Below are 288,358 nucleotides of genomic sequence, written 5' to 3'. Positions count from 1 at the left end.
ACACCGTACCCCATCCCCGTGCCTGTACGCACCCTACCCCAGGCCCGTACCCCATCCCCGTGCCTGTACGCACCGTACACCACTCACCTACACCATGCCCGTGCCTGTACGCACCGCACCCCAGGCCCCTACACCATGCCCGTGCCTGTACGCACCCTACCCCAGGCCCCTACACCATGCCCGTGCCCGTACGCACCATACCCCAGGCCCGTACACCAGCACCCTCACCCAGCATCGCGCCTGTACGATTCGTACAACACCATTGCATATGTGATCACTGTACAACAACATAGCGTATGTACACACCTTACATACGCGAAAACCACACGTACTGAACCAGGACACTGTAAAACACCACAAGGAGGGTCAAATCGAATCGCACAACACCACAAAACACGTCTACAAGCCAAAATACATCGAAAACACTGACCTGCCACATCCAAACAGGCAAACAGAGGGCCAAAACACAACCACCTCTTATAAGACACCCACCAAAAGTTCAAACACAGCCACACCCACAAATGGACCAATAAAAAGGGCCCACACACACAAACCATGAGCCTTTGCAACAGACCCACTGCTGCCAGACCCCACACACAAACAACTGCACCTTACTTACACCTTAACTACACCTTAAACTTACACACCTCCACACAACCACCTACACAAACACCCCCTCATTACATTCACACACACACCGTCGCATCCACACCCACACACCCACAACCATCCACACCCACACCACACACCATGCCCACAGACAAGAATCCAAAGTTCACAAGGGACGAGCTGGACATCCTTGTCAACGAAGTCATCAGAGTCGAGCCACAGCTCTTTGGAACATTGGTCAGACAGACCAGCATAGCTGAGAAATCTGCCATGTGGCAGAGGATCGTCGATCGGGTCAATGCTGTTGCGCCCATCCGAAGGACCAGGCATGAATGCCAAGCCAGGTGGTACGATCTGCGCAGGGCAGTCAAGAGAAAAATGAACGAAGAACATGCCCAGAGTAACATCACTGGAGGTGGGCTGCCCCGCAGACCGGTACATTACCATCCCTGGGAGGAGAAGGTGATGGCCACGCTTCCGCCGGTGGGAGTACACAGACTTGAAGGAGTCGCAGAGCCTGATGAGTACACAAACAACTCATGTTACATGGGGGGAACGGCATCCACACCCCAACTACAACTAATGCACGCAACTACCCCAAAGCCCTCACCGGACACAACCACACTCAAAAACCACGCACATGCCACTAACGGCTCCATGCCCCATTCACTAAGCAAGACCATGCCAAGTCACAGGCTACACGAAACACAAACACAAGACTGGATGTCTGCGATGCTGCCAGGGTGGGGCTCACAAAACACATTGTGCAACTCAGAAGCAGACACCAATGCCCTCAGGCCATATGGCCTAGGGACATACCCATGCACCATGCTCAATGCACAGAGACTGGCCAAGTACTGACAAGGTAGCTGACACTTGGCCCTGCTGTAGACAGCACAAGGCCCTCCTGTGACCACTGTACACTCAAACACCAACTCCACATGCCACATACCTAGCACAGGAACTCACACTCACTGTCATGCCAGCATGCACCATGAAGGGACAGACACATCACCTGGGAGACCCAATGCCAAATCACACAATACCCAACAGCATGCCCGGTCACAGACCCCCTCCCCACCCCTTACACAAGCACACACCCCCGGGGCAGGCAACGGATTTTGCCACTCCCACAATGGACATGTGACACAACAAGACCAATCCATTGCCAAATAAGCAGCCTAGCATTACTTCGACAGGCCAAAGACTCAGGAGAACATATCAAACTGTCCCCCGCAACATACCCATCCACAAGTGTACATTGAGAGGAATGATAGGCATATCCAACTACCTGGAGGAACTGTGCCAACTTGAATATGCATGAAACATGGATGTCGCATGAAACACCATTAACATTGTCTCTCCCTCACACACAGGGCAACGTCATGGATCTCCCCCCAACACTGGGGGGGATGAATCACAATCCCAGGCTCGGCGTCAAGATGATCCCACCGGCAGCGACGACGACTCTCACCACTCCATGGATGACCCCGACCAACCTGGCCCCTCTGGTGCCCAAGCCCCTGCAGCACCTGCATCAGGTACATCTGTGCCAACCACCACCCCCATTCCTGCCACATCCCAGGAAACACCCAGGAGCCCTGCTCTCACTGAACAACACAGCCAGTCTGACCAGGAGGGACAAGGTTCTCCGGGCACCCAGGAGGAGGCAGGCAACCCCGCAAATGCCATCCCTCAGGGGTCCCAGAGACCCGATGTGCCCACAACGGCAGGCCAGGCTCGTGTGGGCAGGGGTGGTGGGAGTGGAGGACGGCGGAAGCGAGAACCTGACCAGGCAGCTGAGGGAACCGGTATGTCACACATACGCCACATCCTGGACACATACCGGCGTGATACCAGGGGCATCAGCCAGGTAGTGGACACCCTCACAGACATCAAGGGGACCCTCGACGAGATGAAGAACCTGCAGGCCGAGCAACATGCCAGTCAACGACAACACCAAGGACGGATGGAGGCAAGACTGGCTGAGCTCCTGGCGGTGCAAACGGACATGAGCCGTTCACTCCGTCGGATTGCCGACAACATGGGTAACCCTCCCTGTGTCACCAGGCGAAGACCACCACCAGCCACAGGGAGGGAGGAGGAGGAGGAGGATTCGTCCGACGGAGCATCACAAGCATCGTCAAGGCCTGCATCTGAGGGTCCCCCCAGGAAGGTGGGTCGTCCACGGAAAAGACCGTGAGAGTCAGCAGACCATCCACATCTCCCAGGTCACCTGGCCTGGCACCTGGCCCTCTGGCGCAACAGCAGCACCTCATCCAATGACATTCTCTGCCACATGGACTTGCTGGTCACAGTCTGACCAATGATGACCAACACTGTGGTCTGGACTCTGATGACTTCCAATGCCAAGGATACCAACTCCCCCTGTGAACTTTGGATTCTAGATACCCGCCGAGCACCTCTTTTCATCTACCAAAACACCTACCCCACCACAAATAAAAATTTCTTAAAGTCATGAGATGTTGCAGTCATTTTGCATTAGTCCACAACATCTGTGTGTGTAAATGTCAAACTTTGCCTGAGTGTTGAAGTAACTCCACCCATCCATACCCTGGGATCGGAGTCTGGCACAGGACACACATGGGTCACAATGTATCATTCAATACAGACATGGAGCACAATACTCACCTGTGATGGCCTCAACCTGCTGAGGGGGGGCTTGCAAAACTGTGCGGACAGACCTATTTGGAAGAGTATCATTAAGGCGCAGAGGTCATGGCTCATGTGGCGTTTCCTGGGGAGGGAGTCCCAGGTATGTTTGGGCAGGTGGGAGAACTATGTCCTGCATGCTGGAGTAAGGTGGATGTGGAGAATAGTAGCCAGGCCAAGGTTGGATGCACGGAGATGGCACAATGGGGTCTTGGATGACAGTGTTACAAGGTTGGTTTGGGGTCGGGTTCGTGGCCTGCCTCCTGAGTGTGGGTGTGGATTGTGAAGGTCATCCCGCAGCACACAGTGATCCATTGCAGCCATCTCTGCTGGACGGTGATGTGGCTGGGGCGCCGGATGTTGAAGCTGAGCTGTGCAGATGCACCCTGGATGTGGACAAGTTTCATGGGAGTTGTAATGTACTTGCTCCGTAGAGGGCAGGGCAGGATTCGACACGGATGTCGTAGTGGACCTGGGGGATGGTCTGTCTTGCCTTGAGGTGGATCGATCTGGGGATCATGTGCATAATGCAGACGGTGTTGCAGCCTGAGGTACAGATGCTGGTGATCAGCATTGCAAATGTGAGCAAGCAATCCATGATGCACACCAGCTTGTGTGCGTGGCCACTGGTTGCTTGTGCAGGGCCCTTGCGGGTGGGACACAAGCAGTTGAGCCAGCTGTAAGGGGACAATCCGCAGATGATGTCCTCAGTCCTGTACAAGTCCAGCCTCAGGTGGCTGATGTTCAGCCATCTTCCAATGGATCTCATGCCTTATTGGATATGAGAACTGGCAAGGTCTGCGTCTTTGGGGAGGGTGAGGAGCACCTGGCTGTCAATGGCACACGAGATGATGATGAGATGCTGTGCGCATGTGATGGTGTAGAGGGGGATCCTGGACACATTGTAGAATGACACGTTGAGAGATGATACCTGTGCCATGTGGCAGACAACCACACCATACTACATGCTGAGGCCTTGAGTCCCACTCCCATGGCCTTGCTGGGGTACATAGCCGGTGGGGAGTAGGAGGGACATGACCTGGTTGGTGTGACAGGGCCTGGAAGGCGTGGCAGCGATGTGTAGGCAGTTGGAGTTACACACTCATCATGCAAAGGTGTTGTGTGGGCGCTTAGTGCATGCCTGAGTGCAGGCGGTAGATTTTTCGGATGGACATTGCTTGGAGGGTGGCTGCAACATCATACTGTAGTGTGATGTGGGGCATGCCAGGACATGAGGCTCGTGCAATGTGCACGTAGCATGTGCAGATGGTCCATCCTTTGGCACCGCGTGGCCGCAACTGCGTCACAGACAAGCTGATGACACCCAAATGAATGGGTGGAGGGAGGAGCATCTTAGTGGCGTGTGTGTTGCCAAATCTGGAAACTTTGTGTGCCCTTGCTGCAGGGCCTGCAGCAGCAGGCGGCATGTCCTGGAAACCATGCCACAAGTTGCACACAAAGACAAGGATGTCAGAAAGGACAACAACAAAAGGTGTATTTAAAGGAAGGAGTGTCCAGTTCAACATGGCACACACAGAGACAATGGATGCACATTCACCAAAGATTACTGACATTGGATCAAGAAACTGAATCGAGCAGCGCCCAGGAAACAAACCCTCAGCAGGTGTTGAGTGGCCGTTGTGGGGACAGAGATGCCAAAATACATACACAGCCATGGACTTCATGCACAATAGAGATACAAATCCATGAAGAACATCATGCAACTTGCTAATCTACACATAGACTCATATGTACGATCTCAGACAACTATGCCAGAGATGCCGCATGCACAGTGGCAAGAGACCTGCATTGACAGAGATGAGGCACCATGGATGGTGAGGAACACCTTTATTATTCAGGCTCGCACCTAGGCAAAAGCATCAATATGAACAGACGCACAGGTCATGTGGATTAACATGTGGGACCTACACTGGCACCCCCTTTGGACCACAGATGCTGTAAATCCATTGAACTGGCACACAAGTGACGGGGTTGAGCCAAACACCCCCTGCTGCACACGGAGATGCTGCCATTTCCCATTGAGCCTCTTATGGGGATGTCCCACACCATGTCAACCCGTAGCAGCACGTATGTTTCCCAGGGAAGTTTCACATGCAGTGATGCCTTCATCACAATCCACAATCCCATTACAGATGACTGTCACCAAGTGTGACTACCAATTCATGTGAGCCATGCTACATGTCATGTGCCCCATGGTGAGTCGAAATGTATGCATAGTAACAAAACATGCACAGGAGCAGTGCACACATATTCTAAACAACTACCACACCCAAAATGCCGTGCTGCAATCCTTACCCAAAGGAGACTTTTCACCATGTCCGTGCATGTAACGCTGATTCTGCACACGTTGCTATACTCATGAGGAATAGCAGGAGCCCAACGATGCCACCAGCAGACAGCATGCACAACTACCAGGGGATGAGAGACACACAAGAAGTCAGCTAAAAGATGGTCATCCGCATGCATGGGTAGTTACTCTACATGTATAAGGTTGTCACCATGCTAGTTGAAAATAGAGTGTCTCAGCTTCAATTTGTGGAATTACATCATCACTCGAGTGACACATCCGAACACACCTCTAAGTCACTTATCATACATGCAGATGGACACACACATTGCAACACATGCCACACAAGGCTCCATGCGTGCACACTCAGGGACTCACCATCAGCAGAAGAAGTTGCGTATGAGCTGACTCCGGATGTCCTCCTCCTCCTCCTCATCACTTGCCTCGTGACCAAGGCCTTCATCCTCCATGGGTGGATGTTCCTGCTCATCTGGATCCAGGATGAGTGGCACTGCTTTCTCCACTGCCATGTTGTGCAGCATGCAGCACACGAGGAAGATTTTGCAGACCTTCACCGGTGCATATGGGAGGGACCCGCCGGTCTTGTGGAGGCACCGGAATCGGCTCTTCAGGAGGCCAAACGTCCTCTCAATCACTCGCCTGGTCTGCCCATGGGCGTTGTTGTAACGGTGATCTGCAGCCGTTCTGGGGGTGCGGAGAGGCGTCATCAGCCATGGCATGTTGGGATAGCCCCCTACATGGAAACATCATGTACAGAAGTGGGTCAGGAGAAGCTGTAAGATACAAAGATACCGCTAAATAAAGCTGCAGCATCATTTCGGGCACCCTGCTACGCCTCATGATGTAGGCATCGTGTGCTGACCCTGGAAAAAGAGCACAGACATGGGAAATCAGCATGTTAGCAAGACACACCACAAGGGCATTAATGGAGTGATAATGTTTACGGTTACGATAGGCTACCTCCTGTGCCTGTGGTGGTACCAAAGCCACATGTGTCCCATCAATAGACCCAATGACATGGGGCATCCCACCCAGGGCATAGAACTCACCCTTGACACCTGTCAACTGCTCACGAGTTGGAAAATGGATGAATTCATCCAGGTGAACCAACATGCCTTCTAAAACATTATGCAGGACACGGCTGAACATGGTCTGGGACATGTCACCAACATCAGCTATGGTGAATTGAAACGTACCGGTGGCAAAAAAATGTAGGGCTGCCATCACCTTCATCTTGGGTGTCAGCGCAGTAGGATACCTGTGTAGCGGTTGGAGGTGTGGTGCCAGCTTTGCGGCCAAGTTCTCAAACAACTGTTGCGAAAAGCGGTAGCGTCGTATGCAGTCACGTTCCCTCAGGGCACCCAAGTCTGGCATTGGTCGGGGGAGAGGCGGTGCCCTGCAGTAATTTGGAAGTGATAACGAAGAGTGAGTACATTACAACACCAATGTCAATGAACTGAGCACATGTTCAACAGCTGATACACATATGCTACATACAGAGTCTGGTCTGTGCAATACCTCCTGGACACGCATGCCAGCCAGGTGATACTCCTACCAGGAGCCAGCTACAAACGTGGATTCTCAAGGTCAACATCGCATGCCATGACACTAGCTGTGGGCCAGTGTTAGTGAACAGCCAGACACATTACAGGAGTGACATACATCCACATATGTGCATGAGAAGGATGTTATCTCATACAGACTGCTTGCGGCAAACTAGACGCACAGGTCACATGTCATAGAAAAAGGACAGACCACACACCTTGCCATGAAGGGGTACATGTCAAGACTGATCACACATACATTGAGACTACGCAGATATGTCCTCAGCTCGCAAGTCCATGTTCGATGCATACATACACACGTTACGTGTGATTCCACATGTGGCCTGGTGTGCGTAATTGTGTGCCATGCCCATCTACACACAGACACATGTTGGATGCAGCAACTGCAGATGCACTTGACGGAACAACAACTGCAAGCTCATGGGAACACATGACACACACATGACATAGTCACATCGTGCCATGCTGGTAGTAAGATGTCAGGTGTCATTATCCGTGTACCTGGCATCAGGGGACAGTTGCGGGTGTTGGTGACTGTGCCATGCCAGTGATGCAGTGCTCGACAAGTATGTACTACATGCACACATCTAAAAGGTGTGAAGGGGAGATGTGCCACATAGTGCACCATCACACATGACATGTGTACACAGCTCATCACACATCTATTGGGTTCAAACATGAGGAGACATGTGCCACATCACTGCCTGACACACCTAGGCCCGAGACATGACGGACTGCACTGACAATGACTTGATGTCCAGCCTTGTGCAAGTATGGCAGCTCCATTCCTTTCCTGTGTGCCTCCTGTCACCAGTGTAAGCTGTGAAACGCACCGTACACACGCTCTGAGGGCGTGTGTACAGTCGTATCACTATTTGGGGTTGGGTAGGAGTACACGTGTGTGTACGGACCGTACACACGTACGTGTAGAGCAGTGTGTACACGTGCGTGTACAACCATAGTACACGTACGGCTACACACTGGTCCGTATCCCTATGGTGGTGTAGCCATAGGCGTACGCCATATTGATACGGTCCGTAAACACATGTGTAGGGTCCGTATCCCTATGGTAGTGTTGCCGTAGGCGTACGCCATAGTGATACGGTCCGTACACACGTGTGTAGGGTCCGTATCACTATGGTAGTGTTGCCGTAGGCATACGCAATAGTGATACGGTCCGTACACGCGTGTGTAGGGTCCGTATGCCTATGGTAGTGTTGCCGTAGGCGTACGCCATAGTGATACGGTCCGTACACGCGTGTGTAGGGTCCGTATCACTATGGTAGTGTTGCCGTAGGCGTACGCCATAGAGATACGGTCCGTACACGCATGTGTAGGGTCCGTATCACTATGGTAGTGTTGCCGTAGGCGTACGCCATAGTGATACGGTCCGTAAACGCGTGTGTAGGGTCCGTATCCCTATGGTAGTGTTGCCGTAGGCGTACGCCATAGTGATACGGTCCGTACACGCGTGTGTAGGGTCCGTATCCCTATGGTAGTGTTGCCGTAGGCGTACGCCATAGTGATACGGTCCGTACACGCGTGTGTAGGGTCCGTATCACTATGGTAGTGTTGCCGTAGGCGTACACCATAGTGATACGGTCTGTACACGCGTGTGTAGGGTCCGTATCACTATGGTAGTGGGGCGTACGCCATAGTGATACGGACCCTACACACGCATGTACGGACCAGATCACTATGGTGTACGCCTACGGCAACACTACCATAGGGATACGGACCCTACACATGCGTGTACGGACCGTATCACTATGGCATACGCCTACAGCAACACTACCATAATGATACAGACCCTACACACGCGTGTACGGACCGTATCACTATGGCGTACGCCTACGGCAACACTACCATAGGGATATGGACCCTACACACATGTGTACGGACCCTATCACTAGAGTAGTGGTGCCCTAGGGGTACATGTGGAACGCACCGTACCTGTGTGTGGATAGTGAAATTACATAGGGGACACATGAGGGACAAGTATAAGGGCCTAAATGCATGCTGGTTGTCATGGAGACCGAGTTTCCAGTTCAAAATTTTTCATCAGGTGGCCAGCAAAAGTCGGTTGGAGACAATATACTATGTTGCAAAGTGGTTGTTGACTTGACATCATGCTCAAATTTTGAACCATGCAAAGGCCCTCACTGGGGTAGGTTTAAAGGGATTGGAGGAAACGTAGGATGCAAATGAGATTGACCAATCACTCTGTACTCCTGTAAATGAAACTGCCCAGCAAGGCAGACATAAGGCAGCCAGGACCCATGAGAGAGCACTTGCCTGCACAGCCTTTCATTCCACACCACTGCTGCTGCTTGTGATTCCTCTGGCACCATGTCCAGGTCTGTGGAGAGGGCCCAGCCTTTCACCCAAGAGGAGAATGAGGCGTTGCTGGACGTCATCCTCCCACAGTACCCCAGCCTGTATGGGAGACCAGGGGAGCAGGTGAGTGCTGACTCCGCTAGCTTTGACTGTGCCCCTTTTTTGTGTCTGTCACTTCTGGCATTGTGTCCAGGTGTGACAGACATGCAATGTTGTTTATGGTGGGTCCCAGGGGAGGGAATGCCTTATGTCTCCCATGCAGAGCATGATGTGGTTCATATCTGCACTCCTCACTTGCATTGTGCTTACTGTGACTATCACTGCATGGTGCATGCCACATTCAGCCTGGCTAATCCTATTGGGAATGTTGTTTCTATAGTCCTGATGTGATTCTGTGGTCCCCCCAGTGTGACAGGTGACTGTACCCACAGATGTGTGTGAGTTGAGTGTACCTGTGGTGAGAGTGTCAAAATTATGTGTACGGCCCCTGGACATTGGTGTGTGTGTAAGTCCCCTGTCACGTGGGTGAGTGTCTATGTGGAGTGTTGCACCCCAGCTGAATGGAGGATGCATATGCCCTACCCATCTGATGTGAGCAGGGAGCCGTGCTGTGTGTCTGACGTGCTGAGCTAGCCCCACACCTGTGACACCCCCCAGTCAAGTGGCACATGTGCAGAGTGAGGTTTGTACCCGCAGTTGCCAATGGCAAGTGATTGTCCTGTGCCTGTGTGTGTCTGTGTACTCCGCTGAGGTTGCGTCAGTGGCCTGGGGCATGTGACTGCTTTGGGGTGCTGTCCATAATCCTGGTGTTGCTTGTGATGCACAGTGTGAGCCATGATCATTGATTGTGTCGCACCCCTCATGCCACCTGTGTACTTTCAATGCCACGTAGTGCATTTTCCCTTCCCCAGAGGATAATGTCCCTATGACAAAGGTGCAATGAGTTGGCTGCATACTATGCCCTGTTCAAACAAGCCAAATTGTTCTAATGTGTGTCTCTGTGACATGGAGCAGGTGTATTGATGTTGTCTCACTTTGTCATCCTCACAGGTAGCCGCCTACGCCAAGGGGGAGATATGGAAGCGGGCCGTCAGGGCTGTGAGGTCGGTGGAGGGTCGCAGTCGGCGCCTGGCCCAGGTGAGGAAATGCTGGCAGGACATCCGGTGCTGGACCAGGAGGATCGCCCGGGTCCTGCTGGGGGACTCACCTGCACGCAAACACGGCAGGCGCCTGACCCACCAAATGAAGCGTGTCCTGGCGGTGGTCTTCCCTGACATGGATAGGCGGTTACAGGAGAAGCAGCAGCAGCAAAGGGGTAGGTACAGGTGTGTTTGTTTTGTGTCACCAGCTTTTGGAAGTGCTCAATCGCCTGGATACACTGCCAGGGTTTATATGTGCAGTGCATATCCTGTTCCCCCAAGTCAACCGGTGCTGTTCTTCTTCCCTTCCCCTCCTTGACATGTGTTCCCTGGTCTGTGTGTAGTCACTCTTGCACAAGGTAATCTAGGCTGGCAGTTAATCCAAGTGCCCAATGCTTGCAGCATCATGTGTGGGGGTGGTCTGTGACATGTGTTGGGACCTTGCCTGTGCCCTGTCCAGTTCAGTCATTTGGGGGTCCATGATTGTTGGCACTGATGCAGAGTCTCAACATAGGAGTGTGAGGCTTAAAATAAACTGACTTGCAGAATGCATGACCGATGTTGTGGCCTCAGACATGATGTGCATGAGGGGGAGATATGCATAGTGCGGGGACGGTTGCTCCTGTTGCAGTCAGATCTATCCAGGACCATGGAGCAGTGTGCCTACTACAGTCCCCTGAGACACCTTTTCCTAGGAATCATGTGTGTAATCCAACACTGTGGACATTCTCTGTGTCTTCAGCATAGGTTGGGCTCTGTGGCATTGTACCCTGGCCTCATTTGTATTTACGTAAAGTGTGCTACATGTGTCCACTGTACAGGGTGACCCAATGTGGCTTGTGCATACTCACAGTGGCCAGTGCCTGTGTGTCTCGGTACAACTATCTGATGATGGTTGTTTTACAATAATATGTGTGGTCAGCCCCACAAGGGGTATTTAGAGTGCAATTCGGATTTCATGAAGCCCATTTTTGTGATCCCAGATTAAGAGGTGTAAGTCCTTCCTCTGTCTCAATCACATTGTCTCAGGTAGGGGGGGGGTTTGTGCGTGCAAGGCCTCCATGTCCAAACCTTATGTCTCCTTGCCAGGTCTGGCCTGTGTGTGATGATAGTCTGAACAGACACTCAACAAGTATTGACCCAGTCATGTTGTGCATGGTTTAATGTTTGTGCTTTGCAGCATGTGTCAAAAGTTAAACGACATGGTTCCTGCTCATCCTTTTTTGGCAACGGTGTGTGGTCCATATGCTGTGATCGACTGTCCACAGACACTAGCTTCTCTGTATAATTCAATATCAAGTTCTTTGCTGTTGTGTCATGCTCTCCATTGTTTCCAAGTGGCATGGTGGATCAACCAACTGGGTAGTGCAGGGCCTACATATGTGCGTAGTATGGTAGATGTTACTCATGATGCTTTTCATGCTATGCACTGTGACCTATGTAGTTTGGACTCATGTGTCATATGTATACAGGTGTCTGATTATTTCCTGTCTCTTCACCTTGCCCACAGCATCGTCGGGGGACACGGAGGGAGACACCGGCACGGACGCGGAGGAGGGATCCAGCACTGGTGCCACCAGTGCTGGGGAGTCTGGCGCAGCAAGTGGCACGGAGGGCGAGGGGAGTCAGGCGGAGGACCTGTCCAGTCCCAACACCGACTACGACGCTAACGGGTCCGAGGCTGAGCTCCCAGAGGGGGCGGAGGCTGCTCCCACAGCTGAAAGCAGCAGTACATCTCTCGCCTCCCCCTCCATTCCCATCACCGCCCTCCCACTTGCTCGGGTCCCTTCTGTCCGTGCTAGGCGACAACATGTCTCCTTCGTGCCAGGCACCGCACCCCCTGCCCCTGTCTCCCCTGCTGCCGTCAATGCCGAGTCTGTGAACATTCTGCGGCAGTTGCAGGTTGGTCAGACATCGCTGCTTAATGTCCTCCATGGCCACACCAGACTGCTGACACAGATGGTGTCGTACATGGAGGGCATGTCAGCAGCGATGTCTGACCAACGGATGTTGCTGAGGTCCATGGACTCGTCACTGACGGCAGTAGTGGGTCTCCTGCAGCGCTCCGTCCCCCCCCACCCCTGCACCATCCACACTTCCCATGCCTGTCCCAAGCACACCCAGACATCCCCATGCACGCACACCACCAGACACAGGCAGCACACCAACAGGGAAGGCCAAGCGCAAACCTCCTGTCACGCACACACAGGGGGAAGTAGGCACACCCACTGGCTCGGGGGCAAACGGCAGACACGCGGCCACAGTGGGAGTCCGCAGTCCTCACGACCCACTTCCTCCAAAACCACTCCCCTTAGCTCCCCTGCCCAACAGTCAGACAAAGAGTCCTTCATGGCTAGTCTGTCCCTCAGCCCCAGAGTGACACCAACCCGCAAGTGGTCGAGGAAGTCCCCGGGAAGGGGAGTTGAGTCCCGCCCCCTGTCCACACCCTCCCACAGTAGCGCTGCAACCCATCCCTCCGACCCCCCCCTCCTTGGGGCCTGTGGTTCCTTCGGGTGCAGGGGAGACACTGAAAGATCTTGCGACCGTGTGCAGCACCATCCTAACCACCACCTTTGGCGCTGCCCCACCCCCTGTGGTGGAGTCGTCCGTCCCTGCACCCACAACACCTACCCTTGCCCCTCCTGTCCCTGCGGTGCCTGGTCCTTCCCCCCCACATGATGCCCCCCCCACCTGTGAATGAAAAGGAACTCTGAACTGTGCAGGCAAGCTAGGGGAGACGCGTCCCAATGTGTCCCCCCCCAGGACTTCACATATGGACTGGCCTATGGGCCTTGTATATAGTGTACATTTCAATTCAAATATTTTTTTATGCTGAATAAAGCATTTTGTTTTTCATTTGCACACTAATGCTTTTCTGGTATTGCTGTTGGTGCTGCTGCTCCATGAGTTGGGGTGGTGATAATGTGTTAGGTGTCTGGGAAATGTTGTAGTGTGCTGCTCATGGGGTGGACCCTGGTATCTGCGTGCCATCACAAGGTCTCTGCAAATAATCTTTGCTCATGTAAGCTCTTACTGTATGGTAACATTGTCCCAAGGAGTGTTCCTTCCTCTGTGGCACCTGACATCTTCCCTGCAGGGTGTTTCCCAATTGTTGTGCTGACCTGTGTCTACATTTCCTTGGTGTGTGACGGATCCCTTTAACTTTGGCCATGTCTGCTCAGCAATGTCTCCGCCTGCATCGTCTGTGCCATCCTTGGTAGTCACTGTACTTGTGTATGGAGTATGTTGCCATGGCTTCATGTGGACATGGTCCCTTTTACGCACTATGCATGTGTGTACTCCCAGCCTAGCACACATGTGTTACTTGTTCTGCAGGGTATTTGGGCACCTGACTGACAATTGTGGGCATTGTATCTGTGGGTACTCCACCCTTTTCCTTCCATGGGAGGCAACAACTTGTTGGCTGTCCCAGCACCTGTACATTCCTATCAGTCCTGGAATGTGCGTGACAGTGTGTGTTCCCTTAGGCTCTCTTAGTTTTGTAGGGTTTTACATGAGGATACAGTCTTGTTGCATGATCTGAGTGTGTGTATTGTGCTGCCACCGCCAGGGGTGGGTATGCATGTGTAATTTGTCATCACACCCACATGTGGTGTGTCATGCAGTGGGGAAAGGACATCCATCCTCATGGGAGTGGGACACTGCTGTCAGTGATGTGTTGTCATGGCACTCTCAACATAGTCGCACATTGTGGATGCCTTCATGCACCCATGGAGTTTTGCTCATCGGAGGATGATGTACACACCCCCATGTCTCTGTCCACTGCTGGGAGGCCTCTGCACCCACCCCTCATATGTCTGGGCACTGCTGGGAGTGATAGGCATCCACCCCTCATATGGCTGGGCACTGCTGGGAGTGATAGGCACACACCCCTCATATGTCTGGGCACTGCTGGGAGTGATAGGCACCCACCTCTCATATGTCTGGGCACTGCTGGGAGGCCTCTGCACCCACCCCTCATATGTCTGGGCACTGCTGGGAGTGATAGGCACCCACCCCTCATATGTCTGGGCACTGCTGGGAGTGATAGGCACCCACCCCTCGTATGTCTGGGCACTGCTGGGAGTGATAGGCAGCCACCCCTCATATGTCTGGGCACTGCTGGGAGGCCTCTGCACCCACCCCTCATATGTCTGGGCACTGCTGGGAGTGATAGGCACCCACCCCTCATATGTCTGGGCACTGCTGGGAGGCCTCTGCACCCACCCCTCATATGTCTGGGCACTGCTGGGAGGCCTCTGCACCCACCCCTCATATGTCTGGGCACTGCTGGGAGTGATAGGCACCCACCCCTTATATGTCTGGCACTGCTGGGAGGCCTCTGCACCCACCCCTCATATGTCTGGGCACTGCTGGGAGACCTCTGCACCCACCCCTCATATGTCTGGGCACTGCTGGGAGGCCTCTGCACCCACCCTTCATATGTCTGGGCACTGCTGGGAGGCCTCTGCACCCACCCCTCATATGTCTGGGCACTGCTGGTATTCCTCTGCACCCACCCCTCATATGTCTGGGCACTGCTGGGAGGCTTCTGCACCCACCCCTCATATGTCTGGGCACTGCTGGGACTGATAGGCACACACCCCTCATATGTCTGGGCACTGCTGGGAGTGATAGGCACACACCCCTCATATGTCTGGGCACTGCTGGGAGTGATAGGCACCCACCCCTCATATGTCTGGGCACTGCTGGGAGGCCTCTGCACCCACCCTTCATATGTCTGGGCACTGCTGGTAGACCTCTGCACCCACCCCTCATATGTCTGGGCACTGCTGGGAGGCCTCTGCACCCACCCCTCATATGTCTGGGCACTGCTGGGAGGCCTCCGCACCCACCCCTCATATGTCTGGGCACTGCTGGTATTCCTCTGCACCCACCCCTCATATGTCTGGGCACTGCTGGGAGTGATAGGCACCCACCCCTCATATTTCTGGGCCCTGCTGGGAGTGATAGGCACCCACCCCTCATATGTCTGGGCACTGCTGGGAGTGATAGGCACCCACCCCTATGTCTCTGTCCACTGATGTGGATCGTAGCACGACACCCACCGACCCGCCTGCACCCTTGGTGCAGTCCACTGCTCACCTGGGCATACACCCCACCCCAATATACTGGTCAGATGCTGCACCAGGCCCTATGACATCATTCGTGGCGTGTGTACGCCTTGTATCAATGATGTACTGGTGCCCTAGGGGTACGCGTGATGCGCTCCGTACCCACGCTCTGAGAACGTGTGTACGGGTCGTACCACGCTTACCCCTACGTCACCCCAACAATGGTGGTACGGCCCGTAGCCAGGCCTTAAGAGCGTGGGTACGGGCCGTACCACGCGTACCCCTACGTCACCCCAACAATGGTGGTACGGCCCGTACCCACGTTCTTAAGGCATGGGTACGGTGCGTACCACAATTGTTGTGGTGACGGGACGCGTCCACGTCCACTTCCGTTGTGGCGGGACGCAGGCCTTGGTGGACACGCCCCCCCCCCCGAAGTGACCAGACCCTGGAGGTAAGGTATGTACAGGGCATGTATACTTTTTGCCTTGGGTGGGGGTTATGTTTCCTGCCCCCCACCTTTGCCCCTGGGTGTTGTTCTGACCTTCTGCAGCATCTGCGTCGGTTCCTGTGCACCAGGTCGTAGGCTATGAGGGCCGGGATGACACGTAGTATGGGGTCCATGGCTGTCCGTCGCGCTCAGGTACTCCTTCTTTGCGTCGTCCTCAATTTCCCGGGAGTTTTTGGCTGCTGTAAAATATTAGCCGTGCGGAGTGACGTAGGCACGAATTGTACTTGCTGGTTCGTAAAACGCTGCCTGACTCCGTCCGGACGTCACGTACGCGGTGTCCCGGATCGGAATTGTGGGTATAGTTTAGCCGGTCGGTGTTTTTTACGATTCGTACGGAAATGGTATTTCTGTATGAATCGTCCTTGCGGGTTTGTAAGGTGGTTTTCCCGGGTACAAGTCGGACGGAGAATACCTACCGTACGACGGTTCGTACCTGGGTTTTACAGGATCGGAATCGGCACCTTAATGTCGAAACCACTAACAAATGACAACCAATATGCATTTGCAATTTTAGTACATGCACCGCAATATTCCACGTAACAAACCTCAGTCCCCCAAAAGATCTAAGTGTTTTTTTAAGCAAATGAGACTCTGTTGTGATGATGGATTAATGAGAGTTTCTGAGCAAATCATCAACCTTATTTTCTAACTGAAAGGTGCACTGATTAATCTTTGCATGAGATACCAGTCATTCATAAGCACTGGACCATTGAAAACGGCACAAAGCGATTCCTAACAGGCACATTATAACATTTCTGTATTCCAACTTGTGAGCTTTGACCCAACCCATAGTTAGTGCTAGGATTTATAAACAAAGGGTTTGGTCTATAATTGAAGTCGAGGTTAAACCAGTATTTGGTCCTGTTTCTTTGCTTGATGTTGAAGTAAATGATTAACAAGCATTGAGCTTCAAAAGTTTATCACGACACAGTCCCCTTTTGTTTTCTGGCTGGTTGGACCAACCCGTTAAACCCTTTGGGTACCAGGATCTGTTTATGAAGATCAGCATGCTATCCAGCGTTGGACCTTCACCGTCTTGAGTTTTACCCGTATGCGTTACACCCTTTTGCCCACTGAGTACCCAGGTACAGAAAACCATCAAAAGACACTGGCCTACATTGAATACCCTGAACTCATTTCAAGAACTACTGATTTTCTCGTTCAAAAAAGGCAAAAATATTAAAGATCATCTGGTACACTCAGACACTAGTGTTATCCAAGCCAAAAGCACCATACATGATCTTTGGTCACTTGCCCTCTGATAGGTCACTACAAATGTGGGAACTGTGTAGCTTGTGGGTTTACCTTAGAAACCAAACATTTCACACATGGTAAAACGAAAAGCACACCCCGTGACCTGACCAACTGTTCTACACCCAATGTGATCTATTGTATCTGGTGCCCCTGTGACTTGATATACATAGGCCAGACCACCCAACCCGTGAAAACAAGTATTGGCCAACACCGTAATCTAATCCGCTGCCAAGTTGAGACTGCTCCCCTGGTTGAACACTACAAAGAGAAAGTAAATTCTGCGGATGACTTAAAATGGCAAGTGATAGAAAAAGCTAAGATACCTTCCAGAGGTGGAGACATTTCACTCATTTTACAATCCTTGGAGTGTAAATGGATCGATAAATGTGACTCTATCCGGAAAGGATTGAACCGCCTTGAAGAATGGCGTAGATTTATCAGTTTGCACTAAAATACACCAACACTGAATGGAACCCACATCATAGTTAGGCAGGGCCCTGTCTATACTCCATATGAATCGCATTAAAACACTATATATAGATGAACACTATGACTGTAGCATTTGCATGCACTGTATATATATTGACACTGTGTTGTACTGTGTCTATTGCTACTTGTTCATTGCATAGAGTACTATTCCATAGTCTATATCTCAGAGGAGATAATGGTATGTACCTTTCTGAAATGGACATACTATGACTTTAATAAGCTTGAATAATGGCCCACTCTTACACTTGAAACATGACAAGATGGCCGCCGTTGTAACTGTATATATAAATGCAATGTTTATATTACGACACTTCTGTGTACTGGTCAAATACAATGTGCTTATGATCCAAGTCAGTAATATTGTATAGAAAATACGTGAACCCTATTGTTCCAGTGAGCGTAGATAAAAAATACCACTAATGGCCACTGCCACGTTTAAACGTATAGCCATTGCACTGTATATATTTTGCACTCTTGTTTTTATTTTTATGCTTATTACGTGATTATAACAGAATAAGACATTAATTGACTCATTTCAAACCAAAGGGACACGGTAGGGACCTCGCTGTTCAACAATATAATAGCCTCGATAGGACATTCAAGCACACCTTGACCACTTTACTATGGCTGCTGTAGCTACTGTAATTTTTTTCCAGCTACGCGCGTGCTAACGCGACCTAAATCCGGTTCATCGACTTCCCTATTTATGCCACCCAGTCACGGCGTTGCGTTCATGGAACTACCACTCCACTGAGAGGTCCAAGAAGGCGGCGCATTAGTAAGTACAATTGAAGCTCTTTGCATGACTAAGACACTTTTCTCCAGTTGCTAGAACATTGATCTACTTAGTCTGGAACAAAATCCTTACGAGTAGTTACAATTTTTCTTGCAGTTCGTCCCGGAACTGCATTGAGTGAACAGTTTGCATTGAGTGAATAGCTTCGGGTTTCTACCGTTAACCCTTGATTCTCCCTGTCACTGCATGTTTGGAACCATTAATAGTGAGTTCGCCTCCATTATCTTACCATCAGGTTGCACAATGCTAGTGTGACTATAGACATATAATTTAAAACCAGACATTCATTGTTACAGGTTCAGTATAATTGCCTTTTCCCGTGTACTGGCTCCCCATAATTCCACCGGAATTTACCCACACTTCCAGGATTCAACATGAATTAGATGTCCTGTGCTGTACTGGTAAGCCATAGTACACACAATGACCTTCGCCCTAATCACCACCACACTGTATTCCATCACCCTAATTAAATTCTTTCCCCACATTAGTCCCCAGAAACACTGTCCTTGAAGAGACCCCGTATCGAGAGAGAGTCGAAACGTCGTCGACACTAAACAAAAGAGAGAGCCTGAACTGTTCATTATTCATTGTGTACTGCTCTCCTTTTTGATATTTACCAATAACCTGTTTTCCCTGCTTTTTCACTTGTTTCACATAGTACTAACCAATATAGGTTATGGTCACTTCACTGGGACTCACAAATCACTTCTAATGTGCAACTAATGCAAACTTCTCAATTGCTTTATGTATAAGGAAATACATCTGGGGTACAGACTGTAACTGTAGAATGAATTTCACTTACTTCTGCTGAAGTAAGCACTATCTTGACTTATTGTTGTGACAGGCTTTTTTACATATAACCTTAGGTAAAGTGTACCGTGACCCAACTTGGAGGTCAGTAATTGATATATTTTTGATTTAGATTAAATCAGAGCAAACTAGCTTTGTTTGCATATCTTGTATTGTCTGGATAAATGAGTTCCTTGTGAACATTGTTTTTTTTTGGCTTCTTAACGAGTCATTGTCAAGAGGAACAGGAGCATTCTTGATGGCATAAAGTAAGGAGGATTTAGGTTTAATGCCAACACCTGAAATGTTATGACCTAATTAATCAACCTCTTGTGTGAGATACTTACACTTTTATGAATTAACAGTCATGCCATGCTTTTGTAATGTGTTCAACACTTTGTCAAGAAGAATGTAGTGCTGGTCTATTGCATCTGAGTGGGTTAGAATATCATCCTGAAATGCCAGGATACCTAAATAATTTACAAAAATTTGATCCATCAACCTTTGAAATAGGCTGGCGGCTGATGCTAACCCAAAGGGCATTCTTCTATACACCAAAGGGGGTAGCAAATGTAGTTAAATGTTGTGACTCTGAAGACAAGGGAATCTGGAGATCCACAGAGCATAAATCTATGGTGGTAAAAAATTTGCTACCACCCAATTTTGCCAACATATCATGAATTCTTGGTAAGGGGTGGCAATCCACCACAATGTTTCAGTTTAAAACTCTTAAATCTGCACACAAACGGATTTCACAAGAGCTTTTGCGTGCGATTACAGCAGCCGAAACCCACTCAGAAGATTCAATAGGACATATTATGCCTTGTAAACACATTTGGTCTAATAGTTTCTTTAAATCTTCTCCGACAGAGACGGGTACTGGCCTCACTTTTTGAACTACTGGGCATGCATTGCTTTTAAGTTTAATAGTATGCTCAAATCCTTTTACCAATCCAACTTCATTACTAAATACAGTATTGTACTTCATAGACAGTCCATGTAACTTTGAGTCATGTGGTTCAGTATTATCAACAGACAAGATCAGCAACTCACCTAGAACTACTGGTTCGGGATGTCCAGGCAGGTCTAAGTATTATACCCAAACCAGCCTGATCCTGCCATCCTAATATGTCTATCCTGTTGAGTGCAACATACACTTTGGTGAGTATTTCCCTTCCTTTAAACTTTATAGTATCAGTGAAGCACCCACTCATGATAATATCGTACTCACTGAATGCCTTAGGATTGACGTCAGTGGGAATTAACTTCGTGCCAGACCATAATTTCTGAAAAGTCTTCTCTGCTAATATAGTAATGGGTGAGCCAGAATCTGCCATTATACTAACTTCAATCAGACCTATGAGTACCTCACACATTGGTCCCTATTTGGCCTTAAAGCATGGCTGAACTGGAGATATTTATAGAATTGGCAGCGGGGCATAGAGTATTCCAACTGTAGGTCTTGGAACGACTTGAGGGTGTGGGCGTGCATCACATTTACCTCGCAGGATATCCCAATCTGATCCCAGCCTCAAAAACGTTGGAGATCGGCTAGCTGAGGGAGAAGCCTATTACGCCTCAGCTGGGTCATACTTGCAAGGCGATCCCATCCGACGAAGAGAATGGTGCCACACTAGTATCACAACTCTTGTGGCAGGCGGAGAGCCCTAACATCTGATCTGCCTTATAGGTATGTGCATAGAGTGGGGTCCTCTAGCAGCCAGTGCTCCACGACATAAGCCGGGTCATCCCTCCATCCATACCTTTAGTCATTGAGCACATGGCGGTGGGAGGCTGCATGATAGGACTTAATATCAGCCGCAGCGATGTCCCTGCATGATGTAGAGTGAAGACACGTTTGCTGTGGCACCAGAGACGCTCCACTCCGCCACAAGAACTGGCCCAACATAGCATTAACCTGTCAGAACCATGACATAGGAATTGGGTAAGGGTGATTTTGTAGATGGTAGAGTAGGCGAGGAAGAGACACTATCTTGAAAATGGCTGAGCGTCTGTAAAGAGATAACAGCAATCCCGTCCAGGATTTCATCTTTACCTTCACCTTGTCTATTGTAGGGCTCAGGTTGTGATCACCGAATATAACCTGGTTATCGGAGAAGAAGACCCCTAGTACTTCAGGCCCTCTGTGTTTAGTGACAGGTCCGTCACCCACTGGCTGTCGCCTAGCGTCCCCCTCAACAGGCATATGGTAGATTTGCTGACGTTCATCTATAGGCCTGCTGTGTCTCCAAAAATCTGCAAGATCTGTAGGACACAGGGACCCAATCTATGGGGGTTGGTGAGGATGAATAGGACATCGTTGGAGATCAGAGATTTCCATCGTCCACTCAAAGCCCCGGATCAGATCGTCTATGCGGACTCACGCGGCTAAGGGCTCGATGGCAAGCGTAAACAAAAGGGGAGACAGGAGGCAGCCCTGTCTAGTGCTGCATCAGATGGGGAATGGGGGAAAGACATTGACAGCTTCCGCACAGAAGCTGTCAAATTGGTAGAGAGCAGTCAAATGTATGTTGGGAAGCGCATACCCAAATTCAGGCATTTTAGAAGTATGAAGAGATATGTCCAGCTAACCAAATCAAATGCTTTGTCTGTATCCACCAACAGCTGGGCTGCTGGCCGGTCCAAGCGATCTACAGTGGCTATTGCATCATGGGCCGTCTGATATTGTGGTGTGTTGCCTGATGGGGCATAAAGCCTGACTGGTCCGGATGAACCAAGTCTGACATATGGGGCATCAATCTGTTGATAAGAGCTTTTGCTAGCAGTTTAAGAGGGATATCAGGCAGTTTTGAGGCGTGATGTTCCGGGAGGTGACCCAGTTTCAAAAATACAACTATTGCAGCATGTCTCCAGTCCGGGGGCATGAGGGCAGCCTGAAGCACCGCTTTGATGGTTGCGACTTAGTGTGGGCCTAGTTGAGACATGACCACCTTCTAAAATTCACAGGGGAACCCGTTGGGGCCCGGTGCCTTCCCGGGCCATAGCTCTGATAGTGCAGCTGTCAATTCCTCCAATAAACAAGGTCACCAGGGACTCATGAGTTGCAGCTGACTGGGCTTTTGGGGGCATACTCTCAAGGAATTTTTCAATCTATGAAGCATTAAACACCTCTTTTTGAGTGTATAGAGTCTGATAAAAATTGGCAAAGCTATTTACCAGCGCAGCCGGATCAGTGAGCACTGGGCCGTTCGTATTGCAGAGCATGAGAAGTTGGGCCGGTTTCTGTGCCTGTTGGCACAGTCTATGTAGGAGCCTCCTCTACTTGTTACCCCATTGGTAAATTCTACTCTGGGAGACCATCCACTCACAGTGGGCCTTCTCCATCAATTCCCCCTGATATTGCTGTTGGGTAAGACCCCGTTGTCTACGCGCTATTACTCTGCCGCCCTCACGTCCCTGTCACTCCAATTCGATGATGTGGGCTTCAAGTTGTATTAAGTTGTGTCTGGGTCGCTTATGCTCTGCGGCGCAAAAGCTGATATTGACTTCCCGAATGGTGGGTTTCATAGCCTCCCACAGCATGGCCGCTGATGACATTGACAGTAAAGTATTAATTTAAGGGCGTATGATATGGGTTCAATAAGACTGGTTTTGTAAAAGCCATTGGGAGAGACTCCAATGGAACGGGGGCTGTCACGGGCCAAGTATGAGTCAGATGGCCCATAGATTGGGTCCCAGGGCCCTACAGCTCTTGCAGATTTTTGGAGACACAGCAGGCCTATACATGAACGTCAGCAAATCTACCATATGCCTGTTGAGGGGGACGCTAGGCGACAGCCAGTGGGTGACGGACCTGTCACTAAACACAGAGGGCCTGAGGTACTAGGGGTCTTCTTCTCCGATAACCAGGTTATATCCGGTGATCACAACCTGAGCCCTACAATAGACAAGGTGAAGGTCAAGATGAAGTCCTGGACGGGATTGCCGTTACCTCTTTACAGACGCTCAGCCATTTTCAAGATAGTGTCTCTTCCTCGCCTACTCTACCATCTACAAAATCACCCTTACCCAATCCCTATGTCATGGTTCTGACAGGTTAATGCTATGTTGGGCCAGTTCTTGTAGGGGAGTGGAGCGTCTCTGGTGCCACAGCAAACGTGTCTTCAATCTACATAATGCAGGGACATCGCTGCGGCTGATATTAAGTCCTATCATGCGGCCTCCCACCGCCAAGTGCTCAATGACTAAACGTATGGATGGAGGGATGACCCGGCTTATGTCATGGAGCAGTGGCTGCTAGAGGACCCCACTCTATGCACATACCTATAAGGCAGATCAGATGTTAGGGCTCTCCGCCTGCCACAAGAGTTGTGATACTAGTGGGGCACCATTCTCTGCGTCGGATGGGATCGCCTTGCAAGTATGACCCAACTGTGGCGTAATAGGCTTCTTCCTCAGCTAGCCGATCTCCAACGTTTTTGAGGCTGGGATCAGATTGGGATATCCTGCGAGGGAAATGTGATGCACGCCCACACCCTGAAGTCGTTCCAAGACCTACAGTTGGAATACTCTATGCCCTGCTGCCATTTCTATAAATATCTCCAGTTCAGCCATGCTTTAAGGCCAAATAGGGACCAATGTGTGAGGTACTCATAGGTCTGATTGAAGTTAGTATGATGGCAGATTCTGGCTCACCCATTACTATATTAGCAGAGAAGACTTTTCAGAAATGATGGTCTGACACAAAGTTAATTCCCACTGACGTCAATCCTAAGGCATACAGTGAGTACGATATTAACATGAGTGGGTACTTCCCTGATACTATAAAGTTTAAAGGAAGGGAAATACTCACCAAAGTGTATGTTGCACTCAACAGGATAGACATATTAGGATGGCAGGATCAGGCTGGTTTGGGTATAATACTTAGACCTGCCTGGACATCCCGAACCAGTAGGTCTAGGTGAGTTGCTGATCTTGTCCATTGATAATACTGAACCACATGACTCAAAGTTACATGAACTGTTTAAGAAGTACAATACTGTATTTAGTAATGAAGTTGGATTGGTAAAAGGATTTGAGCATACTATTAAACTCAAAAGCAATCCTTGCCCAGTAGTTCAAAAAGTGAGGCCAGTACCCGTCTCTGTCGGAGAAGATTTAAAGAAACTATTAGACCAAATGTGTTCACAAGGCATAATATATCCCATTGAATCTTCTGAGTGGGTTTCGGCTGCTGTAATCACACGCAAAAGCTCTTGTGAAATCCGTTTGTGTGCAGATTTAAGAGTTTTAAACTGAAACATTGTCGTGGATTGCCACCCCTTACCAAGAATTCATGATATGTTGGCAAAATTGGGTGGTAGCAAATTTTTTACCACCATAGATTTATGCTCTGTGGATCTCCAGATTTCCTTGTCTTCAGAGTCACAACATTTAACTACATTTGCTACTCCCTTTGGTGTATATATGTATAGAAGAATGCCCTTTGGGTTAGCATCAGCTGCCAGCATATTTCAAAGGTTGATGGATCACATTTTTGTAAATTATTTAGGTATCCTGGCATTTCAGGATGATATTCTAACCCACTCAGATGCAATAGACCAGCACTACATTCTTCTTGACAAAGTGTTGAACACATTACAAAAGCATGGCATGACTGTTAATTCATAAAAGTGTAAGTATCTCACACAAGAGGTTGATTAATTAGGTCATAACATTTCAGGTGTTGGCATTAAACCTAAACCCTCCTTACTCTACGCCATCAAGAATGCTCCTGTTCCTCTTGACAATGACTCATTAAGAAGCCAAAAAAAACCTATGTTCACAAGGAACTCATTTATCCAGACAATACAAGATATGCAAACAAAGCTAGTTTGATCTGATTTAATCTAAATAAAAAATATATCAATTACTGACCTCCAAGTTGGGTCACGGTACACTTTACCTAAGGTTATATGTAAAAAAGCCTATCACAACAATAAGTCAAGATAGTGCTTACTTCAGCCGAAGTAAGTGAAATTCATTCTACAGTTACAGTCTGTACCCCAGATGTATTTCCTTATACATAAAGCAATTGAGAACTTTGCATTAGTTGCACATTAGAAGTGATTTGTGAGTCCCAGTGAAGTGACCATAACCTATATTGGTGAGTACTATGTGAAACAAGTGAAAAAGCAGGGAAAACAGGTTATTAGTAAATATCAAAAAGGAGAGCAATACACAATGAATAATGAATAGTTCAGGCTCTCTCTTTTGTTTAGTGGCGACGACGTTTCGACTCTCTCTCGATATGGGGTCTCTTCAGGACAGCGTTTCTGGGGACTAATGTGGGAAAAGAATTTAATTAGGGTGATGGAATACAGTGTGGTGGTGATTAGGGCTAAGGTCATTGTGTGTACTATGGCTTACCATTACAGCACAGGACATCTAATTCATGTTGAATCCTGGAAGTGTGGGTACATTCCGGTGGAATCATGGGGATCCAGTACACAGGAAAAGGCAATTATACTGAATCTGTAACAATGAATGTCTGGTTATAAATTATATTTCTATAGTCACACTAGCATTCTGCAACCTGATGGTAAGATAAGGGAGGCGAACTCACTATTAATGGTTCCAAACATGCAGTGACAGAGAGAATCAAGGGTTAATGGTAGAAACCCGAAGCTATTCACTCAATGCAAACTGTTCACTCAATGCAGTTCCGGGACGAACTGCAAGAAAAATTGTAACAACTCGTAAGGATTTTGTTCCAGACTAAGTAGATCAATGTTCTAGCAACTGGAGAAAAGCGTCTTAGTCATGCAAAGAGCTTTAATTGTACTTACTAATGCGCCGCCTTCTTGGACCTCTCAGTGGAGCGGTAGTTCCATGAACACGACGCCGTGACTGGGTGGCATAAATAGGGAAGTCGGTGAATTAAATCAGAGCAAACTAGCTTAGTTAGCATATCTTGTATTGTCTGGATAAATGAGTTCCTTGTGAACATTGTTTTTTTGGCTTCATTACTAACTCAGCTCACAAGGACGTATGGGTCGCTCTTGTTTCTTTAAAATAATAAAATAAGGACTCGTTAAGAGCTTTCCTTGGTTTAAGCGAGTACTATGCCAGGTTTGTGCAAGGCTATGCGTTATTGGTACAACCTCTCAGGAATTTGTTTAAAAATATGCTAAGTTTATATGGTCAATGGATAACCAAAATGCTTGTGTTTCCATCAAAGATTTAGTCATTAACGCTCCTACCATCAAACCTTTCACATATGGTGTGGAAAGCATAATTACTGTGGATGCCAGTGCCAAGGGACTCGGTGAAGTGTTGAGCCAAATTGTGAATGGTCAGGAATGCACTGTAGCCTTTGCATCTCGAACACTCAATTCGGCTGAGCTGGACTATAGTACAATTGAGAGAGAGGCTTTAGCGTGTTCTTGGTCAGTTGAAAAAATGTTAATGTACATTTGGGGAACAAAATTTCAGTTGTACACGAATCATAAACCCCTGATCTCTATGCTAGGAGATAGTTGCTCCAACAAGGCCTCTTCAAGACTAATTAAGATTACTAGCTAGATTGCAAGAATTCAATTTCAATATCAAATACTTACCTGGTGGGAAAAATGTACGGGCTGATTGCCTTTCACGTCTTCCTTTACCATATGTTGATGATTTGACCAAGCATAAACAAGATTTTAAATGTGTGTTCTCCATTGAAGATGTCGTCCAAAATGTTAAGGAGGAATGGTTGCGTGGTTATGACACTGATGAATGAAGGAAGAACGTTAAGAAGTTTTTGGTCAAGGGCTGACCAAAAGACAAGAATCCATCATTGGAAGAAAGAACGTCTGCTCAGGTGGCTCCAGAATTATCTTTCTCTAATGACATTTTACTTTGACAAGACAAATTTGTTTCTCCCAGGGATCTTAGAAACACTACAATTTCTTTGGCACATGAGGGACATTTAGGGATCACCAACACCATCAACAAAATCAAACAGACTTACTGGTGGCCGGGAATCAATAGCCAAGTGAAACTGCACATAGAACAATGTGCTCAATGCCTTTGTTCGGATAAACACCTGAAGACCTCCATTGCATTGCTATGTCCGGTACAGTGGCCTAGTGGTGCTTGGCAAAAAATAGGCTTAGATTCCGCTGGTCCATTTTCTGTATTTGTTTCTCATAGTTGCCATAGATTATTCCTCCAAATGGATCTCTTTTGCATTTGTTAAGAACGCTGACTCTAATTCAGGTATTCTATTCTTACAGCGTTTGTTTTGCATCGAAGGCACAACCAAAGAGGCAGTTACAGATAATGGTTTGCATTTTGTGTCACAGGAGGTAGAATTGTTCCTAAAAAAGGTCGATGTCAAGCACATTCGCGTGCCTTTATATAGTCCATCCTCAAACAGACTTGTTGAGTGTGCGAATCGCATGCTGAAGGAAGGAATACAAACTGATGTTGCTAAGGTTTAGACGTAGCTGCTTTCCTACATCAAAAGGTTTGGAATTACAACACTGTACCTCACAGCACCACTGGTGTTTCACCTTACATTCTACTTAGAGGAAGGACACCTATTTCCAAATTGAGTCCAGCTTGGTTACTGGATAGGATCACTCAGTCTCCGGTTGATTTAGATAAAGTAAGAGATATGGTCAAAAGGAAACAAGAGGTTTATAAGCGTGATTATGATAAAGGCATGCATGTCAAGGATAAACAGTTAATACCTGGAGATTGGGTTCTCATTAAAAAAAACATTAATGTTCCCAAGGGACAATCTAAATTTTCTTCTCCTGTCAGGGTTTTACAAGCATCACGTATGGCAGTCCTACTCCAAGACAAATGTTGGTGGAATAAAAATGCCCTTGTAAAGCTAACTCAAGTGCAAGCAGATATAATTAGCAAAAAAGGCAGAAATAATACATGGGAGAAAGAGTGTAGTTTGGCCAACGACGATTGGTATGGTGTTGGTGATGTGATACGTGCTACTTCCTCCTATTCTCTACCAAGTTCCACCTTGTCAGGCCAAGGTGATTGTAGACATGTCACCTCTAGTTCTGATGAATGCAATGCTTTAAGAGGAGAAGGAGATGGGACGTGCAGGAGCAGTAGTAGAGTTAGGACAGCTCCACTCCGCTTAAGAGATTACGTTATATGATTCTATTATCTAGATGGAAATTTGTGCACTCAGTAACTCTATGTATTGAAATGTATTTCAAATGTCTGATGTTTTTATAAATAAAAAGGGAGATGTGTGGTAAGTGAGTTATGTATGGAATTGTTAACAATGTAACTTTAAGGAATGTTTAACATGTAAGCTACCCCACATCATGTTTGGTATTCTGGAATGTGGAGCTCCCAAGACACTTATTGCCTAGCTCCTGTCCAGGCCAGTCGTGGGTCTTTTAATTGACAATAAACTTTCTCTTTATGTCTAGAAAACTACAATTTTGTCTTCGCCCCCTTATTCAGCCACACTACAAGGGCTTTTCTAATTCTTTTGGAACTTGTGTTTTTTCTGCTGTTTCAAACCTGTGAGGTTCAACAGGTTTATAACAGGGGTACTTTTCTGCTTTGGTATTCTCTCGCAGGTAAGAACTGTAGCAGGGAAGATGGACGAGGATGCAATGCCCGGTTACTTCATTACTCTTTGTCCAAGTATTCCCCGATACAGTCTTGTGCTCCCACCCTCCCGAGGGTGGGATTGATTATTTCATCTTGTTTTTTGCTTTAGGACACTCGAAATTGATAGGATGTGAGATAGTATTTCTTCCCTTTTCTACTGCTTGGTGGGTAATGGCAGCCATATTGGGAGGAATTTTTTACGTCACCTAGGGAACAGGTTCTGCAAGACGGAGCTGAAATTTCACAGGTAAGGACTATCGGGAAGGACTTAGACTCGGAGTAATGAAGATTACCAGTAAGTAACCGGCCATTACTATCCAAAGGAACCTTTTCTTAGCAATGTTATAAGAAGGCTGAGAAAACAAGCAGTAAGGTTTAACCTATGCCTTGTACTTTATATACAGAGTGTTCATAAATTACCAAGCTAAATTACAAGAACCGTAACTTGTGACCTCCAAGTAACACATATTTGAAACAAAAGCTGTAACCTATTAAAGTATCTACATAAAGTATAACTCTGTTGCATGTACATTACATGTGGTACTTTGCAGGAGGCACATTATCCTTCTAACCTATTTGATGAGACAAACGCAGTTGGAGTTCACATGTGCTCTCCGGCAAGTGGAATAAATTCCAGATTTTTAACTGCTATTATAACCCAAAACCTGCTGGATAATCAGATTTTTGCAGCAGGTGTCTTAAACCTGTGAGGTATTTTAAAATGCAACCTGTTTATGATCAATTTAGCCACAACAGGTTTACTCTCACGTTTGTTCTTGTTGCACATTTCCTTGTTCCAATATTTTTTGTATGTATAAGTTGACTATTAGCTCTCAAAGCAAAGTTGTACAATGCATTGCAGCAGACACATTCTAATCCCCAAAACTATTTTATGAAGTACTGGCCGGAGATGACACATAGAAACCTCTCTTGCTTTGAAAATCGTTAATCTTCTGCATGAATTGGTAGTGGCATGCAAGACCTCGCATCTCATGATTTTACCACTTTCTGTTTTTTCTCAAACCAATTGTTTTTTATGTTTCCACTTTCCAGCATAAAGTACATTAAATTAAAAGGCGCCTCTGCGTACACGACAGGTGCCCTAGTGGAAGGGGTTCAATATTTCTCACCGCGTCCTCACTTACATTCAACCACCGCTGCAGATGCTGGGTCCTCCTGCATAGAAAGGCACAGATAAGAATGGCGAGTGCACTGACGACAAACTCGGGGCTCCAGCATAACAGCGCCAGCGTCTCCATCTCTTCATTTGAGACGAGCTGTAGCGCTAGCTAGGCCCCTCATGGGCGCGAGTCAATTAAGCGTACGTGCTGGAGTTCTCTTTGACGTATACAGTGACACCTGGTCTGGCGAGTCCAATAGGGAGGCAACTGGGACGTTTGTGACGCATTAAAGCGTTCTAAGATCTTTATGTACGTTAAAACATTTTTGGTGAGCGTGAGGAGAATCCGAAAGTAAATTGCCATTGTCGTAGTTATTTATATAGCACCGTGGCTTTAACGGGGAGATGTGGTGAAAAGGTTGCGGCAGGCGAGCTGCCGAAGTCACGTTGTTCAAACAGGCCAAGCTTCTTCTGCACTTGGACCGAGCTAAAAAAGGGTGGGGAGGCGATAGTAGCTACCGCGGGGAGCACCCAGCTGACTTCACAATGTTGTCCCCAGCCTGAGAGGGCATAGCACTGCACGACCCTCTACTCCAGAGGAGGAGGACAGAAGGACCAGGGCACAAGTCCTCCAAAAAGTGGGGGTACAGACCAAGTTAGACAGTATGCAGTTGAAATCATTGCACGCTTAGCTGCCAAGGTTTCAGATTGCTATGTGTAATAATTGTGTATAATTTCAGTGTAATTATGAGTGACATTTACACAAATATGAGTGACACTTTCTTGCAAGCAAAATTATCCAATGAAGTCCATAGAAATAGACAAATTATCAGAAATCAAACTCTTTTGTGCAACAATAAAGTCGAACTCTGCAGCAGGTGCTTTTAAAGCTATTATTTATTTTCTAAATAATTGGAACCCTCTACCCCAACCTCCGCTCTAGGTGCGGCTGAACAACAAGTAACAAAAGGATTTCTGTGACAAAAACAGCAACCCACTGAGCTATCCACATACAATACAGTTCTGTAATATGCTGGTAGACTTTCTTTATAGCAGGCATATTAACCCTCCACACTACTTTATGGTGAGAGTGGAAACTGCCAGTAGAGAACATTGTGACCCCTCTCAAGCGGGAACATTAATCACCCGACATAGCTGTGATTTAGCAAGTCTCATAGTGCTGGGAAAATAAAGTCTGCTGCTTCCAACTGTCAAGCAAGTGGATTACACCGTTTGCACTAATATATCAGCAAAACTGCTAGCTTAATTAGACAAAACTCTGACCTTAGATGACCCTGCATTTACAGCACAGACAGACAACTTTAGTGTGCACATTTGCAAGGCACTATGCTGCGCTGTAGCCCCCTCCCCATTCTCAAAATAAGCATTTTAAATGTCAGCAGCAGTAAATCATTATATTAATATGTGACTTACTAAGTCTCTTGATAAAATGTTCCAAGTAAAGGAGCTGCTGGTGTGGCACCACAGACATCATTATCCTGTCTCTTCTTCAGAGAGTCAGACCGAGCCGTGCTGCACTGCCTCAGCCTGTGCCATCTGCTCCCACTATGAGACTAATGCTAGCGAGATAAGTCCGACGCACAAGTTAGGCTCTGCCTGGGCAGGACACAGCAACAGCACATGGAGAGGTCAAGAGGAAGTGAGCAGGTGATCGGTTCTAGAACACCGGCTTCCTCATTTAACTCTACGCCATGCAGCAAGGTGCCCAGCATAGCAGCAATTTATTACACGAATGGCAGGCAAGAAATTGAACATCCTGACACAGCCTGGGACCACCGGACACCCCTCCTCTGTGCGTCTGCCCGTGGCCCATGCAGGAGGCCACTCAAGAGGGCAGCCCTCTAGTGCCATCTGGGCACTAACCCACCCCCTTCTCTAGTTGCAGGGACTCAGGGAGGAGTCCCCCCAAACTGGCCTGTGGCACGATAGGCGCTTCACTTCCCACGCGCGGAGAAGGGGGGTATATAGGCCTCCCCTGCCATTTTGGCATCCTCTTTTCGCGCTGGTCATGCCATCTGGTCTTGCGTCGGTCGGCGTTGTTGCGGTCTCCTTTGCTCCCACTGGACACGCTGTGTCTGCAGCGCGCCTCGGGTGTCGTGTACACGGGAACAGGTGGTGATCATCATGCGCGGTGAGTTTGGGGCGCAGGAAGGACCTTGGGGCCTCTCTTGCCAATTTTAAATGGTTATGGAGAAGTGGTACCCGCAATTAAAAGCGCCCAAGCCGCTGTGGTGCGCAGCGGGTGCTCACGCCTGGGGAGTCTCCTCCATCACATAGGACGCAGGTAGTGTGCCCTTGACTGCCCCATCAGAAGGGGCTCTTTCAGTAGGCTTTTTCCCGGTCTGGAGGTTGTGACTTTCCGGGCCCAATTTGAGTGACAGGGGTTCAGGGGCTGCGTCTTTTCCCCGTGGGGGGCAAGTGAGCGTCAGCAGAGGAAGAGCAGAGGCAGCGTCGGGGTTCCTGTGGTGAGCGGGTGCGTGATTGTCACTCTAAAAGTTATGGGGGTCAAATCCTGTTTTCACTGGCTGTGGTCCCTGAGTTATAAACTACAGCCGCTGTTGCGGGTCGGATAGCTTCACCACCAGCTTTGTCGACGTTGAGGCGGCCTGGGTTCTCGTTTCGTGTGCACTGAGGGTGGAACCGGTGGCCACTGGAGTGCTGCCTGTCTTTCCCTGCTTGCCAGAGGCAGGAGAGTGGTATGTGGCAAGAGGCCGCAGGCAGCCTCGGATTACCCTGTGGGGCAGTCCAGCCGGCATGGATTTACAAGTTATTTAGTGTATTTATGAGTGGCATTTCACTGCTTTATGTGAGCACTTTATAGCAAGGTCAAGAAAGCAGTTGTTGCTGTTGGTGGCTGGGGTTCCCTGCTGCTCCCCTCTTTGCCTTTCTTGGTCTAGGACCCCTGAGGGTGAAGGGGGTAGCAGATTGTGCGCGATCATTGGGGCCTGGACCACACCTGTGAGCCCTTGCCCCCGTTGCGTGGAAACCCTTCTCGCACGCCGGTTCATGTATCGCAGAAATGCGCCGTGGCTTCTTGGCACCGTGCCAGTGACTCACAAGCTATTCGGGGGTTCAAGTACCCGCTCCGATTGTGTGGCTTGCCATTAGCATTTTGCACACTTGGGGGAAGGTGCTCTCTGCGAGGCCCGGTCTTTCAGTGGTGTGCACAGTTTGAATCAGGTTTTCATTGGCGGTACTTTCAAATCCTATGAGACCATATGTGAGATAGTGTGTGTATTTTTATAGTGGTGCATTTGGGTGCATTAGGTGGTGGTGTGGGGGGGCCAAGACTCCCTCAGGGTGTTCACGAGGGGATGAGAGGTGGTGCTGAACACTTGGGCAGGGAGGCAGCAATATTCTCGCCATAAGCACCACCGTAGCCGTCCTCTCAGGGCGGCACCCACGGTCCATGGGACGCATAGTGGGCAAGTGGTTTAAATGTCGGTGCCCTCATGGTCTTGGGGGGTGGTGTGTGCTCACCATGCAAATCAGGGGTGCACCGGGCGCCCGCGGTAACAAGTGCCCAAGGCCTGGGTGTCCTGCAAGGGAATAGTGCATCCCTACTGCACTTTCCATTATAAGGATGCAGTGTTTCTGCTGGGCGCGGTGATGATTCCTTGTCACAGCGGGTAGTGCTGCTCTATCCCCTGCGTGGAGCTCGATGCCCACGCTCCAGTGTGTTCCTCTGCGTCCGGTGCTGGTGCGGCTCCCCCAGCTGCACGCAAAGTTTTCCTTGTGCAGCTCCCTTCCGAGGGATTGTTTATGAAGGAATTTGTGTGGGCTATTTGGGTTTCCTCTGTCGATTTGGGTGCGGTGGCTGCAGCCTCCGGAGTGTCGCCGACCAGCCTACCTGCTGATGTACCCAACATACATCTGAACCCTTCCATGCCGAGAGTAGGGTGCATGGGAGCTGAGGCATGCATGCAACCAGGCGGATTCCATCGCGTCATGGTTCGTTAAGGTGGGCATCGCCCTATGCCTCTCAGCAGGGGACTTGAACAGTGTAGCATGTTTCTTGTTTCGCGGGCTACTCATTCGGTATGGCCTCCAATGGATTTCTTTCCACTGCCTTGGGTTGGACACGCTGGTGGATAGTCCCTATGTGTCATGGCATTGGGTGGATGGTCTTTGATGGTGATGTGTTTGTAGTTGGAGTGGCCCTCTTATTTGACCAGGGGTTCGATGCTACACAAGGGCATCGCCGCATTGCGGCCAGAGCACGGGCATTGTGTGTTTCCCAGGGGGCCGAAAGCGAAGGCAAGGCTCTTTCCAAATCTGGCACCAGAACTCAAGGTAGGCAGGGCCAACTTGTCTGTTGGGTGACTTGTGCAGGCGAAGACTCATTACAGTGCTTGCATAGTCCCATCATTTCAGAATTGAAGCGTTGCCTTAGGTATTGCTGGGCATAAAGGAAGGCCAAATAAGAATGGAGGGGATCACGGAGCAAGTGCACCCTGTTCTTAGCATAGTATTTGCAGACTGCATCACCTACACCAAGAAACAAGCATTTCTTTAAGTGTTGGGTTGGATCCATACAGGACAGCAAGGAATAATCTAGCCATGCTACCTTGCTGCGACCTTTGACCCTGCCTGCAGGTAGGTCACCCCCCCAGCCGCCGCACGGTCCTCCTGTGCAGCCGCCCGCCTGTGCCCTCGTTGCTGCTGCTGCCCGGTAAGCTCTCCTGTGCCTGCCGCGCCTGTGTCTCTGTCCCCGGCTCCCCCGTGCCCTGTTGTTCTCTTCTGTGCCATGTGTGCCCCCGTGATTGTGCCCGTTTTTTCTTCTGTGCCCTGTGTGCCCCCGTGATTGTGCCCGTTTTTTCTTCTGTGCCCTGTGTCCCCCCGTGATTGTGCCCGTTTTTTTCTTCTGTGCCCTGTGTGCCCCCGTGATTGTGCCCGCTTTTCTTCCGTACCCTGTGTGCCCCGTGATCGCGTCCGCCCCTCTGTGACCCCTCCCCCGCTGCCCCCGGTCCTCCTTCCTGCTGCTGCGTCCCTACGACCCCGCTGCCCCATTCGCCACCCCGCTCCCGCCTCCCAGCTGGTCCTCCCTCCAACTACCCCTTAAATGGAGGCCACGCAGCAGCCGCGCAGCGGGCACGCCACTGGCGCGCCGAAGGCACGCCTTAGGCAAGCCCATCTGCGCCCGTCCGCGCCTGGACCACGCCCAGTGCCAGGACCCCTCCCACTACCCCTTAAATGGAGGCCGCGCAGCACTGAAGGGAGCGACCTTTGACCCTGCCTGCAGGTAGGTCGCCCCCCCAGCCGCCTCGCGGTCCTCCTGTGCAGCCGCCCGCCTGTGCCCTCATTGCTGCTGGCGCCCGGTAAGCTCTCCTGTGCCTGCCGCGCCTGTGTCTCTGTCCCCGGCTCCCCCGTGCCCTGTTGTTTCCCGGTTCTCTTCTGTGCCCTGTGTGCCCCCGTGATTGTGCCCGTTTTTTCTTCTGTGCCCTGTGTGCCCCCATGATTGTGCCTGTTTTTTTCTTCTGTGCCCTGTGTGCCCCCGTGATTGTGCCCACTTTTCTTCTGTGCTCTGTGTTCCCCCGTGATTGTGTCTGCTTTTCTTCTGTGCTCTGTGTGCCCCCGTGATTGTGCCCGGTTTTCTTCTGTGCTCTGTGTGCCCCCGTGATTGTGCCTGCTTTTCTTCTGTACCCTGTGTGCCCCCGTGACCGCGCCCACCCCTCTGTGACCCCTCCCCCACTGCCCCCGGTCCTCCTTCCCGCTGCTGCGTCCCTACGACTCCGCCCCCCGCTGCCCCATTCGCCACCCCGCTCCCGCCTCCCAGCTGGTCCTCCCTCCCACTACCCCTTAAATGGAGGCCACGCAGCAGCTGCGCAGCGGGCACGCCGCTGGCGCGCCGAAGGCACGCCTAAGGCAAGCCCGTCTGCGCCCGTCCACGCCTGGACCACGCCCAGTGCCAGGACCCCTGGTTCGCGCCGGAGCCAACCCACCGGAGTTACGCCGCCGCCGCCCTCCACGCACTCAACACAGGCCGACCGCCATCCTGCTTCCGAGCCACCCCGAAACGCACCCACGGAGCCTTCACCTGCCATGCCTACAAGTTCACCTGCCCCCGGTCCTTCACCGCACCCACCAGAACAGGCACCAACAGCAACCACCTCAAGTGCATCCTGCTCAACACCCGCTCCGTCCACAAGCACGCCGTCGAACTCTGGGACCTCCTAGATACGACAACGACGGACGTCGCCTTCCTCACGGAAACCTGGATGAACGCTTCCTCAGCCCCCGACATCGCCATAGCCATCCCGGACGGCTATAAGATCACCCGGAGGGACCGCGTCAACCAGACCGGAGGTGGCATCGCCATTGTCTACAAAAACACCATCCGCGTCACGACCAACACCGAAGACACCCTCACGGCCGCCGAGCACCTCCACTTCCAGATACACACCGACCCAAAGACCACCCTCAGAGGCACTCTCATCTACAGACCCCCGGGACCACGCACTCAATTCAGCGAAGCCATCGCAGACTTCATCAGCCCGCTCGCCCTCGCCTCCCCCGACTACATCCTCCTAGGGGACCTCAACTTCCACCTGGAGGACAACAAGGACAACAACACCACCACCTTGCTAGACAACCTTGCCAACCTCGGACTCAAGCAACTGGTCAACACCCCCACACATTACGCCGGCCACACGCTTGACCCCATCTTCTCCTCCAGCAACCACATCTCCTTCAGCCACTGCACCGAGCTACACTGGACGGATCACAGCTGCGTCCACTTCAACTTCAGGAAAACCACGCCTCTCCACCACCAGCAACAAGATCCCCGAAGATGCTGGAGCAAGATCACCGCCGACCAGCTCACCACCTCCCTGAGCAAAAACCCACCCACCAACACTACGGACCCCAACGAAGAAGCCCGCAACCTCACACAGTGGATCACCAACTGCGCTGATGCCCTTGCACCACTGAAGAACCCCCCTAGCAATCACGACAGCAAGAAAGCCTCATGGTTCACCGACGACCTCAAAGACTCCAAGAAATCCTGCCGTTCCCTCGAGAAAGCCTGGCACCACGACCAATCTACAGAAAACATGACAGCCCTCAAGAACGCCATCCGCAACCACCACCAGCTGATCCGCACCACCAAAAGGACCTCATTCAGAGACCAACTGGACAACAACAACCACAACAGCAAGGAACTCTTCAGCATCATTAAATAGCTCTCCAACCCCAGCGCCACATCACGCCGTCGCAAGACCTTTGCGACTCACTCGCCACGTTCTTCTACCGCAAGATCGCCGACATACATGACAGCTTCGGCGCTCAGACTACATACCCAGCCACCGTACCTACGCCCCCCACCACCACCCTTTGCGCCTGGAACCCCGTGAGCACTGAAGACACCACCCACACGATGAACACCATCCACTCCGGCTCCCCAACCGACCCCTGCCCACACCACATCTTCAACAAAGCCGGCTCCATCATCGCACCCCAACTCCGAGATATCATCAACAGCTCCTTCGCATCCGCCACATTCCCGGAGAGCTGGAAGCATGCGGAAATCAGTGCCCTCCTGAAGAAACCCACCGCAAACCCCACAGACCTCAAGAACTTCCGCCCCATCTCCCCTTCCCCGCAAAAGTCATCGAGAAAACCGTCAACAAACAGCTGATCACCTTCCTCGAGACAAACGGTACCCTCGACCCATCACAGTCCGGATTCCGAGCGAACCACAGCACTGAGACCGCCCTCATCGCAGCCACCGACGACATCAGGACCCTACTCGACAACGGTGAAACTGCCGCCCTCGTCCTCCTCGACCTGTCGGCCGCATTCGACACGGTCTGCTACCGCACCCTGACAACCCGCCTCCACCACGCTGGGATCCAAGGAAAGGCCCCTGGAATAGATCATCTCCTTCCTCTCCGACAGAACTCAGAGAGTCCGTCTCCCGCCCTTCTGCGCAGCAGCCACCAAGATCATCTGCGGCGTACCCCAAGGATCTTCACTCAGCCCTACCCTCTTCAATGTCTACATGAGCCCCCTCACAGCCATCGCACGCAAACACAACCTCAACATCATCTCCTATGCAGACGACACCCAACTCATCCTCTCCCTCAACAACGACCCCACCACCGCCAGATCCAGCTTCCAGGAAGGAATGAAAGACGTCGCGGAATGGATGAAGCTCAGCCGCCTGAAGCTGAACTCAGACAAGACGGAAGTCCTCATCATCGGACCATCCCCCTCCACCTGGGACAACTCCTGGTGGCCCACAGCTCTGGGCCCCGCCCCCATACCCACGGACCACGCACGCAACCTGGGTTTCATCCTGGACTCCTCCCTCATGATGACCAAGCAAGTCAACGCCGTTACGTCTACCTGTTTCAACACCCTCCGCATGCTCCGAAAGATCTTCCGATGGATCCCCACTGGAACCAGGAAGACGGTCACCCGGGCCCTCGTCACCAGCCGACTGGACTACGGGAACGCCCTCTACGCTGGGACCACGGCCAAACTACAGAAAAGACTCCAGCGCATACAGAACGCATCGGCACGACTCATCCTGGACATCCCCCGACACAGCCACATCTCTCCCCACCTGAGAGACCTGCACTGGCTCCCCGTCAACAAGAGGATCACGTTCAGACTCCTCACCCATGCACACAAGGCTCTCCACGACATGGGCCCCGAATACCTCAACAACCGCCTCCATTCTACACACCTACCCACCAGCTCCGCTCCACCAGCCTCGCCCTCGCCACCGTCCCACGGATTTGCAGAACCACCACAGGAGGAAGATCCTTCTCCTACCTGGCGGCCAAGACGTGGAACTCCCTCCCCGCCCACCTACGACTTATCCAAGACCACCTCTCCTTCAGGAAGCACCTCAAGACCTGGCTCTTCGAGCAGTAGCGGCACCCCCCCCCATCGCCATGAGACCCTCGCGGGTGAGTAGCGCGCTCTACAAATGTGATTGATTGATTGATTGATAATTTATTAGGGAGCGATTGAGCGCTGCAGGTGGCCATCCCTTGATTGAGAAAGATGAAAGCATTAGGTCCTGGATAGTTCTCAGATATGGGTCTAGTGGCTAGCGGGCCATCGCACCCCAGGTTGGGGGGCCAACTCTATTGAATCCTATGGGGGACTAGGAGGGTATAGGACTGGTGCTTAGGAAACCCTGACAGAGCATGGGAGAGGTCGGCAGTAGGTCCACAGCCCTACAACAGTTCTCCCCCAGCAGTGGTATTAAATTAGCCTCAATTTTTGGGGCGTGGCTAGCGGCCGAAGGGAATGGATGCTTGCTGAATTATCCGACAATACTATCCGCCCAAAGCTACGGAGATTTCCCCAAGGCACAGGGGATCTGTCCTAGACCCAGTTGAACACTGTAGATCAGCCCGTGAGGCCAGAAGAACCAACTTCAACCCGAGGCGACTGCTCACTCTGCCGGGCTCCGGAAGATCCAAGATGGCGATCGGGAGGCGGTGAAGTGCTTAAGCCCGGAGTGAGACCTGCGGACCCCTGCCATCGGTCCCGGGGGCGAGATTCCTCGACTACGGAGGGTTGCGACACTCACCGGGGGCCCCCACGAGGCGAGGTAAGGGTGCAGAAGGTCGGGAGCGGTGTCAGAGGCGTCCTTTTATTGCGAACACACAGGAGTAGAATGACGCTAGCTCCCAATGCCCTTCTCGGAACTTTCCCCACCAGGCTTCTTTAATTTCACCTTAGTAAGTGAGTACCGAGGGGGGAAAGGGGATGGTACAAGAAGAGACAGCTCCAAAACACTGCGGTTCAGCACGAACCTCCTTCCTCTCTGGTAGTGTCTGCTGCAAACATGACATGAATCAAATGGCGAAACAACTATAACTTACTTGCGTTTTAAATCTAAGATAACTTATCTTACCAGGAAGTGTTTTTGGACTTGCCCCTCTTCTACTTCTCAACTTCGTTGTATGTGTCTGGAGAGAAGTTTAACTCTATGTTTGTTCTATCTTCACAGGAAGCCATGTATTCCCTGCTCTATGGAAAATGAGAAGACAAGGTAAGTGTGCATCGTTGTTTTTTACATAATCTGTGAATTGCGTCTTTTCCCTTTCACTATGTATACTCAGTGGATAGTTATAGAGTTGTATTTTATAATTGGAGTCTATTGGTAAACAGTTCCAGAGTATTCTCTTGCCTTCTTTTGGAACTATTCTTAACTTGGTTTAATATTTTCAGATGTAAGAAAAGACCCCCACGGTATTATAGGTTTAGCCAACCGAGAAGGTATTTATGACTTAAAGCGGACCGGCAAGCATCCACAGTCTTTAAAGTATATTTTTAGAAACGTTGAAGCAAGCGAGAATATTTCCTCAACTTCAGAAGATTGCTTCAAACGTGACCTTATCTATTTAATGGTTTTATTATTGCCAGCTGGTGTTTCTGTCAGAGCGAGAAAAGCCTTTATTTTAAGCTCACTTGTAACATTTAGCCAACAAGAATTCCTGTCAGACAAGCAAGACGTTAATGAATTAATACTCTCGAGTGTGTTAAATCTCTTCCTCTGAACAAAGGCACCAAGACTCTGTGCCTGAAATGCTCTTCGTTTATGCAACTATTTTACACTGAGTGAATTATTTGTAAACGCGGCGAAAATGAAAGTAATCGCCCGCGTTTCTTTCCAAATGCTTCAACCACAGTTTTCTTTTAATTAATTCAGAAAGCCATCTGCTGGAGGATTTTCGTGAATTAATAGTTGTTCACAGTGTTTGTTTCTGCAGGTATATGATAATTATATTTAGACTTATCACCTGACGAGTTTTGAATATTCAATGCTAATTCAGAAATGCTCAATTACATTTTAATATTTCACACTGACCTTAGATTTTAACCGACGAAACTAACCCCGAGATCACGCCACTACCCTGACTAACTTCCTCGACGCAAGAAATGGGTGCTGCTCCTGAAGAATCTTCGGTGAAGTGCACCATGGAATGTTTGAGCACACCTCACCAACTGTCATTCACTGCAAGACTAGACTGCTAAACAGCAATATGCTATCGCAGCAAGTTGGCAGCCATGTTGGAATTTCTACGATGCCAACAAGCACTCCAACTCAAAGGATTGACTGCTTTCTCAGTTTTTAATGAGAGCATAGAGGCCACGGAAGCAGAGGGAGGAGGAAACCTTCCGTGATTCCTGACAAGCGGTGCTGCGAGACACAGAGGGGCGCCGCGGCTGAGGTGCGCCCTGCTGTGGCTCTCAAATCAAAGGACAGACCACGCGAGGTCCCCGGCTTTTGGGCCTACCTGCCGGACCTCTGAATTTTGCAGTTTCCATCGCAGGGATATCCCCTGGCGGCCGCCGCACAGCAGAGGTGAGGAGGTGCTTCCGGGGGGCTGGTGAAGCATAGTTAGCGGATCGGCCATCGGCTACAAGACGGATGTGGTGCAGTGGACGGCTCTTGCCTACGTGAGGCCCCTGAAATATGGCCTATCCGGCTGGATTGGCCCTCACTTCCCCCCTCTGATATTAGTTGCTTCCTGTGGCTCCCATAATAAGGCGACAAGACAGAGGAAAGTAAAGCGACACATGGTGGGGCACTAGGGCACTCCTTACACAGATACATGCTGATACCAACGGGAGGAGGAGCCCATCCACTCAATCCTTACAGGGCCGATCCCAGATTATGGCCCATCTCACCATATTGGACGGCAAAGGGCTCATGATCAAAGCCCACATCGCAGGGGTAGAAGAAGTCCCCTCCCCCTCACATCCAGCCAGGAGAGGAGTCAGCGAATCATAGCATGGAGAGATCCATATGTGGCGACAGTGAGGACCACCATATGGAACAGTAGCGGAGAGGGCACCAAACCTTTCTACGCCGAACCTTAAGGGCTACTTCCTGCCAGGGAAACAGCCTCCCTTGCTCTGGCCAAACAGATCCACCTGGAAAACCAACAGGCCGGTGGAGGTACGATTCTTCCCCTGCGCAGGCGGCGGCCATTACAGGTGTGTTTCCCTCTAACTCTGTTTCTAAATAATTATTAATGGCCACGAACAAGGGGCTCAAATCTAACGCACAAAAACAACTCGCTAAGTTTGTCTGGAACAAGCAAGGGGAGAACAGCGTGATGACATCTGAGGGAGACTCTAGGTCCTCACAATCTCATTCCCAGGTCAAAACTCTCACCCTGGAAGATGTTACGGAGACTGTAGCCGGGGTGCGGACATCCTTAGAAACGCGTATTGAATCAGTTAATATTGAAGTCTCCCTTATACGTGCAGATCTGAGAAAGATGGACTCCAAAGTCAAAGACGTTGAGATCAAAATGACAGCCCTCATGTCCGATACCTCCACTCTTCAACAACAAGTGGCCCAGCTCTAAGACCAACAAAAGAAGATGGGCGAGCTCTTGGATGATTACGAAGGGAGGGCAAGATGGAACAACATCCGTATTCTGGGGGTCCCGGAGAAATTCGAGGGGCCAGCAGTGGACGTTTTTATAGAAGACCTAATACTCAATAAACTCCAGCCTAAGCGTCTCTCCAGCTATTTTTCCATCGAACGGGCCCATAGTGTCCCCGGGGGTCGTCCCAAACCCGGGGCTCCCCCACGGCCCATAATCGCAAGGGTATTTAACTTTCAGGACAGAGACGTGATTTTGCAAACGGCACGTGCTGGACCCCCAATGAAACTTGAGGACACGCATATCACCTTTTTCCCAGACTTCCCCGTTCGAGTTCAGGCACGACGGCGCAGTTTCACTGAAGTCAAAAAGGCCCTCAGAGACAAGAACATAAAATACTCCATGCTCTTCCCTGCTAAACTACGGGTGGAATCAGATGGTAAGGCGTGGTTTTTCCTGTCCCCAGAAGAAGCCTGGGACTGGATAGAAGGATGGCTTCAATTGGGGAAACAATCAGATAGCCGCAGGACTGGTGGCCCCAATAACAACCAAAGAGCTCCTCTAACAACGAAGGAACAACATCCCAGAGGCGAAGCAGACGGAACACATTGACTTCTGCAAGTGAAAGTCGGAGGTCCTATCCCCCATGTTTTCTGAATCAGCGGCTCTCAGGTCTCCTGTTCTTAATGTGCCAAATCCGGGAGTGGCTGTGACTTTCCTGCTTGCACATTTGTTGTGCTCCAGATGAATCTCGCACACAAACCGAGGCCAAAGATCCACCTTGAAACATGGAAGAAGACTGGACTACTATTAATAAAATTTGACTATATTATGATATTATCGTGTTGGTAAGGTGAGGGTCATAGGTGGGTAACCAGGTGCCCCGTCAATGGTTGGGTGGGCGACAGGGACTCTGCCTTGTTGGGGAGTGGATAGTTCAAAGTCCACTGGCAGGGGGGCAGGCAGGAGGGTTTGGTGGGAGGGAGGGAGGGGAGATGGGGTTTTTACAGTTAGAGTTTTCTTTTTGAGCAGAGCATCCCATAGAGAAGGGCTTCGCAGGCCTCAAGGGTCCCGTAACGGTGTCTGTGGCCTTCCAGGACAGACGAGTCAGAATTCCACTACACAAACGACATATATGTCTTCTGCTCTCCCACGAGGTGCCTCTCGGTGGGTGTCGATGCCACCACTTTGGTTATCCAGATTAATTCCTTTTACACCACACCTGTGACAGATTCTCTGGAAAGAACAATATCAATCATGACGTGGAATGTAAATGGTCTGGGTAGTAAAATAAAAAGAGGGGTGGTCAGATACTCACCGGACCTGGTCTTATTGCAGGAAACTCATTTGGTTGGGAATAGCTGTAAAGCTCTCCATCGCTGGGGCTATAAACTCATGGTGTATGCTGGGTTCACTTCTGGGTCCAGAGGTATTCTCATTAGGAAAAACTTGGCACTTACACCCACTAATACCTGGGCCGACCCCCAAGGAAGATTTGCAGTTCTGGAGGCAATCTGGGAATGCAAACCACTGAATATAATTTCGGCCTATCTCCCACCAGCATTGGGAAAGCTAGCCCTGTGGGATCTGGGTAAGGTGCTCATTGATCTCCCCCAGGGCACTATCATACTGGGAGGCAACTTTAATATGACAATGGCCGATGAGCTCGACAGACACCCTCAGTGCCTATCCCCCCGCCACAGGACTGAACTGGTTGACTTTGCACATGCAATGGGACTGGAGGGCATATGGCAACTGTTAAACCCAGGCATATCCCACTTTACACATTATTCCAATGCTCATAATAGCATGTCCCGCATCAATTATTTCTTCACTTCCTCCGCGGATATAGGCCACTTTCAGCGTCTCAGGGGACTCCCACAGGGTATTTCTGACCATTCCCCGCTTAGTATTGAGCTCACCTATCGCTGTGGCTCCTCAAAATTCCAGACATCAAAGAAGACCTGGCTGAACACACAGAACACTATTTCACTGAAAATGTGGGATCGGTGGACTCGGCTAACACAATATGGGAGGCATACAAGGCAGTCATTAAGGGGCGGGCTCTGGCCTTAACGATCGATACATCCGTAATCATAATGAGCAGTTGGCTCAGATGGAAAGTGATCTGCTCCTTATTGAGCGATGGGCTCTACGTTATTAACATCTTTTGGGTACTAGACCAAGGCCTTTTCGTATCCCTAGTGAGTTTATTTTAGATCTGTTACACATTGCCCTGACTAATAACTACTTTCTTTACAAAGATATTTTTTATCTTCAACTAAAGGGAGTTTCAATGGGAGCTTGCTGTGCTCCAAATTTTGCAGGACTGTATGTTTATCATCTCTAAATCACACACATTCTATCTGGTCAGAATCCTTTTTGATTAATATAAAACTTTGGCGTCGTTACATCGATGGCGTTCTTTTTTGGCATGGTACACGAGATGAACTGAAATTATTCATCTCTTGGCTCAACAGTTGTCAAAATCATTTGACATTTACATCGGACATCAGAGCAAATGATTTACCCTTTTTAGATTTGACATTACACTCTGAAGATGGCATGATTGGTACCAAACTCTACCGCAAACCCACTGAGCGTAACACTTTGTTAATGTATAACAGCTACCACCCTCGTGGTTTACGCGATGGCCTACCATATGGACAGTTCCTCCGGATCAGGAGGAACTGTAACTGGCAAAAAGATTATTTCCGCGAAGCAGCCATTTTGACTGAAAAACTTACAAATAGAGGGTATCCTAAACATCTAGTATGAAGGGCTTCCAAGAGAGCTTGGTATTGCCACAAGGAAATACTTTTGTCTCCCTCAAAAAGAACCCTCAATCAACGTATCTCCTTTGTGTCTACATACTGTCCTTCTAGTAATAAGGTCAGTAAAATATTCAAGAAGAATTGGACGATACTTTGGACCTCTGGTTTGTATAAGGACCCTTCTTTGTTCTCCTATAAAAGAGGCGACAAACTTTCTGACAAATTGGTCCACGCGATCACATGGCCTGAGAAAGACACGACTACCCCATCGGTTACATCAATGTGGGGTTTGTCCCCCGTTATATGCCATTTTAAATGCCAGATATGTATTGCATGTGACCTTACCTTTAACACCAAGGTCTTTGTCACAACTGACCGTACTTATCAGTTGAAGCAATTCTCAAACTGTCGTACAACTAACGTTATTTATGCAATACGTTGTCCATGCAATTTGTTGTATATTGGCCAGACCACACAAATGATAAAAAGTATCAGCCAACACAAGAGCCGCATCAGGTGTAACGTTGATACGGCTCCATTGGTAACACATTTCAAACAACTTAATCACACAGAAACTGATTTCACGTGGCAAGTGATTGATCGGCCAAAATTACCAACTCGAGGTGGTGATTTACAGCTTCTACTCAATAGATGTGAGTGTCGTTGGATCGCATGCTGTAACTCTGTAAACTTTGGCCTCAATTCACTTGATGAATAGAATTCGGTCATTATGACATCTTAGAATTCCATATGGGTCTGTACCAAATTTGTACATATTGTCCTTTTAAGTTGAATGCTTAATCTCAAAGAACTTATGGCATAAGAACCTTTTGGATATAATGCCGGCTGAAGCAAGTTCATCCCATCTGGCCATAGTCATATATCTTTTTAATGACGTCCCTTGTACAAAAATACTTCCTTTTCTATTCCAACGACGATTGTTTAGGTGGCATGTATAGTTTATTTGACCTGACTACCTCCCTACTTATGAATATGTATTTATGTATATCTAAATTTGTTAAAATTTGCTGATTGTGACGTTACCCTATGTAAGCGCATATTTATTCACTTATGTGATATTGATGTATTATGCACGTTGCAGATATGTTTTCTGTTCTTCTTCCCCCTCTGCCCACTTTTCTCCTTTTTCTTTTCCTTTTTCTTTTTCCTTTAATTTGAAGACATGATAACACCTCCACCCTGGGGGTTGTTTTATTCTATTCATTCCAAAACTCCCTCCCCTCCCCCTCCCTTTTTGTCCCCCATCCCCCCTTTCCTCATCCCCCTTCCCCATTGTCTATACCCTTCCTTCCCTTCTGCCCCCCCCCCCGGGGAATTTTGCCTAATTTACCAACAAATGTTTAAATTGATATATGATGTAACCGTGATTTTTCAACAAAAGTTGTTTTTGTTGAAATTTACATTTGAGTAACGTTTTCTGCGTTGAATCTGTTGACTGTGATGGAGTTTCATAAATAGTTGCCGGCTTTCTCTGTCTCGCCATCTGTCACTGAGGCGTTTTCGTCTATCTTTAGTCCCCCCGGGGCACTTAGCTCTGACGTTCTATACGCTCTAGCCTTTCTCTTGTCCACCCGACTTGCGCACCGCGGATATCCGGCTTTATTAATGGTTACCGTGTCGTTTCCATATGGTTTATCCGTTTGGGTGATTAAGTCTTGCCCGTGCACTGATTTCTCTTGCTACTGGGGCTAATTTAAAAGAATTCCTTCATTTACCGGTAAGACTTACTCCTCTTTACCCACATTTTATGGTGCACAATCTTTTTTATTGAACGAAGTCGAGTTTTGATTCGCGTTTTTTTACCCTTCCCCTCCTCCCTCCCATTCATTCCCTTGATCCTTATCCGTTCATTACCCATTCATTCCCCCTCTTCCCTTCCCCGTTTCTCCCCCCCCTTTTTTTCGTCCATTAGACTTTTGATTAGTCGTCTTCGTGTCATGAACCGGCACAGCTGATACCCTCCTGCTAAACTGAGCCTTGAACTTACGGCCATAACGCTGCATTGGTTAACTTGTGGAGAGCGTTCCTGTGCATCTCCCGGTATGATTATCTACTACTGTGAGCTTACACCCCCTTTGTTGTTGTTTTTTCTGCGTTTTGCTTTGGTTATAAACATATTATTTTACCTTGCAGCGTTGATGCTTATTCTCAATTTATTTGCCTACAACATCCATTGAATGCGATCGCCTTTCAGCGACCCTTGCGATTTTCTTGGGATTTGTTAACTACATGCCTTCAGGTGAAAAACTAATTCTCACACCCCTTCCCTTCCCCCTCTCTTCAACCCCCCCCACCCTCCCCCCAAACACACCCCTCCCTTCTCCCTTGATATTTCTCATTTTCTAAATATGGTCCATGTGCTTTCATAGCCTTTATTCTATTTTTCTTTCATTTCCAAACAGCACTTCTTAAAAACTGTAGCCATTGTCCTGATGATGACCTTTATTGAACAAGGTTGAAACGCCGTCGACATTCCAGTGTAATTTACGGCCACCGCAGGATTAAATCCTCAAAACGAATTATTTATTGTATTCATATTATTTGACTGTCATTATTGTTTGTCTCTATTTTGTGCCGCTTCACGCTGTATATATATCACTTGTGTCACTGCACTTATCACTTGCACTGAGCACGGTCAGTACACAATTGGTGTGTTTTTTGGCTACTTTAATTCAGTTGTAATATAGTGCTGTCATAACTATTTGCATAATAATAATGCTTTTTTTCTTATCTTGGTCTCCTGTTTCCCTTCCTTAATGATTTATGCATTCACTTTAATTGCCTTTGTAATTACTGGTTGAGACATTGTTGTTTTGCTATCATAATTCACCCGGTCTCAACTGGGTAAACGGGTTTACTCCTGTTTTACATTCCTTCCTTATTGAGTCTGAACACAACACAGCTCCTACTGACGACACGGCCCACAGGCTCAAGATTAAACAATTAGAATAAAAAGCCATGGCATGGGAAAAGGCCCAACCGAGACTGCTTCAGACTCGTCACAGGGTCTACGAGCTTCAGGGTAGAGCTGGCAAGATGCTGGCATGGCTGGAGAGGCGAGATCAAGGAGCTAGATGGGTCCCGATACTTTCAAGGGCAGATGGCATGCAAATAATAGATCCCCAGGACATTGCGGAAACATTCGCAGATCACCTGGAGGTGGTATATACCTCTAGAACAGAGTACACCTTGGAAGACTCTCTTCAGCTCCTGGAGGAGTTGACTCTGCCCACGCTTGCAGAAGCAGATAAAGCGGCCCTAGACGCTGATATCACGGCTGATGAAATCTGCAAAGCAATTTTTGCCATTAATTCTGGGACAGACATGGGACCCAACAGAATCCCCATTGAATTCCTTAAGAGGATAGCCCTTCAAATAGCCCCCTACCTCAAAAATATGTTTGATGAAAGTCGAGAAAAGGGCGTTCTGCCCCTGGATAAACGACTGGCCTCTATAGTGGCCCTTCACAAACCGGGCAAACCTGCGACCGAGTGTAGCTCCTATAGACCTATCTCACTGATTAGTGCTGAGGCCAAGGTCTTAGACAAACTTCTTGTGATCCGACTACTCGCAGTCCTTCCCTCCTTGGTCCATGAAGACCAATCGGGCTTTATACCGTTTCGACACACAGCCTTGAATATTCGCCGTGTTCACAATGTCCTGGGACGACAGCCCTATCTGCGGGAGGACGCGGTGGTGCTGTCTCTGGACGCCACCATGGCGTTTGATTTGATCGAGTGGCCCTATCTTTTCAAGGTACTGGCTAGATTCGGATTTCGACAGTGGGTAGCTCTGTTGTACACAGATTTGTTGGGACAGGTCAGAGTGAACAATCACACATCACGCTCGTTCACACTACGAAGAGGGACCAGGCAAGGCTGCCCCCATTACCGTTTGCGCTTACCTTAGAACCGCTAGCCCACTGGATACGTCGAGACGCCTCTATTCGAGGATTAAAGTGGAGAGAAGACAAAGAAGACAAATTCTCAGTATATGCAGATGACATCCTTATTTATTTAGCTTCTCCCCGTGCCTCCATAAATAGCTTGCTCAACGTCATTACTAATTTCGGCAAATATGCTGGCTACTCCATTAACTGGCCCAAGTCGGTCTTGTATGTATTACATGACCCCCGACCCCGCATGCCCCGCGGTCACAACATCAAACTGGCCTCGGAGGGCTTTAAATACCTCGGCATTTTTATCACACCAGATCCTAAATTGTTCTATGAACACAATCTTTTGGGCCCTCTTAAAAGACTAGAAGAAGATGTTACGCACTGGAGGTCATTGCCGCTGTCCCTCCTCGGCAGAGCGGCCTTATTTAAAATGCTAGCGCTTCCTAGATTCTTATATGTTCTCCAAAATTGCCTTTCCCATTTGCAGACTCCTATTTCAACACCCTAGAAGGGGAACTCCGTCTCTTGCTCTGGGATGGGAAGGTGCCGCGTATTGCTCTCCAAAAGCTTACAAAGGGGTGGTATGACGGGGGAATCGCCCTTCGAGATTTACGCCTCTACTACTGGGCCTCTCAGCTGGTGGCCATAAATCAATGGCTCCACGGATCCCCTACCAACCCTGCCTTCCACCTTGAGCACTATCTGATGGTTCGTGAGAGGTATTTGGGCGCACTTTACAGTAAGACCCGGAAAAAATGCTATCTAGGACTAATGGCACAGACGGTAGCCATATGGCACAGAGCTAATAAATGTTTGTGGCGGGCCGACAAATTCACAAAAGCTACGCCGCTGTGGTCCTCACAGAGGTTGAGCTCTCTTCTCTTTCACGCGGGATTTGACAAGTGAGACATCATTGGCATCACTACTTTGGAGGATTTAGTCCGCTAAGGGAAACTTCTTACCTTTTCAGACCTACAACAGAAATATGCTCTTGCACAAGGTGAGATTTTCCGCTATCTACAGATCAGACATGATATTCTCACATAAGTTCCAGACCTTCCTTCCCTCCCAGACTCATCTCCCATGGAGGACAGACTGCTTTCTGAACCACTCCTAAAGAAAGCCATATCCTGCACATATCGTAAATTGTGCAACAATCTGCCTGACTCTTTTCAGGCCCTACGAGAACATTGGCAAACCGATATAGGACAGATGGACGATGAGGACTGGCAGACTGCGCTGATGTCCCCCAGAGAAACGGCAATAAATCACCGCTTTCGCCTAATACAGTTAAAAATATTACATAGATCCTACATGACCGGAGTCCTCCTGGCCAAGATCGGTAGACGTCTTGATGAGCTGTGCCTGAGGGGATGTGCCCGAATGGGTACTTTTTACCACATCCTCTGGGACTGTCCCCACATACGGCCCCTGTGGGATAGTGCAACCCAAAAAATGACTGATGCACTGGGTAAACATATTTCACTGTCACCTAGGTTGGGGCTCTTGAACATCTGGAAGGCCACAGACTTAACAGACATAGAGCAGCAATGGGTGGCATTGGGATACCTGCTGGTGAAAAGGGCAATTGCGATGCATTGGGGATCTGACATGAGGCCATTAACAGTCGGGTGGGTGGCAGAAATGGACAGATGCATGATTCATAGAAAGAGGTCTATAAACTCAGAGGCTGCCCTAAGAAATGGGACAAGAAGTGGGGAAGATGGAACACCTTTAGAGGTGAAATCTGTAGTTCTCCGACAGAAGATATGGCAATGGAAAGAGCCCGGCTCGTGGACCCCCTGGTTGGCTGACACCTATTATAAACTAGTAACATCTGCATGCATTAAGTAATCCTTGAATGCCATTGTGATATTGTATTGATGACTCTGCACTGCTTTAATTCAATACAAATTGTTATAAAAAAGAAAGAAGAAAATTAGCCCCAATTTTCACCATATGAACAACACATGAGAAGGCCGGGGATACAATTTCACCTGTCTGTTGAGCCACAGCGGGCTGTTCAGTGGGGGGCTCCATAACAGGGAGTATCACGTTGGCCTACAATGCAAAAGTTCATAGGGACATAGCTGAGGCACAGGGGTCCTCACTTTTCCTGATCTTCTAAGTCCCCTTAAAGACACCATATGGCTTTAGGCAGTTAGCACTGAAAGGGGCATGAGTAATAAGGGACCAATGTGTCATGTGATCCGGAAAGAGGATCACACCATAAGGTGTAGCACAGATTGGGTTCTCCCCAATGCTGCTTGGCTCATAAGGTGGACAGGCAGCATAGTTGGTTCCAGCTACCTGACCTTGGATCGCCCGTAAGATAACCCACCATATTGCACACTGTTGTATGGAATAAACCTGCAGCAATATTTACCCAAACAAAAAGTTGTCTTGTGTATTTATTTATTTAGCATGCATGCTATATTTTTGTGTGGGTGGGGAATGTTGCCAAAGGTGGCACTATAACTTCAACGTGTGCCCACAAGGGACCTAACGGGACTTGGGGAACATCTACATGAAGCAGGTTTGGCTCTAGTTTAAAGAGATTAATATTTAGCATAAGAAAGAAAGCATTTTTATAAAATCAGACCGGATAATTAATACATTTGGTTAATAAGGTAGCCGATGCCTCTGCAGAGTGGAATTAGAGACGAACAGCAAGCGTCTCCTCGATCCCATTGTCCGGGCACCGACCCTCTCGTGCAGAGAAAGTGCGGGAAGTGTGTGAATCCGCTGCCCTTCCCCTGATAAATTTCTGTGGTGAAAGCAATCTGCTGCACATTCCACTACCTAAATGCTTTGCTTTACAAAGCACACAAGCACACTATAGCCCTAACTCCACTAAGCAGGCAAAAGTATTCATCTTACCAGAGGAGCAATTTTAAACCCATGGTAAAGATCTGTGCCAGCCACCTTTTTCTAACTGTAGCCGCCTGCTCATTAGTCACACCTCAGCATCATGAAGGTGATGTCATTAATCATGCTGTGGCACGCGTCCGGTGAATTTCTGTTACTTTGTTGCAGCTTATAGCTGCAGACTCGCCCCCAAGCCTGCTGTAATCAGCCTGCACTGCGCGCTGCCACTCGAGATGAGGCCAGCTTTAGTTTCAATAGTCAGCGAGGTGCATGATTACTTAGCCCTGCTGACGAGGCGCTATTGTGCATGACTTCGTATTTCAGTGGAGTGATGCGGACCACCACACTGAGATGCGTTAGTCTAACGCCTGATGCGTGGTACTTGACAGGGCTGTGCACGTGATATCATGGCCCATTACATCACGGCGCGTGACATTGCATGTGGCATCACAGGAAGTGACATCGGGGGAAGTGGTATCACTCACAGACATGACTTTACAAGAAGTGACATCACAAGAACTGACATCAGATCTTAAGACCTCACACATATGTATAGAAGGTATATCATGAGTGCATTCATTATGAGTATACACACAAACACTCCTGATTAAGGCAGAATACTCAAGCTTTTTTAAGATACACATATAACAATGTTGCCTTCATTTTGAAACAACAGCGATTGACCCGAAGCAAAATAAAAATAGAGAAAGGGAAGAAAGGAGAAAGAGAGATAGGAAAGGCAGAAAATGGGACAAAAAAGAACCAGTAAGAATAAGCAAGTGTAGTAATTAAACAAAAAGGTTTTGGTAACATTGACATCCTGTAATAGGACCCTAAGAAAACGTTTGGGGCTCTGCATTTATGTTTTTTCAAATTACACACTGCCCCTCCACAAATGTCACTTCCACATTTAGCAGCACACATTTCTCATGTTCTTATTGTTGGCATAACTAAATCTAAACCACCCTCACATTCACCAGCACAACCTGACAGCTCACCCTGGAATCAGTACAAGCAGAATGCCCATACCAAGAGTGGACCACAAATTTCACAGGAAGAGCTATCAGCTCCACATCAAAATAAGTGTAAGCCACCCGATGTCCAAAGATGAGAAGAAAATGGTGACAAAGATAACTGACATTAAACAGGCACATGCAATTCCAGTCCCAACTAGCACTTTCAAGAAAATGTTGGCCTTCAGAAGGCCCCAAATTACCCAAGTGAGGACCAGCGAGAGACTCCACAACCATGCCCAGTAATCAGAATCTGCACTAGATTACGCTCGCTAGTAAAAACTTGGCATATTCTAGACATATTACACTGTCAAAATGGTGCACTGGAAATGGCCTGCTTGACCAACTTGTTTATAGTAACACTAGCCTGTGGTCTTGCCTATTCACTGTAAACTCATCCTGCAGGACCCAGCCCTAAGTATCACAAATGATCTTTCATTTCATAGATAGCATAACTTTAAATTACATCAGTTTTCCAGACCTAAGAGCACCATACCAGTAAAACTACCCTTTATAAGGCAGAACATCGCAAACTTTTACAACATCACTACAGTAGGTAGGCGTGAGAAGGGCAGAAAACAAAACCATCCTTACTCCGACAGGGTAACAACTTAGGAAAATTTAACACAGCCAAATCCAGCACAATAACATTTCCAGAGCTACAAAAACGCAACTTGTCTTCCTTTCAAGGAACACAGCTTTTCAACATTTAGTTATTGGAAATGCAGCTAAAGTACATCATCTTGATGTGTTGTGATGGATTTAGATATTTCCGGAGGAGCAAGCAGGGTTTTGCAAGGCAGTCCTTATTTGAAGTGATAAATGCAGTTGCTCTAAATGTATGTGCCAAGAATTAAGGACAAAGCATTAACCTTCGAAGTAAAATAGGAAAAATAAAGACATGTTCATCTAACCGCTAAAATGAACACCGCGAAAGCAGAAAACCTGTGAATGATCCCAGAATCCCAGCTTGACCAAATTGTGTGATCCTAGGCACATTTCTCTCTTGTGTTTGATTTCATATGTTGCACCATGTGTAATAAGAATCTAGGCCCCATATAGGATGCACTTGACTCTTGACTTTCATGTGGCTTCTGCTGACCAGTCACACTCTAACCTCATGAACCAAGAAGATAAGACAAAACATTAACCTTGGATGTGAAATAGGAGAAATAAAGAGAAGTCAATTTTGTAGATGAATTGCACAAAGTGAATGCATAAAACCTGTGTGCTGCCCATGACCTCCATATGTCAGTTGGAGGCTGCAGTGATGATTGAGGGCTGTCGCCCTGGAGCATTGCTCTATCGAGAAAAGGGTTGTCGCCTTGTGCAATGGTGTGACCTGAAGAAGCTGTTTCCCTGTGTGCGCTCTTACGAATCCCATATGCCAGGAGTGGGTGGGTGAAGTGAGAGGGCTATTGCCCTGGCACAGTGTGCAGCTGTGAAGTAGAAGAAAGCCGTTACCGGTGGAAGACGAACTATGATTTAAATACCCGACAATCCAGGAGGACCTAAGACCTTCCGCCAGATTCAGGGAGGCATACCATGTAGGTGGAGGAGTACCTCTACCGTAGCATCTAGACTTGTGCTCAACACAGGGCCGTAGACGTGTGCCAGGGCACTCCAAACTTCCACTCCAGCAAGAGTGGGTAATAGTGAATGTTGAGCCACGAGGCCTTTGGGGTAACTTGCGCTGACTAATACGCTACTGGCTTTCTAATACTTCTTCTTTCTAAGACTTGTACTCAGTAGTGGGGCCTATCTTGAAAGTCATGTCACATAAATGGGGAATAACCATGATCCTTTAAAAGGGAAGTGGGACCCAGGGAAAGCAAGTGTTGTTGCCTTAAGAAGAGTGTGATTTATTTATACACAAAATACATGAATACATGGGTGAATGTAAGGGAATGCCCATGTACCACCCATGTAATCCTTACCTGACATACCTTATAAAGCCAGGCAAAATCTATCCTATGAGGTTATTTCCTCTTTGCATGTGTGCTGCAGCATACATGCAAAGAGGAAATAATAAAGAGAAATAGATATTCCTCCTATTTACGCCAGCCTCGCGTAGACTCACCAGTTTAGTGCAAAGCTATGTTTACAATGTCTTTGTAAATATAGTATGGTATATACTAAGTTTAGTATACCAAGAGTCCCTCTAGGTTCTAATCAGCTCCATACCTTAGAATGAGAGAGGTGGGAATCTCTTTCCAGGTCTCAAACTCTAACACCCCGCGAAGGGAGTCAGAAAACTGGAAGCTGCGTCTGGTCAGTGCGTCAGGCCGGGTTATGGTCTCTTCCGAACTTGCCATGGCAAACCGTGCAGTCAAGTCGTGCTGAGCCGTGCCGTGTTTTGCCATGGTAAGGGAAGGTATATTTACACCTGGATGGTGCTTAGGAATGCTAGCATTGACGTAAAGTCGGGCAGAGGAAGACATCATGGATGAACCCCTAAGGAATAGTAGTTCATGCAAACACTCTGCATGCACGTGTGCTTTTTAACTTTCGCGGCCGCGGGGTCATGCTTGTCTTTCAGCGTTTGTTTTATATCTGGTCTTTAAAGGCGTCATACCCAGGAGCCACAGTTCAGAGGATATTCGTTATGCCAGTTGTGTATATGTAGTATGTACACTCTGTGGACTTCCAGTATTGTGCCGCAAACGGCGACTTTCAGGTCGTATTGATAATAATCACCTCCACTGTCCCGCATTTAGGACTTTTGGACTGCTTACTTGTGCCTCTTTTGGTATTTACGTGGGGTTCTGTGCAAACGATGCTTGTGATTGAAGTGTGTGTTTACCAGACTGCTGAGTAAATGATTTGTTGTCCGCCGTCTTAACGTTATATTTGTTACTTACTTCAGTGTCAGAATGAGAATACCTTGTCTCCTTTAATATCACAGTGCTGCAGGTAACGACGCGAATGGCTTTGACCCTGCACCATACACTCATAAGAGTAGTAGCATTTCTTTAGCGTTGACCTGTAGATGGCACTAGCCACCTATTTAATAAATGTAGCAATAGAGCCACAAAGATGCGGAAAGGTGATGAAAAGATTCTGCTGCCTAATCCATGGGCGTAGGAAGTGTGGGGGACGCGGGGGATATATCCCCCCCAGATATTGGAGTGGGGGGGACACGGGGGACAAGGGTGGGGGGGACGAGGGGACAAAGGAATTTCCCCTCTTCCTTCTGTTATCGCAGGGCCATTAGCACGCGAATGCGCTACCTAATGGCCCTGCACTTGACCTGCCTGGAGTCAGAGGCCCACCGCCCTCTGCCTTTTGTTATGCTGCAGGAAGGCTCCGCCGTACTGGGAAGAGCAGAGAAGGGAGAAAAAATAAACGCTGTCTCTTTTCCTTCATGGCAAGGACCGTGTCCAGTGTCCACTACTCCTGATCTGCCTCTGGCGGCTGCCCTCCTCTCTTTATTCCTCCATCTCTTTCTGTCTCTGTCTCGCTCCTGCTTACCTGCTGATTTCAAGAGGCAGCTCTTAAGGTACTCTCTCTTGCCTCTCCTTTTCTTTATTTGTTCCCCTGTGAAATTGATCCAAAAAGGCTGAACACTTTGGCTGTAAATGTCCTCATTTTCTGACCGTTTTCTATTGAAAAGAAAAACCTCGGAATGGAGAGAAAAAATAGTTAAATACCTAAATAAAGCAATACAGAGTGGACAGCAGACAGGCCAGACTGTTATTTACACCCACACACATTAGCGCCACTTTACAGAGTTTGCCAGTGAAAGCGCTACTTTCTTTTTATCTTCTTTCTTTGAACAACATTGTTTTCCCAGGGTGGGTAAGTGCGCCATTCCTAAAGGGACTGCAATACCTGGTTGATGGGTAGAGTGGAAACGTTTAATATGATCGTTTTCAACTTTTTAATTATTTTAGCTTATAAAATGCGGCTCTGTGTTTGGGGATGTGGTCTTTTTTAAACCAAACTGCATACATTTTGAAAGGATATAAGCAATGGACATTGAAAGGGGTCCCTTCCTGGTCCTGTAGCCATGTCTTGAACTTTTCAGGCAAAATCACTTACTGATTTCTGAATAATGAGTTTAAAACCGTTAAGGTAACCATGTTTTTTTCTGATTAAAGTTCACATGCTTTGCTTATTCTTGCATTCCCTATGAGTGTTTGCTTTTTCCAGGGTGTTATTCATTTTTTTTCAGGCAGCATTTTACTGTTGTCAAGTGCATAATTTGAATTTAGTCGCAGCACAATTGAGTTGTGCTGAAGGCAGTGCGAGTTTCTCTCAGTGGGGCAGTATGGTGTTCAGTGTGGGAGAGAATGTGGCACTCTGGCCAGAGCTGCTGAATTTGGAACTGGAGAACCATGTTCAGACCTTCATGACCAGTTCACCATACCACACTCCTGACAGAGCTTATTCCGATGCTACACCTTAGAAGGCCCGATAGACCTTAGAAGCCCAGGTGTCTTACCACCCGCAGGTGGACCTGTCCACCACAATCCATACTGCAGTTCACTTCCAGTCTTACGGGCAGGCATATGAAGAAGCACATCCTAGATCGACAGTGAATCTGTCACTGAGGTCACAAGACCCTTGAGGCCAGTCCACCTCACCCATTGGTACCTCCATTGGCCTTTTTCCAGCACTAGCAGTGCAACTTGCCAGGGGTTGGCAATGTAGGATTTACATGCACACCAAACTTAGGGGGTGATTATAATGGCAGTGGGACCGCCACATCACCCCATCGGTGGCGGTTCCACCGCCATTGGTGACTGCATCACAGCCCGCCATATTACAATGGCGGGTGGTTACCTGGCGGTCGGAAAGACCAACCACCACGCACCCGACGGGCTTCTTGAGCCCGCCGGTGTGGTGGAGGGGCTCATGGTTCCTACAATCCCGGTGGTGCCTACCATGCACCGCAGCAGGGATTACGATGTCCCTTACCCGCCAGCTTATCAATGGCGGTTCACTGGAAATGCTGGCGAAAGGGACATTGGGGGCCCGTAGCAGGCCCCTTTACCCCTGGCCTTCAGACATGGGTCCTGGGGGGCATCTATGATGCCCCACAACATATCACTGCACCATGTGGCAGGCACCGATATATTTAACATGTTCCTTTTTTTTTTACTTTGCGGCGGATGATGCAGCCAGCAGCACCTGCTGCAATGTAAAAGATAGGCACTGCGAACACCGTAGTGGCAGTCGCATTGTAATGCCTATCGTGGGGCCTCCACCTTGAAGGCCAGCGGTCCCATTCCCCGATTCGATGGCGGTGGTACTGAAGTCCGCCTGCCATCGTAGTCAGCCCCTAAGTTTGCATTTTATGAATATGATTCAGCGGGAAATAAATTGATGTTTGCAATTTAATTGACTTTGGTTGGCCTCTTATCTATGAGATTTCCCTGTTGAATGTGCCTTTACATTATACATTTTTGGTTGTATAAATTGATTGCATACTACACTCTCCTACAGGTATTAATTTGAGTGTCATTAGGAGTGTCTGGGACCAATTGTTTTCTTAGGAATTGTTTTCTTTACTAACCTTTGCAAAGGGCCCTAAACTTCACAGCAACACAAGTCACATTTCTTTTAGTAATTTGGGATCCGTTTGAGCTACAAAATTGTTTTGGAGGAAATCGTTAGATTATGCAGCAGATGATGTATTATGTGGCAAATATGATACAGCCATGGTTAAGTGGAAAACATTTTTCCACTTAATTTTGCCCCAACATTGTAGTTGATCAATTTGTAAGTTCCCCAAACCCAAAAGTCGAGTTTGGGCACAATTTGCATTTTAAAAGCAGCCCTATAACACAGGGCTACTTTTAAACTGACCTCAGGCTTCAGCAGTGCACACATGCAAGCGCAGAAAGGGCAGCTGGCCTCTAAACTGCCATGCCGTATTATATTCTAGGGACTTAAAAGTAGTTCTAATCCCCCTGCCCTATTATGTACTAGGGCCTTATAGGAAAGGTCATGCCAATCATAGGGGTACCCTAACCCATAGTGCACCCTAGTGTATGTAGGTGTTTTCACTATATTTTTAAGTGCCTCTTTCAGAATAGCACTGGCTGTTTAGGCAGAGGCCAGGGTCAGTCAGTCAGGTACCACCAGTACCAGTCATCAAAAAGTTGGAGAGTGCCCAGGGCGGCTTTGCAACACTAGAGAAACACAAACTCAGAATGTAAAACAGAACACCATGGGTGGGGGGTTCTCTTCAATAATCAGAATTGATTTCTATCCTAATGAACCCATTTTCCAACATTAGGATAGGGAAAGACTGGGGAAAAATCATAACGTTCTAATCTATACATTGAAGTTTTTATGCAGCTCTTTGATGACGGTTAATAGCTCACTGTTCAATGTTAGGATTTTAACTTATAAACTTCAAATACCAAAAGAATATCTCAGACAAAAGCAGTAACTCACTGACCTATTGAATTAAAACTTTCACTAGACAAGCCTTCGATCTCTCTCAAAAAAAGAACATTAATCACCAAAGTTATCTTCACATTTTTATTGTTGCCTGAAAATTGCTGGAGACCAGGAATGCAGCAGCAGATACTTTTCAAACCCTAATGCACTTGCAAACACGACGCCCCCACCCTAAGTCAGCGGCCTTTTTTTGCTTTGTGCATTAAGATGCAAGATTCATATATATATTTTTTTTAAACATTTGGTCTCATTACTATATGAATGTAAATAACAATAAAGCATACATGCAAACTGTGACTACATGCCTGCTTTTCTCAATATTTCACTTCGAAAGTATGCGATTGTATTTGTTTAACGGGCGGTGATTTGTATAGGGTCACTGGAAAGTGCACATGGTTGTCCCTGTCCCCCCCAGAATTTTAGTGTCTCCTACGCCCCTGGCCTAATCGTTAAGTTATTAGATGTTCCCGTCAACACATTATTCCTTGAAGTTTTTTTAACGAAATTTGGAGGACGGCATATTGATGTGCAGTGTCCTGCTGTATTGCTTGCTATTCCACAGCAGACATGGCAAACTTTGAAAACATTGCAGCTTTTGAGCTGCGGTACTTCGGGGTCCTAACACCGGGCGCACAGGAACCCTTTGTGTTAGGCCTGCACAGCCCAGCAGCTGCCTGTATGGATCTCTGGAGCAGCCACTATGGATTTTTTTCTCCTGAAAATTGTCTGCTACATTCCAACGCATAGTTTGTGAGACCAGCGTGGAGGGCTGTTGGACTGCGAGCTATACGATGAGAGAATCGCTCTACTGAAACCTAACACTAGGGGGAATAACCTGTCACACCTGTTCATAAATACTTTGACATCTTATCAGCATGACAGCAGCACCGATCCTCCACATCCCCCCTGCTCTGTTTTCTGCTCTGTCGTTTCTGTTAAGTAGGACTCTGCACATTCCTGCACGCCCCCCTGCCCGTACTGGTTGTATAAAACAGTGCTGCAGAACATGTGCCATTACGTTGTGAACATGAACTCTTAAAAGCCAGTATTGATAAGAAATACACCTAGTGCCTATGTGGGGGACTTGCCTTTCCCACTGCAGTACCTTGATGAGGTCTCCAATTTTTGAATCTTTTTCCATAATGCCTTATCCGGAAGTGGTTTGCAGTCTTTTGCAATTGGTTAAATCTACAATGGGCATAAGCAGTCTAAACTGCCTGTTTACATTTATTTTTTTATTAAAGTGCTGCCAAAGTTCTTTCAAAGCTATCATCTTAAAAATGAAAACACTTTGATATTCACACACACTCCATAAAGACTATCACGGATATTACAGCACAACTGTGTTCAAAGTCATCTGCACTAAAGCCCCCTGATGGGTTGTTTTCAAATGCCTGTTTTATTAACAACAACACCACTAATACCACCACCTATACCACCACCACCAATACCACCAACACCACCACTAATACTACCACTAATACCACCTCCACCACCACTAACAATACCACCAGCAACACCACCACCAATACCTCCACCACCAATACCACCACCAATCCAATACCACCACCAGTACCACCGCCAATACCACCACCCCCAATACCACCGCCAATAATACAACCACCACCAATACCACCACCACCAATAGCACCACCAATACCACCAGCAATACCAATACCACCACCACCAATACCAATACCACCAGCAATAACACCACCAACACCACTGTCCACCAATACCGATACTACCACCACCAATACCACCACCACCAATACCATCACCAATACCACCATACCACCAATACCACGACCAATATGGATTAATGTATTACCTTCAATTGCAGTGTCACATGACTTATATTGTGAACACTTGAAGGTGCCTCTCACTTGCAACATACAATCAATGGTTTTCTGAATGAATGACGGACCTTCTGTGAACTGCGCATGTACAATGATGTCTTTAATGTTTTTATTACGGCGGTGAGCGGATAAAGTTTTAGGAAGTTTGTGTTCTTGATCTGTGTCACTGTTAATGATATGCCAGTTAGAGTTAATGTTCTGTCTGATCTTTTCATTCATCATGGAATGTTTAGTTACACAAACTAGTTGTGTGACTGGTGGGTGAATACGTGATTTCAGTAGAAAATCTTTATCGTAGAATCTCACTCTTTTATAGGATTCTCGAATAAGACGATGAGGATATCCCCTGGCTAGAAATTTGGCTTTCATAGCTGTCACTTGTAGGTAGAAATCTTGAAGGTTGGAACAGTTTTGTCGCAGTCTCAAAAACTGCCATATGACACTGCATCACACCTGCTACAACATGGAAATAAAACTCTCAGTGTTCTCTGAGACTGGGCTACTAAGAGTTACACCTTGATCAATCTCACACACCTCCGATCATTGCTTTGGTTGTTATCAGTCACAGTTAGGCTAGATATGGATAATCCATCATTGATGTCCATCACTGCTCAACTGACAGTCATGGTTCCTACCCCCTCTCTGACTTTGTGCTAACCAAAACACTTTCCAGAAAAATATACACCATCAGACTCACCATCACTAGCATTTACACTTACCTTATATCTGGCCTTTGGCTTTTGCTGCACTTTGAACCATTCCAAATCTTAGCACATCCTTTACTCACTATCACAATACGAGTAGCCAGAAAATGTATGGATTGGGACTTGCCAACTACAAAAGGTTTACAAACCTCTACCTACACACCACCCTTGAAATCATCAGCCTTGGAATTATGCATGCTGTCATATCTTTGCACACTTTTCCAGAAGTTGACGGAAAGCATCCAATCGCAGCCCACCTTTCCAGATCCATATAAACCGAAGTCCGGCAGCTCTAGCTCATCCGCGGTACTGTTCGAAAAACAGTTTTGCACGACCGTCAAATTAATGGCTGAGGACCCACACTCTGGCTGGAGCCATGTGTCCTACTGTAACAGGAAAAAAGGAGGAAGGAGAAAAAATGAAATAAGGTTATCCTGAAATGGCATGACGTTTTACAACATATGTAGACAAACATATTGTTTATAACAGTCAGACTTCCATCTCCCAATTCCTTTGGCTAAATCAGGATTGAATCCTGCCTCCACTGCACCTACCCTGAAAGAATGCAAACTCATTTTATCAACCTCAGATGGATGAAAGGCTGAGTGGACCCACTGGGATTTGAACCTGCGACCATGAGGTTGAACACAGGCCCCTGCAGTGGCTGCTTTAGTCCACTGAGCCACCAGACCCAGCATGAATCGCTTCTTTGGAACAGGCCAAAAGTTCAGAGACCCGTAACGCCACGTAAAATGTGAGGGAAATAGCTGCCTCAAACAGGATTGCCTCAAATTCAGAATTGAAAATCTGGGGCAGGGTCCCCAGGATTTTTTCCAGCTTGTCAACATCAATGGGGCGCCTCTGATCCGGTAGCGGCCTATCTAATCTTTCTCACCCCCTGAGTCCCTGTCTGATGAGGAAGGATTGGGAATAATCCATGTGCCCCTTTAACTAAGCGAAAAAAGGCTATGGCTGCAATGTGGCGCCGGGCACTAGCTACTGATCGACCCTGACTACGCAATTTCTCCCAAAAAATCAACCCAGCTCTCATAGCAAAATAATTGGACTCTGGGATTGCCATAGGTGTATGCTAAGTAACTCTGAAAAGCCCTCTTGTGCGTCCTCCTTGTTTTTGGGGCGAGGCTGGCCACCACTAGCTCAGTGAGGGACCCATTTTGAGGTTCCAAAGGTGTCCGGGAAAATATGTCGGTGCCAACTCCACGCCAGGATGGAAGTGCCGAAAATCCTGCAACTTAAAACGAGACAAGGCATCTGCTGTATTATTGAAAATTCCAGGTATGTGTTTCCCTTTAAATATAATGTTGTTACTCAAGCAAATCAAAACCAGTTCCTTCAGCAGGTTCAACACTTTTCTACATTTGGCATGCTGAAAATTTATACTGTCCATCACCGCCATATTGTCTGACCAGAAAACCACAGATCAATTGCAAAATTGCTCAAGCCATATATGGACTGCCACTACTATAGGGAATAATTCCAAAAAGGTAATGTTTTTCGTCAGATCGATATTATGCCAATGATGAGGCCAGGCCTGCGCACACGACTAGGAGCCAAGAATGGCCCCGAAACCTAAGCTGCCTCCTGAGTCGGTAAATAGGCCCAATTCCTGACTGGACCGGACAGGTGCCGGCCCCATTGAAGTCGTCCAGAAAAGCCCACCAAATATTTAGGTCTTGTTTTACATCAGAGGACAGGCATGTTCAATTAACACGGACATGACCTGGGTGATGGAGCAAAAGAAAGGAAGCGCCATTGGGAATATTCGCAAAGTGAAGTTGAGTTACCCAACAAGGACTTGTAGCTGATGCAGTGTGACCTTCTTTGCACGCAGACATGACTCTAGGGAGGCCTGGAAAGCTTGCACTTTCTCACTGGGGAGCATACATTCACCTTTAACCAAGTCAATTTCAATCCCTAGGAAAACCAGTGAAGTGGCTGGTCCCGTGGTTTTCTCCTGAGCCAAGGTAACTCCAAACTCCTCCATGAGAGCCATGAATGTGGCTAAGGACCTAGCACACATATCAGAACCACTGGGCCCCAAAAACAAAAAATCATCTAAATAGTGGATTGCTGCGGCTGACCCTGAGGCTTGAGTAAAAGACCATTCCTAGAAGGTACTGAACTGCTCAAAATATGCACAGGAGACTGAGCGTCCCATAGGCATACACCTGTCATAATAGAATTTATTCTGGAATTGGAAAGCAAGGAGACGATAATCATCAGGGTGCACTGGCAGAAGCCGAAATGCCGACTCAATGTCAGCCTTTGCCATGAGAGCCCCTGGGCCTAGTTGTCTCAAGAGAGACAGGGCGCCATCAAGGGATGCATACTTCACAGAGCAGAGTGCTGGGTCAATGGAATCATTCACCGAAGCCCCCCGTGAGGCTGACAGATTACGCATCAGTCTAAATTCACCTGGTTCCTTCTTAGGCACCAAACCTAAGGGCGAACAAACAAAACGGTCCAGGGGGGACTGTCAAATGGGCCCGCTATCCTTCTCAGACCTAATTCTTTAAGAATTTTCCGCTCAGCCCCCCCCCCCTCTGTGCTGTATACAAGGACAGCTGATTTTTACAGAACTCGGCCCATCCACCCCCGTGCCAAGATCCTGAAGCCATACCGGAAGCCGTCCATCAGTAGTTGCGCAATTTCGTAACATGGATACCTATTTAACCAAGGGTTTAAGGCCAGGAGAGATACGGGTGACGGATCGCCTAGTGTCAAGCCAAGGGCGCTCTCATTTTTGCCCTCCCTTCTCCTTCGATTTTTTGAAGCATTTGAACTCAGGGTGCCCAGCTGCCCCCCAAAAGGAACAGCTGTGTTTGAATTTGCAAGATCCCTGGGGTCTGGTACAGGCTTTTTTGTTGAAGGCCCAACATGTACCCTTCTTTTTCCTGCTACCCCCTGAAGCCCGAAAGGGCAACTGGTCCATGACCCCTGGTTTCTTCAGCATCATGCAATGCAACCAAGCATGCACATCGGTTTGATCCCAACACATAGAAGGGTTCGTGGTTTTCTTTAACCTAAATGCCTTGTCATAGTCTTTCCAACTAGTCCCCCCAAATCTTCGTAAGCTCCCACTATTTTATTCATATATTATGAAGTCTGGGGGCCTAATTCTGGCGATCTATCACGTAAGACAGACTGATAAATGGTAAACCCTTTCACCCAATTAAAATTGTTTCGTCAACTTTAGGTTTCTTCCACTTCTGTGTACCCTCCTTGAGTTCCTCGCCTTCCTCATCAATTGGTTTCACAACAGTAAAAGGTGTGGAGAGGTGTGGTGCAGTGGCCCGGGCAGCTGACCTCGGAGCACAGGGTTCCCTTTTCGATCCCCGGCTCCGGTGGCAGCTCAGCTCAGCACAATGTGACTCTGAGCAATAGCTCACTTAATTTCCACGACGGCCCTCAGCGTCTTGAGACCCGTAAGGGTGAGTAGTTCCTGCTTTTCAAATACAGATTTACATTTTACAACACTGAGCTAAAAAATATCCACGTATGCCCCTCTCCTAATCTTCTCCTTGACCTCTTTGGACAGATACAAGCCTAACTGATCCCTGGGAGATAATACGTGGTCGTGAGCGCTATTAGGTTGGTGCGGCTCCTCACCTCTTGTCCCTGTTGCTGGTACACCAATGACTGTCGTACCCACCGAGGTGGTAGTGGGAGTGGGAGCCGCTGAAGGCTCAGGTGGCACCACTGCCGGGACTTTCAGGGCCTCGGTAGATAGCGCCTGGCCCCTCTGAACCCCCGTGATTGTTCCACCCATCGTGTTTACTGCAGCGGGGATCTCCCCCTGACTAGGGTTGCTCAACCTTGTCAGCCAGGGCAACACTTTTGCGAGGCTGCTAGCTAGGTCTGATTCTGGCCGCTGGTTAACCACTGGCCCCACCCCACCATGACTTGGGCCCTCTATTACCGCCTGGACCCAGGGGTGTGTCACCGCCAATGCCAAAGCCACACTCACTGTACTGATAGGCATATGAGCATACCAAATGGCGGTTGGCATGCTCTGCCACCCTTATCACGCTAATTCATATCAATGTATGGTACCCAAATCGAGGTAGCTACCGCCTGGTCCCTGTGGTGTGTCACTGCCAATGCCCAACGCACAATCGCAGTAGTGATAGGCATATACACATGCTGAAATGGCTGTTGGAATGCTCCGCCACCCAGATCATGGTCATTCATATCAATGTATGGCACCTAAATCGCGGTAGCTACCGCCTGGCCCCTGCGGTGTGTCACCGCCAATGCCCAACATACAATCGCGGTAGCGATAGGCATATACACATACTCAAATGGCGGTTGGGATGCTCCGCCACCCAAATCACAGTCATTCATATCAATGTATGGCACCGAAATCGCAGTTGCTACCGCCTGGACCCAGCGGTGTGTCACCGCCAATGCCAAAGCGACACTCGCGGTACTGATAGGCATATGAGTATTGCCAAATGGCGGTTGGCATGCTCCGCCACCCAAATCACGGTCATTCATATTAATGTATGGCACCGAAATCATGGTAGCTACCGCCTGGCCCCTGCGGTGTGTCACCACCAATGCTCAACACACAATTGTAAATGTAAATGTAAATGTCAAGGTACTTATAGAGCGCACTGTCACCAGACGGCCACCTTGTGGTGTCGCCTTTGCGGTTTCCTGGCGCTGATACTCATACCGCTGTGGAACCCCTCCTGGCTTTCCCCGTGAAGTGTCTACTCCTGGGCACCCCCAGAGTGATGCCAGGCATCCTTAGCGCTGTTGGGGCCGATGTGGAGGCTAAGCAAGCTATTGCCCAGAGTTGCAGCGTGGGACCCATGATCAGAATAGGCACCGAGGCGAGAATAGACAGGTCCGAGGAAATTGAGCCCGAGCCCCGCCGAGGCGGGAATCGAACCCTGGTCCCTGGCCAGAACTCTGCTTCAGGGTCTGCCGCTCTAACCATTGAGCCACACTCCTCCAATTGTGGTAGTGATAGGCATATACACATGCTGAAATGGCGGTTGGCATGCTCCGCTACCCAAATCACGGTCATTCATATCAATGTATGGCACCCAAATCATGGTAGCTACCACCTGGCCCCTGCGGTGTGTCACCGCCAATGCCCAACACACAATCGCGGTAGTGATAGGCATAAACACATGCTCAGATGGCGGTTGGCATGCTCCGCCACCCAAATCACGGTCATTCATATCAATGTATGGCACCCAAATTGCAGTAGCTATCACCAGACCTCTCCAGTGTGTCACCGCCAATGCCCAACACACAATCGCGGTAGTGATAGGCATATACACATGCTCAAATGGCAGTTGGCATGCTCCCCCAGCGAAATCACAGTCATTCATATCAATTTACGGCACGCAAATCACGGTAGATACCGCCTGGCCCTGCGGTGTGTCACCGCCATGGACCATGCCCTTACAGCCAATGGGGACCACAATCGTGGTAGCCTAATCCAATTTTTAAAATTGTGATAGGCGTGCTCCGCCACCGCGGAGCCAGTCATTGGATGAAATTGAAAGATGCACCATCACGGTAGCGCCCGCCTTGCCCCTGCGATGTGTCACCGCCATGGACAATGCCCTAATAGCCAATGGGAACCCCAATCGTGGTAGCCTAATGCAATTTTGAAAATCGCGGTAGGCGTGCTCTGCCACTGCGGAGCCGGTCATTGGATGCATTTGAAAAAAGCTGATCTGGAACACCAATTGCAGCAGCTTAGAACCACTGAAACTACCCTAGGGGGCAATATATGTGTGGGGAAGAGCCTCACATTTCCACAGCTCACAGAGCCTGCTGCCTTCCGTCCCTCACCACCAACTGCTGCTGACTCCAGGGACTGCTGCCTGCCACCCCTCACCACCAACTGCTGCTGCTGCTGTCTCCAGGTACTGCTGCCTGCCACCCCTCACCACCAACTGCTGCTGGTGCTGACTCTAGGGACTGCTGCCTGCCACCCCTCACCACCAACTGCTGATGTTGCTGTCTCCAGGGACTGCTGCCTGCCACCCCTCAACACCAACTGCTGCTGCTGCTGTCTCCAGAGACTGCTGCCTGCCACCCCTCACCACCAACTGCTACTGCTGCTATCTCCAGGGACAGCTGCCTGCCACCCCTTACCATCAACTGCTGCTGTTGCTGTGTCCTGGCCACAGTGATGGCGAGGACTGAGAAAATCCAGGCCAGTCCCTTCACCACCGAGGAGCGGGAGGTCCTGGTGTACGAGGTGCTCACACAGTATCCAAGGCTATATGGTGCACCAAATGTCATGGTAAGTCTTCCACAGTGGGAGTGAAAGTGTATGGGGGCACACATGAAGTTGATCTGCTGCAGTATGTGCCTGAGGGCAAACACCCATCGCAATGAAGTGATCACTTCGCGAGGACATTACAACGGAAATAGAACATCGCAATAATGTTTACATTGTAAGGCACAGCAACGCTTAAACATTTACATGGTAAGGCATACCAACGTAAGCCAGAACAACGCAACTTTACAATGCAAACGTTAATGCGATGTTAAAATTGTAAGCATTGTAAGCATTGTTATAATAAACGGCACTAAGGGAAAGTAGATGTGAAAGTCAATTAATACATTGGCACGCACACATGATGTTATTATTGTAAGGTGTTTCGTGATGCCCATCAACTAACCACTGTACAAACGTAAATTAAGATAGTCACGCGATGTTATTATGATGTTATATTAGTATTGCTTATTATTAATACATTGGCACACATCATTGTAAGCATTGTTATAATAAAATTGTAAGCATTGCTGCGATGTAAGGTGTTTCACATGGCACAGACGGGAAAACGTGTTATAATTGTACAGACGGAATGTGGCACAGACAGCACAGACAGGAAAGCAGACAGCACAGACGGGAAAAATGATAAACTGACGCGATGTCATCATTGTTTGGTATTCGGCACACGTGTACATTAAAAGTTAATTATTACAGTCACTCCATGTTATTATTTTAAGGTGTTTGCCCATCAACTAACCACTGTTCCTCTAGGGAAAACTGTCCGGCACAAAAGGATGGATGAAAGGGTGGGTGGATGAATGATGGGTGGATGGATGGATGGATGGATGGATGGATGGATGAAAGGGTGGGTGGATGAATGATGGGTGGATGGATAGATGGATGTGTGAAAAGGTGGGTGGATGAATGATGGGTGGGTGGATGGATGGACGAAAGGGTGGATGGATGAAGGATGGGTGGATGGATGAAAGGGTGGGTGGATGAATGATGGGTGGATGGATGGATGAAAGGGTGGGTGGATGAATGATGGATGGATGAAGGATGGGTGGATGGATGGATGAAAGGGTGGGTGAATGAATAATGGGTGGATGGATGGATGAAAGGGTGGGTGGATGAATGATGGGTGGATGAATGATGGGTGGCAGTTAGGCCATATCTGAGCCAGTCCCATTTTGGCGTAGGATCCCTCTGGGCATGATATTGTATTCCTTGTTATTAGCATTACTAACGAGGAACATGTTTCTAAAGGCGCTTTGGGGCAGACACTGTGCTGCAGCGATGACGTCCCTAGTCTACAACCAGTGGCCACTTACAGGAGCGTGGATACAAAGTATGCCCACAGCACGCCTGCAAAAGTTGGAACCTGCTCTAGGCATCCTTGCCTGTTCCTGATCATTGGAAGGCACCAGGACTCCAAACTGACCTTGATTTTAGGGCTCTGTATACTTTGAATCTGAGGGCAAAATTTTTGAAGTGCGCAGATTTATAACATTCTAAAGTTGCCAAGGTTGTGAGAAGATTTTGCAAGATATTTTTCCCACAAAAACCTCTTTTTGAGGAAGAAAGAAAAACTTTTTGAAGTACTAACGTTCCCCCTAGTTTGTTTTAATTTGTCAGCTTTTTGAGGTTTTCAATGTTGGCGAAATGGAGTTGCGCAAATTTGCACACCTCCGATTTTACCATTCTGTTACATGGAGACCAGAGCGTCACATTAGTTTGTGAAGGATCTGTAAAAAACTTATGGGCTTGTGGTGGGCAGTCCAATCCTGCTCTGATTCACACAAATATGTCATCCTTACAATTTTGCACATAAACATGTCACAAGCAGTTCTTTCAAAGGTCCAATAATAAAATAGCGAGCATGTAAAAGAGACGTGACTCCGCTGCCGCCAAGTGGCAGATACTATAAAGGCAGTCTGCCATGTTTTTGGCTACAGCCGAGTGCTGGGACCACAAGATTTGAATATTTGAAACAACTGGAACGCCCTGCTCATCGGGAACCCGTTGTCATGACGTGGGATTTCGTAGTCTGCGATGTTATGTACTTGCCAATAGGAATCAATGCATTGGCGTTGCAACAATGTGCAATGTGAAAATTGACGATGTTGTAGACTGTGCGGTGTAATAAACCCGTGGTAAAAGCACGCGATGGAACGGTGCGCTATGTATCAACATACATCCGTGCCTGAGAGTGTCGGGTTGTGTCATGCACTGCCTAGCATGCTGTCTCCAGAGAAAAGGGGTGTGTAGCCTATTTCACACGTTTCCCTGCCTGCACATCTAGATTGGAGGGACATGTATTGTCTTGTCAGCCAAACAGTGACGCAGCAAATTGGTAATGTAGGAGTCAGGACAGTGATTGCTTGTGTGAATGGCTGTGTGGGTCCCTGATGTCCTTCACAGGCCCATCTGTGGCTTTAGCTAGGGTTGTCATCCAGAGGACAGTGATGGAATTGTGTCTGACTCAAAATGTGCCTCATCTCCAGTTCAGCACTATGCTCAGGGCCTCAGTACCCGAGGGTGACACTCTTGGTGGTCATTCACCTATGACAAAGCAGATTGCTGTACTATTGTGCGCAGACCGTTCCATTTCCACCAGCATGTGTAAAGACTTGCATGTGTAGGCACTGTTTGTGCTCTCAAATTGTCCCTTCATGTAACATTTCTGATGCCCCACGGTGGACCTCAGTCTGACCCCACCTGGCCTGCACAGTCACTGCCCAATCTGACAAGGACACATCAATGTGTGTTTTTCCGGACTCTCCATCAATGAGCCATCTCAGCCCTGTACATTGCGCATGACAGGCCTTGTGAGAAGGGTGAGGGTTTGTAAGCTCATGTCCCTCAATGTGACCTCCATGACACAGAGAGCAATTCACACATTCACAGTGCAAGGACATTGAGGCTGCGCAGTGTTGGACACAGTGAGTCTTTCCACGAACATATATTAAGATGTAATGTATGTCTTGGTCACCCAAAAAATGGACAGTAGATGTGGTCAGCATACACATAGCTTTCTGTGCTGGCATCCTGCATGGGTATGAGATTGGCAGGTACTGTGTCCACCCTCATACCTGCATGCATTTATTTATGATTCTCCCATGCTGATGTACCATGTGAAATGCATTATTGACTCTGCTAGACATATTGGTGAAGTTGGGATGAGTCAGTATCATGCTCCTGTCCTAGGAGATAGTGGTACATTACACTGTTTCACTGATTTTTTTACCCTCTTGTCTCCCATGCCTGCAGCTCAAAGTCCACCAGCGTAAGGCCGTGTGGAGGGTCATTGCATGCAAGTCATTTCTGTGTCTGGTTAAATGGAGCCACTGGCAGGCTGTTTGGGTGTGTGGTCATCACATGGCTCACTTATGTCATGTTTGAATGATGACACTCAAAATTCGAGTTTTTAATTGAGGTTGCACATTGTTACTGTACAGGGTGGTGTGCAACATGGTGATATCATCATCTTGTTTGGTGCATTGCTTGCATACGATGTTTGTGTTGATGCAACTAAACTTACCCTACATATCTATCTCTTGCAGCATCTCCCGTGGGCATGGAAGGACAGGGGATGGTCACCAGTGGTGAGGCATCAAGCATGACTGCTACACACGAGCACAGTGACACTGATGTGACCAGCTCCTCGGAGGGGGACAGAAGTCTGCTTGAGGAATCACAGCCAGAGACGCAAACATCAACGTCATCTGACGCCAGCGGTGATGCATCTATGTTGGCGGGCACAGGGAACAGGGACTCTGCCTCCTCTTCCACCACACAGCGTCCAGTGTCCAAACTCCCAGCTACTTCCACTGTTGCTGCCTGTGCTTGCACCAGTAAGAAGGGAAGAGTGTCCTTCACCCCAGGCACCGCTGCCCCTGCCCCCCCCGCTGCCATCAGTGCTGAGTCTGTGGACCTTTTGCGCCAGTTGTGTGAGCGCCAGACAACTCTCCTCAATGCCTTCCTACACCATGACAAAAAGTTGGCACAGGTGGTTCCTTTCATGGAGGGCATTCATTCAGTCGTGGGTGGGCTACACCGGACTGTCCAGTCTTTGTCCTCCGCAGTGATGGCAGCCATTCAACTGGCACAATTACAGAGTCCAGCTTCAGTTCCTTCGTCCACCCCCCTGCCAGTGGCTACATCTGACGATAGTGACCACACACCACAGACCTCAAGGGCAAGATACAGCACACGCAGCACACAACAGCAGCAGCCCAAGCGGTCCAGGGCGCGCAGGCATCATCCCCACAGAAAGCTAAACACACCCCAGAGCGCAGAGGCAAAAGCCCTTCAGACAACACCCAGGGCTAGAAAGCCAAGAAGTAGGCCTCAGGCTCACATGCCTCAGAGGCATCCCCAGCCAAGGACTCACCAGTCCCAAAAGCATCTTGCAAAGACACTGGTTTTGTGTGCTGCAGGTGTGAGTTGGGGGGGATGTGTGAAGGATCTTACTTGTGTTTGACAGTCATGGAGTGTAACAATGGGCCCTGTGTGTTGTGCTGCTGACACACACCTGTCAAGTAGTTGGATGCAGGTATGTGGCTGTTCACTTTTTGACTTCTGAGACTTCCTTTCATTCCTGGGCCTATACATGGTTTGCCTTGCTGTCTCCCTGAGCTGTTGCACAGAGGTGACTGTGGTTTTATTTCACTCATTGTGCCAGCCATGTGTGATTTGATGGGCTAAAAGTGTTGTTATATGTTCCTGCTCTTGCATGTGATGTACACATGCTTAGTGGTTGTCTCCTTGGCCTTCCATTGGTGTGCACCTCACTTTAGCTTTCCTATTTGTTGTCCTCCATTGCCGCTGACATCTGGTCTGAGTATGTGGCTGTGTGTCAGTGTAGGGTGTGTCTGTGTGACTTGACAGGCTGTGTGTCCAGTTGAGTGATTGTTCCTGTGATGTTTGTGTGCTCATTTTGTGCATGGACTCAGTTTTGTTGCCATGAGTGTGGTGTAGGTGTGGTGTAAGGGTTGCCCTGACCCTTTGTTTCTGTGCTGTGTGTTCCTCTGCAGCCCCACCTGCTGAGGGTGTCTTCCTAGTTTGGTGTGTGGTGCAGGGTGTGGGTTCACCTGGGTGGTTGTGGTACATGGGGTAGCACAGGAGAGGCACATGGCATGTCCCTTTATGAGGGGGGCTAGTGTGTGAAGGGTGGAGGTGTGGCCCTATGAACTTTGTGCACTGCCCATGCCTGGCGCTGGCCCTGCCTTCTGCATTGTGCGCATGTTTTCCCACGTTTTCACTGCTGCGGTGACGTGACCGGGACATTGCATCAATATTGCGGATGGTGGGTGACCTGGATGCGGAGATGTGATTTTGTGAGAGGTAAGACATATGTGCGTACACTTGTGGATGTGTTCCTGTCCCCACCAGAGTTTCTGGTGTGGACAGGAACCCTATATCAGCCCTGGAGTTGTGTGTTGTGGTTGTGTGTGGAGTTGTGTGTTTGCATACCTGCGACATCCTCCGCAACGGTGCATGGGTTGCTGGTAGTGTATCAGGTACAGCACCGGGAAGACGTGTAGAGCTGGATCCATTACGGTCGGCACCGGGTGGAAGGGACCGAGACTCTGGTTTCGCTCTCTGCTATCGTGCTTTCGCCGTCTCTGGTTGGGCGGTTTCTCCGCTGTGGTGCGACTGGCTGTTTGGGGCATCCTGATTTGTACAGCGGACTGGACGTCATTCCGCACGGCAGTGAGTCTCCATTGGCTCACTCGGCCGCTGTGGCACTTTGATGCCGATTCGCGTCGCACCGCGGCAGACGGGAAATGGACTATGTTTGGCCATACTAATATAGCGGGCGTGAGGACCGCTGCTGGCGTGCGGAAGAAAGCATTTTTCGCCACCGCCAGCACCGCGGTGATGCCTCCGCCCGCCATCCTAATAGATCCCATAATTCGTAAACAATATTAACTGATTATTTTGCTAAAGCTATATTTTTAGTATTGGTAATTTCTAGTGATGAATAAGTTTACTTTGACTTACTTCTATTATAGTTCCATAGACTGAGACTGTCATCATTGTTTTTAGTTTAGCTTCTTTGACAGCTTTTACTGGTGAAGATGGTTTTGCTGGTGGTTGTAAGATACACTTAGCTTCTTGTTCAATTGCACCCGGTATCGTTATTGTTGTATTCTCGTAATTTCCGTCTGTTTTGTGATCAGGATTGAATAATTCTTGACTAAAAAATTCCGTATGATAATGCCATTTTTTCTTTTGTTTCTTTCGTTAATTGAAAGTAGTCTTCATTATAGCAAGTGGCTTTTATGCTGCCAGTTGGATCTGCCACTGCCATGTGATAAAGTACTTTTTCATCATTATTTGCTGTTTTATAATAGGTTTTGCTTGTGCAAGTAATGATATTTGCTTTGATACATTTTTTATATGGTTTTTTGCTGTCTGTAGACTTTCCTTTTATTTCTTGAATCGATGTCATCTGAAAAGAGAAAAAAAATTGGTTAGTATAAGTTTGATTTATTGTCAAATAGCTATCCATAAAGCATTGTGATCACTGTAATAATAATCTATTGTCCCATAATAATCAATAGGTTCATTGGTGTATATATGATCTAATGTTGTTTGGTAATTTGTAGTATAGGTTTGTATTATTTGTTTGCATTAGAAGTGTATTAGTAAGTATTCTTGTAGTAATATAGTTTGTTGTTGTTGTTTGTTGTAAATTATGTAAAAATCTCCCATAATAATATATTTATAATTAAGGTAAAGTTTAAGGGTTTGTGGTAAGTTTTGCAATAATGCCTCAACAGTTACATATGGTGGTTTGTATAATATAACAATTAAATATGTTTTGTTATGTATATGTAGTGTGAAATACAATGGTGCCGATCACGATCCGGTAAAAACCGGGTACGAACCGTCGGACGGAGCATATTCTCCGTCCGACGCGTACCCGGTCGTCAAAATATACAAACATGGAATTACGATTCGCACGGAAACACCATTGCGGTACGAATCGTACAAAACCCTGTTGGACAGGCCACATGAGGGGCTTGCTCCCCCCCCCCGCATGACAAGGCCCGAGCCCCGGACTCCCAGGTGTTACCCACAAGGGCAACCCACACCCCGTCTCCCAACGGAACTCCTGCCCCCGGACATCCATGTATCATGGGGCCGAACCACTACCGGCTCCCCCGGCCGGATCAGCCGCCATCTTGGACACTGCGCCACGAGGCCGCGTGGCCTCAGCCCGACCCTAACCCTGGGCCTGGCCCGGCCCCGACATCCCGGCACCACCATCCACCCAGGAGGTGAACGGACCACTTGGCAGGTCAATGGGAGAAAGAAGTGTCGATGGCTCTCCCCCGCCAGGTGCCGATCGCCCTCCAGCTCCCCCAGGCGCTGGCTCCACCCCCTGCTGGGTGTCTGGACTCCCTCATCCCGGACCCCCCGACCTCCAAGTGCGAGGGTCCGGACATCAAAGGGCGCCAGACCTATAACTAGGGCGGCTCCAGAGCAGGAAGGCAGTTGTATCCTGGAGTCGAGAGACACCGAGAAGAACTCAGCCTTGACGGACTACCGGCGCTGCCGTAGTCCTACCTTGTGAACTATCGTCCTGCCTGCTGGCGCTGCCGCGGCCTTCTGCATCCTCCTTCCTCGTCGGGACCTGCTGGCGCTGCCGCGGACCGTTGCAACAACACCTTCATCGGGACCTGCTGGCGCTGCCGCGGACCGTGTAACGACCACCTTCACCGGGACCTGCTGGCGCTGCCGCGGACCATGTAACGACCACCTTCACCGGGACCTGCTGGCGCTGCCGCGGCCCGTCCAAGCTAGAACATCGAGCTCGAGGATTGTGAGCTATCCACCATTCCATCTCAGCTACCAGATTGGTAATCAGACTGTCCCGCTACCCCCTTTCCCCAACCAAGAGACTAGAATCGAGGGGACCCCTGAGTCCAGACCTCCTTGTACCATTCCATCGTACCTTAAGAAATCGCTTATAAAGAACGTTAAATCCTATCCTTGTGTGGTGTATATCTGTGGGGGGGAAGTTACTCATCTGTACGATCGCTGGAGACGGCTCTCCCCGGAGACCTCTCCCCTTGTCCTCGGCCGACCCTCCCAGTCCGTCTAACATTGGTGGCCAGCGGCGCGATCCGAATCAACGCGTAATCGTACAGAGAGTAGCTCACCCCACGACAAAACCACGATGTCAACCAAAGAGAGCGTATCCACCGAGAAATTCCAGATGGATAAATTGGAAGAGTATAGCCATCGCGAACTGAAACAATTCTGCATGGAACTAGGCATTGCTACCACCGGCCTGAGTACCAAAGACGATCTTAAGCACGCCATTGAGTCGTGGGCGGAAACCGGGGTCACCGGATCCCCAGACCAAAACGGTGCAGCATCGGAGAGGAACGCCACGGCTCCCGAAGAGCGAGGAACGGGCCTCTCGCAGGAAGAGATCCAAGAAAGAGAAAAAAACAGATTACATGAATTGGAAATGGCACGACTCAAAATGGACGTTGAACTAAAATTAGCCGAGCAAAAACTGAACCTAGAACATCTGCGGCTCCGAGAAGAACGGGAAGAAAAACAGAGGCAGAGAGAGCTCGAAGAAAAAAGACTAACATTCGAACACGAGCGCAAACTGGCAGAAATAGAACTACGGAAGCAGAACAAAGAACCGGAGGTGCCCGAGCGACCGCGCACCCCGGGAGCAACCGAAAAGAAAGTCCACATCCCCAAGGATGTTGTCCGAGCGTATGTCCGAGAGGACGACATACAACAGTGGTTCAAAGCCTACGAGATCGCCATGACCTCCCACCGGATCGATCGGAGTGACTGGGGAGCCGGCCTATGGGGGAGGTTCGTCAACGAAGGCCGCGATGCCCTACTGCAGCTCCCAGACCATCAGATGTCATCCTATGACCACATGAAGGCTGCCCTCCTCACCCGATATGGGCTCACACCCGAAATGTACCGCCAGAGGTTTCGGGACTGCACCCGGATCCCGGGTACAACGTGGGTGGAATATGTCAACTATTTCAGCCGAGCCTTCGAGGGTTGGATCAAGGGAAGCCACGTAACAACCTACGAGCAACTTTTTAACCTCATGGTGTGGGAGCACCTGTCTAACAACTGCTTCGTCGAGCTCCGGCAGCACCTCCTCGACAGTAAATTAACTGACCCACGGCAACTCGCCGCCGAAGCTGACCGGTGGGAAAGCACCCGAGTGGGCCGGAGAGGGCCACACGAGCAAAACCGGAACAACCAAGGTCAGCACCGTCCCCGAGGAGGAGGAGGAGGAGGCCAGGGGCGAGGGAGAGACACCGTCCCGGCCACTCCCGCGGCCAGCACCCCACCCCCGGCCGGCCGGGGCAACCCCTCGATGCGCCCGGGGTTCCGAGCCAACGTCACGTGTCACCGATGCCAGCGAGTCGGCCACTACGCCAATGACCCGAACTGCCCGCAGAACCAAACGCCAAAACCCCGCCAGGTAGCTGCCGCCGCCCTGGGGGGAGAACAAATCTCCGAGGAACAAGAAGAATATGAGCAGGCACAACAGGAGTGGGAACCGACCGCCATGGTTCTAGCGTGCCTAGGGGGAAAAGACATGGTCCCGCGGGCTCCCCTACCCGCCAACACCAGAAAATATAGCCAGTGGGTGAACATTAATGGGCGCCGGGCCGAAGCCCTACGTGACACAGGGGCCAGTGTGACGGCCGTCCGCTGTCACCTGGTAAAACCAGAGCAGATCCTGCCGAACATTCTCTGCCCCGTCCGCTCAGCCGACAATTCCGAGAGTCTATGTCGGATGGCCTGCGTCCCCTTCGAATGGGGAGGGGTCTCCGGCATGTTGAAGGTGACGGTCCGGGATGATGCCCCCGTGGACTGTCTCCTGGGGAATGATCTTGAGAGTTCCCCGTGGGCCGCCGTCGAAAGAAGAGAGCACCTGGGGATGCTGGGCCTCCCGGACTGGGCGTGCGTGACCACCCGGTCCATGGCCGCCCGTGCCATCCCCCGACCAGAAGAACCAGAATGGCCTGCACCTCCTCCACCGATCGCTCCAGTAGAGGACACCGACGATACCGACCCCCCAGAGCCAACCCCCGAAGGGGTCGCCCAGCCCCAGGACCTTCCCGACCTGGCTCAGTGGCATCAAGAAGGGGGGCCCACCCAGGAACATTTCCGCCAGGAGCAGAAGACCTGTCCCTCCCTCGAGGGACTCCGCCAGCAAGCCATCGCCCAGAGCGCAGGGGACTCCACCGGAGCCCATTGGGTCTATTGGGATAACGACCTGTTATACAGTGAACAAAGAATCGCGGAGTTAGGGGCCAGTCGAGTGCTGGTGGTGCCCCTCCGTTTCAGAGACTTCCTGCTAAATATGGCCCATGATGTCCCCCTGGCTGGACACCTGGGCCAGGACAAAACCTACAGTCGCCTGGTGACCCACTTTTTCTGGCCGAGGATGCGAAACGACGTCCTCAACCACTGCCGGTCCTGCCCCACGTGCCAGGCCAGCGGGAAGAGCGGCCGCAAGCTCAAAGCACCTCTGCAACCCTTCCCAGTGGTCACCACCCCGTTCGAGAGGGTAGGAATAGACATTGTGGGGCCCCTGGACCCCCGCACAGCACAAGGACATCGGTTCATCCTGGTACTGGTGGACCACGCCACCCGCTACCCCGAGGCTGTGCCCCTGCGAACTGTAACAGCTCCGGTGGTCGGCCGGGCCTTAATGGGGATCTTCTCCCGGGTGGGCTTCCCCCGAGAAGTCGTCAGCGACCGCGGCACAAACTTTATCTCGAAATATATGAAGTCCCTCTGGCAACAGTGCGGGGTCACCTACCGATTCACGACCCCCTATCATCCTCAAGGGAACGGACTAGTGGAGCGATTCAACCGCACCCTCAAGGGAATGATTGGGGGATTGGAAGAGCCCCTCCGTCGCCAGTGGGATGTATTACTTCCGCACCTCCTCTTCGCCTATCGGGAAGTTCCCCAGAAGTCCCTCGGATTTAGCCCTTTCGAACTCCTGTACGGGCACCCTGTGCGAGGGCCCCTCAGCCTAGTCAAAGAAGAGTGGGAGATGCCCCCCCTAAAGACCCCTCCAGACGTCTTCAAGTACCTCCTGGCTCTACGCAATCAGACCCGGCGATTCAGGGAAATGGCAAAAGCGAATCTTGAGGCCAGTCAGGAGGACATGAAAAAATGGTACGATCAGAATGCCTCCTCCGTCGAATTTGAACCTGGTCAACAAGTGTGGGTGATGTCCCCCACCGAACCATGTGCCTTGCAAGACAAGTGGACGGGGCCCTTCAAAGTGGTCGAACGCAAGAGCCCCGTCACCTATCTCATCGATATGGAGTCTCCCCGGAACCCCCTCCGGGTCCTCCACACCAACAGACTCAAACCCCACTTTGTGCGCTCGGAACTCAGCCTCCTGATGGCTACAGACAGTGGGGCGGAAGAAGACTCCGAGCCTCTCCCTGATCTCCTGAAGACTCAGGAGAAAGACGGTTCCGTGGACGGAGTCCGGCTCTCCGATGCCCTCACCCCAGAGCAACGCCAGGGCTGCCGGGACCTCCTGCTGCAGTTTGCTCCTCTGTTTTCCCTCACCCCAGGGGTCACCCCCTGGTGCTTGCACGACGTGGACACTGGGGACAGTCCCCCTATCCGACACCGGGCCTACCGCGTACCAGATCGGGTGCGGGTCTGCATCCAAGCGGAAGTGTCCAAGATGCTCACGCTCGGGGTCATCGAGCCCTCGGACAGCCCCTGGGCCAGCCCGGTCGTGCTGGTCCCCAAAGCCGCTGCCCCCGGCACCACTCCTGAACTCCGATTCTGAGTCGACTATCGGGGCTTGAACGCTGTCACCAGGACCGACGCTCATCCCATCCCCCGAGCGGATGAATTGATCGACCGCATGGGGGCTGCCCGCTACCTCAGCATCTTCGACCTGACAGCGGGCTACTGGCAGATCGGTCTCACACCCCGAGCCCAAGAACGGTCCGCCTTTTCTACCCCCGATGGCCACTACCACTTCAAGGTCATGCCCTTCGGCATGAAGAATGCCCCAGCTACTTTTCAGCAACTAGTGAACCAGGTCTTGGCGGGGCTCGAAGAGTTCAGCGCCGCCTACCTGGACGATATCGCTGTGTACAGCCGCCACTGGTCCGACCACCTCCACCACCTCCGAGAGGTCCTGCAAGCCCTCCAGCGGGCCGGCCTCACAATCAAGGCCGGCAAGTGCCAAATTGGTCAGGGGTCCGTGACCTACCTCGGACACCAGGTGGGAAGCGGTCTGGTGGCCCCCCTGCAACTCAAAATTGCTGCCATCCAGTCCTGGCAACCCCCAGTCACGCAGACCGAGGTCCGAGCCTTCTTGGGACTCACCGGCTACTACCGGCGGTTCGTGAAGGACTATGGCAGCATTGTGGGGCCCCTCACGGGTCTCACGTCCAAAAACCACCCAAAGAAGATTAACTGGACCCCCGACTGTCAAACGGCCTTCGAGAAGCTGAAAACCGCCCTGTGCACCGCCCCGGTGCTCCAGGCCCCCGATTACAGTCGGGAGTTCATTGTGCAAACGGACGCCTCCGACCACGGCATCGGGGCGGTTCTCTCCCAGCTGAACCCCGAGGGTCTTGACCAGCCGGTGGCCTTCATCAGCAGACGCCTCCTGGCCCGAGAGCAGCGCTGGAGCACAATCGAGAGGGAGGCCTTCGCAGTAGTGTGGGCCCTCAAAAAGCTCCGGCCCTATCTCTTCGGTACCCACTTCCGGGTGCAAACCGATCATCGAGCCCTGCAGTGGCTAATGCAGATGCGGGGGGAAAACCCAAAACTATTGCGCTGGTCCATCTCCCTGCAGGGGATGGACTTCACTGTGGAACATCGACCGGGCCAAGACCACGCCAACGCAGATGGCCTGTCACGCTTTTTCCGCCTCGACGAGGAGAGTCCCCAAGAGGATGGGTGACTCTCCCCGCCTTCAGCTGGGGGGGACGCATGTTGGACAGGCCACATGAGGGGCTTGCTCCCCCCCCCGCATGACAAGGCCCGAGCCCCGGACTCCCAGGTGTTACCCACAAGGGCAACCCACACCCCGTCTCCCAACGGAACTCCTGCCCCCGGACATCCATGTATCATGGGGCCGAACCACTACCGGCTCCCCCGGCCGGATCAGCAGCCATCTTGGACACTGCGCCACGAGGCCGCGTGGCCTCAGCCCGACCCTAACCCTGGGCCTGGCCCGGCCCCGACATCCCGGCACCACCATCCACCCAGGAGGTGAACGGACCACTTGGCAGGTCAATGGGAGAAAGAAGTGTCGATGGCTCTCCCCCGCCAGGTGCCGATCGCCCTCCAGCTCCCCCAGGCGCTGGCTCCACCCCCTGCTGGGTGTCTGGACTCCCTCATCCCGGACCCCCCGACCTCCAAGTGCGAGGGTCCGGACATCAAAGGGCGCCAGACCTATAACTAGGGCGGCTCCAGAGCAGGAAGGCAGTTGTATCCTGGAGTCGAGAGACACCGAGAAGAACTCAGCCTTGACGGACTACCGGCGCTGCCGTAGTCCTACCTTGTGAACTATTGTCCTGCCTGCTGGCGCTGCCGCGGCCTTCTGCATCCTCCTTCCTCGTCGGGACCTGCTGGCGCTGCCGCGGACCATTGCAACAACACCTTCATCGGGACCTGCTGGCGATGCCGCGGACCGTGTAACGACCACCTTCACCGGGACCTGCTGGCGCTGCCGCGGACCGTGTAACGACCACCTTCACCGGGACCTGCTGGCGCTGCCGCGGCCCGTCCAAGCTAGAACATCGAGCTCGAGGATTGTGCGCTATCCACCATTCCATCTCAGCTACCAGATTGGTAATCAGACTGTCCCGCTACCCCCTTTCCCCAACCAAGAGACTAGAATCGAGGGGACCCCTGAGTCCAGACCTCCTTGTACCATTCCATCGTACCTTAAGAAATCGCTTATAAAGAACGTTAAATCCTATCCTTGTGTGGTGTATATCTGTGGGGGGGAAGTTACTCATCTGTACGATCGCTGGAGACGGCTCTCCCCGGAGACCTCTCCCCTTGTCCTCGGCCGACCCTCCCGGTCCGTCTAACAAACCCCGACCGACGAAAATAAACATACAAATGCGATCCGGGAAAGCGCCGACGTGACGTCGGGACACACGCAGCCTGCCATTCACAAACCAGGAATTACGATTTGCACCGACGTCATCCCGCACAGTGAATATTTTCCAGCTGCCAAAAACTGCCGGGAAATCAGGACGACGCGAACAAGGAGTACCGGTACGCGACGGACAGACAGGACGACGTGAACAAGGAGTACCTGTACGCGACGGACAGACATGGACCCGAACCTACGTGTCATCCCGGCCCTCATAGCAGTCGACCTCCTCTACAGGTTACGACGCAGACGCCGCAGAAGGTCAGAACAACAAAGGGAGGGGGGAAAGGGGGGGGGGTGGCAGGACCAGGGCAGGCCACAAAACCCCCACCAAAGTCACACAGCACACATGCCCTGGACATACCTGACCCTCAGGCCCTGGTCACTACGAGGGGGTGGGGGCGTGTCCAGCTAAGCCAACGACCGCCACAACGGAAGTTCTTGACGACGCGAACCGGCAACACAACCAGACAGGTACGTCCCGTACCCACGCCTTAAGAGCGTGGGTACGAGTCGTACCACGCCCACACCTACGTCACCCCAACAATGGCGGGACGGCTCGTACCCACGTGGCAAAGGCCTGGAGACGGCCCGCACAAGCATTCCACAGCGTGGGTACGGATATGTACGGACCGTACCCCCACCCGCGTACGCATGGAGCGTACCCCCCACCCCAACAGTGTAAGTACGACCCGTACCCCCACCCGCGTATGCAAGGAGCGTACCCCCATGCCAACAGTGTACGTACGACACGTACCCCCTACCGCGTATGCATGGAGCGTAACCCCACCCCAACAGTGTAAGTACGACACGTACCCCCACCCGTGTATGCATGGAGCGTACCCCCCACCCCAACAGTGTAAGTACGACACGTACCCCCACCTGCGTATGCAAAGAGCATACCCCCCATGCCAACAGTGTAAGTATGACACGTACCCCCACCTGCGTACGTATGGAGCGTACCCCCCACCCCAACAGTGTAAGTACGACACGTACCCCCACCCGTGTATGCAAGGAGCGTACCCCCATGCCAACAGTGTAAGTACGACACGTACCCCCACCCGCGTATGCATGGAGCGTACCCCCCACCCCAACAGTGTAAGTACGACACGTACCCCCACCCGCGTATGCAAGGAGCGTACCCCACATGCCAACAGTGTAAGTACGACACGTACCCCCACCCGCGTATGCAAGGAGTGTACCCCCCATGCCAACAGTGTAAGTACGACATGTACCCCCACCCGCGTACGTATGGAGCGTACCCCCCACCCCAACAGTGTAAGTACGACACGTACCCCCACCCGCGTATGCAAGGAGCGTACCCCCATGCCAACTGTGTACGTACGGCACGTACCCACACCCGCGTACGTATGGAGCGCACCCCCCCAACAGTGTAAGTACGACCCGTACCCTCACCCGCGTATGCATGGAGCATACCCCCACCCCAACAGTGTAAGTAAGACACGTACCCCCACCTCGTATGCATGGAGCGAACACACACACGTGTATGTTCTAAGCGTACATATTGTGAAACAGGAGGGGTGTGTGCAGAGTCCTCCCAGCAGTGCCCAGAGACAGGAGGGGTGTGTGCAGAGTCCTCCCAGCAGTGCCCAGAGACAGGAGGGGTCGGTGCCTATCACTCCCAGCAGTGCACAGACATGAGAGGGGTGTGTGCAGAGTCCTCCCAGCAGTGCCCAGAGACAGGAGGGGTGTGTGCAGAGTCCTCCCAGCAGTGCCCAGTGAGAGGAGGGGTGGGTGCCTATCACTCCCAGCAGTGCCCAGAGACAGGAGGGGTGGGTGCAGAGTCCTCCCAGCAGTGCCCAAACACAGGAGGGGTGTGTGCAGAGTCCTCCCAGCAGTGCCCAGTCACAAGAGTGGTGGGTGCAGAGTCCTCCCAGCAGTGCCCAGAGACAGGAGGGGTGGGTGCCTATCACTCCCAGCAGTGCCCAGACATAAGAGGGGTGTATGCAGAGTCCCCCCAGCAGTGCCCAGAGACAGGAGGGGTGGGTGCCTATCACTCCCAGCAGTACCCAGAGACAGGAGGGGTGTGTGCAGAGTCCTCCCAGCAGTGCCCAGACACAGAAGGGGTGGGTGCAGAGTCCCCCCAGCAGTGCCCAGACACAGGAGGGGTGGGTGCAGAGTCCTCCCAGCAGAGCCCAGAGACTGGAGGGGTGGGTGCCTATCACTCCCAGCAGTGCCCAGACATAAGAGGGGTGTGTGCAGAGTCCCCCCAGCAGTGCCCAGAGACAGGAGGGGTGGGTGCCTATTGTTGGAAGGCGGACCCCGAGGAGTCGGTGAGACCACCAAAGGGGGGCCCTCGCACTGCACGAAGTAGCCGAGCGCTGCCGAGAAGTCTCCTGAGAGATCCTTCTCCTATCACGTACTAGCACAGTAACACCACCACACCGGACTCAAGGAGGTTGTCTCAAGACAAGCAATTCTTTATCATCAATAAAAGGTTACGAGTTCAATATTTACACGAAGGGATCGAGGGATCCACCAAAAGTCTCAATGTCTCTTTGGAAGGGTAGGGGTAGCAGGACAGTCTTTGGCAGGAATGTGGTACGAGGGTACCTGGGGCCCAGTTCTTATCCTCAAGCTGGAGGACCTCCGATCTCGGAGGGGTCGAGCCGCGACGGCGTCAGCAGGGCTCTGGCGTACAGTTCGTGGAGAGCCGCGATTCAATCAGCAGGGCTCTCAAGATGGTTTCTGCTCAGCTCGAGCCGCGACGTCGTCAGCAGGGCTCCGAGGAAGGTCTCAGCGAGGTGGGGCCGCGACGGCGTCTGCAGGGCTCCGATGTTCCAGGTGGTTCAGGAAAGGTTCACAAGAGGGAGCCGCGACGCAGTCAGCAGGGCTCGTGATGGTTCCGACAAGAGTTCTTCTCCGTAGGGTCAGCCGCGATTCGATCAGCAGGGCTCTCGACTCCGGGATACAACTGCCGAGCTGTGGTGGGGTCGCCCCAGATATAGGTCTGGAGCCCTTTGATGTCCGGACCCTTGCGCCTGAGGGGGCGGAGTGGCCGGGTGGAGGTGGCCAGACGCCCAGCAGGAGAGGCGCCAGGCCCATGGGAGTTTGCAGGGCGATCACACCTCGAGAGGGGAGGACAGTTGGGGGTCCCAACGATACCGTCGTCCGCCGGGGGCGATGAATGGTTCCTGCGGCACCCCCTGGCCAGTCCGTGGTGCCTCGAGGTCGGGGCTTCGCTGGGGTCGAGGCCGGGTTGAGCGGGGTCGCGCCGGCTGGTGTACGGGGTGACGTAGATGCCAACAAGATGGCGGAGCCATGAGGAGCATGCGACCACGTGCAGTTCCAGGTGAAGGGCCTTGGAGCAGTTCAGACGGGTGGCCCGTGAAGGCCGGGGCGGGGAACGGCCACAGTCCAGGGGGGTTAAGGACCACGCCACGAGGCCGGGTCCAACAGGCGTCCCCCCCAGCCGAAGGCATGGAGAGTCACCCATCTCCTTGGGGATTCTCCTCGTCAAGGCGGAAGAAGCGGGACAGGCCGTCGGCGTTGGCGTGGTCATTGCCGGGCCGGTGTTCGACGTCAAAGTCCATCCCTTGTAGCGAGATGGACCATCGCAGCAGTTTGGGGTTCTCGCCCCGCATTCGCATTAACCATTGCAAGGGCCGGTGGTCGGTCTGGACCCGGAAGTGGGCGCCAAAGAGGTAGGGCCGGAGCTTCTTGAGGGCCCACACCACAGCGAAGGCCTCGCGCTCAATAGTGCTCCAGCGTTGCTCCCGGGGCAGTAGTCGCCGGCTGATGAAGGCCACTGGTCGGTCGAGCCCCTTTTCGTCAGTTTGGGAGAGAACGGCCCCGATCCCATACTCGGAGGCGTCCGTCTGGACCACGAACTCCTTCTGGTAGTCCGGGGCCTGCAGCACCGGAGCAGTACACATGGCCGTTTTGAGGGTGTCGAAGGCTGTTTGGCAGCGGGGTGTCCAGTGTACCTTCTTGGGCTGCTTTTTGGACGTTAACTCTGTGAGGGGGCCGACAATGCTCCCATAGTCCCGGATAAACCGTCGGTAGTATCCGGTGAGGCCCAGGAAGGCCCGGACAGCGGTCTGGGTAGTGGGGGGTTCCCAGGTCTGGATGGCATCTATCTTTGCTTGGAGGGGGGCCACCTGCCCGCTCCCCACTTGATGGCCCAGGTAGGTCACGGATCCGTGGCCGATTTGGCATTTGCTGGCCTTGATTGTGAGCCCGGCCCGCTGGAGGGCGGCCAGGACGGCCTTTAGGTGGAGGAGGTGCTCGGCCCAGTGGTTGCTGTACACGGCAATGTCATCTAAGTAGGCCGCGCTGAAGGCCTCAAGCCCGGCCAAAACTTTGTTCACCAGTCGCTGGAAGGTGGCCGGGGCGTTCTTCATTCCGAAGGGCATCACCCGAAAGTGGTAATGCCCATCCGGAGTCGAAAAGGCGGATCTTTCTTGGGCGCCGGGGGTGAGCTGGATTTGCCAGTACCCGGCGGTGAGGTCCAGCGTGCTCAGGTAGCGAGCGGCCCCTAGGCGGTCGATGAGTTCGTCGGCCCGGGGTATCGGGTGTGCGTCCGTCTTGGTTACTACATTCAGGGCTCGGTAGTCCACGCAGAATCGCAACTCCGGGGGGTGGCCGGGAGCTGCGGCCTTGGGCACCAGGACGACAGGGCTGGCCCACGGGCTGTCGGAAGGCTCGATGACCCCCAGGGCCAGCATCTTCGCTACTTCGGCCTGGATGCAGGCCCGCACTCGGTCAGGCACCCGGTAGGCTCTGTGTCGGATGGGGGGGTTCTCCCCGGTGTCGACGTCGTGGACGCACCAGTGGGTCACCCCCGGGGTGAGAGAGAAGAGGGCTGCGTAGTCCCGCAGTAATCGCTGGCAGTCGTTGCGCTCTTCCGGGGTCAGGGACGAGGCGAGTTGGACCCCTTCGATCGATCCATCGTGAATGTCGGCTTGCAAGAGGTCGGGCAGGGGCTCGGAGTCGTCCTCGCCCCCCTCGTCGGTCGCCAGCAGCAGGCTCAGTTCGGTCCGGGCGAAGTGGGGTTTTAGCCTGTTAGCATGTAGGACCCGGAGGGGGTTCCGGGGGGACTCCAGATCGACCAAGTAGGTGACGGGACTTTTCTTCTCCACCACCTTGAAGGGCCCGGTCCACTTGTCCTGGAGGGCGCCGGGTTCGACCGGGGCCATGACCCATACTTTCTGACCTGGCTCGAATTCTACAGTAGAAGTGTTGCGATCGTACCACCGCTTCATGTCCTCCTGGCTGGCCTCGAGGTTGGCTTCGGCGAGGGCTCGGAACTTGCGGGTCTGGTTTCGGAGGGTCAGGAGGTATCGGTAGACGTCAGGAGGGGCGCCTCGGGGCTTCATCTCCCAGCCCTCCTTGACCAGACTGAGCGGTCCGCGGACCGGGTGTCCATACAATAGTTCAAACGGGCTGAACCCCAGGGACTTCTGCGGGACCTCCCGATAGGCGAACAGGAGGCAGGGCAGCAGGACATCCCATTTCCGCCTGAGTGGTTCTTCCAGGCCCTGGATCATCCCTTTCAATGTTCGGTTGAATCGCTCAACCAGTCCGTTCCCCTGAGGGTGATATGGGGTCGTGAACTTGTATGTGACCCCGCACTGTTGCCACAGGGACCGCATGTACCTGGAGATAAAGTTCGTGCCGCGGTCGCTCACCACTTCGCTGGGGAATCCCACTCGGGAGAAGATCCCCATCAAGGCCCGGCCTACCACAGGGGCCGTTATGGTTCTGAGCGGGACCGCCTCCGGGTACCTGGTGGCGTGGTCCACGAGGACCAGGATGAAGCGGTGGCCCAGGGCGGTTTGGGGGTCCAGGGGTCCCACAATGTCGATTCCGACCCGTTCAAACGGGGTGCTGACGGCGGGAAAGGGCTGGAGGGGGGCCTTGACCCGACCCCCCGTCTTTCCGCTGGCTTGGCAGGTCTGGCAGGACCGGCAGTGGTTGTCCACATCTCTCCGCATCCGGGGCCAGTAGAAGTGGGTCACCAGACGACTGTACGTTTTGTCTTGCCCCAAGTGTCCGGCGAGGGGCACATCATGGGCCAGGTTGAGAAGAAACTCCCGGAAGCGGAGGGGGACCACCAACACGCGGCTGGCCCCGAGTTCTGCTACTTTCTGTTCACTGTACAACAGGCCCTCGGCCCAGTAGATCCAGTGGGTGCCGGTCTGGTCACCGTTGGCTTGCGCGGTCGCCTGCTGCCGGACCCCTTCGAGAGAGGGACAGGACTGTTGCTCTTGCTGGAACTGCTCTCGGGTGGGGCCCCCTTCGTGTTGCCATTGCGTCAGCTCTGGTAGGGCGCTCGGAGAAGTCATCTCTTCGGGGGAGGATTCGCTGGACCCAGGGTCGGTGTCCGCCTCCTCCTCGCTGCTGGCGGGAGGGGGTGTGAGCCCCTCGGGTCGGGCGGTCCCGGAGGTCGAGGATGAGCGGGGGGCCTGGGCGGTCATGGACCGGGTGATGGCGCAGGCCCAATCAGCCAGTCCCAACATTCGGAGGTGCTCTCGTCGTTCTACTTGAGCCCAGGGGGAACTCTCCAAGTCGTTCCCCAGGAGGCAGTCGACCGGGGCGTCGTCGCGCACTGTCACCTTCAGCAGGCCCGTCACCCCTCCCCACTCGAAGGGGACCAGGGCCATCTGGCATAGGCTTTCACTGTTGTCGGCCGTCCGGACAGGGCACAGCACATTCGGTAGAATCTGTTCAGGGGTCACCAGGTGGCAGCGGACAGCGGTGATACTGGCGCCGGTGTCGCGAAGGGCTTCGGCCCGTTGTCCGTTGACCGTGACCTGCTGCCGGTACTTCTGGGTGTTGGTTGGGATGGGGGTGCAGGGTACCATCTCCCGGCTACCCAGGCAGACCAGGGACATGGCTGCCGGCTCCCACTCAGTGTTTTCTCGGTCGAGGGCCTCTTCTTCCTCTTCTCCTCCCCCCAAGGCGGCGGCTGTCAGCTGCCGGGGCGGGGGCCCGCCGGCCCCGTTTCTTCGGTTCAGAGGGCAGGCCGGGTCGCTGGCAAAGTGTCCGGTTTGTTGGCAGCCATAGCAGGTCACTGGTGGCCGTGGTCCGGGCCGGGCCGGGCCCACCCTTCGTGCTAGGCTCGGGGAGAGATGTGGCTGCGGTGGCCCTCGAGGGGGGCTCCTGGGGGCCCCAGCGGGAGGGTCTCGGTTCCTGTTCGGCCCTCCCCCCCCACCGCGCTGGCGTGGGGGTCCGTTGGGGTTCCTCTGGTACTCCCCCATTGAGCTCCGGGGGACCCGGGAGTTGACCCATCGATCGGCCTCGACGGCCAGTTTCCGCGGGTCGGTCATTTTGCTGTCGAGGAGGTGCTGTCTCAGCTCCACGAAGCAATTGTTGGAAAGATGTTCCCACACGATGAGGTCGACCAGCTGCCCGTAGGTGGTTACTTTGCTGCCTTTGATCCACCCTTCTAGGGCCCGACTAAAAAAGTCCACATATTCCACCCATGTGGTACCCGGGATTTTCTTGCAGTCTCGGAACCGCTGGCGGTACATCTCCGCTGTTAGCCCGTAGCGGGTGAGCAGGGCCTCCTTCATGTGATCGTAGGAGGTCATCACTTCCTCCGGTAGCTGGAGCAGCGTGTCCCGCCCTTCACTCAGGAATCGCCCCCACAGGCCTGCGCCCCAGTCTTTTCGGGGCACTCGATGGGAGGTCATGGCCACCTCATAGGCCTTGAACCATTGTTGGATATCGTCATTTTTGTAATACTCCTTGACGACCTCCTTCGGGATATGTACTTTGGCCTCGGCAGGCGGTAGAGTGTCTCTCGTACTGGGGGTGTTGGTCCCTCCGTTCTTGGCCTTGATCTCGAGCTCCTTGAGGCTGCGCTCGTGCTCAAGGGTGAGCTTCTTTTCCTCCAACTCCCGGTGTCGTCTCTTCTCTTCTATCTCTTCTTGAAGGCGTAGCTGCTCGAGGGCCAGTTTCTTTTCTGCCAGCTGGAGTTCGCCGTCCAGTCGCAGTCGGGCGAGCTCTAGCTCGTGGCTCCGGACCTTTTCCCGCTCTCGTATTTCTTCTTCGGAGAGGCCGGTTTCTAGGCTCTTTCGTCCTCCGGTTGCCGGGGTCAGTGCGGTTGCTGTGGTCTCCGTCAGGGGCAAGGGCCCTTCTTCCTGGGAGGGGCCTGCCCTGGCCTCCAGCCATGTCCTCAGAGCTTTCTGCATCTCTTCCTTGGTACCGAGGCTGGTGGTTGCAATGCCTTTGTCTCTGCAGAACTGTTTTAATTCTTTGTGCGTATATTCTTCCAGCCGTTCGGGCTGGAACTCCATTGTCGCGTTGTTTTCCTGGCTGCTCATGATGCTATTCGTTTGGATGGGTAGCTAGTGGGTACTGGCTGGTACGTACTGCGTTCGGCTCGGATCCCGTCGCTGGCCACCAAATGTTGGAAGGCGGACCCCGAGGAGTCGGTGAGACCACCAAAGGGGGGCCCTCGCACTGCACGAAGTAGCCGAGCGCTGCCGAGAAGTCTCCTGAGAGATCCTTCTCCTATCACGTACTAGCACAGTAACACCACCACACCGGACTCAAGGAGGTTGTCTCAAGACAAGCAATTCTTTATCATCAATAAAAGGTTACGAGTTCAATATTTACACGAAGGGATCGAGGGATCCACCAAAAGTCTCAATGTCTCTTTGGAAGGGTAGGGGTAGCGGGACAGTCTTTGGCAGGAATGTGGTACGAGGGTACCTGGGGCCCAGTTCTTATCCTCAAGCTGGAGGACCTCCGATCTCGGAGGGGTCGAGCCGCGACGGCGTCAGCAGGGCTCTGGCGTACAGTTCGTGGAGAGCCGCGATTCAATCAGCAGGGCTCTCAAGATGGTTTCTGCTCAGCTCGAGCCGCGACGTCGTCAGCAGGGCTCCGAGGAAGGTCTCAGCGAGGTGGGGCCGCGACGGCGTCTGCAGGGCTCCGATGTTCCAGGTGGTTCAGGAAAGGTTCACAAGAGGGAGCCGCGACGCAGTCAGCAGGGCTCGTGATGGTTCCGACAAGAGTTCTTCTCCGTAGGGTCAGCCGCGATTCGATCAGCAGGGCTCTCGACTCCGGGATACAACTGCCGAGCTGTGGTGGGGTCGCCCCAGATATAGGTCTGGAGCCCTTTGATGTCCGGACCCTTGCGCCCGAGGGGGCGGAGTGGCCGGGTGGAGGTGGCCAGACGCCCAGCAGGAGAGGCGCCAGGCCCATGGGAGTTTGCAGGGCGATCACACCTCGAGAGGGGAGGACAGTTGGGGGTCCCAACGATACCGTCGTCCGCCGGGGGCGATGAATGGTTCCTGCGGCACCCCCTGGCCAGTCCGTGGTGCCTCGAGGTCGGGGCTTCGCTGGGGTCGAGGCCGGGTTGAGCGGGGTCGCGCCGGCTGGTGTACGGGGTGACGTAGATGCCAACAAGATGGCGGAGCCATGAGGAGCATGCGACCACGTGCAGTTCCAGGTGAAGGGCCTTGGAGCAGTTCAGACGGGTGGCCCGTGAAGGCCGGGGCGGGGAACGGCCACAGTCCAGGGGGGTTAAGGACCACGCCACGAGGCCGGGTCCAACACCTATCACTCCCAGCAGTGCCCAGAGACAGGAGGGGTGTGTGCAGAGTCCTCCCAGCAGTGCCCAGACACAGGAGGGGTGTGTGCAGAGTCCTCCCAGCAGTGCCCAGACACAGGAGGGGTGTGTGCAGAGTCCTCCCATCAGTGCCCAGAGACAGGAGGGGTGGGTGCCTATCACTCCCAGCAGTGCCCAGACACAGGAGGGGTGGATGCAGAGTCCCCCCAGCAGTGCCCAGACACAGGAGGGGTGGGTGCAGAGTCCTCCCAGCAGTGCCCAGAGACAGGAGGGGTGGGTGCCTATCACTCCCAGCAGTGCCCAGACATAAGAGGGGTGTGTGCAGAGTCCCCCCAGCAGTGCCCAGAGACAGGAGGGGTGGGTGCCTATCACTCCCGGCAGTGCCCAGAGACAGGAGGGGTGTGTGCAGAGTCCTCCCAGCAGTGCCCAGACACAGGAGGGGTGTGTGCAGAGTCCTCCCAGCAGTGCCCAGAGACAGGAGGGGTGGGTGCCTATCACTCCCAGCAGTGCCCATACACAGGAGGGGTGGGTGCAGAGTCCCCCCAGCAGTGCCCAGAGACAGGAGGGGTGTGTGCAGAGTCCTCCCAGCAGTGCCCAGAGACAGGAGGGGTGGGTGCCTATCACTCCCGGCAGTGCCCAGAGACAGGAGGGGTGTGTGCAGAGTCCTCCCAGCAGTGCCCAGACACAGGAGGGGTGTGTGCAGAGTCCTCCCAGCAGTGCCCAGAGACAGGAGGGGTGGGTGCCTATCACTCCCAGCAGTGCCCATACACAGGAGGGGTGGGTGCAGAGTCCCCCCAGCAGTGCCCAGAGACAGGAGGGGTGTGTGCAGAGTCCTCCCAGCAGTGCCCAGAGACAGGAGGGGTGGGTGCCTATCACTCCCAGCAGTGCCCAGACATAAGAGGGGTGTGTGCAGAGTCCCCCCAGCAGTGCCCAGAGACAGGAGGGGTGGGTGCCTATCACTCCCAGCAGTGCCCAGAGACAGGAGGGGTGTGAGCAGAGTCCTCCCAGCAGTGCCCAGACACAGGAGGGGTGGGTGCAGAGTCCCCCCAGCAGTGCCCAGACACAGAAGGGGTGGGTGCAGAGGCAGTGCCCAGAGACAGGAGGGGTGGGTGCCTATCACTCCCAGCAGTGCCCAAACATAAGAGGGGTGTGTGCAGAGTCCCCCCAGCAGTGCCCAGAGACAGGAGGGGTGGGTGCCTATCACTCCCAGCAGTGCCCAGAGATAGGAGGGGTGTGTGCAGAGTCCTCCCAGCAGTGCCCAGACACAGGAGGGGTGTGTGCAGAGTCCTCTCAGCAGTGCCCAGACACAGGAGGGGTGTGTGCAGAGTCCTCCCATCAGTGCCCAGAGACAGGAGGGGTGGGTGCCTATCACTCCCAGCAGTGCCCAGACACAGGAGGGGTGGGTGCAGAGTCCCCCCAGCAGTGCCCAGACACAGGAGGGGTGGGTGCAGAGTCCTCCCAGCAGTGCCCAGAGACAGGAGGGGTGTGTGCAGAGTCCTACCAGCAGTGCCCAGTCACAAGAGTGGTGGGTGCAGAGTCCTCCCAGCAGTGCCCAGAGACAGGAGGGGTGGGTGCCTATCACTCCCAGCAGTGCCCAGACATAAGATGGGTGTGTGCAGAGTCCTCCCAGCAGTGCCCAGAGACAGGAGGGGTGGGTGCCTATCACTCCCAGCAGTGCCCAGAGACAGGAGGGGTGTGTGCAGAGTCCTCCCAGCAGTGCCCAGACACAGGAGGGGTGGGTGCAGAGTCCCCCAGCAGTGCCCAGACACAGGAGGGGTGGGTGCAGAGTCCCCCCAGCAGTGCCCAGAGACAGGAGGGGTGGGTGCCTATCACTCCCAGCAGTGCCCAGACATAAGAGGGGTGTGTGCAGAGTCCCCCCAGCAGTGCCCAGAGACAGGAGGGGTGGGTGCCTATCACTCCCAGCAGTGCCCAGAGACAGGAGGGGTGTGTGCAGAGTCCTCCCAGCAGTGCCCAGATACAGTAGAGGGGTGTGTGCAGAGTCCTCCCAGCAGTGCCCAGACACAGGAGGGGTGTGTGCAGAGTCCTCCCAGCAGTGCCCAGAGACAGGAAGGGTGGGTGCCTATCACTCCCAGCAGTGCCCAGACACAGGAGGGGTGGGTGCAGAGTCCCCCCAGCAGTGCCCGGACACAGGAGGGGTGGGTGCAGAGTCCTCCCAGCAGTGCCCAGAGACAGGAGGGGTGGGTGCCTATCACTCCCAGCAGTGCCCAGACATAAGAGGGGTGTGTGCAGAGTCCCCCCAGCAGTGCCCACAGACAGGAGGGGTGGGTGCCTATCACTCCCAGCAGTGCCCAGAGACAGGAGGGGTGTGTGCAGAGTCCTCCCAGCAGTGCCCAGACACAGGAGGGGTGTGTGCAGAGTCCTCCCAGCAGTGCCCAGAGACAGGAGGGGTGGGTGCCTATCACTCCCAGCAGTGCCCAGACACAGGAGGGGTGGGTGCAGAGTCCCCCTAGCAGTGCCCAGACACAGGAGGGGTGGGTGCAGCGTCCTCCCAGCAGTGCCCAGAGACAGGAGGGGTGGGTGCCTATCACTCCCAGCAGTGCCCAGACATAAGAGGGGTGTGTGCAGAGTCCCCCCAGCAGTGCCCAGAGACAGGAGGGGTGGGTGCCTATCACTCCCAGCAGTGCCCAGAGACAGGAGGGGTGTGTGCAGAGTCCCCCCAGCAGTGCCCAGAGACAGGAGGGGTGTGTGCCTATCACTCCCAGCAGTGCCCAGAGACAGGAGGGGTGTGTGCAGAGTCCTCCCAGCAGTGCACATGGAACGCAAATGGTGGAGTAGCCACAGATACCATGCCCACAAATGTCAGTCAGGTGCACAAAGACCCAGCAGTACATGTACCACATGTGTGCGAGGCTGGGAGTATACGCATGCATTGCGCCGAAAAGAAAACATGTCCACATGAAGTCATGTCAATAGTCCACATACACAAGTACAATGACTACCAAGGATGCCACGAATGATGCAGGTGGAGACATCGCTCAGCATGCATGTGCAAAGTTGAAGGAGTCCGTCACACACCCAGCTAATGTACACACAGCTCAGCACTAAATATTGGGAACACCCTGCAGGGAAGATGGCAGGGTACACAGAGGAAGGAATACACCTTGGGACAATTTCACCATGCAGCAACTGCTTACATGAACAGAGAAACATAGCTAACACCGTGTGATAGCACACAGATACCAGGGTCCCCCCTATGACCAGCACACTACTACATTTCCCACACACCCAACACATGAACACCACCCACAACCATGTAGCAGCCCCACCAACAGCAATACCAGCAAAGCAGTAGTGTTCCAAGGGAAAAAAATAAATTGCTTTATTCAGCATGATCCAAAAAATATTGTTTGTAGGAAGTTCAATATTTACAAAGCCCATAGGGCAGTCCAGAAGTCACAGCTGGATGGGGGACACAGTGGGATGCGTGTCCCCTAGCTTGCCTGCACAGTTACATTCCGTCGTCTTCCACAGGGGTGAGGGCATCATGTGGGGGGGAAGAACCAGGCACCGCAGGGACAGGAGGGTGAAGGGTAGGCGTCGTGGGTGCAGGGATGGAGGACTCCACCACAGGGGGTGGGGCAGGGCCAAAGGCGGAGGCCAGGATCTCGCTGCACACCTTAGCAAGGTCCTCCAGGGAATCCCCTGCACCCGAAGGAACCACAGGCCCCAAGGAGGGGGAGGGGTCAGAGGGATGGGTCGCAGCGCCACTGGGGGAGGGTGTGGACGGGGGGGGGAATCAACCACCCTGACCGGGGACTTCCTTGACCGCTTGCGTGGTGGTGTCACTGTGGGGCTCAGGGACAGAGCGGCCATGAAGGAGTCTTTGGGGGACATGTGGCCAGGAGAGCTGAGGGGAGGGGATTTGGAGGGAGTGGATTTGGAGGAATGCGGACTCCCACTCTGGCTGCGTGTCACACGTTTGCCCCCCGACCCAGTGGGTGTGCCTACTTCACCCTGTGTGTGTGTGTCAGGAGGTGTGCGGTGGACCTTCCCTGCTGGTGTGGTGCCTGTGTGTGTTGTGGTGGGTGCATGCTGACGTCTGGGTGTACGTGGGACAGGCATGGGAGTGGGAAGTGTGGATGGGGCAGGGGTAGGGGGTGGGACGTAGCGCTGCAGGAGACCCACTGCTGCAGTCAGTGTCGAGTCTATCGACCTCAGCAAGCTGCGTTGGTCAGCCTGCGATGAGTGAATGCCCTCCAAGTATGCCTCCATGTTGTTGAGGACCTGGCTGTGGCCATGGAGGACATTAAGGATCGCAGCCTGACCAATCTGCAACTGCCGCTGGATGTCCACAGACTCGGCATTGGCGGCAGCAGTGGAGACAGGGGCAGGGGGTGCGGTGCCTGGCATGAAGGAGACATGCGGTGACTAGGCACGCTGGGAAGGGACACGAGCAAGTGGGAGGCGGCTGATGGCAATGGAGGGGGCGGGGCGAGATGTAGTGCTGCTGTCAGATGGTGGTGCAGCCTCCGCCCACTCGGAGAGATCATCCTCGGACCCGTCAGCTTCATACTCTGTTGTGCCAGTCGACAGGTCCCCGGCTTCACTCTCCTCCGCCTCAGTCCCACTCGATGTGCCAGCCACGATGTCACCGCTGGCACTGGTGCTCGGTCCCTCTGCTCCGTCTGTGCCCATGTCTCCCTCCGTGTCCCCCGACGATGCTGTGGGCAGGGTGAAGAGACAGAAATTAATCATACACCTGTATACATATGTCACATGAGTCCAATCTACATAGGTTACAGTGCATAGCCTGAAACAAAAGAAGAGTTCCATCTACAAAACAAGGTACATATGTAGGGCATGCAAGACACAGTTGTTTGACCCACCATGCCACTGAAAAACTATGGAGAGCATGACACAATAGCAAATGAGATGAAATGGAATTTTGACTGAGGAGCAAGGCCCTGGGGACAATCCAGCACTGCATCTGCACCACACAGCATGGCAGGAAATAGGGATGAGCAGGGACCATAGCTAGGAACTAGAGGCACATGCAGCATAGGTAATACTGAAAACATGCCCACCCTGACTGACTCACTGCACCTTGAGTGTATGTCCAGACAAACATCACACACTGGCCAGTCCTAGCAAGGAGATTTCTGGTTTTGACATGTAGGCCATGCCCGCACCACCCACCCCCTACATGAGACAATTCTTTGGAGACACAGGAAGCACTTACATCTCTTAGTCTGGGTGAAATACACATGGGATGCAAAAATTCAATATTGCACACAAAATACCCAAGGTGCGCCTGTCCAAATAATCATGTACAAATGGGCATCATCAGATGATTGTAACAAGACACACAGGCAATGGCCACCGTGAGTATGAACAAGGAAAATCAGGTCAGGCTGTACAGTGGACACTTGCACTACATTTCACGTCAATATACATTGGGCCAGGGGACAATGGCACTGAGCACAACCTATGCTGTAGACACAGAGATTGTCGACATTTTCGGATTACACACATGATACCTAGGAAAATATGCCCCTGGGGACAGTAGTGGCCTGTTGGACAGGCCACACGAAGGGCTCGCTCCCTCCCCGCATGACAGGGCCCCAGCCCCCACCGGCTCCCCCGGCCGGGTCAAGCCGCCATCTTGGGCCCTGCACCACGAGGCCGCGTGGCCTCCACCCGACCCTAACCCTGGGCCTGGCCGGCCCCGACATCCCGGCACCACCATCCACCCAGGAGGTGAGCGGACCACTTGGCAGGTCAATGGGAGAACGAAGCGTCAAGGGCTCTTCCCCCGCCAGGTGCCGATCGCCTCCAGCTCCCCCAGGCGCTGGCTCCACCCCCTGCTGGGTGTCTGGACACCTTCATCCCGGGCCCTCCGACCTCCAAGCGCGAGGGTCCGGACATCAAAGGGCGCCTGCCCTATAACTGGGGCAGCTCCGGAGCAGGAAGGCAGTTGTATCCTGGAGTCGAGAGACACCGAGAGAACTCAGCCTTGACGGACTACTGGCGCTTCCGTAGCCCTATCTTGCGAACTATCGTCCTGCCTGCTGGCGCTGCCGCGGCCTTCTGCAACATCCATCCTCGTCGGGACCTGCTGGCGCTGCCGCGGCCCGTGGTATCGACCATCCTCACCGGAACCTGCTGGCGCTGCCGCGGCCCGTTGTAACGACCATCCTCACCGGGACCTGCTGGCGCTGCCGCGGACCGTGTACCGACCATCTCTACCGGGACCTGCTGGCGCTGCCGCGGCCCGTACCAGCTAAACCACCAAGCTCGAGGATTGTGAGCTAATCATCATTTCATCCGAACTACCAGACTGGTAAACAGACTGTCCCGCTACCCTTTCCCTATCCTGAGAGACCTAAGTCGAGGGGACCTCTGAGTCCAGACCTCCTTGTACTATTTCATCGTACCTTAAGAAGTGCATATAAAGAACGCTAAATCTTCTCCTTGTGTGGTGTCTGTCTGTGGGGGGGGGGAAGTTATTTATCTGTACGATCGCTGGAAACGGCTCTCCCCGGAGACCTCTCCCCTTGTCCTCGGCCGACCCTCCCGGTCCGTCTAACATGGCCACACAACTCCATGCTCCTGAATGGGAATGACAGCAACACACGCTACCATCCCTGCACTATGCGTACCGCACACTCATGCACATCATGTCACAGGCCACCACATAGGACATGCGTGCTGTAAGGCCTCACACTTGAGAGACTAAATCCCATGTCTAGACTCAGCATTAGTGCCAACTGACATGGAACCCACAAGTCCAGAACTGGACAGGGCACAGGCAAGGTCCCAAAACCTGTTACACACCACCCCCACACATGATGCTGCAGGCATAGTACACGTGGAGAAGGTGCCAGGCTACATAACCTTGTGACGGAGTGACTACACACAGACCAGGGAACACATTGCAAGGAGGTGAAGGGAGGCAGGAGAGCACTGCAATACTGTGGGTAACAGGATCTGCACAGTCCAATTAAACCCTGGCAGTGTATCCATGGAACAGTGCACTTACAAATGCTGGTGAAACACAACAAACACACATGTACCTACCCCCTTCCTGCTGCTGCATCTCCTGTAAGCGCCTGTCCAAGTCTGGAAAGACCACCGCCAGCACACGCTTGTGGATGTGGGAGAGACGGCGGCGCCCGCGGTTCTTATGGCTCTCAGGTGAGTCCCCCAGCAGGACCCGTGCGATCCTCCGCGTCCAGCACCGGATATCCTGCCAGCGTTTCCTCACCTGGGACAGGCGCCGCTTCCGACCATCCGCACTCCTCACGGCGCTGACGGCGGTCAGCCATATCTGCTCCTTGGCAGAGACGCCTACCTGTGAGGATGAACAAGTGACACTACATCAATACACCTGCAACATGTCACAGAGACACATATGAGAAGAAATTAGCTGGTTACAACAAGGCATGTCATGCAGCCAACGAATTGCACCTTTGCCATAGGGACATTCTCCTCTGGGGAAGGGCAAAAGCAGTACGTGCCAGTGAAAGTACACAGGTGGAATGAGGGCAAAGACACAATCAATGATCAAGGCTCACACTGTGCATCACACCCACCCCTCCTGCATCTGGTCACTGCTGGGAGGACTCTGCACACACCCCTCCTGTCTCTGGGCACTGCTGGGAGGACTCTGCACACACCCCTCCTGTCTCTGGGCACTGCTGGGAGGACTCTGCACCCACCCCTCCTGTCTCTGGGCACTGCTGGGAGGACTCTGCACACACCCCTCCTGTCTCTGGGCACTGCTGGGAGGACTCTGCACCCACCCCTCCTGTCTCTGGGCACTGCTGGGAGTGATAGGCACACACCCCTCCTGTCTCTGGGCACTGCTGGGAGTGATAGGCACACACCCCTCCTGTGTCTGGGCACTGCTGGGAGGACTCTGCACACACCCCTCCTGTGTCTGGGCACTGCTGGGAGGACTCTGCACCCACCCCTCCTGTCTCTGGGCACTGCTGGGAGGACTCTGCACACACCCCTCCTGTGTCTGGGCACTGCTGGGAGGACTCTGCACACACCCCTCCTGTGTCTGGGCACTGCTGGGAGGACTCTGCACCCACCCCTCCTGTCTCTGGGCACTGCTGGGAGGACTCTGCACCCACCCCTCCTGTCTCTGGGCACTGCTGGGAGTGATAGGCACACACCCCTCCTGTCTCTGGGCACTGCTGGGAGTGATAGGCACACACCCCTCCTGTGTCTGGGCACTGCTGGGAGGACTCTGCACACACCCCTCCTGTGTCTGGGCACTGCTGGGAGGACTCTGCACCCACCCCTCCTGTCTCTGGGCACTGCTGGGAGGACTCTGCACACACCCCTCCTGTCTCTGGGCACTGCTGGGAGGACTCTGCACACACCCCTCCTGTGTCTGGGCACTGCTGGGAGGACTCTGCACACACCCCTCCTGTGTCTGGGCACTGCTGGGAGGACTCTGCACCCACCCCTCCTGTCTCGCACACACCCCTCCTGTCTCTGGGCACTGCTGGGAGGACTCTGCACACACCCCTCCTGTCTCTGGGCACTGCTGGGAGGACTCTGCACACACCCCTCCTGTCTCTGGGCACTGCTGGGAGGACTCTGCACCCACCCCTCCTGTCTCTGGGCACTGCTGGGAGTGATAGGCACATACCCCTCCTGAGTCTGGGCACTGCTGGGAGGACTCTGCACACACCCCTCCTGTGTCTGGGCACTGCTGGGAGACATCAGGCATTCCCCCCCCGGGACCCCCCCTACAGTACATAGCATGTGTGTTACACCTGGACACAATAGCAGAAGTCACAGACACAAAAAAGGGACACAGTCTGTGCTAGTGGACTCTGCACTCACCTGATAACCTGCTCGCCCATACAGCATGGGGTACTGTGGGAGGATCACATCCAGCAAAGCCAGGTTCTCCTCCAGGGTGAATGGCTGTGACCTCTCCACAGCCCTTGACATGGTTGCAGGGAATCAGTAGCAGCAGCTGGGTCGTGGAATCCAAAGATGTGCAGGCAAGTGCTCCCTCATGGGACCTGGCTGCCTTACATCTGCCTTGCTGGCCTATTTCATGCACAGGAGTACAGAGTGATTGGTCACTCACATTTGCATCCTATGTTTTCTCCAATCCCTTCAAACCTAGCACAGTCAGTGGGTTCTTATTCTGTTTTTTTCTTCAGCATGATGTCAACCCCACAAACACATTGCAACAAAGTAGATTCATTCCAACTGACTTCTGCTGTGCACCTTCCAGAACAAATTCAAACTTTAAACTTGGTCTCCATGACAACCAGCATGCATGTAGGCCTTAATACTTGTCCCTCATGTGTCCCCTATGTAATTTGGAGCTTCACACACAGGTACGGTGTGTTCCGGGGCCCTAGGGCACCCCAAATGCATAGCAACGGCCCGTACACGTGTGCGTACGTTCACTATCACTATGGGTGTCCTCGCGTATGCGTACTCGTAGTGGTACGGCCCGTATACACGCCTGTACGCTCCCTATCACTATGGGTGTCCTCGCGTATGCGTACTCGTAGTGGTACGGCCCATACACACGCCTGTACGCTCCCTATCACTATGGGTGTCCTCGCGTATGCGTACTCGTAGTGATAGTGAGCGTACAGGCGTGTGTACGGGCCGTACCACTACGAGTACGCATACGTGAGGACACCCATAGTGATAGGGAGCGTACAGGCGTGTGTACGGGCCGTACCACTACAACTACGCATAAGCGAGGACACCCATAGTGATAGGAAGCGTACAGGCGTGTGTACGTGCCGTACCACTACGAGTACGCATACGCAAGGACACCCATAGTGATAGTGAACGTACTCACGCGTGTACGGGCCGTACCACTATGGGTGTTCTTGCGTATGCGTACTCGTATTGGTACGGACCGTACACATGCCTGTACGCTCACCATCACTATGGGTACACATACGGCAGCACTCCCATAGTGATACGGGAACGTACACAGGCCCTCTTAGCAGAAGTACGGTGGTTTTCACACATCACAGTGGTGACAGGCAGCACACAGGAAGGAATAGGGCTGACATACTTGTCCATGGATGGACATCAAGGCATTGTCTGGGCAGTACTACATGTGTGGGGCACAGGTGTGAAAGGATGTGATGTGGCACATTACTCCTGAGTGGAGAAGGCACCAGATGTATGATGAGATGTGTACATATGTAATGTGTGACGGTGCAATGTGTGCCAGGCATGCCCTTGACTCCTTTGACATGTGTACATGTCGTACTGCACACTTGGGATGAGCGTCACTGGCATGGCACGGACACCAACACACGTAAGTGTCCCCTGAGGCCCGGTACAGGGGTTACCACACCTGACATGTCACTACACACGGTGCACGATGTGACTATGTCATGTATGTGTGGTTGGTTCCCATTAGGTTGATGTTGGAGCTCCCTCAAAAGCTGCAGCCGTTGCAGCAACCAACATGTGTCTGTGTGTAGATTGACATGGCACACTGTTCCGCACACCATGCCACATGTGGTATCGGATGTGAGGTGCGTATGTATGCATGGGACACGGAGTAGCGTAACAAGGACATGTCTGCATCCTCTCTATGAATGTGTGGTGAGTCATGACATGTACACCTTCATGGCTCTCCCCGGTGATTGCTACTGGGGCTGCGAGCTATTGTGCATTACCTGCGAACTTACTTTGTGAACTTACTCTGACGGCACTTTTTAGAAGTTTTATTCTCGTAGGTAGACTTTAGACTTTTAAATTGCTGAGAATTGTACTTGGGGGTTTTCACTTTAGATTAATTGGGAAACGTAATTTAGGAACTCTAACACCCTTCACACGCTTAATTTCCTACCTTTTACTTGACGATCTGTTCAGGCGTCTGGCGGCAGTGGGCGCCATCTTGGGAGTAGCGGGGTCAACGCTCTAGTCGCGCCGGACTCCCGCCCTCCCAGAATACTTAAACAAGGGCTCCCGGTGGCAGCATTACCTTAGAGGCTCTCCCCGGTGATTGCTACTGGGACTGCGAGCTATTGTGCATTACCTGCGAACTTACTTTGTGAACTTACTCTGACGGCACTTTTTAGAAGTTTTATTCTCGTAGGTAGACTTTAGACTTTTAAATTGCTGAGAATTGTACTTGGGGGTTTTCACTTTAGATTAATTGGGAAACGTAATTGTTGGACCCGGCCTCGTAGAGTGGCCCTCCGTGCCCCCGCACCACCGAAACCTGGTACCTGCAGCCCAAGCACACGGCCCAGCCGACCCTCCCCACCAGGACACACGCACCGACCCGGACATCCCCGTCCATGGCCTCTCTCCTTTCGGCCACCCCGGGCCCGCGTGTCCACTTCATGCACCAAGATGGCCGCCCGGCCCCAGCGCGACCCGGGCCTAGAGGCGCCACTCCGGCTGGAGGACATCCCGCTTCCAGGGGATGAGAGAGGGAGGAGCAGTATCTATCGCACCTCTGAACCCCCCGGGACGATGGGTTTCGATCGGCCCTCCGGCCTCCCTGAGGGCTGGCTCCGTGCCTGCTGGGTGTCTGGGACTCCTCCCGACCCGGCCCTGAAAGGATCAAAAGACAATAGCAGGAAATCCCGACAAGCGACCCCCAGGTGACAAGACCCCTGCCTGCACAGACTCCGGACATCAAAGAGGGGTCGACCTATAACAAGGGGTGCTCTGGGTCTGTCCGGCAGATTCGACGCTGGAACAACGAGAGCCTGCCGACGTGGTCGCGGCTCCTGGAACTTGGACCCTCCTGAGCCCTGCTGAGTGACTCGCGGCTCCCTGAAGATCGTAAGACCTCCGAACTTGTACCTGAGCCCTGCTGAGTGACTCGTGGCTCCCTGAAGATCGTAAGACCTCCGAACTTGTACCTGAGCCCTGCTGAGTGACTCGCGGCTCCCTGAAGATCGTAAGACCTCCGAACTTGTACCTGAGCCCTGCTGAGTGACTCGCGGCTCCCTGAAGATCGTAAGACCTCCGAACCTGTACCTGAGCCCGCTGAGTGACTCGCGGCTCCAACAGACTCTCACGGTCCCGCCGGACCCCGACTACAACATCGTATCCCCCAGCTCGAGGATTGTGAGCTGTGCGCCGGATACGTCCCTGCTTTGAACCTTTACCAGAGACTGTCCCGCTACCCCCTACCCCTTCCGAGACTCTTGAGCCCGCGCTCACCTTGTACATATTTGCAGTGATAACCTACTTGATAAAGATTGTTTTCTCAGAATACCCGGTGTGGTCACTCTGTGTCGTGTGGTGCCAGAAGTATGATCCTAGATACGAGATTCCTCCCCCTGGGGAGTCTCCCGCCAGTGCCCGGCTACGATACTTTGAGGGTGGGTCTCAGGGTAGTCAGGACCCCCTCCAGGCTCCTCTGAGGTCGCCGTCTAACATTGGTGGCAAGCGACGGGATTCGGGCCCATCACCTAGAGATCGTACCGTGAACAACAGAAGCACTACCGAAAAAAGATGGCAGAAGGAAGCGCCGTGAGCCCCGCAGAAACCAACGCCAACAAGGTGTTCCAGGTGGAGCATCTAGAAGAATACACACACAAAGAGCTAAAGCAATTTTGCAAAGAACTTAAAATCGCTACCACTGGTCTCAACACTAAAGAGGATTTGCAGAAAGCACTGAAAACGTGGGTGGAGACCGGGGCCTCCCGCCCGGAAGGCACGGGGGAGCGCCCCGACGAAGCCGAACCCCCCCAAAGTGAAAGCAGTAGCAATCAGGTGCGAGGCATCGTACCAGACGGGGGCCTATCCCTGGAAGAGCTCGCGGACAGAGAGAGAAGCCGCAATCATGAACTCGAGTTAGCCAAACTCAAAATCGAGGGCGAATTGAAGTTAGCGGAAAAAAAAGCTAGCAGTAGAGCAAATGCGTGTACAAGGCGAACTAGAAGAAAAGAAGCTCCAACGGGAGCACGAAGGAAGGAAGCTCCAACTAGAGCACGAACGCAGCTTGAAAGAAATCGAGCTCAAGGCCAGAAGCGAGGAAGGAAGGCCCCCGGGAAACCGAGAGACGGCCTCCCCAGCGGAACAGAAGGTCCACATCCCCAAGGATGTGGTCAAGGAATATTATAAAAACGATGACATTCAGCAATGGTTCAGGGCCTACGAGGTCGCCATGACCTCCCATCGGATCCCGCAGAAGGACTGGGGGGCGGGGTTGTGGGGGCGGTTTCTGAGCGAAGGAAGGGACACCCTGCTCGACCTACCCCTCTCCCTGCAGACCTCCTACAGCCACGTGAAAGAGGCTCTACTCACAAGATACGGCCTCACCCCAGAAATGTACCGTCAGCGATTCCGGGACTGCAGGAAGATCCCGGGCACCACCTGGGTGGAGTATGTAAACTTTTTCAGTCGGGCCTTCGATGGGTGGATCAAGGGCAGCAAAGTCACCACCCTTGCCGAACTCACTGACCTCATGTTGTGGGAACATCTGGCTGCGAACTGCTTCATAGAACTACGTCAGCATCTGCTTGACAGCAAGCTCACAGATCCCCGGAAGCTGGCTGTGGAGGCCGACCGCTGGACCAACACCCGGGTCTCCCGGGGCATGGTAGGAGAGTACCCCCGAGCCAGTCAGGGACCACCCCGCCAGAGAGGGGGAGGGAACCAGGGAGGGCCGAGAGAGTCCCAGCCTAGCCCCCCGAAGACACAACCTCCACCTTTCCCGGCGCCCCCCCCACCGGTGACAGGGCCCCCTGGGAGACGGGGACACCGGGTGACCGTCACATGTTTCCGTTGCCAGAAACCCGGGCACTACGCCAATGACCCAGAGTGCCCCATGGCCACCCAAGTCTCCCCTACCACCCCTGCGAGACAGATAGCAAACGTAGCCCTGGGGGAGGAGGTTGAGGAAGCCGAGGAGTGGGAACCCGCAGCGATGGCCCTAGTATCCCTGGGAGATAGGGAGATGATCCCTGGTAGCCTCCTACCCTCCAACACACAGAAATACGGGCAGCTCGTCAAGATCAATGGCCACCAGGTAGAGGCCCTGCGGGACACCGGGGCCAGTATCACCGGTGTCCTCAGGCACCTAGTCCCCGAGGAGCAGATCCTCCCCAACGTCTTTTGCCCCGTAATATCCGCAGACAATAGAGAAAGTATGTGTCAGGTAGCCCTGGTGCCGTTTGAGTGGGGAGGGGTGATAGGTAAACTCAAGGTGGCCGTAAGAACCTCCCAGCCGGTCGACTGCCTCTTAGGGAACGACCTGGAGAGTTCTCCCTGGAAGCACGTCGAGCGCAAGGCCCACCTAGGAATGATGGGACTCCCCGAGTGGGTGTGCGCCACCACCCGATCTATGTCAGCCCGACTCACTCCCCGGAGAGAAGTCGAGAGCACCCCGATCGAAGAGACCAGTACAGTCCCCGCCGAGGGTCCTCCCGTCCCCCCCATCAGAAGGGTCCGTCGCCCGCGACGAACCCGCACCATCCGACCCCGCCCCGGTCCCCGAGTTGGGAGATCTACCCGAGTTGGCCCATTGGCGCCACGAGGGCGGGCCCACTCAGGAAGAATTTTGCCGGGAGCAAGCCACTTGTCCTTCCCTGGTCGGGCTGCGGCGCCAGGCCGAGGGCCAAGCCGCAGGTGACCAGACCGGGACGCACCGAATCTATTGGGAAAATAACATCTTGTACAGTGAGCAGAAGTCGGTGGAGCTGGGATCCGGACGGGTACTGGTGGTACCCCTCCGCTTCCGAGATTTCCTCCTGGGCTTAGCCCACGACGTCCCCCTCGCCGGCCACCTGGGTCAGGACAAGACCTACAGCCGTCTCGTGACCCATTTTTACTGGCCTAGAATGAGAGCAGCGGTAGAAGCCCACTGCAAGTCCTGCCCCACGTGCCAGGCTAGTGGGAAGAGTGGGGGGAAGCGCAAGGCTCCCCTCCAACCCTTCCCGGTCGTCAGTACCCCTTTTGAACGAGTCGGAATCGACATCGTGGGACCACTGGACCCCCCCACCTCCCAAGGCCACCGTTTCATCTTGGTCCTAGTGGACCACGCCACCCGCTATCCTGAGGCTATTCCCCTACGCACCATTACGGCCCCCGTGGTGGGCCGGGCCCTGATGGGGATCTTTTCCAGGGTGGGTTTTCCCCGCGAGGTCGTGAGCGATCGCGGCACTAATTTTATCTCGAAGTACATGACGTCCCTGTGGCAACAATGTGGGGAGTCCTATAAGTTCACCACCCCGTACCATCCCCAAGGGAACGGCCTAGTAGAAAGGTTTATTAGGACTTTGAAAGGGATGATCGCTGGCCTAGAAGAGCCCCTCCGGCGTAAGTGGGACGTCCTGCTCCCCTGCCTCTTGTTCGCTTACCGGGAGGTCCCCCAGAAGTCCTTAGGGTTCAGCCCGTTTGACTTACTCTATGGACACCCCGTCCGAGGTCCCCTCAGTTTGGTTAAGGAAGGGTGGGAGGCGGCACCCCAGACCACCCCCCGAGATGTGTTCCAATACGTCCTGGCCCTCCGGAACCAGACCAGGAAGTTCCGTGAACTGGCCGAGGCCAACCTGGAGGCAAGTCAAGAAGAGATGAAGCGTTGGTACGACCAGAATGCCACTCTGGTCGAGTTCCAGCCGGGCCAGCAGGTGTGGGTCATGGCCCCCGTGAAGCCTGGCGCCCTCCAGGACCGATGGACTGGGCCCTACAAAGTGGTTGAGCGGAAGAGTCAAGTCACATACTTGGTGGACGTCCAGTCGCCTCGGGATCCCCTCCGGGTCCTGCACGTGAACCGCCTCAAGCCTCACTTCGAGCGGACAGAACTGAGCCTCCTGCTGGCCACCGATGACGGGGCCGAAGATGAGTCGGATCCCCTCCCGGACCTCCTGTGTGTCAAGGAGCAGGATGGCTCCGTGGAAGGAGTGAACCTCTCCCCAGCCCTCACTGCCCAGCAACAAGCGGACTGCCGCCAGCTCCTAAGACAATTTTCCGACCTCTTCTCCCTGACCCCCCGGGTCACCAACTGGTGTGTTCATGACGTGGACACCGGGGACAGCCCGCCGGTGAGACACCGAGCCTACCGGGTTCCTGACCGGGTCCGGTCCTGCATTCAAGCGGAAGTCTCGAAGATGTTGACCCTGGGGGTGATCGAGCCCTCTGACAGTCCCTGGGCCAGCCCCGTGGTCCTGGTCCCGAAGGCAGCGGCCCCCGGTGTCGCCCCCGAGCTCCGATTCTGCATGGACTACCGGGGGCTCAATGACGTTACCCGAGCCGATGCCCACCCCATTCCACGAGCCGACGAATTCATTGACCGACTAGGGGCAGCCCGGTTCCTCAGCACATTCGACCTCACCTGCGGATACTGGCAGATTGCGCTCACCGAAGGGGCCCAGGAGCGGTCCGCTTTCTCCACCCCCGATGGGCACTACCGCTTCCGCGTAATGCCCTTCGGGATGAAAAATGCCCCGGCCACTTTCCAGCGACTGGTGAATAGGGTCCTGGCCGGGCTAGAGCAGTTCAGCGCGGCATATCTGGACGACATCGCTGTCTTCAGTTCAGAATGGAGTGAGCACCTCCAGCACCTCCGGAGGGTGCTAACCGCCCTGCGCCAGGCAGGCCTCACAGTAAAAGCCAGCAAGTGCCAGATCGGGCAAGGATCCGTAGTCTACCTGGGGCACCAGGTCGGGAGCGGCCAGGTCGCCCCTCTACAGCCAAAGATCGACGCCATCCTGGCCTGGGAACCACCCATCACCCAAACGGAGGTCCGAGCCTTTCTGGGACTCACGGGCTACTACCGAAGATTCATTCGGGGGTATGGCAGCCTTGTCGGCCCTCTCACAGAACTCACGTCTAAAAAACAGCCAAAGAAAGTGCAGTGGACAGCTGCCTGCCAGGAAGCTTTCGATGCCCTAAAAAAAGCCATGTGTACTGCCCCCGTCCTCCAGGCTCCCGACTACGCCAAGGAGTTCATAGTCCAGACCGATGCCTCCGAGCATGGCATTGGGGCCGTCCTGTCCCAAGTGAATGACCAAGGCCTAGACCAGCCCGTCGCCTTCCTCAGTCGGCGGCTGTTGCCCCGAGAACAGAGATGGAGCACCATAGAGCGCGAAGCCTTTGCCGTGGTCTGGGCACTCAAAAAGCTACGACCCTACCTGTTCGGCACCCATTTCAGAGTCCAAACTGACCATCGGCCCTTGCGATGGCTCATGCAGATGCGAGGAGAAAACCCCAAGCTACTGCGGTGGTCAATCTCCCTCCAGGGGATGGATTTCACCGTAGAACACCGCCCTGGTACGGACCACGCCAATGCTGACGGCCTCTCCCGGTTCTTCCGCCTCAGCGAAGAGAACCCCCCAAGTTGATGGGCAGTTCTCTCCGGCTTTCAGCTGGGGGGGACGCGTGTTGGACCCGGCCTCGTAGAGTGGCCCTCCGTGCCCCCGCACCACCGAAACCTGGTACCTGCAGCCCAAGCACACGGCCCAGCCGACCCTCCCCACCAGGACACACGCACCGACCCGGACATCCCCGTCCATGGCCTCTCTCCTTTCGGCCACCCCGGGCCCGCGTGCCCACTTCATGCACCAAGATGGCCGCCCGGCCCCAGCGCGACCCGGGCCTAGAGGCGCCACTCCGGCTGGAGGACATCCCGCTTCCAGGGGATAAGAGAGGGAGGAGCAGTATCTATCGCACCTCTGAACCCCCCGGGACGATGGGCTTCGATCGGCCCTCCGGCCTCCCTGAGGGCTGGCTCCGTGCCTGCTGGGTGTCTGGGACTCCTCCCGACCCGGCCCTGAAAGGATCAAAAGACAATAGCAGGAAATCCCGACAAGCGACCCCCAGGTGACAAGACCCCTGCCTGCACAGACTCCGGACATCAAAGAGGGGTCGACCTATAACAAGGGGTGCTCTGGGTCTGTCCGGCAGATTCGACGCTGGAACAACGAGAGCCTGCCGACGTGGTCGCGGCTCCTGGAACTTGGACCCTCCTGAGCCCTGCTGAGTGACTCGCGGCTCCCTGAAGATCGTAAGACCTCCGAACTTGTACCTGAGCCCTGCTGAGTGACTCGCGGCTCCCTGAAGATCGTAAGACCTCCGAACTTGTACCTGAGCCCTGCTGAGTGACTCGCGGCTCCCTGAAGATCGTAAGACCTCCGAACTTGTACCTGAGCCCTGCTGAGTGACTCGCGGCTCCCTGAAGATCGTAAGACCTCCGAACCTGTACCTGAGCCCGCTGAGTGACTCGCGGCTCCAACAGACTCTCACGGTCCCGCCGGACCCCGACTACAACATCGTATCCCCCAGCTCGAGGATTGTGAGCTGTGCGCTGGATACGTCCCTGCTTTGAACCTTTACCAGAGACTGTCCCGCTACCCCCTACCCCTTCCGAGACTCTTGAGCCCGCGCTCACCTTGTACATATTTGCAGTGATAACCTACTTGATAAAGATTGTTTTCTCAGAATACCCGGTGTGGTCACTCTGTGTCGTGTGGTGCCAGAAGTACGATCCTAGATACGAGATTCCTCCCCCTGGGGAGTCTCCCGCCAGTGCCCGGCTACGATACTTTGAGGGTGGGTCTCAGGGTAGTCAGGACCCCCTCCAGGCTCCTCTGAGGTCGCCGTCTAACAGTAATTTAGGAACTCTAACACCCTTCACACGCTTAATTTCCTACCTTTTACTTGACGATCTGTTCAGGCGTCTGGCGGCAGTGGGCGCCATCTTGGGAGTAGCGGGGTCAACGCTCTAGTCGCGCCGGACTCCCGCCCTCCTCTTCCCATATAATGTGTGTCAAGGCCAGACGGCGCAGCGGGCTGGCGAAGCGGGCGCGCCGGGCGCGCGCCGAAGCCGCGCCAATGCCAAGCCCGTCTGCGCCCGTCCGAGCCTCGACCGGGCCTAGGGCCACCCCCCCCGCACCTCTTGAGACTTCAAGGTTAGTGTACACAGCGAACGACCTTATTAACCTAAACGATACCCTATGCAAGAAGCATGATCCTCCGATATGTTCATTCACTGATCCTATTGGAGGGCCGTTTCGCTGTACTCTCTGTAAAAACCACAAATTGGAAACACCGATACCTCAGAAACCAATACAAGCGGCACTTGTTAACGCTCGCTCGCTTCCATGCCATAAAATTGACATACTAGAACTGCTTAGTACCTATGCTATCGATCTCTTGTTTCTCACTGAAACTTGGGGAGACGATGCATCAGGACCAGATTTTAAAGCGGCCATGCCAGAAGATTACTGTGTCTATAGGCAGGATCGTATCTCAGCCCATAAAGGTGGAGGGATAGCAATACTATATCGCAACAGCCTTCGCATTAAAGCTATCGATTTAAAACACACGAGCTGTGAGGCACTTGCATTCACTGTGACGCTCACCACCAATCAAACACTCACGGGTACCCTTTTGTACCGACCCCCAGGCTCCCGTACCACATTTCTTTCACAACTTCATCAACTCAGTGAACTAGCTGTGGAACACAAATATTTCACCATATTGGGTGATTTTAATTTTCATCTAGAATCCCTTACCGATAAAGACACTGACCAGCTCATTAATGATCTTCTTACTGTGGAACTGAAACAACTGATAACGGTTCCAACACACACGGCAGGACACACCCTTGATGGTATTTTTACTAATAATCCACACATTACCATTAACCAAATACTACCTTTAACATGGTCTGATCATTCTGCTATTTTATTCGATATCAAAACTACAACAATAGCTCTTAAAAGAACAGCTCAGAACTCCCACCTAATTACTAGAGACTGGAAAAATTTGGATTACATTCAGCTTGCACAGACTCTTACTGAGGCCTTTTTGGGTATAGATACTGAAACTGATCCTAACATTGCAGCCACAAGATATACCTCTACTCTCGAAGAGGCTTTTTCTACACTAGTTCCATCCAGAACAGTCAAGCACACCAGGAAGACCCCTTCAGCCCCTTGGTTCACCGAACAACTCAGATTACAACGACAATATTGCCGTAACCTAGAGCGCCATTGGCGCAAACATTATAACACATCAGATAAAACAACGTATACAGCTGCACTCCATAACTACAAGCAGAGTATAGCCACAGAGAAAAATACTTACTATACCACCCAAATAAATCAAGCCAAATGCAGCATGAAGAAACTGTTCGAAGTCGTAAATCATCTTGCTGAACCACCCAATCCACCCACTGAAATATCTCAAACACTTTGCAACACTTTGGCTGACTTCTTCTCCGGAAAGGTCACTTCTATATTTAAGGACTTTTCCCCAAACCCGAACATAACTGAATCATCCAACACACAACTAAACGTGAATCCTACAGTACTAACGGAATTCACTAAGACACAGCCGCACCATATTCATAAACTAATTCTGTCAATTAAATCTGGCTCCCCACTGGACCCTTGTCATCCCTCTATATTCAACACTATTCCAGACACTATTACAACCCCACTGACACACATCTGTAACATTATGTTCTCAACAGGTCTATATCCAACAATCTGGAAAAACACTATAATTAAACCACTTGTAAAAAAACCATCACTTGATCCTGCATTACCATCTAGCTATCGCCCTATTTCTTCCCTGCCGTTTCCAGCCAAAATCTTTGAATCGGTCATGAACAAACAACTGTCTGAATATATCCAAAGTAACAACCTTTTGGATGATACTCAGTTTGGATTCCGACAAGGACATGGAACAGAAACTGCCTTGATTAAGGCTGCAGATGAAATAAGAACCACCATGGATAATGGAGGACAGGCTGTCTTGATTTTGCTAGATCTATCGGCGGCTTTCGACACGGTCGATCACTCTACTTTGATCGGCCGTGTCGAGGCCATCGGTATTAAACATAAAGCCAGAGATCTCATTACTTCTTTCTTGGCGGATCGCAAGCAGGCAGTTAAGCTAGGCACTTTTACCTCCCCCACTTTTAGCCATCCTTGTGGAGTTCCACAGGGTTCCTCGCTAAGTCCGACCCTTTTCAACATCTATGTCTCGGACTTAGCGAGGGTAATAAAAGCTTACAACATCAACTTAACAACTTATGCCGACGATACCCAGTTGGTACTATCCATACATAAAAACGGTTCTCAGATAGCAGCAAACTTCAAAGATGGCATGAGGGCTATCAGCAGTTGGATGGCCTCCAACTGTCTAAAACTTAATTCATCTAAGACGGAGGTCATGCTTTTTGGTAAGATTGAGCCTCTGTGGTCTCCTCTATGGTGGCCGGAGGAAATGGGGACCCCACCCCAACCAGTCAGTAAAGTAAGAAACTTGGGAGTAATATTTGATGACAAACTTTCTTTCCATCATCATGTGAACGCTGTAGTTTCATCATCATTCAACATCTTAAGGAAAATAAAGAAACTTCTCCCATATCTTCCCACATCTACAGGAAAAACACTAATCTCTACATTAGTGTTTTCACGCACTGACTATTGTAATGCCCTCTTCCTCAATGCTCAAAAAAAAATCATTTCCAAACTTCAAATGATACAAAATGCTTCAGCCAGAGTTCTACTAGGCATTCCAAAATTTAGCTCTGTCTCAAGACATTTGGACCAGCTGCATTGGCTTCCGGTTAGAAGTCGGACGAAATTCAAGGCCCTTTGTATTGTCTACAAGGCAGTAAACAACATGGGACCAAAATTTCTTAGGACTTCACTTAAGCCTCTATCAACCTCCAGAACGCTTCGCTCCAACACTGCTCATCTGCTTCACATACCCAGAACAAGGAAAGTTAATTGGGGAGACAAATGCTTTACCATCGCAGCTGCAAAATTATGGAACTCCCTTCCTCTTAATATAAAATCCAGTCCTACGTTGATTATCTTTAGAAAGCAGCTAAAAACATGGCTGTTTTCTCAAAGAAACGACTGTTCTTAAATCATTCTAAAACTGCCCCAGAGTTCTACTTCATTGGTATCAGTCATAGCTCCTAGCGCCGAGACACCCATGGGTAATTATAGCGCTTTAAAAATCGCATAAATAAATAAATAAATAAATAAATGGCAAGGTGTGTGGGCTGTCCTAGTGTAATGTCATGTGACATGTGGCTCTAGTTTTCCGCTACCAGTCTCTGCAATCGACATCCTACTTCTGCTGATGTGTGGATGTATGTCACTCCTGTGTTGCGTCTGGCTGTTCACTTGCACTGGGACACAGCTAATCCCATGCCATGGCATGTGAAGGTTCACAATCTCCGTGTGTAGCTGGGTCTTGGTAGGAGTGTCACCTGGCAGCCATACGTGTCCAGGGCATGTAGCACATACCTGACTCTGTATGTAGCATGTGTGTATTGACAGATTAACATGTGCTCAGTACAAATAAATTGTTGTTGTGGTGCACTCACTCTTCCTTGTCACTTCCAAATTACTGCAGAGCGCCGCCTCTTCACCGACCAATTCCGGACTTGGCTGCCATGCGGGAGAATGACTGTATCCGGTGCAACCGCTTCCCCCAACCGTTGATTCTGGAGTTGACGGCGAGACTGGCACCACACCTGCAACCGCAGCACAGGTATCCTACGGCACAGACACCCAAGCTGAAGGTAATGGCAGCCCTACATTTTCTAGCCACGGGTACCTTTCAAAATACCATAGCTCATGTTGGTGGCATGTCCCAGAGCATGTTCTGCCGTGTGCTGCATGATTTCTTAGAGGCCATGTTGATTCACCTGGATGACTTCATCCATTTTCCTACCCCAGAAATGTTGACTGGGGTCAAGCGTGGATTCTATGCCCTGGGAGGGATGCCCCATGTCATTGGGTCCATAGATGGGACACATGTGGCTTTGGTACCACCACACGCACAGGAGGTAGCGTACCGGAATCGCAAGCACTACCACTCCATCAATGCCCTTGTGGTGTGTCTGTCCAACATGGTGATTTCACATGTCTGTGCTCGTTTTCCAGGATCAGCACACGATGCCTACATCATGAGGCGTAGCAGGATGCCTGAAATGATGACGCAGCTGCGCAACAAACGAGCATGTGTTGTTGGTGGGTACACTCTGTCTGTCCTGTATTTTGCGTGGACTTCCAGCACGACCGCTTCTCCTGTCCTACTTATGTCCATGTGCTTTCCATGTAGGGGACGCTGGCTATCCCAACATGCCATGGCTGATCACACCTCTCCGCAACCCCATCACGCCGGCCCAGCTCCGCTACAACACCGACCATGGCCGGACAAGGCGAGTGATAGAGAGGACGTTTGGCCTCCTGAAGAGCCGATTCCGATGCCTCCACAAGACCGGCGGCGCCCTCCCATATGCCCCGGCGAAGGTCTGCAAAATCTTCATGGTCTGCTGCATGCTGCACAACATGGCAGTTGAGAAAGCTGTGCCACTCATCCTGGATCAAGATGACCAGGACCATCCACCCGTGGAGGATGAAGGGATTGGCAATGGGGCTAGTGATGTGGAGGATGTGGAGCCGCAAGAGGACATCCGGACTCGGCTCATACGCAACTTCTTTGCTTAGTGGTGAGTACCAGTGTCTGAGTGTGCACGCATTGGTCCCCGTGTGGCATGTGTTGCGATGTGTGTCTCCACCTGCATGTATGACACATGATTCAGAGGTGTGTGTGGATGTGTCACTGGAGTGATGGTGCCAGTGATGGGTGTATTTCCCCAGTCATAATTGTGACCTAGCATGTTGTCATCCTTACATGTGTCGAGTACATGCACATGCAAGTGGCTGTGCTTTTTGTGGCTGACTTCTTGTGTGTCTCTCTTCCCCAGGTACTTGCGCATGCCGTCTGCTGCTTGCATTGTTGTGGCACTGCTATTCCTCGTGGACACGTCATCGTGTGCTGACTCAGCGTTACAGGCACGGACACGTTTGGAAGTCTCCTTAGGGTAAGGGATGCATCAGGGGTGTATTGGGTGTGGCAGTTGTTCACGATGTATGCACACTGCCCCTGTCGATGTTTGGTTCCTCTGCAGACATGTTGCATCACCATGGTACACATTACATGCAGCTGGGTACACCTGAATAGATGGTCAGACTTGTTGACAGTCATCAGTGATGGGATTGTGGAATGTGATGATGGCATCAATGTGTGTAACACTGCCCTCGGACACATACGGTTTGCATTGGCTTGACATGCTGTGGGACTTCCACATCAGCGGATCAATGGTGTATGGCAGGCTCTCCGTGAGCAGCAGGGGGTGTTTAGCTGTTAGCCGACACTTGTGTGCCAGTTCCATGGCTATCACGCATTTGTGCTGCAGAAGGGGGGTGCCAGTGTTGGACCCACATGTTACTCCACATGAACTGTTCATGTGTACTTCGAGTTGCCTCTGCAATCCCGAATACATGACTAATAAAGGTGTCCCTATGCCTCCAAGGTGCCTCTTCTCAGTCAATGCTGGTGTGTTGCCACGGTGCATCCGGCATGTTTGGCATGGTTTTCCGTGATAGTGGCTATGTGTCTATGTGTCGAGTAGCAAGATGCAAGCTGTTTGTGTGGGATTAGACTGTGTATTGTGCATGATGTCCATGACTGTGTGGGTATTGTGACATGTGCCATCCCCATGCATCCAACGTTGGCCAGGCCACCATTCTCTGCATCCACCTGACTCAAGCTTGCAGGACATGGTTCTGCCACCTGTCTACACATACCTGGGTGCCCCCCAGGACACTCGACATGATCCCTGACCTCTGCGCATGACTGTTGCTGTACTCAATATGTCTGCCGGCACGGTTGTGCGGCCACCCCCTCAGCTGGTTGGGCCCATCACGGGTGTGTATGGTGCTCCATGTCTGTCTTACCTAATACACTGTGACCCGTATGTCCTGTGCCAGACTCAGGCCACAGGGTGTGGATGGTTGAAGTCAAAAGAGAACTCAGGCATGTTTAGACTTTACAAGACACATGTAAGGTAATAATGCAACCAGCAGGCATCTTCTCTTCATGGTGTGACTTTTTATTTTAAGGGGGGGGTTTGACATGAGGGGCTTTCCGGGTGTGTGGAATCCAAAGTTCACTGGGGGAGTTGGTGTCCTTGCCATTAGAAATCCTCAGAGTCCATGCCACAGTCTTTGGCAACATTGGTAAGACAGTGACCAGCAAGGCCATGTGGCAGGGAATGTCTTTTGATGCTGTGCTGCTGTTGCTCCAGTGGGCCAGGTGCCAGGCCAGGTGTCCTGGGAGATGGTGCTGTAGCGCCGACCCTCACGGTCTTTTCCGTGGACGACCCGCCTACCTGCGGGGACCCTCAGAAGCAGGCCGTGACGATGTTTGGGATGCTCCATCGGATGTTTCCTCCTCCTCCTCCTGATCCCTCCCTGTGGGTGGTCATGTTCTACGCCTTCTGGCACAGGGAGGGTTGCCCATGTTGTCGGCCATCCGACGGAGTGTACTGTGAATTCCCGTGAACACCGTCACAAGCTCAGCCTGTCTGTCCTCCATCCTCCGTTGGTGTTGCAGTAGACAGGCATGTTGCTCCGCATGTTGCTGGGCCTGCTGGGTCTTGATCTCATCGAGGGTCCCCTTCATATCGTTGAGGGTGGACACAACCTGGGCCATGCCCGTGGTGTCCTGCCGGTATGTGTCCAGGATGTTTCGGACATGGGAAAACACCGGTTCCCCAGCCAACTGGTCAGGCTGGCGCCTCCGCCGTCCTCCACTCCCACCACCCCTGCCCACTTGCACCTGGCCTGCCCTTGTGGGCACATCGGGTCTCCGGGACCCCTGAGGGGTGGCATTGGTGTTGTCGCCTGCCTCCTCCTGGGTGCCCGGGACACCGTGTCCCTCCTGGCCAGCCTGGCTGCTTTGTGGTGGTGGGGCAGGGATCCTGGGTGTCTCCTGGGATGTGGCAGGAGTGGGGGTGGTGGTTGGCCCCGTTGTACCTGACGCAGGTGCTGCAGGTCGTTGGACACCAGAGGGGCCAGGTTGGTCGGGGTCGGGTTCGTCTACAGAGTGGTGAGAGTCGTCTCTGCCAGTGGCTCCTTCATCCCGCCGACCCGGGTCCTGTGAGTCTTCCCCCCAGTGTTGGGGGGTGATCCACGACGTTGACCTGTGTGTGAGAGAGACAATGTTAATTTTGTTCCATGCAACATCCATGTTTCATTAGTTTCAAAGTTGGCACATTTCCTCTGGGAATTTGGATATGTCTTGCATTCCACTCACAGTGCACTTGTGCATGGGTATGCCCCTTGGGCACAGCTTTGGCGACTTTACCTATGTGTGGCACAGTCTTACTTGCTGCGTCAAGTGTGACTGCAGTCAGCAGTGGAGTGGGCAGGTGTGGCAAGCCGTGCATTGGCGCCCTCCGTGTGGCACTGTACGTGGGCACATGCAGTTGTTCCACACACTTATATGATGCAGGTAGCTGTCGTTGTGCTCGTGCACAGGTTGTGACATGGCCCTGTGTTTTGCCATGGAGGAGAGGGGGGGTGCTGGCACTGGCCACCCTTGTCTACATGCACGCAGTCCACCTGCTGACTGGCACACATTCCCACACACCAAAAGGCTGATTTGCTCTCCCTGTGTCTCCCTCCCTCTCTGTCCCCCTCTCCCTCCCTCTGTGTGTCAGCCTCCTCCCTCTGTCCGTCTCCCTGTGTCTCCCTCCCTCTCTGTCCCCCTCTCCCTCCCTCTGTGTGTCAGCCTCCTCCCTCTGTCTGTCTCCCTGTGTCTCCCTCCCTCTCTGTCCCCCTCTCCCTCCCTCTGTGTGTCAGCCTCCTCCCTCTGTCCGTCTCCCTGTGTCTCCCTCCCTCTCTGTCCCCCTCTCCCTCCCTCTGTGTGTCACCCTCTGTCACCTCAGCCCAGCTTACTGTGCACACACTTTTTGCAGATCTTTGAATGGGCCTTGGATTGTTGATGTGAGTTTGTTTCTGATCTCCAGGCACCCATTGGGTGTTGTGTCTGCACTGCTGCTGTGGTGGTGTGTGCTGCCACTCTTTCACAGTGTTGGCTGTTCATTAGCTGCTGTCATGTGCAAGAACGTGCCGTCACCCCCATGTGTTAATGCAAGGCGTCCGCCATTTGCTGGCAAGTCTTTCCTGTGTGGGGACACACTGTTTGTCTGGCTGTGACCTAGGCCATATGGGCAGGGGGCATTGTTGTCTGCTTCTGAGTTGCACTATGTGATTTTTTGGGCCCACCCTCCCGCCATCCGGCTTACCGTGTCATGTGTTGGTGTCTTCTGTGGCCTGTGACTTGACATTGTCCCGCTGGGTGCATGGGGCATGGTGGCGCCAGTGGCATGTGCGTGTTCATGGAGTGTGGTTGAGTCATGCGATAGCTTGGGGTGGTTGCGTGCCTGTTTGTGAGTTTGGTTGTGGATGACGTTCCCCCCATGTGAGGTGCGTTGTTTGTGTACTCACCCGGGTCTCGGAGTCCTCCTAATCCCTCCACTGGCAGTATGGCCATCACCCTCTCCTCCCAGGGATGGTAGTGCACGGGTCTGCGGGATGGCCCTCCTCCAGTGACGTTGGCCTGGTTGTGTTCATCCGTCATCTTGGCTCGGACCCTCCTCCGCAGATCGTACCACCTGGCTTGGCATTCCTGCTTGTTCCTTCTGGTGTCCGCAACAGCATTCACAGCATCGACGATGGTCTGCCACATGGCTGTTTATGCTGAAATGCTGGTCTGTCTGACCAATGTTCCAAAGAGGTGTGGCTCGACTCTGAGGATTTCATCGACAAGGACCTCCAACTCTCGGCTAGTGAACTTTGGATTCTTGTTGGTGGGCATGGTGAGGGGTGTGGGTGTGGATGGTGGGGGGGGTGTGTGTGGATGGTTGTGGGTGTGTGGTTGTGGTTGTGCAGGTGTGTGTGTGAATGTGATGAGGGGGTGTTTGTGAAGGTGTGTGTGTGAAGGTGTGCAAGTGTAAGGTGTGGTGAAGCTTCTAGTATGGTGTTGTAGGTTGTCTGTGGGGTCTGGCAGCAGTGAGTCTGTTGCAAAGGCTCATGGTTTGTGTGTGTGGGCCCTTTTTATTGGTCCATTGGTGGGTGTGGGTGTTTTTGAACTTTGGATGGGTGTGTTATAAGGAGTGGTGGTGTTTTGGGCCTCTGTTTGTTTTTGGCAGTTGCAGGTCAGTGAATGTGTTGTTTTAGTGGTTGTTAGACATGTTTTGTGGCTTTGTGCCATTCGAATGGTGTATTCTTGTGTCGTTTTGGTTTGTCCTGGTTTTTAGCGTGTGTACGGTGTGTACATGGCCCATTTTGTTGTACAGTGCTGTCCTTGTGTGTGGCTTGGTACGACTCGTACATGCGGTTGTGATGTTGTGGTGGGGGTACGCCCCATGCATACGCGGGTGGGGGTACGACTCTAACGTACACGGGGGTACGACACGAACGTAGAGGGGGGTACGACACGTACACGGGTGTAGATACACGGGGGGTACGACACGTACACGGGTGTAGATACACGGGGGTACGACAAGTACACAGGTGTACATACACGGGGGTACGACACGTACACGGGTGTACATACATGGGGGTATGACACGTACACGGGTGTAGATACACGGGGGGGTTTGACACGTACACGGGTGTACACACACGGGGGGTTCGACACGTACAGGGGTGTACATACACGGGGGGGATCGACACGTACAGGGGTGTACATACACGGGGGGTACGACACGTATACGGGTGTAGATACACGGGGGGTACGACACGTACATGGGTGCACATACACGGGGGGTACGACACGTACAGGGGTGTACATACACAGGGGGGTACGACACATACACAGGTGTAGATACACGGGGGTTCGACACGTACACGGGTGTACATACACAGGGGTACAACACGTACACGGGTGTACGACACGTACACGGGTGTAGATACACGGGGGGTACGACACGTACAGGGGTGTACATACACAGGGGTACGACACGTACACGGGTGTACATACACGGGGGTACGACACGTACACAGGTGTACATACACGGGTGGGGGTACGACACGTACATGGGTGTACATACACGGGGGTACAACACGTACACAGGTGTAGATACACGGGGGGTAAGACACGTACACGGGTGTACATACACGGGGGGGTACGACACATACAGGGGTGTACATACACGGGGGGGTACGACACGTACACAGGTGTACATACACGGGGGGTACGACACGTACAGGGGTGTACATACACGGGGGTACGACACGTACACGGGTGTACATACACGGGTGGGGGTACGACACGTACACGGGTGGGAGTTCGACACGTACAGGTGTGTACATACACGGGGGTGCGACACGTACACGGGTGTACATACATGGGGGTTCGACACGTACAGGGGTGTACATACACGGGGGGTTTGACACGTACAGGGGTGTACATACATGGGGGGTACGACACGTACACGGGTGTACATACACGGGGGGTACGACACGTCCACGGGTGTAGATACACGGGGGTACGACACGTACACGGGTGTACATACACGGGGGTACGACACGTACAGGGGTGTACACACACAGGGGGGTACGACACGTACACGGGTGTACATACACGGGGGTACGACACGTACACGGGTGTACATACACGGGGTTACGACACGTACAGGGGTGTACATACAGGGGGGGTGTACATACACGGGGGGGTGTACATACACGGGGGTACAACTCGAACGTATGGGGGCTGGGGGGAGTGTTGGGCGCGTATGCGGGCACATGTCTCCATGGTTGCTATGGGAGTTCGGTGCGGACGGTGTTTTTTCCATGCGGTTGTAACATCGGACGCACGGGATGGATCGTGATTCCCCGGTCGGACTTCACATTTCACATTTGTAAGGTAAATCGTCCGTGGACGTGTCGGACACTTTTTCCGACCCGAGGACGTGTGGGGAATACTTCCCAATGCGATTCGTATGGACTTTTTCCCATGCGAATCGTAATTGGCAGTTTGTACGGCACTTGTACGATTCGTACGGTAAAAAGACCGGATACGAGTCGGACGGGCAATTTTTTTACCGGATCGTGATCGGCACCAATGTATCTATTTGTTATTGTATTTTTATAAATAGGTTGTATTTGCATGGTGTTTTTGTAGTAAATTGCAATGCCATGTTCATTGTGGTATTTATCAAATATTCTATGATGATATTCTGGAATTAAGAATGCATTGTTAGTGTTTTTGTGAGTTGTGTTTATTTCTGTTAAACAAATAATATTTGCATTCATCAAGTTTGTATCACTAGTGATTGATGTGAAATGTTTTTGAATTGAGCGTATATTTTGTACAATAATATTGCATTTATGTTGGTAACTACTTAATTGTGGTACTAATATTTCTAATGGCATTTGTGATTTTAAGCCTTGCATTTCTTCTTTCACTTACTCATGTACAATTATTTTAGTTTCATTCAAGTTTTTAATGTATATGTTTGATATTGATTTAGCTCTGCTTAAGGTGACACAATGTAAGTGATGTATTTTGCTATTGCTAAAATGTATATAAAGTGGTTCTATAGTGTCACCTTGTGTTCTATGTATTGTACGTGCTGATGCTTGTCGTAATAGAAATTGTTTGCGTATAATAGTTATACATTTTTTGGTGAATTGAACATGTCTTGATTGTTTATGTATTGGTGTCCATTGTTTTAAAATGTGTTCTTTATACAAATGTTTGTTTTCTGCTCTTGTGATCTTACTTATTTTTTTATTATTAAAAGCTATCCAAATTATAATTGGTATGTTGTTTGATAAACTAATTCAACTATTCCAGTAGCTTCATTAGTTAATCCATCATTGACAGCTATATTACAAGTTAGATCATAGCGTAGTTTTAATGTAATATGTAAAGTATGGGCTAGACCCATAGTTTTAGTTGGATCTGTTGGTAACTGTTTTAATATAGCTTCTTTTACCTGATCTGTAATATCAGAACAAACTGTATCTTTTGCTGTAGCTATATAAACAGGGCATTGTTGCATATGTTGAATTAAACCTTCATTATTTATGTTATTTACCTCTTTGTTGACATGATATATGGTATGGTTTTTATAATGCTCTCATTTGGTTCTAATTCCCGTTGTTTAATATTTAAGATATCTGTTTCTGTATGATTTCCTTCTCTACATCTGTTTAATAATTCAGCGAATGGTAAATCACAAAATTGCCTCATGATTTTTGTTATTTCATATAATTTTAAATGTGTTGTCCATAAATTTGTACTTAATGGTCCATATGAGTGTTTCGAATGATCAAATGTGTATGTCTCAAAAACTGGTTTTAATTGATAAAAATCTCTTATTGCTAATATAGATATGCCTCCAAATGGCGGATTAGATGCTTTAATTTCTTGTAATCTATTATGTATAAAATAAAACATATTATTTCCAACCATTGAAATTTCATCAATTATTAATACTTTTATATGCATTTGTTGATTTTGGAGTATTGTTCTGTTTTCATGAGTTAAATGTTTGTAAGTAAAAGTTTGTGATACTGGTATTTTGAATGTGCAATTTAGTGTTCTCCCATTTATATTATGTGCTGCCTTTCCTGTTGGCGCTGTAAGTAAAACATAAATATTATCTGGATTTTCGCCTGCCTTTGTATTATAATAAGGTATTAATGTTTGATATAGAGCAGTTATTAAAAAACTTTTTCCGACTCCAGCACCACTAGTGCAAAATGTATAGCAAGGTTCCTGTTTAGTTTTAATCCAATTTAAATGATTTTTAAATAAAATGTAATTGTTCCTTAGTTAAATTATGCATTATGTTATAGTAAATTTCATCTGTTAACATACAATTAGTTAAGCTTTCTTCTTCATCATTGCCTCTAATACCTAATTCTAATGATGTCATATATTAATTGTTGTTCCTGTTGGTTACATTGGGTAGCATTTGACGTTGTATTAAATGGTATTGTATCTATTGTAGAGAATACATCTTGTATTGTGTTGTGTGGGTCGTTATTATGAATTTCTGTGACTATTTCCTTACTTTATTATATTTATTGTGATGTTCATTTATAGTGTCTTTTACTTCCAGATACCTTTCATAGTACGTTCTGCTATTTAACAATATTTTGTTTTCCTCTCTCCATGAATAATATAGCATTAATAATTCCCTATAATAATTTTCTGAATAATTTTCTTTGTTTAAATGTGCAGTACCTAATTTATTTTTTTGCGTGGTTTTATAGAATAGTTTTTAGTTATATGTATATTGTCTTCCTCTACATTTAAGTCATTTATTTCTATTTCTTCCTCATCTGAACTATAAAAATTTGTTTCAGCTAGCAAATTTTCATTGTAATTTTCAGTTTATTTATTTTTTTGGGGTTATGATTCTATATGGATTTTTTTGGTCTGTTGCTATATTCTACTATTATATTGTCAAATTGTATGTTAGCTGATGTTTCTGGTAAGGAATTTATAGTTTCTATGTTTTTCATTAAATAAGTTCTTTTTTCTGTACTGTTTGTATTTATGAATACGGAAGAGTGAGAACGTTTGTGTAATGGCATTTGTAGTATTAGGTAAGCAGCTTTATGTGCACTTATTTCTGTACAATTTAGGAATTTGTTGCCTATATGTTTAAGTTGTTCTTTAATTTTACTATTATAATAAACTTCTTTTGCAGCTTGTGCTATAATTTTGCTCATTCCTCTTTGTGATTTACTTATATATGAAATTATGGAGACAGCACAAGCATAAACATCTAATATAAATTGTATATCTATGTTTGCTTTCCAAGATTGTAAAATAATTGGATTATAGTTGTTAATAAAGCATTCTGCTGGTGTTCTTTCTAAACAAATTGTATTTTTCTCAATTATAGATCGCATACATATAATATAAACTTCCTTTTTTAAATGCATTTTAGCTAAAAGGTTTGTGAAATTCATTGTATGAAATTCTGGTGTATTCATAGTTGCATGAATAGTTTCTATTTGTTGTTGCAATATTTTGTCTGATTTATCATTTTCTACTGGTTCTAAGATTACAGTTTGTGGCATTGGTTATTTAGGATACTGATATTTGCAACGTCTTTTATTTTATTTGCCGGCAATTCTTAGTTTGGGCTTGTTTTTGTAGTTGTATTAAAGGTTGTAGGTGTTGTTCCTCCGATTTTTTACATGAGATGTATTTATTAATACATTCAGTTACCTCTTTTATGTCGGATTTTTCATATTTTGGAGCATTATCAATCCATAATAAAGCATGTATGTGTGGTGAACCTCTTTGCTGAAATTCTACTCTATAGAAATAGTCAACTAATTTTCCAATACGGTTACTTTCATGCATTATAATACAATAAAATAGTTTTCTCACTTGAAAGTCAAAATGTCTAGCGCATTTAATTGGGTCTTGTTGTATTAATTTACATTTTGTTTCCTAAGGCATATTTTCAAATTCTTCTTTTGTGCATTCATCTAATTTTTGTATTCTTGATAATCTATTTATTAAATGGTGCCATTTTGTTTCAGCAGCAGATACTGTTAAAAAAATGTGGGAATGCCAAGTTGTCTTATCATAGCGAAAATATATTTTTATGCAATGTTCCCAATATGGGAGAGAACTACAAATAGTTTTAAATATTTTGTATCCTTCATTGTATTGGAATATACTTTCTAAATCAGATTGTATATCCTTTGCTATAATACATTTCCCATTGGTATACTATTTACGTAACAATATGTTAATTTTACCTTGAATTTGTTTGATATGCAATTTCTTCAATTTAAAGATAATATTAGTTATTGATTTTGCTACTCTTCTGTCACAGCTTCTTAAATCCCATTGGCATATTGTACTATAATGTACATTTAAATCTCTCTCTTTATTACTAGGTCTTCGTTTCCCACCAAATATCGTTGGAAATGCTACAAATTCCGAATCTTTGTCCTCATATAATCCTCTGGGTGAGTTATGTTCTGCTGGTGCTAAATTTAATATATTTAGTGTTTCAGTAGTAATAGTTTCATTAGTTAACATAGTATACAAATTGCCTGCCACTATGTTGTCTGTGGTATCTGATGAATTATTTGTTTCTGATATTTCACTTTTATAGTTAATTTCTTGTGGTGTATATTTCCAGTCAGTATTAACAATTATTCCATATTCTCTAAACATTCTACTATTTATTGCTAATCATAATGCTGCTCGCTTAACTTTATTAGGTCTTAAATTTTTTAAATGTACATATGATTTGTAAGCTCATTTTCTTTTTAATTTAAAGGGAATTGTCATGTTATCATTAATTTGCCTTGGTATTATTGTAACTGTTGTCATTACATCTGCTGGTACATTAACAACAACACCTGTTAATGACGTCTGAAAGCCACGTGGTAAGGTTTTAATTTGTAGGTCGGGGATTCTTGGAAAAACTAATCTTTCTTCTAAATTATGCAAATGCAATTCACTTGGAATATGTGGAAACTTCATTCCATTATTAAATGAACATGGTGGTATTTTATCATTAGAAATATGTTGATAGCAAGTGTGGCATATATCATTAGTTATGTTTTGGCTTATATTACATTGCATGAATCTTGGTTTTGTGCTTATGTTGTTGGTATTTTTTAATGACTGTATGTGCCATAATTGATTACAAATGGCACAAATGTATTCAGGGCCATAAAGTATTTCTTTTTGAAAGTTGTTAATTATACTATTAGTTATTTGTATGTTTGGTTGTATGTTAGACTTAATTGTATTTTTTTCGTATTCATTTTGTTGTGCATATGCTTTTATGGCATTAGTTTGTTCGTCTTATGTTCTAGTGCTACTTTTCCTTTTATGTTGTGTATTTGATGATGTATCAGTTGTTATATCCCTGCTATTAATTGATATATTTGTTTCAAAATTACTTGTAGGTGTTAATGGGCAAGTTAAACTGTTTGCAATTTTACCATTAATATTGTCATGTTTTAGTTCTATTTTCGGTTTGTCAGCTATATTTGTCACACTAACTGATTTGGTTTCTGTTTTTGTTTTATGTATATATAGTGTTTTCACAAAAAGACAAGAGGGGTCCTACTCAGCCAAAGGGACAGGACACCAACAAAAGACACTATGTCAAACAAAGAGATCCCTTAGGGTTCCTTATATAGCATACAGTACAGACCAACTCAAACCAACTGACACCCAGTCAAAGAGTACTCACCAGCATCAAATAGAAACCAAGAGCATAATATAAAAAATATCCTGTATCTTTTATTGATAAACAGATATCATAAAAAAGTATATAAAAAATACAATACATGTATTAAAAACATTTAATTGATGTGACAACGGGAGAACCTTGTAATGTTCAAAAAAGCTAAACAGACAACAACCTGCTATATATCAAGGGCAATACAAGTATGTTATGTTATGTTATGTTACAGCGTTCTTTTATAGCGCACGGCTACTCGAAAAGAGTGTCCCGGCGCTTTCCACCTGCATCTCAGAATAAAAATAACACAACACAGCAAAAAAATGAGAAAAAGAACTGAAACTGAAGCAATAAGAACAGCCTAAAGATTAAAAAGCCAGGTCTTCAGGCTCTTCCTGAACTGGAACAAATTGACAGTGCTGCGCAGCGAAAGAGGCAGCGAGTTCCACAGCTGTGGGGCTTTGCAGCTGAAAGAGCGCCCTCCCGTGCGGGCCTTCCTCACCCGAGGGACCACCGCTTTGTAAAGGGATTCCGAGCGCAAGGAGCGGACTGGTCGATAGAAGGCTAGTCTCCGCCGCAGGTATCCAGCCCCTGATCCAAACAGGGCTTTGTGCATCAGAGTCAGGGATTTAAACTGGATCCGCTTCCGGACAGGCAGCCAATGTAGCGCCTGAAGCAGCCCGGAAGCTCGGGCTCGTCTACGCAGGCCAAAGATAGCCCGGGCGGCAGAGTTCTGTACCACCTGTAGGCGCTGAACTAGGTAATCAGGGAGGCCAAGGAAGAGGGCATTAGCATAATCAAGCCTCGAACCGACGAGAGCCTGCACAGTAATACGCCTGTGCTCCTCAGACAGCAGGGGCAGGAATTTACGGAGCATTTTCAAAATTCCATAACAGGTGCCAGCCAGACCCAGAATGTGTGTTCGCAGCGATAGCTGGTTGTCCAGCTTGACACCCAGGTTTTTAGCCACCAAGGAAGACTGTGCAGGAGGGCTCATGTCGGACGGCCACCAATGCTGCCACTCCGGATCGACACCGCAACCAAAAAACAGAACCTCGGACTTGCTCGAGTTGGCCCTTAGACTGTTCCGTTGGAACCAGTCAAAGACCAATGTAAGACAGTCCCGAATTCTCCCTCCATCAAACTCCTGGTCTTTCCCGCATGTGAAGAGGAGTTGCGTGTCGTCGGCGTAAGAGATGATCTGGGCCCCATATGCTTCCACCAAGGCCGCCAAAGGGGACATAAAGATGTTAAACAACGTGGGGCTCAACACAGATCCCTGTGGAACCCCAACTCCCAATGGCGGCATCTCGGCAGAGCTCTGGGAAACCCAGACCGTCTGGCGGCGGCCTTCAAGGAAGGATGTAAACCACCTGAACGCCGTCCCCCTAAGGCCGATGTCATAAAGCCTCGCTAAGAGCGCCCTGTGGGGGACGGTGTCGAAGGCCGCCGATAGATCTAACATGACCAGCATCGCCCTCCCGCCGACATCAAGAGTCTCCCTGATGATCTCAGTGACCTCTAGCAATGCCGTTTCCGTACTAAAATTAGGACGGAAACCGGATTGAGATGGATGGAGCAGATTGTTAGCTTCCAGAAAGCGCGACAGGACACCGTGGACGTGTTTTTCCGTGATCTTCGTGAGGGCCGGAAGAAGTGAAATTGGCCTATAATTGGCCAGAACCTCGACGTCGAGACCCGGTTTCTTTAGGAGGGGGATCACCATCGCTCTCTTCCAAGAGCTGGGGACCCTCCCCTCCCTCAGCGAGGCGTTGAGGATGGGATTAACCAGCGGATTCACCACCTCCGCCATCCCAGCCAAAAATTTGGCGGGGCAGGGGTCAAGTGGCGAGCCAGATTTCAAATTGGCCAACAGCTGCCTGGACACATCGCTGGAAACAGCAGGAAAATCAGACAGCACCGCCGTCGGTGTGTGCGGAAATCCGCACCCAGCCCCGGTGACGCCGCTTCCATCCTCCGGTCCTTCCACAAAGGAGGCCTGAATCGCCTTGATCTTATTAGTGAAGAAGCCGGCCAGATCACCTGCCCACGTATCTGAAGAAACTAGAGGGGGCGATTGGGAACTAGGGGTCGTGAACTCCTTCACAATGGTGAAGATCTCCTTACAGGAGTTCGCGGAAGCCTCGATCCTCCTAGCCAAATAGTCCCTCTTAGCTCCCAGAATGTCCCGATGGTAGGCCTTCACCACCGCCTTGTAGGCGAGTTTAGCCTCCCCATCATACAAACGTCGCCAGGCCCTCTCGGCCACCTTACATTGGCTGCGAGCCACACGAAGAGCCTCCGTAAACCATGGTGCAGATTGCCGTGCCACCGTGGATCGGAGGGCTACCTTGGGGGCCAGATCGTCCAGCCTATCAATGAGCCACCGCTGCAGAGCCTCAGTGTCGCTATCCAGATCACCCGAAAGATGGCATGGGTGATCCAGAAGCGCCTGTTCCAGCATGTCAGGTGTCACTCTGTGCAGCGCTCTCGAGGTCGGTCTAGACAAGACTGAGGCACTGTTATCCGGCCGCGCACTCTCCAGCACCGAAAATCTGATCAGCCTGTGATCGGACCAGAGCACCGGCAGGGTGTCAACCTCCGTAAGAGGGACAGATGAAAACACCTGATCCAGGGTATGCCCCTTCTCATGGGTTGGCCCCGACACGAACGGTAACAATCCCAGTGGAGATGTAATATCCAACAGTTTGACCGCATCCGAGTCATCCGCTACGTCAAGGTGGAGGTTGAAATCACCAGCCATGACGCAGTGCTGTGAGGTCAGCACCAACTCAGAGACAGCTGTCTGCAGATCTTCCAGGAAGGAACCCAAAGGGCCTGGTGGCCTGTAGACCAACAACCCCTTCAGGGCCTGGCCCGGGGACAGTCTGAGCGTGAAGGCGAGCGACTCAGCGCTCCCGATGGAATTAAGAGGAAGAACTGAGCAGGAAACGCTCTTTTTCACCACTACCGCCACTCCCCCGCCTCTACCCTTCACTCTATCCTGCCGGAAGATATTGTACGCCGGAGGAATGGCTGAGAAGACATCCGGATTGGAAGCCTCTCCCAACCAGGTTTCGGTAAGTAGCAGGCAAAGGGGATTTTCCCTAACAAGGAGATCGTAAATATGCAGGGCATGGCAGCCTACCGACCTTGTATTCAACAGCAAACAAAGATGCTGTGCGCCAGCCGTTGCAGGGCGAGGAACATTAACATGGGTCCAGAAAGGCGTCCAGCCACAACACGGACAACGGCGTTTACCCTTAAATCGCCCCGGGAAAACGGAACGGCAGGAGCTAGAGAGGCCCCGCAAATCCCGCAACCTCGCAGAGGTATAACAGATCATCTCAGCCAGTGTGTCACCGGACCAGCTTCCCCCGCCGCCCCGTCGCCTCCGGGACGCTGACGGGCGCAGACGGGCAGGACTCCGGCATGACTCAGGCTAAGCGAAGGCGTCCACCTGCGCGTCACGCTGCGCGTGAGGGAGCGACTTTAAATAGGCTCTCCAATCAGCCCTGAGCGTGCGAGTCCGCTCCAAGATGGCGGCCGCCGCTGGCTGAGGTGTCCCAAACAAAGATGGCGCCTAAAATGACCCCCAGGACCCGGACCCACCGAAATGGTGGTGCTTAGCAGGCAGAAAATGCCGTTTTTTAAATGCAGGTAAGGGGAGAGAGGGGCGCAGGCTACAGGCAAGCAGGCTAAAAGCAGGGAAAAATCAAACAGAAAAACGAACCTAAATACAAAAACCAGGCAGCATTAAAATACTCTGTGCTAGTATCAGCGCGAGTGCAGCGATGTGGTAGATGGTCTGACCAGCACCGCGCCAAAGCCCGCCTTAAATAGGCTCTCCAATCAGCCCTGAGCGTGCGAGTCCGCTCCAAGATGGCGGCCGCCGCAGGCTGAGGTGTCCCAAACAAAGATGGCGCCCAAAATGACCCCCAGGACCCGGACCCACCGAAATGGTGGTGCTTAGCAGGCAGAAAATGCCGTTTTTTAAATGCAGGTAAGGGGAGAGAGGGGCGCAGGCTACAGGCAAGCAGGCTAAAAGCAGGGAAAAATCAAACAGAAAAACTAACCTAAATACAAAAACCAGGCAGCATTAAAATACTCTGTGCTAGTATCAGCGCGAGTGCAGCGATGTGGTACATGGAATTAGATATTATTTTTCCCAATTGAATGTGTTAATGCCATTCCATTTCTTCTACTTACACCAGATGTTATTTTTAGGTGCTTTCTTTGATCAAATCCTGTTCTGTTAAAGCCAGGTGTTGTTTGAATATTTCCTAAAAAAAGCGAGCGGCGTGTTTCGGTGGTATCGTATTATTCACCACCTTTTTCAGGCTAACAATTGTTTTTAACACATCTCCCAAATCGTTTATCAGATATTTGCGAAAACGGAGGATAGTGTATCTCTCCTTTCACAAAAAGCTATTTCTTTCATGGGTAGATCCCAATATTCCTGTTCAATATGGGAGCACAAAATATCCTCCCTCAGCAGCTTCTTTTGTGTTGTTGCTCGGTGCTTAAACCAGCAGAAATAAAGCCATGAACACAGCCTCCTTTATTCAAGCTGCGTTCTTAGTCCGAACTATCCTGACCACTGGAGCTATGGCCTTAAATCGTGCAGATATATCGGAAAATGAGATTAGATTTCTTGAATGCGGCGGCACTTCATCAATAATATTTTGAAAACCTCAGCAGGCCCACCGGGACTAACAAGTCTCCTCACCTGCTCCTATTTTCTTCCCATGGCACGGAAGTATGCAGGAGGGCAGTGTGGGATCTGTGGTCCACCTCCTGTTTGGTGATTGACAGTGGCTCCCGCGAAGCGGGTACTACGTTGACCTTTAAGCGCCTCCGGGCGCGGGATAATGGCGGCAGCGCCTCCTGGCGCGGAAGTATGCAGCAGGGCAGTGTGGGATCTGTAGTCCCCCTCCTGTTTGGTGATTGACAGCGGCTCATGCGAAGCGGGTGCTGCGTTGACCTTTAAGCACCTCCGGGTGCAGGATAATGGCGGCAGCGCCTCCTGGCGCAGAAGTATGCAGCAGGGCAATGGGGGATCTGTGGTCCCCCTCCTGTTTGGCGATTGACAGCGGCTCCCACGAAGCGGGTGACGCATTGACCTTTAAGCGCCTCCGGGCGCAGGATAATGGCAGCAGCGCCTCCTGGCACGGAAGTATGCAGCAGGGCAGTGTGGGATCTGTGGTCCCCCTCCAGTTTGGCGATTGACAGCTCTTGGCAGGACAGTAGGTGACAAACAGGCAGACAATCCCATCCAATCCAATCAAGCCGGCGGGGTGTGTGGGGAATTCACTGCATTCTCCTGCAGCTCTTGTCCAAAGCCCAATGAGTCCTAGGACAGGATTTGATCAAAGAAAGCACCTAAAAATACCATCCGGTTTAAGTAGAACAAATGAAATGGCATTAACACATTCATTTGGGAATAATAATATCTAATTCCATGTACTTGTATTGCCCTTGATATATAGCAGGTTGTTGTCTGTTTAGCTTTTTTGAACATTACAAGGTTCTCCCGTTGTAACATCAATGAAATGTTTTTAGTATATGTGTTGTATTTTTTATATAATTTTTTTTAATGATATCTGTTTATCAATAAAAGATACAGGATATTTTTTATATTATGCTCTTGGTTTCTATTTGGTGCTGGTGAGTACTCTTTGGCTGGATGTGAGTTGGTTTGAGTTGGTCTGTACTGTATGCTATATAAGGAACCCAAAGGGATCTCTTTGTTTGACATAGTGTATATAGTGTTTTCACCATATGAGTTATTTGTTTGTTTTTTGTTATTTGCTATTGCAACATTTAGAGATTTCTTTTGAATTATACTTATATCTATAGGAGTTAGTTCAAATGCCACATGATTTTCATTTGGTGTTTTAATATTGTTTGCAAGGTCTAAAATATATTGTAATCACGTTTCAAATGTTGGAAACTGCAAAGTAATACATGTACCATTAGGATGAGGCATTCCTTTATTATCTCCGCTATGAGAGTCAAATACAAAATATGTAACTGTGTTTGTAAATAATGCTATTACATATGCATTCATTCAAAATAATATACCTGAATGTAAATGTATAGTGTAATTTAATGCTGCTTTAATATCTGGATATAAAGGATCAATACTACTTCGTACGTTTCCAAAATAAGGATTTACTCATTTAATTGAATAACTGTTGTTATTGTGTTGTATATAATTTGGTAATTCATCTGGATGCATACATGTTTGGTGATGTATAGAATTCATTTCTATATATAAAGCATCACCTAAATCCATAATGTTATGTAAATTATCTGGGTTCTATGTATTAGCAGGCTTATAGAAATTTTGTACTATAGCAAAAGTGCTATTTGGTAGGCATTGTTGGCCTCTTGATTTGCTATTACATTTTTCATGTCCTTGATTATACTCAGCCTTTAAAATTGTAGTCATGTTATTTATATGTATGTTTTATAAACTGGTATATTGTGTTTTCTATTTATTTTATCTTAGGTAAATGTAATGATGTATAGTATTCTGTATGAATTTGTATAATAGATCATTTAGCTGACCTTTTCAAATATTGTAATCCTTTAGAATAAGGTAATCCGTATGGGAATAAAACAAAAAGTATTATTAACATTTTGTTGGTAATTGAATGGTTCAAAAACATATATAAAATGTCTGTTTCTAAGACAATATACTTGATAGTTACATAAGTTAAACATAAAGCCTGTAGCACAATGCTTAGTTTGTGAAACATGAAATGTTGGGAAAAACACTAAACATTATAACAAGTAATTTTTATCAATTGTTTGTAAATTAATTTCAATTAAGGAAACACATTTTTTTACCACTGAAATAAGCAGCTATTGTTACCTGTGATTTTGTAGCAATTTGCATAAATGTAAGTTGGAAAGAAAGCTTTTTTCAGGCTTTGTTTGTTAAGTATAAAAAGTTGGGGCTAAAAGCAAAGTGAGCTGTAAATGCTTCATTTTCTTCTTACATTTAAAACTGTTTGCAAATATATACCCTAAATTGTTTCTGTAAATAAAAAGTGATAATTTAATACATTTTAAATTCTAACACTTTCATTATATGACTGTTAGATACAGCATATATATTATTTATTTTAAAGCTAGGAAAAGCGTGGACTAATAGCAAAATAGCAACACTAAGGGTTAATTTGACAGTTATCTAAAGTGAATTAAATGCTTTTTTTAAAAGTCTGTACAAAAAATTAAGGGTGGGCGTAGTTCGCGAAGTAGCACTTCGCGAAGCTACGCAAGTGAAGTTCGCACTACGCGAGCTACGCGTAGCACTTTGCGAACTGCGAAGTAACATGTTCGCACTGTGCAAGATGTTGTTTTCAATGATTGCACAGTGCAGACAAGCAACCGGCACTGTGCAATCATTGAAAATGGCATCTTGCACAGTGCGAGCTGTAGTTTTCTGCTGCTCGAGTAGATTTTTACTCGAGCTGCAGCTTTCTCAACGCGAACTGGTAGTTTCTCATCGCGAGCGGTCGCGAGCATACGCGACCCCTCGCAATGAGAAACCTGACCTTCTCGCGTTGGGAATCTCGCCGGGAGGTTTATTTTCCATGCTCGCGATCGCGAAGAAGGAAAAAGTCTCGCCAGGATGTCATTTTGCTTGCTCGCGGTCGCCAACTTGACGTTGAGGACCGCGAGCAAGCAAAAAATGACCGCAGCACTACGCAACACTACGCTACGCGTGTTCGCACTGTGCTACGTGCGGTTCGCGTAGTGCGAAGTAGCGCGAACTTCGCAAACTACGCGAGCGTAGCGTAGTGCTTCGCCCAGGCCTACAAAAAATGCACAGCAAAGTATAAACATACACCTTTTGCAATATTATGTTGTTTATATAAAGTAGTAGTCTTATTTTATAAAATATTATATAGAATTAAAGCAATGAATATATGCATGCATCTTGTATTATTACGTACCTTAGATTTAAAAATCATTTTTTTTTTAAACCACCATAGATTAGACTTGCTTGTCTGGATATTATGAAGAGGATTATTTCTTTTAGCAATAGATAATGTGGAGATGCAGCCCCTTTAAGAAAATATGAAAAATAAATCTTTTTCATTACGTATATGGTGTTTTGTAGAACTGTAATATTGTAGCATTTTGTTGTCTAAAAATGGACAGTATGCTAGGTATTATTTATTAACTGTAAATGTTTTTTTTTGTATAATTCCAAAGTATCTGATTAGGAAGTAGTCAAGACTATTAAATCCTTTATGTATTGTGCGCTTGTTATTATAAGTTGTATTGTATGCTTTAGTAACTATAAGCTAGTTCATAATTTTTACAATTAATACTGCATATATATTACTTGTAAATGAGTAAAAACTATATCCATAAATATTATGCAAACGTAAAATAAGATCTAATGTAATGTAATGCATATTATAATACACATTAGTTTCCATATATTTAGATAAAGTGACAAATAGAATTATTTAAGTATATATGCACATTTTTAGTATTATTTTGTACCTTAGATTTTGGATTCACTATTGTTGCCAACACCTCCAATTGGAATTGCATGTGTAATCAAATCATAAATCAGGGTAAATCTTTGGTATAGATGTTTTTTGATGCAGGATCTGTAAAGAAAAATAACACAATGCATTGTTAATTTGTGTATAATGTTTAGAAGAACAAAGTATATCATATATAAATACATAAGTTACACATAAAGCCTAACGCACAATGCTTAGTTTGGCAAACATGGAATGTTGGGACAAACACTAATAAAGTATAACAAACAATTTTAATAAATTGGTTGTAAATTAATTGCAATTAAAGAAATAATCGTGTTACAAGTTAAATAACCAGCTATTGTTACTTGTTAATTGTTAGCAATTTGCATAAATATAAATTGGAAATAAAGCTTATTTTTAGGCTTTAGTTTTTAGTATAAAGAGTTGGAGCTATATGCAAAGTAAGCTATAAATACTTCATTTTCTTCTTTTATTGCAAATATATCCCCTAAATTGTTTCTGTTAATGAGGAAAAGCAGTATTTAATAAATTTTAAGTTTTAACACTTTGCATTACATAACTGTTAAATGTAGCATATATCTATTTTTTTACAAGTTAGGAAAAGCTAGGGCTAATAGCAAAATAGCGACATTAATGGGTAATTTACCAGTTATGTAAAGTGAAGTAAATGTGCTTTTTTTTAAAGTACGTACAAAAAAAGCAAAGTATAGTACAAACATACACCTTCTGCAATATTAAGTTGCTTATTTAAAGCAGTAGACTATTTAAAAAAATATGATATAGAAATAAAGCAAATAATATATGCACGCATCCTGCATTAATACGTACCTTAGGTTTAAAAATCTTTTTTGTTTGAAACCTCTATCGATTAGAGTTGCTTGTATAGATATTATGAAGGAATATTTTTTCTATTAGCAATCGATAGAGTGGAGATGCAGTACCTATAAGTACTATAAGAGAATGGGAAAAAAACCTCCTTTTTAGTACATTATGGTGTTTTGTAGAACTGTAATATTGTAGCATTTTTGTTGTATATAAATGGACACTAGGCTAGGTATTATTTATGAACTGTAAAAGTTTGTTTGTAAAATTCCATAGTATCTGATTAGGAAGTAGTTAAGACTATAAAATCCTTTATGCATTGTGCGTTTGTTATTATAAGTTGTTGTGTATCCTTTACTAACTATAAGCTATTACATAATTTCTAAAATGAATACAGCATATATATGACTTGTAAATGACTAAATGCAAAATTAAAAAGAGTATGCAAACATAAAAATGAGAAAATTTAATGTAATATTTATTTTAATACACATTGCTAGCCATATATTTAGATAAAGTGGGAAATAGAACTAATTAAGTATATATGCACATTTTTACTATCATTATTTACCTTAGATTTATGATTCACTATTGTTGCCAACACCTCCAATTAGAATTGCATGTATAATCAAATTACAAATCAGGGTAAATCTTTGCTATAAATGGCTTTTGATGCAGGATCTGTAATGAAAAATATAATAACAAAATGCATTTTTAATTTGTGTATAATGTTTAGAAGAACAAAGTATATATTATATAATTTGCTTTATAACATACCTTAGATGTAAGAATATCTTTAGTTTCCAAACATGTTAGACTCTACATGTATGTTTTGGTAAATAACTGTAACGGTTAATCCTTGAAGTTGTAGGCAGTATGAAGATGCAGGACCTTCCAATAAATTCAAAAGAACAATTGTTTGTTAATATAAATTTTTGCTGATTACGTTTCACTTACATCGCAAATAAAATAAATTACATTCAATACAAAATGCCCAAAAATCTGCATGGGAAATGTACTGTATTAGTGAAGGCGAAAAATAAAAACTACTTTTTACTATTGAACTAATGTCTATTTTTTTTGTTAATTGTATATTTTTTACTCCACTTTTGTTTGCAATTTATGATATACATTGTTTTAAATGTTTCAAAAGAAGCTGATAATATATTCTGCACAAAAAAACAGCATATATGAGTTGTAAAACAATTAATATAAACTTGAAAGCTATTTATTAGGTACTGTAAAGCATACGTGAAGAAAAACATAGATACATAATATGTAAGCATAGGTGCAAATTAAACATTTAGAAACATTTTAAAATAAAATCATTACGTATATATGCATATATTTAGTATTATTATGTACCTTAAATGTAGGATTTACTATTCTTGCCAAAACCACAAAATAGAATTGCATGTACAATCAAATCACAAATAGGATCAATTCTTTTAGCAGTAGTTGGTATGATGATGCAGGATCTGTAATGGGAAATCAAATAACAAAATGCTTTTTTAATCTGTGTATAATGTTTAGTAGAAGAAAGTATATATCATATGATTTACTTTATAATGTACCTTAAATGTAAGAATATCTTTTAAAAGAAACAAACAGTACAACTACAAAAGCAAGCAGAATGTTAAATCCTCCTTTGTAATAAATTCTTTACAATCTATTAGCACATAAATACAGAAGTACTTCTTGTCATATCAAAAACAATAAAAGCGAATGATTTAGGAAAGATGTTGCGCCACGTACTATCCCGGTCTAGCTGCTCTGCAACAACCATGCAGCTAAATAGTACTTTGAGATAGGCAAGTATTGTAATATAGAGCGCCCTCTAGTTGCATCTAAGTAGTATATACCTCCTAAAAACAAAAGCAGTCCTTAATTTGTAACTCATTGAATGTTTGGGCTTCAATGTGATCGTTTGAAAAAAATTATGTTACAACTGCGAGAGCAAGCAGAGCTATAAATCCTTTCTTGTAATAATTAGTTTTAATCTATTTGTATATAAATCAGACCTTACTTTGTATTATACCTCTACCACTAACAAAACGTTGTATTTGTGAGCATTTAAAACCAGAAACAAACTTATAACCACCGCAAAATGAAGCAGAACTTAAAATTTTCGGTTATAATAAATGTTCTCAATTTATTGGCATATAGATGTAAGATTACATTGTTTTAGAGAAAACATAACAAAAACGGGTAACACAGGAATATTATACTTTGCCACCTTAGTAGCTGCTCTGCAACATTGATGAACTAAAAACCTATTATATTTCAAACATTAATTTGTGGATCACATGAAAACCAGACGAAAACAAATGTTAAGACCACAAAAGCAAGCAGCACTTTAAATCATCCTTTGTATTAAATTCTTTTCAATTTATTGGCACATATATTCAAAATTACATTTTGCCATATTAAAAACAAGAAAAGCAGACGATTTTGCACCTTTTGACACTTGCTACATACTATCCATTTTTAGCTGCTCTGCAGCAATCATGCAACTAAAAGCTACACTGAGCGGATGATTTTGTAACATTTAACACTCACTACGTACTATCCCTGTTTAGCTGCTCTGCAACAAATATACAACTAAAGCCTACATTTGAAATAGGCCGCTGTTGTAACATGGGCACAGCTTTTCACACCCAGTTCTTTATTTGTAAAACATTAAGTGCAGCATAACAGAAATTGGCATTACGATTGCAAAAGCAAGTTGAGCTTTAAATCCTTCTTCTTTCTATTCCTAAACAACTAATAATATTTGTGAGTATCTGACTTCCTCACTTATTATTCCTGCGTATCTGCTTTGTTACAAATATGCAACAAAAGCAATATTTAGATATGCCGCTTTAAAGTACACATGTAGTATCCTTGTTTAGCTGCTGTGCCAGAATCATGCTACTAAATGCTACATTTAGATATACTGCCAAGCCTTTCATTACCAGTCCTTAATTTGTGAAACATTAAATGGCGTATCTCAGATTGTAACATAAAAAATATTACATCACGATCGCTAAAGCAAGTCAAACTTTAAATCTTTTTTCTTTCTATTTCAAAAATACCCAAAAAAGCAGCCTATTTGTGAATATTTAACCTCCTCATTTCTATCCTTGCGTAACTGCTTTGCAATAATTATGCAACGAAATGCTAAAATTGAGATTTGCTGTTTTAACTTACCCATGTATTATCCCTGTTTAGCAGTTATGTGATAATTATGCAACTAAAAGTCACATTTAAATATGCCGATAATGTAATATAAAGGATAGTCTTTGACACCTAGCCCTTAATTATGTAAGAAAAATTAAATATCAGGGCTCATTATCAAGCATATAATATTAATCATAGTATGATTGTGTGAGCAAGACCAGCTTTAAATCCTACTTCTTTCTATTCCAAGTTAATTAAAAACAGTGGCCTATTTGTGAGCATTTAATTTCTTCACGTATTATCTCTGCTTAGCTGTTTTTGAGCAATTAGGCACGTAAAAGCTATATTTAGATATGCTGCTTTAAATTAGCCATGTACTATTCCTGTTTAGCTGCTATGCTACAATTAGGCAATTAAATGCAACATTCAGATATATTGCTATTGCAACATGGAGCATTGTCTTGCACACCCAGCCCTTAATTTGTAAAACAGTTAATGTCGGTGTTCATGTGAATACAGGGAAAACAAAATCACATCACGAGCACAATAGCATGCTGAGCTTTAAATTCTCCTTTGCAATAAATTATTGTAATGTATTTGCATATAAAGGAAACCTTACTTTGTACTATCCCCACCTAAGAAATGTTTTTTTGTGAGCATTTTACTCTCACACTTTTTACCCCTGTTTAGCTGTTCTGTAACCATCATACAGCTACAAGCTACATTTAAAAACGCCCTGCCCTTAATTTGTGAAATACAGTATTTGGCGCTACGAGCACGAAAGCAAGCAACGCTTTTAATCCTCTTTTGCAAAAAATGTGTTTGAATGTATTTGCACAGAAAGCAAACACAACTTTGTACTATACCTTCTTCAAAACAATGCTCTATTAGGAAGTCCTGTTTACCTGTTTAGCTGCTCATGTTACCATCGCGAAAGCAAACAGCGATTGAAAATCCCTTTTATAATACTTTATTTGCAATCTATTCGCATACAAATTCTAAATTACATCTTTGTATAGTAAAACCAAAGAAAGTGAGCTATTTAGGAACCTCTAACTTTATAATGTATTATCCCTGTCCAGCTTCTCTACAAAATTGAGCGAAATGTTCATTTATTTATCCCGCTATTGCAATACAGAGTATAGTCTCTTACCTCTAGCCCTTACTTTGTAAATCATTGAATGCCTGGGCTCAAATGCAAATGTTTAAAAAAAATCACGTTATAAATGCGAAAGTTAACCAAGTTAATCCTCTGTTGTAATCAATTATTCTAATCTATTTGCACATAAATTAAACATGATTTCATACTGTACCCACACCCCATAAATCAGGCTTATTTGTGAGAATTTAACCCCCACCCAAAAAAATTACAACCGCAAAAGCAAGCAAATATTAAATACGCTTTTGTTATAACATTACTACTTTATATAATTCCCTAAAATAGTGGCCTATTTGTAATTAGTACAGTTCTCCATGTACCCACATACTATCCTTGTTTATCTGCTCTGTAACTATTATGAAACTAAAAGGTACATGTGAATATGCTGCTATTGCAACACGAAGCATGGGCTTTTACATCCAGCCCTTAATTTTAAAACATTAAGGGCCTCATGTAGGTAGCCAAATACCGGTCGGTAACGGCCGATTTTCGGTAATTATACCGTTACCGACCGGTATTTTGGCTATTGGTATGTAGGGGGTCAATTTCTGGAATCGGAATTTACCGATTCGGTAAAACTACCGAATCGGTAAAATTACCGAATCGGTAACGTTACCGATGTGGTAATTTTACCGATTCGGTAATTTTACCGAATCGGTAAATTCCGATTCCAGAAATGATATGTAGGGGGAGTGTGTGGGTGTGTTTAGGAGTCGGTATTTACCACCAACTTATAGTTGGTGGTAAATAATTAATGTATGTGTGTATGCATTTTGAAGCGCGTAGCAGTGTGCAATGTGGCATACATACATGCCCTTAGGGCATGTATGTGTGCCACATGTGCACACATGGCCGAATCAGGGGTGCAACAGGGTGTCAATGTGACACCCTGCCACCCTTGCATTTTCTCCACCATTACCGAATCGGTATTTACCGATTCGGTAATGAGGCATACCTTCCCATCAATGGGAAGGTATGCCTCATTACCGAATCGGTAAATACCGATTCGGTAATTACCGAATTGTAACGAATCGGTAAAAAATACCGACTCATTACCTACATACGAGTTACCACTTCTAAAATACCGATTCGGTAACGTTCGGTATTTTAGAAGTGGTAACTGGTATGCTACCTACATGAGGCCCTATATGCTCAGGCTCAAACTCAAACATAAAATAAAATTACATCACAATTGCAAAAGCAGGCTGAACTTTAAATACTTTAAATACTCCTTCTTTGTGTCCCTAAATTACCCCAAAAAAGCGGCCTATTCATTAGCATTCAATTTCTGCAGGATTATCCCTGTTTAGCTGCTCTTCAACATCATGCAACAAATCATGTTGCAAGTACATATCCCGTAATTGCAACATGAAGCAAAGCCTTTTATTACCAGCCCTTAATTACATTCTGGGGAAAAACGAAAATTGGTCAAAACCGTTTTTATTCCCTTACAGTTTATTGTATATAACTGCCTAATTTAAAGATATAAAGTATATGTTTATTTCTTGTAATGTTTAGTGTAATTACCTTTTTGTCTCTATGTAGGTGTGTCTGTTAGTGTTCTTTTTTCAGCAGTGGCACTTAACAAAAACAGAAATAAAATTAAGTACAATTTATTGTTGCAGGCTAAAATAATCATTTTTATTTTTGAGAGGAGCAATTTTAACCACAACGCGAGGCTAATGCCTATATAAGTCTCAACAAAATACTACATGTTTACCCATTATCTTATTTATCAAACACATAGAATTCCATATCACAACAAATAGCTTTTTTTTATATAAGCGAATCAATAATAAAACAAAGTATACCATTTCTTTTTATAAGTACCTTTTATCCAACAAAGCTTATACTGGTGATCTGTTTCTTTATCTGTACAGCAACTTAAAAAAAATAGACATAATTAATAAAGAATTATTCGTTCATTCTTACAAATACTTTACATATTGCAATAAAACTTACCTGGTTAAACAGCAATTACAAATCTCTCCTGTAAATCCTGCTTCGACAAACGTTAAAAAGAAGGAATTGTTTTACCTCAACCTTTTGCAGGGTTAAATAGCAACGAGAGTCATAAAAGGACCACAATAGTAAACACAAGTCAGCGAATTAAAAAGAAGCTTTTTGTTTGAAGTTCATTTTCATTGGTTTGAACTTTACAGCCTAAACATTCTAATTTCCATTGGCCGTAAAATCTATGGTTACGTAAGCAAGTGTAGGTGTTAATGCATTTTTTTCTTTTCACCAAGTATGTAAATTTCTAAGCATTTATTGCTTTGAAGTGGACATTTTACTTGTTGGCATGTAGCCTTTCACACTAACACAAGGAGTGCAATCTATTTGAAAGAATATACCCCAAATGGAACGTGCCTATCCTCTCCTGCAACAAAAATCCATAAAATATCATAAAACAAGAAGTTTATTTGTAATCCTAAAATTTAAGAACTCAAATCAAAACATTAAAACAATAACATTTACGGACAACATTTATGTACATCTTTATATACCAAAAGCAACCATAGTAGTCTATTTAGTAACATTTGCCTGCACTATGTATTATCTCAGTTTAGCTGTTGGGCAACAATTATGCAGCTAAAAGCTACAGTTATATATCACGCTCAAATAAAAATCTTAATAAATTATGTGATTACGGAGAAAGTGAACAGACCTCATTACGAGGGTGAAAGCAAGCATAGCTTTAAATCCTCCTTTGCAAAAAAGAATTTCTAATCTATTTGCACTAAAACCAAACATTGCTTTGTACAATAATCCCCACACAAAAAACGCCATATTTGTGAGCATTATACTTCCCCACATAATATCCTTGTTTAGCTGTCCTGCAACAATTTATATATCATGTTATTGCAATAAAAAAGCAACACGTTTTATCACCATCCCTTAATTTGTAAACATTAAATGCCGGGGCTCACATAAAACCCCTGTCCCCAAAAAAACATACACCCTGCAGAAGCAAGCCAAACTTTATAATCCCCTTTGTAATAAATTCTTTTTAATCTATTAGCACATAAAAACAATAAATGCGGACGATTTAAACCATTTCACTTCGCCACGTACTATCCCTGTTTAGCTGCTTTGCAACAATTATGCAACTGAAAGCAACATTGAGATAGGATGCTATTGTAACATTGAGCACAGCTTTTTACACCCAGCTATTTATTTGTAATACATTAAATACCGGGGCTCACATTAAAGCATGTAAAAAAAATGTCACATACTATCACTGTTTTTATGCTTTCAATAATTATGCAGCTAAAATCTACATTAGGATATCGGTAAAGAACGTCACTTGTGTTTGCACAACCTACATGTACTACAAAAGTGTTTGTAATACACGCTCGATGTGCAAGTAAGTAAACGGAGATGGCCGCAAAATAAACAGTGTGAAGTGAAGGCAGATGAAGACTAAAGCAAGGCCATACAAACTTACATTGTGCCATGCCCAAAACAATAAATGCAGAGAATTTAAAACATATCACTTTGCCATTTTCTATCCCTATATAGTTGCTTTACAACAATTATGTAACTAAAAGCAACATTGAGATAGGCTGCTATTGTAACTTAGAGCATAACTTTTTACACTCATCTCTTTATTTGTAATACATTAAATGCCGGTGCTCATATGAAAGCATGAAAATAAAATTATCACATACTATCACTGATTTCCTGCTTTCAATAATCATACAGCTAAAATCTACATTAGGATATCTATAAAGAACATCACTTGTGTTGGCAAAAGCTACATGTACTACAAAACTGTTTGTAATACACTCTCGATGTGCATGTAAGTAAATGGAGATGGCAGCAAAATAAACAGTGTGAAGTGAAGGCAGACAGCAGACTAAAGCGAGGCCATACAAACGTACATCGTGCCATGCCCAAAACAATAAATGTGGACAATTTAAAACATTTCACTTCGCCACCTTCTATCCCTATATAGTTGCTTTGCAACAATTATGTAACTAAAAGCAACATTGACACAGGCTGCTATTGTAACATAGAGCACAGCTTTTTACACTCAGCCCTTTATTTGTAATACATTAAATGCCGGGGCTCACACAAAGGCAACAGACAAACAATTGATGGACGGAATGCAGAACAAATCAAAACATTCACCACCAGTCAAGAGATCTGGGTTAAATCCATCATTATTTTGCTCACCATGCCACCCCAGTTTAGACCTGGCCATATGCAAATCAGCCTTGACCCTGTGCCTCATGGGAACAGTCCAGCCTGAACTGCCAAGCCAGGTTTTCCCTGGACCGGAAACAAGCATCCCTGGACTGGTTTTGGAGTTTCATCCCTCTTCAGCCAGGATAGCTTGATTCCAGTGGCACAGTGAGCCTGGGACCTACGTCTGGGCATACCCGGCGCACTTAGGGCGAGAAAGCAAAAGACACACAATTGATGGACGGAATGCAGAATAAATAAAAACATTCACCCCCAGTCAAGAGATCTGGGTTAAATCCATCATTCTTTTGCTCACCATGCCAGCCCAGTTTAGACCTCGCCATACGCAAATCAGTCTTGACCCTGTCCAGCCCAAACTGCCAAGCCAGATCCGCCCTGGACCGGAAACAAGCATCCTAGGACTGGTTTCAGGGTTTCACCCCTCTTCAGCCAGGATAGCTTGATTCCAGTGGCACTGTAAGCCCGAGACCCACGTCTGGGCTTACCCGATGCACTTAGGGCGAGAAAGCAAAAGACACACAATTGATGGATGGAATGCAGAACAAATCAAAACATTCACCCCCAGTCAAGAGATCTGGGTTAAATCCATCATTCTTTTGCTCACCATGCCACCCCAGTTTAGACCTGGCTATATGCAAATCAGTCTTGACCCTGTGCCTCATGGGAACAGTCCAGCTTGAACTGCCAAGCCAGGTCATCCCTGGACCAGGAACAAGCATCCTAGGACCGGTTTCGAGGTTTCACCCCTCTTCAGTCAGGATAGCTTGATTGCAGTGGCACAGTGAGCCCGGGACCCACGTCTGGGCATACCCGGTGCACTTAGGGCGTGAAAGCAAAAGACACACAATTGATGGACGGAATGCAGAACAAATCAAAACATTCACCCCCAGACAAGAGATCTGGGTTAAATCCATCATTTTTTTTGCTCACCATGCCACCCCAGTTTAGACCTGGCCATATGCAAATCAGTCTTGACCCTGTGCCTCATCGGAACAGTCCAGCCCGAACTGCCAAGCCTGTTCCTCCCTGAACCGTAAACACATGAAAGCATGAACAAAAAAATCACATACTCTCACTGATTTCATGCTTTCAATAATCAGACAGCTAAAATCTACATTAGGATATCGGTAAAGAATGTCACTTGTGTTGGCAAAAGTTACATGTACTAAGAAAACTGTTTGTAATACCCGCTCGATGTGGATGTAAGTAAACGGAGATGGCAGCAAACTTAACAGTGTGAAGTGAAGGCAGACAGCAGACTAAACAAAGGCCAGACAAAGTGTTTGTAATGCGTGCTCGCTTTGCACCTAAGTAGACGAAGATGGCAGCAAGACAAATAGTGTGAAGTAAATGTAGACAACAGACTAAAAAGAGGCCACACAAGCTTGTTATCAACATTGCCTCAACATGACTTACTAATTCACAGTGGGCTAATTCTTTGTAATAAAATCACTTCTTTCTATACCCCCTAACAAAAAGCAGACTATTTCTGAACAGTATACTTCCCCACGTACCCATATACTATCACTGGTTAGCTGCTCTGCAACAACCATGCAACTCAAAGCTACTTTTAAATATTCCGCTATTGCAACATGGAGCATGGCCTAGCACCCTCAGGCGTTAATGTGAAAAACACTAAATGCTGGATCTCACATGAAAACTGTAAAAAAAAAAAACATTACTAGCGCGAAAGCAAGCGGAGCTTTAAATCCCCCTCTGCAAAATATAATTTTAAATCTGTTTGCACTAAAACCAAATATTACTCTGTACAATGATGCTACAAAAACACCCTATTTGTAAGCATTAAACCCCCCCACATACTATCCCTGTTTAGCTGCTCTGTAACAATTATTCAAATAAGAGCTAAATGAACGTATGCAGATATTGCAACATGGAGCCTTGCCTTTCACAACTATGCCTTAATTTGTACATTTGATGCTGGGGCTCACTTAAAAAGTATACCCCACCAAGGTACGAATGTACTATCCCTGTTTAGCTGCACTGCAACTATTTTGCAACTGAAAGCTACATTTAATTAGGCCGCTATTGCAGACTAGAACATAAGATTCCACACTCAGCACTGCAGAGAGATTACGCACTGTTTTATTACTCGGTAAAAAGCTACATTTGGAAATCCTGTTATTGTAACATGAAGCAAAGCCTTTAACCACCAGCCCTTAATGTGTAAAACATTCATTGCTGGGGCTCACTTAAAAACGAAAAAAAGCAACACGTTACCACTGCGAAAGCAAACACTTTAGAACACACTTCACCAACCACAAGTTAGAGTTTAAGTGGCATCTTAAAATGCTCCTCTGTATTAAATTATTTTACATTTATTAACACAGAGATCCAACATTACATCTTCTCATACTCCCAAAAAACAAAAAAACAATGTAGTAACATTTGACTTCACCACTACTACCCCTGGGTAGCTGCTCTACAACAATCATGCAACTGAAAACGAAATTTAGATGTCCTGTTATTGCATCATAAAGCACAGCCTTTTATCACCAGCCCTTAATTTTTAAACATTAAATGCCAGGGCTCATATGAAACCCCCCCAAAAAAACATTATGCCTGTGAAGGTAAGCCAAACTTTATATCCACCTTTGTAATAAATTATTTTCAATCTATAAGCAAATAAATACAAACTTACATTCTGCCATACCCAAAACAATAAAATCTGATGATTTAAAACATTTCACTTCGCCACGTACTATCCCAAGGTGCTCTGCAACAATTATGCAACTGAAAGTTAAATTCAAATAGGCCGCTATTGTAACACGGAGCACAGCTTTATACACCCAGCCCTTTATTTGTTATACATTAAATGCTGGGGCACACTTAAAAACATAAAAAAACAAAAGCTACATACTATCACTGTTTTTATGCTTTGCAATAATCATACAGCTAAAATATACCTTAAAATATCAGTAAAAGACTTCACTTGTGTTGGCAAAAGCTACATCTAATACACAGGTGTTTGTAATACGCGCTTAATAAGCATCTAAGTATAGGGAGATGGCAGCAAACCAAAGAGTGTGAAGTGAATATAGACAACACACTAAGGAGAGGCCTCACAAAATTGTTGTACACATTGCGTCCACATTACTTAACAATTCACAAACTGTAAGTACTGCATGCCCGCTTTGCATTTAAGTAGACGGAAATGGCAGCCAAACGAAGAGTGTAAAGTGAATCTAGACAACACACTAAAGACAGGCGACACAAAATCGTTATACACATTGCGTGCACATGAGTTAATAATTCCCAAAGTGTTTGTTATACACAATGCGTGCACATAACTTAATAATTCCCAAAGTGTTTGTAATGCGCACTCGCTTTGCATTTAAGTAGACGGAAATGGCAGCTGAACTAGGAGTGTAAAGTAAATGTATACAACAGACTAAACAGAGGCCACATAAAACCGTCATATACATTTCGTGCACATGACTTAATAATTCACAAAGTGTTTGTAATGCGCGATGGATTTGCATTAAAGTAGACGGAGATCGTAGCCGAATGTAAATACCTTCGCTTGATTTGCATTAAAGTAGACGGAGATCGCAGCCGAATGTAAATACCTTCGTTGGATTTGCATTAAAGTAAACGGAGATCGCAGCTGAAGGTAAATCCCTTCGATAATGAAGCAAATGAAATCCATCAGAAAAATGCGCGCTCGATTTACATTAAAGTAGACAAAGATCGCAGCCAAACGTAAATACCTTCGCTGGATTTGTATTAAAGTAAATGGAGATATGTAGTCAGGCAGGCCCTGCAATACGAACCCAAACCTATAGAGTGACAAGTCACAGGTGGGGTCTCTTTTAACCCAAAGATAAACTTGCACCCAGGGAAACCCTTATCAATCCCACAGAAAGATAGTTTCACCACAAACAGGTCCAAGGAAATTGGCCCCAATAAAACACGTTTGGTCAAAGGCTTGCGTTCCCCAAAAATATGACAAAGCTACATACTACATGTAAATAGGAACACTCAGCCAATGAGGACACAACATGCACACCACACGTAGTGATCATGCGCTCTTCATGTGGACATCTGGACACATACACACTGGTCCACACTAGCTCCCCCAAGGTCGAGAGCCATCCCTGTCCTTATCTGATGTTCAAGCTTGTTAATTTATGACGGAGATGCTTTTCAGGAATGCAGAAATTACTTTATTGTACCTCATGAGATGTATATAATGTCAGCCAAAACTTAGTTCACCAAGAGAATTTCCTCAGAAGCATTCTGTTAATAGGGGTGTGTGGAATTTGCGTATTTGCGTTACGCAAATCTCCACAAAATTGCCACAAATCTCTGTGAGCATGCGGAATCTCTGCAAAGACGCGAAAATGCTTGTCCGGCCCGTTCGCTATGTGTTTTAGCGTGCTGGCGGGAAAATATATCGCCAACTTGCCCATGCGGGCGCTAATGGGCGCGGCCATCTTGTTTTTCACTTGTCCCACCCGCTCGCGATGGTTATTACCTGTTCCGGGTCACGTATTGCATGCTCGCGATGCTTATTCCCTGTTCTGGGTTGCGTACTGCATGCTCCCGCCCATTCGCGATAAGTATTTCCTGTTCAAACTTACCCACACAGTCGCAATGGGCTCGGCCATCTTATTTTTCACTGTGTTGCTATGGTTCTGGGCCTGCTTTCAATCCTCCCTCTATCATTTCATTCCTTTGTGGAAACTTTTTTTGATCTTTTTTTATTTATTATCTATCTCTCTATTTTCCCGATTCTATATTTTGAGGTTTTTTTTACTTTTTGGGTATTTTTCAATACATTTTCACACTTTTTCAATTACGTGCTTTTTTTCATTTCTTTTACTTACTTTTTTCATTCTTAGCTTTTCTTTTCCGCCCCGTCCTACTACCCAGAACCATGGCAAAGTGCCGCAGGGCTCGTAGCCGTAGCCACAGCTGCGACCGCCTTAAGGCAGTGCCAACACGGGGTGCAGCCACGGGCCTTATTCGGTGAGCCTGAGGTGGCCGCACTGTTTTTTTTTTTGTGCAGCGCCACCTCCCCTAACCCCGGCAGCAGGCGGCAGGCCTGGGTCCAGGTACAGACTCCGGGAGCGTCGGCAGCATTGTGGAAAGGTGCTACTCTGGTGTCTGGCGCACCCTAAACCAGTTGATGCACCTGTGGTCCGATATCCTGGACCGGGAGCAGGACCTGCTGGACCTGCTAGGAGTATAGGTCTTGGTGAGTAGCTATTTAATATTACTACTTTGTGTCTGTTCTTCTGCTCTGTGTTATATTTCTTGCGAATATATATTTTTTCCGACCAGCATGAATGCTGCTGCTTACATTGCAGGTAAATTACGTTAAAAAATCTTCTGTGATTGTTATGACACAGGTGCTCGGCGCTACTAATCTTACTTGTTTGCAACTTTGCGCTCGCTTAGCGTGATTATGTAAGAGTTTCTTTTAGTGAACTTAAGTTAGGTAATTCTAGAGAGACTCTAGTCATTCCTTTGTCCTCCTGTCCCTAAGAAATAGTGGTGGATTGATACTTAGGTTTAGTTACTCATTAGTATGAGTTGGTAATTTTTTAGTGGTCTTGGTGACGCACCCTCTGTTACGTCACATGCTGCTGAATGCTGCTCACCCCAGTCCTTAGTAGAACCTTTTGTAGTTTGTTTAGTAAGTGGTATTAGGCTTAGCACTAGCAGAACATCAGCAGCAACCAACCAACAGTTTGGTGTTTGCAAAAATGTAGGCATGTGTCCTCCATTTATGCATTTTTGAGGACTAAAATAAATGGAAATGCAGACTTAGTGAAAAATTGGCCCGCCTGGAATAGGTGGGCTAGGTCAGGTGGTACTTAGGCTTAGTTGGTATTCTGGAATCAGAATGGAACACTGGATTAGTGTTGATAAATAATAACTAGTCGGTCCGCAAATCCCCCGATATTACTGGGCGACCAGATTAGATAGGTCAATTTTATTGCAATTGTTGTTTTCATAAATGTTTTTTTGACCGTTTTAAAAAATATTTTATTTGTTTCACACCAATCAATGATTGTCTCTTTCTTTCTTATATCTTTCATGATCAGCATCCAGGGTCAAGAAGACGGGGTCGGAGTCGACGGGAGCAGCTGGACAAGACCAACACCAGGGACAGGAGGAACAGGACCAGGACCGCTCCTCCATCGAGGGCTCTGCTGCTGGCCCCAATAAATCTTCCTGTTGTTAATATTAATAATTATTATTCCCTAACTTTTACTGCACCATATTTTTTCCGAACTATTGTTTCCGTTTCCTAATGTTATTTTTTTTACCAATTCTTCTTCGATCTACACTATCTGTTTCTAAATTCTTGCTATCCCTGCCTCTAACTGCCTCTGCTATGACTATCTGTACTGCTACTATTCTGTCTGTAGCTAAGCCTGCCCAGTTGGCCACTCTTTATTTGAAAGGTTTTAAATAAAACTCAGATTCACCAATAGCTCTAGCCATTGAGTTCAGTCCTTTGGGTTGTCCTTTTCTACTACTTCTAGTCTTCTTAATCTTGAGGCTTTCTTAACCCCTTCGGTGCTCACGACGGCCGGGAGCGGTCATGAGTCACAGTGGGGGTGTGCTCATGACGGCTCCCGGCCGTCATGACACCCACCCACGGGGGAAGCGCTGGCGCTTCCCCTGTGGGTCACCAATCTTGCTGCCTGCACCGGGTAAGGCAGGGGAAGCCCTTCCCCTGCCTCCCCCCGGCCCCCTCCTGCCACGTCATCAATGACGTCAGCGCACAAGGCGCGCAGACGTCATTGAGGGTTTCCCTTTGTTTGCCCGAAGTGCAGGAAGCCATTTGCTTCCAGCGCGTTGGGAAAGAAAGGTGAGTTTCTCGTCGTGGAGGGTATTTTTAAAAAGGCATCAGAAGAAAGGAAAGGGTTTTCCTTTCCTCCGATGTCTTTTTAAAAAGCATTCCTGCTGCACGATCGCGCCTGTGGCGCGATCGTGCAGCAGGAATGCTTGTTGTTTTTTTTTAAGCCCAAATTGTGTTGGGGAGTGGACCCTTGGGCAAGGGTCGCTCCCCTTGGGGGAGTAAGTTATGTAGTTGGGTCTGCCCCCCTTTACAGATCATTATTAATTTTAATATTAAAAAGGTGTGTGTGCCCCCACTGGGCCACCAGGGATTTTTTTTTTAAAGCCCAAATTGTGTCGGGGAGCGGCCCCTTGGGCAAAGGTCACTCCCCTTGGGGGAGAAATATATGTAGTTGGGTCTGCCCCCCTTTGGGGGGGGCACATCGTTATCATTTTATATTAAAAAATGGTGTGTGTGCCCCCACTGGGCCACTAGGGATTTATTTTTTTAAATGCCCTGTGTGTGTTGGGGAGCGGTCCCTTGGACAAAGGGCCCTCCCCTTGGGGGAGCAATTTGTTTAGATGGCTCTTCTCCCCTTGGGGGGGCAGATCTGATTTAAAAAAAAATAATAATAAGTAGGTGTGTGCCCACTAGGCCACCAGGGATGTTTTTTTTGTGTAAATGCCCTTTTGTGTTGGGGAGCGGCCCCTTGGGCAAGGGTTGATCTCCTTGGGGGAGCAATATGTTTTTGGGGAGCGGCCCCTTTGGCAAGGGCAGGTCCCCTTTGGGGAGCATTTATTTGGGCCGTTTCTGACCCCGTGGAAGGGCAGATCGACCCAAATAAAGAATACATTTTATGTTATGCCCACTAGGCCACCAGGGATTGTTTTTGTGTTGTTGGAAGCGGCTCCTTGGGCAAGGGTCGCTCCCCTTTATCGGGTATTTATTTATATGTTTTCAGGCCCCTAGGGGGGCAGAAGCCAGTAGACACCAGGGCTTTTTAAATATTGGTGTTGGGGAGTGAGGTTTTTGGCTGTTTCTGCTCCCTGTGGGGGCAGATCGGCCTTATTCTTTTAGGCCCACCTACCTCCTTTGCTTGGCTGGTGGATAGTATGTGAACTAGTGCATTATTTGCATATGTGATTGTAATGTTTTATTTCTCCTTTTTATTCTAGTGTAAAGCTTTTGATTCCTGATTGCGGTTTCGGCAGTGGTTGTTCTGCAGTTTGGTGTAGTTGCATTTTTTTGGTAAGAAAAACTTTTGTGTGGTGTTTACTCCAAATGAGTATTATTGTCATGCATGAATGAATTTTTTTGCAAGTGGTGTCATAATGGCAGCATATATAGTTAGTGTTTTGAGCATGAAATTATTTGCGATGTGTTTTGCATTCTCTTATGTGTAATTTTCTTTTCTTTTTCTTTTTCTTTTTCTTTTGTAGTGGGATATTGTTGATCCTTACTGTGTCTGTGCAGAGTAGGTGGTGGTGAGTCTAGCTGCTTCTGGCAAGTAAGTGGTATCGTTTTGGAGTATATAGGTCTTTCTGATAAAGACGCATTTTGTCTATTACTTATTTTACAGAGTGTTTGTTGTTCTTGACTTGTTTGACAAGTTACCTTTATTAGTAAGGATTATGGCTAGCCGTAGAATGACTCATGTTGTTGGTATGCTGCATGAATCTTCCTCTGAGCAGGATTATGAGACTGACAGTGCATCTGAGGGAGAGGAGGGAGGGGAAGATTCAGACAGTGAGTTTTATCTCCACATGGAATCATCAGATGATGAAGATACTCTCAGTGCGGATGAAGGTACTCTCAGTGCAGATGAAGTGCCTGTTTTAGAGGGGGACACTGATGTGCCGATGGTGCAGCAAGAGACACCGGTATTGCAGCCTGAGGCTGCAAGGCTTCCTGCTGGAAGTGCTGGACTCTGGGTTGATCCAAACATGGTGCAGCTGGTGTTGCCTGCCTTTTAGTGTGGATGCAGGGTGTAGAGTGGATTGCGATTTCTTTTACAGTTCTTTCACTTGTTTATGGATGATGTATTTTTGGCTGAGATTGTTGAGCAGACTAATTTGTATGCTGAACAGTTTTTGAGGGACCACAGTGCCACACTTAAGCCCCACTCTAGAGCTACCCGGTGGACTCCCACAAATCTGGATGAGATGAAGAAGTTTTTGGGTTTGACTTTTTTGATGGGCTTGATAAGGAAGCCGTCCATGGCTTCATATTGGTCTACCAGTCCCTTGATGGCAACGGCCATGTTTCCTGCGATTATGACCAGTGATCGGAATTTACTTTTGCTTCGGATGCTGCATTTTGTTGATAATACTTTGGCGTTGCCACGAGATCACCCTGACTGTGACCGTCTTTTTAAGATTCTGCCTGTTCTTGATCACTTTGTAGATCGATTTTCAGAGATCTATACTCCAGGGAAAGAAATATCTATTGATGAGTCTTTGGTCCTGTTCAAGGGCCGTTTGGTTTTTAGGCAGTACATCCCTAGCAAGAGGGCACATTATGGAATTAAGCTGTATATGTTGTCTGAGAGTAGGACAGGATATGTTTTAAATTTCCGTGTGTACACTGGTAGGGATTCCACTGTTGACCCCCCTGGTTCTCCTTCTACTTTGGAGTTTCAGAAAAAATTGTGTGGGATCTTGCTAAAGGACTGTTTAACAGAGGCTACCATTTGTACCTTAATAACTTCTACACTGCTGTGCAATTGTTTAAGGAATTGTTCAAAGTGAACACTTTTGCTTGTGTCACAATCCGCTCTAACCGTAAAGGTTATCCAAAAGAGCTTGTTTCCAAAAGACTTCAGAGGGGACAGTGCAGTTCCTTGCGTAGTGATGAATTACTAGCTGTGAAATTTGTGGACAGGAGGGATGTGTACATGCTGACTACCATCCATGATGAGAGTACTTCACCTGTGGCTGTTTGGGGTCAGTTTGCTGAGGTACGCAAACCAGTGTGCATTTTAGACTACAATAAGCACATGGGTGGTGTTGATAGAGTAGATCAGAGGTTGGAATCTTACACTGCTATCCAAAAGCGTACATTTGGTACAAAAAGTTGACCATCCATCTCTTCAATGTAGCAACTTTCAATGCTTTTGTTGTGTACAAGGAGTGTTCTCCCGAGTCAAAGTTGACTTTTGTTCAGTTTCAGCAGTCTGTGATAGGAAGCCTTGTTGTTGTGGAACAGGCAAGTCGAGGGAGACCACGGTAAAGATGATAAGGGTCTTTTCCAACACATTTATTTGTTTAAACTGTCATAGCACTGTTTTATTTTGGCATCAAGGTAGCACTCTAATAAAAACACATTTGTGCCTTGATAACCAATTTTAATCATCACTTTCCTTATCACGTGCACTGCATACATCACCCCTTATCATCTTTACCGTGGTCTCCCTCGATTCAGACAATATACCGACAGATACATTTGGGACACACATTGAACCAGTATCTACGTTCATCTGGTAGAGGATGGTTCTCTGGTGAAGTTCCTAGGTTCCCAAATGATGAAGCGAGCCACTTGTCGTGGGTGATGGGAATCTTTCTCATGCATACACATACCCATTGGGACACTTTGGACATTTTTGACAGCAGTTAGATTTGTATCAGTATTCACCGAGTGGTAGCGTTAAGGTCATAAAACTATTTTTGACTCACAGTTTTTCTTATATATACATGTTGAATTGGGGATTACAAACTGTTTGAGTCTTTAAACCATATCCCTTAGACCCCCACTCTTTTTTGAGATATCCTATTACTCTTAAGTACATTACTGCCATTATCTGTGGAAACAAAACCAATCTTAAGCCCTCTTGGGCACAGCCATTCAAAGACCTTGCTGTGAAACTCTTCCAAAATGTTTACAGCAGTATGAGATTTCTCCATGGCGAACATGTCTACAGTTGCATGTTTCCGAGTAGCATTAAAAATCTCAGCTGTGTCAACAGCACCTACTTGAGATAGCTTATCTCTAACCCCCACAAAAGAGACCCAGTGTGCAGTGATGCACATGTAATCAGTGGCTTGGCAACTGATCCACATGTCTGTTGTCAGGTGGATATTGTGAACAGCACTCTGCTGCAAAGCTTGTCCAACCAATTCCAGCACATCGTGATGTAGTGCTGGAACAGCAACTCTGCCGAAAAAGGCCTGGCTGGGAACCTTTCATTTAGGGCAGATGGCTGACACAAATTCAAGGAAACCCACCCCTTCCACAAATCAAAAAGGGAGAAGATCCAGCGCTAACATTTTAGCCAGCTTCGCATTGTACAACAGTGCCGTTGGGTGGTTGCATTCGTACTGCCCCTCCGACCTAAACATACTGAGAATGGTAGGCTGGATTTTCTTCCTTTGTGGTGCAGCTGTTTTCTTGAACCCACTTAGGCTCAACGATGCACTTTTTTTCATTGCAGTACTCGGTTGCCTTGGTGTCTCAGGCTGACTCTGAGTATGACTCTTACTGCGGTGCCACTGAGATGTTACTGAGGATGTGGGCGGTACCACTACACTGCTGGGGACAGGGCTAGAAATATCTCCCTCTTGTTCACTTCCACCGCCATCATGTCTTCCCCTAATTCTTCATCCCAAACAACAGCAATGGGTTCAGTTTTACTTTTTTTTAAGTGAAGTAGATGAGCCTCCCACTGGATACTGTGGTGTATTTGTATTCTGAAATGACTTGTTTGGCCTCCGATACCCAGTGCTTAATTTGTAAAATATGAAGTGCAGGTGCTCACAGTTTTTTAGAGGCCACACCCACTTTCCCAGCTCCACCCACTTCCTCCAGTGGTCCCACCTACTTCCTTTATTGGCTCCACCCACATCCACAAGCGCCAACAAATCAGAGCCACCTCCTCACTTCTTGAGTTCCGCAAGAAGCTGAAGGCCTGTCTATTCACAAAAGCACCTCAGGCACCTCACACCTGCCAAGCCGCTGGGTACCCTCCTGAGTGATTAGTGCTCTATACAAATGAGTATAACTTAACGTAACATGTAGGAAGCCTATGACAACAACTTAAAAGTGTACTCAAATTAGAGAATGTGTGTAAGTCTCAAAATAAATGCAGCTTTAGAAAAGGTCATTTGAGGACTTGAGGCAGCTTTGCAAATGAAAGAAAATGTGCTTGTACTGTGATGTTTGAAAGAAAGGAAAGGATGAAGGAAAGAATACATTAAAGAAGGCAGCAACAAATGCAGGCAGGAAGAGAAGCCCTGGACTAAGGAAATAAGTAATGGATGAAAGAAGGAGGAAATAAGAAAAGAATGAGAAAGGAAGACATGAAGGGAGAAACACACCACATATTTTTGTAAAGCACATATTTACTAGAGGGGGCATTGAAACCAAATTAAAATGTTGTTATCCAGCTCAATTGCACTAATGTTATCTAAAGATGAAAGATTGATTGGCCACACTGAGATTTCAATTTATGACCCTAAGATAGAACACAATTCCTGGAGTGCAGGAAGAAAAAAACTTAATAGGGAGAGTGAGGGAGGAGAAGAGGTCCGAAGGCAAAGATAGATATGGTAGACAAAGAATGTGAAGAGAAATGTGGAAAGCAGAGATTGGGATTGCAAGATTGCAGTGGAACGTGATGCGAAGGAAAAGTGAAAAGAGGAGAAAGGCAAGGGAAGAAGAGTGGACAGCGGGGAGCGTGTAAGAGTAGAGTGGAAGGGAAAGATGGAAAGGTGAACAAGCATTTAATGAGGGGAGGTGGCGATTAAGAAAAAATGCGGATGTAGGGCAGAAAGTAAAGGAAGATTGGAGAGAAGGGAAGGAGTGAGGTGTGAAGGGGAGGAAGAAAAGCAGATACTGAGGGAGAGCAAGAAAAGAGTACACCTCTGCTTTATTAAATATACAGTAATTAATTATGTAAAGTTGAGGGGTTACAGGAGCGTATCATTCTTGGCCCGTATCATCAATGCATAGCAGTGTTGTCCAAGCCACACAATAGCGATTCTCTGACTGTGTTAAGTTTTATGCTATCAAAAGATGTTTTGTGCCATCACAATAGGTATTCTTGATAAAACATAATAAAGCGTCAGTTATACCATTGGGATTGCGCTTTGATGGAGAACTATGCTCTCATGCTTCAAACAAATAGTTCTATTACATGATCAGGCTATAAGTCACGAAATCCCTCTGCCACCTATTTTCAAACGAAGTCAGACATTCAACTCTATTCAGAGAGACTTCCACACACACTTTTTAACTAATAAAGCACAGAATTCAACTGAGTCTGCCTCCTGTGCTATATTCGGATTGTAATTTATGATCAGCGAGTAACAAAAGGACGTCTGTGACAAAAAACAGAAACACACTGAGCTATCCACATAAATACAGTTGTGTCATCTGCATGGTACATGTTCTATATTACCCCTCTGCACTACAGTCAAAACTACAACTAGAAAAAACTCTGATCTCTCTCCAACAAGGTCATAAGGCTGTAAGTATGCAGCAGGGGTTTACAGGACATGGGTCTTTGGAGGTGAAGAGACAATATGGGGTGATAGATCTCAGCAGGCTTGTGGAGGTGGGGGGGGAGGTACAGAGCACCCAACACAGCCTAGCCCCTCTGTTAGCATGTTTTGAATCATTGCTAATATTCTCCAGGTCGAAACTGATAAATTCCCTGTGAATCCTCTCTCTGGTTGGGAGGAATTAGGAAAGCCTCCTGGTTCGAGTGGCCAAGACTAAGAAGGGCTTCATGGTCTCATGTGCAAACTCTTAAAGTATGGGTGCTCAGGGCCCAGTGCAAGCTTTAATCAAAGCGATGGTGGGGAGGGATGGTTGTGAGAGCGGGGGCTGGAGCCAAGGTGCACTGTAACGGGAATGAACGAGTGCTGTGGCAGGGAGGGGCATTGTGATACGGAGGTGAAGAGGACTGTAATCAGAGGGGCACTGAGATACAGGTGACAAAGGCACTGTGGAGAGAGGAGCACTGTGATAGCGGGAGAAGGCCACTGTGGAGAAAGGGGCAATGTACGAGGTAGCAGTGGGGGAACAGTCACAGTAGCAGGAATGGGAGGTATTCATCAAGGTGCTTGTGGCTGCAACGGTGCCCATTGCAGAAGGGAGAGGATGGGTGTGATAGGGACGAGACAGTACTGGGACATGTAGGAGCGAGTACGAGTATACAAACACTTTCCCCACAAGCCTGTGCGTTCTGTGTCGTTAATGCTCCAAAAGCCACATGCGCCCTGCCAGTGTAGGGCAAATCCATTGCCTGCGCACGCCTCATTACACTGCCCCTCTCGAAAGAATGCTTTATTAATCACTCAGTAACATGCAGTGTACTGTTCGCAAACTTCCTGCCTATCATGATTTATTTAAAATAAAGCTTTCTCCGTATCAGACAAATCTTATTGTAATGCCATCAATAGCGAATAATCTAGGAACTAATACACTGACTGGCAGGAAGAAAAGTTTTCACTTTCGGACCACCCTCAGCTCCTTCCTGTATTTTGTTTTGCTGCTGCAAGGCCTTGTCTGTGCTACTGAGGCAGGCAGTTTGCTGCAGGTGCCGCTGTGCAGAAATTCATTGATGGTGTCCCACGGCCAAGGAGCACTATTCGGTCACTCTGTTACTCGTAGGAGAACAGTTGTGTGTAAAATAACGCACACACAACTCACCTAACCTCGCCGCTTCAGCTACACTGAAAGCGCAGATGGCTGGCTGGCGCAGCTGAAATGTGCTTCCAGTTGATCGTGTGTGCTGTTTATACTGCGTATGACACAACACACCAGCCTGTCCCCCACCCTTGAGACCAGGCACTGGCTTGCACCAAAGCTAGCACACTACACTGGCAACATGAACCAAATCTGAACGTGCAGGTGCACCAGCCTCGCTCTGAGGATGGGGCGTTTTAACGGCCTGTGCACAGTGCTGGCTGTGCTTCGGAGAAAGATTCAATAGACCCAGCCCTGAGAAATAGGTGCCGGTGCTCAGCACCTGAAAGCACCGGTACAAATTAAGCACTGCCGGTACCATAGTTTGTACCAAGCTTACCCCGCCTAACAGCCTGTCGACAAATTGAGCATATAGCAATGTTCTCCTCCTTACTGCTAACTGAAAAGAAGTCCCAAACTGGGGAGGAGAACTTTCTGGCACTGCTGGATGTGCCACTTTCAATACCAGATGAACTGGAGGGTGTGCCTGGAATTTTACACTACCTCTACCTACTGAGGTGGTGGTTGAGCTGGATGTAGGTCCCTGCCGGGCCTTTGCAAATATGGAAGCTGGAGGTCATGTTGTTGTTACCTGTGTTGAAGGTATCCGTGCTACATCCCTCACATCTATTTTGGATAGGGTAATAATGTTGGTCTCCATCTCCTCGGGGCCAGGAGTGATGTTCGTGATGACTGGCTCATCATCATCATCCCCCTCTTGTACATCTACCTCCATAACTGTAAGACTTTCTGGAGCCTTCCTTTTCACTAGCCTTGTCTTGTGGCATGCATCACTCTCAGACTGAGCTGGTGGCTTCCAAGTGGCATCAATATCATCAGAAGCGGGGCTTGAAGAAGAAGATGATGGACTAACCCTCCTTTTCCTTTCTCGGGGTCTGGAAGACAATGGATCTTCTGAAACAGTGGCTTGCTCCTCTTTGTCTGCAGGAAGCTCGATTTCCTGAAATGCCCCTACTTCAGGAGGAACAACTACTATTGTGGGCTGTGGTGCTGCTGTTCTTGCGGCTGCTGCTGTTCTTGCGGCTGCTGCTGCGCCTGCTGCAGAGCCTGCTGCTGCCCACTTATCTGCTGAGTTTCCGCCTCCGTTAATTGTGTACTACCTTGCGATAATGACATTTCAACATCGCTGCTCGTTAGTAGACTGGATACCTCTGCGACACTCATGGGCTTAGACCTAGGTTGGTGGGGCTGGCCCGCTGATGTGGAGGTGCTGCTCTCAGCTTGGTCCCCAGACAACGCTGCTGCAGGCATAATTTTTTGTTTCCCAAAAAACATCTGGGGCAGCATACCAATCTTGGTAAGTGCCACTTCCTTTTTCTGTTCCTTCTTCTCACTGACAACTTTCTTGGTACTGGAGGAGCTGTTACCTTTCTTTGGGTCCATCTTCTTCAGATGTCAGCAGGGCGCAGGTGCACAAGTTGCAGAGATGTCTGTGGTCACCCTTCTCAGGCGCCGCCTGGTTCCAATCTTCAGGGAAGGTGGGCAAACAGCTCCGGCACAGGAAAAATCCAAAGCAGAAGTTGCTAGTTGGGCCCCGGCCCACTTGCTCCCAGGAACAGCATGAGTATCCACTGCTGAGGACAGCAAATTCCTCCATACCAGGTTAGCCCAGAGCCCAAGCTGCTTTCCAATGGAATTCCTTAGATGGAGGTTGCTCGGTTCCCTGTTGACACCCCCATCCAATGGGGGGCTCTCACTCTTTAATCAGAACAAGAGTCTCTCAGTTCTAGAGAGGTGGGAGCGGACAGGGGCTCCCTGTAGGCTTCAAGATGTCCAGATCAGTTGGCCTTGGGCCCTCAACTTACGCAGGGCTCCACTTCGGCACCCAGAGGCTGACCCCTTCCTCCACCAGGCCAAACCCACCAAATGAAGCAGGAGCCAAGGCTCATACGGCCCATGAGGCACCCAACTTCCTACAACGCATGGAGCCCGCCCTCTGCCTGCCATGCACCGTTCCTCTACTTCTGGGTGGGTCTTCCCAGGGCTCAATCTCCTTCACTGCCCCCACAGAGGCCGCACTCACCCTCCTGCTACTCTGGCAGCTGCCCCAGCGCCACTCATAGGACCAAGTTCATTGCAGGTTGCTCCTCCAGCTCAGGTACTCTATGTGGCCCATGAGCCCTGCCAGACATCCCAAAGCCCTGTCCCCGGAGCTCCACTGTGCCCACCCCTAATGCCCCAGTCAGGGTAGACCCTCAGAGAGCATTAGAGAGCAGGATGAGTAAAGATGTGGAAGGAGTCTAGGAGTGGCTCTAAACCGCGAACATAATCTTGGCCGCTCAGCCACGCCCCTCCATTCTTACTGTCCTAGCTGTCTTGAGTAATCAATTAATCAGCGATACCTCTTACAGTACTTTCCGAATGTAATATGCATTTAAATAGTTTTACACACTAGAACTTGTTTCTATCTTCAAAATGAAATTGCGATAATATTTAACTGGTGGTAAAGGAACTACATGCTTACATGTGTAGATGACAAATGCATACAGATAGCCCAACCATAACTTTAGTCGCATAAAACAAAGCCACCATTGACAGAATCCCAACCTCCCTGGTTTGCCTAGTTGGGGTTAATAGATAATATTTCCATTCTATGAAGTCTCAAAGCCCACTAATAAGGGTGAAATGTTGTGTTCTAGGCTAATGAAGGTCTTCGCTCTCGGCAAGGTCCACATCTCCAACTGGCAGTTGGGTGAGGTCGTGTACAGTGCATGAAAGATCTAGTCCATAGTATCATCTCCATGGTCCTCAAAACTTGTGGAATTTTCGGGGGCATCCTCTGCTTAGGTATATGGTATGTTTGGAAGCCATGTAGAGATCCACCCCCCTTGTCCACTCTTGTATCGTAGGGTTCTCTACCACACCCCAGCGTCTGGCCAATCACCCTTTGCCACCGTCAGAGCCAAGGAGGCGAAGAGCAGTTGTGTCCTGGTAACATCTACCTCACTCGGGATCCCCAGGAGGACAAATCTAGGTTCAACCGGCAGCGACATCCCCAATATCGTCCCCAGTACTCTAATTATGGCCTCCCAATATGCTTGTACAGCAGGGCAAATCCATATTGACTGCAGGGGTGGGGGGAATTTGCGGAGTTGCACTATGCGGAATTCCATGGAGTTGCATAAAAACTCAGTGGAATTAAGCAGAGTTCTGCTCCACCCTCTAAAAGGAAGTGTCAGGGGGTGGGTGTTTGAAAAGAGCAAACTCTCTTCCAATGGCGCAGTGAATGTGGTGGCTCAAGGTGCAGTATGAAGTCCCTCCTTCCTCATCTTATTCGGACACCCCCCTGCCCTCCATGGGTGGTGTCGCAGCTCCATACATTGAGCCCAGTTCTCTGCTGAGCTCGACCACTGTGCCTTTCTTTTCCTCAGAGCCGGGAATCCGGGAGTTGGTGGTGGAAGGTATGCCAGGGAATGGAAGTGACGATGTGCAACACCACCACATCTGTGAGGGGTGAGCAGGCCTCGCTAGTCTGTCTTCGATGCTGATAGCATCCTGGGAGGAGGAAGCAGGTACTGTTCATTAACAATTATCAGGAAAAGGTTGGTGTCATGACCTGCAGAGGACTCCTCTTTCTAAAAGGTGAATAATAATTGCTTTGCTTTTGCCTGTCATCGGTCTGAGAATGCCAATTTTAGTATTGGGTTGGTGGGCTATGGCAGATAGAGGCTCTGTCTCCTAAGGGAAGAGAATTGTTTCACTTCCGTACATGTACGGTCCTTCTCTACCCTGCATTGCCCTCCTTATCCCATTCTGGTTGATAGTGGCTGGAAATCCTATAGTACTGCATGATGGAAGCACAGTATAAATTCTCAGTGAGAGCTTGGATGTTAGCTGCTTCCTGGTTTTATCAATGATGCTCTTTCACGTGGGCTCTGATAGGCTCCTATTGCCTGCAGCTGATAGTACGTGCACAGTGCACATGCCATCAGCCACCAGTTGCTAAGGGTGCACAGCTGGGGCAAACTGAAATCTCCGCTATGTGGCAGAGTCTGAGTTTTTTGCCCAACTCCATGCTCCCAGCGGAGCTCAGAGTTGGAAAAATTCTGCAAACTCCGCTGGTGGAGCGGAGTTCACTGCCTGACCTTAATTGTATGATACAAATCACCCTTGACGTCTCTACAAGTAAGACAATTTGGTGTCTCCGACCTGCCTATATTATGGAGCTTCATCCTGTCCTAATATATTCTGTGCAGAATTGTATATTGTACAAGGCATAGCCTTGCTTTGATGGCTATGTCTCCAGCATGCATCAGGGCCGCTTCCCAATCTATATCCTCTAAGGGCCCTTTGTCCTTCCCCCACCTTTTCCGTAACCCATTTAAGTTGTCTGGCATGTTGTTGCTTAAGGTTCTGTATGTGAGGGAGACTGCCTTCTCTGAAAGCTCTTCCTGCAGTAGTCTCCCCTCTAGTGGAGTGTATTCAGGTAGGTCCATGCATGGTATGTCCTCTGTCTGGGGTTAGTGGTATTTCTTTTCACAAAGATTATTCTCTGATAGCTGGATTGTTGAGCATGTTGTTGTACGTATATCACTCGTCAACTTTGTGGTCATTGGTTTTGCACAATTTTTAGCTTGTGCTATGTTTTCAGACATTCATCTAGAGTATTGGTTGACCTCCCAGGTGTCGGGGTATAAGGTGGCTTATGGGCAGGTACGCTTAAAGCAGCAGTAACCAAATGCTATTTTTGTTTTGTGTTACAGTGGCCCCTGAAGAAGGGACCCTTGTGTCCTGAAATGCATAGGGCATTATGTCATCAAGTGGAATCAACATGAAGATTGTTTAATTTCTCATTATATATTCTGTATATGATGTATTATGTACATATTGTGTTTGAAGATGCAATTTAATGGTTTGCACCATTCAATTTGTTATCAAGAGTTCTTTTTTCAATCAATGAAGATTCTTGTGGACACATTGAATTTGACTAGAGTCTGTTTGCATTTATTTAGATTTATCATTGCAGAATTGTGAGGTTTGAAAATGCATAAGGATTGAAGAATTTGTTTTGTTGTAGTGCATACGGTTAACTGCAAGCCATTCAGCTTGTTCTTTTGTATACCAATGTCCTCTGTCTGCCATGCATGACACAGCTGTGCATACTTAATAAACTGGGAACTGTGCAGGCCGTATTCCTGACTAATTATGAGCCAAGGTTTGAGTGCACCCCTTTTCAGGATGTCCCCTATTGTGGAGATGCCCAAGAGATCCCAGGCCTCGAACAGTCCCCCTTCCCAGGTCGGCGTACCCTTTGTGACCAGATTTATCCACCCAATCACCTTCATTGCTCTCTTCCATGCCCCTAGAGTGCCTTGTGTTGCCGGCAGTAATTGGCAATTGCTCCTTTTTTTGAGAAGAAGGACTACCCACTCCTTTCAACTCGGTATTATTTGAAGAGGCCATGACTACCGTACAAGCTTTTGATGGTGATTCGAGTTTGATACTAGGTGGTGACTAGCTGCCCAGCAGCCTTGCACAGAAAGTCAATCATTATCCCCCAGGAACCAAACGTTCCAAATGGCTGCATGCCACTTGCAAATGGTTTTCTAGTGATAGGCTGCGTCTAAATTGTATGGCACAAGGTGCTGGGGGACAGGTTCTAAATTCTAAAGCTATTAAGTTCCTCGGCCAAACTTTCATAGCCAGTGTCAACTCTATACAATCATTGGGAGAATGTGGGACCTCACATCTCCTGGCCCTGACTATATCCTCTCTAATTAGGGACCCACACCCTCTCACATGACAGACCCAGTGAATTACCTTGTTTTTCAGGGAATCCTCCCCCTCAAAACCTTTTTGGGACGCAAACTTTGGGACAGTCATCATATACACTTTGCGAGGGCTTTGGGTTCTTGTGTACATGTTTAGTAGGGGTCTAAACTCCATGATCTTTCTATTAAAGGATTAAAAAAAAATGAGTACCCTTGGGCCTGGCATAGTGGTCCTCATCCCCACCCATCCCAAGTGTGTTGTTTGGGTTAGATAAACAGCCCCCAACTTCAGCCCCATTTCCTGTGCCTCTTTTGTTAGATCACTAACAGACTCATAAATACTGGGGTCATACGCCGAGGCTGTAGTTGATTGAGTTGGAAAAGATTCACCTGCAGAGATGACATCATTATCATTGGGAATTTGCAAGGGGGCAAATCTGTTACTACATGCATGTTAGGTCTACCGAGCCATGTGCACATGGGTCTGGAGGTTGTGTACCTATTGCTTCCAAATATGAGCTTACCGTTTGGTTGTAGGTGCAAGACCACTCTTGCCATTGGGCTTCGCAAACACCTTTGGAATGGTTTGTGTTACACCTGGGCTTGTTCTGGGAGGACAGCTGTCGATAGAACTAGGAACGACCTCTACCCCTTTTGCACCTGAATCTAAAATTCCCTCACAATCAAACAAAAAGCTATCAATACAGTCAAGGATGAAGTTGCTCCCTGCATGTTTTAGTGATTTCTTAGCCTTCTTAGCTTTCCCTATCCCTATCCCTGTTACGCCCCCTCCATCTGCCACCTTTCTTTTTGACATCAGCTCAGCAGCAATTAGCGTAGTGACCCAAGACGCAGGAAAAAGAGGGGAGGAGGAAGTAAGATGAAACGTTAGAAGGTGAGCTTGAACACAGTCATCTCTTTGTAGACACAACACAACTAGGGGTGGGCGGAATTTGCGTAATTGCGTTACGCAAATCTCCGCAAAACGGTAAAATATCTCCGCGAACACGCAGAAATTCCGCGAACACACGGAATTGCTTGTTTGCGATGCTTTTTTCCTGTTCACAATTGCTGTTTGCGTGCTCGGGGAGAAATATCTCGCGAACACGCATTTTGAGAACGCGAACAAGCAAAAATTTCGCGAAATCGCGGAAAACAGACGTTTGAGCAATTTCGTGTTCTCCGTGGAACGCGAAATTACGCAAATTACGCAAATTCCGCGAGCGGAACGGAATTTACCGCCCAGGCCTAAACACAACTTCATAGTGTCTACTGCATATCAACTAAGGGCAGTTAGCCCCTGCTAAATACTAAATAAAGCAAACCCAGCAATACCTCAATGTACAAAGTCAAATGTTCAAGGGGTGGCACAGCTCAGCCTCTGCCAGTCGCTAATGGGCGCAGACGGACCCATTCTTGGCCTGGGCTTCGCCTGGTCATGGCCCACACGCGTCCCAATCTGCGAGGAACCTCCGAGCAATTTATGCACTCCGGCACGGTAGTTGGTGGTAGCTGAGGCACCGCCAGGGCCAAGAAAGCTCGGAGACAGAGTCCGGTGAGTAAAACGAGGGTCCTGCGCTGTGGGGCACCTCTGAGTTATTTATGCACTCTGGCACATTAGTTGGTGGTTGCTGAGGCCCCACCTAGGCCGAGATTGCCAGGAAACAAAGTCCAGTGAGTAAAACTAGGATCCCGCACTTCTTTTCTCCAAGCTATGCCTGCATGTTTATGGGACAGTGGGAGGAGCACTATGTATGGACAGATGAGAATGAAATGTGGACTAATCAAATAGTTTTCTGGACCCAGTGCATAGATGATTTGTTTCTGGTATGGGAGGGTTCTGAGGATTTTCAGTTGTATTTCCTGACACACATCTCCCAAAATAACTTGAATTTGTCTTTCACACACAACATTGATAAAACTCAAATGGGTTCTCTGGATGTATCAGTCACAGTGGTAGAGGGAAACATACACACCAGCTTGTATAGTAAAGAAACAGCTGGGAATAGTATTCTCCATTCTAAGAGCCACCACCCGCAAAAATTGAAATGGAGTATTCCATACGGTGAGTGTTTAAGGGCTAATCGAGCATGCAGCACCCCATCAACCTTCAGGGATGAGGAAGGCAGGTTGGTGTCTAGAAAAAATTATATATATATATATATATATATATATATATATATATATATATATATTCACTGAAAAACCATAGGTTTCAGGCAAGTTATAGTTAGAAATTAGCATTTAAAAAACCTTAGAAATTCACTGAAAAAAACATAGGTTTTAGGAAAAGTTATAGTTAGTTGGACATTGCACTCGTAAAAAACCCATGAAATTCCCCCGTTATAGTTAGTTCAGCTAACTATAACTCGTGCCCCCGCAATGCACTTCTGATGATGTCACATATTACATCACTCATGACATGGTCAGTGACATCACAAGTGCAATGTCCAACTACCTATGGTTTTTCAGTGAATTTCTAAGGTTTTTTAAATGTTAATTTCTAACTATAACGTGCCTGAAACCTAAAAAAGACCATCCTCTACTTCTAGCTCTTCTGATAGTAGGGACTGTGGTATGAGTTGGTGGATCTAAGAATCCTTGTGGGGGAGTAGGAGATAACAAGTTGGCAGGAAATAGGGTGGTCAGGTGCATGGAACAAGGCAGAACTCAGACAAAAGAGAACGGAATGGAGTGAGCCGGGACACACAAAACAAGACACAATAGAAAGGGGAGACGACAAGGAGTGAAATGAGAGAAGTGGAGAAATATGGGAGAGGGAGGAGTTGAGAGAAAAGGGAAAAGAATGAGTGAGACTTGGGGACAGAGAACAGACCTGACAGAAGAAATTGAGGAGAGAAGTGACGGAGAAAAATGAACGGGGCAAAAATTAGCGGGGGTGGCCTGCACCTCATCGGTCTGCACTCGGAGCCCTCGGGCGATATGCTGAGCCCTCACCTCCTCACCTGGGCCGGTATCACGAGCCCTCTTGTGAAGCCTCGGCTCCAACAGATAGGAGGGTACCGTTGCCCTTGATCTGCACCTGAGCTCTCAAAGGGCAGCCAGAACCCTTACCTACAGTCCCGGCTCTGGTTGAGGGAAGCTGTGCCCTCAACGTGCACTGAGCCCTCTCTTGCAGCCCCGGTTTTGATACATAAAATGGACTGGGTGCCCTCAGACACACCCAGACCCTGTCCTGCAGCTCATCTGGCACTGGCTGGAATGGTGCGCTGCCCTCAGACCGCACCTCGAGTCCTCTGCCTGCACCGAGGCCCTTTCCTGTCGCTCCAGCTCCAGATAGAGGGGAGCGGAGCGTCAGCCCGCACCAAGCCCCTCCACCTGCAGCCCCGGCTCTAGTTGGAGACTGAGGTACCCTTCATCGGCACTCCGAGCCCTCTCCTGCAGTGCCTGATCACGTTGAAGGGGACCAGCGTCACCAGCCCTGACCGAGCCCTCAGCTGTTCTCAGCTAGCACCACCAACTCCCTCTCCCACAACCCTGGCACTGGCTGGAGGGGACCTCAGCCGGTACCGAGCCCTCACCCGGTTCCCCGAACCCTCCCTGAAGTCCCGGCTCAGGCTGGAAAGAAGAGGCGCCCTCTTGTGCAGCCCAGGTGCCGGAAGAGGCTGGGGTCTGTGTGCGGCTCAGCTCCTCGCCACCTGGGCTCCACCATCTCCCCCTCTGCATGCATCTCTCCATCTCCCCCTGCTTCCAGCAGGGCTATATTGAGTGGAGAGGCTCTGCAATCACGTGGTCCTTAGGAGCTCCCCAAATATTTTTGAAAAGCCCCGGGGGTGGCGGTCCCCGGGGCTGGAGGGGCCCTCCATTTTAATATAAACATTTTTGAAAAATTTTCTGCAGAAATTCACGATGGGTGCACGAATCTCGACGATTAAAAAAAAAAATGCTTCTTATTGCCCTGTGGATCCTTGTGGGACCCCCTGAGCAGGTCTAGGGGGTCAGGGTGTTTCTACCCTGCCCCCTTTCTTGTTTTTCATGTTTCTTTTTCTGTTTTCGAGGCACAAGATGGCTGCCAACACTTCCTGGTTTGGAGTGTTGACAGCCAATTAGAATAAAGCTTGTGATCGGGAGGGTGCGCGGATCCACCGTGCCTCTAGATATCACTATCTTTATTTCTTAATTTCTCAAAAACTACTGAACGGATTTACACCATTTTTAACAAGGTCGTTTTCTGAGCCAAGCAGTACCATTTTGCCAAATATGGTGTAATTCCGTTCAGCAGTTTTTGCTATAACCGTGTCTAAAGTTTCCTCTGGGAAAACGATTTTTTGACAACTATTTTTTTAATTTCTCAGGAACTACTGAACGGATTTACACCATTTAAAAAAAGGGCGCTTTCTGAACCAAGTGCTACCTTTTTGCAAAATTTGGTGTAATTTCATTCAGCAGTTCAGACTGTAGCCGTGTCTAAAATTTCCTATGGGAAATAACATGGGGAAAATGCGTTTTGGGACTCCCTTTTTTCTCGGCCCCCCTTCGACAAATCACCCCCAAACTTTCAGGATAGGAGCTGACCGGAACGGGCCATTAGTTTTGTAAATTTTGCGAAGATTCGTCAACCGGCGCCAAAGTTATTGGGAATAGAATGTTATGATTTTCCTATGGATAATAGGTCCTAACTATAACTACCTACTGGCGACCGCCAGTAGATAATGTGTATATATAGCCACAATCCTGACGAACCATCCTCATTTAGCGGAAAATCAGGTACAGACCACCAAGTACATTAGTTTATCCAGTGCTTTATTGTGGATTTCAGCAGCATGACGCGTTTCGACCGAGTTGCCCCGGTCTTGATCACAATGTATATATATATATACACATTACCTACTGGCGGTTGCCAGTAGGTAGTTATAGTTAGGACCTAGTTCCTCAGGAAAAGCATTTTTGGATTTGCCAATAACTTTGACACCATTTGACGAATCTTCACGAAATTTTCAAAACTAGTGGCCCGCTCAGGTCAGCTCCTGTCTTGAAAGTTTCAGGGTGATTTGTCAAGCGGGGGCCAAGAAAAAAGGGGGTCCCTAAATGCCTTTTCCCCATGTTATTTTCCATAGGAAACTTTAGACAAAGCTACAACCCGAACTGCTGAACGGAATTACACCAAATTTGGCAGAAAGGTAGCCCTTGGTTTAGAAGAGCCCTTTTTGTTAAATGTTGTGAATCCGTTCAGTAGTTCCTGAGAAATTAGAAAAAGAAAAAGTTTCGATATCCATGGCTGCGGTGGGTTCGAGAACCCTCCCGACGAAGAGCTTCATTATAATTGGCTGCCATCACTCCAAACCAGGAAATGTTGGCTGGCATCTTGTGAACTGAGTCACAAGAAAACAGAAGAAAAAAAGGTGAAAAACAAGAAAAGGGGGCAGAGTAGAAACACCCCGACCCCCCCCCCCAGGCGTAAAAAAAGGATTTTTTAAAACAAAATTCGGCCAGAGTCACGCTGGGTGCGCGAATCCGGAAGAAAATGTACACAAAAAAAAACGTTTTCTTAAAGCCCCCACAATTTGGAACTCTTGTGCACAATGTCGAAGGGTTTGCTTAATCAAGGCAGGTCAATTTCAAGCTGCTGGCAGTGCTCATTACACGCCGAAATATTGTTACCGGTGTTTTTTAGTACTCTGTGGGCGATTACTGTTTTACACTTACATGAAATGCGTTTGAATGTTACTCGTGGGGGTGACATAAGCACTCATGGAATAGATTTGAAATATTTAGTACATGTCTCTTCGCCTCACCTGAGGGCAGAGATTGCAGTAGGAGGGGCCTGGGCAGCACAGAAGCCCCAGACAGGCAGCAGCACTGTAGCCAGGTACGGATCCTTCTGACCCCGGGCTTGGACTGGAGAGGGTGCTCACTGGGCAGAAGGGTCCAAAGATGGGATCCTGGCAGGGGGCAACTGAGACAGGTGCAGAGTGTAGAGACAGGGCCCTGGGAGAGAGAGCGTTAGCAGGGGCGACAGAGCATGACACCGGGGACTGGCAACATGGCACGCCCCAGGGTCACAGGGTGAGGGACAACAGGGCCCACGGGGGATTATGAGACATAGGGAAAGGTTTAGCCCAGCAAAATCCGAGAGTGGCACAGCTGGTCACACAGAGGGGTAACAGGACATAACGAGAGACAACAAGAGGCAGGGAGAGGGGGAAACATGACACAATGATGGGGCGGCAACAGCAGGACACGGAGATGGGCAACTATGTACAGGGATGGGGAGGGAGGGTGCAGTGCTGCAAGGGGCAACAACACAAAGCATGTGTAGAGCTACAAAATCAACCGACACAGAGAGGCATCATGACCAGAGACAGGCGCAGAGACAGGAGAGTGCGGAGGGTGAGGGCGCACGAGCCGCTGTCAGGAGTAGTGGGATCACGGCAGGGAGCGCTGGTGGACACTGCATGTCATTTCCTATTTGCAGCTAAGTGTAGGCCCCCACTCTGTGCGATCCGCATTGTGCATAGATTACGTCATATATATGTGTGCAGGTTGTATGACGCACATTTGTTTGGTTTGCGATCTGGGATTAATTTACAAGCCTAAACTAAATGTCCAATGTGACATGAATGTGCCTGGTGTGAACATTGTATTTCCCGCCGTGTTGTGTGCAATGCCTTGTCATGTGGGCATTTTGTGTGCTCCACTGACATGCAGTGACATGGGCTGCGTGGTGTTTTGTTTGTGGTCCGCCTGTCTCACTGTGTCATGCACAATGTAACATTCACAAGCTTGATTTGTGTGGCAGTGTCGCGTGTGACTTGGGGTTACTTGATGTGCGCAATGCACAGCATCACACGTGCAGCAATGTCATGTGCATTGTGCCATGGTCATACTTGCTATGTAGCAGTAGGTCATACGCATATCGTCACGGATACATAGGCAGGCTGGGGCAGCAGGCCAACCCTTACGGAGCACAAGCCCTCCATTGCCCCCAGTCTACCTGTGCTCTCTCTTCCGTGCCTTTTGCATAGGCTTATACTCATGGATTCCACCACTTGTGCTTCAAGCTTATGCCCTTCAAAGACTACTCATGCTTTGAAAGTAAATCATATCTCCGGAGCTTGCACCCTTCACACTCCCCCGCCTATCCCTCGCATTGGTCTTATATTGTGGTCTCCGGGACCACACACACAGGACGGCTCTTCCGCTCTGTGTGTTTTCCTTAAGGTCTGGGGTCTCTCTATTTCCCTGTCCTTCTATCCAGTTTATGGATGTAGACTTTAATATTCAGAGGAGTGTTTGTTTTTACCATTTATCTCTCGGCCGCTCGTCTATCATTCGTGCTAGTTGTTCTTTATCCGTGTGCAGAAGCTCTGGGAGAAAGTCGGTGCCATGGTCAGCCGGGATCTGGACAACACTCTGGATGCAGCCTCTGAACTGCACACAGCGCTGCAGATCTGTCCTCTTCTGGACTAGATGCGCATGGCCTTTCAAATGGGGTGCAATCTCCTGGGAAGGCCTGCTGACCTGAACGCTGCTCCAAATGCTTTCTGGAATCAGCCTTCTCCTTTCCCTGCTGGCTATAGATCTCTGGGTTACCCCTCCCCCTCCGCCCTACCCATATCCCTCTTGCCCTGCCTACAAGTGACCTTATTTGGTCCTCTTCATACCCACCCATTCACTAACATTGAGGTGCATTTGCTGTTTCGTGAGCTTAGGGAGCCCCCGCCCTCCCATCCTTTGCCACTCCTCCCTGTACTGATGTCCTAAGTACACAACTTCTTCCTGACTCCACTGACCTCACTAAGCCTTTTCATGTGCCACTCATGATCTAGCTTTTCTAAGCATAGCCACATTGTTGTCACTCACACTGGGATATCAACCATGATGTCACCGAACTTTGTATCATGTCTAGTTTGGGAAACTGTACTGTCCATCTACGCCTCAATGATTCCTTGTACTCTGGCTGTACAAGAAGGATCAATATCTGTCTGTCAATTACTTCTTGTACTCTGGGTGCATGCAGTGGAACGGCAGCGCTTGCCTGTCAATGGATCCATAATCTCTTAGTATACTTGTAGGGTCAAAAAAGGCGCATCAACACACCATCAGGGGTAACAAGCGCTATATAAATACAGAACTTTTTTCCTCTTCTATCCTTCCACTATCCTTCCGAATTCAAATAACTGACTAACCTATCCACCACTTTAATTACTTTCATACTTCACTATATTAATTCAACACTTATCCTTTATGGGTCCCGGAGTAGGGTGCTACTCGCAGAAAAAGCGCTTCGACGCCGCGTCAGGGGTAGTAAGCGCTATATAAATGCAATTACAATAAATATACAATAAAATACAATGTGCTAACACATTCAATGGGTGTATGACATGCATCGGTTTCTCTCGCTTTTCTCCTGCCTCTCTGTATCTCACACCTCTGATAAAGCTGCTCTGAGCCTGAAGGGCGGAGGAGCTGTAAATTTTGTGTCCAACAGTGAATGCACGTCCATGTGGGATCTCTGTGCTCAGAATCTCTCGGCTCAATATGTGGGAAAGAGGACTGTGCAGAGAGCTCCCCCTTCTTATAGGACAGTTACTACATTGTTGTGTATGAAAGTATTGATTAAAGATGAGCACATTCCTGAAAGAAACATATGAAGTGTAATACACTCTCTCACGGTCTTTGCGTGGCTTGGCCAGATATATATGTGAGGCCTTTCAGTCTGAGGCCGGTCTGGTGCCTTTGACAAGCTAGGTAGGTACCTGCAGGATATGAGATGGTCATCATTGCCCGGACTTCAGTGCGCAATCCAGGCGCACATCGACTCCGTAGAGCTGCGTTATGTATGCTGTGCACACCTTATTGAAGGACAATGACAATGGCATTCTAAAAAAGCTTCACCAACATAGGCATTCATATACCCAGAATTCCAGTGTGGCCACTACAAATCAATACACAAGTGTTTGTCAATATGGTGATTGCAAAAAAGCAATGACTGGTGATGTTTCTATATTAGAAACGCGCCAATTTCACAGTGAAGCTTAATTCAAAATGTAAAGAAAACAATCAAACTGACGATCAATTAACTGTAAAGTCTGGAAAGGCAGAGATTTTATTTTGTTTAGAAAGTAAAAGACATGTCATTGACACCTGTCCTTTTAATGTGAAGTATTTTGAGCAGGAGCCAAGATAAAATAATAATAAACGCCTTCGGTCACAAGATGGCGCTCATCGTCAAACAAAAACCAGAAACCCTCCAACTGAGAGTGGACTGAAGCGTACTTTCCATCTTAAGCTCTTCCCTGCGTAAAGCATTTTTCCTGTGGTTTCTTCTCTTAATTGCATTTCTTTCATGAAATGCTCAATAACCCACCCCCAGATAGATAATTTAAAAGTGATATGTTGCTAGGTTGCTCCATGGGATCTGATCCCTGACGCTGCAAGATGCCTTTGCAGGACCGAGTTCTGCCACACTCACTCCTCAACAATTTCCATCGGCACAGAGGCAGCAATAGCAAGAATCGATCTATAAGCCCCTTCTCCGGCTGTTGTGTTCCTGTACTTCATTTGCCCACGCAGTGTGCTTTTGTGACACACAGTGCAGACCACAGCCAGAAGTGTCTCCCACGATAACTCAAGGTACATGCCTTTTCTTTTTAATACACTTTGTTTGTCCCTTGTAATATTCCGTGCATGGTGTACGTGTAGGTAGATTTCCATTCTCTTCTACGTGTCCTGACTAAGTACAGCCCAAAATGCTTGTTTCTTTAGTACCTCATTAGCATACTGTACCAACTGCGAAGCGTGTAGGTAAACAGTGTGTTTCCCATGCTGTGCTGCACAGTCGAAAACTGCACTTTAGAATACAGAACACCTATTGCGCACATCTGCAGGGTCAACCAGCACAATAACAGGGCCTTTCTATTTGGCGTTTAACTGTTAATATTATCATTCGTTATATTCCTCAAGCTCCCACTGCTGAAGAAGTAAGGTGGGGAATCCAGCATGATGCACTTTTTATGAAATGTTTATAAGCTCTCTTGCCTCTTTCTGTACCTCTGTTGCTTCTTTCTGCACTTCTCCTGACTTTTTCTGGACCCTTCGCGCATCTTTCAGCACCTCTGTTGCTTCTTTCAGCAATTCTCTTGCCTCTTCCTGCACTTCTCTTGCTTGTTTCTGCACCTCTCTTGCCTCTTTCTGCACCTCCCTTGCCTCTTTCTACACTTCACTTCTTGCTGCACCTCTCTTGCCTCTTTCAGCACCTCTGATGCTACTTTCTGCCCTTCTCTTGCCTCTTTCTGCACCTCTGAGGTAGTTTTAATCTTCCTGCCCTATTAAGTACATGGGCCTTACGGAGGAGGTCATGCAAATCACAGGGGTACCCCATCCCATAGTGTACCCTAGTATATGTAGGTGTTTTCTCTGTATTCTAAGTGTCTTTCAGCATAGCACTGGCTCAAAGGCCTGGTTAGTCAGAGACCACCAGTACCACTCTGCAAAAAGTTGGGGGCACAGGATGAGCTTGCAACAAGGCCTGTTTTTGCACCTCTCTTGGTTCTTTCTGCATATCTCTTGCTTCTCTCTGCACCTTTCTTCCTCTTTCTGGACTTCTGTTTCCTCTTTCTGTGTTTCTCTTGCTTTTTGACAGTGATGTCATCATCAGTGATGTCACTGACCATGTCATGAATGATGTAATATGTGACATCATCAGCAGTGCATTGCGGGGGTGCGAGTTATAGGTAGCTGAACTAACTATAGCGGCTGAATTTCTCTGGTTTTGTAAGAGTGAAATGTCCAACTAACTATAACGTCCCTGAAACCTATGTTTTTTTTGTGTGAATTTCTATGGTTTTTTAAATGGTAATTTCTAACTATAACGTCCCTGAAACCTATGTTTTTTTCAGTGAATATATATATGTATATATATATGTATGTATATATATATATATATATATATATATATATATATATATATATATATATACATACACACACGCATATATATATATATATCTATCTATATATATATACATATATATTGTCTACTGGCGGTCGCCAGTAGATAGTTATAGTTAGGACCTATTTTCCATAGGAAATCTGCAACATTCTATTCCCAATAAGTCTGGCGCCGATTGACGAATCTTTGCGAAATTTTCCAAACGTTTGGCCAGCTACGCTCCGCTCCTACCCTGAAAGTTTAGTGGTGATTCGTCAAGCGGGTGCCGAGAAAAAAGGAAAAAAAACGAAACACCGGCTACCGCGCTTCGTTTCGATTTAGCCCCCGGGGAGGTCAAGTCCTGGGGGCAATATGGTATTATAATGGGGGTCCCAGAGGAGCCCCCCAGACCCGGGGACCGCCACCCCCGGGGCTTATCTTGATGTAGGCGGGAGGGCTCATGGCCCCCCCGCAGCCCCGGGGACCACCACCCCCGGGGCTTGTTTTTTAAGAAAAAAAAAACCCTGTGTGGGGGGCTCGAGCCCCCCCCACACACCCCGGGGACCACCACCTCCCCGGGGCACTACATATTAAAAGTAGGGGGTCCGTTACAGACCTCCAAGCCCCGGGGACCACCACCCCCCGGGGCTTTAACTTAAGTGGGAGGGGGGCCCCCTCCTGGAGCCTTGTCGTGGCCCTGGAGACCGCCACCCCCCAGGGCCGGCTCCTGCAGTGTCCCGGGGTGCCCGGACACTGCTGTTTGCAATGGCAGGGCGGGAGCCTCGCGGCTCCCACCCTGCCATTGCAAACTGCTTTGCTATTTGGAAGAGAGAGCAGGGAAGCCTGCTCTCTCTTCCAAATAGCAAAGCAGATTGCTGCTCCCCATGTGGAAAAGCAATGCCGGCTCCTGCATTGGCCGTGGGGCCGTGGGGGGATTGGAGACCCCCCCACGGTCCCCAACGCGGCCCCCCTCCCCAAAATAAAATAAATACATTTAAAAAACGGCCCCGGGGGATGGGGTCCCTGGGGCCAAAAGAGGCCACAGGAGGGGGGCAAGGCAGCCCCCCTCCAAAAAAATAAAAAATAAAACAAAAAAGGGCCATGCCCCAGGGGATGGGGTCCCCGGAGCAAATTAAGGCCTCAGGAGGGGGGCCACGTGGCCCCCCTCCACAGTCATTTCAGATGTCATTTCAGATGTCATCAGTGATGTCACTGACCATGTCATGAGTGATGTAATATGTGATGTCATCAGCAGTGCATTGCGGGGGCGCGAGTTATAGTTAGCTGAACTAACTATAATGGGGTAATTTCTAGGGTTTTGTACGAGGGAAATGTCCAGCTAACTATAACGCCCCTGAAACCTGTGTTTTTTTCAGTGAATTTCTAAGGTTTTTTAAATGCCAATTCCTAACTATAACGCCCCTGAAACCTTTGTTTTTTTCAGTGAATATGTATATATGTATATGTATAGATATAGATATATAGACTTGGCGGAAATAGAATCTGGGGAAAAATCACTTAGAATGTCTTCTGACATGCTAGCATCTGCCTCAGGCTTGGATATTTATTGCAGTATTCACACACCTTATAAACCTAAGTCAGTGTTTCTACCTAATATGCCCAGAGATGGACTTGACATTTTTGCAGAAAATATGATCAAAGATCTTAAAGACCTAGCTACAAAAGCTAGCAAAGACTTCATTCGTACCAACGATAACAAAAGAGCTAAATATGAAAACCTAATGCTAAAAATTGAGGAACGCCAAGACATTGTTGTAAGATGGTCCGATAAGGGCGGCAATAGGTGCTGTGGCCACTTGAGAAATATAATACTGAAGCAGTAAAACAACTTCAAGACAAAGAATGTTATTGCAGAATAAGCCCGACCACCATCTGCAGTGTAAAAGAGAAATTTCACAAATAATAATAATAATAATAACCTGGAATTTGTAAAGCGCATATCTACCTCCGAAGTGGTTTCCCGGCGCTGGGGGCCCTCGGGAAGATTAAGCGAGCTATTGCCCAGAGTCACATGGTGCTGGGCTGACCTGCCGCCGGCGCCAGGGATCGAACCGTGAACCCCGTGGTCCTGAGTCAGGCACCCTTGTTAAATGGTAGCGGCAGTTTCAGTCGATAACCTTTCAAGTATTTGCCCGGCGGTAATCGCCTCTCATACCACTCGATAATTTACCAATGAAAGAGGCAGGCGCCGGAGACTGGAAGGCAGGAAACAAAGTTTTATTCCGTCGGAGCAGAACACATCAGATCAGACAGCAAGGTATCGTCACGAGGTGCTCTAACCGCATCTCTGAGACCTGGTCTCTTATACACCGGTTTATTGCTTTATTACACATAGTATATTCTTGAGATTCTCTTGATGCATGAAAGAACATCCCCTGAAGCCCCGGCTCAGATCCGATCCCACACATAGTTACAGTAGAGGTTCCCACCCTACCCGCAGTGGGAGATGGCTATCGCGCAGCAGGGAATTCTGCCAATTCCCGGGGGTGTGTGCGACCGGCCGGGTCTCAGGGGGTAGGGGCTTTGATCCACTGTAATCCCTTTGATGTGGGGTGTTTCCCTTACAGTAGGGGCAATAAACTGCATCCGCAGGGCTAGGTGATGGCCTGGGACCAGTTCGGACAATGGGGCGCAGAGGAAGGGGGTTATCAAAGGTGCGGCATGACCATGTATGGGATGTCGGTCGGATGTGGTTCCGTAGCAGGGTCGCGCTGAAGGAGAGGGTTTATGGCCCGTGTATGAGAGAGCGGGGGTGGCCGGCGCGCGGGGGGATGTTCGCAGCGCCAGGGGGAAGCACTGGTGATCGAGAATGAGCGGGGAGAGAGTGGGGTGCCTAAAATGGCGGCCGTGCATTCGCTGTGCGTGGCGCTGGGGAGAGGCAAGATGGCGCAGATAATGTTCAGTTTGCAAGCTAAATTTCCACAGTCCTCCCTTTTAACATATCTCGCCAGCTTGCCTGGCCGTCATTCATCTTCGTTAACCTTCAGCTATAATATCGTTAATGTCTTTCGTACATTCCTTAAAGATACAGAGTTTTTAGGGCATGCAGGAGTAATCTGACACATTTGCTTATAGTTACTTACAGGTGATAAAGTAGGCGAGGAGGTAGTACATACAGAGTTACAGTATAGTCGTGTACATGGCTGGTGTTGTATGGATGTTACTATACAAAGTTACATTTTCTTAACTTCTCAGTGTACAGTCGGAAGTGATTGATGCAACATCATGAAAATTTGATAAGAAGATAGTTAGTATAAAAAAAGGTGGTTGGGAGAGGATTTTCGACTTTGACATGGGTTCTTCTTTCCAGTGTCCTTTTTATAAAGAGCTATCACTGGTAAGCTCTCATTGTTGTTCTTCTTTCGTTGGCACTGTTGAGCACCGGCGGTGGAGCTAATGTCCAGCTCAAATCCAATTTCTCACGGTGCAGGGTGTGATCATTCATTGTTCTCCGATCACAGCCCTGTTCCTTAACACAGTTCACCATAGGTACTTTGAGACAGGGTACCTGCTTTTTGTTCTTCTGTGGGTAGGTCAGATTCATAATCCATATAAAAGATGGTGAGAGAGAGAAGGGTGTGACGTGCTTCGGGACGCCGAGGGAAGAGGGGGTGGAGTGGGATCAGATAAAAAATGTGGACCAAGGGGAGCAGAATCTTCCAGCACTGGGCCCATCAATCGGGCCCGACGGGTTGAGACTTCAGGCACGCTGGTCGGTGAGCAGGGTGCCTCGATGTAGCCCTTCGCGCTTATCATCCTGAAAATGGTGTCTCGTCTCACGCCCTTTTTGCTTCGTAGCCTCCCCCTTGGTCGATGTCATAGATGTTCCATGGTCTGCAGCCAGGCTGTGCGTCACGTCCGACCCCTCCCTTCCGATGGCAGCACGTTATCTTTAAATGGGTACAAGAAACAAAAGTCTTAGAGAGTTGGCAGGGAAGACATTTACATACTTCATCCTCTCTCCCAACCACCGAGTAGTTGCGGACATGTTTTGATCGGTTGCTGCATGATTGGTGTCTTTTAACTCTGATGTTAGTGTGTGCGTTACTAATCTATTAATTATTGTTGTTGTGCAAGTTTCTGTGGGTGTCCCTGTCCATCGTCTGGCCCCCTAGGTGCCGATTCCTGTGCCCGACACTGGTTGCAGGAAGCCTGACATCTGTCAACCTTCTAGTCTATTAAAAATTCGAACCGGCTTCTCCGGCAGAGGCTCGTTCATCTCAACACAAGTTTTGTTATTACATATTTCCTTCCGAGGACTGCTAAGTCTATAAAAAGAAAGTGCGAGGTGCTACTGTCACGTGTTCACGAGTATCCATTTCGGGGAGGAACATAAGCTAAGCATTATTTTTGCGGGCGACAATAGATAACCCTTTATCAGTTTAGGCGATGCATTATTAGTGAATGAGGTCATCTGCTGTTTCGTTCGAAATACTCTGAGGCGGCTAGTATAGGGCTGTGGTTATCTTGGGAGAACGGGGTGTTTTAGACATTCTATTCCGGGATAATTGGGCGGGGGTAATGGTGTTGTTAAAGCTCTGAAAGACGGAAACCACTGACATATAGTCCCCGTGATGAGGGCCAAATTGGGAGACATCAGTCGTCTTACCTGTCCTTTCTTTTCTCAGCCAATTAAGCTCAATATTTGTAGAAAGGAGAGGTAGTAACGTGGCAAAGTACGGTCGTTTTGTTTCAGTCAGTTTGTTCGAACACCACCGTGCTCCAAGCCAATTATACACTTACCGAGGAGGTATGTGTCGTTAATTTATTCAAACAGAAAAGAGGGTAAGAAGGCTTTTTAGTGAGGGAGGGAGTGAGAGAGAGAGAGAGAGAGAGAGAGAGAGAGAGAGAGAGAGAGAGAGAGAGAGAGAGAGAGAGAGAGAGAGAGAGAGATAGGTGTGCATCAAGTAGGCTATTTGGCATACATATGAAGATAATAGGCCACTTGGTGCACACACAACATGGAGTAGTATGGGTCTGTTCCATGCAAGAAAACACAAGCGGGGAAAAGACATAAATTCGGTGATCACGTACACACAAATGCTAGATTGGGTGTGACAGTACATGCATCAAGCGCAGAAACTTAAGATGGAGACTCAGGGCTACGTTGAGCATCGGGACCTCTCCTTTCCTGTCCTCCTTTCCTATGCATGCTGCGTACTCTCAGTATTTTGTAGTTTGTCCTAGGGGGTGTCGGACCCTTTTATTCTCCTCCCTTTGATCGACCGGCGAGCACTTCAATCATACAGTGACGCTTTCTTCAAGTGACCTAAGCATGAGATGCACACATATTCATACCGTGTAATCATAGCACACACGCACAATCATGCCATACAATTTCTCATGTTCTCAATGGTGGTCTGCCCTTCACGCACTATCTCACAACGTTTGTCTAAATTTTCCCTGATATTGAACTCGGTACGGTCCATGTCCGCTTCATTCTTCAGTCGGATCTTTGCCGTGACCTATAGAGGGGAAAAAGAGGGGAGGGGATGTGCAGCATTAAAAGTACACCAGCGCGCGCAGACACGAAAAAGTTCTACTTACCACGTACCAGGCTAGTCGCAGGAATGGGTGATACCACAGACCTATTATTTTTTATTATATTATTATTTTTTTTTTTTCGAGACAAAGATGCTCTAATTTATTTCATTTCCTAAATTCGCGTTCCCTTGTCATACATGCATTTCTCAATCGGTCGTGTATTAAGGTGCAAGATACCATACCTTGCGTTCGGCATATACCCTGAGCTATGGTTGACCATTGTTTAACAACTCTTGGAAAAGTTAGATGTGGTGGGTACAAATTCCGTTAATCAAAAAGATTCAGGCAAGTGGGGACTGCATTATCTGTTTTCTATTGCTTGGGAGTAACAATCGTTTATTCAAATGAAGAAATCTTTATCAACCTATGTGATTAGTCATGGCACTGATTCCGTAATTCTTTCAAGAGACCCTTTATTTAAAACAATGTCAGCATACAAGATACGGGCCTACAACCGTTCAGGCCGGCCACGTGGTGGGAGGCGTTGAGTGCCATGAGCAACGCTACTACGGCATAAATTCGGTTCCCTTCCTGCCCCTCCCCGACCATCATGTGTGGAAGCATCGCATATATATATATATCTTTTTAACACGAATGTCACGTGACTGGGACGCCACAAGGGTGTGTAGGCCTCTCCTACATCGGCGCCATCTTGGGGCGAGGTCGGGCCAGAGTACAGTCTAAGTCTTTCCACGAATTAGCTGTTGGACCAGAATCCCTTTCAGTAGTTCGAGAACTCTCGTTAGCGTCAATTTTGCGTCAGCATGGCGTCACTGCGACCCCGTAGAAATGCCATGGTTTGTTCTTGGGGCGGGGCAGGAGGCGGGTTCTTCCGCCGACGCTTCGAACCAGTCTTTCTCACTGCACCAAGCGGAGGCAAGGTGGCTGCCGTCCGGGGCAAAGAGCAATGGCGGCGGTTTTGTCCTTACCGGAAGTCCGCGGGAGTCGAGTGTCAAATGACTCCAGCCGATTCTGCAAGGCTGAGGGGAGCATTTTGTCAAGGGTGGGGCCCACGCCCAAGCAGACAAGCTTTCGAGTCCAGAATTGTCTCACGGTGGGCTTTAGGCCTGGATCCGGAGGAGTCGACCGCCGGAGTTCAAGAGCAGCAGTAGCAGCAGCTCTTCGGTACAGTCACCGGAGAGGAGCCAGCAGCAGTAACAGCGGCAGTTTGGATGGTACTGCCACCGGGGTGATTCCAGTAGCAGTGACGACAGCAGTTTGGATGGTATCACCACCGGGGTGGGTCCCCGATTTCTTGGCTGCGGGGGCCCACTCCTCGCGTCGGGAGCTGGTGGCGATCCTGGTGAACCCGTGCTTGGGCGGTTGTCCGGTGGTCGCGTGCAGCGGCAGGGTGCAGCTCAGCTGGCCGGTGAGTCAAAGACGGTTGGGGTGCCCTCATCTGCTGGCGAGCCTCCACCTGGGGAGGTGGGGGAGGCCCGTCCGCGTCGCTTCCCCCCGCCAGGGCACCCTCCGTTATTGAAGGAAGAAGAGAATGGGAAGATCCGCACAGCGTGCCAGGGTGAAATTCAGCAGGCCGATGAAAAAGATGGCTGGGGTGCCCTCATCTGCTGGTGAGCCTCCACTTGGGGAGGTGGGGGAGGCCCGTCCGCGTCGCCTCCCCCCGCCAGGGCATCAGCCCTTGTTGAAGAAAGAAGAAAGAAAGCGGGAAGATCCGCACAGCGTGGCGGACTCCGCCTTGGTGTTGCCAGAACTTCGGCGCTTCGTATAGCCTCCGGCCTATTCGCACAGTCGTCCGCCACTGATGTCAATGGATTTTTGCATGGCTTTTATAGCCCAAAGCCGACTAAAAGAACCGCCCAAAACAGGCCAATGTTGCAATTTCGAGGAAGGAGAGGCGAGGACGGTGTCACGTGGACGTTAAGGCTTTGGGATGGAGGTTGCAGCAGACTGTCATGTAAATAGTTGTTTTAAAACGTGTTTTAACCTGGTTACCCTGTTGGTGTGTTCGTTATATCTTATAAGTTATTAAAATTTTTTAACTATACTACTTCGTTGGAGTGTTTGTACCTATTTGCAATTTGATGACGAGCACAAGGAGGTTACTGTGCAATCGGAAAAATAACATAGACCAATTGCGCGCGATCTAGCCCTAGTTTGGTGACGTCGATGGTGGGGTGCCAGCAGGCTTCCGTTTGTGCAGGATTTTGTCATACTTATTGGGCGGGGTGGGCAGTAGGGCAGACATGTTTAGGTAGGCGAGAGTAATGGAGTCGGGCTACCTCGTGGCCGTTTCGACCGTGAGCTTGGCTCCTTCCCTTGGTTTCATATGTCCCACAAAGGGCTAACTCCTAGCGTTACTTTAGTTTTTGTAAGGTCAAAAAGGATCCTACCAGTGCTTTTACTATCTTGTCGATTCCTGTTCGTTCATCCTTCGCTAGCCGATTCATTCTGGTGGACTCTTTCTTTCTCATCTCTGGGTCGTCTAACGTTATAGCCGACGTTGTGTTCAGCACAGGAGGCTCGGCCGGCGCGGAGGCCGTGAGGACCGAGGCCCCTGTACTGCTTTCGCTCGTGTTCGGGGGTTGTGGGTGTTGCACTACTGACTGGGAGGGTGCATATGGAGGGGGCATGTAAATGATCGGGGGACCTAACAGTAATTCATCATTCGTTCGCTGCTTGGAGGACAACTCAGGGTAGAGCAAAGAAGGGGTCCTAACAGCGTACTGTCCTGATGTTTCGGGCTCCTGTCTTAGTTTAGTTTCCCTTCTCTCCTTTATTTCTTCTTCTAACTTTCTAGCGGCAAGGTGAGCTGCCTTTCGTAATTCCTTTTCTGCTTTTACTTCTTCCCTCTTTTTCCATTGCGTTGCTTCTTTGCGCCACATGCCAATACTGTCAAGCATAGTAGGCGTGGTCTTATTGCTACGCAGGGCTATTTCTAGCACTTCTATCTTATGGTCGTCGAAGGATCCCATCAGTGGCCACTGACTCTCGGGGTCCTTCTTTGTATATTTATGCCATATCTTGGTATAAGCTACGGCGACTAGTCCATATTTAGTGAACATGTCCTTATTAGGGGTGCCCTCCAGTGGAGCCGGATAGTTCACCTCTAATAAGCGGTCCGGGCAGAACCAACTACCAATCAGTGGGGAGAAGATAGGCATGACGGGTTTCAACGGGGACAAAAGTCAGCACTACCTATCTTTTCACTGCTTGCAAAGACTAGACAGAATATCTCTATTCTTCGTTATTTGTAAGCAGAGAATACCTCCAAAGAACCAATATCGAACAACTAGTGTTCGGACAATCAATCAATCAATCAATCAATGGGAGATAAAGATAGGCATGACGGGTTTCAACGGGGACAAAAGTCAGCATTACCTACCCTTCACTATTTGCAAAGACTAGACAGAATATTTCTATTCTACGTTATTTGCAAACAGAGAATATCTTGAAGAGCACTATTCTTCAAAACAATCAATGTTCGGACAATCAATCAGTGGGGAGATAAAGATAGGCACGACGGGTTTCAACGGGGACAAAAGTCTGCGTTACCTACCCTTCACTATCTGCAAAGGGAGAGAGAGAGAGTATTTCTACTCCTCCCCGTTTGTAGACAGCGAATATCTCAAAGAGAACAATCAATGAGCACAATCAATGAGCAATACTAGTATTCAAAAAGCTTCGGACAATCAATCAATTATTTCGCAATTTGTCGTGTATCACGACCTTACCCGGACCGCGTGGACAGTTTCTCGTCTTCCGCCTCCAGCGCCCGATCGTCCTCTACTCTCCGTATTTGCCGCGGCACTCCTGATGGTTCCCAGTCAGGACCGTAGATCACTCGAGAGAGGTCTGCTCGGAACCAGTGAAGTTCGGATGATCGGCTGCCAGACGAGGGTCTATTGGGCAGGAGCTCTCCCGATCGTTGCAGTCGTTCACTCTGTCGTCGGGACCTCTCCCACTGGATCCACATGTCGCTGATGGGCCCCACGTTTGGGACGCCAATTGTTAAATGGTAGCAGCAGTTTCAGTCGATAACCTTTCAAGTATTTGCCCGGCGGTAATCGCCTCTCATACCACTCGATAATTTACCAATGAAAGAGGCAGGCGCCGGAGACTGGAAGGCAGGAAACAAAGTTTTATTCCGTCGGAGCAGAACACATCAGATCAGACAGCAAGGTATCGTCACGAGGTGCTCTAACCGCATCTCTGAGACCTGGTCTCTTATACACCGGTTTATTGCTTTATTACACATAGTACATTCTTGAGATTCTCTTGATGCATGAAAGAACATCCCCTGAAGCCCCGGCTCAGATCCGATCCCACACATAGTTACAGTAGAGGTTCCCACCCTACCCGCAGTGGGAGATGGCTATCGCGCAGCAGGGAATTCCGCCAATTCCCGGCCGGGTCTCAGGGGGTAGGGGTTTGATCCACTGTAATCCCTTTGATGTGGGGTGTTTCCCTTACAGTAGGGGCAATAAACTGCATCCGCAGGGCTAGGTGATGGCCTGGGACCAGTTCGGACAATGGGGCGCAGAGGAAGGGGGTTATCAAAGGTGCGGCATGACCATGTATGGGATGTCGGTCGGATGTGGTTCCGTAGCAGGGTCGCGCTGAAGGAGAGGGTTTATGGCCCGTGTATGAGAGAGCGGGGGTGGCCGGCGCGCGGGGGGATGTTCGCAGCGCCAGGGGGAAGCGCTGGTGATCGAGAATGAGCGGGGAGAGAGTGGGGTGCCTAAAATGGCGGCCGTGCATTCGCTGTGCGTGGCGCTGGGGAGAGGCAAGATGGCGCAGATAATGTTCAGTTTGCAAGCTAAATTTCCACACCCTGGCCGCTGCGCCACACCTCTTCCACAAAGCTCTCTACGAGTGGATATCAAATGGACTTATATCGAAACAAGAAATAGAATTTTTGAAAACTGATTACCCAGTCACACCTCTGTTGTATTTAATAACTCAAATTCATAAAAACGCCATCAACCGCCCTGGAAGACCCATCATTTCAGCTATAGGGGGCTTGTTTGAAAATACCTCCAAATACATAGATTTTTTTTTTGCAACAGTATGTGTGTGAACTTCCGCCTTTTATAAAAGATACAGGAGATTTCCTTACTAAGATCTATGATATCCAATGGAAGGATAATTATGTTCTGATGACTTTAGATGTCAACACGTTGTACACGAGCATCAGACATAAAGATAGACTAAATGCTCTCAAATACTATTTGGGGAAAAGACCTGTCTATTACTATCAAAACACAACTATACTACTTGAAATGGCCGAATGGTGTTTGGATAATAATATTTTCATTTTTGACAAGCTGTTTTAAAAACAACTTTGTGGCACTGCCATGGGTACCTGTTTTGCCCCCAGCTATGCGAATTTGCATATGGGCTGGTGGGAGGAGCAGGTACTCATGACTACATATAATGAGGTCATGACAAAAATGTTTTGAATGATGTTGTTACATTGATGATTTATTTATTTTGTGGCAGGGTACTGAGGATTCAGCACAAACTTTTGCACAAGAAATCAACATGAACAGTTGGAATTTAACCTTTACGTGCAATACCAGTACTGAAAAGATACATTTTCTAGACCTTGAAATCTTTATTGAAGAAGGTAAAATACAATCTAAAACATACAGAAAACCTACGCCCGGTAATTCTATTTTAAATTCTAGTAGTTTTCACCCGGCCAAACTGAAGGAGAGTATTCTTTATGCAGAATGCCTTTGAATGAAGCGTAACTGCAGCACCAAAACCAGCTTGACCATAGCTACAAGTAATCTTTTTGAAAGACTTAAATCCCATGGGTACAGTTCCACCTCCCTTGAGAAAGCCCATGCAAAAGCCAATAAGATTGAAAGACAAAACTTGTTGTTCCCTTCCTCTGAAAGGAGCAATTTAAAAGAAAAGAAGAAAAAAGAGTCAGGAACTCCCAGACTTATAACGGGATACAACACTTACCATACTATTCTACGCAAGATGCTCTATAAACATTGGCAAATTGTGCAAAGTGACCCGGTGCTTGGGCCTAAAATACCGAAAGATCCCCCTATCTCCTTTAGGCGAGCTAAATCTATGTGTCAAGAACTTGTTTCCAACACACCTAGTTGTAACAAAGGAACTAATTGGCTCAAGACACATAGAGGCTTTCTAAAGTGTTCCAAATGCAAAGCCTGTCGCGACGGGATTAATACCAAAGAGATTAACATACCCCTAAGGCAATCTCCTTTTGTTACAAGAGGTACCTACACTTGCAAGAGCGAATTTGCAGTATATGTTTTACAATGCACTTGCATGAAGCAATACGTAGGTAACACTATACATCCCGTACATGTCCGTATCCTACAACACCTGAGGGCTATCAGCAATGATGACAACTACCCAGTTGCCCGACATATAAACGCGTCCCATGGAGGAAATGCTAGTGATCTTATTTCGTGAATGACTCTGTCCCAAAGAATCCGAGAGGGGGAAACAGACTGCAAGCACTCCGGAGACTTGAATCTAGTTATATCATTCTCCTTAACATCAAGATCCCCCATGGCATGAACGCTGACAAAGCCCTTTCTACACATTTATAATTCCCACTGCTTGTCTTGCTCCCTGCCCAGCTCTCTTTTTAACCTCAGGCTCTCCTTTTCATTTTCTTGTACTTATCTTGTGGCTGCTTTTGACTCTACACCTCTATGCCCTGTTTTTTTTTTATAGCATCTGAGCGCCCATTTGTTGTGATGTTACTTGCTTGGTCTACAGTTGGCCCACTTAGGCAAAATGCTTCCTTTTTATTCCTAATGCCCACTGGGGCTGGATATTCTCAGCGTAATTTGTTTATAATGAGACATAACTGAGGTATTTTAACCAATATCTGTGCCAGCTATTTGAAATATGAAATATGCATTTAAGATGTCATTACTATAATCAATTTTTTTCATCTAGCTCCCATGTGACCATTCCTGTTCCAACTATTGCATACGAACAATATACATCGCACTTATTAGTATTTTTTAGCTTGTGATTGCACTCACAAAGAATTATGGTATCTGTGGTGGATTTTAAATCCTTTCACTAATTTGCGTGAGACAGAAGCACAAGAGAACTGTTGCATTTATAGTCTGTTGCCTAGATCTATTGTTTAACAACAGACGATTTTCTTTATGCTTCCTTTGCTTCTTGGTCTGATTTTATTATTTTTTGTCACAATATTCTGTGCTCTTGACATTACTCTTTCGCTATATCATTTGTATTTCAGCATTACAATGAATTATGTATCGAGTTATCACTTTTATGTCTACTACGAGCGCAGTTGCTGTGACAACCTCTCAAGCGACTCATGTATTCAGTGGTTGATTGGAGTGAAGCCCGTCATTGTGGCAAAGGCGGCTTGCCGTTGAAATGCGTTGTGGGCCTTTTTTGTTAAATAAAATCTTCTTGTTATGCTCTCACGGAGTCTGCGCCTGTCTTCTCGTTTAGATGGGATTGGTGACATATATATATATATATATATATATATATATATATATATATATATATATTCACAGAAAAAACCATAGGTTTCAGGCACGTTATAGTTAGGAATTTGCATTTAAAAAACCTCAGAAATTCACTGAAAAAAACATAGATTTCAGGGGTGTTATAGTTAGCTGGACTTTTCACTTGTACAAAACCATTGAAATTCCCCCGTTATAGTTAGTTCAGCTAACTATAACTCACGCGCCCGCAATGCACTGCTGATGACGTCACATATTACATCACTCATGACATGGTCAGTGACATCACTCATGACATCACTGATGACATCTCAAATGACATCACTGATGACATCATCCTTGTTATAGAGTGGCAGACCTCCTCTCACCCTAATATAACCTTTGATACACACATTCAAAAATAGAGACTAAAATTTTCAAAACAATGGACATACCAATACCAGTTACAACAACCTGTACAGTAATTCTAAGATCCACATACACATCCACTCATTCACCAACAGTCCTATACAGTCACTCATACATGTACTCACTCATCATATGTACTCATACACCTATACATCCTGTTACACAATGCCACTCATCCATAGAGTTACTCACACACATAGTCACTCATGCTAATAAAGAATCAAACATACATTTCCTTGCATATACAGTTATACACACACCACCATAGGCAACTATAACTCACGCGACCGCAATCCTCTGCTGATGACGTCAGATATTACATCACTGTATTTAGACACTTATTTACCCATGTCTTCTTCCATTAATCTTTAGCTATACATATATTACAAATATTTATTTTTCATAAAGACACATATGTCATCAGTGATGTAATATCTGACGTCATCAGCAGAGGACTGCGGTCGCGTGAGTTATAGTTGCCTACAGTAACTATAACTGGGGAATTTCATAGGTTTTTTACGAGTGAAATGTCCAGCTAACTATAACATGTGTGAAACCTATGGTTTTTTAAGTGAATTTGCAAGGTTTTTTAAATGCTAATTCGTAACTATAACGTGTGTGAAACCTATGGTTTTTTCAGTGAATTTGTACGTTTTTTTAAATGCTAAGTTATGTAGCGAGGTGCGCACGCTGTGGGCGCTCGGTGCGCTTCACGCACCGAGCACCCTCGGTTCGCAGTGCGTGCCGTGCGCGCAGGGTGCGCGGACCTCGCGATTTAAATTTTTTTTAAACATTTTTTTCTCCCTTGGGGGTCCTTCTGTGACCCCTTGACCAAGGCTAGGGGGTCAGGAACTGTCCACTCTGCCCCCTTTTCACGTTCTCCACCTTTTTTTTTCACCCCCTCAGACTGCGAGAGACAAAATGGCAGCCGACACTTCCTGGTTTCGACCGATTCGAATGTTTACCGACATCTAACAACCAATCAGAATTGCGCTCGCGCCCGGCAGGGTGCGCGCTCAGTGCGCGCACGGTGCGCGTGTATAGATATTGATATGCTTTTAAATGCTATTTTCTCAGGAAATACTGAACAGATTTACACCAGACCTGCAAAAGGCACTTCCTTGACCTTATGGCTACCTCTCTGCCAAATTTCAAGTAATTCTGTTCAGCCGTTCGGGCTGTAGCTGTGTCTAAAGGTCCTATGGAAAAATGCATGGGGAAAACGTGTTTTGGGACCCCCTTTTTTCTCAGCCCCCGCTTGACGAATCACCCCGAGACTTTCAGGGTAGGAGCTGAGCGGAGCGCCCCATTAGTTTTGAAAATTTCGCGAGGATTCGTCAACCGGCGCCAAAGTTATTCAAAATAGAATTTTTAGATTTCCTATGGAAACTAGGTTGTAACTGTAACTATCTACTGGCGACCGCCAGTAGATAATATATATATATATATATATATATATATATATATATATATATATATATATATATATATATATGTATATATTACCTACTGGCGGTCGCCAGTAGGTAGTTATAGTTAGGACCCTGTTTCCATAGGAAAACCGCAACATTCTATTTTGAATAACTTTGGCGCCGGTCGACGAATCCTCGCAAAATTTTCAAAATAGGTGGGGCGCTGCGCTCCGCTCCTACCCTGAAAGTCTCGGGGTGATTCGTCAAGCGGGGGCTGAGATAAAAGGGGGGTCCCAAAACGCGTTTTTCCCATGCATTTTTCCATAGGACCTTTAGACACAGCTACAGCCCGAACGGCTGAACAGAATTCCTTGAAATTTGGCAGAGAGGTAGCCATAAGGTCAAGGAAGTGCCTTTTGCAGGTCTGGTGTAAATCTGTTCAGTATTTCCTGAGAAAATAGCATTTAAAAGCATATATATATGTGGGCGGAACCTAACCACACATCTCGTCCTGAGATCTGATTGGCTGTCAGCACTTCATCCAAGAAGTGTTGGCAGCCATCTTGGGACCAATATACATGATAGCACCTCATTAAACAGCATTGCAGTTAATAGAAGGTTTTAAGACTTTAGTTACATTATAAATCATTTGTTGATGGTACCATACTCATTTTAGGAATTGTGGTATGTTCTAAGGTGATTTCACCATGTGAAAAAGCCTTCTGCTGGGATATCATGATTGAGAGAAAAATATTTACTCATGCTTTTACCACAGAGGTTTGGAAGGTGATCTATAAGCTAAACTGAGAGCTTATTTTCTGTAAATTCACATTATCTTTCTCAGTCATGTGAGAATGAAGTCTGACATTCTCAGTAAAACATGTACATCCAACAAGGGCAGAGACTGTCAGTTGATTCCTTTGTGTTCTACTGCAGCTTCCCAGAGTGTTCCAAAGAACTACTAGAGCGCTAACAGCCCTACTTATGATAAACGTATGGCACACCTGAAGCCATCTTGCTTGGATTAAAGTGGTAACTCTTAAAACATTTAATTTAAAAAGGAACAAAATGAGGGGGTTCATTTTTCCATAAAAAGTATGATTAGTGCTGCAGAAAGAAAAATTAGGGCACATTTTGAGTGACTTCTCAAATCCTCTTCTATTTCATTAAAAAATTCTGACATGCAGACTGAAACATGCATTTTCAATACCAGCAGCAGTTTTCCCTGGTGAGCAGTAGCTTTACTACAGTGATCTAATGAGCAAAAAGAGTGCTAACATTCTGAATTTATGGCAAATGTGTGACACATCTGAATGCCTTCTTGATGGAATCAAAGTAAAAAACTGAAAGTATTTCCTACTGAGGAGACTGCAGTAAATGAGGAAATTAGGAAACTTCATAACAAAGAAGTCTCCCAAGATGGCCACCAGAGACAAAAGAGCCCAAATGTAGCCCAAATATCACCCAGATGTAGCCCAAGTATAGCCCAATGACAGAATGTCCCAGAATGTTCTTAAAAACAACTAGAGCGCTTACTGTCTTCATTATGACAAAAGTATGGCACACCTGAAGCCATCTTGATTGGAATAAACTGGTAACACTTAAAACATTTAATTTAAAAAGGAACACAATGAGGGGGTTCATTTTGCCATAGAAATTATGATTAATGCTGAAGAAAGAAAATGAGGGCACATTTTGAGTGACTTCTCAAATCCTCTTCTATTTCATTAAAAAATTCTGACATGCAGACTGAAACATGCACATTTAATACCAGGAGCAGTCTTCCATGGTGAACAGTAGTTTTACTACAGTGATCTAATGAGCAACTAGAGTGCTAACATTCAGAATGTATGGCAAATGTGTGACATATCTGAATACCTTCATGATGGAATCAAAGTAAAAAAACTGAAAGCATTTCCTACTGAGGAGACTGCAGTACATGAGGAAATTAGGAAACTTCATAACAAATAAATCTCCCAAGATGGCCACCGAAGACAAAAGAGCCCAAATGTAGCCCAAAATCACCCAGATGTAGCCCAAATATAGCCCAATGACAGAAGTGTGCAAAACACTTATTATGTTGTGTTTTTGCAGTGTTATATAGTGCAGACTTGTCAGGTATTGGAGTGCTTTACATGAGCATTGGTTACATCACACAAGAACAAATTCATTTTGGTTGTAGACATGGGGAAACTAAGTGATTTGACCAGAATCACAGAATGTCGAGCTGAAGCAGAAACATCAACCTGGTTCCCCAGTTGCAAAGTCTGCAGTTCTGGAAGTAACACCACATCCTCTCCCCTAAGTGCAACATTTAATCAAGTGGTCAACTGGATAAAAAAACATAAAGATAACAAATAATTTAAAAGTGCTTTGTCGCTATTTGAAAACTCAGAAAATATGTCCTTATTTTAGTCTTTTAGAGCACTAACCATAATTTTGATGCCAATAAGACCTTCTCATATATGTAATTTCTAAAGGAAATGCTCTAGGTATTACAGTTTTGATTACATCAAGATGATGTCAGGCGTTCCACACTTTTGTAATAAATATAGAATGTTAGCAATCCAGTTGTTCATTAGGATACTGTTGAGAGGCAGAGGCCAGGGGCACGGACTCTGAAAATTGAAGGCAGGTAGGAGGGTGCAAAGGCAACAATGTAACCACACTGAGCAGGCAGGAAGGGCCGTGGAAGCACAACAGACTATGGAGGGCAGTGGAAAGGGGGGCAGGGGCAACAAACCAACAATACAGGACTTGCAAGAGAGGCTGTTGGAGGGAAGATCTATTACGGGTCAAGGAAGCTAGGGGCGGTCCCCAGAGCCCCGGGAGCCACCACAGAACTGAGCAGGAGAGTGAGTCAGGGACAAAAGGGGCACCTTAATTTGAGCCGGGGTGCCTAGGAACGCTTGCTCCAAAAATGAAGAAAACAGACATATGAGACATGGAATTGGAGGCAGAATACAATGGCAGTTTAATGAGAAGATGCAACTTCAAAGAAACCGCAGAATAGAGACATAAAGTACAAAATACAGAATCCAGATAATTATACAGCTGTCATGATATTCTCTGTATCTCAATTAATGTACTGACAGAGAGAGAGAGAAAACACATCTATAAATGCATCATGAGAAACAAGTTAAACCAAGGAAAATGTTACCTAGGAACACTCACGTTTACTCTTAGAGCAAGCATTCCTGCAATTACAATACAAAATCTTTTAAATGCAAAAGTAAAGAGAACAATGGTTAAACATAACATGACATTTCATATAGGTAAAATAGAATAAGATACTTCAAGCAAAGCAGAGCAAGACATTTTAAGCAGAGGAAGACAAGAGCTCCCAGCTCTTGGGGAAAACCTGCACAGCCTGTTAACCTACATACAGACGGCGAGGTAGTCCCTCGATATCTGTGGGTGCTCCCTTTTTATATCATTTTGTGGGCTCCTTTGCACGCTACATCTACCTACGTATGCTACCCAAAAGCTTCGTCTGCAGATTTTACCAGACATTTCGTCATTTACCCACTTAATGCTGACAATGGACTGGGTGAAAAGGTCAGTCTCTCAGGCCAATCGCTTATCGTAAGTTCCATAGAGCAAGCAGAAAATAATGGGTATTGTACGGGAATTCAATATATTCATATATAAAATCTTCTCAGTTCTCCTAACTTGACGCTCTGCGGTTGCCACTTCCTTAAAAGCGGGAAACCTGCCCAGGAAGCAAGTACCAGTCCAGGATGCAGCCTACTGTATATCGACAGCTTCAGGGGGATGTTGAACTTTGATACCGAGCACGGAGCACTCGGGTAGGGTGGGGGCTACTAGTTTGGAGCAGAAGGCCTCGCTGACCTGCCTTCAGACTGCTATACACTAAAATTGCAGAGCTATGGTCAATTTAACAAAGAGGCCTACATATTGAACAGAAGGGCCTACACAGGGGTTTTATGCTGGCTGAGTGGTAAGGATGTCTCAGGATAATTATATAGCAACACAGGACCCGCTGGTCAATTTAATACGGCCTACAAATGCGGCTGGCAGGGCAAGGACAAGGGTCTCATACTTCAGGTGTGGACAGAACGGGCCAGGGGCCCCCTGTGATACAAAATCTACCCTCCTTCAAGGCTGTGGCAATGTAATAGACCATTGTGGGCAGAAGGAAGAGGCAATGGTAGTACAACCATACATGCCAACAGACCCGATTCAGCCAGGAAACGTCCAATGTTTTTAAGCTCAAATGGGCTTTATTTGACTGTCTCCTGTCTACAATATCCTCTTTTTCAATGTAACTCAAAGGGGAAAATCAATACCCCAGATTTTTTTCAAAATCTCCCTCTTACCAAGTTCAAAATGTTTGCAAGTATGGTACATTGGATCATGGAAGGAAATGGGATAGGGACATGGACTTGGATAACAGAGGACAGGAGGGACATGGAGAGGTGCACCAAACTGATCCTGCAGGGCAGGCATCAGGGTTTGCAGCAGCACAATACACCACACAGGGCATGCAGGACGGGAGTGCAGCACAACAATCCATAGAAAGCAAGAGGGAGGGGACAGGACCATGCACATGGACAACAGAGAACAGAGGGGCAAGAGGCAATGGTAGCTAGCTGACCATAATGGACAGACAGGAGAGAAAGCTGCAGCATAACAGAACATAAAGGGCAGGAGGGACGGATCAGGGGCATTACAATGGAACAGACAAGCCAGGAGGGAGGGAGTAGGGGTCTGCACATGTAAACAGAGGGCTGGGGGCAAGGGGGCAGGGCAGGAGCAGCAAGATAGCCATGGAGGTCAGGCAGGATGGGCACTAGAAGCAAGACACACCATGAAGAGCAACAGTGAGACTGTGATGGCATTCACACAGACCATGGAGGGAAGGTGGGAGGGGGTCAGGGGCAGCTAACTGACCACCCAGGGAAGGTGGGAGGGGCCATGGCAGCACAGAAGACCATGCATGGCAAGTGGGAGGGTTAGTGGCAGCACAATGGCTATGATGGGCAAGAAGGAGGGTGCAGGGGCATGCACAAAGGACGATGGAGGATAGAAGGGAGGGTCAGGACCTGTGCACAGACAAGAAAGTTCAGGGGAAGGGACCTCACAACAGACCACACGGGGCAGGCAGGAGGAGCAGTTGCAGCACAACAGACCAGGGAGGGCAGAAGGGTGTGGCAGTGCAATGGACCATGTAGGACAGGAGGAAGAGGATAGGGGCATGGCATGTGGACAGGCAGGGTGGAGGTGGCAGGGACAGGTTACAGTCATCTGACAATGCTAGGCAGGTGGGAGGGGAGTGGCAGCTCAACAGAACACTCAGAGTAGATAGGAGTGGCAGGTCCATGGAACATGGTGGGCAAAAAGGATGGAGCAGGGGCATGCACAAAGACATCGGAGGGCAGGGGGAAGGAGAATAGGGGCAGCAAGCTAAGCACAGAGTTTAAGCAGGAGGTCAATGATGGGGCATAGAATTGGGCAATGGAGGGCAGGAGGAGTGGACTGGTACATCATACTAAATTGAGGGCAGTGGCAGCACATCAGACCATGCATGGCAGGAGGGAGGAGGCTAGTTCATGGATTCACACAACAGAGGATAGGGAGGAGGGGGATGGGGCAGCAAGCTAACTGTTCAGAGAAGGCGGGTATTAGGAACTTTATTGGTTTTAAAACATTGTGTCTGTGCGAACTACTTAAAATATGAACAAGTATGCAGCATAATCTCACTTTTATTCAGGAAGAAGAGGACGTTTGTGACTGTGACTCCGGGCTCACTTGGCAGAAACACCCCCTGACCCTCCACCCTCTATCGCAAAATGTAATGCCCGTGAAAAGGGTAGGTGAACACAGTGTTATATAGAACATAGTCCTGAGAGCACGATTGAAAATGAAAACTAGATATAGTGTATGGTATAAACTATGCACCAAAAAGTGTGATATAAGATGAACCGGGCGTGAAATATAATATGCAATACATTGTGCGCAATGACAGATTCATTGGAGAGCGCGAGATAGCACAGGCACTAGCGCGTGCTATGCGATATGCGCCTTGGAGCGTAATATGCACAGGGCAGTGTTGTGTAACCTAACTAGTCTCTAAAGTTGTAATATAAAATATGTGCTGGGGAGTGTAACGTTGCATATGCACTGTGTCAAAGATATGGATCCCAGATTATAATATGTATGACATAGCACTGTGCGTTATAACATAGGCATCGAGGAAGGCACGTTAGATGGGGCAATATAACCCGTGCGAAGACAAGTGTGGCATGACATATACACGGGGTGGTGTTACAGTGCACATGGGCTAGAGAGTGTCATAGCATATGCACTAGCTAGTGGAATACAACACAGAGGTGTGTGGCACTCGGCAGGCAATGGTGGGTGTAACACAGCATTGGGCTCTGTCAGGAGCGCGCTGTGACTCTCAAGTGATGTTCATCCCCTTTCCAGAGAGTAAAATAAAAAGTATTACACATCCGGCAGTGGATGTGTGTTTTATTAACCGTGAGGGGGGTTTCTTACATAGTTTTGGTCGAATTTTTGTCGAATCCTCTTTGAATGGCTTGGTGTGCATGTGTATTAAATGTGCCCGTCAATAGCTACCCATGTTTGTATAAATAAACGACAAGGGTGTCTACCGGCATTAGGCATGGTAGGGCATCAGACATGTCAGAGCTTTACTAGTGGTGTAAATACATTCCACGGGGATTCATTGCATGCATAGTCGCCTTTTAATGAATATCACGCAAATCGTCATGGTGATCGGTACGTACGGTTTGTCCAGCATGTCCTAGGTGTGTCTATAAATATATATATTTTAAAAATAATAAAAAACAGTGGCCGGCCCTGGGGATTGGGGTCAAAAAAATATAATTAGGAGACAGGCCCTGGGGGATGGGGTCATCAGGGCCTATAAATTAGAATAAGAAGGGGAACCACACAGCCCCCTTCTTAAAAAATTAAAATAAATAAAAGACTGGCGTTGTGCCGGAGGCCATACCCCTTCCGTGCAGCACTCTGCAAACGCGCCCCCAATAGGCATCTCCAGTATGCGCCAGGGAGCTGCGCTGCAGACAGGTGTTCTGAGGCCAAGCCCCTATTTACACCTCTCTGCAACGCAGCTCTGTGGCGCTTACTGGAGGTACCTAGTGGTCTAGTTTGACCCTAGGGACCCTTAGGATTCAAGGGGACTTAATCTCTCAACTTAGAACAGCCACAGGGCGCGTTTACACAGTGGTGAAGGGAGGGGACGGGGCCTGAGGTGACGTGTGCAAACACGCACTATGGCACGTTTTAAATTGGGGATATAATTTCCCTTCAATACTGAGGGCCCCTGGGGGCTAACTAGCCCACCAAGTGCTTCCAGTAAGCGCCACTGAGCTGCATTGCAGAGAGGTGGTCTAGGCCGTGCCACTTTTTACACCTCTCTGCAACGCAGCTCTGTGGCACTTACTGGAGGTACCTAGTGGGCTAGTTGGACCCTAGGGACCCTCAGGATTCAAATGAACTTAATCTCCCAACTAAAATTGGACACAGGGCGTGTTTACACAGTGGTGAAGGGAGGGGACGGGGTCTGAGTTAACGTGTACAAAAACGCCCTGTGGCCTGTTTTAAGAGGTAGTTTTAATCCCCATGCCCTATTATATACTAGGGGCTTACAGAGGAGGTCATGCTAATCACAGGGGGACCCCAACGCATAATGTTCCCTAGTGTATGTAGGTGTTTTCACTGTATTCTAAGTGTCTTTTAACATAGCACTGGCTCTAGGACTGGTTAGTCAGACTCAGTTACCACCAGTATCCGTCTGAAAAAGTTGAGGGTACAGGATGATTTTGCAACAAGGCTTCTTTCTGCTCTTCTTTTTGTTCTTTCTGCACGTTATCCTTCTTCCTGCACTTATCTTCTTATTTGAGAACTTCTGTTGCTTCTTTCTGCACTTCTTTTGTTTCTTTCTGTGCATTTTTTCTTCTTTCTTCACATGTCCTATCTCTGTAGGCATAGTTAGAAATTAGCATTTAAAAAACCTTTGAAATTCACAGAAAAAACCATAGGTTTCAGGCACGTCATAGTTAGGAATTAGCATTTAAAAAACCTCAGAAATTCACTGAAAAAACCATAGGTTTCAGGGGTGTTATAGTTAGCTGGACTTTTCACTTGTACAAAACCATTGAAATTCCCCCGTTATAGTTAGTTCAGCTAACTATAACTCGCGCGCCCGCAATGCACTGCTGATGACGTCACATATTACATCACTCATGACATGGTCAGTGACATCACTCATGACATCACTGATGACATCTCAAATGACATCACTGATGACATCATCCTTGTGATAGAGTGGCAGCCCTCCTCTCAACCTAATATAACCTTTGATACACACATTCAGAAATAGAGACTAAAATTTTCAAAACAATGGACATACCAATACCAGTTACAACAACCTCTTCAGTAATTCTAAGATCCACATACACATCCACTCATTCACCAACAGTCCTATACAGTCACTCATACATGTACTTACTCATCATATGTACTCATACACCTATACATCCTGTTACACAATGCCACTCATCCATAGAGTTACTCACACACATAGTCACTCATGCTAATAAAGAATCAAACATCCATTTACTTGCATATACAGTTATACACACACCACCACACTTACTTCTACGGAAACTTACACATACTTAGTCTTTTAAACAATCACTTATAGAAACACATACTTATTCATACAGGAACTCTTTCAATCTCTCACTCTCACATATACTCACATATATACACCAATAGTCACATATACTAGTTTAAAACATATGTAGTTACTCATAAAGACACTATTGAGACAGTCATTCACTCACTAACACACCCATACACACACTCATCCACCCATACAGTCCTGCACACATGCTGTGTTCAACACATACAAACAGTGAGTCACTCATTCATGCACCAATGCACTACGTAATACCCCCCACCGAACCATGCAGACACTCAGACTGATACTCAAAAAACCAACTAATAACCTATATAGACACCCATGTAGCTACTCACCAACCCATGCAGCCACTTATACACAAAGTGAGAGACTGATACAGATATTTACATATTTAAACATTACTCACTAAGCCATGTATTCATTATGATACACTTAATCAGTCAGTTACACAATCCATTTTTCAAAAACAAATCATCCATTTAGACACTTATATACCCATTTATTCTTCCATCGACCTTGAGATATACATATATAAAACATATTTAATTTTCAGAAAAACACACATTCACTGGATGATGTCATCAGTGATGTCATCAGTGATGTCATTTGAGATGTCATCAGTGATGTCATGAGTGATGTCACTGACCATGTCATGAGTGATGTAATATGTGACGTCATCAGCAGTGCATTGCGGGCGCGCGAGTTATAGTTAGCTGAACTAACTATAACGGGGGAATTTCAATGGTTTTGTACAAGTGAAAAGTCCAGCTAACTATAACACCCCTGAAACCTATGGTTTTTTCAGTGAATTTCTGAGGTTTTTTAAATGCTAATTCCTAACTATGACGTGCCTGAAACCTATGGTTTTTTCTGTGAATATATATATATATAGATATATATATATATATACATATATATACATATATATATACACTTGTTACATTAATAAGAAAATAACAATGACGTTATTTTAATCCCTTCACCGCGGTGGTCAGATTCAGGCCATCCTCCGCACCAATGATCGTGTGATTAATGAGAATATGAGATTAGACCCGAACCGCACCAGTGGTTTTAGGCCTAAGTCCATATTTCTCCCACATGTTATGAATTAAGCAATTGATGTGTTTGAAGGAGGGGTAATTAAATATTTAAACAATTTCTCTAAACGTAGATACTACAAAAACAACAATCTCTCCCAAGCACACCTTCTGGCAATAGCAGTCTTAAAAAAGACATGGGCATAGTGATAAAGAAGTCCGGCAGGGGTGGCAACATTGTTGTTTTGTCCAAAGAAATAAATGTACTTGAAAGAGGGTAGGAACCAGGTCAACAATGTCACCAAATATGAAAAGAGTACAAAAATCAAATACAACCAAGCTAACAAGAATTACCATGATCAGTTAGGGGAATGGAGGGATAGAGGCTTATTGGAAACTGAGGAATTTGATTTTCTAACCTGTAGATACCCCAAACTACCTGCCCTTTACCTACTCCCTAAGCTACACAAAGACAAGACGAATCCCCCAGGGAGACCTATTGTGTCATACCGAGGTAGTTGTCTTGAAAATACCTCTAGGTATATTGATTTTTACCTCCAACCGTTGGTACAAAACCTTCCATCTTTTCTAAAAGACTCTGGTGATTTTGCTACTTAAAAATGTTAAATGGAACCCAAATTGTCTGTTAATGTGCTTAGACATCAACAGTCTTTACACTGGCATCCCTCACGTGTTGGGTATCAAAGCCTGCAGACACTTTTTCAGGAATAGATCGATATCCTTTTTTTTCACATGGAAATGCTAGTTGAGATGATGTATGCTTGGCTAACTAAGAATTTATTTATCTTTGATGGCCAAATCTACCGGCAGACACTTGGGACAGCGATAGGCACCTGCTTTGCCCCCAGTTTCGCAGGTTTGTACCTCGGCTGGTGGGGGGAGCAGGTGGTCAGTAACCTTGACCAATATAAACAGCATGTGAGAGTATGGGCTCGATGCATAGACAATATCTTTTGTGTCTGGGAAGGGAGTGCTGAAGATGCGAATGAATTTGTAAGAAATCTTAATGAAAACACACTTAATCTAACTTTCACTAGCCAACTGAGTAGTGAGACTATTGAGTTTCTAGACCTGAAAGTGCAAGTCAACGGCAACAAACTTGATACGGTTCTCTTTAGAAAAGAGACAGCTGGAAATAGCCCGCTCCATGCGAGGAGTTGCCACCCGGGTAATCTCATATGGAGTATCCCTTTGGGTGAACTCCTTAGAGCAAAATGTAACTGTAGCACTAAGGAGGGCTATGAGAAAGAGAAAAGGACTATGATTGAACGCTTTCAAGCTAAAGGGTACCTACAGAAAGGTATCATGAATGCATGTTTGGAGGTGGATGAAAAAGACAGAAGTGAGTTGCTGAATGAAAAGATAAATAAGGAACCCACGAGTGGGGTCAGATTTATCACCACATACAACAAGCAGTCCAGGGAAGTTAGAAAATCTCTCGATAAATATTGGAATGTCTTAAAAACTGATAAAGAATTGGACATACACCTAAAAGACTATCCACTGATAACCTACAGAAAAGCTAAGTCCCTTAAAGACACATTGTGTACAGCATTAACCACATCAACTAACAAGAAATTAAGTACTATACATGGTTTTTTACATGTGGCGGGTGTAAGGCCTGCAAGTATAGTACTAATTGCAAGGAAGTAAATTTTCTACAGAATGCAAATCGTTCAAAATAATGAAACATTTTTCCTGCAATACTGATTTTGCTGTTTATGCCCTCAGATGTCCTTGTAACAAATACTTCATAGGTAGTACTATACACCAAGCCGAGAAATGTATACTCGAACATCTGAGGGCTATTAAACACAACGACAAGCAATATCCCGTGGTGATGCACTTCACCACCCATCACAACCAGAACAGTGCACTTATGTCCTTTTGTGTTTTAGATAGTGTCCCTCTAAGGGAAAGAGGCGGAGATCGAGTGCAAGAACTTAGACACCTTGAATCAAAAATAATAATAAAGTACCACACTTTATACACAGGGGGACACAACAGTGATGAGGCACTCTCAGTACATCTTGGATGAGTTAGTTCTGCCATGTTCCTATGAAAACTGTTTTTATATCGTAATGTACTGTTATGTTATGTTATGTTATGTTATGTTATGTTATGTTATGTTATATGGTTCTTATAAAGCGCCAATCACCACCGGTCTCTAAGCGCTAGACAGAAGACCAAGAACATAATGATGCCTCCACAACCATCTGCCTGCTCCAATTAGACCGAAGATGTTACCTTTCCGAACAAATATGTCTTCAATTTTTTCCTAAAGGAGAGTAGGTGAGAGTCTTCCTTCAGACTAGATGGAAGATCATTCCAAAGTTGAGGAATGAGTACTGAGAGAGCACAACCTCCTTTGGTTTTTAAATTGAATCTGGGTTGAGCCAGATTTGGGACAGACCCCGAGCGTAAGGGCCTACCGGGAACATACTTCCTCAGGCGCTGTTTGACATATTCCGGGGCATTGCCAAAGAGCGCCTTGTGGGCCACGCAGAGGCCTTTGAATTGGACCCTAAGCTTCACGGGAAGCCAATGCAGTTTGCGAAGAAGAGTAGATGCGTGCGAACTTCTGGGAAGAGAGAAGACCAGTCTGGCCGCGTCGTTCTGCACAACCTGCAGTTTCCTCATCAGCTTCTGTGATAGGCCCAGGTACAGAGCATTACCATAATCTAGCCTCGAGATGACAGTCGCTGAAACGATGGTTTGCAGCGTGGAGGCTGAGAGAATGGTAGTAAGCTTACGTAACTGCCGTATCACGGCTGTGCAGGAGCCCACCACCGCCGACACTTGAGGGGCCATGGTAAGATCCGCATCGATCTTTAGGCCAAGACTCTTCACTGCTGTGCCGGGGATAGGAGTTTTGCCGAGTTCTGGGGGCCAGTACAAATCATCCCAGGGGTTGGCTTTGTTGGTTACCACCAACACCTCCGTTTTCTCTGCATTTATTTTGAGGAAGTTGTTAGTCATCCAGTTGACCGTGAATCTCAGAAGATTCCTAACTGATTCATGGGCCTCTGGTGTATCTCCCAGCCGAACCAGTAACTGCGTGTCGTCTGCGTAGTTAAAGACCTCACAGTTCCTGCGCGTGAGTTCATCCATCAGGGGTTGCAGATAGATATTAAACAATAGAGGGGAGAGTGCGGACCCTTGAGGCACCCCCCATGTCACATCCTTAATCCCAGATAGCTGGTCCCCCATCTGAACCCTCTGAGTGCGACCCGACAGGAAGGACTCCAACCACTTGTATGCCTGGCCGGCAATCCCCAGCTTCGCGATACGGCTCAGCAAGATGGAATGGCTGACCGTATCGAAAGCTGCCGATAGGTCGAGCAGAATCAGAGCGCAGGGTTGTTTATTATCTGCTCTTATTCTTAGCTCGTCGGTGACCGTGGCCATAACCAGTTCTGTACTGTGTTGTGGTCGGAAGCCCGCCTGCCTGGCATGCAGGAGATGGTGTTCCTCAAGATAGTTGGCTACTGCGTTCAGGACATGTTTTTCCAAGATCTTACTTAGGAAAGGCAGTTGAGAAATAGGCCTGTAGTTTTTCAGTGCTTTGGGGTCAGTGCCTGCTTTCTTCAGAAGTGGGGAGACTCTGGCTTCCTTCAGAGATGCTGGGAGGTAACCCGCTTCCAGAGAAGCATTTAGTAAATGCAGCAACTGGGGTTGAATGCCTGGCAAAGCCAGTTTGAAGATTTTCGGAGGGCAGGGATCACTGGAGGATCCTGATTTGATGTAGCTAACCAGTTCTGTCAGGTGCTCTCCATCGATATCGGGGAAGTTAAGCAAAACCCCCGCAGACTGCAAGCTGTCTGAACAAGGTTGCGTTGGTAAGCTAGCGGAGAGCGTAGAAATATCCATCAGGATATCCTGCACCTTCTGGAGGAAAAATCCTTGAAAGGTGTCACAGTCAGGCTGGGCCAGGCCGCCGCTTTTGTCATTCAACTGCGTGAGTTCCCTTAGAATAATAAAGGTTTCCCTTTGTTTATTCGTAGCCTCCCTAATCCGGCCCTCATAAAAGGCGGATTTCCTAGCCAGGATGGCCCGTTTGTAACTGGCCAGAAGAGTTTTGTACGTTAATGACTCTGTAAGCCCATAATCCCGTCTCCAGCTTCGCTCCACCTTCCTGAGAGCTTGCTTCTTTTCCCTGAGGGATGCGTCAAACCAAGGGGCTCCTTTCCCTTTTTTCCGAGTGAGCTCTTATCGTTCTGGGACAAGTTTGTCTAAAGCAGAGCGAATCCAGGCCATGATGGTCATGGTCTCTGCATCCAGGTTCTCCTGCTTCATCTTCGGAGGGGGGAAGGAGAGTAGAGTTGAGACTAAAGAATCGGCCTCGATCTTCTTCCATGGGCGAACCTTCCTCCTTGTTTGTGGAGGGGCCGCTGCTAAAGGCTCTCCTGGAACCCAGCACTTGATCAGATAGTGATCTGACCAAATGCAAGGGCTGACTTCCAGGATTTCCATTCGTGGAAGGGAGGACCAGACAAGGTCAAGGGTATGTCCCTTCTCATGGGTGGGCCCTTTTACAAGCTGGTTTAGATGGAGAGTGGCAAGGTTAGTTCCAAACTCGGACGCAGTGGGCCCCCTGGGGATCTCGTCCCAATGATAGTTAAAGTCCCCAACCACTACCAGGGACTTATATCTGGATGCCAGATCGGTCAACAGTTCGAAGAAGGAATCATTGAATTCCGGCGAGCTCTGCGGAGGACGATATACTAAGAGAAGCAATATACATGAGGATTTCAGTGATATTTTTATCCTTAGGAATTCTGCTCCAGCACAGTTTTCTGCGATGATTTGTGTTACCTTAAGATTCCTTTTGAACATGATGGCTACCCCTCCCGCTCTACTATCCTTTGGGCGGTTATACCACCGAGCATCGAAGTTGGGCGGTAAAGCAGCTATAATGTCTGGTGTTGAGGCAGTCCCTAGCCAGGTTTCTGAGAGCGCGAGGATGTCAATCTCACCCTCATCCAGCAGTGTGAACACCTCTAAATGATGTTTATGTAGGGATCGTGTGTTGAGTGTGGCAATTATCAGGCCTTGTGAACTTGTAGTGACCGATTTATCCTCTACCTGTAATAGGTCTTCCGACCGAAGGCTGGCAAGCGTTATCTCATCTAGCGTATTTCTCCCTTGATGAAAAGATCTCAGGGTGGCAGGAGTGTAGACCCTCGGCCGACCAGGGGGGGAGGCCCTACGGCCCGTCCTGGCCCGGACGGGCACAGACGGGCTTTCCTCTGGCGCTCCTCCGGCGCGACGCTGCGCGCGTACGCTGCACGCGACCATAATGGCCTCTAAATAGCGTGTGGTAGGTGGTGCTCGCTCGAACTAGAGCGCAGCCCCGTAAAACATCTTGGGGGCGTCTGAGCCCTACTTCCAAGATGGCGCTCGTGCAGGGATACAAACACCCAAATGGTGAATGGTGCTATCAACGTTTTAAAGTGCAGGCAATGCGGTCAGTGGGGGACAAGCAGAACAATTTAATGCGAACAAAACAGTGAGTGTACAATTTTAAAAACAAATTCTGAACAATTGCAGCAAAGCGATAATTTGCAAAGACCAGCGCGATGTTAGTGTGACGGTCAGTCTGTTGACCGCGCGCCGACTAACTGGCCCCTAAATACCATTTGCCAGGCGGTGCTCGCTCGAACTAGAGCGCAGCCCCGTAAAACGTCTTGGGGGCGTCTGAGCCCTACTTCCAAGATGGCGCTCGTGCAGGGATACAAACACCCAAATGGTGAATGGTGCTATCAACGTTTTAAAGTGCAGGCAATGCGGTCAGTGGGGGACAAGCAGAACAATTTAATGCGAACAAAACAGTGAGTGTACAATTTTAAAAACAAATTCTGAACAATTGCAGCAAAGCGATAATTTGCAAAGACCAGCGCGATGTTAGCGTGACGGTCAGTCTGTTGACCGCGCGCCGACCAACTGGCCCCTAACTACCATTTGCCAGGCGGTGCTCGCTCGAACTAGAGCGCAGCCCCGTAAAACGTCTTGGGGGCGTCTGAGCTCTACTTCCAAGATGGCGCTCGTGCAGGGATACAAACACCCAAATGGTGAATGGTGCTATCAACGTTTTAAAGTGCAGGCAATGCGGTCAGTGGGGGACAAGCAGAACAATTTAATGCAAACAAAACAGTGAGTGTACAATTTTAAAAACAAATTCTGAACAATTGCAGCAAAGCGATAATTTGCAAAGACCAGCGCGATGTTAGCGTGACGGTCAGTCTGTTGACCGCGCGCTGACCAACTGGCCCCTAAATACCATTTGCCAGGCGGTGCTCGCTCGAACTAGAGCGCAGCCCCGTAAAACGTCTTGGGGGCGTCTGAGCCCTACTTCCAAGATGGCGCTCGTGCAGGGATACAAACACCCAAATGGTGAATGGTGCTATCAATGTTTTAAAGTGCAGGCAATGCGGTCAGTGGGGGACAAGCAGAACAATTTAATGCGAACAAAACAGTGAGTGTACAATTTTAAAAACAAATTCTGTGCCACTGAATATGATGTTTTTAACAATTTTATTTTCACAAATCTTGTTGTACATGATGTATAGCAAATGTAAATGTCATTAGCACTTTTTTCACAATTTTTCACCAGTTATTCTATATTTTTTCACAGGACTCTGATGTGTTTAACAAGCAAGTGGAAGGCAAAACGAGAAAGGATATCTAATATGGTGAAATCGAATGGATGCATTGGTTCCAGTAGGACATGGATTTCATGGTTTACATTTGTTGGCATCACTGGTTGGGGTGAGACCAAGTAGAGCAAGCCCACGGTGGCAAGATGGTTTCCTGTGATACCAGAGGTGTTTTGAGATGAGTGCAAAGACAAGCTGTATGTGCACAAAGACAAATTTGTGTTGGATGTTTTTGAATGGCGGACTTTTGTGATTTTGGAACTTCAGCGCACTAGGGCAGCTATGAAGGTCGTGTGTCAGGGTCCCAGGATGTGACTAGCCCACTGGGTCAGGATGCCGTTCATATTTTGTGTAGGCACTATACTAAAGGGGCAGAACACACAATGATACAGGGGTTCCCATGTATTAAAACTAGTTGCCTGATTTGCGCACTGTCGCAGAATTGTTATTATCAGCCCACTGTTTACAATTTCACACGTGCAAGAAACCGTCTCTTTTCATTTTCTATTATTACGTACCTCGCACTTGCAACTATTACGTAAAATGTATAACAATGCAATTTAATATGAAATCATTCACCTATGAATTGAAATGTTTGGTGCCACAACGTATTTGGTGGATATCATGTTTATTACTCACACCACGATGACCGATGTAACACAAAAAGTGTCTGCTTTCACTGTTTATCGATCTGGGTCACATGATCATTTAAATATGTTGGTTTACATTTTGCTGCTACTCATGAGCAAGTAGCAGGATGCTCCAAAACGTGTAGAGTGGATTGGTATTTTGAATAAATCACGCTGAAAGGATTGTTTTGTGGCTGTGTCGTATTGTTTCAAGGAGACGGAGTACGCAATACTTTGTGGATATATATATATATATATATATATATTTACGTGTATATATGTATGTATATGTATTTATACACACACATATATATATTTCTAAAAGAACGAAACATCCAATATAATCACCACAATCAAATGCTCTTTGATATGATCAATATATGTCTAACGCAAAACATCTTCTGTTTGGAGACGAAATATACAAACAAGTAAAAGGCTGTGCAATGGGGTTCTCGTTCAGCCTGTGTTAAGCTTCCATCGTAATGGGATGGTGGGAACAACAAATAGCTTGGTGCCCTAACAATGATACCTATGTAAACAAAATTGTACTATGGTCACGATTTATCGACGATTTGTTGATTATTTAGGACGGGTTGGAGAAGGAGTTCCAAGAATATTTTGAAATCTTAAACTCAACCAAAGCAAATCTAAAATTCACGCATACCATCAGTAAAGAGAGAGTTAATTTCTTGCACACAGAAATCTATATATCAGACGACCAAATACAAACAACTCTGCATCGGAAGGAAACATCAATGAATGCCACATTGCACGCTACCATCTTTCACAAGCAATCTGTAATCCAAAATATACCCTACTGAGAATTCTTGCGAATCCGACGTATATGCTCAGAGGAAACTGAATGGGAAAAGCATAGAGCATCGACATCTGCGAGATTCAATCTAAGGGGATATAAAGAGGGAAACATAAAAAATTGCTGGCAAAGAGCTAAACAAAAAACAAGAGATGAGACATTACAAATCAAAATAAATAGAGAGCCAAAGGAAGAACCAATAAGATTGATCCTTGACTACTCAAGTGAGACAGAGAAAATCACTGAAATCCTAAAAAAGACCTGGAAGTTTCTCCAACTGGACCCCACAGTAGGAAAAATTAATGGAAAACATCCCATGATAACGTATCGAAGGGCAAAAAACCTAAAGGATAAATTAATCCATAGCCACTTCCAAGGAAAAAACATCAAGGGGAATCAGTGGTTGAAAACAAAGGGCTTTGTGATATGTTTTGGATGTAAGGTTTGCCAAATAGCAAAAGCTACAACTGAAGCGTGAATGGCAAACAATAAGATGTGGAAAATCAAGGATCTAATAACCTGTAAGAGTCAATATGTGGTTTACATCATAGGGTGCCCCTGTCAGTTGAAGTACATAGGGAGCGCTATATGTGAACTAAAAAAGAGAATTTTAGAACATGTCAGAGCCACTGTGAACAAAGATCGAGGAAATGCAGTGGCAAAACATATGGAGACCAACCACGATGGGAATTGGAAATTGCTAAAGTTCTACGCATTGGAGTCAATAATAACAAGCAACAGAGGGGGAAATAAGGAGGTTAAAACTACGTGAAAGAGAATCACGGCAGATCCTGAATTTCCAAAACCTACACTCCATTCGGCCTGAATCAGAGTGAAGAACTATATGTGCACCTCTAAATAGAACTGAAATGTAATAGAACGGGAAAACATTATCTTGACCTCTCTCATGTAAAGTTTTTATGAATGGTTTATTTTGTTTTTGGAAATTCTCACTGTACACCCCAATATACAATACACTGTATGTCACTGTTGCTGAGGAGGCATGTAAATGATAATGAGACATGGCTTTAAGATTAACCGGATATGGAGGGTCCATGTTAAAAATACAAAAAAATAAAAAGTGTGATCATGAGCAATACCCCACTGGAGGGTAAGAAATATAGAATAATCTCTTAACCGGTCTATTGTTGTACTCACAGATACATGCCCACTAGAGGGCAAGAGAGAAAGGATAAATATTTCCGCAACCGGCCAAACTTTAAGAACCCTGAAGTGACATGATCACGAATAGTAAATTATCTCTCTGTACCCTATATTGTAAAATGAATTATTGGTTCATTTAAAAACGTTTTTAGCCCCTCACTATATATGTGCACTGTTTTATTTATCTCACAAATTAATTTCACAAACCACGTCTGTTAATGAAGTGTATCCTGATACTACGGCTCCCAGAATGCAGGGCGAAAGGGAACACAAACAACGAACAGAATAATGCATCATGTGACTGTTGAAAATGTTCTTATTGGCTCCTGTGACCCCTGACAATGTAAACCGTGATCAAGTTCTCGGAGGAGAACGAAACGCGTTGGTGCAGCTTTTGATGGACTACCAATAAAAGATTATTTAAAACACCGAATCTGGGAGTGCGACCCTCTTTCCCTCGCCTCAAGGGATCTGGAAAAAACATATATATATATATATTTGAAGGAAGAAATGCGCCTGCCAAGTGTTTCAGGGACCCTTTTTATGCTTGTGCATTGACAACAAATAAAGCCGCTTTTAAGTCCCCCGGAGCATGGTCACACTTTTTTCCTGTTGGAGGGAGAAAGACTGGTAACTATGTTATACCAGCTAGCAGGTGCTGGCTATGTGACCGCCCTCTCGGTCTGGTGCTACGCGATTTTCCTGCGAACATTTTGGTATTTTGCTGGACACAGCACTCACGTCGCCCCCCCCTGGTGCTGCCTCAGCGCATGGGGAGAGAGGAGGCAGTATTTATCTGCCTGATAAGGGGGACCTAAGAGGACTTTGTTACCTGCCTACAGTACTGCAGCGGCTGTGGAACGCCGACCAACCGGAGTTGGAAGCATTACTTGGTGTTCAGTGGGTCCCTTCACTGCATGGGTCCCTGCGGCGAACTATGATGACCAGCATGCAGTGGGGGAGCAGGCACAGCACAAGGAGCTTTGCACCTGTGAGGAAGAGGAGGGGCGTGATCACGTGACTGGGAGTGGTCACAGCTGATAAAACGCGCTAGCACTTGGAAGCCAATTCTCATTCATACACCTGCCTGATCGCCGCCGTGAGGGAAACGTCTAGAGGGGGCTGAAACAGCTTTCACCAGCAATTTCGAACTGCCTGTGAGGGGAACGGCCAGAAAACTACATTTCCCAGCAGCCCCTACCTGGCGCTTGCCTCTGATGTCATCTGGCAGCGCCGGGAGGGTTTAAAACATTCACAGGTGCCCCGCAGCGCGGGACGCGCTAGCACTTGGAAGCCAATTCTCATTCATACACCTGCCTGATCGCCGCCGTGAGGGAAACGGCTAGAGGGGGCTGAAGCAGCTTTCACCAGCAATTTCGAATTGCCTGTGAGGGGAACGGCCAGAAAACTACATTTCCCAGCAGCCCCTACCTGGCGCTTGCCTCTGATGTCATCTGGCAGCGCAGGGAGGGTTTAAAACATTCACAGGTGCCCCGCAGCGCGGGACGCGCTAGCACTTGGAAGCCAATTCTCATTCATAAATCTGCCTGATCGCCGCCGTGAGGGAAACGGCTAGAGGGGGCTGGAGCAGCTTTCACCAGCAATTTCGAACTGCCTGTGAGGGGAACGGCCAGAAAACTACATTTCCCAGCAGCCCCTACCTGGCGCTTGCCTCTGATGTCATCTGGCAGCGCCGGGAGGGTTTAAAACATTCACAGGTGCCCCGCAGCCCGTCATCGCCAGTAAGAGCCAGGGCTGGGCTACCCCCTAATTCATGAGTTCCGGCACTTACACTTGGATTCGAGAAAAAGGTACTGTGACCACCCGTGCTGTATGTACGTGAGATTGTTTATCTACTGACCAAGACTCATGTACTGTTTGCTGATATTGCCGCTTAGTCTGTGAGGATTTCTACCATCGTACACGGATTCATATAACGCCCACCCATATATTTATAACATCAGCATTGATAACAGGGTGACATTAGGTGGGAAAGCCGCTTGACTGATTGGGGTGACTGCTGAGATAGTGCGGAGGAGGCTTGTGTAGGTCTCACAGTCTTAGGAGTCCCGCCGTCGCCCCACCCGAATCTATTTGAAATTGGGACTCTTTAACGTCCATCTACTTTCTGTTAAGAGCCCCTTTTAGCTGGCGTGCTGGAGCAAAAACCTGGGTTAAGGGTGGGTCACTTTTCAACATTTGTTTGCGTCCTGGTGTCAGGGGTTGTGTACTTCATTATTACTAATAGTATTTTGTGTTTTTGTATTCTTCAATAGATTAACTACTTATCATTTGATTATGGCAGCTAGCCATGAAACAACTGGGAGAGGCTCTAATATTGGAGTTCTTGGGACTTTAGATAATTTTATTATAAGAGCTACTTTGGTCTTGGATAAAGAGATTACTTTAGCGGAACGCCGTGTGTCTCTTGAACTGGAGCACACAAAACGTTCCTCACTGGGGAGATTGGCTAGAGTCCCCTCCCCGGTTCATTCCCCACCTGTTTCCCAAATCCAGTCTCATTCGGCTGATTTAGTTCAGTCCCTATCCGATCAAACTGATCACCCAGTAACTGCGGGTATACCACTGAGTTCTGTCTCCAATTCTGTGACATCACGGGTGTCAACGAGATCTACACCACATTTGTTACCAAATAAATCTGTGTCCTCCCCCATAGGTGCTCACGTAGGTAAACGCAAACGGGGTGGAGGCTTATTGAGACAAACAAATGCTAAAGTTGGTAAATTAAATAATGGTACAAAAAAAGGGAAAGGGAAGTATAGTGACCCTCCAGATCCCCCTATAAATAGTCCCTCCTCGTCTTTGGAACAGATACACCCTCCCAACGAAATAGGGGATGTTTTATCCCCAAATCTGGATGCCAGTTTTTGGGAAGAATTGGTAAATTTGGTTTCTTCAATTGTCTCATCTTTAAATGAGCGTTTAATGTGTATTGAAGAAAAACTCCAAGCTATTGACACGAGGGTGGCCTTGTATGGCGATGCGGTGAATAAACTAATAACCAAGGTGGAGAGTTTATCCGCACCAATGTTGGTGCCATGTCAGCAATCCTCTCTTAATAACCCAGGGATACCAGTTGTGCAATCAAGTGTATTACCCTCTCCTAATAATAATATTTCTACTGCGAGGTTGGTTGATGCACCTGTTAATTCTGATGCAGGGGAAAACATTCCAGCACATGAGAATAGGGGGTCCTATCCTCCTGCCCCTAGAGTTGCTAGTACTGGGAGCCATATGACCAGTGCTCGAAATGCACCTAAGCCCAACGGGGTTCTTTTGGATTTACCTTCAGATTGTGCACCCTATGTAGTGGTTTTGTCGGGGGTTCCAGAGCTTGGTAGTAACACCCTGGAATCTTATGACAAACTTAAGAACAAATCATTACATTGGTTGAACAAACATAGACCCCTACCGTTACATGTGTTTAGTGAGATCATTCATGTACATAGAGTAGGTTGGGTGGGGTCTCGAAAGAAGGATTCTACAGGCGACTGTATTGTCCTTAACTTTAGAGATAAACGAGCCGTGAAATTTATTTATGAACTGGGAACGGAGGGCTCGTCATCATGCATCAAGTCCCATCCTCTTTCCTATTTTTATCCTCAGGGAAATTATTTGGGAAGGCAGAAATGGTTGGCCCCAGTGTCCGATAATATGGAACGAAATAGGGAGTGGATAAATGACTGCCTATACAACATTCCCATAAATAACCGTTTTGGAGTTTTGGATCAGGTGGATTGACTTTCCCTTTCTATAGGGAGCCCAGAGTCCAATGCTGGGATGGCTTTTCGTGATGATGGGGGTGGTAATAACCTGGAATATATTGATGGCAATACTCTTGGTGGTTCTACAGTGGCCTTTGGTGATGTAGAAAGGCCGGACATTGTGATCCCTATGTGTGAGGAGTTGGGTTTGGGGAGGGAAACATCACAGGGTGATGTGGTGCTGGAAGTCCCCATACAGTCTGTGGATGCTCACCCTCTGCCAGGCCAGAGTAGATATCCTTCCCTGTTTATGTTCGCTTCCTGGAATATTGCAGGTTTACAGCGTAGACTCCCGGTGGCAGAGTGGACAGACTTTGTGGAGGAGTATGATATTTGGGCTTTTCAGGAGACATGGGCTGTTGAACCCGTTCACCGTTTAGGTTTTTTAAATTTTATAAAGCAGCAGTGAAAGGAAAAGTAGGTAGGCCCTCGGGGGCCTTACTCTTTGGGTTAGGCAATCAATTAACTATAGTTTGGAGGAGATCCCCACAAATAGCTCTGATATCCTCGCCGTTAAACTACACCGTCCTGCTTCAAAGGATATTCTCATTGTTAACGTATATATGCGAGGGATGCCAGGGGGCCAGAGTTCGAAAACTTTTGCTGACTTTGATTCCCTCTTTGATTTAGTGGGGCATGATTGTATTACGATCATAGCGGGGGATTTTAATTGCACATTTGAACCCCTAAATTATGAAGGGAGAAATATCATGGATGAGGAGGATGTCGAGTGGAATATTCCCCCGCTTGATCTACCACCCATAAAAAGATGGTCTGAATCGACTGTGCAATTGCTGGGTTTTTGTTTGGAACGTGGCTTTAGAGCTACCAACGGACGCTCATCGTCAGACAAAATGGGTAGGGCCACCTTTGATAATGGTCTGCATAAAAGCAGAATTGATTATATTTTAATCAACATTGAACATTGGTCCATTTTGGATGACATGATGATTATTGATCGTCCTGAAAGCGATCACAATCCTTTGCTTCTTAGTATCAACCTTACCGTAATGTCGGTTGGTAATGAACCAACAGTGGTGGCCACCGCTGATGCCCTACTAACAAATGATCTACGTAGAGTTCAATGGGCAAGAGTGTTTGATGATAAGGAAGCTCTAGAAAACATAAGATCAGAGGTTGCACGGTCATTGGCCATATTGCGATCTTTTAATACCCAGGTGGAAATCAATGATAGCATCTCTAACATTCATGAAGACTTATTTCTAAGTTTGAAATCCCATTTCTCTAACCACCCTAGACCCCAGAGTAGAGAGAAATCATGGTACAATAAGCCGTGCCGCGAATCTTATAAACTCCTGTCCCTGGCAATTAGGTCCAAACAAATGCCAAACATCAAGATGGCCAGGCAAAATTATAGAAAAGCCTTGCACTGTGCCAAAAAAGAATGGGAAGAGCAGCATTGGAAAGATCTGCTCGATGCTAGCAGATTGAAAAACCAGGCCAAGTTTTGGCATATTGTTAAATGGGGTAAGGGCACAAACACAATCCCCCGCAAACTATGTTTCCCCAGAAGACTGGGTTAATCATTTTGGTGCTCAGTTTTCTGTATTAGGGGCTGGGACTGATCACTAGCTGCCAGACTTATTATTGGAGTTTAACCCATGTTCTCCAACAAAAAAACAATTCATACCGTTTGATAATAAGGAGGAAGAGGATGCCCTTAACAAAGCCCCCAGTGGTAGGGCATCGGCACATGGATTGTGTTCCGGTGGATCTCTATAAAAATGATATTGTCAATTGGGTGCCATATATAGTATTTATTGCAAATGCAATGGCTACTGGGGCACACATTCCAGATTCATGGCGGGGAGCTGAGATCTTGCCAATTTACAAGAAAGGAGACCGCTCCAATCCAGGTAATTACCGCCCGATCAGCTTGATCGATTGCATACAAAAAATAGTTGCAAGGATGGTTCTCCCAAGAATACTGAGTTGGATGGAGCAAGAGGATATATTGTCCCCACTACAGGCTGGGTTTCGACCATGCGTAGGAACCATCGAGCAAGTTTTTAGGTTTTTATTGATATATTGGCGTGTGGTGAGTTTGGGTGGTGGTACCATCTATGCCGCCTTTATTGACCTCAAGTCTGCGTTCAATTTGGTGCCTAGGAGGTAGCTATGGAGGGCATTGAGCGAAATGGGGATGCCTTCAGATTTATTGGCCCTAGTTATTAAGCTACATGAGGGAAATTTTGCACGTGTTCGCTGGGGTTTACAATGGCAGGTCACAAACAAATTCACTGGGTCACGTGGGGTTAGACAGGGATGTGTCTTAGCGCCAACACTTTTTTTGTTGTTTATTAACAGGGTTATGGAGTATTTTTCTACCTTTCCAACGGATGCTCCATCCCTGGATGGCACCAAAGTGCTGTTACTTATGTTTGCGGACGACACTCTCTTATTATCCAAAACCCAGATAGGTTTACAACGGGCACTGGATAAATTTGAAGAGTTTTGTTTCAACAATGATCTACAGGTTAATGTCGACAAAACCAAATTTATGATCCTTACTAAGAAAAAGAAAGTGGATGGTTTTGTAACCATGAACAGTATCAAGTTAGCCCAGACTAATGTGATGACCTATTTAGGGATCACATTAGAGTCCAAAATAAAATGGAAACCCCGGATTGATGTTTTTTCTCTCAAGTTTGCCCAGCTGACAGGGTGCTTAATTAAAGAACAGCGTTCGTCCCTGACGAAAAGGATAGGTCCTGCCCTTACAATTTACAATTCTAGGATTAGCTCTGCAATCCTGTATGGAGCAGACCTATGGGGCTTCTCTGATCTATCCATGTTGGTTAAGGTTCAAAACAAATTTTTTAGGAATCTGATAGGTCTCCCCAGTTCTACCCCACTAAAACCTCTTTTAAAGGATCTGGGATGTTATTCCATTGAGGATGTGGCACATTATAGGCCGTTGGCCTTTTGGCGGCGGATATGGATTACCCCAGAACTTGATTCATTTGCCAGGGCAATCCTGGATGTTAGATCAATTGCAGGTTCAGGTAACATCCCATGGTTTAAGGAAGTTAGAACGTTCCTGATGGATATGGGGATGAGTAACTTGTGGTCTGACCCTGCTAATAGCCAATTTCCCACAAAAAAGGTTTTTAAAGAAACATATTGGGAATTAGTGTGTCACAAATATATAACTAAAATTGAGGCCACCTCCCTGACTGGCTTATTTTATGAACACAAGATCGTCCCTTTTATGGAGGATTACTGGGATATTATTACTAGGTCTTGTGATCGTAAATTATATCACCAATTCAGGGTTGGCAGCCTTCCAAATAAATCCTTTACCAAATCTTGGAACGGCATGCAGGATGATGTCTGCAAATGGTGTATGGGCCAAAAAGAATCTTTTGCCCATATATTTTTTGTATGTCCAGCCTATATTGCCCCACGTAACAAGTGGCTGGTACCTATCTGCCGGAATCTAGGCACACAAGTCTGTTCTGAAGCATTGAGAATTCTGACAACTAATACTCAAGAAACTCTGGTTATAGCGGTTGCTAAATTTCTTGGCTGGATGTGGATCATTAGGGCTGGGAACATTCCAACAACAATAACTTAGTCTGGGGTTTTCCGAATTGCTGCTAATAGAGATGTTTTCCTGTTTTATTATTGATATTTGATGTCATCAAAATTGACAATAATTGTGTGGTTTTATTACTGAGAATTATTTTTTATAATTCTTACTTTTATCTGTTTTTTAAACAACTTGGATTTTATTGTCTGGTAATATGATCTTTGATCAATACTGGTTTATATTGTATGGAATTTTTAATTATGCCCGATTGTTATTTTACTTGTTTTTTTTTATTGTCATGTCTTTTATGATGAAATATCGAAATAAAGACTAATGAATGAATGACAAACACACCACAGTAATGGACCCCTGACAAGGATACAACTGAAACAGGCACTGAGGAATCCATTTGAAGGAAGAAACGCGTCTGCCAAGTGTTTCAGGGACCCTTTTTATGCTTGTGCATTGACAACAAATAAAGCCGCTTTTAAGTCCCCTGGAGCATGGTCACACTTTTTTCCTGTTGGAGGGAGAAAGACTGGTAACTATGTTATGCCAGCTAGCAGGTGCTGGCTATGTGACCGCCCTTCGGTCTGGTGCTACGCGATTTTCCTGCGAACATTTTGGTATTTTGCTGGACACAGCACTCGCGCCGCCCCCCTTGGTGCTGTCTCAGCGCATGGGGAGAGAGGAGGCAGTATTTATTTACCTGATAAGGGGGACCTACGAGGACTTTGTTACCTGCCTTCCGCACTGCAGCGGCTGTGGAACGCCGACCAACCGGAGTTGGAAGGATCACTTGGTGTTTAGTGGGTCCCTTCACTGCATGGGTCCCTGCGGCAAACTACGATGACCAGCATGCAGTGGGGGAGCAGGCACAGCACAAGGAGCTTCGCACCTGTGAGGCAGAGGAGGGGCGTGATCACGTGACTGGGAGTGGTCACAGCTGATAAAACACCACAGTAATGGACCCCTGACAAGGATACAACTGAAACAGGCACTGAGGAATCCATTTGAAGGAAGAAACTCGTCTGCCAAGTGTTTCAGGGACCCTTTTTATGCTTGTGCATTGACAACAAATAAAGCCACTTTTAAGTCCCCCGGAGCATGGTCACACTTTTTTCCTGTTGGAGGGAGAAAGACTGGTAACTATGTTATGCCAGCTAGCAGGTGCTGGCTATGTAACCGCCCTCTCGGTCTGGTGCTACGCGATTTTCCTGCGAACATTTTGGTATTTTGCTGGACACAGCTCTCGCGTTGCCCCCCTGGTACTGTCTCAGCGCATGGGGAGAGAGGAGGCAGTATTTATTTGCCTGATAAAGGGGACCTAAGAGGACTTTGTTACCTGCCTTCCGCACTGCAGCGGCTGTGGAACGCCGACCAACCGGAGTTGGAAGGATCACTTGGTGTTTAGTGGGTCCCTTCACTGCATGGGTCCCTGTGGCAAACTACGATGACCAGCATGCAGTGGGGGAGCAGGCACAGCACAAGGAGCTTCGCACCTGTGAGGCAGAGGAGGGGCGTGATCACGTGACTGGGAGTGGTCACAGCTGATAAAACACCACAGTAATGGACCCCTGACAAGGATACAACTGAAACAGGCACTGAGGAATCCATTTGAAGGAAGAAACTCGTCTGCCAAGTGTTTCAGGGACCCTTTTTATGCTTGTGCATTGACAACAAATAAAGCCGCTTTTAAGTCCCCCAGAGCATGGTCACACTTTTTTCCTGTTGGAGGGAGAAAGACTGGTAACTATGTTATGCCAGCTAGCAGGTGCTGGCTATGTGACCGCCCTCTCGGTCTGGTGCTACGCGATTTTCCTGCAAACATTTTGGTATTTTGCTGGACACAGCACTCGCGTTGCCCCCCCTGGTACTGTCTCAGCGCATGGGGAGAGAGGAGGCAGTATTATTCTGCCTGATAAGGGGGGACCTAAGAGGACTTTGTTACCTGCCTTCCGCACTGCAGCGGCTGTGGAACGCCGACCAACCGGAGTTGGAAGCATCACTTGGTGTTCAGTGGGTCCCTTCACTGCATGGGTCCCTGCGGCGAACTACAATGACCAGCATGCAGTGGGGGAGCAGGCACAGCACAAGGAGCTTTGCACCTGTGAGGCAGAGGAGGGGCGTGATCACGTGACTGGGAGTGGTCACAGCTGATAAAACACCAGAGTAATGGACCCCTGACAAGGATACAATTGAAATAGGAACTGAGGAATCCATTTGAAGGAAGAAACGCGTCTGCCAAGTGTTTCAGGGACCCTTTTTATGCTTGTGCATTGACAACAAATAAAGCCGCTTTTAAGTCCCCCGGAGCATGGTCACACTTTTTTCCTGTTGGAGGGAGAAAGACTGGTAACTATGTTATGCCAGCTAGCAGGTGCTGGCTATGTGACCGCCCTTCGGTCTGGTGCTACGCGATTTTCCTGCGGACATTTGGGTATTTTGCTGGACACAGCACTCGCGTCGCCCCCCCTGGTGCTGTCTCAGCGCATGGGGAGAGAGGAGGCAGTATTTATTTGCCTGATAAGGGGGACCTAAGAGGACTTTGTTACCTGCCTTCCGCACTGCAGCGGCTGTGGAACGCCGACCAACCGGAGTTGGAAGGCTCACTTGGTGTTTAGTGGGTCCCTTCACTGCATGGGTCCCTGCGGCAAACTACGATGACCAGCATGCAGTGGGGGAGCAGGCACAGCACAAGGAGCTTCGCACCTGTGAGGCAGAGGAGGGGCGTGATCACGTGACTGGGAGTGGTCACAGCTGATAAAACACCACAGTAATGGACCCCTGACAAGGATACAACTGAAACAGGCACTGAGGAATCCATTTGAAGGAAGAAACTCGTCTGCCAAGTGTTTCAGGGACCCTTTTTATGCTTGTGCATTGACAACAAATAAAGCCGCTTATAAGTCCCCCGGAGCATGGTCACACTTTTTTCCTGTTGGAGGGAGAAAGACTGGTAACTATGTTATGCCAGCTAGCAGGTGCTGGCTATGTGACCGCCCTCTCGGTCTGGTGCTACGTGATTTTCCTGCAAACATTTTGGTATTTTGCTGGACACCGCACTCGCGTTCCCCCCCTGGTACTGTCTCAGCGCATGGGGAGAGAGGAGGCAGTATTTATCTGCCTGATAAGGGGGACCTAAGACGACTTTGTTACCTGCCTTCCGCACTGCAGCGGCTGTGGAACGCCGACCAACCGGAGTTGGAAGCATCACTTGGTGTTCAGTGGGTCCCTTCACTGCATGGGTCCCTGCGGCGAACTACAATGACCAGCATGCAGTGGGGGAGCAGGCACAGCACAAGGAGCTTCGCACCTGTGAGGCAGAGGAGGGGCGTGATCACGTGACTGGGAGTGGTCACAGCTGATAAAACACCACAGTAATGGACCCCTGACAAGGATACAACTGAAACAAGCACTGAGGAATCCATTTGAAGGAAGAAACACGTCTGCCAAGTGTTTCAGGGTCCCTTTTTATGCTTGTGCATTGACAACAAATAAAGCCGCTTTTAAGTTCCCCGGAGCATGGTCACACTTTTTTCCTGTTGGAGGGAGAAAGACTGGTAACTATATATATATATATATATATATATATATATATATATATATATATATATATACACACTTGTTACGTTAATAAGAAAATAACAATGACTTTATTTTAACCCCTTCACTGCGGAGATCAGATCCAGGCCATCGTCCGCACCAATGCTTGTGTGCTGAGTACGGCTCCAGGCTGTCCTAGCCCATGCGTTAGGAAATCCCTCTGTTGGTAGCACCAGAGGAACTTTCTTTGATTTATTTAGCCCCGGGAGCTGGAGAAGTGCTTCCTCAGCTCGTGAAGCTCTCTTTATCTCTGAAATGATGATAAGCGTGTGTGGCATGCTGATGTCATTTCAGGGAAAGTCTTCAGTGCTCGGGCCATATCTCAACCCCTGAGCAATGAAGCAGACGGTAGAGATATCGTTGGAAAGGGGAAAGTCTCTTCTTTCCAATAGTACCTTTCCCTAGTAGATCCCTGCTTGGGGATCACAGCAGGACGGTGATCGACCCACTAGACCCCTAGGGAATATTTTTAAATGGAGGAGCTTCCCCCCTGGCAATGAGCATTTTGCTCCCCCACAACCCCCGGCCCAAAAGTCTTTCTGCCCTCCCCCAGGGGCACATTGGAGATTCATACATCCAATGGGCAGAAAGTCTATTAAACACCAGGATTTTTTTTAATACAAAATTGGTGGTGGTGGCTCTCCCATGCATCGGGCCTAGCCCCTTCTGACTCTTGCAACCCCCTGCAGTATTTCTGCTCACCATTGGTGACACAAATCAAACCAGGGTCAATGAGAGTGGCTTCATGAGTCTCCCATTGACCTTGGTTTGTTGCTTGCCTATCACGTAATTGAGGTAGCATTTTTATTGGGACAAGTGGGAACACACTGGATGGCATGAATTTTGTGGATTCCTTTTAAATCCGGGAGTTTATGTAACAGAAATGGAAGAAAAGTGTGCAATTTTATGCAATGTTTGAGGTTAAAAGGGCATTGTGTTTAAAAAAACTGTGGGATCCATGCAATACATACTATCCAGGATTCGCCTGGGTATCTAGTTTTCAGAAATGTCAGGGTTTGGAAGGTTTCCCTGGGTAGCCTCTAATCCCTGGGCAAAAAATATGCTGCAACCCCCATTGCCAAATCAGACCATTTTTGTGTCAGAAAATGTTGATGTACCATTTTTATCTGAAGAATTAAGGTAATGCTGGAATTAAGAAAGTTTGTGGTTCCCTGCAGATTCCAGAACCTTCCATCACAGCAATGTGAGGAAAATGTGTTTTATTAGTCAACGTGTGAGGTTTACAAGGGATTCTGGGTAAAGAAACTTGGTGAGAGCCATGCAAGTCACCACATCCTGTATTCCCTTTGTATCTAGTTTTCAAAAATATACAGGTTTGCAAGGTTTCTCTATGTGCTGGCTGAACTGGGGCCTAAAATCCACAGCTACCCACTTTACAAAAAACAGGTTGGTTTTTAGGGGAGAAATGTGATGTAACCATATTACATTTTGGGCCATGCCCATTTCCTGTTGTGGGCACTAGGCTTACCTAGACAAGTGAGGTACCACCTTGATCAGAAGACTTAGGGGAATGCTGGGTGGAGGGAATTTTGTGGCTCCCTGCAGATTCCAGTACTTACCTTCCCAGAAATGTGAGGAAAATTTGTTTATTTAGTCAAAGGTTGAGATTTGCAAGGGATTTTGGGTAAAACAAAATAGTGGTAGCCATACAAGTCACTTCATCCTGGAATCCCCTAGGTGTCTAGTTTTAAAAAATGTATAGTTGTTCTAGGTGTTCTCAGGTGCCAGCTGAGCTAGAGGCCCAAAATTAACAGCTGCCCTCTCTGCAAAAGAAAGGGTCAGATTTGAGTGGAAAAATGTGATGTATCCGTGTTGGGTTTTGGGCCGTTTCCTGTCATGGGCTTAAGGGCTACCCATACAAGTAAGGTACCATTTTTATCAAAAGACTTAGGGGAATGCTGGGTGGAAGGAAGTTTGGGACTCCCTGCAGGGTCCAGAACTTCCCTTCACAGCAATGTGAGGGAAGTGCGTTTATTGAGTCATACTTTGAGGTTTGCAAGGGATACTGGGTCAAACAACCTGGTGAAAGCCATGCGAGTCAGCCCATCTGGATTCGTCTAGGAGTCTAGTTTTTAACAAGTATTTGCAATGCAATTGTTCTCGCATTTGGGACCTTATATGTATTTAGCTATGCAGAACATTAGCCTGGATGCTGAAACATCTACTGTTCTTTAACATGGAGGGAAAATAAGCACCAAACTGCGTGTCATGCCAGGTATGGGAACACATGGCAAGGAATATTTCCTTTCATCAGGAAATGGTATAGTCCACAGCTCTGTTTTTAATATAAAATCAGCGCCTTCGGTGGTCATATCACTGAAAATACAAGATTTGAAAAAAATATTATTGTCTACGGGTGCACGTGGAAGACAATTTCTATGGACTGGAATCTAGAGAATGCTAAAGTGATTCTGGTGTTCTACTGACCTCTGCTTGTCGTTCTCTATTAAGAAAGATAACTAGAGGCAGTTGCCAGAATAATTTAAAAAAGTAAGTCCCTCAGCAAAAAGCAATTCTGGTATTTTAAATGGAGGCAGCTGAACAGAAAAAAAGTCCCTAAGCGGAAGCAGACAAGTCCTAGGGCTGATCTCCAGAGTCCACAAAGTACATACACAGATAAGTATATACTGAAGTATATACAAGAGGTCTCGAATGCTCGACCTAAAAATGTACAGGTTTGCCAGGTTTGTCTAGGTGGTGGCTGAGCTAGGACCCAGAATCCACAGCTTCCTACTTTGCAAAAAACTGGTCAGTTTTGAGTGAAAAAATGTGGTGGATCCATGTTACATTATGGGCCATTTCATGTCGCTGGCACTAGGCCTACGTGCACAACTGAGGTACAATTTTTATCAGACGACATTTGGGAGGATAGAATAGTAGGATATTTATTATTACCAATGGATTTCCCAGCATTTTTGCCTTCCAAATGTAAGCCAGTGTGTAATAAAAAGACATTTTGAAAAATACCCTGTAAATCATGTGCTCCTACAGGTACTCACAAAGTCAGAGATGTACAAAGGACCAGTGCTCCTAAACTCCATATCTTATGCTCAATTCAGAAATACATAGGTTACCTTGATACCTATATTTCACTCTACATATTTCACCATATGAATTTGTCTATACTCAGTACACTATGAAAACCATTGTACTGTGAGGCTCAGTTGTTGGCTCTGGGTATCTTTCGTTCTCGAAGAACTTGCAAACCCTATATATCTCCACATCCAAAAGGGTATAGCAAATGTAATGGTACATTGCTTTTGTAAATCGGCCAGCAGTTACAGATGAAAGCATTGTCACAAATTACTATTTTTTCAACTCGTTTTCAATATTTCTTTATTCAAATCACCACAAACTGGAAGTAGGTTGAAAGCTAAAAAAAAAAAGGAAAAATGGACTACTTCTTTGAAAAATGCCAAAACTGTGATAAAGAATTAGGTGTTTTGATTCAGCTCTACATGTTCCTGAAAGCTAGAAAGAATTTGACTTTAGCGCATTAAACCATTCATTAATGCCACTTTAATGGAAAAACAGAAACTTTTATCCAGAGCACTTTTTTTCCTATTTTACCCCAAAAATCAAAATGTTGCTATAATTTGGCTATTTTTTACGGCCCCTCCAGGAGAATTCACAAACCATGGGTACTTTTTAGAATCTCCAGGACGTTGGAAAAAATGGAAGCAAATTTGACATTGATAGGTCATGCTGACAAAATGTTATGAAGGCCTAAGAGAGAACCACGCTGAATAGACAACAAAAGCTTAGCACGGGGGAAGAGGCCCAGCAGCAAAAGTGTAATAGTGAAAGTATAATACATTTTAAAATTGTTGTTAATCATTAATATTTAACAAATAATTGTATACTTACATTTTAAAATATTTGGGTATTTATTAAATATATCAAATCCTCATCCAATCTGTTATAATAGATTCCAACAATACAAACAAGACAGCTGTAGTTCACCTCATTCACTGTAAAAGTAAATGTGGGAAAAGGGGCGCACTACAGGAGTTGACACTATTTGTTATATAATTCTCCATTGCCCTAAAGAAGACAATGGAGAATATATCCTTCGTCGAAACAGAGCAATTCTGAATACAGTACAGTTTTGTGCCTTTCCCCTTGGAGCAGAGTCTTTAACAATCAGGCTGTCGTCTCAATGTTTCAGCTTCTGTCCTGGATCTCAGTGTGGATGACTCTGAGGCTGAGGGATTATTGACATTCTGCATCCTGCTGGCCAAACAAACCAAGTGGTACATGTGGCTCTGCAGTGGGACCTCATACCCCAATAGGCAAAGCATTGGAAATGACCATCTTTTGCATGGTATCCCCCCCAGATTTGTGCGTTCTGTTGCTAAACCTGTTTTTTGATGGCCATGGGATCCTGTGCACTTTACACCTCCTAGTCAGATTTAAAGTGCTTGTACCCTTCTATCCAAACCTGTTAAAATTGCTATACACCTAACTGACGTATTTAATTTGCTTGTAAGTCCCAAGCATATGGTTCCACATGTACTCAGGGCTGCATATTAAATGCTACTAGTGAGATGCAGCACTCATTGTGCCACCCACTAAAGTAGCACTGTAAAACATGCCTTCACGCCTGTGTGGTTTAAACTGCTATTTCGACCTTAAAAAATCACCCTTTTCCTAGGTCTTCCTTTTTAATACGTATAAATCACCCATAAGATAGCCCTTGAAAGCCAATAAGGCAGAGTGCATGATAATTAAAAGTCAGTCATATATAGTTAATGTTTTACAGGTCCTACCAGTGAAAAAACTGCAAAGGTATTTTTTACTGTGGCAAGGCTGGCTCTTCCTTAGGTTAGCTCTGGTTTACTCTATTACGTTTAATAAGTACTAAATTGTGTGTGGGAGTAACTAGAAAAATGACTCAAGAACTCATTTTAATAGTAATCTAAATCCAGCTTAATGATGTGGTTAGCTTTTATATTACTATTTTGCAAAGGACACATTTAGAAAGTTATCATTTTCCTCTCTAACACCAAAAGTCTGTCCTGCCAGTGTCCAGCTTTCAACTGACCCCTGATGGCTTGTGACTGTGCATTACTACCAGCCAGTGGTAAAAGTGCTCTGGTTCTGGAAAGGGTGGTCTGCTTCTTTAACAGGAAGGCCTGAGCTTCAAAGGATGCCTACCTTGTCAATGGCCTTGTGAAGATTCAGAAGATGGATTGTCATGCTGTCTGAATAACCTGAAGAAAGACTGGAGCTGCTTCCCTTGAACCCCGGGCCCGTCAGAAGTGACTTTCTTGATCTGTTTGCTGGGCCGCTGTTTGAGCTACTTGGACACACCAAACTTCCAGAGGAACCTTTCCCTGCAATTGCCCTGCTGACCAGTTCCAACTGGACCTGCCAAGGGCCCTGCTACAGGCCTCTGCTGGAGTGAGTCCGAACCCCCAAGTAGTGCCCTCCAAGTCCTGCACCCTTGGTTGGTGTTAGAGAGTACTCCTTCTGTCCCCCAACTGCAAGAAGTGACACTTAGAAACTTTTTGCAAACTTCATGCCGGAGAACCAATGGAGACCAGAATCGCCATCAAAGCTGACAACTTGGAATTGCTTTTCAGCGTCACCTGCTGGCTTGCCCCACTGTAGGGGATCAAACTTCCAGAAACGTTTCTAAGTATCAATGTAGAGGGCTTCACCAAGATTGACACAGAGACGCATTCAATCGATGTTGAGGCCTTCCTGGTCACGGTTTGTGGACTTCACCCACTTGGAGTTTTTCCACCAGAATGCAACTGGTCCCTGGATCCATAGCAGTCAGTCATAACTTTTGACTTTGACCCTGTCTAGCATGACCAGATACCACGCTTGGTACTTTGTGTCAATTCAAACTTCAAAAATTAAAATCTCCAGTTCTACTTATTGGATTTTGTCTTTTTAGTGTCATAAAACATTCTCTATTTTTCTAAATTGGTTTTGAATTTTTCTTATGTTATGTTTTCACTTTATGGAGAGAAATAACATGGACCCCCTGGTGAATTGATACGGCAATTCCTAGGGCAGGGCACTAATCAAGTGTATTGTATATCCCTAGGCAATTTATTATATTTGTCACAGATCTATTGATCTATACGCTTTTCTAATGCTGAAAATGTAAAACTGAGTGTAACAACCAATATGTAACAAAACCTAATAAGACAACATTTGAAAAAGTTCAAAACTGCACTTTTAATACAATATGTTAAAAAACAATACATTACACAAGAATACTCTGTTACATGTCATGTTCTCATATTTATACCTTAATTCAGTGAATTAAAACAATTATACATCAACAGACAAAAACCTATTACTAATACAACAACAGCTGAACTGTGGCAGAAAGGAAAATGTTTTTTTTAAAGTTTTTTTCTTTGCGCGTCTTCTTCAGGAAAAAGCCACACGATGACCTAAAAATGTAATTTCAGAAGTTACAAGTAATAACAAAGGTGACAAATTTAAGAATAGAAGGGACAAAGTAAGAGTTTGATGGTTGATCCACAAATGAAGTGAATAAAAATAAGAGTTTCGAGTAAAGGATGAAGATTTAATATACACTGCTAACTTAATATAACGAAAGAGGGTATGCGAATATGACTGTTCTTTTAGTTGCGTTTTGGCATCTCTTATTGACATTCAAAACTGTAGGGAGATTGAAGTAGGAAAATGTCCAAATAATTTTGCTATTTATATGAATTCCTATTATTTAACAGAGCAGAACGTATAAAATACTCACTATTAATCTTTGTCCATTTATGTGTCAGTCAAAAAGATCTTTGATCGGTGGTTAACGTAATATCGATCCACAGAAATTAAATACATTTTCTGTAAGATTTAAATAAATATATATTAATGACTAACACTGTTATTTAAAACTAAGCTCTTTTATTTTGTAGTATTTTCAGATACCTGTCATAAGTTCTTCATGATAGTAAACGTGGTTCCTATTTTTCAATGGGTTTGTTTTTCTTGAATCAGCTGATTTGAAATAAAATTATTTTATGATGACTTTCAAAGCTGCAAAAAAATATATAGCGCGTTTCAAAAGACTCGTTATGTATACCATTTTTTCCATCTATATTGATTCACAATTCCATACGAGCGTATTAGTGAGTCTCATGATATTACTACTTAAATGTTCTCATCACATACATCTCTTCTTGTAATATTGCAACAAGTATCTCAATTATGTGTCACAGATACTATAATGCAGTATTATCTAACTGGTTTCTGTTTTTGTCTATAACTCCTTTCAAATAGTTGTCATTTAAGTTTTAAAAGGGTGACAATACGTAAATCATTTGAAAATCGGGTGATTACGAAGCTTCATTTGAATATGGATGGAACGACTAGCTAAATACTGATCTTAAATAATGTCCATGTACAAAAAGCTTATATCTATACTCCAACAGAGTTACAGAATGCTTGCCGAATGCACTTACATTTCTGATCATGTTATGGTTGATGGCGATTCCGTCGGCGTCTTATCGTCCTGACCGGTCGTCTCAATCTGAGTAAGAAAGGTCTATTCAATTTGATTGGCATTTTAAATCATGTGAAACTCTTGTCTCATACGTCCTTATTGGATATCTAGTGTCACGTGCTGGGGGATACATGGAGCTAGATGTCAACAGGCATCAGGAAGTGCTCAAGTCATGTGATACATATATCAGTCAAGTGAAATAAACTAAACCGAGAACTTAAAAGATCTCAGTACTCCCATTTCCTCTCTTCCTAATTTGGATTGATACCTACGATGTCTGTATTCACGTATTTCCACGTGTGTTGTGTTGTTGTATTAGTAATAGCTTTTAGTCTGTTGATGTACAATTGTTTTAATTCACTGAATTAAGGTATAAATATGAGAACATGAAATGTAACAGAGTATTCTTGTGTAATGTAAATGTTTTCACTTTATTACTGTGTGAATTGCTTCATAAATACTTTATAAATTTGTAGTTCGCCCTGACAAGGACTGTGATTATATTTTGAAGTGAGTTCTCATCCCTTTCAACTAATAAACCACTTTTTCTCAGATAGCATCAAAGAAATCAGTCGGATTGTATCCAGGTTTCGGAGAAGACTGCAAATGACCTGCAGTGGTGGCTACTGGATTGCGAATGGGTCAATGGCTCTCCTTACATCACACAAAACTTACAGTGTTCATAGATGCATCTGTAATGAAATCAACCTTTACTATGTGCTCCACTCTCAGGCGCAGTTTCCTCTGTGGCTGCAGCTCCTGCAAGCCTTCGCTTGTGTGTCTCAAGTTGCAGGCTGTTACATTCTCTGGACGTGGCAGCGTCCTTAGACTCCATTTAGATTTTTCCTACATGTTGCAGCTCGAAACAGCCCACACTCAGGATCATGGGGTGATTCTTTCCTGCACACCAGCATTTCGGAAACGACTTATTCAAGAGGATTTACTGAGTCCACAGTATTTTTAGGATAGAAAAAATCATGTTTATGCACATACCTTTCTCTTATTTATTATTCTGGTACTTTTTGGAATTATGCATGATTCTGATGTTGTTTTTGAGAGCTCATTTGTATTTCTTCCTAATCTAAGATGGCCACACCCGTTCTGAATTACATCCCATCCTGTTTAGTACTATAGAAGGAGAGTCCATTTTGATGTCCCAATTGTTCTTGCATGATTCCTCGCTTGGTGGACTCTGTGGAATTTCCGCATTCTCCAGTTCCTGCTTGATCATTCATGCTTATTGCGTAGCTCCTAAGCCTGAACAGCTAAAAAGTTGTTTCTGGCTTTCAATTTTTTCCTTCTTACTGGATATTATTTCTGGAACAATCCTGGATTCTCAGTCACGTCTAGTGTTGTTTCTTTACATAGTAAGCCTTTCATATGTACCAAGAAGCCTCTCCAAGCATTGCCGAGAAGACCTGCCTTTGACAGCATCATTACTGGGTCGAGGGGTCACTTAGGATAAGTATAAATCAGAGGCTTCTGGTCACCTGTGGAGACTCGATTCCACATCAGTTTATTGGAGTTGAGGGTGATTTGCTTGATGTTGAAGGCCTTCCTGCCTACCATCAGAGGAAGGCTTGTTAAGGTGCTCCCAGTCCACACCAGTGCCATGTGGTACTGCAACAAGCAGGTTGTAATGGGGCCTGTCGGTGGGCTCTGTGCATCTGGAAATGGCTAGACCACCAAGGAATTTCTTTGGTGCTAAGCCATATGATGGGATCTCTAAGCATCTTGGTGAACAAACTTAGCAGCCAACACTAAGCCAGGTCACAAATGCAATTTTGCCATGGAAGTGGCACAGGTCATCTTCCACCAATGAGGAGAACACTGGGTTGATCTTTTTGTCACAGCCAAGAATGTTCACTGTCAGCACTTTCACACATTGGAGTTTTCAAAACATCTCTCTCTTGACTTTCCGTCTAGAGTAGACTCAGCACTCTTGAATACCTTCCTGTTGCTGCCTTTCATGACCTCAGTTCTGAAAAAGACCAGGAACGACAGGGCCCAAGTTATCCTAGTAACACCAATCTGGGCTAGGAGAATGTGGTACCCGGAACTTTTGGGCATGATTATCTGTCTGCCAATGAAGCTGCCCTGTTAAGAGGATCTTCTGTCACAGCTGCAGGGCAGGGCCCTGCACCTGGGCCTCCACACATTGCCTGGAAATTGACCGTTGCAAGTTGAACTCCTTTGACCTTCCTCTTGATGACTTTAAGGGCATTCTGGTGGTGAGGCATTCTGGCACAAAATTGGTGTATGCTAGTCATGTGACACTTAAAAATTCTACCCCCTTCAAGCCAAGTTGTCTGATGCTTTATTGTTTGTTATGTCCCTGTCCCAGCAAGGACTTGCTTTGGTCATTGTTAAAGGCTATTTTGTCGGCATCTGCTTTTTTGCAGTTGCCTGATCATACTCCTTTATTTAAATCACCTGTTGTTATGAGATGATTAAAAGGTTCGCAACACTTGTTTTCGCCCAAATCCTTTGTGATTCAAAATTGGAATTAAATTTGGTTCTCACGTTTTCCATGTGCACGCCTTTCGAGTTGCTGCACAGCTGTCCATTAAAGCTTCTAATGCTGAAAACAGTCTTGTTCATTGCTGTAACATCTGCTAGGCATGTGAGTAAGCTGCAGACCAAATTGATTTTATACAACATTCTTTCCAGATAAGTTGGTTTTGAGGCCCAAGCTTCATTTGTACTGGCACTCTTTGCCCCACCCCATCCCTGTAAAGAGGAGGAAAGACGTCCTTGTTTGGACCCTAAGAGAGCACTAAGCTTTTATATTGATTGCACCAAAAAACACTGAGTGGATGATCTACTATTTGTGGGGTTCTCTAGTCAGTAGAGGTACCAGGCAGTACAAAATGGACCAACTCCCAATGGAAAGTTCTCTCCATAAAGATCTTCTACCAAGAAGACAAGAACACTCATATGCTCATTCCACCATGGCTAAGGCTACCACCACTGTGCAACAGCATAGAGTTCTGGTCTTATAGATATTTGTCAGGCAGCAACTTGGATACAAACGTTCACAAAGCGTCAGGTCTGTTGTGAGGGCCACTTTGCCTGCTCAGTGCTTTAGTGCTTTACATCTAAACCAGTTCACAGACCGTCCATCTGGAGAGGCACTACAATGGTATCTATTCACAAGGTGAGGAATCTGCGGTTAGAAGTATCCACATCAGAAGAATACGTTACTTACCTTCAGTAATAATCTTTCCAAATTTAGGGATCGGCACAGTGGTTATGCCAATCCGCCAATGGGCTCTGCAAATGAAGTCCGGGACAGCCAGGGAAAGCAACTGATATCAGCAAGCATGAGTGGTAATTATGTGCGGCTCCACTCATCACTTCTGGAGTAGAACGACGTCAGTGTGAAGCTGGTGCAGGAGTATTTCTTTAAACTTTCTGGATCCAGTCTGAGGCCAGGGGAATATTCACTAGAAGGAAGGAATCTGTGGTTAGAGCTACCCAAAGAACGATTGTTACTGAAGGCAATAACTTGTTCTTTATGAATAGGCTCTTATATTTTTCCATGTATCCATGCAGTGGTTCTAAAACTGCTGCCTAGCCAGGAAACAATGGTGCTCTCTGCAGCAATATATTTTAGCCATGTATAAGGGTGGTGTAAATATAAATTGCAGTCTTAATATAACAACACTGGTGCGTTTCCAACGCCAACATCCATGGCCTTACTGTCAAGATAAATAAACTATTTGGATATAAACAATTTTACTGAATGTGTTCAGACACACAGCACAGACACTGGGGCACGTATGGCAGTGTCAATGTGCTCTAAAACCATAATACGAGCAAAAATACACACATGGTGAATAATCTGGGGAGTCCATACAGAAAACGTTGATTTCCTGCAGTGTATCTATTGATGTCAATGAAAAGAACGGGAGGTGAACTTATTTGTTCAAAAACATATTTGCAAGTAAAATGTGGCCAGCATCTGTGGTCTTTTACAGAGGTTAAAGGTTAGTTTCACTTTTCTCATAAACACTTCCAGTGCCATCTATTCTTCTCTGCGTGTCATTGGAAGCAGATCTTTTCTAAGTAAGCGCTCATGCGAGTCTTCCAAAATTTCAATAGGACATTTCAGAACACTGTATATAAACTATACATTGTACAGCTTTACTCATTGATTCAGTTTCCATTTTTCCTGTGGAATAAAAAAATAAAAAGCCATCAGTCAAACGTATAAGAATCCCATTTTAGAATTCCTTGGTTAATGTAAAATTTCCGCCAAATAGAAATTCCTTCCCTCCTTTCTTTGAGGGTACTGTAACATTTTGTGATATGGTGTGATTAATATAGAACAGAACATTATGTATGCGTTTCTGGAAGCCTATGATTGAAGGGAACCTCAGACTGGTCTTAACTGTTTCCATCTTGATGTTTTTCGTGGACAAGCACATGGAGATATCACATGGGGAGAGAATGACTAATTTTTTCCAGAAGAAATACCAGTCAAATATGTATTACATTTCAGTCATAATAAACCCTGGGAGTTAAAGTTCGTATACTCGAAACCGAACTTGGCTCATTTTCCCAAACCTTGTTATCATTTCAGTAGTAACGTTTTTAACATATGTGGGATCTTATCTAAAGTTCAGGTTAAAATAAATCCGCCTGGAAGCCAAGAACAATTGTTTTCATTTTGCAAACTGCGCTTCTCAATTTAGTTTTCATTTAACATTCTGTCCTGACAAATTTTTTCTGCAAATTACACTTTGACAACCTACGTTTTATTTATCGGCGATTCTTGTGGCTACGTGTAAGAGGATCAGCCATTCCAAAAAAACATGTCCGAGAGGCCATGTTAGGTATTCAGTCGAATTGTAGGTCCCCCCGGTTAGACAGCACAAGCTCTCCGGTTGTGAAAGACCAGTTGTGAACTTACAGGGAATTCTTTGCTTACCATTGGTTGGATTTATGTCACTATCATTTTCTTGCTTCTTATTCGCTGGCTTGCTGTCCTCTTCTTGTTTTTGTCCCTCCGCTGGTGCATGGACTCTGTACGATCCTTTTGATTGCCACTTGTGTGCTTCATCCCACGCCAAATAACAGCATCCAAACAGATGTTGCTCTCTGCCGTGTAAGGTTCTCCCCGGCCTGTATTGCTCTCTTCATCATGTGCTGCTCACTCTCTTGTGCGTCTTGCAAATCTCCAGTGCTGTCTACGCTCTCTTGTACTGCTCACTAAACTCCCTTGCCCTGGTGTGAGTGTTGCTTTCTTCCTTTTGCGCTTCTCACCTGCCTGCAGTGCTCTCTTCCTCATGTTCTGCTCACTCTCTCATGCGTCTTGCCATTATCCTGTGCTTTGAGTTGTTCTCTCTATTGCAGAGGTACCTACATTGGGGGCGTGCCCCCATGGGGGGGCCTCAAGTGATCCCAGGGGAGTGCCAAGCTCGGGCCAAATGAATCATTATGCTGATAACAGTGCTTTGTTTGAAGAAGAGAAAATGAGTGGCAGTAAGCCACTCTATAATGGGCCTTCACTAACATCTTTTGTAATTTATATCCTAGCTGGGAGGATGTGTCAGAAGGGAAGGGATTCCAATTATTGTTCAAACCCCCCCCACCCCATTTCTAATAGTCACTTTGTGTATACTTTTACATGTGAGTAAGACCTGCCTGACCAGAATAGTATGTTTGGAAGCATGCATTTGATTGCATTTGCAAAACGATAGCAGATCTTAACTGAAATGTTTAAATAGGTCTAGACGTATTTAAACATTTCCAATTCAAATTGCCAATAGAATAATTGTGAAAAATTCTGAGGGGGCCCCAATGATTTTTTTTCCACTGGGGGGCACTGCATACAAAGGTTGAAAACCACTGCTCTATTGTGTGTTTCTCCCGATGCCCGTGTTTCACCTCCCTCATGCACTAATTTAAAATATATATATTTACTTATCCAAGTGGCATCCACCATCTTGGATAGATAAATGAAAAGAAGGAAAATGGGACCCTTGCATGTACATGCATGGTGAAGCATGGGTGCACCTACGAATAATACTCCGGCAACAGCAGTTGCGTCATGACACCTTTCTTTCTTTTTTTCCTGTGCCAAGACACCAGAAGGCCTTTGTGCTCTAGCGTGTGGCAAAAGGCAACATCTTCCATAACAAATCATGTTCTTTATTTTCAGTAATGCATTGATTTCATATATATACACTCCAGTCAGCATAAGGCACAATTTATGGATTCAAACCCACAAAATGTGTTCAAGGGCCAACAGAATTCCAATAAAAAATGTAGTGTTTTGCATATTGCACTTACAATTTGCCCTCTACTATTTCTGTTTTGCTATATATATATATATATATATATATATATATATATATATTATCTACTGGCGTTCGCCAGTAGATAGTTATAGTTAGGACCTATTTTCCATAGGAAATCTGCAACATTCTATTGGGAATATCTTTGGCGCCGATTGACGAATCCTCGCGAAATTCTCCAAACTTTTGGCCAGCTCTGCTCCGCTCCTACCCTGAAAGTTTTGCGGTGATCCGTGCAGCGGGGGCCGAGAAAAAAGGGGGTGTCCCAAAACGCGTTTTCCCCTTGCAATTTCCCATAGGATCTGTTGTCGCAGCTACAGCCCGAACCGCTGAACGGAATGACACCAAATTTGGCAAAGAGGTAGTCCTCAGTTCGGACTCGTGCCTTTTGCATATTTGGTGTGAATCTGTTCAGTAGTTCCTGAGAAAATTAGGGTAAAAAAGTTAGTGATATCTATGGCCGCAGAGGATCCGCGGACCGTACCCACACCGTAAGCGCACCCTCCCCGAACGGAGCGCGCACCCTCCCGATCGCGCGCTTAATGCTAATTGGCTGTCGAGCGTCTCTCTACATTCGAAACCAGGAACTGTTGGCGGCCATTTTCTGCCTCGGTAGAAGCGAGGCTGAAGATGGAAGGGGAATAAGTGTGTAAAAGATATAAAGGGGGCAGAGTGGAAATACTCTGACCCTCTAGATCTGCTTAGGGGGTCCAAGAAGGACCCCCTGTGGCCCCCCTTGTTTTAAAAAAACAAAGCGGCGGAATGCGCGCACGGTGCGCGCATCCAATCGCGTTGGATGCACGGATTCTCTGGCGGTGGGTGCGCGGATCCACGGCAAGTCATTGGTTGTATAACAACTTTCTACACTGAAAGGTAGGGTGTATATTTTCGTTTTTTAAAGGTATGATTGTTATTGGTTAACAAAAACAGATTGTAAGGAACATTATATATGATAAGCTGATATGTTGAAAAGTCAAGCACACTTCCTGCCTTGTGTAGGAACATTGTGTGCTGAACTTGTGACCTGTGAGCTCAGTGCAGGGTTCCATGAGCTGTTTCTATGGTAACAGGCAGAAGGCAGATTGGGGGAAGGGTTGAAATGTATTTCAGTTGGAAAGGGTTGAAATGTTTAACCAATAGAAATGTGTGTTTGCTTTTGAATTTATGTGCGAAGGATTGTGATTTGATGTTTACATGTATATGTGGTTGGAAATGAAAGGGAAACTTTTTCATTCTTTGCTTTTGCTGAGAGGTGCACAGTGCTGAAATTCTGTAAAAGAAAATATGGTGAGTGACTGATATACTTCTTAATATACAAAACAACTTGAAAGATGAGTTATTTAATTGTGAGGGGATGTATGTAGACTATTTTGATTTTAATAAGACTAATGTATTTTTCCTGCTAAAGTGTAGGGAGTACTTTTTTTTCTCTACAATCTTATTGACAGTGTGTGTGCATGTGGAAAACATTTTGTGATAAGGATTTGTTTTTTTCATGTGTTTGTAGACAGATAACTATGCAGTTTTTATTTTTTGGTAGAATTAGAAACCAGTCATTGTTTATGAATTTGTGAAATGAGTTATGTTTCTGCAGTAAAATGTAGTACTCCTTGTAGATGAAGAAATGTGTTTTGGTATAGTGCAAGGGATAGTGGTGCTTGTCTAGAATCACACTGTGAGTGTGTGTGCATTTGGGAACCACTGTGAGAGAAGGATTGGGTAACATCGTGTATTTTCTGGCAGTGAGCTCTTTTAAAACCGGTCATGTTGTCAAGTTTTAGTAGCATTAGAATCCAGTCTTTGCTTATGTGTTGATTAAATGAGTCAGGCATTGACACTAAAGTACAGTCGTGAAATATGTAGATTGTGTGCAGTTCCCTTATCACTTCCAGTGTAGTGAATGAGTTTTGGTAAACTCCTAGGGATAGTGGTGCTTGTCTAGAATCACACTGTGAGTCTGTGTGCATTTGGGAACCACTGTGAGAGAAGTGTTTGGTAACATCGTGCATTTGCTGGTAGATAACTGTTTTAAAACATGTCATGTTGTCAAGTTTTAGTAGCATTAGAAGCCAGTCTTTGCTTATGTGTTGATTAAATGAATCAGGCATTGACACTAAACTGCAGTCGTGAAATATGTAGATTGTGTGCAGTTCCCTTATCACTTCCAGTGTAGTGAATGAGTTTGGTAAACTCCTAGGAATACTGGTGCTCGTCTAGAATCACACTGTGAGTCTGTGTTCATTTGGGAACCACCGTGAGAGAAGTGTTTGGTAACATTGAGCATTTGCTGGCAGATAACTATTTTGAAACATGTCATGTTGTCAAGTTTTAGTAGGATTAGAAGCCAGTCTTTGCTTATGTGTTGATTAAATGAGTCAGGCATTGATACTAAAGTGGAGTCGTGAAATATGTAGATTGTGTGCAGTTCCCTTACCTCTTCCACTGTAGTGAATGAGTTTTGGTAAACTCCTAGGGATAGTGGTGCTTGTCTAGAATCACACTGTGAGTCTGTGTGCATTTGGGAATCACTGTAAGAGAAGCGTTTGGTAACATTGTGCATTTGCTGACAGAAAACTGTTTTGAAACCTGTCATGTTGTCAAGTTTTAGTAGCATTAGAAGCCAGTCTTTGCTTATGTGTTGATTAAATGAGTCAGGCATTGACACTAAAGAGCAGTCGTGAAATGTGTAGATTGTGTGCAGTTCCCGTATCACTTCCAGTGTAGTGAATGTGTTTTGGTAAACTCCTAGGAATACTGGTGCTTGTCTAGAATCACACTGTGAGTCTGTGTGCATTTGGGAACCACTGTCAGAGAAGCGTTTGGTAACATCGTGTATTTGCTGAGAGAAAACTGTTTTGAAACCTGTCATGTTGTCAAGTTTTAGTACCATTAGAATCCAGTGTTTGCTTATGTGTTGATTAAATTAGTCAGGCGTTGATATTAAAGTGCAGTCGTGAAATATGTAGATTGTGTGCAGTTCCCTTACCTCTTCCACTGTAGTGAATGAGTTTTGGTAAACTCCTAGGGATAGTGGTGCTTGTCTAGAATCACACTGTGAGTCTGTGTGCATTTGGGAACCACTGTGAGAGAAGTGTTTGGTAACATCGTGTATTTGCTGAGAGAAAACTGTTTTGAAACCTGTCATGTTGTCAAGTTTTAGTACCATTAGAATCCAGTGTTTACTTATGTGTTGATTAAATTAGTCAGGCGTTGACATTAAAGTGCAGTCGTGAAATATGTAGATTGTGTGCAGGTCCTTTACCTCTTCCACTGTAGTGAATGAGTTTTGGTAAACTCCTAGGGATAGTGGTGCTTGTCTAGAATCACACTGTGAGTATTTGTGCATTTGGGAACCACTGTGAAAGAAGCGTTTGGTAACATCGTTTATTTGCTGACAGAAAACTGTTTTAAAACTTGTCATGTTGTCAAGTTTTAGTAGTATTAGAATCCAGTCTGTGCTTATGCGTTGATTAAATGAGTCATGCTTTGACACTGATGTGGTGTACTTAAATATGTAGATTGTGTGCAGTCCCCTTACCCCTTCCACAGTAGTGAATGAGTTTTGGTAAAGTCCTAGGATAGTGTTGATTGTCTAAAATCACACTGTGAGTCTGTGTGCATTTGGGTAAGGATTGTGAGAGAAGCATTTGGTAACATCGTGTATTTACTGACAGATAACTGTTTTAAAACCTGTCATGTTGTCAAGTTTTAGTAGCATTAGAAGCCAGTCTTTGCTTATGCGTTGATTAAATTAGTCAGGCATTGACATTAAAGTGTAGTTGTGAAATATGTAGATTGTATGCAGTTCCTTTGCCATTTCAACTGTAGTGAATGAGTTTTGGTAAACTCCTAGGGATAGTGTTGTTTGTCTAGAATCACACTGTGAGTCTGTGTGCATTTGGGAACCACTATGAGAGAAGTGGTAACATCGTGTATTTGCTGACAGATAAGTGTTGTAAAACATGTTATGTTGTCAAGTTTTAGTAGCATTAGAAGACAGTTATGGCTTATGCTTTCATTATATGAGTCAGGCATTGACAATAAATTGCAGTTGTGAAAAATGTAGATTGTGTGCAGTTCCCTTACCACTTGCACTGTAGTGAATGAGTTTTGGTAAACTCATAGGGATAGTGGTGCTTGTCTAGAATCACACTGTGAGTTAGTGTGTATTTGGGATCACTGTGAGAGAAGCATTTGGTAACATCATGTATTTGCTGATAGATACCTGTTTTAAAACGTGTCATGTTGTGAACTTTTAGTAGGATTAGAATCCAGTCTTTGCTTATGCGTTGATTAAATGAGTCATGCTTTGACACTGATGTGGTGTACTTAAATATGTAGATTGTGTGCAGTTCCATCAACTCTTCCAGAGTAGTGAATGAGTTTTGGTAAACTCCTAGGATAGTGTTGCTTGTCTAAAATCACACTGTGAGTCTGTGTGCATTTGGGTAAGGATAGTGAGAGAAGCATTTGGTAACATCATGTATTTGCTGACATATACCTGTTTTAAAACTGGTCATGTTGTGAAGTTTTAGTAGCATTAGAAGCCAGTCTTTGCTTATGCTTTGATTATATGAGTCAGGCTTTGACATAAAAGTGCAGTCCCGAAATATGAAGATTGTGTGCAGTTCGCTTACCACTTCCACTGTAGTGAATGAGTTTTGGTAAACTCCTAGGGATAGTGGTGCTTGTCTAGAATCACACTGTGAGTCTGTGTGCATTTGAGAACCACTGTGAGAGATGCATTTGGTAACATTGTGTATTTGCTGACAGATGACTAATTTAAAACCTCTCATGATGTCAAGTTTTAGTAGGATTAGAAGCTAGTCTTTGCTTATGCATTGATAAAATGAGTCAGGGTTTGACACTAAGGTGCAGTACCATGTACTATTCTGTTCACTGTGGCAGAACTGACAATTTAAAAGTTTTACCTAAGCACTGACCTAGAAGTAGTCTGATTATTTAGTCAGTTTCTAAGGACCAAATAGACTGCTTCAAATGTCTATGCAGTATGCATGTAGTGTTCTAACATACCATACACTTGTCTTTTACACCTTCAATTCCCTAGTCAGTATCCATACACTTCCAGGAAATATCCTGTCACTTCCTTTGCAGCCCTCTAGAGACCCATTCAACAGCATGTACTAATCCATTCACTGTGCCAAAACCCAAACACTTATAAATTCACCAAGACACTCTCTTTCCAGTACTCTAATTATTCAGTAACCTCCTAAGTATTCATGCACAGAGCCAGGTCTTAGCATATGGACTTCTTCAAACCCCTATCCACTATGCCTGCAGTCCTCTAAGCACCTACACACTTGTCTTTCACATCCTCAATTCCCCAGTCAGTATCGATTCACTTCCAGCAAACACCCTGTCACTCCATTTGCACTCCTCTAGTGACCCATTCAGCATCATGTGCTAATCCATTCACTGCGCCATACCCTAATAAATTCACCCAGGCACTCTCCTTGCAGTACTCTAATCATTCAGTCAGTACCCAAGTACTCATCCAGTGACCCAGGCCTTAGTATATGGACTGCCTAAAACCCTTATCCACAATGCATGCAGTCCTCTAACCACCTACACAATTGTCTTTCTCACCTTCAATTCCCTAGTCAGTATCCATACACTTCCAGGAAATACCCTGTGACTCCCTTTGCAGTCCTCTAGTGACCCATTCAGCACCATGTACTAATCCATTCACTGTGCTAAAACCCAAGCACTTATAAATTCACCAAGATACTATCTTTGCAGTACTCTAATCATTCAGTCAGTGCCTAAGTATTCATACACTGAGCCAGGCCTTAGCACATGGACTGCTTCAAACCCCTATGCACTATGCATGCAGTCTTCTAACCACCTAGACACTTGTCTTTCACACTTTCAATTTCCTAGTCAGTATCCATACAGTCCAGCACTTGTGACTGCCTTTGCACTCCTCTAGTGACTTATTCAGTACCAAGTACTAATCCATTCCCTGTGCGAAAATCCTAGCACTTATAAATTCGCCTAGGCACTCTCCTTGCTGTACTCTAATCATTCAGTCAGTACCCAAGTAGTCATGCAGTGAGCCAGGCCTTAGCACATGGACTGCTTTAAATGCCTATGCAGTATTGATGCAGGCCTCTAATCACCCACACAGTTGTCTTACACACCTTCAATTCTCTAGTTAGTATTCATACTCTTCTAGCAAACACCCTGTCACTCACCCTGTGTGTCTCCTTATAGTACTGTAATCATTTAGTCAGTTAGCATGTAGTCTTTTAGTGAGGTAGGCTTTAGGGCATGAACTGCTTCAAATTAGTATGCACTATGCATGTAGTGTTTTAACGATCATCACACTTGTGGTTCAGGGCTATAGTTTCTTAGTCTGTTTTTATATAAAATGTGTTTGTACAGTAATGGAATAGTATCAATTTGTAAGTTATTATTATACATTTATTTGTGATTCTTTTTTACAGATGCAGAACAGGAGTGTTTCTCATCTGTTTGCACTCTTCTCGTGCAAGATTGTTTAGATGAAGGGTCCCTAAGTGTTTCATCATACTTGTTGTGCCGCACGAGTATTTTTTGTTAGGATCCCCTCGTAACAGAACTCTTTGGCAAATCTTGCGAATGAAGAAGTTGGCATTGGTCTTTGTTTGCCCCTTTGAAAAAATTAAAAATGTCTTCACCACTGATGAAAAACGTTGTGGGCGTGGTGCCTTCTGCACAAAAAATTGCTCAGATTCGGTAAATATTTTAAAGCGGCAACATTTACAGTTTTTGTAAGTTAAACTTATAAAATTTTGTTAGCTGTACACATTTTATATGTCTGTGATTTGTTTCTTGTGGTATTTTGTTAAGAATACCATGTTGTTATTTTTTAACAATCTTTTTGATTCTCCAGGTCTGTCGTCGACATCCGTGGTTCCCACAGGAGTGTTCTGCTTTGTTGTTTTGTATTATTGTTGTTACATTTTGTTTATTAGTTTATTGTTTATATTTATGTTAATAAAAATATAAAGTTTGAAAATAGTTTATCGTTTATATATTTATTATTATAAAAAATAAAGTTTGAAAAAAAAATTAATAATGTTTTTGGTTGTTCTCTTAATTGCTGTGTGACTCTTTCTTGTTCTTATTACTGTTATTTGATGGAGTCCACCATGGTGTTAAATTTTGGGGCACTTATCGCTGGAATACTAGTGATATCTGTGGTTTGCACCAATTTCTGAATAGTGTGTTAGATTTATCTCAACTTTACTTCCGTTAAAGTGCTGATAATGAAATGGAAAGTAGCCGTTCCCGTGCAAAAAGACATGAGGTGCACCTTTGCGATTTATTCTAAATACTAAAATCCTGTATTGTATTGCACTGAGGTATTGGCTGCACTTACAGTGTACACACGAAATCTATTAAGAAATCTCATTGTATTTCTATTGATTGAGGATAATGCGTCAGATGCTGGATCTTGACGAGATACACTGCTCAGTCCGTATATTGTACTGCATACGAAAAAAATCACATCACAACTTTCACACTAATTGCAATGCCAAACAAATTCCGGCGATAAGACACGTTAGCACCAGGGATTTTACACCTGCTTTCTGCTGGTGTTAAGCAGGACAACTACCTGCACCATGAAAGGGAACACAGCCAAGAGCCACACCAGAACACCCACAGGTGCCATAAAGTCAATGAGCATGATACAGGGATACCCATGAGGGCCAGAAGACTCATCTCAACAACTCCAGGACCGCCAATGCCCCCCAAACCCATATCTTAGTAAGTGTGTCCCTGTGGTCATTATCTTAGCATGATAGGCACGAGCCCTGCAACATCACAGTGTGCTGTCACCTCAGCGTTGGCAGTGAGCCTGGATGTGTAGCTACGTACGCATCCTCCTGCATGCACAACTGGCGTGTGCTGGTCTGGGGTTCACAGGTCAGTGGAGGGGTGTGCCTATCCGGCAAGGGGAACGGGGTCTCACGGATATGTCCGTGTACAGGAAGTGCGGTAAGTGTGTCTCTGTGTTCTGGTGTGGCCTGTTACAAGAGCCGCAGCAGTCGATGTTGTAAAGTGGCATGTACCAGCTCCAAACGGCACTGTGATGTTGTTGTTGGAATGTAGCAGGACATGCGCAAATAGGCATTACAATGGCGTGCCCTACGAGTGCATGAGATACAACAGCTCACCGTACAAAAGTGTGGGGGCTCGTGGGAGGGAGGAGCAGCCGTTTGGCCACATAACACACAGTGAACTCGACTATGTGCCACATGCTGGGCATCTCATCCATGATGACCACCGTCGCAGACATCCCACAACACCAACGACTGGCCTTTGTACACATCCTGTATGAATGCAGCGTGGTTTTCACTTCTATGCTCGTTCAGTGGTGTGATGTTGGCGGGTTGTGTGACTTGTGCTCCTTGTTGGTGTGTTTCATTTTGGCCATTGTTTGTCTATACTTGTGCTGTACTTAATTGTGCATGTGTGCCATTCTGCCCATCTCCTCTCATACCCCCACTCCCTGCTTCTTCCTCTTCCTGGTGCTGTTGTGTCTATAATTTTGTTGCTGCACACATAAATACATGTGAAGAATACATTAGATTAGTTCCTTGATTGTTTTAGGTTTCAAAACTTCTCTATTGGTTTCTTTTTAATATTCCATATGAACCGTTTTTTTAGTATTCAACAACACATAGAAGTCAGAAGTGCAACGTAGTGTATCCACACACTTTCTAGAACATTCTACAACACATGCAGGTTAAAAGTTCATCAATTTTTTAAAACTTTACGATATTTTTTTGTAACATTTTCTTCAACATTTAATGACACGTGCAGGTTAAAATTTAACGATTGTTGTAAGCTCAAACAGTGCCTTCCAAATGCAAGTAGCAGGTGTGGTTGAGCTGAGCAAATTTTATCCTATGATATGTACTCCACGTTTAAACTGCTTTTTCTTAACCAATCACAAAGATGCTTTTCCACAAAACTAATGTGCACCCTACTTTTAAAAAAGAATGCTTTTCATGATATCGTCAGAGATAAGTTATAGATAGGAATTAGCATTTAAAAAACCTTTGAAATCCACTGAAAAAAACATAGGTTCATGCACGTTATAGTTAGGAATTGGCATTTAAAAAACCTTTGAAATTCACTGAAAAAACCAAAGGTTTCAGGGGCGTTATAGTTAGGAATTGGCATTTAAAAAACCTTCGAAATTCACTGAAAAAACCATAGGTTTCAGGGGTGTTATAGTTAGCTGGACATTTCCCTCGTACAAAACCCTAGAAATTCCCCTGTTATAGTTAGTTCAGCTAACTATAAGTCGCGCCCCCGCAATGCACTGCTGATGACGTCACATATTACATCACTCATGACATGGTCAGTGACATCACTGATGACATCACTGATGACATCTCAAATGACATCACTGATGACATCATCCATGTGATAAACTACTGCATCTTCTCACACCCTAATTTAACCGTTGATACACAAACTCAAAATTTCAGACGTCCATTCTCAAAACCATAGATACTCCAATACCAATACCTACATACCCACTTATTAACTCTTAGGTCTACATACACCTCCACTCATTCACATGTACAGTCACTCATACTTACAGTCACTCCGTACAAGACTATCATATGCATTTATACACCTACATAGACACTCACACACCACCAATCATCCATAGAGGTACTGTCACACCTAGTCAGTCACGCAAATAATTAATCACACTCCCATTTACTCACCTATGCAGTTATACACACTCAAGTTCACTTACTCATAAAAATAGTACCACATTCTTACGCTCTTATACAATCATTGATACAAGCACACACTCATCCATACAGCCACTCTCACAATCACACACTCTCACATATACCCACTTATATACTCTTACACGCATATATACTGCCTTTCACATATGTAGTTAGTCACAAATGTACCACTGAGATATACATTCAATCCCTAACACACCCATACATGCACTCACTCAACCATACAGTTCATCACAGATGCACTCTTAAAACCATGCACCCATAGAATCACCCACTCACACATCTATGCACAGAGTCACACACAGCCTACCCACACAAACACTCAGGCACCCATACAGATACTCAGACAACCAATCGACAACCCATATAGACACTCATATAGCTATTCACAAAACCATGCAGCCACTTATACACCAACAGACAGAAACATACAGACATTCACACAGTTTAGTCACTAGTCTGCAGTAAGATACATTTAATGACTCACTTATAGAGTCAGTTATGCACCTAGAAAATCATCCATTCACACACTTGTACAGCCACTCATTCTTCCACAGGCCTTTCACTATAAATATATAAAACATATTTAAAATTTACAGAAACACACAGTCACTGGATGATGTCATCAGTGATGTCATCAGTGATGTCATTTGAGATGTCATCAGTGATGTCACTGACCATGTCATGAGTGATGTAATATGTGACGTCATCAGCAGTGCATTGCAGGGGCGCGAGTTATAGTTAGCTGAACTAACTATAACAGGGGAATTTCTAGGGTTTTGTATGAGGGAAATGTCCAGCTAACTATTACACCCCTGAAACCTATGGTTCTTTCAGTGAATATATATATATATATATATATATATATATATATATATATATATATATATATATATATATATATATATATTCGAACAAGAACGCTTTAGCCATCTAAAGCCGGTGATGCACTCCGAGCCGGTAAGTTTTCAAAAAAGCTTTATTCCACCATTGCTGACAAACCGGTTTCGGTCTTCACGACCTTTTTCAATGTCAGAGTTCAATTTCCAATTGCTTTCTTAAATACACGGATGTTAGTGACATAAAGGACAGACTATACTGTTTGACTGAACATTCCGGAAGGGCCACTATGCTCATAGATTACAGCAATGGTCGCCATGTTGGAATTGCCTTTGGCCAATAGCCTACATATAATTCCAAAATCACTGGTATTATAACTAACGAAGTTGTTGTCAGTCATTTGCATATAATTGTTAGCAGTTTCTTTGATGATATTTTTGTCCACTGTGATTACAGTTTCTAATGCAAACATTATTCTAACAATTTTGTTGGTACCTTTATGTTATGAATTATTAAGCCCTGAATGGGCTATGACATTCTTTTCACCATTAATTTTCATTCGTGAAACACCAACGTGTATTGTATGGAAGAAGACGAAATAAGAAGTGAAAAATGACTCTACAATGCTATGTTGAATCAATTCAAATAAAAATAAATATAAATATAAGATAGCATATATTTCATACATTTCAGTTCATTTCAAAATTATAGTTGCTCCCTATGCCTTATGTCGTTTTGATATTTCTTGAATATTGCATATGGAGAAAAACTATTATAAAAGTGTATACTCTAGCTGACAAAGAAGAAGAAGCGGAAAAAGGGGGAGAGGCGGGGGGGAGGGGGAAGAGGGGAAACAAGGAGGAGAGAAAGGGTTGGAGAAGCAAGCATATACACCTATACATGTATATACAAATATCAGTATGTATACCAAAACCTGCCTCATTTGTATCTTGTTGTTCTTTCTTTCTACATTAGCCTACGTGTACCCACAGTTCCTCTTCGCTATTCAAGCCTGAAGGTGTCATGGTTCTCAGTTCTAGAATAAATCTAGATTATAACTGGCGTAATCTCTTGACCCTGTTGCCACCTCTTTGTCTTGCTGGAATTTGGTCCAGACAGAAATAACTCAACAAATGGCTATCACTTTGATGATGTAAAGCAAAGTGACGTGCGACTGGATAGTTTTTGTCGTTATTGGTGATGGCACGCATGTGCTCCAACACCCTTTTTTTTTGTTTTGTTTTTTTTTTGCTGGATGCACCGTGCTTCCTACGTAAAGTAAGTTGCAAGGACAACTCAGGCAGTATACCACAAATTCTGAGTTGCAGTTAAGGAATTTGGGGATCAATTTTGCAGTCGGTCTACCTGGGACCTTATATTCTTTAACCTTCTTACTGTTTTTGCAAGCTTTGCATTTAAAACATGGGAAAAACCCTTTGATTTCATTTCTGCTTTTGATGTTCTTTTCGAAGTGGCTGTGTACTAGTAGGTCCTGTAGAGACGTATTCCTTCTATATGTGATGCTAGGATGTTGGGGCAACTGTTTGCCTATGACCATATCCGCCCTCAAAATTTTCCAATGTCGGTTAATAATTTGACGAATCTGAGGAGAATTCCTGGAAAACGTCAAAATCAACCTAGTTATGTCACCTTGTGGCTCATCCTGTTTTTTTGCTAAGAGCAGGTTCCTTTCTTTCATATCTGCTCTAACTTCTGCTGCTTTCAGTGTTTTTGCTGGATAACCTCTTACACTGAAGCGTTTGATGGCTTCTTTCTTAGATCGTTGATAATTTGTGTCTAGTGTGCTGTTTCGTTTTATCCTTAATAACTCTCCATAGGGGATGCTATTCACCAGGCATCTTGGATGTTGGCTGGTAAAATGTAAGGTTGCATTGCCTGCTGTGGCTTTTCGGTATAACTTGGTCATTAATTGCCCCTCACTCACATATACCAGTAGATCTAGAAAGGCCACGTTTGAGTCACTTATGTTACTGGTGAAGTGCAAATTATAGATGTTATGGTTCAGGAGATCTAGATATGTCATAAATTCTTGATGAGACCCTTTCCAGACGATAAAAATATCGTCGATGTACCTAATCCAGACGGCGATTTTATTCAGCCAGGGCTCATTTGCCCCGTACCAGGCCACGTGCTTCTCCCACCAGCCCACGAAAAGATTCGCGTAGCTGGGGGCGAAGCACGTCCCCATCGCGGTACCTTGTTTCTGGATGTACAACTGATTACCAAAAAGGAAAATGTTATTGTGTAAGCAAAAGGTCATAAACTCCATGATCATTTGATTGTGTTCAATATATTGAATTGATCTTGTTTTCAGAAAACTCTCAACTGCTTCTAAGCCTTGTATATGATTGATACTGGTGTATAAACTAGTTATATCCATAGTTACCAACATATAGTTCTCTTCCCATGGTATGTCCGCAATTTGTCTGATGAAATCAGATGTATCTTTAACATAGGATACCAGGTTACCAACAAAGGGACTCAATACCGTATCAATCAATGTTGAGGTGTTCTCCAAAAGGCTTCCTTTGGAGGACACGATAGGTCTTCCAGGAGGATTCTTATCATTTTGATGCGATTTGGGGATGTGGTAAAAAGTAGGAATAGTAGGATGATCCGTTTTTAGGAATTCATACTCATCTTGATGTAAAATTCCATTGTCCCGCCACTTATTAATCAACTGATAAAATTCTAAGACACTCTCATTATATTGCTGTCTAGAAATTTTATTGTAGCAGTCCACATCACCAAGTTGTCTGAGAGCTTCCAACTCATACAATTTTTATGACATTACTGCCCTTGTCTAAGGGCTTGATTTCCAAGGATTTGTCTTCCTGAAGTGATTTAATGGCCTCACGTTGATTTTTGGATATGTTCTGTAATTTCACCTCTTTATGGTTGGATGCAATTCTCAATTTGTCCAAATCCTGGATGACCATTTCCTGAAAACTATCGATCATATCAAATCCTGTTTTTGGAATGAATTTGGATTTTCTTTTTAAGCGACTCTTGCCACCAATTTGGATCACATCAATGTCTCTTGTTAGGGTAAGCTCACCACCCTGTGCTTCCTCCTGACTCCTTGTTATATTTTCCGCCAGGGTATTAATAGTTTGTAATGTTGTTAAATCAGCTACTGTCAATGAAAAAAAATAAAAAATATATATATATATATATATATTCAGTGAAAAAACCATAGGTTTCACACACGTTATAGTTAGCTGGACATTTTCTGATAAAAAACCAATGAAATTCCCCCGTTATAGTTACTTAAGCTAACTATAACTCGCGCACCCGCAATCCACTGCTGATGACGTAACATATTACATCACTCATGACATGGCCAGTGACATCACTCATGACATCACAGAGGACATCTCAAATGACATCACTGATGACATCATCCAGTGAATGTGTGTTTTTCTGAAAATTAAATATGTTTTATATATGTATATCTCAAGGTCGATGGAACAATAAATGGGTATATAAGTGTCTAAAAGGATGATTTGTTTTTGAAAAATTGATTGTGTTACTGACTGATTAAGTGTATCTTAGTGAATACATGGCTTAATGAGTAATGTTTAAATATTTAATTATCTGTATCAGTCTCTCACTTTGTGTATAAGTGGCTGCATGGGTTGGTGACTAGCTACATGGGTGTTTATATAAGATATTAGGTTGTTTTTTGAGTATCAGTCTGAGTGTCTGCATGGTTCGGTGGGGGGTATTACGTAGTGCATAGGTGCATCAATGATTGTCTCTCTGGTTGTATGTGTTGAAGACAGCATGTGTGCATGTCTGTATGAGTGGATGAGTGTGTGTATGGGTGTGTTAGTGTGTGAATGACTGTCTCAATAGTGTCTTTATGAGTTACTAAATATGTTGTAAACTGGTATATTTGACTATTGGTGTATATAAGTGAGTATATGTGAGAGTGAGAGATTGAAACAGTTCCTGTATGAATAAGTATGTGTTTTTATAAGTGATTATTTAAAAGAGTAAGTATGTGTAAGTTTCCGTAGAAGTAAGTGTGGTGGTGTGTGTATAACTGTATATGCAAGTAAATGTATATTTGATTCTTTTTTAGCATGAGTGACTATGTGTGTGAGTAACTCTATGGATGAGTGACAATGTGTAACAGGATGTATAGGTGTATGAGTACATATGATGAGTGAGTACACGTATGAGTGACTGTACAGGACTGTTGGTGAATGAGTGGATGTGTATGTGGATCTTAGAATTACTGAAGAGGTTTTTGTTACTGGTATTGGTATGTCCATTTTTTTGAAAATTTCAGTCTCTATTTTTGAATGTTTGTATCAAAGGTTATATTAGGGTGAGAGGAGGTCTACCACTCTGTCACAAGGATGATGTCATCAGTGATGTCATTTGAGATGTCATCTGTGATGTCATGAGTGATGTCACTGACCATGTCATGAGTGATGTAATATGTTACGTCATCAGCAGTGGATTGCGGGTGCGCGAGTTATAGTTAGCTTAAGTAACTATAACGGGGGAATTTCATTGGTTTTTTATCAGTAAAATGTCCAGCTAACTATAACGTGTGTGAAACCTATGGTTTTTTCACTGAATTTGCAAGGTTTTTTAAATGCTAAATCCTAACTATAACGTGTGTGAAACCTATGGTTTTTTCAGTGAATTTGCAAGGTTTTTTAAATGCTAATTACTAACTATAACATGTGTGAAACCCATGGTTTTTTCAGTGAATTTGTATGGTTTTTTAAATGCTAATTCTTACCTATAACATATGTGATTCCCATGTTTTTTTTTTTGTTTTTGTTTGATTTTTTTATTATAAATTCTTATATTAAATGTGTTTTTTTTTTTAAAAAGCAAGTTTTTTTTTTAACTTTATATTCTCTTAAAACACTATTTTTTTAAAAAAAAATAATTCTGCAATATATTAATTTTTCTCTTTTTTTTTTTTCCAAACAGGTAAGATATATTAGTATAACATAGAAAACCTTTTTTTCTCTTTTTTTTTTTTTGAAATTTTTTTTTTAAGTGCGCGTTCGGTAAGCGTACCGTAAGCGTACGGTTTACGTAATGTTCGTAATTTATCTACTCTTTTTGTGTATAGTTACGCAATTTGCGTAGCCGTGCGTACTGCGTATGGGGCGCGTAAGCGTGTACGCTACACGCGCACGTTACGCGGAAGTGTTGGGGCGTGCCCGTTATGCGCATGCGTGCGAGCGCGTGTCTTTTTTACGCGCATGCGTACTTTTACCGTAAGCGCTCCGTAAGCGCTCCGTAAGCGTAACGTAAGCGTAACGTACGCGCACGGTGGGTCATGTGATCATGAAACAAAACTTTTGATTGGTTCAAAGTAGTTTCAGTTCCAGAATCTTCCTACACCACACCCATTCCCCTCATTTCTGCTTGTGATCCCTTAGGTGAAGGAGCTGACTTGTCTTTGTGATACGATGGCAGACCAGCACTCTTCTGCTGAGAGTGAGGCTAGCAGCACCACTATAAAGCAGAGAAAGAGGAAACAGAAGAGCTCTTTTATATGGGAGTATTTTACTTTTCCTGAGGGTGAGAAAAAAGTCAATGCTGCCTTGGTGACTTGCAAGCTGTGCAAGCGTGTACTTTCACGAGGTAATCCTAACAAGAAGTATTCCTTCGGGAATCACACTATGTTGAGACACCTTGAGGATGTACATCCTAGGACAAATGCTCGACATACTGGAGGAAACCCTTCAGTAAGTCAACCAAGCACATCCACAGCAGCTCAGCCGAGTCCTTCTTCGGAAGCTCAGCAGAGCCCTTCATCTGTGGGGGCAGATTCACCTTTTTCTGATCCTGTGGAAACGAACCATCGGTTTGCGAGGGTTACTATGCGGTGTTCATTTTGCCATGGTCTAATTGTTCATAGGGAGACCAGTCTTCCCCTCATTAACAACAAAATAGACCAGCACATTTGTCCTACCAGCTAATGTTCCCATTCTTCCTTTCCTCTGTCCCTGCATGAACACAACGGCTCTTTTAAGAGCCAACCTTACCTCTCAACTTTTTTTTATTTTTTCTTTAAAACTTTTTTTTTTTTTTTTACCGTACGCGTACGGTAAGCGTATTTTTTTTTTTTTTTTTTTTTTTAAAACACTAAAAATCAATTACCACATCTCAAGATCCTTGAGGAATTAATAACTAAATACTAAAAATCTGTTTGAGATAAAGTGGAAGAAAGCGACCATGTAATTTCTGACTTACCTGACCCACCCAACAATTTAATTTTTAATTAAAATGTAATTGAAATTACTTGAAAAATGGTTGGTTTTTTTCGAAAATTTTCTTTCACAATCTGAAAAAAAAGAAAAAAGTATTAATATTTAATAAATCATTATATAACACACTACACGTATTTACATATTTTCTAAAAAAAAAAATGTTGCCTTTTTTTTGCTGTTTTCAGAATATATTGCTTTTCACTATAAATTGTGAAAGCAATTGCATTCATCACTTAACAGCGGGCAAAAAAAAAATAACAATCTCAAAGATTGTTTTAAAAAAGCCCAGAATCTCTTTTTACTTAAACATAACATTATAGAAATGCATAATATTCTATAAAAATATAATCTAATAACAATAATTATTTCTTTAAAATACCGTCTGACAATTTTTTTTCAGAAGCATAATCACAAAAATAATATTTTTCAAGTAACTCCACAATATATCTGGTTCTATTTCCTTTAGGCCAAATAGTAATTTTAAAATTCTTTTTTGATTAAATTTCCAATGGTAATCTAATAAAATTCCAAAATTTAAATTGTACAGATCTTACCGATTCTCTCTAACACTTTGGTTTCCGAAAGATTAATTAATAATTAAATAAGTCCACAATATAATTGGTTACCTTTCCTTATGGCCAAATAGTAATTTAAAAAATATTTTTTGAAATAATTTCCAATGGTAATCCAATAAAATTCCAATATTTAAATTGTGCAGATGTTACCGATTTTCTCTAAATTTTTGGTTTCCGAAAGATTCATTAAAAATTAAATAAGTCCACATTACAATTGGTTACCTTTCCATTAGGCCAAACGGTAATTTGAAAAATCTTTTTTTTTTAAATTTCCAATGCTAATCCAATAAAATGGTAAAATTGATTTGTACAGATCTTGCCAAGTCTCTCTAAAATTTTGGTTTCAGGAAGATTAGATAGGAATTTGCTAAATCAAAAGGCAAACGTTGCTTGAAAATCAATTGGGAATCATTACACAGTGTCCAGCCTTTTTCACATTTAAGATAAACTGTGTAATGACCAGAAGTAACAGTAGGTCCTTCATGGAAAATTATTGCAACTGTTACAAAAGTTTTTCCTGAAATTGATAATTGCTGTCCTGTGAATTTCTTTATTAAAGTGTCCAATTTTGAACCATCAGCTTTACATCGTTGCATCATTAAAATTACATACTGTCCGTATTCCTTTAAAATTAACGTTGAAAACATGTCAGATTTACACTCACCGCATTCCATGCTATGATTAGCATCTTTAACTAATTTAGCAAAAGTGACTGTTTTACTATCTGGCAATGTTAAATAAATAAACCTTTCAGAATCAACATAAGAGCCACATGTATTGTAACAGTTTTCACAACTATGTTCCCATTTATAAGAGACAGCAAACATATTTTCAATGGGAACCCCTTCTTCTTCCAGTACCTGAAAAAAATACATCAAGAATTCCTGTGCGTCTTGCTGTACATTTTCAGAAAACTGTGTTCGTCCTGAACATACATCTAAAAGTTTTCTAATTTCAGAAGCACTTTCTATTTGAGTTTTATCATTACTCAGCTTTTGAAAAAGGAGACTCAACTCAGAACAGAATCTTTTTCTCTGATTTACTATTATCTGCTCTTGCAAACTTTCCAGATAAAATGCAACATTCAGCACTACATTAGCGTAGCAGTTGACACCAGAGCTATTTTCAAAATGACAACCAACAACCTCTTCAACATTGTCCTTTTTCTTTTTGCTTACAATTACATCACACCTCTTTTTTTTCCTCCTCTCTACGTCCTCATTACAGATATTCTCAATTCTCCTTTTACGAGAAACTACACGTTTCTCTAACACAGGATACTGACCTAAATGAGGAGCATAGGTTCTTCTTAATCTATTATACTCCTTTACACAGTTTGTATCAGCACTAACTTTTGAATCATCAAAGTCTATCATGAATAAACCAGATAATGTTTTCACTCGTGACAAAGCTACATAAGCCATACCTTCTTTGAACACAGTTGAACCAATGTTTACAAATGCACAATCTACAGTCAATCCTTGAGACTTGTGAATAGTTACAGCATATGCTAGAGAAAACGGAAACTGTTTCCTTTGTACATATAAGTCTTTCACAAGCATGAAACGAACTGTACAACGACAAATGTCTATAACTTCTTCTATCTGATCAAATTTTATTTTTAAACATTCTATTCCATCTTTTTTCTGATAATTAATAAAACCCACAACTCTTCCCATAGCTCCATTCACTAAACCTTTTTCAACATCCAAATTTCTCCTTAAAAATACTCTACAGTTCATGCAAACATATAGATTTTTTTCTAATCCAGCAGTTTTGGAAATGTTCTTCTCTAGTGAATCCAATTTATTTTTCAGTTTGCCTGTTAATGTGATAGTAATTCTTCCATCCTGAATTTTGTCCACTGCTTCCAATTTCCTGATATCTTCTTTTTCCAATTTCAAAAGCTCCTCATTGAATATTGAGCATTCACGTAGAGTTGGCATTAAGCAGATGACACTTTTCTTTTCTGCAATATTCTTGTATATCTTCTCTGCAACTATTTCTTCCTTTGGAAATAAATTATGTAGCAACCGACTCTGTAATGCTTTTGTGCCAGCTTCAGTCAGTAGTCCAATCCTGATATCTTTCATAATACTTCCATATTCTTCATCGTTTGCTTGCCTCATATTAGTAGTAAGTTCCTTGTACTCAAAGAAGGACCAAATATTTGCATTACCAATGCTTCCCAATGACTTCTTTGTGTCTTCATGTGTCACAGTATTAAACACTGGTTGTCCTTTAACTGGAGTAAGCTGTAGAAGATCCCCAAAAACTATGACATGTTTTCCACCAAATAATACGTCATAGTCTGTCCTTAGAATTTGCTGCATTCTTAAATGCACAAATGCAAGCATTAAGTTTGATACCATGCTCACCTCATCAATAATGAGAACTTGCATCTTCTTCAATACTCTTGAAACTTCCAAGCATGCTTCTCCTGTTAGCTTGTGGTATTGTATTTTGTTCTCATGCTCCACTGGTAACATTAGCAAACGATGTAAGGTGATTCCTTTTATGTTATATGCTGCTAACCCAGTTGGAGCAGTAACCACACTAGACAAAGTAGAATCCATTTTTTGCTGTAGGTAGCTTCTGATGACTTTTATTAGGAAACTTTTTCCAGTTCCAGCTTGTCCGCTTACATACATCCTGATTGGATGAAATGATGTGCATGAGCACTCTTTTTTTTCATGTAGTAATCCGTGATCAATTTTGTTTCTGATCTCTTCATAAATTTGTTGCTGCTCTTGATTCAGTTGTCTTTCCAAATTTTGTAAGTCTATAAATTCTTCTTGAGCTTGATTCATAGCCGTTTCCACTTCATTCATGGCTATTGCAGCTTCATTTTCAACGATTGGTTGTCCTAGGGGATCTTGACTGAGTGTTCCTGAACTTTGGCTGTCTTGAGAACTGTCTCTAGCTACTTCAGCTGCAATTGTAGTTTCCTGTTCAATTTCTTCATTTAACATTTGTACATAAGTTGTGAATGTACTGCATTGTATGCTGTCTTTGCAAGCATTAAATGAATCTTCATAGCTTTGAAATTCTCCCAGTAGTTCATCCTCTGTACGCCATGGTTTAAACAGCTGTAAAAGAGCCAAGTAGTAAAATTCCTTTTTGTCAGTAGTGTCGCAACTCAGCTTCCTGTGATTTATCAAACTTCCTTTTGTTTGCTTCACCAAACATCCTTCCTCACCAATGACTTTATATTTTCCATTGTTGATGTCTTCTGCGGCTTTCCGTGAATAAATGTAGTTCTGCAGCACTTCATAGAGACACATGTTCTCCAGATGATGACTTCTCTTGGGATAATATGTGTCCAACATGTTTGATTTCAAAATATCTGTACTTTCTGGGTCATTCTCGGCCAAATATTCAATTTCTCCAACAGATTTCAGTACCCGATTTCTCATTGCTGCAAGGCCTAAACTTGCCCAAATTATTCTTCTTGATTTCGAGTAGAGACTTGCAGAAGATAACCTATCTGAACATTCGTAGGATCCAATTTCTCGATGCGATAACATCTTTAAACTGAAACTGTACAGCTTCTTACTGACAGTCTTCTCGTGAGAAATCTCTTCCCACATTTCTTTCAATTCAGTTTTTTCAGATTTAGTAATGTAAGACGTTACATATCGAGCAACAGCAATGGAATTGTCAGCTACATACTGTATATCCATGTTAGCATTCCACATGGATAAAATGACTGGGTTGTAGTCATTTATATTTTTTGATTCTTCTTTTCTTTTAAGGTTGTAGGTATTCTTAGGTGATTTTCTTGTAATAGTATGTCTCACAGATGACATAAAACTGTTTACTCTTCCATCTGAAAGAACAGGTCTAGGAAATCCAAATCGACATTTAATGTAGTATTTATCTTTGCTCTTGTATTTCCGTCGACAGTATTTTCCACACCGATGACTTTGGAAACGTAAAACTTGCTCCTTTAACTTTTTCTCTTCTGTGCTTTTTGTTATAGCACATGTTGCATATTCTTCAATGAAAGATAACACTGCTTCATCTGTATCTGTTCCAAACTTTGGGGCATCCTTGATCCACAACAGCATATGAATATGAGGAGCACCTCTTGCCTGGTACTCTTTTCTCCAAAAGAAATCCTCTACTTCTCCAAGAGGTGGATTTTTTTTATTGCAGATGAAGGACATCATAGCCTCAAATCTATGATTGAAATATCTGCAAACATTAACCGGATCCAATGAGCATAGTTCTCCTGCTGTCTTGTATTCGATGTTTTTAATGTTTGAATTGGCCTCTCGTAGAAAATCCAGTAAATCATCCCAAGCGTACTCAGCACAGCTTAGAGTAAGGAACCATGTTGGTGTTCCTAAATTCCGTAACATGCATTTTAATTCACCATGGCGTCGGCACCAATATTCATTTGTCCCACGCTGACAAGCCATCAGATTGATCAGTTGTGTTTCCAAATGATCATCTCGGTGCTGCACTTTCTCCATAAAATCCTTAGCAGACACATTTTGTAAATGTACTCCACTTTTTAAAATGTGATTTACTGCATATGATAATGCAGACAAGTCGCTTTCAAATAAAAGATGGAACAAATAAGGAATACTTTGTCGAAATCTGGGATCTTCTGCATATAGTCTTGTAGTTCGATACTCAGAAGCTGGAATCTGTTCTGGAAGTTCATCGTATCGTCCTCCTTTTCCTGTAGGAAACAGCTGGGGAAAACATCGAGCTTCCAAGCTCTCCTCCCATACACTCACGGGAGTTCCTTTTGCTTTCTTCATCTGAAACAGATCAATATTGTCTCCCATAACTTCTTTTGAATGAAGAGGATGTATGCTAAAATGTTCATAAATTTCTTCTTCCTTTGACTTGTCCACTTTTTCAATTTGTCCAGTTGGTGTTTCTGTGTCTTCTTGTAAATCTTCTTCTTCTTCTTCTATATAAATTGATTCATACCATTTGTTATTCCTTTTCAAATACAAATTTGCTCTTTGTACTTTCCGTACATCTACCAGCTCCTGCCAAATCTTCTTATTCTTTGTTGGTACACCATTAACCAGAATAACTAATGGTTCAGTTTCCAAAGTATCTGCATCAATAGTTTCCATATTTTTTTTCAAATCCAAGGGCAAATACACCACTCTTCCTTTTAAACCTCTCAGTAAATCTGAAGGAGGTAATTTACCAGTTTTGGGCTCCATACGTACTATGGTCTGGAACGGATGAACACATTGAATAAGTATAGACTCATATGTATTTAATTCAGAAAGTTCGGCAGGAATAACATCCAATTCTAAATTATTATGTACAGCTCTGGTCGGCATTCTATTTTCCTCTAACTTGTTGTAACAGTATTTACAAATACGCTGATCTTCACCCAATTCAAAACAATTTTCAAGAAATATATATGTGGCAAAATCCTTCCACTTATAATTATCTTCATTTTCACTTTTTCTGTAGAGATCAACATTCCTGGTTTGTTTTCTATAATGAGTTCTGCGGCAACAAATACAAGTAATATTTGGTCTTTCATTAGAGATTATTGCAAATTTTGTTATGTGATCATTAAATGTCTTACTTACAGAGGGTTCTACATTCTCTTCCACTTCTTCCTCATTTACTGTGTCCTTTTCTGCACTGTCTTGTTCAGGACCAAAGTAACAAAACTGAATTTCATCAGTAACCTTCTCTACATCTGATACCGATCCACGGAACAGAGCCCTATTCAATTCATCTAACTTTATTGCTGGACTTTTAGCAAAATACAACCGTCTCACAAACTTTCTCATTTCAGTATGATGAACAGCCAGCATCCTAAAATGATGAAAAACACTTTTACACACTTTTCTAGATAGACAAGCCAGAGAATGACCCTGCAAACCAGTATTCTCTCTCACTCTGCATGGATCCAGACTTTGAAGCACCTTAATCTTCTGTTTTACACTTTTTTTACTATATTCTCTTAGAAACTCACGAAATTTATCAATAGATTCCTGACGCACAGTGCAAATACTACTACAATTCCAAGCGTACACTGGGGCTTTAGGACGTCTCCCCATAGCCTCATCCGCCATCACTTGTACCTCATCTCTTGGAACCATTTTCTCCTTCTCCATTATACAACCATTTTTCACTTCATAAGCACGACCTCTGGTGTCAACTGCATGCAGCAAACTATTACTTTGAAAATAACTATCTTCATTAAAAAAAGGTTCACTACTTGAACTATGCATCCATTCTCCTAAAAACACTTTACAAAAGTTTGTTCTTTTCACTAGTCTTTTCCTTTTGCTTTGTGATTTCAGTACATTGACCATTTTATCTAATGTACGCATCCTGTTCAAAATTAAAATGAATAGTTTCCTTTTTAATTCTAAAGCCTTTGCTGCAATGGCTTCAATTTCTTTTTTTCTCTTATAAAATTTAGCTTTTTTCTTATATTTTTTCACATCCTTTATCAAATTGGACATAACTCTTCTCTGAAACATTTTTCTACGAATCTCTTTAAACACTGTTTTTCTTTTTAAGTTATTCTTTATTGTTTCTGAAGGTATATTTGCATTAACTGAATTCTCAATTTTTTCCTGTTGTTTTTTATTTAAAACATTCTTTCCAGTACAGACATTTTGTACATTTTTCCTTTTTTTGAAGATGTTCTTTAAAAAATCTTTTGTCTGCTTACCAGAAGACTTTCTCTTTTTCCCAACATGAGCATCTCCAACTAACTTAGGTCCTCCAGTTGTCTTCAAATATAGGTTTTTTTGTGGTTTTTCCTTAGTCTGGATTTTGTAGGCATCTTAAATTTTGTTCACTGCTCTTCAGCAATACCTGAAAAAAACTAAAAAAAAATTCCTTTATTTAATTTAAATGTATTACTACATTTTGTATGATCTTTTCAAATCTTAAAATACTAAGTACCCCTTTCCTACAAGTGAAAATCAGAATAACACCTTCACAAATTAAATATCTAAAAACAATTCCTGTGTGCACACAGAGTCATGATTTGAAATTAGGCAGAAAACGAAATTTCTTTGCCAATTGGAAAGCACACTTCCTACTGCTTTTTTGGCAAGTGATAAGTACTTTTACAGTCTGACACATTTAGAATCCACTATTCAGATTCTGAAAAAAAACACATGTCCACACAGCTTTTTGAGACCAGAAACATGTGTAACCTGGGTGACTGACTACACTCCAGCAAGGGCAATCAGCCTTAGTGATGCTGAATGTATTTGCATTACTGACTGCAACCTCAAACCCCACTCGGTTGTGAATACTGTGCATGATTCCACAGGATAAGCAGCTGGGTGTGTGCTAAGAGCCTGCTTCTGCAAAAAAAATAGCTCCCCCTTTCCATCTAATGCAACTGTAAAATTACCAGAGTAATACGCAATAAATCTCTGTCTGTAATTCCTCTTTGCACACAGAGTCATGGTTTAATATTAGTCAGAAAACGAAATTTCTTTGCCAATTTGAAAGCACACTTACTACTCTTTTTTTTGGCAAGTGATAAGTACTTTTACAGTCTGACACATTTTGAATCCACTTTTCAGATTCTTAAAAAAGCACATGTCCAAACAGCTTTTTGAGACCAGAAACATGTGTAACCTGGGTGACTGACTACACTCCAGCAAGGGCAACCAGCCTTAGTGATGCTGAATGTATTTGCATTACTGACTGCAACCTCAAACCCCACTCGGTTGTGAATACTGTGCATGATTCCACAGGATAAGCAGCTGGCTGTGTGCTAAGAGTCTGCTTCTACAGAAAAATAGCTCCCCCTTTTCTACTAATGCAACTGTAAAATTACCAGAGGAATACGCAATAAATCTCTGCCTATAATTCCTCTTTGCACACAGAGTCATGTTTTCATATTAGTCAGAAAACGAAATTTCTTTGCCAATTTGAAAGCACACTTACTACTCTTTTTTTTTGGCAAGTGATAAGTACTTTTACAGTGTGACACATTTTGAATCCACTTTTCAGATTCTTAAAAAAGCACATGTCCAAACAGCTTTTTGAGACCAGCAACATGTGTAACCTGGGTGACTGACTACACTCCAGCAAGGGCAACCAGCCTTAGTGATGCTGAATGTATTTGCATTACTGACTGCAACCTCAGACCCCACTCGGTTGTGAATACTGTGCATGATTCCACAGGATAAGCAGCTGGCTGTGTGCTAAGAGTCTGCTTCTGCACAAAACATAGCTCCCCCTTTCCTACTAATGCAACTGTAAAATTACCAGAGCAATACGCAATAAATCTCTGTCTATAATTCCTCTTTGCACACAGAGTCATGTTTTCATATTAGGCAGAAAACGAAATTTCTTTGCCAATTTGAAAGCACACTTACTACTCTTTTTTTTGGCAAGTGATTAGTACTTTTACAGTCTGACACATTTTGAATCCACTATTCAGATTCTGAAAAAAAGCACATGTCCACACAGCTTTTTGAGACCAGAAACATGTGTAACCTGGGTGACTGACTACACTCCAGCAAGGGCAACCAGCCTTATTGATGCTGAATGTATTTGCATTACTGACTGCAACCTCAAACCCCACTCGGTTGTGAATACTGTGCATGATTCCACAGGATAAGCAGCTGGGTGTGTGCTAAGAGTCTGCGTCTGCACAAAAAATAGCTCCCCCTTTCCATCTAATGCAACTGTAAAATTACCAGAGTAGTACACAATAAATCTCTGTCTATAATTCCTCTTTGCACACAGAGTCATGGTTTCATATTAGTCAGAAAACGACATTTCTTTGCCAATTTGAAAGCACACTTACTACTCTTTTTTTTGGCAAGTGATTAGTACTTTTACAGTCTGACACATTTTGAATCCACTATTCAGATTCTTAAAAAAGCACATGTCCACACAGCTTTTTGAGACCAGAAACATGTGTAACCTGGGTGACTGACTACACTCCAGCAAGGGCAACCAGCCTTAGTGATGCTGAATGTATTTGCATTACTGACTGCAACATCAAACCCCACTCGGTTGTGAATACTGTGCATGATTCCACAGGATAAGCAGCTGGCTGTGTGCTAAGAGTCTGCTTCTGCAGAAAAAATAGCTCCCCCTTTCCTACTAATGCAACTGTAAAATTACCAGAGCAATACGCAATAAATCTCTGCCTATGATTCCTCTTTGCACACAGAGTCATGTTTTCATATTAGTCGGAAAACGAAATTTCTTTGCCAATTTGAAAGCACACTTACTACTCTTTTTTTTTGGCAAGTGATAAGTACTTTTACAGTGTGACACATTTTGAATCCACTTTTCAGATTCTTAAAAAAGCACATGTCCAAACAGCTTTTTCAGACCAGCAACATGTGTAACCTGGGTGACTGACTACACTCCACCAAGGGCTACCAGCCTTAGTGATGCTGAATGTATTTGCATTACTGACTGCAACCTCAAACCCCACTCGGTTGTGAATACTGTACATGATTCCACAGGATAAGCAGCTGGCTGTGTGCTAAGAGTCTGCTTCTGCACAAAAAATAGCTCCCCCTTTCCTACTAATGCAACTGTAAAATTACCAGAATAATACGCAATAAATCTCTGTCTATAATTCCTCTTCGCACACAGAGTCATGTTTTCATATTAGTCAGAAAACGAAATTTCTTTGCCAATTTGAAAGCACACTTACTACTCTTTTTTTTTGCAAGTGATAAGTACTTTTATAGTCTGACACATTTTGAATCCACTTTTCAGATTCTGAAAAAAGCACATCTCCAAACAGCTTTTTCAGACCAGCAACATGTGTAACCTGGGTGACTGACTACACTCCAGCAAGGGCAACCAGCCTTAGTGATGCTGAATGTATTTGCATTACTCACTGCAACCTCAAACCCCACTCGGTTGTGAATACTGTGCATGATTCCACAGGATAAGCAGCTGGCTGTGTGCTAAGAGTCTGCTTCTACAGAAAAAAATAGCTCCCCCTTTCCATCTAATGCAAATGTAAAATCACCAGAGCAATACCAAACAGCTTTCTGAGACCAGCAACATGTGTAACCTGGGTGACTGACTACACTCCAGCAAGGGCAACCAGCCTTAGTGATGCTAAATGTATTTGCATTACTGACTGGAACCTCAAACCCTAAAAGTATTCCTCATTTATACCAGTACACCTTAATTTATGGTGAAAACATAGTCCATATTATTTTACATGTTCCTCACATTTAAATTTCTCCCAAAACACAAAATGATAAACACAACTTCAACAAAAGGAATTCCAATTCTATTATTCATTTCTTAATTTACCATATACATCCCCTCTCAAACTCTTAACTCACCTTTAAAATTAGTTAGTTGTGAAAGAAATGTGGCACTCAAACAGCAGATTATCAGAGCCAGGATCTCTGTTCTGTACACCTCTCTCCTCTCAGCAGAACCAGATAATGGCAATGTTTCCCTCTCTTTTTCCACACATATACATGTTAGTTTCAAATCTCAGTGCTTCCCCCTTTTTTTTCAAATGTAATCACACATTTCTATTGGTTGAAAACCAACCCTTTTCCAACAGTACCCTTCCCCCAACTTGACTTCAGCCTTGTACCCTTCCCCCAACTTGACTTCTGCCTGCTACCATAGCAACAGCTCATGGAACACTGCTGTGTAGAGTTAGGTCAGAAGTTCACCACACAATGTTTCATTTCCAAAGAGCAGGAGTGCTTGACTTTTCAAACCTAACAGCAAATCCATAGTACTGTTCTTTGGTAACACATTTTTCTGTACCAATACAAAACATGCTTCTATAAATTTACACATACAGCCTAGTTTTTAGTGTAGAATGGTATGAAACAGCCAATCAGTTCTTTTTAAAAAAAAAAATATGTATGCCTCCATTTCCAAACTGTCTTTCATTTCTTTTTACCATTCTACTGAATTACACCTCCTGAGTGCACCCCGATCTCCTTGGAAGATGTTCACAGTGTGGATTGTAGGACACAGCTATGTCTTCTGGAGTGAAAAGTATGCAGAGAAAACAGGTATGGTGAGAGACCTTGCTTTGCCAAATGTAGACATTAAATGAATTGGTCAGAGAGGGTTAAAGTGGCACCAATTGATGCCATTGGTGAAATCCTTCATGCAAATCCAACACCCTGACCTCATAATAGTGCACTGTGGTGGCAATGACCTAGGTACTTTGACTGGGGTAGGTCTGGACATGCTTATGAAGGACACCTTTGCACAACTGTTTTCACTTTTCCCTAAAACTGCCTTTGTGTATTCTAACATATGCCAAAGGCAAAAATGGAACTGGTCCAATCAATTTTGTCCGCAGATTGACAAAGCAAGAAAGCACGTCAACAAATCTGTTTCTGCTTTCCTCCGAGACTATGGTATGGGTTCCATTTACCACAACAACTTGCGTTACGACATGCAAGACATTTATAGAGGAGATGGTGTACACTTCAATGATGAAGGGAACAGAGTCTTCCTCTTGAACCTTAGACTCTGCATCGGTACTTACTTGTAGGTACCACTAAAAAATCAAATCACTTCATAAACACAACGGCTCTTTTAGAGCCCCCTAATATCTAAACACTTAAATCTGAATTTTATTTTTTTAATTTTTTTTTTCTACCGTACGCGTACGGTAAGCTTACGGTAAGCTTACCGTACGCGTACCCCGCGATTTTTTTTTTAAATTAATAAATGTTTTTTTTGTATTTTTCTGTCCTTCTTTGACCCCCTTTCAAATGTTGGGGGGTCTGTAACTCTCTTCCTTGCCCCCTTTTCAAGTTATCACCCTTTTTTTTCTGAGTGAAACACACAAAATGGCGGCCGCCGCTTCCTGGTTTCGACCGATTCGAATGTTTACTAAGATCTAACAGCCAATCAGAAGCGCGCTCGCGCACGTCACCGTACGCGTACGGTAAGCTTACCGTAAGCGCACGGTAAGCGCACCGTAAGCTGCCACAGATATATATATTGATTTAAATGCTATTTTCTCAGGAAATACTGAACAGATTTACACCAGACCTACAAAAGGCACTTCCTTGACCTGAGGACTACCTCTCTGCCAAATTTCAAGTAACTCTGTTCAGCCGTTCGGGCTGTAGCTGTGTCTAAAGGTCCTATGGAAAAATGCATGGGAAAAACGCGTTTTGGGACCCCCCTTTTATCTCAGCCCCCGCTTGACGAATCCCCCCGAGACTTTCAGGGTAGGAGCGGAGCGTAGCGCCCCACCTATTTTGAAAATTTCGCGAGGATTCGTCGACCGGCGCCAAAGTTATTCCAAATAGAATGTTGCGGATTTCCTATGAAAACAGGGTCCTAACTATAACTACCTACTGGCGACCGCCAGTAGGTAATATATATATATATATATATATATATATATATATATATATATATATATATATATATATAAAACTATAACTATAACTAGTCGAAGTCGAAGGTACAGCCCGAACGGCTGAACAGAATTACTTGAAATTTGGCAAAGAGGTAGTCCTCAGGTCAGGGATGTGCCTTTTGCATATATGGTGTCAATATGTTCAGTAGTTCCTGAGAAAATTGCAGTTAAAAGTACATAAATATCTATATGCGCGCACCGTGCGCACACAGTGCCGTGCGCGAGCGTAATTCTGATTAGTGGTTAGATGTCAGTCAACATTCGAATCGGTTGAAATCAGGAAGTGTCGGACACCATTTTGTGTGTGGCAGTGAAAAAGAAAGGTGGAGAATGTGAAAAGTGGGCAGGGTAGAGAGTTCCTGACCCCCTAGCCTTTGTCAGGGGGTCCCTGAAGGACCCCGAAGGGTGAAAAAAACATTTTATTTTTTTTCAAAAATCGCGGGGTGCGCGCACCCCCCAGCCGCCATTTTAAGTTTTAGAGGCAGAAAAGAGCTAAAAACACAAGTGGAGAACGTGAAAAGGGGGCAGGGTGGAGAGTCCCTGACCCCCTAGACCTTCTCAGGGGGACCATGAAAGACCCCTAAGGTCCTAAAAAAAATAAAAAAAATTATAAATATTGCGCGGCGGCAAAAAATTCATTAAAAAAATAGAATCAAAAATCAAGTTTAAGTGTTTAGATGTTGGTTGGCTCTAAAAAGAGCCGTTGTGTTCATTGAGTGTTTTTTTGTACCTACAAGTAAGTACCGATGCAGAGTCTTAAGTTCAAGAGGAAGACTCTGTTCCCTTCATCTGTGAAATGAACACCGTCTCCTCTATAAATGCCTTGCATGTTGTAACGCAAGTTGTTGTGGTATATAGAACCCATACCATAGTCTCTGAGGAAAGCAGAAACAGTCTTATTGACGTGCTTTTTTGCTTTCTCAAACTGCGGACAATATTGGTTGGACCAGTTCCACTTTTGCCTTTGGCATATATTAGAATATACAAAGGTAGTTTGTGGAAAAAGTGACATCAATTGCACAAAGGTGTCCTTAACAAGCATTTCCAGACCTACCACAGTTAAAGTGCCTAGGTCATTTCCACCACAGTGCACAATTATAAGGTCAGGCTGTGGGAGATGTAGAAAGGAATTCACCAAAGGCATTAATTGGTGCCACTTTAACCCTCTCTGACCAATCCATTTAATGTCTACATTTGGCAAAGCAAGGTCTTTCACAATACCTCTTTTTTCTGCATACTTTTCACTCCAGTAGACATAGCTATGACCTACAATCCACACTGTGAACATCTTTCAAGGAGATCTGGATGCACTCAGAAGGTGTCTTTCAGTAGAATGGCAATATGAAAAGAAAGACAGTTGTAAAATGGAGGCTTACATACTTTTTTTTAATAAAAAGAGCTCATTGGCTGTTTCAGACCATTCAACACTAAAAACTAGGCTGTATGTTTAAATTTTTAAAAGCATGTTTTGTATTGGTTCAGAAAAATGTGTTCCCACAGAAGATTACTTTGGATATGCTGTTACATTTGAAAAGTCAAGCACTCTTGCTCTTTGGATTAGAAACATTGTGTGCTGAACTTCTGACCTCTCTGCTCACACCAGTGTTCCATGATCTGTTGCTATGGTAGCAGGCAGAAGTCATGTTGGGGGTAGGAATCATTTGGAAAGGGTTGAAATTTGCAACCAATAGAAATGTGTGTTTCCATTTAAAAAAATGTGGGAAGCAATGTGATTTGAAGTTAATATGTATATGTATGAAAAAAGATAGGGACATTTTGCCATTTAGTGGTTTTGGTGAGAGGAGTACAGCTCAGAGATTCTGGCTCTGATAATCTGCTGTGTGAGTGGCACATTTCTTTCTCAACTAACTACTTTTAAAGGTGAGTTATGAATTTGAGAGGGGATGTATGTGGTGTATTTTGATATAAATAATAGAAATTTGTTTCTTCTTTTAAAGTTGTGTTTTACATTTTAATGTTTTGGAAGATATTTAACTGCCTTGAACTTGTAAGATATTATGGATTATGTCTTCACCATAAGTTAAGGTGTACTGGTATCACCCAGGAATACTGTTTTGTGCCTAGAATCACACCATGCAGTCTTCATGCAGTTGTGTAGGCGTCCATGCAGATCTCTCTTGCACCTGACAATACGCAGTCTCCAGAAACACACTCTTAGTATACAGGTAGCTGTTTCTCCTGCACTCCCATGCTTACTATTCAGCCCTGTGTGGTATTTCAGATAGCAGTGTGTAACGCTAACACATTCAACATCACCAAGGCTCATTTCCTTTGCTTTAGTCTAATCACTCACCCAGGTTCCACATGCTCATGGTCTCAAGTAGCTGTTAGGACATGTGCTCTTTTCTGCCTCTCTAAACTATAAGGAAAATGTGTCAGGCTGTTACAGTAATTATCACTTGCTCGACCACAGTAGTAAATGTGCTTTGAAATTGCCAATCAAATATCGTTTTCTGCCCAGAATCACACCATGAGTCTGTGTGCACACAGGAATTGTTGTCAGAGATTTAATTTGTGTTGCTCTTGTTCTGTAAGACTTGCACTCGTAGGAAAGGGGCAGCTTGTTTTCTTGGACTGTGATGGTTAGCATTCAGCACAAATCTCTATCTCACAGATGAGAGGCAAATGGTAACACATTTGAAAACAACAGGGTAGATTTTCATTCCACTCCTGCAATGGGTGAGGTAGTTCCTACATGTTCAAAACTCCAATTAACCCTTACCACAGGTGATCTTACATACATCTGTGCAGTATTCATGCAGTTGTGCAAGCGTCCATGCAGATCTCTCTTGCACCTGACAATAAACAGTCTCCAGAAACACACTCTTAGCACACAGGCAGCTGCTTCTCCTGCACTCCCATGCTTACTATTCACGACTGTGTGGTATTTCAGATAGCAGTGTATAACGCTAACACATTCAACATCACCAAGGCTCATTTCCTTTGCTCTAGTCTAATCACTCACCCAGGTTCCACATGCTCATGGTCTCAAGTAGCTGTTAGGACATGTGCTCTTTTCTGCCTCTCTAAAGTATAAGGAAAATGTGTCAGGCTGTTACTGTAATTATCACTTGCTCTACCACAGTAGTAAATGTGCTTTGAAATTTCCAATCAAATATCGTTTTCTGCCTAGAATCACACCATGAGTCTGTGTGCACACAGGAATTGTTGTCAGAGATTTAATTCGTGTTGCTCTTGTTCTGTAAGACTTGCACTCATCGGAAAGGGGCAGCTTGTTTTCTTGAACTGTGATGTGATGGTTACCATACAGCACACATCACCATCTCACGGATGAGAGGCAAATGCTAACACATTTGAAAACAACAGGGTAGATTTTCCTTGCAGTACTGTAATGAGGGAGGTAGTTCCTACATGTTCATAAGCCCAATTAACCTTTACCACATGTGCTCTTACACGCATCTCTGCAGTCTTTATGTAGTAGTGCAAGCGTCTATGCAGATCTCTCTTGCACCTGACAATACACAGTCTCCAGAAACACACTCTTAGCACACAGGCAGCTGCTTCTCCTGCACTCCCATGTTTACTATTCAGCACTGTGTGGTATTTCAGATAGCACTGTGTAACGCTAACACATTCAACATCACCAAGGCTCATTTCCTTTGCTCTAGTCTAATCACTCACCTAGGTTCCACATGCTCATGGTCTCAAGTAGCTGTTAGGACATGTGGTCTTTTCTGCCTCTCTAAACTATAAGGAAAATGTGTCAGGCTGTTGCAGTAATTATCGCTTGCTCTACCACAGTAATAAATGTGCTTTGAAATTGCCAATCAAATATCGTTTTCTGCCTAGAATCACACCATGAGTCTGTGTGCACACAGGAATTGTTGTCAGAGATTTAATTCGTGTTGCTCTTGTTCTGTAAGACTTGCACTCGTAGGAAAGGGGCAGCTTGTTTTCTTGAACTGTGATGGTTAGCATTCAGCACAAATCACTATCTCACAGATGAGAGGCAAATGGTAACACATTTGAAAACAACAGGGTAGATTTTCCTTCCACTCCTGCAATGGGTGAGGTAGTTCCTACATGTTCAAAACTCCAATTAACCCTTACCACAGGTGATCTTACATACATCTCTGCAGTCTTCATGCAGTTGTGCAAGCGTCCATGCAGATCTCTCTTGCAACCTGACAATACAGTCTCCAGAAACACACTCTTAGCACACAGGCAGCTGCTTCTCCTGCATTCCCATGCTTACTATTCAGCACTGTGTGGTATTTCAGATAGCAGTGTGTAACGCTAACACATTCAACATCACCAAGGCTCATTTCCTTTGCTCTAGTCTAATCACTCACCCAGGTTCCACATGCTCATGGTCTCAAGTAGCTGTTAGGACATGTGGTCTTTTCTGCCTCTCTAAACTATAAGGAAAATGTGTCAGGCTGTTACAGTAATTATCACTTGCTCTACCACAGTAATAAATGTGCTTTGAAATTGCCAATCAAATATCGTTTTCTGCCTAGAATCACACCATGAGTCTGTGTGCACACAGGAATTGTTGTCAGAGATTTAATTCGTGTTGCTCTTGTTCTGTAAGACTTGCACTCGTAGGAAAGGGGCAGCTTGTTTTCTTGAACTGTGATGGTTAGCATTCAGCACAAATCACTATCTCACAGATGAGAGGCAAATGGTAACACATTTGAAAACAACAGGGTAGATTTTCCTTCCACTCCTGCAATGGGTGAGGTAGTTCCTACATGTTCAAAACTCCAATTAACCCTTACCACAGGTGATCTTATATATATATCTCTGCAGTCTTCATGCAGTTGTGCAAGCATCCATGCAGATCTCTCTTGCACCTGACAATACACAGTCTCCAGAAACACACTCTTAGCACACAGGCAGCTGCTTCTCCTGCATTCCCATGCTTACTATTCAGCACTGTGTGGTATTTCAGATAGCAGTGTGTAACGCTAACACATTCAACATCACCAAGGCTCATTTCCTTTGCTCTAGTCCAATCACTCACCCAGGTTCCACATGCTCATGGTCTCAAGTAGCTGTTAGGACATGTGCTCTCTTCTGGCTCTCTAAACTATAAGGAAAATGTGTCAGGCTGTTACAGTAATTATGACTTGCTCTACCACAGTAGTAAATGTGCTTTGGAATTGCGAATCAAATATCGTTTTCTGCCTAGAATCACACCATGAGTCTGTCTACACACAGGAATTGTTGTCAGAGATTTAATTCGTGTTGCTCTTGTTCTGTAAGACTTGCACTCGTAGGAAAGGCGCAGCTCATATGATAGGATATGAAAAGCTCAAAAAACAATATAGTAATATATTTAAATTACATAAAGGTATTTTTTTGTTTAGTTTCCTTTAGGTATTGCTGAACAACACTGAAATAAATTAAACATGCCTATAAAAATCAAGAAAGAGAAAAGAACAGCAAAAACATCTATATTTGAAGACAACTGGACAACAGAAATTAGTTGAAGAACCTCATGTTGGAAAAAAGAAAAAGTCTTCTGGTAAACAGACTAAGGATTTTTTTTAAAATATCCTGAAACAGAAAAAATGTACAAACTATATCCACTGCAAATAGTGTTTCAAGAAGAAAACAACAAGACAGTAGAAAGAAATTACTAAATGCTAATGTACAATCAGAAGCAAGAAAGAATGACTTAAAAAGAAAAACAGAATTTCTAAACATTCGTAAAAAAAATGCTCAGAGAAGACTGGTGTTCAATTTGCTAAAGGATGTGAAAAAATATAGGAAGAAAGCAATATTTTATAAGAAAAAGAATCATATTGAATCAATTGTTGCAAAGGCTTTGGAATTAAAAAGAAAACTATTCATTTTAATTTTGAACAGGATCCGTACATTAGATAAAATAGTCAATGTAATGAAGTCAAAAAGCAAAAGGAAAAGAGTAGTGAAAAAAAATAACTTTTGTAATGTGTTCTTAGGAGAATGGAAGCATAGTTCAAGTACTGAACCATTTTTTAATGAAGAGAGTTATCTTCAAAGTAATAGTTTGCTGCATGTAGTTGACACCAGTGGTCGAAGTTATGAAGTTAAAGATGGTTGTGTAATGGAAAAGGAGAAAATGGTTCCAAGAAATAAGGAAGAAGTGTTAGCTGATGAGGTTATGGGGAAACTTCCTAAAGCCCGAGGGCCCGATTCACAGAACTAACTTAAGACAAAATCCTAAACTTACTACCATTTTGGTATTCACAGAAGGCACTTACTCATTTTGGTATTCACAGAAGGCACTTACTCATTTCGGTATTCACAGAAGTTAGGAGTCCTAACTTTAGGACTCCTAAATGGCTTCTGTGAATACCGAAAGTCTGAAAATTAGGATTTTTCTCAGTTTAGTAGTAGTATAGTTAGGACTCCTAACTTTAGGACTCCTAAATGCCTTCTGTGAATACCGAAAGTCTTAAAATTAGGATTTTTCTCAATTTAGTAGTCCTAAGTTTAGATTTAGGACTACTAAATTGAGAAAAATCCTAATTTTAAGACTTTTGGTATTCACAGAAGGCATTTAGGAGTCCTAAAGTTAGGAGTCCTAACTATACTACTACTAAACTGAGAAAAATCCTAATTTTAAGACTTTCGGTATTCACAGAAGGCATTTAGGAGTCCTAAAGTTAGGAGTCCTAACTATACTACTACTAAACTGAGAAAAATCCTAATTTTAAGACTTTCGGTATTCACAGAAGGCATTTAGGAGTCCTAAAGTTAGGACTCCTAACTTCTGTGAATACCGAAATGAGTAAGTGCCTTCTGTGAATACCAAAATGAGTAAGTGCCTTCTGTGAATACCAAAATGGTAGTAAGTTTAGGATTTTGTCTTAAGTTAGTTCTGTGAATCGGGCCCAGAACCTATAAGTCCCTAGTAGATAATAGAGCCAGGGGTTGCAATCTACTATAAGTCCCTGGTAAATAATGGAGCATGGAGGTTTAGGGGCAGAACAGGGGCTGTCCTCTTGAAGGCAGACCTCTCTAGCAGCCTGTCTTCAAAATGTAATTCTCACAATGTGTATTGAAAGACCCTATAAGTTCCTAGTATATATTAGGACTGGGGGATTCAAACCACCTATAAGTCCCTAATATGTAATACGGCATGGGAGTTTAGAGGCCAGCAGATTACCTGTACTTACATGGTCACACTGCTGAGTGCCTGCTGTCATTTTAAAGCCAGCCGGGCCTTGCAGGCTGTCGTTAAAAGCAAAATTGTGTGCAAACATGACTTTGATGGTACGTGCACTTTAAAATAGATAATCTACCTTATTTTTACATATTGGGTACACCCAGGGTCTCCTCTAGATGTCCCAGGGGTAGGGGGTCATGTAAGTAAAAGCAGGGACCTTACAAAATATGTTTTTTATCCCCATTGTAGATACTTCGCTCTCAAGGCTACCATTGCAATATTTTATTTAGTTATAAATATTGCTAGGAAAGGAGGAAATGTCATTCAAGGACTTAAAATATTGGTGTTGATAAATGCAACAACTTGCCACTGTTGAAGTTATAAAAACTAGTACAGAGGAGAAGTTATGGAACGTCTCTTCTGTAAGCCAAAATCCAGCTTTCTAGTGGTCTCTGATGATTGGTCAGCCTTAACAGGCTTAGTCAAGCTGCTTTAATCATGTGCTAAGTGCTCTGGCCGGAGTAGAGGATATCTGATGGTGAGAGCTTTGAAGCTTAGGAGGATGGGTCCTGCAGAGTGGGTTGGGTAAATCAAACTGAGTTCAAAGAGAGAGCAGGTCAGTAAGGAATGCCAAGCGTACCTAACCCACCATCTTGTGCACCAGCCAGATGGTAGGTTTAGGCCAGGAATTTGCAGAGGTCAGGGGGAGGAGAACTAATGGAAATGAGGCACACTGTGGGTTGGCTTAGCTAGCTCTTACTCTGGAGAGAATTCATCCATGTTGGATTTTGGAAGTGCAGTGCTCTGTGGGACAAGAAGATGTAACACATTGGAGGAAGTTGTCATGCTTTTGAGTGGCACCCAGCATCTCATTGTACAGAAGTGCCCCCCTGCTTGTCGCCACAAAACAATGAATACATATTTCAAAGCTTCATTGTCTCTCAGATCTGCTGCCTGAAACTACAAGGAAAAGAAGGACTGTCCTGCTGGAATCTGAATTTGCACCCAAGACCTGCACTCTGAATGACTGTGCCTGCTGCACAATCTGGTATTACAGCCCTGGGGACTGTGCCTTGCTTCAAGAAGGATTAAGGAGTGGACTCCCTGCAAGCTACAGATTAACAGAGCTCACCTGCACTATCTCACCCAAGAGTCCCCATCATGGAGTGAGTCCAGTGGACTTTTAAGGATCTGACCAGGTACATTGTGGGAACAGTGGTCCAGACATCCCAGAGACCATCTAGGAGATTCCAGACCATTGGATTGGTGATTTGAACACTTTGAACCTACAAGGAGACTTTCAGGAAGCACCTCCTGAGGTTTGGAGAACTGTGGAGAACTTATGGGCAAAAGCTCCATAAAGTCACCAACCCGACCACAAGAGTCAAGCTGACTACCTTCAACTGCAACCCGGCCAGGATTTCAGGTTCATCCCACTGAAAGCTCCGGAGCTCAGGATTTCCAGGATTTGACCAGGGCCTCGCGGAAAGTCAAGATGGTGAACCCTCTTTGAATGGGGCCTTCTGTTGAGGGTCAGGCGACGTAGGAAGAAAAAGCTTCAGGAAAGCTGCTAAGTGTGAAGGTAAAATTTGATCAGGGCCTCACGCTTAGTCTATCCCACCAGGGCTCCATTGTGGTAGGCCTGAAACTTTGGCTTTGTCCCGGTCAAGCACGACCAGATGTCCCAGAGTGGTGCTACAGGCTTTTAAGCACTATAAAGAGGTAATCTTTAAGAATTCATATCTCTGGTTCTCTAAATTGGATTTTTGTTGTTTTGGTGTCTATTTGTTCATAAAAATATTTCCTATTGTTGTAAGTTGATGAGGGATTTTTATTGTGTGTTGTGTCTTACCTGTTTGATGTATTGGTTGTTTTAAATGCTTTACACTCCTGTCTTCTAAGTTAGGCTTGACTGCTCGTTGCCAGCTCCTAACAGTTGAGCAAGGGGCTAATTTACTGAGCCCATTACTGAACCCTAGTGTTAGTGCCCTTGTTGCTAGTGGTTGGTGCATACTTACCCCTACCAATAATCCACTTTTCAACAGTTTTCTTTAGATTAGATTAGATTAGGGATTGTTTCTTTATGGAACACACTGTTGTTTATTTGTTATCTTCCTAACCTAATTTTTATTCATATTTCTGTAAACAATTTATCTTGACTAATTAAATAAAGAAGTGAGAAACCAATACTCAACTTTTTAATGAAAAATACAGGTTTTGAAAACCTTATCTCATCATTGACTGCTAAATTTAAAGTAAATGATTAATGTGATTGTATTTATTTGATTTGATGCTCCAATCTAAAACGGTGGCAACAATTTATCTTCCTGAGGAGAATTGGCACAGAGGTGAAGATATCTTGGTTGTAAGTTACAGGTTGAACTGATAAATAAAATACACACTTTCTGTGCTATCACTAGCCATGTGGGCAGAGCCACAACCCAGCATGTGTGTTTAAAAAATGACAACAATTCGAGCCAGGCACAAAATGCTCTATAAAATTGTTTATTTGCATTGAAACGTAGCTCGTGAAGATACTTTGGCTTATTACAAAGCCCTATCACCACCGGAGCATCACTTTTTTTGATGCTCTGGTGGCGTAGCCCCATTTTCGTTATTTGCAAGATAGCGCTAAGTCACTTAGAATGGCTTAACGCCACCTTGTAAATATGTCCCTTGCCGTTGCAGTCCCCTACGACAAAGGGGCGTGTAATGGGTGTTGCTGTGGGCGTTCCACCACAATACCCATTGCTTTTTAATACTGCCTTAGATTTACAAGGCTGAGGCAGTGCCAACAACTAATGCCATGGTATACCAGGCATTAGAATGGAGATACGAGGAGAAATTATAAATCTTTCCTCATTTTTTGCTCTATGTGTTTTGCACATCGCTATAATTGATTGTTTATGTGCAGGAAGGTGTCCCTTCCAGCACATAATTTAGTCGCCCCTGCAGCGCAGGCACCCTTGCAACGTGGCGGTAGGGGGCCTGCGCTAGCGCTAGGCAGCTTTACTAGCACCAACGCTGCGAGAAACAAAGGGGTGCACTGTATTCTCGTGAATACAGCGTATCCCTGTGTTTTCAAAATATCAGAGCGTGGCACTGCCAAATTTCATGCAGCTCAGCGCTCTGACATTTTTTTATCAATATGACCATTGTTTCTTTAGTCCTCTGATAGAAGATAAAGGGGCAAATTTATATGGGCATTGCTCCACAGGAACTTCACTTTTAATGAAGTTCCTGTGGTGGAATGCCCTGTTCCATATTTACAAAGTGCAGTTAAGCCACTTTTTGTGGCTTAACACCGCTTTTGAAATATGGTACCCTTTCACGCAGGTATCTGCGTGAAAGAGGCGTGCAATGGTTGTTGCTGTGGGCGTTCCACCGCAACACACATTGCTTTTTCAGGCTGCCCTAGATTACAAAGATCTGTAAATCTGAGGCAGCGCCAAAAATGAACACCATGCAAGAGCAGGCGTTAGAATGGAGGAGAAATGCTTTTATTTCTTGCTTTTTCTGAGTGTGCTGCATTCTGCAGCACACGTAGAAAGGGCAAAATACCATCAGTGGTTGTTTATGTGCAGGAATGTGTCCCTTCCAGCACGTAAACAATCCTAAAATAATTACGATTTGCTACTTCCATGTGTGCTGCATTCTGCATAAAAAATCATTCCCTGCAATGCAGGGACCCATGAAATATGGTGCAAGGGTGCCTGCTTTGGCGCTAGGTAGCTAATTTTAGCACCTGCGCTAGGAAAAACACAGAGGTGTGCCGTACTCTGTAGTAAATATGGCGCATCCCTGCGTTTTGGAAATGTCGGAGCACTGCGCTTCCAAATTTGGCGCAGCGCTGACATTTTGTTGTAAATATGCCCCTAAGTGTGCTTTACTGGGAAATTAGTGTTCTGGGAACCACCATAAGGAAATAATTAACTTGAGAGCAAATGCTAAAACAACGGCTGTTGACAAAAGTAGATGAAATACTCAATGACACGGACATTGAGAACACTGTGTTCCTCCCTCGAAGCCAACAGACCATCTGCTTCTTGGCAAGAGGCGAATTCTTTTATTAAACAGTTCTTGGCTTGGTTGTACGTGCCGTCTACGAATGTCATTCCTACAACTATATGGAATTTTCTCCTTCCTAGGAGAAATAATCGAATGGTATAGAATGAAAAAGACAATACAGAAGAATAGAAGGAATTGTGTTCTGTGTGGTTGTAGATGTGACACTTTCATTACATTTAACTATCGATCAGAGAACATTTTCTCGTTAATTCGTACCCATGCCCAAACCAAGGGGCATATTATCAAGCACGGCGTTAAAATTATCGCCGCTGGAGAATTCCTATAGAAGCCCATGTTGACACCAGAACATGGGCTTCTATGGGAATTCTCAAGGGCATATTATCAAGCCCATTATCGCCGCTTTAGCGGCAGTTTTCTGCCCCTAAAGCGGCGATAATTTTAACGCCGTTTCTTGATAATATGCCCCCAAGGGACTCCACAGATGACACCCCCTGACAACTACTATTCATTTGGAACGCAAATCATTTCTTTCAATTTTAGAAACGATTTAAAGTGGGGCAAGTATGTAAAAGAGTTGCATTAACCAAAACGTTTAGTGGAATTCGTGATAAATCATATTTTCATAACAACAAAAAAATAAAAAAAGTCATGGATATGGAGGAGAAATGTTACTGTGGCATGTTTTTAAATGCTGGCCACCTAATCACACGCAAGACAAGGGCAAATCCGCACATCATGTGAGGATCTTATAGCACAACTTGGTAAATGAAAGCGGACAAAACCTGGAATGTGCTCAGGGCCGGACTGGGAACCAAAACTGGCCCTGGCAAAGTGCTCGGCCAGCCCCCGGGGGCTTGGGGGTGCCGCCGAGCTCTTTGCGAGGGCCGGTTTTCGGCCCATCCTGTTACAGGGCAAAAACAGCCTGTAACAAAAACGGCCCCCAGGGGCCCAAAACCGGCCCCCACCTGTGCGGCGCACCGGGGGATTGCCCGGTGCCCGCTACAGCCAGTCCGGCCCTGAATGTGCTAAAGCATCTTTCAAATCAAGTCGAGCTATCAACCCTTTTGGATAATTTTATTCAATAAATTATTAATTAAAATGCATGAAATAAGTAAATATTTAAAGAACAAAGAGACCATGTAAATGAAAGGAAAAACATAAGAATGATATAGCGAGGCAGAGGGAAGAAATAGACAGGTCGTTGAAAGAACAACGAGGCATAAGGAGGAAAGAGGCCGGCACAAGCAGAGAAAAAAGGGGCACAAAGAGTAAAAAATAGGTGTTAGAAGAGATGAAAATGACACAAAGAGGAAAGGGGTAGTAGAGAAGAAAGAGGCGAGAGTTGGAAATTGACTTGTACAAGGAAATTAACTACACAGGCTTAAGGAGGAAAGGGACTGATATTAAGAGATGCAAAGGAGCCAGTTGGTTGGTTGGATGTCAGAATATCGAAGATGAAAATGTAGGCCTGCCATAATATCGTGACTAAAATATTGACTGACATAATACTGTACGTATAGATTTACTGTTCTGCACTCCATATCTACACATGAAGCTAATTATAGTAAATCTACATGGGAAGTCAAGAACAGCAAATCTATACTTACCCATGCACATTTACCTTCACAATATTTTGAAAGTGAATATGTTAGCCACATCATTGTGGCAGGTGGTTATTAAAATTAGGTCTGGGTTTAGTTTGCAGAGGTCCGCTATGCAGCACTCTGCAAAGTGACCAAAAACTCTGCCGTGCTACGTGGAATTCAACCGGCGGCGAAGTGCATTAGGTCGCTGATTTTTAGCGCCGGGTGTTCGTCCCGCGTTGGAAAATCACCCCGAACTGCACCATGCGCAGCGCAAGAGGGCGCTGCTTGTTTCTGCCACTCAAGTAGATTTTCTACTCAAGCGGCAGCTTCCTCAACGCAAACTGATGATTTCTCAATGCGAGCCGTCGCGACCGTCTAGCAGGTGGTCTAGCTTTGGATTTTCCCCGCTCAAGCTTTCCAACTTCACGTTGGCGAGCGCAAGCGAGGAAGACACTCTGCTCTGCTGAGTTTCTCACAAATCCTCATGCTCCGCAGAGCGTGGAGTGGGAAAACTTCCATGAACGGAGCGGAGTTCACCGCCCAGGCCCAATTGAAATCACAAGGTAACTAAAAGGCATGAGCAGATCAGAAAATGGAGTATGTGTGAAAGCAAATATGTGATGGAAGAAGAAAATGCACACAACCTGAATTGAAACATGTGAGGCTGCAACAAATCGATTAGAAAAAGGGCACAGAAATGTGAGAGAATCAGAAGAGCTTAGGGTGATGAATGGAATATCTGAGTAGGTGTCAAACAAAATCTGCATGGCCCTAGGTAATGGATTCACCAGACTGCTATAAGGGAGAATCCATGGATGCATCCCTAGGGTGGCAAAGGCCAGTTGGTAGCTATAGTTAGGACCATGTTTCCATAGGAAAGGCTTTTTTTGACTTGACTATATCTTTGGCGTCATTTGACGAATCTTCATAGAAAATGTGCCCCGGTCAAAAAAGGTGCCTTTCTCATGTTAATTCCCAGAGGATCTTAAGTCGAAGCAGCAGCCCGAAGAACTAGACGGAGTTACACCAAATTCGGCAGAAAGGTAGATTTGGTTATGCTGCTCAAGCTTTCAGTTGTTTGATGTAAATCCGTTCAGTAGTTGTTGAGAAATTAGTTTGTGATTTCTGTGGCCGTGACGACTCTATGAAAAAAGCACAAGCAGGGAATTGCAGAGCTTTGATTGGCTTTTGCAGTCTTGTCCTATGTGCACCGAGGATGCTTGTTTCCGGTCCAGGGAGGACCTGGCTTGGCAGTTCAGGCTGGACTGTACCCATGAGGCACAGGGTCAAGACTGATTTGCATATGGCTGGGTCTAAACTAGGGTGCCATGGTGAGCAAAAGAACAATGGATTTAACCCAGATCTATTGACTTGGAGTGAATGTTTGATTTGTTCTGCATTCCGTCCATCATCTGTGGGTCTTTTCTTTCTTGCCCTATGTGTGCTAGGTAAGCCCAGAAGGGGGTCACGGGCTCACTATGTCACTGGATTCAAGCTAGCCTGGCTGATGAGGGGTGCTACCCCGAAACTGGTCCCAGGATGCGTGTTTTCGGTCCAGGGATGACCTGGCTTGGCACTTTGGGCTGGACTGTTCCCATGAGGCACAGAGCCAAGACTGATTTGCATATGGCTGGGTCTACACTGGGGTAGCATGGTGAGCAAAAGAAAGATGGATTTAACCCAGATCTATTGACCGGGGGTGAATGTTTTATTTGCTCTGCATTCCGTTTATCATCTGTGTGTCTTTTGCTTTCTTGACTGCCAACACTTCAATCAGGAAGTGTTGGCAGACATCCTGGGACTCGGCTTCACCCACATATGTATACAGTCTCTCACATACCCGCTGACTCTTCTACACACCACTTACACACCCACCCACTCACTCACCCACACAGGCACTCCCACAGCCACTTACCTTAGTATATATGTTTTACACTTTTAGGAAACACTCAGAATCACTGGATGATATCATTTTAGATGTCGCCAGTGATGTCATCAGTGATGTCACTATCCATTTCATAAGGGATGTAATATGTAAGGTCATAAGCAGTGCATTGCGGGGTCATAAGTTATAGTTAGATCAGGTAACTATAATTGCTGAATTTCTCTGGTTTTGTACGAGTGAAATGTCAGCCTAATTATAAAATTTCTGTAAACATGTTTTTTCAGCAAATTTCTAAGGTTCTTTTTATTTCTATTTCCTAACTATAATGTCCCTGAAACCTTTGTTTTTTTCAGTGAATTTCTAAGGTTTTTTTCCTATTTGATAACTATAACGTCCCTGTAACCTTTGGATTTTTTAGGGACTTTATAACTTTTTATAATTATATTTCATAACTATGACGTACCTGTAACCTTTTTTTCAGTTAAATTTCTGAGGTGTTATTTTCTATTTCATAACTATAACTTCCCTGAAACCTTTGATTTTTTTCAGGGACTTTTTAAGTTTTTTTTTAATCATATTGCATAAATATAACCGTCCCTGCAACTTTTCATTTTTTCACTGAATTTGTAAGGTTTTTTTCAATTCTATTTCCTAACTATAATGTCTTTTTAACCATTGTTTTCTTCAGTAAATTTGTAATTTATTTCATTTTCAATACTAACTATAACATCTCTATAACAGATTCACCACAAAACCCCACAAGAACCACTAGGTCACAAGTTCAACACACATTCTAGAAGAACCGTGCTACTTCCAAATGTGATGCAGAAGATGTGGTTCACTCCACAGATCCAAAAGCATATCCATGTCTGTAGTTCATTTCTCTTTTTAAACAACAGACAATAATAGGACTTCTTGCTAATGCATCCAACACACCACTGAATTTAATTCACTTACATCCTGACAGCATCCAATAAAATGTATCTTTAAAAAACAAAAAAGGAAACACCACCATTTTAACTGCTCTTCATTTGGAAAATTACCTCATACGGCTCCAGCCTTCTCCTGACTGCTATTGCTCTTTCACTTCAAAATGCTTAGAGTGTGGATTGTTGGATACAGCTATGTCTATTGGGCTAAAGAGGCTGCAAAAAGAGAGGTATTTACAGAGACTTGGGGTTGCCTAATGTGAATATTATATGGATTTGTCAAAGAGGGTTAAAGTGTCATCAATTCCTGCCTTTGATTAAAAGCATTGTGGATTCCCAACCCCCTGACCTCATGATTGTGCACTGTGGTGGAAATGACCTAGACACACTAACTGGGGTAGGGCTGGAAATCTTAATGAAGGATACCTTTACTGAACTGATGATACTTTTCCCTCATGCTGTCTTGGTGTAGTCTAACATATGCCAAAGGCAAAAATTAAAATGGCTCATCAATTTTGTCCACAAATTGACAAAGCCAGGAAACATGTTAATAAAACTGTTTCTGCATTCCTCAGAGACCGTAACATGAGCTCAATCTGCAACAACAACCTGCGTTTGACATGCATGGAATCTATAGAAATGATGGAGTGCACTTTACAGATGAAGGCAACAGGGTGTTTCTAAGTATCCTGAAACTCTGCATCCAATCTTATGTGTAGCTGTCTGTAGGAACTGGGGTCACCAGTCCCCCTGGGGGTAGCTTGGCGCGAGCAGGTAGGCACCCAAAGGCTTAAGTGTAAAGTGACCATACAGCACACACATCCACTGAGACAGGAAATGCACGCAATGACTGACACCACACCAGTGAGGTTGAGTAAAAATCAGGTAGCTTTATCTAGATCAGAGTCAGGTTCTCCTCAAAGCATTTCATTAGAGGACTAACTACGGCATTGGCATTAGCACTAAACCTAGCAGTCGATCAGAGCGCTAAAAATGCAATTAATCAAAGCACTAGACATGGCAATTAATCAAAGCGCTAAACATGGCAAGTAATCAAAGCGCTAGACATGGCAATTAATCAAAGCGCTAAACATGGCAAGTAATCAAAGCACTAAACATGGCAAGTAATCAAAGCGCTAAACATGGCAATTAATCAAAGCGCTAAACATGGCAAGTAATCAAAGCGCTAAACATGGCATTTGATCAAAGCGCTAAACATGGCATTTCCTTAGAGCATTAAGCATGGTATTCCATCAGGGCATTAAACTTGGCATTTCAGTAGGGCAATAAACATGGCCTTTCATTGGAGCGTGAAACAGGGCCTTTGAGGCAGCTATTCAACTTGTCCTTTAAGGCCACTAACCAACTTGCAGCATTGGCAAACAATACCCCCTGAGACAAGAAGGACCAGCTCTTGAGGCCCCGATCGGCGTGTCATTAGACAAGCATTACCATCCGGTCAGGCACGAGTTAACATCCCCCTGATCTGAGGATTATTAGCCCGAAATCCGCCCTTTGTAAGCGGGAGTCAATGGGGCCCTGGGGCGGCTGATTCCCCCCTCCTGGGGCCAGTGGGGGCTAACGATAGTCTACCCCGGGGGAGGGCGAGCTCCAGGCCTCCCTTCGGCCTTCCACCCTCCTCCCCGGGGATTACCTGATCTACCGACCTCCTCGGAGCGCTTGCAGCCGTCCTACTCCAGGCGGGGGCTCGCTTCTCATAGAGCCCCTCCCGCTGGCAGGACCAACTCTCCAGTGGTGTCCGGGGGGCGAAGGGGGACTGAGCAGCAGGCCCCGAGGTGGGCAGAGCTTCGCGGAGCCTCCGGCGGGCCTCGGGCGGCCGGGGAGCTCCGCGCTGAAGAGGGGTCGATCTCGGGCCCTTCAATGGCCCCTGAGGCCCGGAGACTGGTCGTAGTGGCCGCCGGGAGGCGCGCCCGCAGCCTCCAATGGCAGCACAGCCTCCCCAACCAATCGGGAAGCGGCGGGGGTGGCGTTCAGCAGTCCGCCCCCGTCACGTGATGAGGGTAATGGCTTCGGCCTACTCTGGTGTCCGGCGGCCCTCTCCTCACCGGGGGCCGCCGCGAGGGTCAGACAGCGGCAGGCCCCATGATAAAGCACGCGGTGGCAGTGGCGGGGCCCCGATCTCCTCAGCGGGCCCCGGGGACGTCGATGGGTTCGGTCCTTGCAGCGCTGGGCCGCGACGGTGAGCTGACTACAGCGTGCCCAGGTGAGCCAAGCAGGCCACACACACGACGGTGGCAAAGGCAGTGCAGGCTGGAAGGGGCAGGCCACACGACAGTGGCAGTTCAGTGAAGGGGGGGGCCCAGGTGGAGTCAGGGAGCGCAGGGGTGATACAGCGCTGGTACCTGGTCGATCCCCCAGCAGTTCTGTGTGAATTTACAAGGTCTTCTTCGGCGCTTGCTGGTTCCTGCACCCTTATGAGTTCGTTTCTTGAGGGAGGGGAGGGTAGTTTGAGTTGGTGACTGAAGGCAGGTGAGACAGTCTCTGTAGGTCGTCCCTGGGTTCCCCTCCTGCCGGGCCAGATCAGTGTCCCTTACGCAGCTTAGAAGGCAGCACCTAAGCCCTGTCACTCCCAGTGGTATAGGTCCCTGACTAGGCCCTACCGCCTAAGTCTCCTGCGTAGGTTCCCCCAGGTCAGCGTCGCCCCAACTGACTAAAAAGTTTCCCTCCTTTCCTTAAGTATTTCTAGGTCAGGTGACCACTCTGTAAGGCGGCAAAAGCAGACCCTGCCCTTATTCTAGAAGGTTCCAGGAGATTCCCTAGTCTAGCTAAGGGGGAAAAAGGCGGGCTGGTGTGGCAACAATGTTTAGGGTCCCAGCCAGCTCCTGGCAACTAGGGTGCTACTAAAAAGACCACTCCGTAGTAGCAGGGGCCTGTGGCAGCCATGTTGGGAGAAGAGAGCACCTGCACCTTAGCATTGATTAGCAATGGGAAGGCGCTCGGAGACCTAAGGCCAACGAAAAAGAGGGTGAAAAAAATTAGGCAAGGGCAAAAACACAGGGAAAGACCACCCTAGGGCTGACAGGTCTAACACTGTCATATACACATATTCAACACAACAGCTCTTGTCAGAGCCACCCTAGTAGCCTAAATATTGTTAATTTTCTTTATAAAGATCCTTTTTGTTTTCGTTTTTGAGAATCTTGGGAACGACGTTGTGATGGTCGCCCATATGTCGCAGAATCGCAAAACAAAAGCAGACATTCAACGGCCACCAGCACATGTAAAAATAATAAGTAAAATAAATCCATTCTAAACATTGCACTACACATATTACTGTATGCATGCTTCTTTAAAAAACATGTTTCAACTCAAGTTTCTTTAAAAACCATCTCTAAAACCTATTTTTGTGATTATTCAGGAGTCATTAACCGTGACAATCGTGCGGTAAAACACATATATGCACACATATTACAGTATTAGAGTATTTTACACACTAGGGGTGTATGACTCTATTGTCTAAGGTCATGTTTCTATAAAAACTATCTCTTAAACCTGTTTTAGGTGTTGTCGGTGACGCCAGAAGTCGCATTGTTGTCGGTAACTGCGACAATCGCGCCTTTTTTACAGACTGAAACTTACACATATTTGCATACATATTATAGCATTTTTGTACACAAGGGGTTTAATACTGGTGGTGACGCCAGGACTCGTGATGACATCGGTGCCCGCGAACACCGTGAAGACGTCGCAAATATGCAAAGCAAAAGCAAAAGAAGGATTTCAATAACCACTACCACATTTAAAAATAACGGCTATATAATGCATTCTAACCATCACACTAGATAAATCACTATATAAATAAATCTATAAAAACATTTATCAGTCACTCAATATCTCTATAATAGTGTGTATTAATAATTCACTGGGTTATGTGCATAAGTCTCCAAGTGGGTCTGTGACTGGCTGCATGAGTCCTTCAGTAGGTTAATAAGTGGGTGCATAACTCTCCGAGTGGGTATATGAATGGGTGCATGAGTGTTTGAGTGAGTTTGTGAGTGGGTCTATAAGTCTCTGGGTATGTGAGTGGGTGTGTGTGTGCCTGAGTGGGTATGTAAATGGGTATATGAGTGTCTGAGTGGGTATGGGAATGTGTACATGAGTCTGCGACTGGATCTATGAGTGGGTGCAATATTGTCTGAGAGGATCTTTCTATCGGTGGGTGTGAGTGGAAACATAAGCGTCTCAGTTGGTCTTTGAGTCGGGGTACGTAAGTGTCAGAGTGGATCTATGACTGGGTGCATGAGTCTCTGAGTGAGTATGTGAGTGGGTGCATTGGTGTCCGAGTGTGTATGTGAGTGGGTGTATGAGTGTCTGAGTGGATATGTGAGTAGGTATATGAGTATATGGCTGTGTCCTACGAGGGTATGTATATAGATATAGATACTTTTTATTTCATATTTCCACCAATATGCGCAGTGTAGTTGTGATAATCACGATGTCCACGCAACGGTACGCGGGACTGCGCTGGTGGCCACTTCGTCATCACAAATATTACGCACAATTAAATAAATCCATTTTGGACACATAACTTGTGTCACTAACACCCCCCATTTCTCAAACATGGGGTCACCTATACCTTGGCGCCTTATATTAGCTTTCACAGAAATGTTCAGCCCCGGGAACCATTCTTGGTCGATAAAATGGCGGCCGCGACTATCTGTTCAGATTGAGCCTAGCCAATCGTAGCATTCCAGTTGGTGTGCGTATTTGCGATTTAACATGATATTATCGCAAAATCATCAGAGATATCACTATAATGTTCAGCTTACGTTTCTCAGAAACTACTGAACACATTTGAAACAAATAAAAAAAAGCACAATCTGCATTTCTGCCAAATTTATTGTAATTCCGTCCAGCAGTTCGGGCTGTAGGTTTGACAATGCCTTCCTATGGGAATAAACATTACAAATGCACCTCATTTTGCGCCCCAATTTCTCGGTCCCTACTGCATGGATCACCCCCAAACTTTCCATGTCATACAGAACCTACCTAGACCCTTTTTTGGCAAATTTCATGTAGATCGGTCAAACAACGCCAAACTCCAAAAAATGCTTTACCTATTGAAACTAGGTCCTAACTATAACGTCTGCCAGTAGGTAATATATATACATATAACCTCTGGCCTGGATGAATGTTGTATGGAGCTACACGTCGCGGAGCCCCCCCAGGAGGGAAGAGTAATTTGGTGCGGCACTGCGAGTCGAGTGTCAGCTGAAGCCTAGCTGAAGGGTGAGCCGTTTCATCACGACCATATTGGGGAGATAAGAGAGCAGTATTAAACTGCACAACGGGGCGCTGGGAATAGGAGAGGAAGGCACCCACTTTGACTGAAGTTTCTACCACGAAGGCATTAGTATGTGCCTGAGAATGATTTACTTAACCTAAACTCACAATTATGGGTTTACGTTATGAAATGAAGGCCGACTAAGGAGTATATTTCTATTGAATGAAAGGGGTATGGTGATTTTTGTGTCGTAATAGCATTCTGTGCTGTTACGACTGTGTAGGCTATGCTGAAAGTAATTCAGAACCACACATGAATTGGTAGTCCTCCCTCTTTGGCCATGAAACATCCTCCAATGAAAGTGTAGCATGAATGTCTTTAATGAAATACAGCTGGTTGGACCCCCTGTTGCAACCCGCATTGAAAAAGGCATTTCTTCCGAAACGCATCTGCGAGTGGTTATTTAATTGCACACTAATAGGACTGGTTTTACCACAGTGTGGCGGCAATAAATCTACTTACTGGAACCCAATCATGTGTCAGAGCCCGTTTTTCAATTAGGGGTGAGTGTTGGATTGTATGTGTTCAAGTTTACAGCGCTGAAATCCGACACGCCCTCTCGGTGTGGTGTACCGCGACCTCTGGCCTGGTTGAAGGTTGTATGGAGCTATACGTCGTGGAGCGACCCGGGAGTGAAGAGTAATTAGGTGAGGCACTGCAAGCTAAGTGTCAGCTGATGCCTAGATGCAGAGTGAGCCATTCCATCATGGCCGTATTGGGGAGAGAGGAGAGCAGCATTAACCTGCACAATAGGGCACTGAGAATAGGAGAGGAAGCAGTCACTTTGACTGAAGTTTCTGCCACAAAGGTAATTGTGAAATGCATTTGCTTGCAGGAGTCGGTGTAATAATATGTGTCTGAGAATGGGTTACTTAACCCAAACTCACAACTATGGGTTTACGTTATGGAATGAAGGCCGACTAAGGAGTATATTTGTATTGAATTAAAGGGGCATGGTGAATTTTGAGTCTCTCACAACAGTATTGTGAGGATTGTGTAGGCTATGCCAAAAGTATAACAGTACCACACATGAACTGGCAGCCCTTCCTCTTTGGCTACAAAACATCCTACAATGAAAGTGCGGCATGGATGAATTTAATAAACTACAGCTGGTTCGACCCCTTGGTGCAACCTGCATTGAAAAAAGGCATTTCTGTAGAAACGCATCTGTGAGGAGTTATTTAATTGCACACTAAGAGGGTTGGTTTTGCACATTGCGGAGCCCCCCTGGAGTGAAGAGTAATTTGGTGCTGCACTGCAAGCTGAGTGTCAGCTGATGCCTAGCTGAAGGGTGAGCCGTCCCGTTCTATCCCGGCCATATTGGGAAGAGACGAGAGCAGCATTAAATTGCACAATGGGCACTGAGAATAGCAGAGGAAGCCAGACACTTTGACTGAATTAAAGGGGCATGGTTATTTTTGTGTTGTAACAGCATTGTGAGGAATATGTAGCCTATGCCAAAAGTAATTCAGTACTACATGTGAGTTGGCAGCCCTCCCTCTTTGGCCACGAAACATCCTCCAGTGAAAGTGCAGCATTGATGTATTTGATGAGCTACAGCTGGTTGGGCCCCTTGTTGCAACCCACATTGAAAAAGGCATTTCTGCTGAAACACGTCTGCAAGGAGTTAGTTAATTGCACACTAAGAGGACTGGTTTGACCACAGTGTGGCAGCAAGAAAGCAACTCCAGAAATCTGCTTTCATTTCATTATATGTTGGTAAAAGATGTGTTCACCTAGCACCACTTTAACGTATCACTAAGGACACGAAATAGTGCCAGTCAAAAATGTTTTATGACCCAATCACCGGTATTTAACACAGGTTTCTAGTGTTTTTATTTTTTTAAACATGTTTTTATTGTTGCTTTCATTAACAAAATTATTAAGTTGCATTCTCACCTCATTGTAGATGATCTTGGGTGTGCATTACAAGGTTGCTGCTTTGGCCACCTCCCAACCATCATCTATTTCCATCACGTAGTAGGTTGGTGGGCCCCGTCCGTCATTTAGTGGCACATGACTGTGTGTTAGCATTCAGTAGCCAGGGTGTGCACCCCACGCATTCCAAATTTTTGGGGATTTCTTTGGACAGCCTCTGCTTTCATATATTGATTTTTTTTGCTAATCTTCACCAGTCCATATCTTACTCCAGTCCGCAAGAGTCAGTTGATCCGCCATGCCCCATTTGTGCGATATTCTGCTTTCCCACAATAAACCCCATTGCAAGCCAAAATTTATGATATTTCAAAAGTGAATCTTCACCCCATATCTTTAAAAGGGTTCTTTAGGGTGAGTTAGTTAGGTAAATCCCTGGGTCATGCATCCTGCGACTTCCTTCCAGTAGCTTTGTATGCGTGGGTATTACCAGACAATGTGAAAGAAAGATTCCACTTGCTCACATCATGTAAACCCAGTCATTGGTTACTGCTAACTGGGACGCCCAATAGGATTTTTGTATATATCTTGTAGGGCAATTCCCCCATCAATACTCCACATGTCAGTTTATTTAGGTCAATCTAGGTGGGGTTCCTCTACCCCACAGCAGCAATCGCAACTCTGCCTCAAGTTTATGAAAAAAATCTGAAGGTATCCTGTAGGTCATGTTTTGGAGCAAGTATAGAAATCTGAGCAGAGATATCATTTTGAACATGGCCACCCTCCACAGGCTTGAAAGTGGCAGCTCATCTAAATTGGACATCTCATCTAAATTCGTCAAGGAGCAAGTATTGATTTTGTTCCAGGTATATCTCTGGAATGGCAGCGACATATATATCCAGATATTTTAATCTCTCCCACACCACTAGCATTACGCATCCAGGTGATAATTTAGGTATTTTT

This window comes from Triturus cristatus, chromosome 5_2 (genome assembly GCF_964204655.1).
Source record: "Triturus cristatus chromosome 5_2, aTriCri1.1, whole genome shotgun sequence".
NCBI classification, from domain to species: domain Eukaryota; kingdom Metazoa; phylum Chordata; class Amphibia; order Caudata; family Salamandridae; genus Triturus; species Triturus cristatus.
Note: the sequence above shows the minus strand (reverse complement) of the source record.